The 280518-nt window shown below is 39.6% G+C and overlaps 5 protein-coding genes across 12 annotated transcripts; 4 read left to right on the top strand and 1 right to left on the bottom strand.

Annotated features, from left to right (window-relative positions):
• Window positions 1-69941: 69941 nt before the first annotated feature.
• On the top strand, window positions 69942-98528 carry LOC117409308 (Krueppel-like factor 3). Its single transcript, XM_034015139.3, has 6 exons — window positions 69942-70146; window positions 78656-78722; window positions 83040-83541; window positions 84134-84260; window positions 94697-94860; window positions 95953-98528. Exons 2-6 carry the CDS (start codon window positions 78657-78659, stop codon window positions 96132-96134), a joined length of 1041 nt encoding a protein of 346 aa, XP_033871030.3. The 5' UTR covers window positions 69942-70146; window position 78656; the 3' UTR covers window positions 96135-98528.
• Window positions 98529-99647: 1119 nt separating this feature from the next.
• tlr1 (toll-like receptor 1) lies at window positions 99648-105409 on the top strand. Its single transcript, XM_034015138.3, has 2 exons — window positions 99648-99760; window positions 102099-105409. Exon 2 carries the CDS (start codon window positions 102159-102161, stop codon window positions 104451-104453), a length of 2295 nt encoding a protein of 764 aa, XP_033871029.3. The 5' UTR covers window positions 99648-99760; window positions 102099-102158; the 3' UTR covers window positions 104454-105409.
• A 4874-nt stretch (window positions 105410-110283) lies between these two features.
• Window positions 110284-128799, top strand: LOC117408390 (protein NOXP20-like). 3 transcript variants are annotated; one of them, XM_034013340.3, is made up of 14 exons: window positions 110284-110378; window positions 111117-111464; window positions 113056-113143; window positions 113918-114028; window positions 114391-114491; window positions 119030-119164; window positions 119463-119615; window positions 119919-120045; window positions 120409-120494; window positions 121020-121169; window positions 121609-121748; window positions 122366-122438; window positions 126788-126841; window positions 127448-128799. In XM_034013340.3, exons 2-14 carry the CDS (start codon window positions 111129-111131, stop codon window positions 127553-127555), a joined length of 1662 nt encoding a protein of 553 aa, XP_033869231.3. In that variant the 5' UTR covers window positions 110284-110378; window positions 111117-111128; the 3' UTR covers window positions 127556-128799. The 3 variants fall into 3 exon arrangements, with proteins under 3 accessions (XP_033869231.3, XP_033869230.3, XP_033869233.3); XM_034013339.3 differs by having other exon boundaries at window positions 110284-110419; XM_034013342.3 differs by having other exon boundaries at window positions 110288-110383.
• A 1281-nt stretch (window positions 128800-130080) lies between these two features.
• LOC117962963 (uncharacterized) lies at window positions 130081-149129 on the bottom strand. Of its 3 annotated transcripts, none has more exons than XM_059006469.1 (9): window positions 149027-149129; window positions 136819-137091; window positions 134521-134793; window positions 133577-133696; window positions 132892-132981; window positions 132480-132539; window positions 131885-131953; window positions 131224-131277; window positions 130081-130781 (listed from the first exon to the last, which is right to left on the bottom strand). In XM_059006469.1, the coding sequence occupies exons 2-9, from the start codon at window positions 137009-137011 to the stop codon at window positions 130771-130773; spliced, it is 870 nt and encodes a 289-aa protein (XP_058862452.1). In that variant the 5' UTR covers window positions 137012-137091; window positions 149027-149129; the 3' UTR covers window positions 130081-130770. The 3 variants fall into 3 exon arrangements, with proteins under 3 accessions (XP_058862452.1, XP_034767071.2, XP_034767073.2); XM_034911180.2 differs by lacking the exon at window positions 149027-149129 and adding an exon at window positions 144430-144557; XM_034911182.2 differs by lacking the exons at window positions 132480-132539; window positions 149027-149129 and adding an exon at window positions 144430-144557.
• LOC117409262 (kelch-like protein 5) lies at window positions 147991-273272 on the top strand. 4 transcript variants are annotated; one of them, XM_059006467.1, is made up of 12 exons: window positions 147991-148296; window positions 207419-207481; window positions 240741-240923; window positions 244554-244690; window positions 251497-251693; window positions 258533-258745; window positions 267539-267725; window positions 268157-268381; window positions 268807-268969; window positions 269820-270032; window positions 270481-270652; window positions 271601-273272. In XM_059006467.1, exons 3-12 carry the CDS (start codon window positions 240781-240783, stop codon window positions 271655-271657), a joined length of 1707 nt encoding a protein of 568 aa, XP_058862450.1. In that variant the 5' UTR covers window positions 147991-148296; window positions 207419-207481; window positions 240741-240780; the 3' UTR covers window positions 271658-273272. The 4 variants fall into 4 exon arrangements, with proteins under 4 accessions (XP_058862450.1, XP_033870910.1, XP_058862451.1 ...); XM_034015019.3 differs by having other exon boundaries at window positions 147991-148403; XM_059006468.1 differs by lacking the exon at window positions 147991-148296 and adding an exon at window positions 185368-185386.
• The last annotated feature ends 7246 nt before the right edge of the window (window positions 273273-280518 follow it).

Raw genomic sequence — 280518 nt, 5'->3', positions numbered from 1 at the left:
ATATATGTGTATATATATATATATATTTATATATATATATATATATATATATATATATATATATATATATATATATATATATATATATATATACAGTGCCTTGCAAAAGTATTCAGACCCCTGACCAATTCTCTCATATTACTGAATTACAGATGGTACATTGAAATTTTGTTCTGTTTGATATTTTATTTTAAAACACTGAAACTCAAAATCAATTATTGTAAGGTGACATTGGTTTTATGTTGGGAAATATTTTTAAGAAAAATAAAAAACTGAAATATCTTGCTTGCATAAGTGTTCAACCCTGTGACAGGTAGCTGAGTGGGTGATAGGGAAATAAAAGAAACCAGTCTTGATTTTCACTATACTGCTGCCCGGCTTTATTTGGCCACAAATAGAAATAATAATGGAGCCGGGATACACAACGATGTGTAACCCGGCAACCACAAAGCAAAAGGAACAGGGGGAAAAAGAACTTCACAAAAAAAGAACCAAATTAACAACGAGGAAATAACAAAAACAAAACAATCGTCCATCTTTCCTCCTTCTCCTGAGGTAAAACAGGGCGGGACCAGCGTAGCACTTCCGGGTTCGCTCCTCCCGTCTCGCTCCCGAGCGTCCCGTTAGTGCTCTAATGAGTAAAATAAAAACAAGGGGGTTAACAGGGAACCTCTGTGCCAACCAACCGTCCTTCTTATTTCTTTTCCCCTCTTTATTTGTACTCCGTTTGAGTTGCCACTGTTTTCTCTCTTTCTCTCTCTCTGTCTCTCACTGTACCTTGCCAGAAGGAACAGAACTCCGGGCCACGCCCCCTTTTGTACGCTCCGTCCCGCTCCCATTGGGCAGCGCGGGCAACCGCCGTTGACCAATGCGCGATTGCCACAGCGCTCCCCGTCTGGGTTGGTGACGTTGCGCACCGTGGACCCGCCCCCCTTCCAAGATGGCCGGCTTCCACCTCTCCTGGGGACGTCTGCTCCTCCTCCCCAGCACCGTCACCGGTCGGAAGGGAGATCTAAAACAAGAATTCACTCTCTCTTTGTCACAAACCCCCACACATTAATATTTGGTAGAGCCACCTTTCACTGCAATAACAGCTTTAAGTCTTTTGGGGTAAGTATGTACCAGCTTTGCACACAGTGTCGGAGTGATTTTGGCCCATTCTTCTTGGCAGATTTGCTCCAGGTTGTTCAGGTAGGTTGGACGACGCTTGTGGACCGCAATTTTCAAATAGTGCCACAGATTCTCAATGGGATTGAGATCAGGACTATGACTGGGCCACTGTAGGACATTCACCTTTTTGTTCTTGAGCCACTCCAATGTTGCTTTGGCCTTGTGCTTGGGATCATTGTCCTGCTGAAAGGTGAATTTCCTCCCAAGCTTCAGTTTGTTAGCGTTCTGAAGCAGGTTCTCTTGCAGTATTTCCCTGTATTTTGCTCCATCCATTCTTCCTTCAATTTTAACAAGATGCCCAGTCCCTGCTGATGAGAAGCATCCCCACAGCATGATGCTGCCACCACCATACTTCACTGACTGATGGTGTGTCTTGAGGCATGGGCAGTGTTAGGTTTGCGCCACACATAGCGCTTTGAGTTTTGGCCAAAAAGCTCTATCTTGGTCTCATCTGACCACAAAACCTTTTCCCACATCGCAGCTGGGTCACTCTCATGCTTTCTGGCAAACTCCAGACGTGCTTTCAGATGGTACTTTTTGAGTAACGGCTTCTTTCTTGCCACCCTCCCATACAGGCCAGTGTTATGCAGAGCTCTTGGTATGGTTGACTGGTGCACCATTACTCCACTCCCAGCCACTGAACTCTGTAGCTCCTTCAAAGTGATTAAGTCTCCTTCTTGTTTGAGCGCTGAGTTTTGAGGGACGGCCTTTTCTTGGCAGTGCCTGGGTGGTGTGATGCAGCTTCCACTTCCTGATTATTGATCCAACTGCTCACTGGGATATCCAAACACTTGGATATTATTTTCTACCCTTTCCCTAATCTATGCATTTGTATTACTTTATCTCTAACTTCTGTAGAATGCTCTTTGGTCTTCATTTTCCTTCAGATTCACAGCCTGACCAATGATCCTTCAACAGTGGGGTTTTTATCCAGAAAATGTGACAGCAACTTTAATGGTCCACAGGTGGAGGCCAATGGTAAGGTAACTGTGTCCTCGTTAGGGCAATTTCTTTCATCGGTGTAAACTGGGAGCTTCCACAGCACAGGGGTTGAATACTTATGCAAGGAAGATATTTCAATTTTTTATTTTTCTTAAAAATATTTCCCAACATAAAACCAATGTCACCTTACAATAATTGATTTTGAGTTTCAGTGTTTTAAAATAAAATATCAAACAGAACGAAATGTCAATGTACCATTTGTAATTCAGTAATATGAGAGAATTGGTCAGGGGTCTGAATACTTTTGCAAGGCACTGTGTGTGTGTGTGTATATATGTGTATATATATATATATATATATATATATATATATATATATATATATATATATATATAATATATATATATACACACACACACACATATATGTATACACACACTGCTGTGCAAGTCTTGGACATGTTGCATTTTTCTATGATGCATTATGAGCATCAACAATTTACTCAAAGCCTCCACTAGTGTTTTCTACTATTATAACAACCTTGACTTGCATAAAGAAGGAAAAACATTGAGTGAAATAGCTTGCATCTCTTGATTTTCAAGGTGTGGTATGCGAAGCATAATCAACAAGTACAGAGAAACATCATCTGTAATTGACAAACCCAGGACTGGAAGACCCAAAAAGCTGTCTAATAAGGATGAGCAATACTTGAAGATAATATCCTTAAGGAATAGAAAGAAGACAAGTGTTGAATTGACAACAGAACTGGCAGAAGGCACGTCCATCCATCAACAGTCCAAAGCACCTTTGATCATTATTCCATAGTCCAATTTCTGTGTTCTTGTGCATATTTTAGCCTTTTAGTCTTGTTCTCCTTTCTTAACCGAGATATTCTTACTGCAACACATCCTTTAAGTCCTGATTTCAAGAGTGACCTGTTGAGTTGCTTAAAAGAGGAGCCAAGGTTGTCTGCCCCTGCTCTAAAGCAAGAAATTACAGCGTCAACAAATTGCTGTTTCCATTGTGTACAAAGACAGTCTGTCCGGTTTTCTTATGAACCCCATTATTTATGCTGAATTATACTAGTTATTTTGTTGGGATGTGCCAGTATAAAAAATGAAGCAGACTTTTGGAGGGCAACATTGGTGTGTGTGTGTGTGTGTGTGTGTGTGTGTACAGTGCCTATAGAAAGTCCACACCCCCTTGAACTTTTTTCACATTTTGTTGTGTCAGTGCCTCAGTGTTTCATGTATTTAAATGATGATTTTTTTCCACTTATCTGCACACCATACTCCACACTGTTAAGGGGAAAAAAGTTATATATTAAAAATACAAAACTGAAAGATCATAATTGGATAAGTTTCCACCCCCATTCCCCCCCCCCCGAGTTAATACTTGGTGGAAGCACCTTTGGCAGCAATTACAGATGTGAGTCTGTTGGGATAGGTCTCTACCAACTTTTCACACCGAGATTTGGAAATATTTGACCATTCTTGTTTACAAAACTGTTCAAGCTCTGTCACGTTCCTTGGGGAGCGCTGATGGACAGCAATCTTCAAGTCATGCCACAAATTTTCGATTGGATTTAGATCGGGGCTCTGACTGGGCCACTCAAGGACATTTACCTTTTTGTTCCTTAGCCACTCCAGTGTAGCTTTGGCTGTGTGCTTTGGGTCGTTGTCATGCTGAAAGGTGAACTTCCGTCCCAGTTTCAGCTTTCTTGGAGAGGGCAGCAGATTTTCCTCAAGGACTTCTCTGTACTTTGCTCCATTCATTTTCCCTTCTATCCTGACAAGTGCCCCAGTCCCTGCCGATGAGAAACATCCCCGTAACATGATGCTGCCACCACCATGCTTCACAGTAGGGATGGTGTTCTTTGGGTGATGCGCTGTGTTGGGTTTGCCCCAAACCTAACGCTTTGCATTTAGGCCAAAAAGTTCAATTTTAGTTTCGTCAGAACACGAAACCTTTTGCCACATGACTACAGAATCTCCCGAGTGATTTTTTGCATACTTCAAATGGGATTCAAGGTGGGCTTTCTTGAGTAATGCCTTCCTTCTTGCAACCCTAGCATACAGGCCAGATTTATGGAGTGCTTGGGATATTGTTGTCACATGCACACTTTGACCAGTCTTGGCCATAAAAGCCTGTAGCTCTTGCAAAGTTGCCATTGGTCTCTTGGTAGCCTCTCTGATCAGTCTCTTTCTTGCTTGGTCATCCAGTTTGGAGGGACGGCCTGATCTAGGCAGGGTCTTGGTGGTGCCATACACCTTCCACTTCTTAATAATCGTCTTGACCGTGCTCCAAGGGGATATTCAAGGCCTTTGATATTTTTTTATACCCATCCCCTGATCTGTGCCTTTCAACAACTTTGGCCCGGAGTTATTTTGAAAGCGCCTTGGTGCTCATGGTTGAGTCTTTGCTTTGAAATGCACTACCCAGCAGAGGGAACCTACAGGAACTGCTGAATTTATCCTGAAATCATGTGAATCACTACAATTTAACACAGGTGGAGGCCACTTAACTTGGTGTGTGATTTTGAAGGCGATTGGTTACACCTGACCTAATTTAGGATTGCTATTACAAGGGGGGTGGACACTTATCCAACCAAGCTATTTCAGTTTTTATTAATTCATTTTCTACAAATTTCTAATATTTTTTTCACTTGGAAGTTGTGGGGTAGGATGTGTAGATAAATGAAAAAAAACTATTTTAATACATTTTAATTCCAGGCTATAAGGTAACAAAAGGTGAAAATTTTGAAAGGGGGTGTAGGCTTTCTATAGACACTGTATGTATATATATATATATATATATATATATATATATATATATATATATATATATATATATATGTGCCTTGCAAAAGTATTCAGACCCTTTCACAGTTTTCACATTTTGTTGCTTTAAAGCTTGCAGTCATGACACTTTGAAATAGGAATTAATATGTGTTATAAACACAACCTACTCCACACATTCAAATCAAAAACAACAAGAAAGAATAAATAGATAATTAATATGAAATAAAAATGGAAACGTCACGATTGCATAAGTATTCAAACCCTTTGCTGTGGCAAACCTAAATTAATTCAGGTGCACAAAATAACCTTAACGAGCCACACAATTAGTTGAATGGCCTCTGTCTGTGTGCAATATTAGTGGTTCTCATGATTTCAGAATAAAAACAGGTTTGTCAGGTTCCTTGGTCAGGTAGTGAATTTCAAGCAAAGACTCAACCATGAAGACCATGGAGCTTTCAAAGCAAGTCAGGGGTAAAGTCATTGAAAAGCACAGATCAGGAGAAGGGTACAAAAAAATATCGAAGTCTCTGAATATCCCTGTGAGCACAGTCTGCTCAATCATCAAGAAATGGAAGGTGCATTGTACCACCCAGACACTGCCTAGATCAGGCCGTCCCTCCAAACTGAGCAGCCGGGCAAGGAGGAAACTGGTGAGGGACGCCACTGTGAGGCCAACGACAACTTTGAAAGAGCTACAGAGTTCAATGGCTGAGATGGGAGAAAATGTGCATCAGTCAACAATATCCAGAACACTTCATAAAAGTAGCCTGTACGGCAGGGTGGCAAGAAGGAAGACATTACTAAACATAAGCCATCTCAAAGGCCGCATGGAGTTTGCAACAAAGCACCTGAGTGATCCTGCAGAAATGTTGCAAAAGATGTTGTGGTGCAGACCCAACACAGCACATCTCCCAGTCAACACCATCCCTACAGTCAAGCATGATGGTGGCAGCATCATACTATGGGGATGCTTCTCTTCAGCAGGGACTGGAAAGCTTGTTAGGATTGAAGGAAAAATGGATAGAGCAAAGTACAGGCAAATACTAGAGGAAAACTTGTTTCAGTCTACTAAAGACTTAGAACTGGGGCGAAAATTCACCTTTCAGCAGGACAATGATCCAAAGCACAAGGCTAAAGCTACACTGGACTGGCTTAAGAATAAGAAAGTGAATGTCCTTGAGTGGCCCAGTCAAAGTCCTGACTTGAATCCTATTAAGAATCTGTGGAAAGACTTGAAAACTGCTGTCCATAAGCGATCCACAAGCAACTTGAGAGAGCTTGAGCAAATCTGCCAAGAAGAATGGGCAAAAATTGCACCAAGCCGGTGTGCAAAGTTGGTAGAGACTTACCCAAAAAGACTTGCGGCTGTAATTGCTGCCAAATGTGCTTCCACCAAATATTGAGTTGACAGGTCTGAATACTTATGCAATCAACATATTTCTGTTTTTTCTCTTTAGTTTTTGCTGACATTTACTGTAACTTATCTTACCCTTAGAAGTCTTCATATTAAGTTTAAAAAAATGTGTATGCATCATTTTGTAATTTCACAAAATGGGACACGATAGGAAGGGTCTGAGTACTTTTGCAAGGCATACACACACACACACACACACACACACTCTTTTTTTTTAAATGTAGCACACTTAAAACTCAGGGACTGTACAGTGTCTGGCATTCAATGATTATGAACTCATATTAAGGGCTGGGTGATTTGGAAAATGTTCAGTTTTGATGATTCATTCTTATATTAAAGTATAAGAGGAATGGAAGTGCAGCCAATGTGGTTTAACAGTGTTTTTGTTTTCAGTCAGTAAGAAAGACTTGGTGATATCTCTAGAGTCTGGAGTCATTGTAGTTACTCCAGCCAAACACATATAATTAGACATACTCTGCATTTGTGGATATGGTCCTCCCGGAATATTGTAGAAATATATCTACAGCCTCTGATGTCTAGTAAGTGTTGTAAAGATTACTGACCATGTGGATCATTGTTTAAAATAGAGCAGTGTGTTTATTTGTGCTGACAATTCCTGAAGCAGAGCATCACATTGCATGCATCAGAAATGCAATAGCCCAGATTTAAGGGGTTGAATATTTGAACATGTGATATTATTATAGTTTTTACATTGGGACATCTTCATACTCATTTCACATAATTAAATCAGTTCACGCACCTGAATTCTTTCGATGGTTCAGGTTAATTGCGAGGTTAATTATGCTGTAACGAGTAGACGTGATCTGCTGTTTTAAGTGTCCTCAGTACAGTGCAACACTGAACTGTTTTGAAATGCACAGCTCAGAGATTGTAGTGTGCATTCAGCCTCCCAGGAGCAATGCATAAACCAAAGGGGAGTACATTTAACGCTTACAGTCGCTGAAAAGAAGGAAAGATTGTCTGTGTAGAGTTTGGGATATTTCTTTCCACCTGCCACAGACCATGTTTAGGACTGAGAACCATTTTGGAGAAGCTAAGTTGTCATCAATGCTTGGAAAGCATTTAATTCAGTGGCTTCATTGAGTGTGTGGTAATACACACAGAATCTTAAGCCTCCATCCTTCTGTACAATCCACTCATACTGCCCATGATATTTTTTTTATTAATGTATTTTTTATATATATAGTGTGCCCAATTACTTTATCCCCTATTTTCTCCTCAATGTAGAATGTCCAATTATAATGTTATCCTTTACCGTAGCAATTCCCCACACAGCTCAGGAGATCCGAAGGTTCAGCAGGCGTCCTCCGATCCCGCGACCGAGCCAGCTTCCTCTTTTACACCCAGGAACTCAAGAGCGGATGTCAACAAGCTACCAGCCTCTGTAGAACAAAGAACAGCCCTGGCCATGGTCTTTTCGAAGGAACTTTCCAACCTACAGTCCCCTGAGCTGTTTGTAAAGAAGCTATTCTTTAAGATGTTCTTACTGATCCAGTAGTGTATGTGTTGCTTTTCAAATAAATACAGTAGAGTATTAACTTTGTGAACATGATGTCAGTAAGTCTAACCATTTTAACTGTATAAACCTGTTTTAGCAATCGATTTTATCCCAACCCAACCACAACCACATGTTAACACAACCCATACCCTGTCGTGTGTTGTATGTACTGTGTTTTTTTTTTCATTGAAAGCTCCCCAGAAGCAGTTTTTTTTCTGATATTCTGTCCAAAATCTATTCTCCAACACAGTACACAAGTGTTTTGTTTTAGATTTATTCATGTTTTATGTTTTAGTTGTAAAATTCTCACCCAATATTTTAATTGAGCAAAGTTACAGAGATGTATTAGACAAGTAATTGTCCATATGAGAAAATACACTAACCTATTGTCTATTTTCTTGAATGGTTAAAAAAAAAAAAAAAAAAAGAAAAATACAAAATGTATTGGTTTGTTTTAATTTACTGTATAATAGAATTAGCTCAGATTTTTCACATTGGTTAAATAAGGAAAAAATGAAATATTTTATTATTCCAGTGTAATAACGTTATGTATGTGTGCACTCAAAAAGGGTAACTAACCATAAGTAATTACTATTCTTCAAAAAAAAACCTAAAACAAAGAAAGTGCAGCTGTGCAAAGCATGGAAATGATAAGCCACCAGATGCCCTGCCTTTCTTCTTGTTTATAAATTCCTTCACGGGTACACTGCGATTGTCTCAAGTTGCCCCTCGTGATGTAGTGTACCCCACCCCTTAACAGAAGAGAGGCGATGTGAGTCGTTTTCCTTCATGGTTTAGCACTGCATTGACTTTGTATTAGGGCAGCAGTGTGGAGTAGTGGATAGGGCTCTGGACTCTTGACCGGAGGGTCGTGGGTTCAATCCCCAGTGGGGACACTGCTGCTGTACCCTTGAGCAAGGTACTTTACCTAGATTGCTCCAGTAAAAACCCAACTGTATAAATGGGTAATTGTATGTAAAAATAATGTGATATCTTGTAACATTGTAAGTCGCCCTGGATAAGGGCGTCTGCTAAGAAATTAATAATAATAATAATAATACTAGATGTACAAGAATGAAGAAAACATGTATTCATCATTAGCCATATGAAATGTCCCATTGTAACATGAGATTTCAGAATGAGTATACAATAGGGATCCTTAAAACCCTTTCAGATTTTCTGAGCCAATGAAGAAAACCCACCCTTAAGTACTGTGCTCTCTCGTTATCTGTGTGTGTGTGTGTGTGTGTGTGTGTGTGTGTGTGTGTGTGGATATATCTATAGATAGGTCTGTGAATTAACCAAATGCTGTAATTATCAAATTGTGAGATAACAATGAACCCATTTCTTTATGTAAGTATTATAGTTCAGGTGGGCATATTGCAGCCCATGGTAAAAACCTCATACCTCAAACTGCTACGGTATGTGCTGCTAGTGGCAGTCGTTTTTCCACCCCTTGAGGTGATCATTACAAATGGTAGTATTTTACCTTCTGTATGTTCAGCACCATTTAGCTTTTTATAATGCTAAGACATCTCGAGCCGCTTGGAGAGTCCTGTTGCAGTACCTGTTTAAAGTTATGGTGAACAAGTGAGACTGTAGTTTAAACTGAACTGGGGGGCAGACAGTTCCACAGAGGTGGTGCATAAAAATAATGTGTGATTAGGGAACACAAGGCTATATCATTGCATGTAGAATGAATAGTTACGATAGGTAGCAATTTGTAAAATAAGATTTAAAATGGGTGTTACCGCAAAGTTTGTTCCAAGTTAAATGTGTCCCGTTTAAGACTTAGTATCTTTCCCAGTTTGGAGGTATTATATTATATTATATAAGTACAGTAGAACCTCATTTATCCACAACCCATTCATCAGCGGCTCCCTGACGAGTTTTATCTTTTGGTACGTATTTTGTTGAAATGTAAGAAAAGTTGAAATTACACAGCAGGCTTGATTATTTAGTTTTAAAGTAAAAAAAGAAAAAAATAGAATTGTATTTTTGTTTGAAATCCCAGAAAACCAGCAACACTTAGCTGCCATGATTTCATATTAATGCGTGGAATAAATGAGCAAATACCTTGTGATATTTCTAGCTGCTAGACACACGATTTAGTTTACAGGAAAATTGTGAGCTCTGATGGGCTGAATAGTTTATTCCCGTCATAAAATGTCTTATATTCTTGTAGTTTGGTATTATTTTTATTTATTGTTATTATTTATTTATTTTTGATAACAGAAACAGTTATGGAAATGGGGTTGGAGGTGTGTTGCATTTTGATTTTGCTAGGAGTAACACTGTCAAAGTAAACTAATTTTAAAACATTAATATTTATTGTATATATTGTATATTAGAAAAATGATTCAGTGCTGTCAGCCAATCAGCTTCCAGCTCTAGCGGGCACTATTAGACAGTAGATGCCCGCTGGAACGTCTCAGCACCAACTGTGAATCAAATTTAAAATCAATCCGTGCAAGTGCTGCCTTTCTTTTTGTTTTTTTGTATCTTTTAAGCGTAGTTCACATCTATTGGACAGTAAATACTACACAAAGACACAATTGGTCCAAATTAATTTATTATTCACCAAAACCAGCCAATTAATACTTTGCATTGACGAAAGCAACCAATCCTGTAAGTTACCTGCAATTGCAGAGAGCCAATCACATGACTGTCAGCTCGACTGGAGTCACAGACACGGCATCTTTCAACAGCAATAAAGTGAGACGTGGACAGTTCAGTAATATTGCTCCATTCATATATATATACTGTATATATTCAGGAGAGAAAGGCTTTGGCTGATGGTAGAAACATGGTGAGTTAGGAGGCATTTTATAGTGGTATTTAATGAGAGATTGTATTGGTAGTTCAGACTCCATCGTCCACGAACTGTTCAGTAATTACTCTGTTCATTGTGGTGTTTTTTTTTTGTTTTGTTTTGTTTTTTTAAAGAAAACAACGGTTAAAAATCGTTTTCTAATAGCGATAGTGCCCTCTCGATGAGGGCTCTACCGTGTGATAATTGACCTTGACCTTCGTTAGTGCCCTCGCCTTCGACTCGGGACGCAGGACGCATAACTCCCGTCGCATCAGTTATCACACGGTAGAGCCCTCATCAACGGGCACTATCGCTTAAATATAATATACATCTCAGTAAACCCTAATTTGGTTTACATCACTACTTTCTGTATTTTATTCTAGTCACACGCAATGACACCTCATTTATCCACGGATTTCATCAGTGGACTTATGCTCCCCCCCACCAAACACGCGGATAACCAGAGTTCCACTGTATATGTAGCATGGAGGATAGATTCCTGCATCTATCAGCAGGGGGCGCTGTGTTGATTGTTGACCCCTTAGGAAACCTGTTATACCTTCTAGCCACAATGAGGTACCTTCTCTCCTCCGTGCTAGGTAAAGGGTTAGGGCCTTTGTTTTGATTATGAAGGTAAGCCACATTTAATTACTCTCCCCTATAACTGATAGTCTTTGTTAAAACTAGCCATCCATTATTAATTTCATCTGAAACCTATTGATAAACATTTGTTTATACATGTGATGTATATTAGTTGCAATGTTGTATTATTATTGAAAATAGTTAAAAAGAAAATGTGGGTTGTGATGCAAATTTCCCATCATTAAGTGTCTGTGCATTTATAATGAACATACGCATAAAAATAGCGTGATGGGCACTGGAATGTTGTTTTATAAGATGTATTTGTTGTGCCTTTTTGTCTCATTTGATGCAAACTGAGTTAAAATGCATTTATTATAGTGTAATTACATACTGTAAAAACCTTTGTAGAAGTCTATTTTCTAGGTATTTTTAGGGGTTCCAACAAAAAGGGGGAGCAACTTATACACCGGTGTGACCTATAGGCTTTTTCTTGAAATTGTCTCAAAAAGGGGGGGGGGGCACGCGACTTATACACTGGTGCAACTTATACACCAGTTTTTATGGTAGTTTGTTGTGTCATGTCATAATACTAATTATGAGGGCCTTTGTTTTGATTATAAAGATTTGGAAAGCCCTCACTTGTTTGACTGTTGGGAGGTGAAACTGCACGCAAAGAGGAAAACAAAATAAAACTTACTGATAACCTGCAATAAAACAAACTGTCAGGTTGTTTTTATTTTACTTTAAAATCTAAACTAAAGAATTAGAGGGCTACACAATAATAAAATAACACAAGCAGATCCACGATACACATTAACTGAATACTCTTCTAAAAGGAAAGGATTATACCTGTTCCTAGTTTAATTTCCGTGTATGACTGTCATTGGATTCACTTACGCGGAGAGGCAGAGTTAAAGTGCCTATTGTTTGAGTAAGGCTACATAGCCTGGTCTTACATATACAAGGGTATAATATAGGCTAGATACTATTGGGATCCTGCCTTATGATATCAACAGGAACAATATAAACAATGTGGTAATTTCTAACAAAAAGAAACATATAAACCCTTGTATTGCATTTTGCTGTGTTTGGAAATCTGTCATGCTGGTGTTTACAACTTGATCCCTGTTCAAATGAAGTACCTATTTGGCAGGTCATAAAATGGGGTGACAACCAGTGTTCTCTGTTGTGTCGGTACTGTATTTAATAGTGGTGCACCGATAATCGGTAGCCTATCGGCATGGCGCCGATATAAAGAAAAAAACACAATGTACACCGATACTCATGCTTGAATTTCTTCCAGCACAGAATGTAATGTATACTCATGAAGCAAGAAGACTGACACCGTCATGTTCCCAGTGCTGTGTATAATGCGATCAACCTGCAGTAAATATCTCTCAAAAGAGCGGTGTTTAGATATATATATTTTTTTAATATCTGAAGACAACAATAGGATAGCCGAGTTGTGTGCAGCAGAACAGACTTGATGCTACATTAAATCCAACGATGAACAGTGAGTAGAATATTATTCTGATGCATTTTTTAAAAAGCTTTGAATATTAAGACTTTGGAGTGTTCGCATGCCGCGTGCTGCTCAACACTCTCTCTGAGTCCGAACAGCAAAACAGGTCATTTTAGTTAGTGCAGATTGTCGGGTCGTTACATTATTATTATTATTATTATTATTATTATTATTATTATTATTATTATTAGACTTCCAAGCCAAAGGCTGGGGAAGCCTATTGTTATTGCTGTGCTTATTATTATTATTAGGCTTCCAAGCCATAGGCTAGAAAGCCTATTGTTTCTGTAAGGAGTATTATTATTAGGCTTCCAAGCCATAGGCTGGGGAAGCCTATTGTTTCTGTAAGGATTATTATTATTATTATTATTATTATTATTATTATTATTATTATTATTATTATTATTATTATTATTTTTCTTTCTGCCGAAACCTCATCGCAGAAACAAAAAATTGGGTTTGTAGGTAGGTGGCTATGTGCAGATAACAGGTTAGGCGTCCAATCTTGCGCAAGTCACATGGTTTGGCAGCCATATTGGATTTTGCGAATTTTTTTAAAACGCCTATGCTTCGGAAACCGCTTACTCTAGAGTTCTGAAAATTGCTATACATGTTGAGGGATAGTCCTTGATTAACTGTTGTTAATATGAAGCTGATTGGTTATGTGGTTTGGCAACCACATCGATTAATGTCATAAAAATGTCGAATTCTCAAAATTCAAACATCTTCTTCTCTGAAACCGCTTATCCGATTGAAACAAAAATTGGAATAAAACATCTCAGTATGGTCCTCTATTTCGCTTGTTCAAAGGAAGTTGCTACTGTGAAAATCATCCACTCTGCATGACATCATCAACACTTTCAACTGGTTATAAAACCGCCTATGCTGCACCAAAATGCACAAAATTTCACACAGATTTAGAGGACTATGGGATGTTGTGCCATGGTCAATATGGCAGCCATTGGTCACATGGTGTGGCAGCCATCTTAGATTTAATGAAAATGTTGCCCAATTTGCAAAAATGCTGTTATCATGAACGGTAAATGGCACAGCCGTGAAAAAATGTCTACATAGTGCGATAACCAATGCACATAAAATTTACGATGACTGCTTGGAAGCCATAAAGTTGCTCGCAACTCTAGTTATTATTATTATTATTATTATTATTATTATTATTATTATTATTATGATTATTATTTTTCTTCCCTAGTATTTAACTTGATGTATTGCAGTGTGATCATGATGGGAGTGGTGTGCTGTATACAAGGACTATCCCAAAAACGCCTGTGTTTATTAATAAGCAACAAAAAGGGCCGCCTCTCTACCAGCGATGGTATTGGGGTGTACACGGCAGGCTTGCAGACCCAAACAAAAAAGATACAACAAATCCCCAATCCACATCCACAGTGCACAAAACAGTGCTCTTTAAATCCTGGGAGTCGTGGTGCTGGTGTTTTGCTTGCGCAGCGAAGGGCGTGCTCAGGGATGTGTGCTGGCTTGGTAGTGGCACCTCCTGGGTCTCTACTCCTCCTCTGCAATACACAAAACAAACAATGCTCTAGCCGTATGTCTCGTATCAGTGCAAGGGGCCGTACCTGCGTAGCTGCATCCCCTTTGTACTACCCAACTCCTCCCTGGAATCAGCCCGGCATCCCGGTGTAACCAATCGCTGCTTGGCCCGCAGCTGATCGCATTTGAGTCGTTTCATGTACTGACAGCTTTGTGCCCCCACCAAGATGTCTGACTTCATGTTTCTGCCCACCGGCCCGTCTATAGGGAAACGTACTACCAACCTTACACAGCGCCCTTTCTGGTTGGGAGGGAGATTTACAACATTGATCCTTTCTCTCGTTATCACATATCTCAGCCCTCAGAGTGATGCCAAAGGAACACTCGGCCAACTCTACATTCCCCAATGGTCCCCCCTCCCTTGAAAAAAAATCAGCGTTTTGATGTGTCTTACCCGCACGATGTTTCACAGTGTAGTGGAAGGGTTGCAGCGCCAGATACCACCGAGTTATCCGAGCATTATTGTCCTTCATCATGTGTAACCACTTTAAAGGGGCATGATCAGTGACAAGAGAGAAAGAACACCCCAACAAGTAATAGCGAAGAGCATGAGTAGCCCATTTGATGGCTAAACACTCCTTCTCAATGACGGAGTAGTTAATCTCAAGTAAATGATAGGGTGTTCCACTCCGTCAACTTGGTTGGACAGGACCACCCCCAGACCAATCTGGGAAGCATCAGTCTGAAGGATGAACTCTTTGCTGAAATCTGGTAAAATTAGAGCATCCACTCAGGGCATTGGATATGCATCGAACTTGGAGATTGGCATTAACCTTTCTGAAATCCACACAGAACTGAGTGGAGCCGTCCTTCTTGCCCACCATCACGATAGGACTGCACCACTCGCTCCGGGAAGGTTCAATAACTCCAAGCCTGAGCATATCCTCCACCTTGCAAACGGGACCCCTGTGGCTTTCTTGGATCCAGTACAGTCTCTCCTGAACCCTGACACCTGCTGGAGTAATAATAGCATGTGAAATAACATTAGTTCTACCGGGCAAGTCAGAAACAACATCATTAAACCTTTCCACTAACTGATAGAGCTCGCGTTTCTGATCTGGAAGCAACTGTTCCCCCATCGGAATGTTAGTTGTAGCCAGTGGGCTGACAGTGGGTCCAAAATCCTCCTCTAAACTGTCACAAGCTATAAATAGGGCCTCCCTTTCATTCCAGGGTTTTAACAAGTTAACATGATACATTTCTGTCTTATTTGGGCAATCAGGTTGCCTAATTTCATAGTTCACATTACCAATTCCCCGTATCACCTCGTATGGCCCTTGCCACTTAGCATACAACTTAGACTCTGATGTAGGAAGTAGCAACAGTACCTTATCACCTGGCCGAAAAGTCAGAATCTGTGCTTGTTTGTTGTACTGCTGCTCCTGGCGATGCTGAGCTAGTTTTAGATTCTCTTGGGCCAAACGACCAATCCAATTCTAGGCGGTCTCTTAACATTATTACATACGTGATTGTATTTTTGGAAGTTTTTGTTTGCTCCTCCCACCATTTTTTCATAAGATCGAGAATACCTTGGGGTTGCCTCCCATACAGCAGCTCAAAGGGAGAGAACCGGGTCGAGCTCTGAGGCACCTCTCTCACTGCAAACATTGAGCAGTTTAGCCCAATGTTTCTGTTCTTGGTGGACAAACCACTTAAGCATCTGTTTCAAAGTCTGTTCCAAACTGTCCATCTCTGGATGATAAATGGAGGTCTGAATGGACCAAATTTGCAATAATTTATACAATTCTGTTAAACATTGTGGCATGAAGTTGGTTCCATGATCAGTAAAAATCACTTTTGGAATCCCTACTCTTGCTATATTGTGCACTAACTCTGCAATTGCTGTGGCACTAGTGGATCTCAATGGTACTGCCTCTGGATATCTAGTCGCGTAGTCCACCACTAGGGATGCCACGGTTATCATTCCCCACGATATATACGATATTAAATTGCTACGATACAACTTATCGTAGTATTTTCAAAATATCGTATGTTTCAGTATTTAAAAAAATCTAGTCCACCTTCCCCTCTAGTTTGGGATTTAATTTTAAATTTCATGAGATTTTAATTGACCTTGTGAGATTTCAATTGTAAACAAAGAAAGAGATCTGTAGGTCAAGCCCCCGGCCCGCTTTTCATACTCAAACAAAGAATACAGCCTGAATGAACACCCTGAAGGAGAGAGTCACAGTATGTCTGCAGAACCCTCACCACCTGCAGCTGAATGAACACCCTGAAGGAGAGAGTCACAGTATGTCTGCAGAACCCTCACCACCTGCAGCTGAACGAACACCCTGAAGGAGAGAGTCACAGTATGTCTGCAGAACCCTCACCACCTGCAGCTGAACGAACACCCTGAAGGAGAGAGTCACAGTGTGTCTGCAGAACCCTCACCACCTGCAGCTGAACGAACACCCTGAAGGAGAGAGTCACAGTATGTCTGCAGAACCCTCACCACCTGCAGCTGAACGAACACCCTGAAGGAGAGAGTCACAGTATGTCTGCAGAACCCTCACCACCTGCAGCTGCAGAACTAACAGAAGAATTGGAACTAGCACCGAAATTAAAAAGACAAGACAAAAAAGGAGAACCAATTGAAGATGGCGAACCGCTCTGTCTGGCTTGTAAAAAGAAAGTTCCATCGAAAACTGGGAACACTTCAAACTTATTCAATCATCTTCGCAATTACCACCCAGAGAGTTACGCCGCTGCAAAAGAAGCTCAGCAAGCACGCAGCAAGAAAATGAGAATGCCTGTTAATCTTGGGACCAAGGTAAAATAATAATGATAATGATGATGTTGACAACGTAAAATGTATTTAATTTGCATTGCCTATGTTATTATAATTATTACTATTTTGTACAGCTTGTGCAACTACTGAAATGCATTTAATTAAAAAACAAAACATTTTAGCTAATTATATTTGAATACATTAATCATTATCTTAATAAGTTTGCACAGCTAAGATATCTTTTAATTAGAGAAACAAGGGTAAAATATGAGAATATTTAAAACATAAAGTAGTGTAACTAATAATTTTGTCTTTTATTTAAAAAAATGGTGTAGCATGTAAAAAAATATCACTATCCTTTCACCACAGTGATTAAAATATAGTTTATGCAGTAGTTTGTAGTAAAAGACTACAAGTCAGTGTAAAGCTGTATGTATTTTGAGTAATTATAAAGTTCATGCACTCAAATGTGCTTTTTTATATAATAAATATATATTTAATTGAGAAAGAATATATTTTTGTTTTTTAGGCAGACAGAAGGCAGACAGAGCAAATCCAGGTGCAGAGGAGATAGATTGTCATCAACAGTGCAGCAGCCAGCTTACAATTTTTGAAAGTTTAGAAAGTCTATGGCAATAAGTTCTGTTACCTTTTCGGCATCATTGGTGCCGGGGCAGAGCCACCGGGTCACGTGGTCCACCAGTTGTTGCACCACCATGCAAGGTTGCAGTCCTGAGGGTCGCTGGTATTCCCGGAACCGGCGACAGTGCGTTTCTGTGGCAATGTGCCCCGCCCCTGTGTGCTTATTATGTGTTGTATGTTGCGTGCGTGTGTTAAATGTTGGTGTATAGATTGGTACACGGGATATAAACGGGTCTGTGTTTCACGTGTATTTAAAAAGTGCAGATTTGTATTTAGGCACGAGGAGAGCACAAATCACTTCACGTGCTGGTTAAATGTAATATGTAAGCATGGGGTTGCACAGAATTAATTCACGTGCTGGGATTCAAGTGAATAATTAATTAGTAATTGAATCCCAGCACAACAGTATATATAGAGACACGTAGCATTCACTCGGGGTTGGGTGTTCGAGAGTGGAGAACGGATGTGGAGAAGGAGAAACTAGAAAGTGAAAGAAAGTGAAAGAAAGCGTAAATATAAGTGTTTGTTCTCACCGTGTTTGTTTGTCTCCGTGCACCGTTTGTTAAGTGTTAGTTCGTTTTGTCTGTCTATTTATTTTGGCTTAAAGTGCCGTGTCCTGTTTTGTTTCAAACCTTTTATTTTCTGTTCTGTTATTAAATGCTGAGCGCGATCACGCGCCCAGCTTCACCAAACCCCAAATCTCTGTCTGTTTATTCCCTGCTGCTGGTCTGACGCCACCCACTCCGGCCGTCTTTGTGACAGTTTCCTTGGTGATGCCAAGCCGCTGGAGAATGGCCTGCTTCACCCAGTCATAATTAAGGGTATTCTCATGAGTTAAGGTTTGGTAGGCCGCCTGGGCCTCCCCGATCAAATTGGGGCCCAACTGGGTAGCCCACCACCCCCGAGACCACTGTACTCTTAGTTGCCTGCTTCTCGAAGGCTACCAGAAACCAGGATCATCCTCCAGCGACATCCTTACCACCCTCGTCTTCGGTAGGGGCACTGTTGGTTCAGTCGCCAGTTCCCTCCTCTGACTGGCTTCCAGGAACATGGTGTGCATCCATTCCATCATGGCCATCATTCCCTCCTGGTGTCTTTGCTCCTGTGCCACCAACATCGCTCCTAATGCAGCCGCGTCCATCTTGTCTCCCACTTCTGGTCACCAACTGTGATCATGATGCGAGTGGTGTGCTGTATACAAGCACTGTCCACAAAGTGATTCCACACAGGAAAAAGATGATAAATGACATTAAAAATGATGTAAAAGATTGGAAAATATGATAAATTCTTCTCTGCTATCTTAGTGGAAGTTGTTTAGGCATGCGCAAGCAAGCGCAGTGCACTGCGTACCACCTTTTACCGCGTACCTGAAAATAACACTACATCGGTTTTGATCTTTGAAAATCTAGTCACTCTATCGCTAACGAAAGTCAAGGTCAACTACCACACGGTAGAGCCTTCATCAACAGTGCACAATCGCTATTCAAAAACGTTTTCCTCATTATTTCCTTTAAAAAAACACTTTAAAACCTAGATTACCTTGAACTTGTAATGACACATCGGGTACCCTTCCACTAAGAGAAGTTTTAGAAAAATAGTTCTGAAAATGTTCAACAAATAACTTTATCAAACAAATAATCTTTTTACTTGTCAGAGCTGCTTATAGTTTATCTGGACAGTGCCAGATATCGGAATGGAGCAATATTAATGAACTGTCGGTGTTTCGGTTTGTTATAGTTGAAAAACTCTGAGCTCCAGAGGAGCTGACAGGCTGTGATTGGCTGATTCGGCAGTTGCAGGGACAGGATTGGTTGCTTTTGTTGGTGGGTGCAAAGTATTGATTGGCTGATTTTGGTGGATAAAAAAATGTATTTGGGCCAATTGTGTCTTTATTTAGTATTTATTGTCCAATAGATGTGAACGGAACTTTCATTACGGCAAGTCAAAGTGAAAAAGCCGGTACTCGTGCAGATTGATTTTAAGTTTGACTCACAGTTGATGCTGTGAAGTTCCAGTGGCCTGTCTGATTGAAGCCTGCCAGAGCTGGAAGCATCCCCTCCCTTTTTGACAAGGCAATAAAACTGCTCAGATCATCATACATCAAATTATTACTACCTCTCCATACATTACATACCAACTGGAATTATCATTCTAGTATTTGCAGTTTTTATTACCGCACACATTGCCAAATGGATGGAAAAGTGCCCGGAGGAGGATTTCAAACTACTCAGATTGTCTTAAAATATACATCAATGTATTACTCCCTTCCCGTACATTACACACCAACAGGAATTATCATTATGGCTGTTTTCCTAAATAAACATTTATGCTTCCAGACAAAAACAATAATAAGTATCACTTGTGGTGCTGAAGACAGCTCCCCGTTTTATTAATGCAAGATGAGCTTTACAATCTCTGCGCCCCCCATATGCAATTTAAGAATGGCAATCCAATGTCACCTACTCTCTGGACCAACAGTTAATTCAAACATTTCTGTGACATCACCCTTTAATATTTTGATTGATCTATCCTACAAATCTTCTAACTAAAAGTGGCTGTGTGGCTTTGAAGAGAAGGGGAGTGCGGGGTAGTATTGTCGATTCACTACGAATCCACAGAAAAGTATTACACATTTCAAATGTACCACAATGTAAAAATAACTTTTCATAATTACAACTTGTGACAAAGCTTCTTTATTTCCAGTAACAGTGCAGAAGCACAGCACGGTTATTCTCTGATAATGGCCAAAAATACATAATTAGACTTTTTATCAACTATTAACGTAGGCCAATAAAATACTTTTACATACCTGTCAACACTGAGTTTTCAAAATAAGGGAGATTTTGTAAACTGAATTGAATTGAATACCTACATAAGACAAAGGCATACAACCATTCCTCTTTATGACTTGGTAGAATGATAGACTGTAAATATTCCACTTTATGACTTGGTAGAATGATAGACTGTAACTATTCCTCTTTATGACTTGGTAGAATGATAGACTGTAACTATTCCACTTTATGACTTGGTAGAATGATAGACTGTAACTATTCCTCTTTATGACTTGGTAGAATGATAGACTGTAACTATTCCTCTTTATGACTTGGTAGAATGATAGACTGTAAATATTACTCTTATGACTTGGTAGAATTATAGACTGTAACTATTCCTCTTTATGACTTGGTAGAATGATAGACTGTAACTATTCCACTTTATGACTTGGTAGAATGATAGACTGTAACTATTCCACTTTATGACTTGGTAGAATGATAGACTGTAACTATTCCTCTTTATGACTTGGTAGAATGATAGACTGTAACTATTCCTCTTTATGACTTGGTAGAATGATAGACTGTAACTATTCCTCTTTATGACTTGGTAGAATGATAGACTAACTATTCCACTTTATGACTTGGTAGAATGATAGACTGTAACTATTCCACTTTATGACTTGGTAGAATGATAGACTGTAACTATTACTCTTTATGACTTGGTAGAATGATAGACTGCAACTATTACTCTTTATGACTTGGTAGAATGATAGACTGTAACTATTCCTCTTTATGACTTGGTAGAATGACAGACTGTAACTATTCCTCTTTATGACTTGGTAGAATGATAGACTGTAACTATTCCTCTTTATGACTTGGTAGAATGATAGACTAACTATTCCACTTTATGACTTGGTAGAATGATAGACTGTAACTATTCCACTTTATGACTTGGTAGAATGATAGACTGTAACTATTACTCTTTATGACTTGGTAGAATGATAGACTGTAACTATTACTCTTTATGACTTGGTAGAATGATAGACTGTAACTATTACTCTTTATGACTTGGTAGAATGATAGTAACTATTCCACTGTATGTCTCCCCAGCGCATCAGTAAGGTATACCTCTGGGGTCTTCAAGTGGGCACCTTCCGTACTCTGTGTTTCGTCGACTAGCCCACAACACCTCAAGAGGACTTGACAGTGATTCTGGCATCCCAGCATCACTCCCCTCTGTCCCCCATTCAACTCAGCCCAGCTTACTTACCTGTACATCAGCTTTGCTTTCTTTTGTATTTGACATCCTCAGCCAGAATATTTCAGTCTCAACCACAGCCAGTTGCTGCTCCTTTCTGCTGCTTCAGATAAGTTCTTCACTGTGCGACGCAACTCTTGACCACTGAACCCGACATCTCTGAGAAACCGGCTTGTAGAGTGTGCCACAAATCCTCGACAACCCACCTCCACTGGGTAAACCTGGACTCTCCACCCTCGCTGTTCCGCTTCAGGGGCTAGTTGAGCATACAAAAGTTTCTTCCTCTCATACGCCTCATCCACAGCATCCTCCCATGGCACTGTTAACTCTACCAGATGAACAAGGCGTGCTGATCCAGACCACAAGACAAAGTCTGGTCGAAGGTTATTGGTGGCAATCTCAGGTAGAAAAATAAGTTGTTGACAACATCTGCCAGCGTTTTCCAGTCTCTAGCAGCTTTCAGTTATCCTGGGCGAGGCTTGGTTTTAAAACCTTTTCTTGGTGGTTGCTCTCCTGGATGGAGGAATATTGTCTTTTGTGTGTAATACTTTGATGGAACTGGTGGCAACTTATTGGTCATGTTACGCTTGTCTTCCAATGCTAAGACCAAACATTGCAGCACCTGGTCATGGCGCCAAGTAAACCGTCCTAGGCTAAGACCCACCTTACATGCTGTCAAAATGTGCCTTAATGTTATAGGTGATGAACACAAAGGACATGAGGGGTCCTTACCCACCCAGAGGTTTAGGTTCTGTGGTGATGGGAGAACATCATATGTTGACCTGATGAGGAAACTGATCCTGCTCTGTTCCATTGTCCATAGGTCTTGCCAGATGATCTTGTGTTGTTCCACACTGTCCCATCTCATCTGTTCTCCCTCCTTGGCCTGGGAAATGGCCTTTACACACCTCATCCTCTCCTCCTGCTTTTGCACCTCATTGACTACCAGCTTCCTCCGTTGTTTGTTAATTTATTGTACTGGGGTTGCCTTGTGCCATGTAGGAGGCACTGAACTGAGTGAACTGAGACCCCTTCTTCCATGCTGAACTAGCCCCATAATATCACCAATTCGATGGGCAGCCTTTGCATCTTCCACGGCTTTCTTTGCCGCACACTTTCTTCCAGTTTTCACTCAGTGAAAAGCTGCAGTATTCCTTTACCATAAAGTCCCACTCTGCTGAGGCAGCATGGAACTCCCAACCATTTCCTTACATATGAACTAATTAAAGCTTCCAGCTTCTCAACTGTTGTCAAAGAAACCTTGTACACAGTCAGTGGCCACAGCAGCCTTGGCAGTAGACCAAACTGAAGGCACCAGAGTTTTAGTTTGCCTGGTAAAGCGCTGCTGTCTATGCTCTTCATCCCTTCCGTTGCTTGTTGTCTAACTTCTCCCACACAAACTGTGTCCTTTAGATCGCTGTCGTAGCATTTACCAATACACAACAGTATATATAGAGACACGTAGCACTCAGTGGGGGTTGGGTGTTCGGTGAGTGGAGAACGCGAGAGAGAGAAGGAGAAAATAAAACAAAGTAAGAACGTAAATTAGAAGTGTTTTCACTCACCGTGTTTGTTCGTCTGTCTGTTTAAGTGTAGTACGTTTTGTTTGTCTTTTTGTTTTGGCTCGAGTGCCGTGTCCCGTGTTTTTGTGTTTAAAACCTTTTATTTTCTGTTCTGTTTATTAAATGCTGAGCGCGATCACGCGCCCAGCTTCACCAAACCACATCTCTCTGTTTGTTTATTTCCTGCATCTGGTCTGTCGCCACCCACTCCGGCCGTCTTTGTGACATGCCCATTCAAAGTTATTGGTTAATTTGCCCAATAACCGATTAGTGCAGGCTACTGTTGTAGTCATGGTTTTCATGTCATCCATGTATGCTCGAATTGGTGGTAGTCGCATTCCAGAAGCCAAGCGCTCTCCTCCCACTACCCATTTTGATGCCCTAATGATTACTTCCATTACCATGGTAAAGGCCAGTGGAGAAATGGTGCACCCTGCCATTATTCCAAATTCTTGGCATTGCCATGTAGTGCTGAATTCTGAAGTTGAAAAACAAAATTGCAAATCTCCAAAGTAGGCTTTCACTAAATTTGTTATTGTCATCGGTACACTGAAAATATCAAATGCTGCCCAAAGAAGTTCATGTGGCACTGAACCATATGCATTAGTCAAATCCAGGAGTGTCACATGTAGTTCCTTCCTCTCCTTTTTAGCTGATTGAATTTGTTGCCAGATCACATTGATGTGTTCTAAGCATCCTGGGAAACCTGGAAATGCCTGCCTTTTGTACTGAAGTGTCAATGAAGCAGTTCTTTTATAGGTAAGTTGACAATATCTGAGCAATAATGCTGAAGAAAATCTTGCCTTATGTTTAAAAGGGAAATAGGGTGAAACTGACTGATGCTTGTAGAATCTTTTTCTTTAGGTATAAAGACTCCACCTGCTCAGCACCATGCTCTTGGTACAACCTGTTTTTCCCACGCCACTTTCATCAATTTCCACAGGATTCGTAGAACTCCTGAAGCACTCTTGTATTCTCTGTACGGAACTCCATTAGGCCCTGGAGATGATGATGCTCTTGCTTTTTTCACAGCTTGCTCTACTTCTTTCTACTTAGGTGCGCAGTCCTCCATTTCGTATTCTGGTGGATTGATAGGTGGGATGTCTGAAGGAACTAACATAGGCTCCTGCCTTTTTTAATCTGTATGTGTTTCCTCCAAATATCTCTCAAGCTCAAACTTAGATGATTTTAGTGTGTAATTTTTCTCACTGGTGAGTAACTTCTTTATAAATTTGAATGGATGTTTATAAAAGTTAGTTATTGCATGCTCCTTCTTTTTGCAGCGTTTCCGTAGGTGCTCAGGTCTGCACAATGTTGCAAGCTTATCTTTTATATGTATTCTTATATATATATATATATATACACAGTGCCGTGAAAAAGTATTTGCCCCCTGTCTGATATTCTGCATTTTTTCACATTTTTCACATTGTATTTGGTCAGATTTTTTTGTGGGTTGTAGTAGTATATAGAGAGAGTCTGAGAGAAAAAATGACACCAAATTTTGGTGCTTCTTTCATTTGTTTGGTGTGCAAGGTAATCAAACATGCAATCTTCAGGTGTGAAAAAGTTATTGTCCCCCCCAGTTAACTCAACCCAATTAAAGGGATAATTAGGGTCAGTTGTTTGAGTACTTTGGTTAACAACAAGGCCTGATTTGGGCCAGCCCTGCCCAATATAAATCTGACTAACTTTGGCCCTTACCATCAGAGTGAAGTTGTCAGCACACAAGTTCTAGAGGCACATCATGCCACGAACAAAAGAAATTCCTGAAGACCTCTGGAAAAAAGTTGTTGATGCCTGTCAGTCTGGAAAGGGTTACAAAGCCATTTCTAAGGCTCTGGGGCTCCACCGAACCACAGTCAGAGCCAGATTGTCCAAATGGAGAAAGTTTGGGACAGTAGTGAATCTTCCCAGGAGTGGCCGTCCTGCCAAAATCTCTCCAAGAGCAAGGCGTAAAATCGTCCAGGAAATCACAAAGAACCCTAGAACAACATCCAGGGATCTGCAGGCCTCTCTCGCCTCGGCTAAGGTCAGTGTTCATGACTCCACCATCAGAAAGACACTGGGCAAAAATGGGATTCATGGCAGAGTAGCAAGGTGGAAACCATTGCTCACTAAGAAGAACATTAAAGCTCGTCTCAAGTTTGCCAAAAAGCACCTGGATGATCCTCAATAGTTTGGAACAGTGTTCTATGGACAGATGAGTCAAAAGTGGAACTTTTTGGCCGACATGGGCCCCATTATGTCTGGCGAAAACCAAACACTGCATTCCACAGTAAGAACCTCATACCAACGGTCAAGCATGGTGGTGGTAGTGTCATGGTTTGGGGATGTTTTGCTGCATGAGGACCTGGACACCTTGCCATCATTGAAGGAACCATGAATTCTGCTCTGTATCAGAGAATTCTACAAGAAAATGTCAGGCCATCCATCCGTGAGCTGAAGCTGAAGCGCAGCTGGGTCATGCAGTAAGACAATGATCCGAAACACACAAGCAAGTCTACATCAGAATGGTTGAAAAACAAGAAATTTAAAGTTTTGGAATGGCCTAGTCAAAGTCCAGACCTAAACCCCATTGAGAAGTTGTGGCAGTTCATGCTCAAAAACCCATAAATGTCATTGAGTTGAAGCAGTTCTGCATGGAGGAGTGGGCCAAAATTCCTCCACGGCGCTGTGAGAGACTAATTAATAACTACAGGAAGCGTTTGGTTGCAGTTATTGCTGCTAAAGGTGGAGTAACCAGTTATTGAGTCTAAGGGGGCGATTACTTTTTCACACAGGGGCATTGGGTGTTGCATAACTTTCTTAAATAAATAAATGAAATATGTATCAAATTGTTGTGTTATTTGTTCACTCAGGGTCCCTTTTATCTAATATTAGGTTTTGGTTGAAGATCTGAAAATGCAGAAAATCAGACAGGGGGCAAATACCTTTTCACGGCACTGTATATACAGTGATTTAAAAATGATTTAGCTTGTTACAATGAAGTGAGTGATGCTTGATAATTAAAGGCGTTATGCTTACATTGCTAGGAGTTGTGGGAATGCATCCGTTTGGGGATAAGAGTTGTAATATTGTTTGAATGGACATGTGCATGGCACGATATCTGCTCAAGACCTGCTGTATGATATTCACTTGAACTTGGTTGATCTTCATAACCTATATGTTGTGTCATTGTTTCTGTACTAAGCATGTGCAAGTCAGGTCTTGTTCAGAATGCCCAACAGTCATTGTTTCACTATGCCCATGCTATTTGTGAATATTTTAAGTAGTTGGGGATTACTATATTTACTCATTCATATTGAACAATCAAGCATCCATAATTACAGGTCTGTCTTAATAAATAATTCAATTTAATCCACAGATCAAAGTTTTGTTCCATCACCACACCACTATTTCAGTATGTAAATAATAGCTGCACTGGCATTCATAAGGTGAAATATGATATACTGGTTAAACCTGAAAACTGCAACCTAACTGCGAATAAATGTCACTTATCCAGAATAACAACAAATGCATAATCAAACAACAAACAAACATTTACCCTACTTTTCATAATATTATAGATTTGTATTTATAAAGGGCAGTATGTTGTCTTCCAACCCAAAGGCTGCTTTTACATTTAAAGGCAGGATCTGGATAAGTATTCTTCAGCATTTCACTTAAACTGAAGAAACATGTAGTCTGGTGGATAAATGTTTTGTTCAATGTCTGAACACAGAAAATCAAGACATGTATTGAAAGGTGAAGTTATAAATGCTGTAGAAGTTTGAATAAACAGAATGCATGCATACAGTTTTACAGTACCACAGAGGAATATATTTAGAGGTAAATTGTTTTTCACCCAATTCAATATTGGGCTGGTGGCAGTGGTGGCTGGTGGCCCCAAAAAATAGAGAGGCAGAAAAAAATGCATGGGCTGCAGCAGTAGAATCGTATTATTGTATTCTGACTGACAACACTTTTCATATCTTCTTAACATTTTACCCCAATTTGGCTGTTAAACGCATTTTATCCACTAGGCAGCAGAGGAAATAAAACAGTATCCCATCATAGTTTAATCTAATAAACATAAGTGTTACACACTGTCATCGTATGTTTAAAAATGCACTGTATACAACATTGTAACCCTAACCCTAACCCTAACCCTATGGGAGATACTGAAATTGAAGAAGCAATCTATGAAAAAGACCTAGGAGTTTATGTTGACTCAGAAATGTCTTCATCTAGACAATGTGGGGAAGCTATAAAAAAGGCCAACACGATGCTTGGATATATTGTGAGAAGTGTTGAATTTAAATCAAGGGAAGTAATGTTAAAACTTTACAAAGCATTAGTAAGACCTCACCTAGAATATTGTGTTCAGTTCTGGTCACCTCGTTACAAAAAGGATATTGCTGCTCTAGAAAGAGTGCAAAGAAGAGCAACCAGAATTATCCCAGGTTTAAAAGGCATGTCGTATGCAGACAGGCTAAAAGAATTGAATCTATTTAGTCTTGAACAAAGAAGATTACGCAGTGATCTGATTCAAGCATTCAAAATTCTAAAAGGTATAGACAATGTCGACCCAGGGGACTTTTTTGACCTGAAAAAAGAAACAAGGACCAGGGGTCACAAATGGAGATTAGATAAAGGGGCATTCAGAACAGAAAATAGGAGGCACTTTTTTACACAGAGAATTGTGTGGTTATGGAACCAACTCCCCAGTAATGTTGTTGAAGCTGACACCCTGGGATCATTCAAGAAGCTGCTTGATGAGATTCTGGGATCAATAAGCTACTAACAACCAAACAACTGTGTGGGGGCTGGTACGGCAATATTGGGGATGAATGTGTTGGACCAAATTGTTCAAGCAAGGAGGTAATAATTCTGTATTCCTTTCTCAACAGCAAGATCCTAAAGTGTGAGACGAAGAGGGCAGGACTACTGTGGCCGAGAGAAGGTCATGCAAGTGAGCCGGACTATACAGATTGTGAAGGGGAGGGTTCGCAACCGAACCTCTGGACATCAGAGGGGAGCGTGACCTGACCTTGACAGAATTGGGACCTGGTGTGGTAGAGGTGGGAGTGAAGACTCAGCCAGCAGGAACCCTCAGGTGAGACCCGGCCCTCTGTTCCCATATCTTTGCAGGGTGAAGGACTTAACCTCTCGCAGCAGGATCAGCTGAATGAGTTGCTGGAAAAGTGGCGGTCAGTCTTCTCTGAGCACGAAGAGGATTATGGATGAACAGAAGTGGTTCAGCATAGGATACCTACATGTGGTGAAGAGGGATCAGAAGAGGGATCAGGGATGGACGCCGCCGCATTGGGAGCAATACTGGAAGCGCAGGAGCGAAGACATCAGGAGGGAATGGCGACCATGATGGAGCAGATGCATTCCATGTTCCTGGAGGCCAATCGAGGGGGTGGATCGGCGACTGAACCAACGCCACCCGTTCCCAGGATAAGGGTGGTGAAGATGTCGCTGGAGGATGATCCCGAGGCCTACTTGGTAGCTTTTGAAAGGCAGGCTACGTCAGCACAGTGGCCTCGGGATTGGTGGGCTACCCAGTTGGGCCCCAATCTGATTGGGTAGGCCCAGGCAGCCTACCAAGCCTTAACAAACGAAGACGCCCTCGATTATGATCGTGTGAGGCAGGCCATTCTCCAGCGACTGGATATTACTGAAGAGACCCAACGTCGCCGGTTCCGGGAATACCAGCAACCCCAGGACTGCTACCCCGCATGCTGGCGCAACAACTGGTGGACCACGTGACATGGTGGCTCTGCCCCAGCACCAGTAGTGCGGAAAAGGTAACTGAGCTCATTGCTATTGAGCAGTTTGTGAAGGTGCTGGGGCCGGGCACCCGGACCTGGGTCAGTCGTCACCGTCCCACCACGCTGGATGCAGCAGTTCGATTGGCCGAAGGGTTCGAGGACGCCCTCCCTTCCGCTCCAGTGGTCACTCTACCTGCTCCTGCCTCCAGTAGACCGCGAGCAGCGACACCACAACCACCACCAACATGCTTCACCCCCACCACCCATGGACCAGTACTGCAGCGTCACCCCATGGGCGGCCTCCCTCCAACACAATGGAGAGCAAGGGCGACCCCCAGCGGGGTAAAAGCAGAGTACCCCTCCCCATTGCCCAACCGGCAACGGGACACGCAGGCTCCGTGGGCACCCTTTCGCCCTACCTGTTACCGGTGCCAGGAGGTCAGCCACCTGGCTCGGAATTGTCCGGCGGCCATGGAGTGTGGGGTGACCTCCCATTACGTCCTGACAGCAGCAGGTAAGTCCAGGGGTAATGATTGGGAGGGGCCTTGTGTTGTTAATGTACGGGTTAGTGAAGTGAGCACCCACGCATTAGTGGACTCAGGATGTGGGCAGACTTTAATTAGACGAGCTCTATTAAAGGGGGTACCTTGGTGGTCACGAGGGGTCGTGGTCATTTCCTGTATTCATGGGAATAACAAGGACTACCCTCTTACCAAATTAGATTTGACAATTGGATGTCATGCCCGTCGCGTAATCGTGGCTGTGGCAGACAAGCTGCCCTATCCAGTTATTTTAGGTCGAGACTGGCCGCATTTTGGTAGCATGATTAACAAAAAGGTAAAGCCAGTCCCCGGTAAAACCATGGGAGCAGCGGGGGAGACTATTGGGAATATTTTCCCGCTGCACACCGATTTGTTCCATTCTCGATTTCGCCCCAAAAAAACAAAAAGAGAGTGAAGGGTTGAAAAATGGGAAGGAACATTAATGAAACAAGGCTGGGGTTTGGTGGGGGAAGCCTCAGGATCTGTCAAATGTAAGGGAAAGGGGGTTGGGACCCAGTGTGACCTGCGGGGGCAGGTTACTGAGGCCCCCAGTGCTGAAGCTACTTTAGCTCTGCTCGATATCCCGAAGTTCTGGCACCGAGATGTGGACCTAGCGTTGGAGCAAAAGAACGATCCTTCGCTGGCACACATCTGGGGGCAGGTTCGGTCTATCGAGGGGAAGGATATAGAGGATAACCTGTGTGGTCTGTGTGGCTGTGTGGTCCAGTAGATAAAGAAAAGGGCTTGTAACCAGTAGGTCCCTGACGGGAGGCTGTAGCCGGAGAGCCAGCTGAAACCCCAGAGCACGCCCCTCGCCACACAGCACAACAACGCACAGCGCACACACCACGAGCCCCGGAGGAAAAGAGCACCGTTTTCGTGCACGGAGGATTGTGGTTTGTGGTATCTTTTTGTTTACTTTTGGACCCTGAATCTTTTTGTTATTTTTACGCAAAATACCATTGTTGGTAGTGGGCTTATTATTGTTTTGTTTTGGATTTCGTTGTGAACTTTCTGTTGGATTTATTAAACTTTGATTATTGTTGGGAAACAGCAGCCTGGACATTACACTCTTTTGCACTGCACCAGTCATCCTTACCACACGCTCCCAGAGAAAGACTATAGGCAGGCCTCCAGAAAGGTATAGGCTGTAACTTTAGATAAAGAGGGGAAGAATGTTGCAATGTTGCTTTATTGATTCAGTCACGTTAATTTATTATTTATTTATTTTGTGTGCATTTTGAGTTTTGATTTATTCACTGATTTGTATATATAGTCGTATTTTACTTTTTGTGTGATCACAGTCGCTTTGGATTTGCTTGTTTGTTGTTTATGTACATGTCCTGCAACTAATCGTGGAATTGCCCGCACCTGAACTGATGATTGCCGACCAACGCACTTGTTTAAAAAGGGCATGATTTTAGAGGAAAAGGACAGACACATACAGAGAGGGGGAACTAGGAAGAAGAACCGGGGATGAAACGGGAACAAGGAAGAGACAATTGAGAACGGAACCTGACCGCGGGAGCCATAGACTGGTCAAGCACAGTTGCAGTTTTATTTTTTTATTCTTTTAGCTACAGACAGGGATGCACTTGATTGGCAGCGGAGCTTCTGCAGCACCAAGCAGACGAAGGAGCAGACCCAGGATTCTAGTGCTGCAGAGAGGCTACATGATGCTGCCAAAGGGAGCTGGTCTGGATTAATCCCGCCACTCCCTTGCAAAAGATTAATGCTTTATTTTAAAAAGATTTTACTGCAGCTATTTTGAAACTGACTGTTTTGCCAGATTTTATTCATTGACTTTTACGTGTGCACTGTCTGCCTCTTTAGCGCTCCACTGGCCTTTTATTTTGTTATAGTTATCCTGCTGCTGGTTATTGTTCCTTGCACACAAACTGGATTGCCGAAAAGGATTTTTTGAAGTTGAAAGGAAACAAAATGGCGATCTGGATGAAGAAAGGATTGGGGCTAGGATTTGTATTGTGTTTTTAACAGAAACATTGTTTTAGTATGTAGTGCTAGCTCTAGCTTGTTTTTAAAAAATCTTAATTATAGGTGATTTTATTATTTTTTATTTTCGTAAAGAGGACCCTCTCTCTCTCTCTCTCTCTCTCTCTCTCTCTCTCTCTCTCTCTCTCTCTCTCTCTCTCTCTCTCTATGTTAAGTATTTTACTGTCTGGAACATTCTATTTTAGTCATACCTGTGATAACCTTTTAAACTTGATTTTATGGTTTTTCTTTCCTACTCTATGTTGGTATTTGCTCTGCTCCCCAGTAAAGAGTTTATGAACCTGAAATACATTTTCCTTGGGTTTAACCTCATGTGGCGTAGTCCCTACTACAGTACAATAGGGAATTCTCGGCCACGTGACATACAACATTTTTACAAGAGGAATCTATTTTAAAGACTTGGTAACTAGTTGATTATTCGATAAATGTACTTTTTGCTTAATACAATAAATGAGAAATACAAGTTTTGTTTTAGTAAACAGTAACAGGTGTGGTCACCTGTACATGAGTGTGCAAAACAGCTTCCATGGAATTAGGGCTACATGTTTCATCACAACGCTCCGCTGTCTAACTCAAAGTTGGCAGAATATTACTGGTCCAGAAAAAAATGATATTGTTATTACTATTGTTGGCATCTCTACAAAGCATTCCATCAGTATTGGATTTCTTCTTAGAATTCCACTTGTGTCTGATATTCCTTTCATTGCGATTTACATGCAATGATTGGCAATGTTCATTTCTCTCTCTCTTGGTCTTTTTAGCTTCCTTTTTGACTTGTGCTTGCAGTTTCAAGTACTCTTTCTGTGTACTTTGTTCTTGGTCCCTTTTAAACACTCTGTAAACTGCCTTTTTTCTCTCTCTTTTTTTAATTGATCTGTTAAACCATTTTGGCCGTTTTGTTTTAGATTTAGATTTGTCTACTTTTGGGATGTATTTGTTTTGCGATCTAGTACTACATTTTTTAAAAATAGCCATCCTTTCTGTTGGATGTTTTTTCTATTTTACTTTTGTTAGTCTCTGTTCCAGTCCTTTATAGTTTGCCTTTTTACAATTGTAAACCTTAGCTTTAGGCGTTACTTTCTGGGTTATAAAAAGCACTTCAAATGAGACCATGTTGTGATCTGAGTTCTCTGACCACTCTTTTAGTTATTCTGTCTTCGTTATTTGAAAAGACTAAATTAAGGCATGCCTCCCCTCTAGTTGGTGCCTTGACAAATTGCATTAGGAAGCAGTCATTTGTCATTTCCACCATTTCAATTTCGGCTGTCGTGCTCCCCACCGGGTTTTCCTATTTTATTTGGGGGAAGTTGAAATCCCCCATTACTATGGCTTCTCCTTTGCTACACGCATTTCTAATGTCATTGTATAACAGATTATTTTGCTCGGTATCTGAATTTGGGGGTCTATAGCGTGCCCCTATTATTATGCCCTTTGAATTTGTCTCCATTATTCTGACCCATATTGATTCTGCATTATTTTTTTTCTTCCAGTTTTAACACCTGGGCTTCAAGACTATTTTTGATGTATAGCGCTACCCCTCTGTCTCTTCTGTCCTGCCTGTCTTTTCTATACAGTTTATACCCACTAATATTATATTCGTCTCCATCACTCTCGGATAACCAAGTTTCTGTAACACCTACTGCATCATAGTTACTTGTTAGTGCAGTAGCTTCAAGTTCTAACATTTTGTTTTTGAGACTTCTAGCATTCAGATAAATACATTTAATGGCTATCTGTGACAGAGATAGAATGATTCTTGGTGTTAGATCTCCCTCCCAACCTGTGAGGGCGCTGTGTAAAGGGAACAGAGTACCCTGGACTAATTATTATTTTTATTATTATTTGTTTATTTAGCAGACGCCTTTATCCAAGGCGACTTACAGAGACTAGGGTGTGTGAACTATGCATCAGCTGCAGAGTCACTTACAACTACGTCTCACCATCATTATCATTATAGCAACGCAATAAACGGGTGTCTAGTCGTTTTTTCTCCGGAAAAAGCCGAGAAAACCATTCAATTGCCGAGTGGGAGCGACAGGAGCCGAGACAAGTCGAAAAAAAAAATAATAAAAAAAAAGGCTTATCTCATGAATAATCATACATGGTATCAGGTATCAGATAACGGGGGCGGTCTGAAGTAAACAAGTTGGCTGACTGAATCAGCGCACAGAAAACACGGACATTTGCAGAGTTTTTTTGAGATGTTATAGTAATAAAATAATGACTTGGATCGCATTATTGAGTTTGGTGATAAAACGAGTGATCCGGAGATGATCGATCGGTATGTACGACTATTATTATTATTATTATTTATTTCTTACATAGGTGAACGCTATAGCGAACGAAAGGGTGGGGCGTGGCTGGAGATGCCTAGTGAGTGTTTTGTTGAAATGTAGGGCCTTTTAAACCCGTTTGACTGTGAAAAAAAATACTTTTAAACAGCGCGTCTAAAATTAACTGCGCATGTGAAAATTAATTAGACCTGGCGTGCCTGACACGCGATTAATAAATGGACCGCAAAGGGTTAACCACTGGACCACACAGCCTCCTGAATGGCATGAAAATGTATTCCTTGGGTTAGGCGGAAGTTGGCCATCTAGAAAAGGGGCGGAGCTACGGTACCCAAATTCAATGACCCGGATGGGAAACGGCGTGGCATGCGCAGATTGGAGGAGCGGATGCTCTCGTTAACCTAGGGGTCATGGGGGAGGGTATAAAGGGGTCGTAGTGCAAGTAATCTGTTCCTTTGTTGTTGGTTAGATAGACCTAAAAGGAGACCACTGTGATTGCTGAAACCGTGAGTGTTTGTTTTGTGTTTGTCTGTGTTAGTAACTGTTTGTTTGTTAATTATAGACTACCCCTAACACACGCCGGAGCTGTAGCGTAAGCCAGCACCAACCCAGACATCATCACTTTCACCCCTTCATTCACGGAGGACTGTCTTGCACCACTAGCACTAATTTCAATTCAGCAATTTGATTTAATTGTCCCTCGTGTTTTTACTGCTGTTGGGCATAACTCATTCCAATATGCAGCTGCTCACGATTGGAATGAGTTATAATCAAGGCTTAAACTACCTGGTTTTATTTCAGAGGGTGCTTTCTTTTCTAGACTTGAAGCTCTTTTCCCTGTTTCATGTGCTTGTCACAGCAGATGCTGATTTTATTAGTTTTTGTTTGTTTGTTTGTTTGTTTTATTGATTTCGTATTGCTGTAATGTTTCTAACTGTCTATGTATTGTTGTCTGTTGTATTTATGTTGCCTCTTGGTCAGGTCGGCATTTTAAATGAGAGCTTGTTCTCAATGTCTTTACCTGGTTAAATAAAGGTTTGAATTGAATTGAATTGAATTGAATTTCACTAAAAACTGTGTTTGTGTTTAGTGTGGGTGTGTTAAAAGACTGGACTTTTTGGTTACAGGTCAAACCCAGGGATTTACAAATACCGAGTGATACACGCAGCTGTATCACTCCATTTATTATTTACAGGTGTTCGCCATAAGGCTCTGGACATTGTACTTATCAATAAACACCCCTGCACCTGGAAATCGTTGTCTGTCTGTTTGTATCCACACTGCATTGCATTCACCTGTGTTCACTTACCAGTCTGTCACATTATCTTAGGTAGGAGTTGTTGTCCTTGTTGTTGCCCTTGTTTTGATGTGTCTCCCTTCTCTGGTTTTCTTTGCAGTTTTAAGGCACTAATTATAGGAGAGAACATGCATTAACAACAACTTACCATATATTATTTATTATTATTATTATTATTAGTTTATTTTAGCAGACGCCTTTATCCAAGGCGACTTACAGAGACTAGGGTGTGTGAACTATGCATCAGCTGCAGTCACTTACAACTACGTCTCGCCCGAAAGACGGAGCACAAGGAAGTTAAGTGACTTGCTCAGGGTCACACAGTGAGTCAGTGGTTTAGGTGGGATTTGAACCGGGGACCTTCTGGTTACAAGCCCAGTTCTTTAACCACTGGACCACACAGCCTCATATTAGACATCTGTATTACATTTTACAGTACTATTATTATAACAAGGGTTAATTACAACAAGACCCTAGTGCATTGGCTCCTTGCATTTGTATGACTCGATAAAGCATGCTGGAAATAAAGTAGATTCCAACTGTTTACCTCTTTGTGTTTCCATAGTAAAATCAATCTTAAGACACCTAAGCAGACACTTAATGTTTGCCACCTTGTTAAGCCACAGACTCCGATTAAAATGTAACTTTAACCACTGTAATAAAATACAAAACTTGGGTTATAAAAATGAAATGCTTGTGAAAGATGTGAAAGAGTTGCTCTGATTCCACAAAGGCACTTTCTGTCAATCTCAGCTGTTTGTAGGAATACAAAATGAATCAAGTTAGGAAAGACAAGAGCACAAGAAGACAATTTATCATATGTAACAAATTAGATACGTGGAAATTTTCAAACCAGAGTGTATTATTTAGAATGCCTTGAGCATTGTTTGTAACCAGGAAATGCCTTGTTGACATCTCAGGCATAATTAGTTGTTCTTCTGAAACACAGTATTGCTTCAAAACAGGAGAGGTGTTTATTGTGCAGCTTTCCTACGATGTCACATGTTGTCTGTGTAATGCAAACAAGAGTTCTCAAGAAACCTATTGTTGTTGTTGGCAGGCAATGAACCGCTTCAATTAATTTTAAGCAGGGAAAAAAAGCTTTTATGGAAAATATAGTGTCACGCAATAAACTAAACATAAACTCATTTTTTGTTTTTATTTAATTAACAAATCATCGGAAACCACATGTGGTCTGTTTATTTTATTAATTTGTATTTTTCTAAAGAAATTTACAATATAAATACATGAAGATGCAACAATTATTGAATCCATGGATTATGGGCAGCAGTGTGGAGTAGTGGTTAGGGCTCTGGACTCTTGACCGGAGGGTTGTAGGTTCAATCCCAGATGGGGGACACTGCTGCTGTACCCTTGAGCAAGGTAATTTAACTGGATTGCTCCAGTAAAAACCCAACTGTATAAATGGGTAATTGTATGTAAAAATAATGTGATATCTTGTAACAATTGTAAGTCGCCCTGGATAAGGGCGTCTGCTAAGAAATAAATAATAATAATAATAATTAATAATTATACTATTGGCAAGGCTTTTATGTTGCCAGCTTTAGTAATGTAATAGTTTAAGGTAAACAATGTATCTAACGGAGCCTTGTGGGGACAAAAAGCTGTTATATAATGTAGTGAATTTAACAGTTAGTTTTCTTCAGAAATAACAATAGATTTAAACACTCTTCAGGGCTGTCATTTCACAAATCTGCTTTGCTGTTTCAGTCATCAAGGCTTTAAGGAATATGAATTGCACCTAATTTGCATAAAACACGTTGTCAAAAAAACATTTTGCTGTTGAGTGCTTCATTTTCTATATTTTAGTTTCACTTTAACTCGGGCAAACCCTATTAATCCATTTGTCCTTCAGCTTTATGCCCAGTCAGCGCCTGGAGAGTGTTCATTTCGAAAGTACACAAGGTTAGGTTTGACATAATCACTGGTAGGGTATGACAGTGGAAAGTTTTATTGTGAAAAACAAACACAAAAAAACACATCCTGGTTTACTCAAGTGATCAATTAAAAGAAACAGGTATTAATGGGTTCAGACACCTGTGGACTTTCCTTATTTATGAGGAATCTCCCTTATTTTGGGCCCTTCTTGTATTTTAAACTTAAATTATTACAAGAGTAATTTTCCTTGCAATTCCTATCTGTGTTGTTACTCTTTAGGGGAAGCCTGTGGCAGACATGGCTCCATGTTCACTGGGAGTGTTTGGGACAGTTCAGACTCTTCAACTCACATCACGATGCATTATGGCATGTTTTACCCGTCTCGGGTACATTTCACAGCAGGACTATTGGATGGATAATTGCAAAACATACGGCATGGTTTATTTAGATTTCCAGAAAGCTTTTGACAAAGTCCCACATAAAAGATTAATTCTCAAACTGATCACAGCAGGGATCCAAGGAAATGCATGCACATGGATTAGGGAGTGGTTATCATGTAGAAAACAGAAAGTACTGATTAGAGGAGAAACCTCAAAATGGAGCGAGGTAACCAGTGGTGTACCACAGGGATCAGTATTAGGTCCTCTGCTATTCCTAATCTACATTAATGATTTAGATTCTGGTATAGTAAGCAAACTTGTTAAATTTGCAGACGACACAAAAATAAGAGGAGTGGCAAACACTGTTGCAGCAGCAAAGGTCATTCAAAATGATCTAGACAGCATTCAGAACTGGGCAGACACATGGCAAATGACATTTAATAGAGAAAAGTGTAAAGTACTGCACGCAGGCAATAAAAATGTGCGTTATAAATATCATATGGGAGATTCTGAAATTGAAGAAGGAATCCATGAAAAAGACCTAGGAGTTTATGTTGACTCAGAAATGTCTTCATCTAGACAATGTGGGGAAGCTATAAAAAAGGCCAACAAGATGCTCGGATATATTGTGAAAAGTGTTGAATTTAAATCAAGGGAAGTAATGTTAAAACTTTACAATGCATTAGTAAGACCTCATCTAGAATATTGTGTTCAGTTCTGGTCACCTCGTTACAAAAAGGATATTGCTGCTCTAGAAAGAGTGCAAAGAAGAGCAACCAGAATTATCCCGGGTTTAAAAGGCATGTCGTATTCAGATAGGCTAAATTAATTAAATCTATTCAGTCTTGAACAAAGAAGACTACACGGTGATCTGATTCAAGCATTCAAAATCTTAAAAGGTATAGACAATGTCGACCCAGGGGACTTTTTTTGACCTGAAAAAAGAAACAGAAAATAGGAGGCAAGAACAGAAAATAGGAGGCACTTTTTTACACAGAGAATAGTGAGGGTCTGGAACCAACTCCCCAGTAATGTTGTTGAAGCTGACACCCTGGGATCCTTCAAGAAGCTGCTTGATGAGATTCTGGTATCAATAAGCTACTAACAACCAAATGGGCAAGATGGGCTGAATGGCCTCCTCTCGTTTGTAAACTTTCTTATGTTCTTATGTTCTTACACTTACCAGAATGCATTGGGATATGAGTAAAAAATATCTAGTGAACATTGGGTCATATGGTAACCCTACCAGTGAAGGCTGTTTTGGAGCTCTGAGTTCTTCAACACGCAGTCTCCCTTATTTTGAAAGACAGGTATGTCAGGGTTTGTAAAATATTATACTAACATGGTGTATATTCTTCAGAAAAGTGTTTTAGTCCAAAACAAATGTGTGGGTGAGGCTAAAACAACTACTAATGTAAGCCTTGTTTTTTAATTGATAGTTTGCCACACCCCTGAACAAAGTGATGGATTTTTTTAAGAGAGATAAGAAAACAGTAAGAAAACAGGCAGGCAGACATTTCGCTCTTTCTATTTAGCAGCATAGTTGTCTGTGTATTATATATATATATATATATATGGTAAATATGGACTGGAGGGGAGGGTTATAGTGGAAGATTATTGCCCAGAGGGCATATATATAGGGCAGCAGTGTAGTGTAGTTGTTTGGGCTCTGGACTCTTGACTGGAGGGTCATGGGTTCAAGGTACTTTACCTAGATTGCTCCAGTAAAAACCAGCTGTATAAATGGGTAATTGTATGTAAAAGATAATGTAATTGTATATAAAAATAATGTGATATCTTGTAACAATTGTAAGTCGCCCTGGATAAGGGCATCTGCTAAGAAATAAATAATTATATATATATATACAGTACTGTGCAAAAGTTTTAGGCAGGTGTGAAAAAATGCTGTAAAGTAAGAATGCTTTCAAAAATAGACATGTTAATAGATTATATTTATCAATTAACTAAATGCAAAGTGAGTGAACAGAAGAAAAATCTAAATCAAATCCATATTTGGTGTGACCACCCTTTGCCTTCAAAACTGCATCAATTCTTCTAGGTACACTTGCACAAAGTCAGGGATTTTGTAGGCATATAGTCAGGTGTATGATTAAACAATTATACCAAACAGGTGCTAATGATCATCAATTCAATATGTAGGTTGAAACACAATCATTAACTGAAACAGAAACAGCTGTGTAGGAGGAATAAAACTGGGTGAGGAACAGCCAAACTCAGCTAACAAGGTGAGGTTGCTGAAGACAGTATACTGTCAAAAGTCATACACCATGGCAAGACTGAGCACAGCAACAAGACACAAGGTATTTATACTGCATCAGCAAGGTCTCTCCCAGGCAGAAATTTCAAGGCAGACAGGGGTTTCCAGATGTGCTGTCCAAGCTCTTTTGAAGAAGCACAAAGAAACGGGCAACGTTGAGGACCGTAGACGCAGTGGTCGGCCAAGGAAACTTACTGCAGCAGATGAAAGACACATCATGCTTACTTCCCTTCACAATCGGAAGATGTCCAGCAGTGCCAGCTCAGAATTGGCAGAAAACAGTGGGACCCTGGTACACCCATCTACTGTCCGGAGAAGTCTGGTCAGAAGTGGCCTTCATGGAAGACTTGCGGCCAAAAAGCCATACCTCCGACGTGGAAACAAGGCCAAGCGACTCAACTATGCACGAAAACACAGGAACTGGGGTGCAGAAAAATGGCAGCAGGTGCTCTGGACTGATGAGTCAAAATTTGAAATATTTGGCTGTAGCAGAAGGCAGTTTGTTCGCCGAAGGGCTGGACAGCAGTACACGAATGAGTGTCTGCAGGCAACAGTGAAGCATGGTGGAGGTTCCTTGCAAGTTTGGGGCTGCATTTCTGCAAATGGGATTTGGTCAGAATTAATGGTCTCCTCAATGCTGAGAAGTACAGGCAGATACTTATCCATCATGCAATACCATCAGGGAGGCATCTGATTGGCCCCAAATTTATTTTGCAGCATGACAACGACCCCAAACATACAGCGAAAGTCATTAAGAACTATCTTCAGCGTAAAGAAGAACAAGGAGTCCTGGAAGTGATGGTATGGCCCCCACAGAGCCCTGATGTCAACATCATCGAGTCTGTCTGGGATTACATGAAGAGAGAGAAGCAACTGAGGCTGCCTAAATCCACAGAAGAACTGTGGTTAGTTCTCCAAGATGTTTGGGCCAACCTACCTGCCGAGTTCCTTCAAAAACTGTGTGCAAGTGTACCTAGAAGAATTGATGCTGTTTTGAAGGCAAAGGGTGGTCACACCAAATATTGATTTGATGTCGATTTTTCTTCTGTTCACTCACTTTGCATTTTGTTAATTGATAAATAGAAACTATTAACATGTCTATTTTTGAAAGCATTCTTACTTTACAGCATTTTTTCACACCTGCCTAAAACGTTTGCACAGTACTGTATATATAGCGTATACCATGGCTTGCACACTAATGAGCCGCTTCACACTGAATAAATCACTACGTGCCACTACATTCGAAATTCCATGTATTTGTTATTAGTTTTATTTGTTATTAGTTATACTGCCAAAAATGGGTGACATTCCACCTATTTCCTTTAATATATTTGGGGATGAAAACAGATAACTGGTACAACACCAACATGCTGAGTGAAGACAGCAGTCCACATGAAAACAAATAAAATAAAAGTAAGTGCACCAGCAACTGTCAGGAGTAGACCCATAACAGTAGATGAGGAACAGCTAAATGAAATAGAAGGAAACTAAGACTGAAAAAACACTAAAATATGGACATTCATTTTAAGGAAATATCTCAACAACATTAAAGGGCATTTTATGCCAGTGCAAGAAGTTCAACTGGGGTCCAGTATTCAGTCTCCAGGCCTTATCACCACCCCAGGCGTGGTGACAATATATATATATATATATATATATATATATATATATATATATATATATATATATATATATACACACATTTATAATTTCTATAAATTTCTCAAACAAATAATTTGAGGGAAAATCTTTTGTAGCAAAGGTTTTGCTTTTGTGGATGAGGAAAAAAGTTACAAGAAATAGATGTCTACAATTATTTATTTAAGCATTTTTTTTGCAAAACTCAAAAATGCTAATTCAAAAGTATTCCTACCCTGAAAAGGAAGATGAAATTAATATCTAGTTGAGGCACCTTTAGCAATAATAACCTCTTTTAAACGATTAGGATATTTGTCAATGAGCTTTTCAAAATTCCGAGGACTTCTCTTGTGCACAGCCTTCTTCAACTCATACCAGATTCTCAATAGGATTTAGATCAAGACTTTGACTAGGCCATTCCAGAACCTTGATTTTATTCTTCTTTAACCATTCTGAAGTAGATTTTGATGTGTGCTTTCGATCAGTGTCTTGTTGGAATGTCCAGTTGCGCTGTAAACCAAGGGTTTCAGATGATTGGCCAATATCTTTTGGTATGCTATGGAATTAATTTTACTATGTATTGGAACAAACTCTCCTGTGCCATTAGAGGAAAAACAGCCCCATAGGTAGGTATGGTGTTCTTTTCTTTGTACGCCTCACCAGACCCTCTCCAAATGTAAGAACTATCAGCGTGACCAAATGGCTCGATTTTTGTTTCATCACTCCACAAAACCTTTGACCAGAACTCATATCCATCATTCAAATGCCATTTTGCGAACTTTAAGTGATTGTCCATGTGACGTTTTCCTAAGAGTGGCTTTTTCCTTGGCCTGCGACCATTGAGACCTTCACCATGCAATACTCAACCTATGGTTGATATGGAAACCCCAGTCACACTTGCAGCCAATTCACTTTGAATATCGTTGGCAGTCAATCTCGGATTGTTATTAACCTTCCTCACAATTCTTCTACGTGTTCTTGGTGAAAGAACCTTCTTTCTTCCAGAACGAAGAAGTGTTGTGACAGTACCATGAGTCTTGTACTTCTTGATAATAGAAATAATAGTTGAAACTGGGATACTCAAATGCTTGGAAATCTTCTTGTATCCTTCTCCAGCTTCATGACAATAAATAATTTTCTGCCTAAGGTCTTCAGATAGCTCTTTACTTTTTCCCCATATTGACTTACTGGTAATGACAGTAATCATCCTATGCCTAACCCTTTTATACTCTCTAAGAATGTTCACCTACAATCCAGCATTTTCTAGACTTTTCTAGAATTAGGCTCTGCATTATCATATTGAAATTTCTAGCACCTTGTAGACAACACTGTCATAGCATCAAAGGGTATGAATACTTTTGAATTAGCATTTTTGGAGTTTTGCAAAAAAAATTGCTGAAATAAATAATTGTAGACATCTATTTCTTGTAACTTTTTTTGCCTCATCCACAAAAGCAAAGCTTTTGTACAAAATATTTTCCTAAAATTATTTGTTTTCAAGAAATTTCTAGAAATTATAAATTTCCATTGGTGTATGTAAACCTTGGACTACAGCTGTATATATATATATATATATATATATATATATATATATATATATATATATATATATATATAGTGAAAGAGCTGTGTATTTGTTGCTAGGGGATACCGAACCGTCAGCATAAGAGATGACTCTTTAGACAGAAAATGCAGTTTAAGTGGGCACTTCTATTATATTTTAGCCATAGCACACACCTATATGTAAAGTTAAAGAAAACAAAATAAACAAAAGAAAACCTGCCCACTTGGGCCCTGTCTAAACGTCTTGCAGGCCCTATGCTCGGCCTTGCATGAGCTAGCCTCAGTGCAAGTAAAACATAAAACAAAACAGAAATTGTTTTAGTCCAGTCCAGGTTTTTCCCTTTTTCCACCAGTCCACTGTGGTCACCCTTCTGGGATCTCCAGGTAGAGGTTCCTTTAAGGTAAGTATCACGATCACCAGTACTTTTGTAAGCCACAGGTGTCTGTTTAGTAACTGTAGTTTTGTTCCTTTCAGAAATTCAGGTAAGTATCTCCAGGTTTTGGATCTGTCTTCACAAGAGAAGTTGGTGCCCCTCTGGTCCGAATGGGAACAACAGGTAATTTTAGGTTTGATTCTGGTTACACAGTCCTGTACTTGAAAAATTAACTTTTATTTCCCTTGGTAGGAATGTTTGGAGACCCCTGCTGGTAAAGGCATGTAACTACAGCCCAAACCGTGCTGCGGTGTCCTGGTGAATTTGAAAAATAATCCTGAATGAAAATGAAACACTAAAACAGTCCATGTCGGGTCTTTATTAACTGCTGTGCCTTTGTTCCTTATTTAAAACACACAGTCCATTAGGAATAGGTCTGAGTTACTTCATTCCAAACCAATAAGCAGTTTAACTCTATGACGCCTACGGGGAATGACCATATTTGGGCGTGAATATATGACAGCTTTGTGTTAGCGCTTGTAGTTTGGTAACCGTAAATCAAAAATTAAAGCCCAATATATCAACAGAAAGGCATTAAGTAGACCTTTCCAATGATATAGGGCAGCAGTGTGGAGTAGTGGTTAGGGCTCTGGACTCTTGACCGGAGGGTTGTGGGTTCAATCCCCAGTGGGGGACACTGCTGTTGTACCCTTGAGCAAGGTACTTTACCTCGATTGCTCCAGTAAAAACCCAACTGTATAAATGGGTAATTGTATGTAAAAATAATGTGATATATGTATAATGTGAAATAATGTATAATGTGATATCTTGTAACAATTGTAAGTCGCCCTGGATAAGGGCGTCTGCTAAGAAATAAATAATAATATAATATATTTGGTTGTGGGATGTGTTATATTTTTTCACATATAAAGCCACGCCTCCCAAAAAATATTAAACATTGATTAATAAATAATATTTGTAAAACATACAAATGTACTGTTGTGACTCTTCAGTTTGGCTGCAAAAGCAAGACATCAGCCCTCACACTATTCTGATGTCTTCCCTTTGCCTTAAAGCCTGACCATTTATCACACATCCTCCCCCCAGTACAGACATTGCGAACTCGCGACCCAACAAATAGGATTTCAGAGTATTTACTGCCCATTTTACCACTAGACACTCTTTTTCTACCACTCATAACGAGACTCTCGTAGTAATAATTTGCAGCTGAGGTACATTACCGACTGTTCTTCACCATCGAACGTCTGGGAGAGGACAGCACCCACGACTACTTCAGAGGCATCTGTTTATACAATAAAATGTTTAGAAAAGTCTGAAACTCTTAACACGGGATCCTTACACAGGATTTCAATCACTTGTTTAAATGCTTTATTTGCTGTTTCTGACCATCTCACTTTGAGGAGTGCCGACTTTTTAGTCAGGTCAGATAATGGAGCTGTTATCGCTGAAAACTCTTCATAGTCGTGCATACTGATAAACCATCTCCTGATCACTCATTTTATCACCAAACTCCTCAATAATGCAATCCAAGATCCAATTATTTTATTACTATAACATCTTAAAAAGCTCTGCAAATGTCTGTGATATTCTTTGAGCGCTGGATGCAGAAGCAGCTGTCTTGCTTGTTTATGGCCGTGTTATTTCTGCGGTGCCGGGGCTATGTGTATTGCTCAGATCTGCCCCTTTTTTTAGCTTCTCTCGGCTCCTATCGGTCTCACTCGGCCATTGAATGGTTTTCTCGGCTTTTTATGGAGAAAAAACGACTAGAGACCTGTCTTTTACGTCTTTTGGATGGTGTCGGACAGGGTCTGACATCACCGGAAAGGGAAAATTGTAATTTCGGACCTGGTCCGACATAGGACTGCAAAACAACTGTTGTTGTTTACGTTTGTCAGGTTGGTGAACTTTATAGTTCACAGGCCTGGTAGCTTCACAGGTACCCTGCCATTGAGTAAACAACTTACTAGTCGGACTGGGCACCAGTACCATTACTCCATCTCCTGTTTTAAAGGTGCATATTTTAGCAGTCTTATTATAATGGTGGGTTTGTCTTTGCTGAGCTTAGTGCAAATGTTCTCGGACAATCGGGGTAAATCGTTCAATCTGATTTTGCATCTGAATAACATAATCTACCATATTATTCCCAGTGGAGCGCTGTCTTTCCCACGTCTCTTTGGCTATGTCCAGGATCCCTCGTGGTTGACGCCCATACAGAAGTTCAAAGGAGAACCCAGTGGACACCTGTGGAACTTCACGCACAGCAGACATCAAATATGGCAGTAGTAAGTCCCAATCTTTCCCATCCTCTCTTATTACTTTCCTCAGCATGGCCTTCAGGATTTTGTTAAACTTCTCGACCAGACCATAGGTCTTAGGATGGTAAACTGACGTCGAATCAGCTGGATATGAAGTATGGAGCATAAGTCTTTCATAAGACTATTTACAAAAGGAGTTCCCTGGTCTGTGAGTATTTCTTTGGGAATTCTGACTCCTAAAAAATCTGGCACTAGCTCCTTCACTATCGTTTTAGAAGCAATATTCTGTAAAGGTAGGGCTTCCGGGTAACGAGTAGCATAGTCGACAATCACGAATATGTACTCATGGAACGTCAATGAATGGCATTGGTTCTAGAGGGGCTCGTAAATGAGGGCAGGGACTAGCCAATTGACAAGTTGGAAAAGACTTGCAAAATAGTGCCACCCTTGTCCTAACCCCTATCCAGTAAAATCATTGTAAGATCCTACTCCGTGTTTTTTTCCACCCCTAAATGGGCCCCAAACAAATGGCTATGTGCCAGTTTTAACACATGATTCTGGAAAGAAGGGAGTTCTAACAATTGTTCAACAGGGTTACGGTTTTTACTGTTCCTCTATACACCAAATCATTTTTTATCAAAAAGTGCTTGTGGGGGTTAACTACTGTGTTTTCAACTGGTACTCCATTAATCGAAACTACTTTTTGTTCCTGTTCCCTTGCAAAGTGTTCATTCACAAGGAGGAATTCTTCACACCATTCCCTAGATTCATTGTTCGGGTTTATTTCGGTCGGACACTCCCCTGTCTCATTTACAATATCTCTTTCCGAGCATTGCGTACTAACCCCTTTTTGTGGTCTTTTTCCCCGTGCCCCTACTAAAACTCAGACGATTGGTTTTCCCCTTTTCTTGTCCAGTCGTCGTTGCCTACGAGTTTGTTTTAAAGGTGCGTATTTTAGCAGTTTGTCCATGCTTGGGTTTCGGTGTCAACTACATAGCAAAACTGCTCCACCACTATCGCCACCACCATTTGCAGATTGGTCTTCTTGGTGGGGGTCAGCCAGTGTACCATGTGGTCACACAACCTTTGCGCGACCACCCTGGGGCGTGTATCCGGGGACCTTTGGTATTTCCTGAACCGTACCCAGTGAGTCTCGGAGGATTGCCAACTTTACCAGGTCGTAATCGGCGGCTTCAGCGTCGGTCATCGCCTGGTATGCTGCCTGAGTCTCCCCCCGATCAGGCAGGGTCCCAGCTGGCTCGCCCAGAACTCCCGCGGCCATGACATGGTGGCAGCCAGCCGCTCGAAGGCGTCCAGGTACGCTTCCGGGTCATCCTCCACCGTCATCTTCAACGCCCATGCATTTGGGGCCGTCTTTGCGGGTGCTGTTGCAGGGTGTGGTATTATTGCCAGCCCTACCCTCTCAATGAGCATGGTGTATCGCTCCTCTCTCCTTCTCTCCTCGGTGTCCCGTCTGCTGTCCAATGCTTCCAGCAGCTCCACCAGTGCATTGTGATCCATTATCCCGTGTTCTGACACCACATGTGGCAAAGTGGCTTGCAGTGTGCAGGTGCAGGAGTGATGCGGTGATCAATGAAAAGCAGACAACAAGAATTCAAAGTGCAAGGAGGTTTATTTATAATCCTGGTCTAGTGACCATAAATAATATTTTGCAGGCCATACACAGCAATGTGCATTGCACTGTTCTAAATAAAGGGTTGCAGTCCCAAATAATAAACACAGTCAATATTACACGCACAATATACAAACACGGTCACCAGCCCTGGATGAGTGCTGCAGTGCTCGTGGTGCTAATACAATATACATCGTGATACAGGTGCAGTGATGTCCGGGTTCGTGCTGTCCTCTGGCGACAGCTCCAGAACGTGTTAGCCATCTACTAATAATAACCAGGTAACTACAGACTAATAAGTCTGACTACAACAGTGTGCTGCCTTCGAACCATGTAACTACAGACCAATAAGCTTGACTTCTATTATATGTAAACTTATAGAAACTATAATAAGATCTAAAATGGCAAATTACCTATATGGTAACAATATCCTGGGAGACAGTCAGCATGGTTTTAGGAAAGGGATCGTATCTAACTAACCTGTATGACTTTTTTGAGGAAGCAACATTGACAATGGATAATTGCAAAGCATACAACATGGTTTATTTAGATTTCCAGTAAGCTTTTGACAAAGTCCCGCATAAAAGATTAATTCTTAAAATGAACGCAGTAGGGATTCAAGGAAATGCATGCACATGGATTAGAGTGTGGTTAACATGTAGAAAACAGAAAGTACTGTGTGGCGGAGTGTCCCGCCCCTATGTATTATTATTTGTATTTTTGTTTGTGGCGCGGATAAAAGCGCCGCGGCTTTTGTTATTGTTTTTATATTTATAATTTAAAAACCCTGTGAGGATGCATGACTGATCAGCTACTGATTATTTAACTAGCTGACAGTCACGCATCCTTACCAAACGCATGCAAACTGTGGCCGAGGGGTAATAAGATCATTAACAGCCATTTAACCCCTCGGCCAGAGTATAAGAACCTGCAGCTGTCCGTGCTGCTGGGTTGGTTGTTGAGTGTACAGAGGAGAGTACGGAGAGCGGAGAGAGTAAGGAGACAATACAATTGCTAAAACGTGCTGGATTAGCCAGCACAACACTTACTTGTTTGTCTGTTTATTTGTTTGGCCCTCTTGCCCTTTGATTTCTGTTTTCTGTTTTGTTTAAATCTTTTGTTTGTTTATTTATTAAATACGCTGAATGCAATTGCATTCAGCTTCACCCGCCCATCCATGGTTTGGTTTCTGTACTTCCTGGTCCGTGACGTCATCACACCTCACCACTGCGAGCCAGCCTGCCACATACTGATTAGAGGAGAAACCTCAAAATGGAGCGAGGTAACCAGTGGTGTACCACAGGGATCAGTATTAGGTCCTCTGCTATTCCTAATCTACATTAATGATTTAGATTCTGGTATAGTAAGCAAACTTGTTAAATTTGCAGACGACATAAAAATAGGAGGAGTGGCAAACACTGTTGCAGCAGCAAAGGTCATTCAAAATGATCTAGACAGCATTCAGAACTGGGCAGACACATGGCAAATGAAATTTAATAGAGAAAAGTGTAAAGTATTGCATGCAGGCAATAAAAATGTGCATTATAAATATCATATGGGAAATACTGAAATTGAAGAAGGAATCCATGAAAAAGACCTAGGAGTTTATGTTGACTCAGAAATTTCTTCATCTAGACAATGTGGGGAAACTATAAAAAAGGCCAACAAGATGCTCGGATATATTGTGAAAAGTGTTGAATTTAAATCAAGAGAAGTAATGTTAAAACTTTACAATGCATTAGTAAGACCTCACCTAGAATATTGTGTTCAGTTCTGGTCACCTCGTTACAAAAAGGATATTGCTGCTCTAGAAAGAGTGCAAAGAAGAGCAACCAGAATTATCCCGGGTTTAAAAGGCATGTCGTATGCAGACAGGCTAAAAGAATTGAATCTATTCAGTCTTGAACAAAGAAGACTACGCGGCGATCTGATTCAAACATTCAAAATCCTAAAAGGTATAGACAATGTCGACCCAGGGGACTTTTTTGACCAGAAAAAAGAAACAAGGACCAGGGGTCACAAATGGAGATTAGATAAAGGGGCATTCAGAACAGAAAATAGGAGGCACTTTTTTACACAGAGAATTGTGAGGGTCTGGAACCAACTCCCCAGTAATGTTGTTGAAGCTGACACCCTGGGATCCTTCAAGAAGCTGCTTGATGAGATTCTGGTATCAATAAGCTACTAACAAAGATTGGCTGAATGGCCTCTTCTCGTTTGTAAACTTTCTTATGTTCTTATGTTCTTAATAACAACAAGTAACAATAAGAGACAAACAAACAAAACACTCACAGTACGATAAACACAATACTGGTCCTTCCGGGTCATTTCTTAACCATAAACAAAGGAATAGATGACGTCGCTCTGTCCAATATTTGTACCGTCACTCATGACCCCTGGTAAACTATTGCAACCACTCCTCCAATCCGCGGCTGCCACATCGTTTCCCTTCCGGGTCGATGACTTAGTGCACCGGAGCTCCGCCCCCTTTCTAGATGACCAACTTCCTGGGTATGAATTGTCAGGCCATCCGGTCTAGGGTACTCTGTTCCCTGTACTTAGCGCCCTCACAGGTCGGGAGGGAGATTTACCACCAAGAATCATTCTATTTCTGTCACACAATATACACATCTTATTAAAAGTGTTGGCAATTATTAACATTTCAGTCAGGTAACAAAAATAGGGATACAAATATTCTATTGGTTTTAGTTGTTACAACCCAGATTCAGTAATCGCTGCAATAACCTGGCCCACTGGCCTCTCTGAGCCAACTATAGCTAAAATGAGACGGACAAAAAACTTTTGCAAAAGCAATTCCACAAGGGAGAAAAGGAAAATTCATAGGATTTTATAAACAATGAAAGTTTAAAGATATGTTTGTGTATACATGGTAAATGGTTGCTTTTTGGGGGAGGATGTTCTAAAAGTGACATGGTAAAATGAAGAACAAAGCCATTGTTATAAAAGAAGCCAAAGTATACAAATAGATCTAGGTCATGTCAGATCTTGTCTAAATAATTTTGGTCAAATAGGATGTTAAGCAAACTGTAGGGGTGGGTCATTTTGAAGGTACCATGTGTTATTTCAGTTACTGTATACAGTCATAGGGCCTAGAGTAATACTAAATTGCACAACCAGTTCCAGTAGAAGTGACTTCCTTTTCAACTTTGTATTTCTGTTGAGTCATAAAACCCAATCAATATGTAGTTGTATTTCTGGGAATTTCTTTTTTTCCAATCCCGGATGCTTGTCTTTATGTCTGTAGTATAAAGAACCCTTTATCCCTTTCAAGATGTCTCGGCTTCAGTGACACGTTTTGAAATAGTTTTCTACAGTATATGATATGTAACCGGTTCCAATTACTGCAGGGTAGGAGGGAATCTGCAATAAAGTCATTCATTTTGAGACTGTAGAACCTAATTTGTAACATTCCAAATGGCTGCTCCATTAGACATGTACAGTAGCTCGCTTTCTGGTGTTTTCAGTCAAGGGACATAGCTGCATGTCCTAATAGTGCACTGGAATAAAAGCTCAGTGCAAAATCAATAAGTCCACCAATGAAATCTTGGGTTCCTTACATTGCTTTATACAGGCGATCCTTAATTAAAGATGCATTTTCCTTGTGTTAATTGAAACAGCTTTGCCTATAACAACCTCCTGAGAATACTGTTCCAACAGTAAGATTGCAATCTGCTTCCTTGTGTAAGTCCCTAAGTCCCTGCACTACCTGTTGGTTGTTTAGCACTCAAATACTGTAGTGAGCATGTACTTGAGAACCCCAAGCAATTTTCTTTTTTTTAAAACACATTATTTTTTATCATTATTGTAGTTTCTTTAATCATGAGATGACAAACCTGTCACCGGATGTCTATGTTATGTCATGTTTGTATTTATATGATACAGTTTCGAGCTTTGAACTTGCTTGAGTCCCAGTAGGTAAAATTAATGACAGTCTTGCAGGTAATATGCTGTTTGAACAAAAGGCCAGATGATGAGATGTAATGCAAGTTACTGTTCTCCATAGCAACCACAACCTTTTTTAAAATCAGAAATTCTGAGTTAAAGCTACAGGTGTTAACCAAAATATATGTGTAGTGGGCCATATTTATCCTGAAACTTAATACTGAAACGTAGAGGCAGTCCCAATCTACACATAACAGAATTAATTAAAGTAGGAGTTCATTAAAGAGTTGTTCAGGCTCAATAAGAAGTCTCATGAGATGTGATGTGATGTTTTTGTTTGACAGTTTCTAAAGTTTGTTACTGACAGAAATAATAATAATGCAATCCTCCGCACAAATAAATGGATATAAAGTTAATCTCATAAACAACAAAGTTAAACTGTTCACCAATGCAGGTCAGTCATGGGGAAACAAGGTTATGTATTATATATGTATTGTATGTATTGTATTTGGCGTAAATAGATTAGCCCCAAGGGACTTAATGACTGGCTTCTAAGCAGGGCAGCAGTGTGGAGTAGTGGTTAGGGCGCTGGACTCCTGACCGGAGGGTTGTGGGTTCAATCCCCAGTGGGGGACACTGCTGTTATACCCTTGAGCAAGGTACTTTACCTAGATTGCTCCAGTAAAAACCCAGCTGTATAAATGGGTAATTGTATGTAAAATAATGTGATATCTGTATAATGTATGTAAAATAATGTGAATCTGTATAATGTAAAATGTGATATCTTGTAACAATTGTAAGTCGCCCTGGATAAGGGCATCTGCTAAAAAAAAATAATAATAATAATAATAATGTCAGTCATTCGAAGCTGCTGCTGGTTGGTTAATATGTTAAGAATATGATTAGAGAGGGTACAAAAGCAGGCTAATTACTTATTTTTTTTCTAAGGAAAATTGCCTGGATATTAAATGCACAGTGCAATTTTCTCACCAAAACCATAAAACCTGTTTATTTTTTTTCCAGGAGTGCTAAAACAACAATACATCACACTTGAGAAACACTGAAGATGAAGAGATGTAGTCTCTTTGCTTTAAAAGAATTGTGAACGTGGGCTCAAAGCCCAGTCGGCAACAATAGGAGGACAGGTGCAAAGCACAGACCTGCCGGGCAGGGCAGCTGTCCTTTGAAATCAGAACCCCTCCTGTTCCATATTTACCAGCCATTTTCTACACCTCACCTCACATGTCACTCTTATGACAGTAAACGAAGAAGAGAAGTGGGAAGGCTCAGTACAGAACCTTCAATATTAAAAACCACCACTGAATCCCCTTGTTAGGAGATGCTGGTGTCATGGCTGGGAATCAGTTATTTTAAAAAGGTGCTGATGGAAGTATGAAGAAAAAAATATCTATATATAATGGGCCTATAGAATGTACAAACAGTTTACCTAAACTTTGGTGGATCTAAATAGAGCCACAGTTTCAATGTTAAATTAGGACCAACACCTGTCATTGTACTTACTTTTAAAGACAAAAATCCACACAAGATACTCACACACACTAGAGATGTTGATTACAGGTGTTGGTTTTCACAAAGTCCCCCTCTTTAATTATTTAAACAACACCTGTATTTAGATTAGAAACTGTTTTTATCAATTTGATGAACCCCATTTTGTGGAGAAAAAAAACCTTTTATTTCTTAAGATCCTGGATTTTAATTAAAAAAACAACACTTACTGCGTGTGCTGCTTATGTGAGTTTTTAATGAACTTCATAGAAATAAATCATGTGGCCATTAAACAGGGAAATATTTGGAATCCACCTGTAGACCATCTCCAGCTTTGTACTGCTGTATCTTAGTAACAATTGCAACAAACAAAATACAGGGAATAAAGTTCAGGCTCAGCTGATCGGACTCCACTCCAGTAGAGACCTCAGAGTTAAACTGACTGTTTCATCTTCATGTATGAGAAAATTATTTATTTATTAGCAGATCCAGTGAGAAGGGAGGAAGGCACAGGAGAGTAAGAGGGGAGCTGCATTCTTGTACTGCATATTTCAACAAAAGTTTTGAAACTATTATTTTAAGCGATTTCTTAGATTTTTCTTCATTATATAAACTCCCAAATCATATTTGTGAATGATTTATGTTTCAAAAAATATATATTTTATAAGATGTGTGATGGGGTACGCCCGTCCCTGTATTATTTTTGTATTATTATGATTTAGATGAATTGTTTTATGTTTAAAGGAAGTGATTATTTTTGTTGTTTTTCAGCATGGATGGAGTTAAAATTTCCCATCCAGCTGAAGGCGTGCATTCTGTGGTCATCTCCAGATGAATTAAGTGATTACCAACTGGGAGAAGGCCACGTATATAAAATATATAGAGCACATCGGCTGCTCATAAGGAGGAGGGTTGAAGGGAGAAAGAACGAGAGACAGAGGATACCTTGAAAACAACAACTGCTATATTTGTTGAGGGTTGTGTTTGTTTAATTTTGGCAACCGTGCTATTTTGTTTTGCTTATTTCATTTCAAAGAACAAGCGCATTGGCGACTCAATCAATCAATCAATCGATTTGAGTTTTATATAGCGCCTTTTGCAACAGGTCGCCACAAAGCGCTTTACAGACAAAAACAATACATATTACTAAACAACAGTAGGCATTTAAAATAAAATAAAAACAAAACAATATATAAGTTGTATTATAAAACTATGATATTAATCTAGATAAAAAAAAATTATAATATAATGAAATAAATAAAAAAAAAATGGGAACAATATGGGGGCAAGAGGATATCAGCTCATCTGGATGAAAATGCCAGGCTATAGAAATGGGTTTTTAGTCTAGACTTGAAGGCATTGACTGAAGAGGCTTCTCTAATTGTGATAGGCAAGTTGTTCCATAATTTAGGTACCATATAACTAAAAGATAATATCCCATAGTACCTTGCCTGAGAGTCTGGTGACGTCACCGACCCAGCCATCCTGCCACACGTGGTGTTGTGCATGGAAACTGGCAACAGCGCCTCCACGTACCCAGGCCAGAACAATTCTTTTTTTGAAGAAGAAGAAGAAGAAGAAGAAGAAGAAAGAAAGAAAAGAAAAGAAAAACGGAAGACTGGCATGACCAGCAATGGCGGTTGGAAAAAAGGGTCTGTCATTTTCAGGGCTTGCCTGGAGTTTGGGCACCAGGGAGAAGAGTGCCCTTATGAAGACCCCTGCTTCATAGAGGCCTACCATAAGGACAAGGTTGGGTCTCCGGAGGAGTGGCTTTACCTGGTGGCCAAACAGCAACTGCCGTGCAGAAACCAGAAAAGAGCACCTACGCGCTCCAAGCTGTGTGGATTAGCTTCCCCCTCGGCTGCCTGGAGGACCAAGATTGATGCTTTGCATACGGGAAGTGGGGTCACGTCTCCAGCAACCGAGGAAGAGCTGCATCAGTCTCCAGCGATAGAGATAGAGCCGCACCAGTCTCCAGCGACCGAGGGATAGTCGCACTAGTCTCCAGCAATAGAGGGAGACTACCTCTTGTTCTTCCTCTGATCACTCACCTCGAGCAGGGAAAACTGCTAGGTTTTATACAGGTGACCATCTCCCGATTAGCAACAAATGAATCACTTAATTTGGGAGATGGCCACCTTCTGCACAGGTTTTTTTTATTAACTACTCCTGGCAGAGGACGAGCGACCAACCTGGCCTCTGCCAGAACACATTTTAAATAAAAACAAAACAATAACAAACCAACATGGCTACGCCGTCATAAATACAATAAATACACAAAATAAATCATAATACACAAATACAAAACAATAAATTACACAGGGGCGGAGGGGGAGACCCCTTTCTAAAAATAAATAAACAAAATAAATGTACAGGGCTCCCCACCCTGTTAATTTTTATTATTATTATTATGATTTAAATGTTTTGTGTTTATTTATAACACTTATTGTATTATTATTTTATTATTTATTTCTCAGCAGATGCCCTTATCCAGGGCGACTTACAATTGTTACAAGATATCACATTATTTTTACATACAATTACATTATTTTTACATACAATTACATTATTTTTTACACATTATTTTTACATACAATTACCCATTTATACAGTTGGGTTTTTACTGGAGCAATCTAGGTAAAGTACCTTGCTCAAGGGCACAGTAGCAGTGTCCCCACTTGGGATTGAACCCACGACCCTCCGGTCCAGAGTCCAGAGCCCTAACCACTTACTCCACCATGCTGCCCCTGTAACATTGGTCTCACTCATAATTACCCCCCAGTTTTGATTAATTAATCATGAATACAACAGGCAGACAAGTTTAAGCACTAACTTTCTAATTCTAATATAATGTACTTGTATATTTTTGCCTTTTCTGTATGAAGTGGCTAATGCAATTTTGCTTTGTCTGGACATAATATTGTCAAGAACAGGAGTAATTTTAAATGCTCCAGCCGTGAAGTCACCATATTCTTGCAGATGGTCTGGCTGCTCATTCAAAAAGATCAAAACAATTATAATTATCTAACCAGAAATTATTGAGGCTTAGGATTTCATATATTGTATTGCAAATCTAATGGGAAACCAACCAACCGTGGATATGAGTTCAGTAGTACTGTATATTTAGGAATGCACATGTTGTCTATTTCCATGACATCGTCTCTGAACATTTATAGTTCCCTTGTGTCTTCTGTTAATTTGAAAATGTTGTACCAGGAATATCCCCCTGAGATTGACACTATCTCAATACTAGCGTGAGCTCACTGATAATATGATGAAGTTGCCATAAAACAACTTGATAAAATAATTATAGAACTACAATAACATGTAAAACAACCTTTTTCAATGGATCTAGCACCAGGGACTTGACACTATTTTATACTTAAAGTGTACTTTGCCCTAATGTTTTGGATATACAGTGTACTTTTGGGACTGTAGTTATATTGTACCCCAGAGCCTATACACGTTCCTGAACAGATGTCACTGACTACATGAATAACAGGCTGTTAACTATTTAACAGCTTTCAATACTGTTTTAGTCAACTCAGTTCTATTCTCTGAAGTAATGAATCCCATTTCAGAGTACACTGTCAGTGCACAGTCGTTGAGCTCAAAGATTAGGAGTGTTGGGCTACAGTACTCAGTCTGTTACTCTAACATAGAGACATGACCTCCAGAAGGTAAATTACCTAGATTATTTGATTTTCCTGTGGGTTAATAATTATGCAGTAGGGCAATGTATATTTTTAGTTGAGTATAATGCACATTGATAAAATGAATTACAGTATCTCTTTAAATAATTGAATTATCATGATGTTATGATCTTATTTGGTACTGTTAGCAACCTTATTTTATTTAATTCCTATCTTTGTATTGTTCTTAAATAACTCCATGCCTTGGTCATTATAATAACAGGCATGACAGGTTATTTTTACACAGTATTCTCTCTTATGCCTCAAACTTTCAGACACCCAGCTTTGACTCATGTGTTTTTCGATGTGTTGAAAATTAATGTTCTTTTTGGTTTTAAACACTGGTAAAGAACATTGATGCCCTTACTTGAGAACTTACATGCAGTCAAATAAGGTGTGAGGTGACTCATTCCAAAAGAAAATGCAAGCACCAGCAAAATGTGTTGGAAAAGTTGTCAATTCTGTATAGATACGTGTGGCAATGCGCCCCGCCCCTGTGTGTATTTTTGTGTTTTATGCTGTATGTTGCGTGTGTTAATGTTGGTGTATTGTAGTTGGTACATGGGATATAATGTGGGTAATGAGCACGAGTGTCTAAAATGTATAATTGTATTTAGGCACGGCGATTGCACTTCACTTCACGTGCATTTAAAGTATGTAATAGTATGTGAGCACGGGGTTGCACAGAATTAGTTCACGTGCTGGGATTCAAGTGAATAATTAATTAGTAATTGAATCCCGGCACAACAGTATATATAGATGCACATTTTACTCACTCGGGGTTGTGTGTTCGGTGAGTGGAGAACGGGTGTGGAGAGGAGAAAATAAAAAGTTAAATAAAGCTAAATATTAACAATTGCTATTGTGTGCTGGTAGGACCAGCACGATACTTGTTTGTTTGTTTTTACTCACCGTGTTTGTTTGTCTGTTAGTCCACCGTTTGTTTAAGTGTTAATCCATTTTGTTTGTCTAATTATTTTGGCCTCAAGTGCCGTGTTCTGTTTTCTGTTTAAACCTTTTATTTTACAATAAAACACTGAGCGCAACAGCGTCTCAGATTCACTGCAAGTACTGCCTGTCTGGCCTGACGTCATCCCTGCAGCTAGCCTGTAACAATATGTAGTGCAGATAGTCTCTAGCAGTATCAACAAATGAACATACTGTACTGGTTACACCCCCTATATAACCTAAGTGAACAGTTTCTCTACTGAGATACTATTAGTGTAAGAGGTTAGATAGTAGGGATAACAATGATGTTATGTGTTGGTTACACTTAAATAACTTCATAAATGTGTGTGGCAAAGTGGCTTGCAGTGCACAGGTGCAGGAGTGATGCAGTGATTAAATGAAAGGCAGACAACAGTATTCCAAGTGCAACTGGTTTTATTTATAATCCTAGTCTGGTGACCGTAAATTATATTTCCCCAGGCAATACGTATTGCACTGTTCTAAATAAAGGAATGTTTTCAATAACACAATATACACCAGTCCTGGGTGCGTGCTGTAGTGCTCTTTGTGCAAATACACGTGAAGTGAAGTCCGGGTTTGTGCTGGCCTCTGGCGACAGCTCCGGACGTCTTTAGCCATCTACTAAATAACAATCAACAGTTAGTGACAAGACAAAACAAACAAAACACTCACGTACGATACAACACAGGTCATTTTGGTCATTTCCTTAACTGTTAATGAAGGACCAGATTACGTCACTTCATCCCCTTCTTGTACCGTCACACATGACCCCTTGGTAAATGCTTGCAGCCGCTCCTCCAATCCACGGCTGCCACATTGTTTCCCTTCCGGGTCGATGAGTTAGTGCACCGAAACTCCGCCCCCTTTCTAGATGACGACTTCCTTTTAACTCTGGGAATGAGGTGTCAGGCCAAACAGTCCTGGGTACTCTATTCCCGTTACTTAGCGCCCTCAAAGGTCAGTCGGGAGATTTACCACCAAAGATCATTCTATTTCTGTCACAATGTCCCACACCTATTTACATATAGCCAAAAGTCTTCTGCTTGGATGATCTGTAGCATCAATTGTTTAAGTTGTGATTTTTTTTTTATGTCAATACTAGGGACACAAGCTGTTGAAGAGAATGTAGTCATTATGTTTAAGAAAGGCCTCGCACAGTATTTGTAAGATGCTTTCTATAATGAATATGCACTCCATGTGAGTCCCCTGCTAAGATCGATAACTTGGCAACACTGGAATTCATACCAGCTAGCTCACAATGGCACGAATCACCCTGCACTCTGCATGCTTTTATTAGGTGAACGACTGCATGCCCCATGGTCTGCTTTCTTTATGATGAAGGGCACACAAGGCTATTTATTAAAAAAAAGGAAATTGTACACACTGTGGCACATAGCATCTTCAACCAACCTTATTACAGGGATACTGCCCAGATAGATACTGACTGGGGAATAGCACTTTTCTCAACCACTTTAATTTATGATAATCTCTTTCACATCCCTCAACTTCCAGCTTCTGAATACAGATTGGATAAGTGATAATCCACAGCTAAATCAGTGACTCATGGACTTTGATACACAGTAATTAGCAAGCGTTGAATTGACAGAAATCTGTTGTTACACTGGCTCACTGATGTGTCTTATCGTGTGGATTCACCCAGAGTGATTCGCTCAATATAACAATTAGTCAGTTTAATACTTTATTAAACATCAAAATCGACATGCAATCCAAAAAGGCATTTTATGCTCATAATTACCAATTTCAGAAACAACAGAGCGTGCAGTCTTCATTCCTCTGGTCTAACAAGAGTGCTCTAAACAAGCCTTTTTATACAGAATCTGTGGTGAGATCATTCTTAAAAAAATTTCGTGTTTTGAAACTGTTTTCCAGTGTAGCGTGGTACCCATTTGGTCCTTCTAATAAACATACTCACAGTTCATGCATTTGACTAACACTGTTAAAACTGCTTTCTCAGGGGTCCAGTCTTTTGCAGTTGAAGTGAAGGCTATGTTAATGACATTGGTGAAAATGCAGTACTAGTTGCCCTGCCAAATAGTATGCTAAATGTTTTATAGTTGTGTATAACTTTACTATAGAAAAGAGGGCATAATTAGAAGCTGAGTAAAAGTAAGTTTAGAACAGAAGGTAGGAAGCACTTTTTTACACAGAGTTATAAATGTATGGCATAACCTACCAGGTGAAGTAATGGGATCTAAAACACTTGGAACATTTAAAAAATGACTAGATTCTGTGCTTTCAAATGAGTTCCCCCCAGTAGGGGAGAATAGTGTGCTAACAATGGTCGAGCTTTGAGGGGCTGAATGGCCTTTTTTTGCTCCCAGGCTTTTCTTATGTTCTTATTTAAGCTGTGCCAATAGATCTATTCAAACTTTTTTTTTTTTTTCTTTCCTGCTAAATCAACACTGTAATTGGAATTTTTCATCCCATTTCGCAAACATTCACATCGGGCACAGTATGCCAGGGCTATCTGTTTCCCAGCATTTGGAGAGAACGTGACATTAGTAGGAGCCAGGCAAGCCAGTATTTAATTAAAAACCCAAGCAAAAACATGTAGAAGTTATTCCAAAAATATATACTTTGCTTTTTACAGTGCCGACTGTGTTGTGAGGAGGGAGCTTGACTGTGCGTTATCTAGTTAAACATTGTTCAATGCAGGTGCAGAGTTCACAGGGTGAGGCTTGGGTGTGGGGTTGGCCTGTAAAGAACAGAAAATCAATTGAAGGAAGCCAGCTGGAAAACATCAGACAAGAGAAGTCAACAACGGACAAATGCCCCTTACAGAGGGATTCCAGACTATATATTATTATTTATTTCTTAGCAGACGCCCTTATCCAGGGAGACTTACAATTGTTACAAGATATCACATTATACATTATTTCACATTATACAGATATCACATTATTTTTACATACAATTACCCATTTATACATTTGGGTTTTTACTGGAGCAATTTAGGTAAAGTACCTTGCTCAAAGGTTCAACAACAGCAGTGTCCCCCACTGGGGATTGAACCCACAACCCTCCGGTCAAGAGTCCAGAGCCCTAACCACTACTCCACACTGCTGCCCTATATACAATCAATTGGGCCTTTAAATTCTCTATAAACATACGCTCTCTATAAGAGCAATATTTATTCTTTAGATTTATTTTATTGACAAAAAAATCAGAAAGATATTTATTATTTATTACTGTCTATCAACACTATTAACAAGAAAACACGTCTCATGTGTCCCTTTTTACTTTGCAATTTACAATTAAAAAAAAACTCTGTACAGTACAAGCCCTAAATAAAGTGAATGTCTCACTCACAATGTTTTTGTGTGGCTGATTGACAGTGTAAAACATAGCGAGCATATGTTGTGACAAATAATATGGGCTATCATTCCTGTGGTATTTTGCTGTGGTTCTCTTCGGTGCCTGTGTACTGGAGGCTTTCTCTTCGGTGCCTGTGTACTGGAGGCTTTCTCTTCGGTGCCTGTGTACTGGAGGCTTTCTCTTCGGTGCCTGTGTACTGGAGGCTTTCTCTTCGGTGCCTGTGTACTGGAGGCTTTCTCTTCGGTGCCTGTGTACTGGAGGCTTTCTCTTCGGTGCCTGTGTACTGGAGGCTTTCTCTTCGGTGCCTGTGTACTGGAGGCTTTCTCTTCGGTGCCTGTGTACTGGAGGCTTTCTCTTCGGTGCCTGTGTACTGGAGGCTTTCTCTTCGGTGCCTGTGTACTGGAGGCTTTCTCTTCGGTGCCTGTGTACTGGAGGCTTTCTCTTCGGTGCCTGTGTACTGGAGGCTTTCTCTTCGGTGCCTGTGTACTGGAGGCTTTCTCTTCGGTGCCTGTGTACTGGAGGCTTTCTCTTCGGTGCCTGTGTACTGGAGGCTTTCTCTTCGGTGCCTGTGTACTGGAGGCTTTCTCTTCGGTGCCTGTGTACTGGAGGCTTTCTCTTCGGTGCCTGTGTACTGGAGGCTTTGTGATGATAAGGGTGTGCCTGATTATAGACTCCAGGGGTGTTGCCAAAAAATTCAATAAAAAAAGTTACGGGTGGTGGGCGCCACCCCTGAAATTTGTCCGCCTACCCTCCCACCTCCCCTAAAATATCCACTAATACCATGTCTTCAGTTACTAGGCAATAGTACACGAGAAATAGCGACCCAGCAAAGCATTATCCAATCAATGGTTAGCCTTGTTACCTTTACCAGCCAATCAGAGTATTAATTAAGAAAATTTGAAAGCTACTCAGAAATTGACAGTGCTGACAGCATTTGGTTGAAGTACGAACACTTGTGTGAGAAACAAACTGATCTGGACCCATGACTTGTACCAACTGCAGTAAGAAAGGTGCCTATACTATTAAACTAAGCTGTTTTATAACATGGATTTTCTAATGTATGTATGTACTTATTTTATTTCACTCTGTTGTGAGTTTGTAAGCTATTCCATGGTTTAACTGAGATGGAGAATTGTATGTTAAATATAGGACCCAACTAACATACAGACATGCTCAAATTTGTTGGTACCCCTCCACAAAAAACGAAGAATGCACAATTTTCTCTGAAATAACTTGAAACTGACAAAAGTAATTGGCATCCACCATTGTTTATTCCATATTTAATAGAAATCAGACTTTGCTTTTGATTTTTTTATTCAACATAATATTGTAAATAAGAAAACAAATGAAAATGGCATGGACAAAAATGATGGGACCGCTAACCTAATATTTTGTTGCACAACCTTTAGAGGCAATCACTGCAATCAAACATTTTCTGTAGCTCTCAATGAGACTTCTGCACCTGTTAACAGGTAATTTGGCCCACTCTTCCTGAGCAAACTGCTCCAGCTGTCTCAGGTTTGATGGGTGCCTTCTCCAGACTGCAAGTTTCAGCTCTTTCCATAGATGTTCGATAGGATTCAGATCAGGACTCATAGAAGGCCACTTCAGAATAGTCCAATGTTTTGTTCTTATCCATTCTTGGGTGCTTTTAGCTGTGTGTTTTGGGTCATTATCCTTTTGGAGGACCCATGACCTGCGACTGAGACGGAGGTTTTTGACACTGGGCAGTACGTTTCGCTCCAGAATGCCTTGATAGTCTTGAGATTTCATTGTGCCCTGCACAGATTCAAGGCACCCTGTGCCAGGTGCAGCAAAGCAGCCCCAAAACATAACCAAGCCTCCTCCATGTTTCACTGTAGGTATGGTGTTCTTTTCTTTGAAAGCTTCATTTTTTCGTCTGTGAACATAGAGCTGATGTGACTTGCCAAAAAAGCTCCAGTTTTTTACTCATCTGTCCAAAGGACATTCTCCCAGAAGGATTGTGGCTTGTCAATATGCATTTTAGCAAATTCCAGTCTGGCTTTTTTATGTTTTTCTTTCAAAAGTGGAGTCCTCCTGGGTCTTCTTCCATGAAGCCCACTTTCGCTCAAAAAGCGACGGATGGTGCGATCAGAAACTGACGTACCTTCACCTAGGAGTTCAGCTTGTATCTCTTTGGCAGTTATCCTTGGCTCTTTTTCTACCATTCGCACTATCATTCTGTTCAATCTGGGGTCAATTTTCCTCTTGCGGCCGCGCCCAGGGAGGTTGGCTACAGTTCCATGGACCTTAAACTTCTTAATAATATTTGCAACTGTTGTCACAGGAACATCAAGCTGCTTGAAGATGGTCTTGTAGCCTTTACCTTTACTATGCTTGTCTATTATTTTCTTTCTGATCTCCTCAGACAACTCTCTCCTTTGCTTTCTCTGGTCCATGTTCAGTGTGGTGCACACAATGATACCAAACAGCACAGTGACTACTTTTCTCCATTTAAATAGGCTGAATGACTGATTACAAGATTGGAGACATGTGTGATACTAATTAAAGAAACTAATTAGTTTGAAATATCACTATAATCCAATTATTTATTATCTTTTCTAAGGGGTACCAACAAATGTGTCCAGGCCATTTTAGAATATCTTTGTAGAATAAGCAATAATTAATCTCTTTTCACAGCTTCTTTGCTTTATTCTATGACATACCAAAGGCATGCAAGTATACATGATAAAACAGCTTTTAATTTCATCACTTTTCAGGAGGAATGAAGCATTATTTCAATGAGCTGTAAGGGTACCAACAAATTTGAGCACCTGTAATTATTTCCAGAGTTCGTGTCAAACCTCAATGAAAAAAATGTGCCGCCGAGCTGATAAAGAACCTTGTGCAGAACACACACTCACACAGTTGTAAGATGGTGTTTGTATTAATGCTTATGACTGTATGGGAAAAGAAGCTAATAATAATAATAATGTTCACGACACAGGAAGAGTTTGGTGTAATGTGGATTGACTATAATTTAGAACTTGTAGGTTTTGTTCATATTTGTGTACAACAGTACTTCACATATTCCACTCACAAGTATATGCTTTAATTAAGCCAGTATAGAGGTACATATTTATGAATGTGTCTAGTTTCCTTTCCAATGCAGAGACCAAACTTTCTCCTTTAGGCAACATACATTTTTTGTATTGCTTGGAAGTAAGTAAACGCGTACAATTATTTGGGAATATCATTTAAGAATGCTTTTTGAAAAATAATAGAATTATTTCCTATGCTTTAAAACCGACGGTTTATTCTCCGGGGAGGGTCCCCAATCCCTCCTTACCCAATACCCCACATATTATCACTTGCTGTTTTTGCTGCCATAGTGGAATACCCAAAACTTGGACACTAAACTAATCCAAGGTACAGGCTTTGCTGGAGGATCAGCACGTAACCTGGCCTCTAGAGAAAACTTGAGATCAAAAACCCAAGCTGATACCACACCCCATTAATAAGTGTTACCACCTGCTTCCTGCTTCAAACCTCCCTCCATCAATGAACACAAGTGACTGTTGATATGTGTGCAGCACTAAAACATAGTAAGTCAAGTAGACAAACGCTTTGACGAGAAATCTTTGTCAAATTATTTTCTAACATACTGACACTTAATCTTTGAATGAAAAGCTACAATCTCTCATGATCCGCCCAGACACAATTACAAGATAAAGCATTTAGTAATAACTTTTTATACTGAGATAAGATAATCAGTTCTGAAGCGGGGGTAGTAAACTACATGGACATGTGTGACTATGACTATTACTACAACTACTATTACTGAGAGGTAGCACTTTTTCAGAGCTCCTCAAATAGTAATTAAAAAACATTAAAAACAGTTCTTTAAACCCTTTATTTTCAAAATAATTTTATATTTTTCTTTATCTAAAGTAGTAGTGCACCTTTTGTGTTAATTATTTGATTGTATTTAGTCTTAAAAAAACACGGTTTATTTTTTCTTTTCGCTCTGCACTTTTAATTGTTAATTAAAAAACATTTACTTTTGTTTCTTTTAATTTTAGTTTTTGTTTTAAAAATCTTTTAGTTTTAATCCCCTGCTTGCCTTGTGCAGAGTGGGGGAAGGGCAGACATATTGTTCTGCCCTGTTTACTTTTAGTTGAAGGTTTTTAATTTATTTTAATTACCTTTGTTTGTGTAGGTAGTTTTTTTGTCTTGCGCTGTGTGTGCCCCTGCACTGGTGATTTTTGCAGTGCAGGGGTGTGTCTGTCTCTGTGTATCTGTCTCTTTGGGCAAGCTCAACAAGCCGCGAGAAGGTGGGCGCAGGTGGCTGTGGATACTGCAGCCCCCTTCAAAAATATAACGATGAGGCACGGGGTCAGGTGCATCCTCAGAGACACCTTCTCGATCAAGGGATTTGTTAAGGCCATGGCCAAAGTGATGGGGCCATCGGCCATCGTGGTGGCCTCCAAAATCTACAGGAAGGCCGTGTTCTTCCTCAAATCAGAGGCCGTCGTGAACACTGCAATCGAGAGGGGTCTCGCGGTGGCGGGGATGTTTATCCCTGCCAAACCGCTCGCAGGCCACGAGGGTCGTCCTATCGAACGTGCCACCTTTTCTTAAGGATGACCTGCTCAGGCCCCACTTGCAGGCCCTGGGGGAGATAAAAACAGCAATCCACCCCATCCCCCTGAGCTGCAAGGGGAGTTTTGTGGTCTCCTTCGAGGGACCCAATTATGTAATTTTCTATTCCTCAGAGGGGGTGCGGTGCTACCACTGCAAAGAGCTGGGGCACCAGAAAAAGAGGTGCCCTAGGCCGGCACGCCCTCCCAACAACATCCGAGGGGGGGAAGGGAGAGGGAGCCCCGGAAGCGGCCGGACCCTTTGCACTACCCAATAGTGCGCAGGGGAAGAAAGCTGCTGACAGGCTAAAACACCTGTCCCTCTCCCCAAAACATTTGGAGGAAAAAAGGGAGAGGCCGTCCCTGAAGAGGCCGGATCCTCGGTGCCACCTAAGTGCGTGGGGGAAGTAAGGCCGTTGATGGGGCTAAGCCTCCTCGTAAGAAAAAGAAGGCGGCCAAGACTACTGGGGGAGTGAAGCAGGCGGTAACAAAGCCCACCACTACGTGCTCCTTGTGGCCTCCGATCTGGTTGATCTGGAGAGGATGCAGAGCTGCCAGAGCGTTTACTCTGCCGTATCCTCTGGAACAAATGATCCGGGTTACTGGTGGGTCCCTGGCGGGTGGAGTCCCTTCCTGTCATGCTCCAGGACTTCAACTGGAGCACGACCAGCATCAAATACTTGGGAGTCCACCTGAGCCCAGCGGAGACCTCGGTCGCAGCCAACTGAGTGGAGTCAGAGGACAAGGTTGCTGCGAGACTGAGGTTCTGGTCGGGTCTGCTGAAACTGCTTTCATTCAGGGGCAGGGCTCTGGTGATCAACCAGCTGGTGGCTTCGATGCTGTGGCATCAGTTGATCGCCCAAAGCCCGCCCCCCAAGTTTGTAGCCGGGGTTCAAAGGAAGCTGTCAAACTTCTTCTGGGCCGGAAAGCATTGGGTCTCTGTCGGGGTTCTGTGCCTCCCTCAGGACGAGGGAGGTTAAGGCTTAGTGTGCATCAGGAATCAGAGATACCTGTACGCAGACCCGGCTCCGCAGTGGTGCGCGCTGGCCTCCCTCCTCTTGCGCCAGTTGCATGACCTGGGCTACGACCAGCAATTATTCTGGATCAATCTCTGGGGAATCCGTCTCCAGGACCTGTTCAAGACCTGGAGCATGTTTTCTGTTGGCTGAGACGCCGTTCCAACCGAGGGTGAGGGACTCCTTTTGGAGCCCCTGCTACACAGCCCCCACCTCCATGTGCAGGTGTTGGAGTCCCCCTCAGTGCGAAAGCAGATGATCTCGGCCGGTGTGACCAGAGTCTGGGATCCCCTGGATCGCGGCCTCTCGGAGTGGCTGGCTCCCGAGAAGCTCGTCGCAAGAGCATCTCAGCAGAGTGCCAGAGTGGCCTGCCGCATGATCCAGGAATGCAAAGCAGCTTTGCACCCAGACTCTGTCAGGTATCTCGAGGGGATCCTTAGGACCGGAGAGCCAACCTCCCTCCCTACCCCCGGCTCTCTGGTCCTGCTGATAAAACCAAAGCTGCGGGACCCTCCTCAGCCTCCTCTCGAGAACAACCTAAGCAGGATCTCTGATTTCTCCTCGACCCCCTTCCGTTCCATGTTGAGGAGAACCCTGTACGCGACGATGCTCCACACTCTCCACTTCCTCACCTTCGTCTCCCGCCGAGACACCGCTTGGCCGGAGCCCCTCCAACCCGAGAGTTCCCAGTGGGAGGCTCTGTACTCACCGCTAGTCCCGAGAGGAGCTGGGGATCTAGGGTGGAGAGTCCTCCATGGAGCCATCGCGTCAGGAGAGTTCCTGTGTCACTTTACCGACTCGGATGCCGCGTGCCCTTTCTGCGGTCAGCCCGAGTCGGTAGTTCATATTTATTTTTTATGCACCAGACTGCAGGCGTTCTTTCTATTCCTAAAGAACCTTCTGCTGCAGTTCTGGCAGCATTTTTCTCCCACCCTCCTCATTTTTGGGCACCTTATTTTTGTGCACACCAAGGCAAGAGACCACCTGTGAATCTGCTCCTGGCTCTTGCTAGACTAGCCATCTACAAGACCAGGAAGCGTAAGATCATCGGGGAGGTGACTGTGGAGTAGGTCCATGCGAAGTCCGCTGGCAACATGACCATTTTTGTTGAACAGTGGACTCTAAATGGCGTGCATTGCACCCCCCCCCCCCCACACACACTTTTGTCTAAATATTTAATTTACAGTTTTTATTGTTTTTTTAGTTAAAATCAGTTAAGGCCCATCCTTGTTGTCACCCTCAAGGGCGCTAAACAGATTTTCTTCAGCTGGTGCAGTCCCATTTTTAGTACAGGTCTTAAATAGGACTACTACTAATAATAATAATAATGATAATACATATTTATATATTTTTTTAACCATATGTTGCCTATGCCTAAGACTGGTCAACTACTGGATTTAAGGAGTTTGTTCAAATATAATTCACACTGATAAAGACAACCTTCTTTAATTATTTGGAATACTACTGTGTTTAATATTTGTGTTACAGTCTCAATTCAGTGATTGGATATTTTTCTCGCATTTTTCTGTCTGTCAAGAGCAAAGAATGCATTAAAGACATGATACTAAACTATTTGGGGGTAAACAAAGAAACGTGTATGCCTAGCATGACAAATGCAATTGTCTTGTCAGTAACAATGGTAAAGGAGTGGTTAGAAAGCAGAGATCATCTGTGTAACCAGCATAAACAATCCAGAATGCTTCAGGAATGCACACTTCATTTCATTCTTTTCTATCTTGTTAGTACTACTATCATCAAATAACTTACCAGTTAAAGCTTAATTATTATTTGTTTATTTAGCTGACGCCTTTATCCAAGGCGACTTACAGAGACTAGGGTGTGTGAACTATGCATTAGCTGCAGAGTCACTTACAATTACATCTCACCCGAAAGACGGAGCACAAGTGACTTGCTCAGGGTCACACAATGAGTCAGTGGCCGAGGTGGGATTTGAACCTGGGACCTCTTGGTTATAAGCCCTTTTCTTTAACCACTGGACCACACAGCCTCCTATATGTTTAGTAAATATGGACTGGATTGGAGGGCTATAGTAGAAAATTATTGACCCGAGGGAAGACTTGTTACCGACTGGGTATGGAGGAGTGGCAGGCTGGAGAGGATCAGGGAGGTGGTCTACTGGGTTCAACTAACTCCCAGAGGACAACGGGTGACCCTTCACTGAGACCAGCTGGCCCCCTACAGAAGGCTGCTCCTGTCTCCCCCTTGCTTGACAGTCCCCGTTCCCCACTTGCTCCCCCTTTCATCCCTGTTTCTCCCCTACCAGGTTCCAGTTCTCCCAAGGCTGCCAGCCACAGCTGCTGGGAACCCAGGGCCACCAGCACTACCAAGGCCCTGACGCTGGCACAGACTCCCGGGACTTTGAGGGGGGAGCTGTGTAACGACCCGGCAGTCTGTGCTAACTAAGAGAACTTGTTTTGCTGTTTGGACATGGAGAGAGTGTTAAGCAGCACGGGGCAGGCGAACACTCCAGTCTTAAAGATTCAAAGAAGAGTGCTTGAGCTGGCAACAGTAGAAACGGCACAAGGGTTTGGTTCTTGAGAGAGAGAGGAGTCAAGAGTTTATTAAATCCAGTAGTACACTTAAAAGAGCAGTGTGGAGTAGTGGTTAGGGCTCTGGACTCTTGACCAGAGGGTTGTGGGTTCAATCCCCAGTGGGGGACACTGCTGTTGTACCCTTGAGCAAGGTACTTTACCTAGATTGCTCCAGTAAAAACCCAACTGTATAAATGGGTAATTGTATGTAAAAAATAATGTGATATCTGTATAATGTGAAATAATGTATAATGTGATATCTTGTAACAATTGTAAGTCGCCCTGGATAAGGGCGTCTGCTAAGAAATAAATAATAATCATTAACCAGCGAGGCTTATTGTTTTGGAGGCGTGGGTCACGACTGACAGTGACTAAATAAATACCTGTAAATAATAAACTGAATTCAAGAACTGCAATCAACATAATTTAGATCTGTATATCATGTTAGATTTCAAAATGTCACATTTTTTAATTCTTGGTAGTTTTGCATTAAGTATATTGGAAAACTACAAAGCGGAATGTAATTCATTATGTTAACCTTATTTAGCAGGCTTAATTTGACTTAATGAAGTAAAAATTAGTTAATTTTATAGGGTGATGCAAAACGTTTGTATATAGCTGTAAGGTAGGGCCTGATGTGTTTTTTTTCTCAGTTGATATAAAAAGTTGGGTTACAGAAAGATTTTTTAATCTGTTTGATACATTTTTTCTGGAGTTACACTCACATGGCAGGTAAAATGTAAAAACGAGACGGTGAAATGATAAAAACAAATTGAGATAAGAGAAATTTCAATGAGTTCAACTTAGCACTATTCTTGTGAAATCCCGCACGACCCCCATCGCTCCTTGACCCTGCTTGCCAGTACACCACTTTCTTAGAAGTATACATTTTATTTATAGCGGTAATGGGATGATTCGAGATTCGGTTCGGTAAAATAATAGTAATACGTGCCATTACCCGTGTACTCATCGCCGCTTTAAGAGTTCAAGCAGTCATACTTGTATGCTTGTTTACACACGATCATGTCCTTATCTCTCATCTACCAGTGTTTTAAATACTGTATATATTTGCAGAGCAACGCCCTGCGCAAGTCAATACTTTCTTAATTATTTTGCCAGTAACAGAACCGCCTGCTCGCTTCTGTTTAGCTGCTCCACCCTCTAGACACCCCGCCCGAGATAGACGGTGCATGTCACGTGATAGTAATAGCTTACTAGGTCCACCGTTTAGAAAAATCGGATCACTTTAGAAACTTTGCATTACCACTCAGCGAGGAACTTTGACAAGGGAGAAGTTATCACTAGCACTGCTGGACTGGAGGGAGTACCTCTTAAAGTAAGTTATATTTATTTAAGTTAGAGTTATTTTAAAGTAGAAGTTTTGTTTATCACCTTTGATTTATTTGTTTTAATTATGTTTGCTAATTCTGTTGCTGATAATGGCAATCCGGTTTGTACTGCCTGTGACTTGAAGTACCTTGAGAGTACATCGGGTGGTATATGTTGTGATTAATACATAAACAAAATAAAGTAAAATATAAGTATTTTTGTAAATATATACTTATGTTTGATACTGAGCTAAGTTTTACAGTGAAGCAGTCGATGGAACTGCACATTTCTATAAATGCTGTAATGTGGTGGTACAGGTCAATATACAGTCTATTACAGACAGTTGCTGTACTTTCCTTCACTCCCGCACTCACGCAGCTGGGCTTACACAGTAACTAGTGGATCAAGAACGTTGTATTAGTCTGGCGAGTTTTCGGTGTATCTGGTATTGAGTCCTAAGTGAAATGTCCTGAGTTTATTGAATGTTTTGCTTCTTAGTGTTACGTTGTAATTCCCTAGTTACATGAACCGTATTGTGACACGTGCCTATTGTTTTGATTTATTGGGTTATTTTCATTATTTATGGTATGACTAACAATGGGTTAATTGAATGATCTACCTTATTGTGTACATCTTTTAGAATTCAAAGAACCAACACAAATTCAGTAGTTAAGACAGGAATAGGATGACTAACCCCAACAATACTGTACTTACGTCTGACTACTGTCTTAGCTCATCTGCAGTCTTTCAGAATGTAATCAGTCTACAAATGAGCAAATGTGTGTGCATTGAAACATAATCAGTTATTACTCTGTCAAATACCTTGAATGAAGTCTAAGGATTTGTTTGTATTTTAAAGAAATGCATTTTCCTGAACATCCTCTTCCTGCGCTATATTGTGCAGAATTTTAACTGTTAAATGAATGGAATTATTATATGTACTGTATGCATTGTACATTTCATATAAAAAACTTCGCAGTTTCATCATTATTATAATACAGTTGCAGGCTGTGTTAATTAACTGATTAATTCATTAATTAGTTAGTTCATTAATTAAGTAAAGCATTCATTTGTTGAGATGACCATGATGATAGTTTTGCAGGTGCTGACAGATCTTGCTCCAGTGTTTAATCAATCTTCATGAAAAATGGGTTTTACCTGAAAGAGTTCTTGAAATCCTAAATTCAAACAATCCTATGGAAATATGAAACGCTCAATACCAGCCATCCAGCATAATATCAAAGTATATTACCATGCCACTTTAACCCCGTAATAAACTTGCTAGTATACTGTATGGCATTAGCACATAATATTTTAATTATGGAACTACATTTTTAATTAGGGGCAGCCTGTCCAGTTACATAGAGTGGAACATCAGAACTGATCTCTTGGTCACTGCAGTAGTAGAGGTGGCCTCGCATCACACTGTAAACCGACAGCCAGTTGTGCAAAAAGAATAAATGGTTTTGTTAAAAAAGAAAATGGCATTGTTACAGTTCCAAACTTTCTAAAAATTGTAATCCGGTTATACAGTTGTAATAGTTTGTACATACGATTTACCTAATGGGAGAAGTTTTCTTAAATCTTATGTACAATACTGTGTCATTTTTGTACATATTTCATTGAATTGCTGTGGAAATCATGCATGTTGTAGGTTTCTACTGTAATTAAACTTCATTGTGCTGTTTTTAAACTATAGGTATGGCTTTAATGTTGGTTTTAAAATGACTGTGTTCTAATGTATTTGCCAATAAAAGGACATTTTAACTGGCATGATTGTAATTATCTATCTCTTTCTATCTCTATCTATCTATCTATCTATCTCTATCTATCTATCTATCTATCTATCTATCTATCTATCTATTAGTAGGTAATGTAAACTAGCAATTTACTTTGTAAACAGGGTATGTCCAATATGTGGGTTTCTGCTCACATCCAGAAAGCTAACACCTCCGCCCTCTCTTGTTTCAGCTGCCTGTGTAAATAGGGCCATCAGGGCAAAGTCAATGTCTCTCTTTGCTTTGGCTTCACCTAACCCCTGCAGCCCTGTTTCCTGGTCTTTGCTTCAAGGCTGGGGTTTGCGTCAGACATTGCAAGTGGCACATACATGCTCTTGTCCTGTTTCCAGACCAGATCTCTGGAAGAACAGGCAGGGTCCCAATCAAAAGATGCCTGGCACTCCTGCAAGATGTCAGAACCCCACCCTGTCCCTGCTTGGCACGCACACATGCACACACACACGCACGCTGTGTATGCTTATTGCTCAAGCTGACTGTTTCATGCTACATAAGGGATAAGTTAACCTTTTCACCCCCAGGTTTGCAACATGTTATTAACAAAACCCACTTGTATCACTGTTTTGAGATGTTTGCTTTAGGTTATTTTATTTTTCAAGATAACTAGAACTCACACACCACTTTATCACTTTTAATTGTACGTTTTACACTAAACAGCTGATTTTTTTTCCAAACAAATTATTAGAAACATGAAGTAAAAAGCTTATTGTACTGTATATAATTTATTTTGTTATGTTTTTTTGGTCTGTTATGGTAATGTCATTTTGTAATCTGCAAAGAAATCGGGTTTTGGTAAATAGCTGTGATCTTTTCCAGATATTACTGGTAAGCATTTGCACTATAAGTGGGTGCATTACTGTAGCACCATAAGAAGGAAACACAGTTTACCTTTGGAGCTTGACCCTTAACTTTTACTTGTTGAAGACTACAGTTTAATTCTATTTTACATGTTCTCCTTCTCCTGCTCAGAGTACTTTTCTCTTTCCACATATCACACTAGTCTTTGTCGGTCTGTAATTGGTTAATGTTCTTGTTTTCACTTTGCTAAGTTCCCATCCCAGGTGGGCGGCAGTGTGGGGGGCTGAGACAGGAAACCAGGCAGCAGGCTGCACTGATAAGGAAGGGTATTGTCTGAGGGAGGTGGAGGCTGCTCTCTGTTCCCTGAGGTTTCTCTGCTAGAAAGGGGGCTCAGACAGGATACTGCAAGCACAGCTTTCTCAATATAGCAGAAACCGTTATCAGTCACTTCCATTGTCTGCACAATTTGTGGGTTCTGGGTTCTGTTAACTTTCCACACACTTTAAGACCTTGTTTTTCAACTTATATGTGTGTGTGTGTGTGTGTGTGTGTGTAAGATCTTAAAACAGTGTTTTGTACAGTGACTGTAAATATCCAGATACATACTGTACAATGTTGTATTACATTTTATAATTAAGTAAAGCTTTGCCACTAAGAACCTGTTTGTTGATTCACCTCACTCAGTTTCTTCTGGTTAACGAACCTTACTACCGATGTACCAATACAGAATGGGGAAATTCATAGGTTGCAAGTCCCTAAACTTTCCCTTCCAGGAGGGTTTTTTTGTCTGTGTAGATGTTGTAAACAAGGTGAGACTGCGTGAAAAAAAAACCTTTTGATCTAATTGTGCGGGTGTTGTTTTTTTTTTTTGTTAAAGAAAAATTTCTTCATCTACGGATTTAAATTTCTACTGTAAACTTAAATGTATTTCCCAAGCATATCATTCACTATTATATCGCATTATAATATGGTTTACAGGTAGTACAGTACTGTACTATAATTGTGTCGCAGCTGAGAGCCACACTGGCACATTTAAATCGATCTCTTTATACGTGGAGCGGTGACATGTGATTTGATATTTCAAATATATATAGTGGACTCCTACAGTATTTGTATTGGGGTAGGAGATTAATAGACTGAATCTTGGATTTAGCAGTAAACAATGCCATTGTAACATGTGTTTACATTAAAGAATACTGCTGAATTCCTGTAAGATCCTCCCCCCTCCATTTACTATTGCACCTGCCTGCTTATACAGTTGATTCAGACATTCATAAGAACTGGGCGTGGATGAAATATCGCTGGAAACCAAAACTAGTCCTGTTTGGACACATCTGAATGATTCAGCAGAGCACTCCAGGGCATGGTGCAAGGGTGTGTGGGTGGTGTCAGATGTTTAACAAGGATATATAGGTCAAAATGTTTGCCAACTGGGTTGAGATCACTTTAAGTTTGAATTATTCTTCCTGATGTAGTGCATGGAATGAAACGCTGACAAAATAACTCGGATTGACACGTGCTCAAAGACTATTCAGCAAATAGTTACACTGTACTATTTGGCTTTCGGTGTGTTTTTGTTTTTCTTTGTTCCCCAGCACAACTTCTATGCCTTATTTATCCAGCAATGCATTTGGTTCCACAGTTTTGCAAGGACCTATATTGGGGGTTTTGCGATGTCATCATGGAATGCCGTAGCACAATGATGCATGCAAGTCAGTACTTGTAGTGGAAATTATCAGCATTATCTAGAATACGACTTTAAGCGACAGAACTGTTTGCTGGGTGCTGGAAGAGAACTATGTACAGTATTCAGAAGAGGAGAAGAACACTACTTTGAAATTGCATGCATTGATGAATCCTTTAAAATACTGCATCATTGGGGCTACAGTCCAGGTCCTGGGAATTGAATGACTGTATACAGTACGTCTACAGACTGAGCTACTGATTACCATGTTCTCTATGGACGTTTCTTAAGCATGCACATTATTCATCCACTAAAGACAGATTTAAATGTAAAAATGAGCAGGTTTGCAACCTAGCATTTCATAGCTCCCAATTACTGTTCCATTGAGGTGCAGTCACTCGATAGAAAGCAACTGCTAAGATGAAACCCTGTTACAAGATACATTGGAATTTGAAAATAGGATCTAATGTTTTGCAGTATGGTATTATGCTCTTTGCAGTAGGATAGTTCTGTATTGTCATACGGAATCACACCCACTGGGTGAGGCAGACAGCTCCCTGTTTATCAGATTTCCCCTAAACCAACACCGCCCAGCTTTTCTGAACATTCTTTCTGTGAACCAGCTCCTGTTGTTGCCTGCTTGTTTATCTTTTCTGACACCTGGTTTGTAACGTATTGTGCTTCCGCTTACTACAATACAACACCATATACGCGCCCAGTGTTCACTGTCTCTAAACAAACTGATACCCATTACAGGCCTGCTACAGTAAATGACTTGCAGCACATAACATGACCGTGATGCAATTCTGTCATTCTCAAACCTCGTTTATTTTGTTCTTCCCTAAAGTAAACTGTATTTTTGACACTTCATTGCAGCATTTACAACTACTGCAGTTGTGCAAATTTTGCATATTTAGTTGGTGGGTTTGTGATTTTGTTTTGTGCTGTTCCTCGTTTGGAACAGAGTGCCTGCCTTAGTGCCTGCAGAAAGATTGTTCAGAAAGAACTCTGGAGATGATCTGCAATAGACCAGTCACTGATAGTTAAGGAATTTATGACTCTGAGTTTAATCATTATAGCGTGAACATTGCTCCTCTGGAGGTAGCTGGACTTTGTCAGCATCATCAAAAAAAAAAACATTTAATTTACTGCATATATAGGGGCTGGAGAGGAGGGCTATAATGGAAAATTATTGACCCGAGGGAAGACTATTGTTAACAACAGGGGGGCTTTTCCTGAAGCTGAGGAGCATTTCATTTTCCACTGTGGCTGAGTCTGCAGTACATATTTAATATTTGAATCGGTCAAGAAAATAAGCGAGGCAAGGTTGGATAGTAAATATGACTTTATATATTTTGCTTAAATATAGCTGATACAGCATAAGTAAATACATAAATAACATAAATAAACAGCAGAAAATGTTTTTTAAGTTCTGCTGCATAATCCAGTTTATATCCCGGCCGTCATGTTTGTTTACATCATTGAGTCAGAAAACAGTGACAGTGATGTCTTAATCACCATTTTAGTGTTTGGAGCATCTTCCTTTTGTAGTATGTCTTGTAATACATTTTTTGTTAAGTCACAGAATTGGTGTGTTTTCTCTTGTTATGAGGAGAGGAGTGAAGATGAAAAGCGTTCCTTTGAAAAGGGGTGGGACTCGCAGTGATGTGAACCAATCACATGACAGATTGGAGACTATTGCCCACAGGTGTAAAGCTGAGGGCAATAGTTCTATTTTTCCTCCTAGGATGAGGTTTTAATCAATCACAGGCCAGAATTTCCAACTACTGATTTATATATATATATATATATATATATATATATATATATATATATGTGTGTGTGTGTATATATATATATATATATAATATATATTCTGATTTAAATGTAGGTCTACTATGTGATAGTTTGGGCTATTCAATCTATTTAAAACAATTGGTAGGTGTTTATTTTTTTAAACAATTATTTTTATATATAATTTTTAGTCGAATAAACCACTACACAATAAGACCGTTTTGCTACCTACTTTCCAGGCAAGTAACAAATCCTCGCTTCTTCCTTAAAAGTTAACTTCTAGCCCTGATGGTATATATTTTTTTGTTTTTAGCCCATTAAGTGCTATTGTCCTCATTTGAGGACAGGCTACTTTGTAATTTTTTGGAACATGTATAACTGGCATCTATCTCTTTTTAACTATATTGTTATGGTAACTTACAAAAGTTGCAAAAGTTACATCTAAATGTAATGTAACAAATTAAAGTTTGTATTATGATTTTTTTTCAAAGAAGAAAAGTCTGTTTTTCTACAAAGATCAACAGCCCTGAGCTAGCATGCTATTTTAATGGTATTGACTGAGACCGTTTTGAAATGTGTCTTAGTGGCTCTTATGTGGGATTGCTGTCGGTTACTAACGTGGAACACAACAACACAAATGTATGTTCTGGTTCTAGTCAAAAACATTCAACTCAATCCTACAAATACCTACAGGGCAAATCTTTCTTTTATTGCCTGTTATTAAACGTTTTTGTTCCAACACCCGTATGTTAAAAAAAAAAAAAAAAATGCTGTCCGCATTGTAATTGGTGGGTTGGTATGCAGAATGAATGACAAGAATGCACAGTACTGCTGGTTTTGAACCAGACTTTAGTAAACACAGAAGTTACTTCACCTAAATTTGATTTTAAATGTTTTTAATTCCGAACCAAACAAACCAGATACAAGTCAAACAAAAAAGGCTAACGGTTCACAAATTCTACAGAAGACTAAGTTTTAGGACTGAGTCTTCAAAACTCTGGCCAACTCTAAAGTCAGTCAAGGATAACAATCCTGCCAGAGAAGAAAAATAAACTTTGAAGTTCACTTTTCCTTTTATCTTGAAAGGTTGTAGCACTGTACTGGCACTGCGCTTTCCTGTAGATGATTTCTATAAAACGCAGGTCTTTGTTATGTTCAGTTATATTTGTTTATATAAATATACGTCTTATTGTGCAGTGCATATTGCCAATCAATCAGTGCGTTTAACATGAGCATAAGAATTCCGATATTTTTCGGAAAACTACATTTTCCGAAAACTAATTCCGATATCAAAAGTCATGTAAACACAGTTTTCGGAAAATGTATCGGAATATTCCTTAGGTCAGTTTTCAGAAAACGGCATCTGAAATTTCCGATTCAATTCCGAAAACGAACCAAATGCATATCATGTAAACGCACTTTTCTGAAAACTTATTCTGATAGCGTACTGCACATGTGCAAACTTTGACCTTCATTCCTGCACGTGGTTTTAGAAAACAGAGAAAATAATAATAATAATGTGTAGTCAGTCTGCATGGATCCATTTGCGCCGTTATTGAATCGTATTTTGTCACATACTTGTACTTGCTAGAACCGAAGTCATTGTATAAGTTAGGGATCAAGTAATATTTGTCCGTATGTATTTTTTAATAGCATACTGAAGCAGCACATGTTTTCCAGCTTTAAAATGACATGATAATTTAAAATAATGTCTGCAAAAGAAACTGGTAAGAACGGATGAGCTGTTGGAAAGACTGATTGCACATTGTGGGGAATCTGAATAGAGGTATAGGATAGTAATCTTTGAATTTAAGACCTGACACTTCGATAAAGCACTATATTGGATTGGTCTCCGTTCTATCGCAGAAAAAAATGTCCGGTCTGTTCAAATCCTAGGGTACTACAGTACTTTGCATGCAAAAATATCTTGCGTTTTCCGAAAACTTCAATCCATGTATACAGCTGAATTCTAATTAGACTTTCTATCGTTAATCATGTAAACACAGAAAAGTGACGTTTTAAGAAAATCAGTTTTCTGATTAAGTTTTCGGAAAACGCTTAGTCATGTAAACGTACTGATTCAGGTTATTGTCTGTCTCTGGGTGTTGAACTAATGATGATAGTTGAAGCTTTGATTGCAATTATTATATTTCAACTTTTTTACGCAATTCGTAGAAAAAGCCTTAATGAAATGCCTTCAGATAAAAATTGACGTCACCTCTGGAAGTTACAAAGCCATTATACCCCCAAGAAAGGTTTGAGAACCTCTTACTTACAGACTATCTATTCTAATATCTATACTAATTCAGAGGGGAAATATATTGAATGCAGGTTATGCCCCACTCCCCTGGCCAGATTATGAACTCCTTGCCTTTCTGGTTTAAAAAAAATAGGCCTCTAACTAAACCCGCATTACTTTTTTCTTTCTACTTTGTTTTTTGCAGTATGTGCAAGCCGGCAAAATTGCTCATGTATGACTACTTGCCTGTCAAACAAGAACCCATGGAATCGGTGAGTAAAAATAATGAATTCTTTAACAACATCTCTGTTAAAAGCAACATGCTGTGGCTGCCTTGCTGCTTTGTCTATATAAAACCTGTGTAGAAGAGCACTCTTTTGTAAAAGTCCCCTACCACTTATTTCCAGAGGGCAGTCACCTGCAGTGTTACTGGTTTTACCAGTATTCCTGTGTCTAGGGTCACCTTTACAGTTCCTAAGAACATATTCTGCATATTGAAAGCTTTTAGAATTTGCATACGATAGCATTTGTTTATAGTATAATGCATAGGGGGGGGGGCGAACCTTTGGTTACAGTTAAGAAAATACTTCCTTGTTGAAAACTGGCAGAAGAGCAAGTCTACAAACAACTCGGAGGTGGCAAACCCAGGGATAAGCCACAGCTTGAATTTTATTAAAGCATTTTGTAGTACAGGAAGGAATAAATCTAGAGTGACAACCAACGCTCTATGGCTTTCCCAGGAATATCCCTAAAAACACTGTAGATTGTTGGTTGCATCCACAGGGATTTCCCAATTCTGTAAAGTGCTCCAATCAAATCTAGCTACGGCTTTTCCAGTAGATATAGGTTGATGAAATCAGCCCCTTTGCACCTTGAATGACGCCAAATAGGCAACTGTATTATATGGTCACAATATGAATGAAAGGTTATTATAACACAATATTACCAGAGATCATTTGAAGCTAATGGGGTGTGCAAAAACATATTGGACTTCCTGTTAAAATAAATCCTGTGAATATAATGTTGTTTGACTACCAGGTGGCAAAAAAAAAGAAATGAATATAGATAAGTAAAACACTTTTAAAATTGTAACTTCTTAAAGCTAGCATTATGTACTGTACATGGCCCTGACTCGCAGTGTTCATTTAATTTCTCACTGTGCATTTAAACAGGAGGCCTTCATTTGTGTCCCCTTCCCCATCACAGGATTATTCAAACGCACCAATGCTTAGAAACAACCTGCTGGGTGATAGCCGGCTGGAGCCGCTGCATGGTCACCCACAGCCGCTGTCTGTCTCTGCCTCCCCCAAGTTCAGGCCTGTGCCCTTGCCTAACCAGGGTGGCACTCGCCCCCCACTACCCAAACCATTGCCATCTTCTCCACTTCATCATGATTCACGCCCGTGGTCACTAGACCAAGATAAGAAGCCCTAGCACTGTAGCACGTGGAGTTACTTATCATCTCAACAACCATGTTCAACCATTAATTGATAAAGTAATGCAGGTAGATTTCCATGTTTCTCAAAACAACTGTTTTGTCAATCGGTTCCCCTGGCAGTTTTGGTCAGATTTCAAGCTCAGAGAGAAAAAAAGAAGAAAAAAAAAACTACAAAAGAAGGACACAAATACTTTGTCAGGATGTAGCGAAACTGCAAGCGGAAAGAAAGAGCAGATATGTTCAAGGGGTACATTTACTCCAGACTTACAAAAACATCAATTGACCTTCTCTTTTAAAACCAGGTCAACTAGTATAACATCTATAGAATATGTATTACTAGGTGGCGTTGCATACAGTTATCTCTCTCTCTCTCTCTCTCTCTCTTGTCTTCCCCGAATCTCCCAGTCTTTTCCACGTATGTGCCATCGCTCCCCCCGCCCCTTACACAGACCCCCGCTCCCCATGTCTTTCCTGCAACCCCATTCCCCTGCATGTACACACACACACAAAGCAACCCCTTCATGCACACACACACACACACACACACACACAATCCTAATTCTCTCGATCACTACAGTATTTCTGTATGTACGATTGTAGGCTATATATATAAATAAATACATTATAATTAAACTATACCAAATCGCGTTTTTATTTACAACAAAGGGAAAAACATGTTTTTGCTGACTTTATAAGCATTTGGCTGACACAGTATAGGTTACCGTCATGGTAAATAAAAAATGTGATTTGGTATAACTTAATGATAACGCTAGTAATAATAAATGAATCAGTGTTATAGCAGCAGTTTTAAGTATTCTGTAAATATTTTGTCTAATAGTTAAAAAGTGCAATGTGGGGCTGTCAGGTCTTGTTTTCAAAAAATATCGGCACGGACATTATATACAAACCAATGGAATACCGTGTGTGTCTAATAGAGAGAGAGAATACATGCATGCTCCAGTCATATGTGGTTTTCACAATCACGTCGCCTTAAGTTCTAGCCAAAATTGTAGATATTTATTACTGCCATAGCCTTATCTTTTCGCCAATTGATTCGCCCCATTGCCACTGTACTTTATGCATCCATGCATCCCTTCCTGCGATGTCATCGGGCAGTGTGTTCCGGGCTTAAGGTTACATATTGTTAAAACAAGTGAAATTAAATTCACATTGCTTTTAAATTCACAAATAAATAGTCACAAGAAGCACTGCACGTTAAGATATTAACATTATATTCGAAAATCAACATAATTTCGGAAATCACGTTAGCACGATTATTTAATAACGAAATAGGTATAACGACCTCTTGAAAATGCCAAAATCAATGCTACATACCGAGTTCTTGATTTAACATTGGACTTATCATTTACAAACTTTTGAAAATCCTGCCCATTATGCTCTATTTAGAAAATATGCAACATCTACAGTGGCGCTTTTGTTAGCAGTTAGTGATGAGTATGCTTTTTAAAGGTCTTTAATGAAAGAGGGAGAGAGACAATATCATAAAAAACAGTGACTTACTGTTCTTCAGACTGTAACTATAACAGTATACCCTGCAGGGATGTCTGAGGTTTGGGTGTTAACTTGGCAAGACTTTCACAAGTTGATAGATAAGCATTTTATACTTCTACCAAACAATAAAGTAATACACATCTTGAATACTATTCAAAAGTATTAAAATTGAGGGTAGACATTACATGTCCAGATTTCTTTCAATTGTTTTGGGCATGCAAAGAGCCCTTGAGAGTGAAGAACTCTAGTGGTGACCCTTCTCTCAGTCCTTGAACTCCTACCCACACTCATTCTTTAGCAGCATCTACTGTGGTTCATAATAAATGTTCTGTCCAAGGAAAGACCCAGATGTCACTGGGCAATCCCAGTGAAAAAAAATACCAAAACTTTCCTGTATGTATGCATGTATTTGTCTGTGTTTACACTTACAGATAAAAATAAGGATATAATTATGTAAAATCCTGGTCTGGAAGGAAGGGTGTTCGTTTATATGTAAAATGTAATTATCTACTTGCTGAATTCAAATAATATGGAGAATTCTGCCAAAAATATAACCAGAAAGTATAGACTGATGCTTGACAGCTTTATTTGTTTCTGTCATCCCCTCCTGCTAGTGTAAATGCTGAAAGAAGGAATCACAAGTTGCAGGTAGAACACTACAGTCATTGCCCATTTGTTCAGTGTGAGTCCTCTGTGGACACTCCTAGCACGGATGACATGGTGGAATGTTTTTATGTGTATGCTAAACAAATACTTGCAAGTGAACACAAGTTTGCCAAACATGAAAGTATCACCAGAACTAAATAGAAGCATAGAAATTGCCAAGTATTGATTTTCATTTTCTGCAGTCTACAGTGTGTGTAGTTGGCCCAACTTTGACAAAAGTATACTTAAAATATCCCAGATTCTTCCAAATTACCACAATCACAAGGGTGTAATATACCATTATAATTATATAGAGCAGTTGCAGGTCTCGCAATATAAATTGCACACTGCTTGTGGGATTAAAGCTAGGAGCAGCTGTAGAGAGTAACACAATAAGGTTCCCGGTCACATGTGTTTTGTATTATGTGAATAAAGATTGTGAAACCAAGAATATTCCTTATTTATCAATTTTGTGTTTTTCTAGATACTATCACTATAACCCTGTATACAAAGAGCATAAATCCTCTCCCTTTTCCTGTCAGGCCAGCTACAAATCCTATAAAATGACATATTGCTTGGTGTTGAAGATGCCTGTGGTCATACTTTTTATGTTAATGAAAAGTAAAATTAGATTAGAGATTATAGTGAATTTTTCAAATTAATCAATCTCAAATTAATTAGCTTTTTCTTTAAGACTAATAATACACCCACCTAGACTGATTACCTTGCTTATTAATGACCTACAAATATGTCTGTACGTAATGCAGGTAGAAAGTGACAGCGATGTGTTCCGGTAACACTGGTCGCAGCAATTAGGAATGGCAGTGGGTGCTGTAATCTAGATTAATAATAACATTGAACCAACGGTACTAGGTAAACCAACCAATGACCTTGTGTGGTGGTACTCTTGCCTTTGGCTTAAGTCTGTGTTTCTATATGACCATACCACCCTGTGCAGATTGTTGTTCTGATTTTATTTCATCCTCTCCCACAGTCATTCTATTCTGATTACTTAGCCAAAACCTTGGTGAAGCCTCCTGAGATGTACAGTGTGATGTATGCGTCACAGAATGGGCTGCACAGTAGACCATATCCGCTTCATGATGGACAACCCAATGGGAACCAAATGGAGCCGGTTGACCTTTCTCTCAACAAACGGAGCTCGCCACCCTCGTCGAGATGCTCTCCACCCTCGCCATATTCTTTGACAACCCTTTCCAACTCCAGCCTGTCCCACAGGGTCTGTATGTCTCCCTCAAGGTCGCCCCATAAAAGAACTTCACCTACTGTGTCGCCCCACTCTATGCCCTTACCCTTTCCCAGCATGATGAGCCCAATGCTGCCCGGTACAGGACTGACCAGCCAAGGAATGATTTCAGTGATACCATCAGTCATGGTGCAGCCAGTGTCTCTTCTCTACGCACCACATCTTTCCCAGCCGATTGTGGTTTCTTCCAGGATGAATGATGAAATGCGAAGCCTCTCCAGCATGCAAGGTAGATGCATTTTTGTGACAGTAGCTAAATAAACTGTTGAATGACTTCATCTGACACTTTACACTTAACTTTGTTTAAAGTCCACTTGCATTCTCCAAAGTAAGCATCAGATGCAGGGACCCAATTCCACCACCCCTCCTCCCCAAATTGATTTAGCCCCTGCATCACACAGTTTGCCTATTAGGCGTGCTCATTGCTACAGTTTAGGGGGTTTCTACTCTGTTATTGTGCAGGAAGCAAAACAGATACAAATGGGATTATCTGATGTCACACAAATTCTTTATGAATACAGCCAAGACTCAATTAAAAGTTGTATTTACCTATTGTTGAGAACCTAAAGTAGTGCATGTGAGTTGAAGCTTTGTGAATAGCATTGCAAGTAAATGGTTCTCCGATAGAAGGAAACTAGCCTTTTTTTTATTTACAAATTCTGCATTTTAAAACTGCCATGAATTATTTTAGCTTACATTTAAATAAAACATGTTTGTTGAATGCTAAGTCTAATAATTAATATAATATTAGCTGATACTGAAGCAAAAAAAGGATTTGTAGCCTATTTAAAAGTAATGTCTTTCTTGTTTTGTCACTCCAGAATTTGGAGGAGCGAGCCATGAAGTGGTGAAACAGATTAAATCTGAATCAAGAACAGAACATACACAGAAGAGTTACCATGAAGAGATTTCATCTTCATGCATGAATGCATCTGTGATGTCACATGAGTAAGTAATATTACTGTCATTTATAACAGAACAAATGGGCCTGGTATGCTGTTGGTGTACCTTTGTAATAGAATAAACACAGTATTTGATTTGCCTGCTTTTTTAGGGTTAGGGTTTATAACAAGCCTGTCTGAGGCCTGAGGTGGGCGTCATTGTACTTTATTTGATCTAGGTCTATACTAAAATGTAAGTTTAATGACTTGCTAATATACAGGGTGATTAGAAAGTAAGTTTACCACATCAACGGTAATTCTCTCTCTTGTTTAATAAAAAGCGTGCGCTGTGTAACTATGCATCCGAAACAAAAATAATGTTATGTTGCAACAAAGCTTGATCGTCTGAAAAAAGGAGTAACGCAGACATACCTCTGTCGTGAATATAGGTCGTCAAAAAGCACTCTATTCTGGGGCTTGTTGAGCAACCATGCGGCAAAGCAAAACTGATTAAAGAAAAAACAACAACAACAACAAAAAAACCTGAGGATCTGATGAACTTTTCATGTCGGGTTGATTTGGATAAAACCTTTTTCTGTTTCTTGTACTGCGTTTTAATTCTTTAATGACTAGGATAAAGGCAGAATACTGCAGAGATGAAATGAACAGGTCCATGTAATTCTACTTTTATTCACAATCTCATCTCATTAACTTACTCCAACAGTTTGTCTTTCATTTTTATTGTCCTTTCGCTATAATGAACCCCTCGATATAACGAACAAAAGGCTAGGACAGGTTCGTTATAGCGAGGGTGTACTCTGTGTGTGTGTGTGATTTTATTTATATATATATATATATATATACGCCATATTGTTTCAAATTTAAGAAACAGCCCAAATTTCCCCCCCTTAATTTTAGAAAAAAATAACACATCAAATAAACCTGCATTTGAAAAGATACAGCACATACGCACACGGAGGCAGTTAGCATTACAGTTATGCTTCTCATTTCCAGTCGTGATTACTCACACCTGCAGTCAGTCACAATGCTGTTTGTGTACTCAGGCAGTCATGTTTTTTGTTGGTGATTTTAATACACGCATTACTATACTGTACTCGATATATATATATATATATATATATATAATGTACTGTGAACCATATACTGTACAGTAGTGTAGCAAAGCAAAACTTTACCGCATACTTTTATTTATTTTTAAATCAATGTTGTCTCTGAGGCAGATCTCCCATTCCTTATTGAACTCTTTTGCTTTTAACATGTTGCATTCTGCTCATTATATATAGCTGTGGTGCTTGTAGGTTATAACCATAGTGCATTTTGAACCCTATCTCGGAGCAGGATTGAAATTGATCCCTCAGTAGGAGGTTTATAAAGGTGCTATCTTTACCACTATGTCACCTGTGTCAGGGGTTGCAGACATGAATGTCATTGATGATCTACCACAAAGGCCCATAATAGGTGCTCTAGACTCCCTCCCAACAATAGAGGAAATTGAGAAAGCAGTGGGTGCAATGAAGAGTGGAAAGAGTCCAGACCCAGATGGTATCCCGGCATCTCCTACCTCCACAGGGTTTTCATTAGCCCTTTGCGGGCCGTTGTCGGACCTGGTCCGACATTGCAATTATTCCTATCCGGTCCATTGTCGGACCCTGTCCGACATCATTATAGAAACGCAAAAAAAAAACGGGTTTCTTGTTGTTTTTTCTCCGGAAAAAGATGAGAAAGCCATTCAATGGCCGAGTGGGAGCGACAGGAGCCGAGACAAGCCGAAAAAAAAAAAAAAGGCGTATCTGATGATTAGTCATACATGCCCCTGGCATTACATAGGGGCGGTCATAAGGAAACAAGCTGAATGGTACTGTATCAGCGCAGAGACTATCACGGACATTTTAAACAGCGCGTCTAAAATTAACTGTGCGTGTGAAAATAAATTGGACCTGACGCACACTTAATAAATGGACTGCAGAGGGTTAAGGCGTGCGAGACAGGTTTTCTTGATCCAGACTTTCGAGATGCCAACATCATTACTCTGTTCAAGAAGGGCAGCAGAAATTATTGTAACAATTATCGGGGCATATCCCTTCTCCGTACCGCAGGCAAGATCTTCTCGCCTGTCTTGCTGAACAGGCTACAAGGTTCTGTCGCAGAGTATGTATTACCAGAAACGCAGTGTGGCTTCCGCAGAAATCGTGGCAATAGATATGATTTTCACTCTACGTCAGTTGATGGAGAAGGCTAGAGAGCAGAGGTCTGACCTCTACATGGTCTTTGTCGATTTCTCGAAGGCGTTTGATACAGCCATCAGGCACAATATAGAGTACTGGAAAAGGCTGGCTGTCCACCAGGGTTTATGAACGTCATCAAGGCCTTACACGAGATGAAAGTCAGAATCAGTGTTGACGGTGAACTGATGGAGGAAATCCCAGCAAGGAATGGGGTTAAACAAAAATGTGTGCTCACGCCTACCCTCTTTGGTCTCTACGCGGCAGGTTCAAACAAGCCTTCGCCTCCTGTGAGGACGGTGTTTACATCAGGTTTCGGGTTGATGGCGATGTCTTCAACCTTACCAGACTAAAGGCCTGATGTCCTTGCTGTGGGACTTTGCTGATGATATTGCCCTTGTGGCGCTGTCTGCACAAGCCCATCAGAACATCATGGATAACTTTGCTCTGGCTGTGCAGCAGTTCGGATTATAGTTAAACATCAGAAAGACAGAGGTAATGGTGTTGAAAGGATCCATCCTACAGTGCCCCATCATCGTAGAGGGGGAGCCCTTATCACTGACAAGGGCAAGTATCTGGGAAGCACTGTCACCGATTGACTGTGCTCTTGGCATGGAATTGGATAATCACATCCATAGTGCCTGCTCAGCATTTGGTCGTTTGTGGAAAAGGCTCTGTTCATCCCATGATATCACCTCCCAAACTAAGGTGGAAGTTTATTTGGCAGTGGTTATCTCTGCATTATTATATGGGTCAGAGACCTGGACCCTGTACAGGCATCAGATCAGGAAGCTGCGGAAGCTCCAACAACAGCACTTGTGTTCCATCCTAAATATCCACTGCACTGAGGGATTGACCAACGATGAGGTACTGGACAGGGCAGGCATGGTGGACATTGAAATGCTGCTGAGGCAACACCAGCTGGGACGGTCAGGACACGTAATGAGGATGCCAGACAATCGCATTCCAAAGCAGATCATGATAGACGAACTCTACCAAGGCAGCCGTTCAAAGGGTCGCCCTCTCCTTCGTTGGAAAGATACTCTAAAAGGTACATTAAAGCAATGTGGTCTTCCTATCCCTGGTTGGCAGGAACTAGCCCAGCAGAGGGCCAGCTGACGAGAAGCGGTGCGCGTGGGGCTTGGAAGGCTAGATGGGGCTCGGCGCCGTCATAACGTTCTGAAAAGACAGACGTCATGCTGTTCGGGTTAAAGAATACTTGTCTGCACACCCCTGTAGTCACTGCGGAAGGATCTGTGCCAGTCAGATTGGTTTGGTTTGTTTAGCCATGAACGCGTCTGCATCACAAAGACACTTTTTTTTAAAACCATTAACACCAAGCTTTTGAGACGGCCATCGTCATTTCGACGGGCAGCTATAGTAGGAGTACCTGTTGTCTTAAAGCACAAACACTACCAATTGCATCACACGTGTCTGTTCTGAGGGAAGACTGCAGGTGCGATATCATCATTTGTGTGGGCTTTAATGGAATAGATTGGATATACCAGGGGATGCCAAACTTCTTGGCCCTACTAGCCGCATACCAACATTTCCATATGGTCGAGAGCCGCAAGACACACACTGTAAAACATGAAATGTTTGACATTTTAAATACTAGCATTGTTTTAAAAAATGTTTTAATTCTCTCGAACTTTATAACAGAGTCTTGCACTAACTCACTTACTCTGCAGTAGTTGTTATCTCTTGATGGCAGCAAAATACTTAAGAACAAGAGAGAACATTTTAGAGCCTACAGTTTCTTTGTAATTTTATTGTACTGTACATCTACAGTGTATTAAACTTTAAATGTAACTGCTGTTTTTCCATTATTTCTGTTTATACTGTATGTATTATGCACTTTAAATAAAATGTGATGTGTAAATATAATATTAATTTTAGACCTGCAATATAACATTTAAGCATGCATTCTCTAGTCTAGCGTCAACACAGCAATTTTATAAAAAGATTCAGGATGTTTGGCACGAACGATATTCCATGCCATACAGAACTCCGCTTCAGTCATTAAATCAGCCTCTTTACTGAACGTCGAAATGAGCATCTGTTGCCAGCTGAGACGTGTTTTAAAGAGGCCAGCCTTTTCTCCTCAAGTCTGATCCAGGAGGATATTCAGATGAAAATGTGTTGTGATTTGTTTCATAATGACATTTGAGGTTGCTCGCCTTGTACAGACTACAGCGTGTAAGTGATTTGTTGCAGATGAGACACAGGTTTACCACTGTTTTCAGTGAAAGCAAACTTTCTCCCAGTCTGGTTTAAAGCCTCAAACTTTTGTTTATTACTCGTGGAGGCGAGCTCAATGCCATTGTCTCCACGAAACGAACGAGCACTTAATTTAAAATAATGAAATTTACTTTCAACTGCACACCCAGCTTTCACTCAGTGATCGAAACATGCATGCTCCAGCGCGCAGGTCGAAGGTCACCAAGTGACGAAATGTCCTTGCAGTGAACATGCAGGCTCAAAGAAACAGAAGGGAGAGAAGAAAGAATAATAAACATGAATGAATACAAATAATACATTTGTGTTTATTTTTACTTTTTTCTCTCTTCATTTTTGTTTATTATTCTGTCTTCAGTTCATTCGAGCTGCAAAGTGTGTGTCACCCAGCATTTCACTGGGAGATGCTTTTGAACTGCCTGGGAGCCGCTGTTTGGCCACCTCTGTACGATGGCGGATTACAAAAAAAAACGTGCACATATACCACTTATCGTTACAACCCCTAAGAAAACAATCCAGTTTTAATAGAATTTATTACAACTGCGAGAGTATTTGAAATAAATATTTCTCCAATCACTCTGTCGGGCACCACAAAACATTTTGAAAAATGTGTGCATGCACCTTTAAGACAAGTCGTGGCTCATGGAATGAGGTTTTCTTTTGTGTATTTGTCGCAGTTACAGTATAGAATATAGAATTCTTCCTGTTGAAGTAAATGGCTCAGGAGAGACCAGCAGATTATGATTTCATTGTACACTTATAAACAAGGACAACTATAAATACATTCTTGTGTAGTCTTTGCATGCTGTATTGCTTGTTACTTGAGACCATAGTGGCAAATGGTCATTCCCCACTATATTCGGCATTCTGGGCATCTAACTAGGAGCTCAAATGACTATTTCTGTCCGTGAATGTTTTAGAAAGAAATATGCCGCGTGTGAACCTTCTTTAACACTGATCTTGAACAGTTTATGTCTGTTTATCACCATGCTTGATATTTCTCTTAAATGACAGCTGACATTCAAATGATTCAGTTTGGGTTTGGTGTTTGCTGTTGTAGCATAGGGGTAATTAAGAATGTTGTGTAACATTTGAGTAGCTGGATGTTGGTTGTAGTTTGAACATGAAAGCACATAGAGAGGTTTGCCACGCCTTATTTGAATGATTGTGTGGGGGGCATTACTTTGTGGTGGTCAAGTTTCAAGGGAACCAGAATTCAGCTGGAATCTACATTATCTATTGTGTGATATGACCCTGTACAAACTAGATTTGAAATGGTTTCACCACACTTCCATTGTTTACACTGCATGTCATATGAAGCCCAGTCATCCCACCACAGTTATTCTTTATTTTCAAATTCTGCGTGGTAAAAGTCTTGTAGTTTGAACCTTGGAGGCCTGCGCGGGCTTTAGGATGTCCTTCGTTTTGATAACGGGACAGGAATGTGCCGAGCCACGTCATTTACATGAAATTGTCAGTCACCTTCTTTAAAAAACATGTCTACAGTCTTATTTTAAATCAGTCAGCACAGAATGCTCAAATCTCCGTCAAACATGTCTACCACATTCCCTGCAACCGGCTAATTTTTGTCTGCCTGTCTGTCTGTCTGTCTGTACCCATCAGCCTCTGGAATAGTTTTTGTCTGCCTGCCTGTCTGTCTGTCTGTACCCATCAGCCTCTGGAATCGTTTTTGCCTGCCTGCCTGTCTGCCTGTCTGTACCCATCAGCCTCTGGAATAGTTTTTGTCTGCCTGCCTGTCTGTCTGTCTGTACCCATCAGCCTCTGGAATCGTTTCTCGATTAGGCAAAAGCCTACATATTTTCCGGTTAATTTAATTGAGAGATCAGATTTCCTCTTGCTTGAACTGACTTTACCCTCACTCTTCGGTGTGGTATGTGTAAATCTGATATGTGAAAAGAAAACAAACACAGAATACTTAATCAACTTCACAATGTCATAACCAGCTAACCCTGGCACTGAAATTCACGCTTCAAGGAGACTTTTCAACAAGATGCAAGTTATCATTCAAGTTTAATAAGGGCAGATTAAGTATGACTTTACTCTGGTTTTTACTAGAAAAATTCAAACAGTACAATTCTACAAAACAAGCAGAAAGCCATGTCTGGTGAATGAAATGTGTGCCTTAGTGGTTTGTTGACAGATTTGTCCATTAACAGTTCTACCAGTTACAACAGAAATGGAACCTGATTTTCTTTCTACTGAATGTTACACACATGAGCCAGGCATCAGGGTCCAAACAAAACTGTTCTAATTTCAATGCTTGAGTTAAATGGGATGACCACCAAAGCAAGTGCATGCTCCTAAAAGACCTTTGGTTAAAACAGAAAATCCATATACAGTCGTCTCTGCGTATAGGAGCACCTCCTAAGAGAACACTTCAGCTAAGAGAACACCCTTGTGGTGTAACTGATTTTTCCCATTGTAAACGCTCGGTCTAAAGGAATAAGAACTTCGCTTAAGAACACACCCTTTTGGCACCGTTCGCGATTCGTTATCAACTGATACAGTAGTGTTTTGTAACCTGATAACTCCATCATCAAACTTAAATTTAAAACAGTTTATTCAATCTTTTCAAAACTGACTTGTCATTGCGAGAGTCTTGCGGAACACTGATTTGGTTTATTCAATCTTTCAGTTGCCTCGGTGTGTATTCTGATTTTCCACGAGTAATCTTCATCGCTACAAAATGGCACGTAATCAAACAGCGAAATGTGCCGCTGTTTCTCTTGCTACAAAAAGTTGAAAATTGTTTGAGCTTGTGAAAAAAACCTGAATCGGACACAAGTCGCTGGGCAATTTGGTGTTTTCCGTTCTGGTGAGTTGCTTCATCATTCTGTTAAATAATGTCTTGGATGTTGCTCCTGTACAGGTATTCATAATTCATCTAGAGCTTCTGCTGCAGTTTTTAATGTGTGTAGGGGTTCTGTGTTAATTCAGTTTGACAGTTTGTTCACGCTAGTTTGTCTGTTTCTTTATTATTATAGTTTATTAACTAACATACATTTGCCTATTGCTTTTCTCTTACATATTCTTTTAATTTCATTTGTTGATGCACATGCATCATGACAAGTAATACATAGTTATTTATTTACTTATTGATTCATATTGTGTCTGTGGTCAACTCCGTTCTTAGAGAACAATTTGCTTGCTTCTCGAGGGGTGTTCTCTTAGCCGGAGACTACTATATATATTTTATCTTTTTTTGGCTATTACCCCTGCTATATCATTATTAGGGCCCTACCAAATTCACGGACGTGAAATATGAGTCACGGACCGTGAAATCTGGTCTTTTGTGTACTTTTACCCTGTAGTAAAATCCAATTCAGTTATATGTAGCGTTACAGGTTCCTGATGCAACTGTTAGCTTGTTTCAGTTTAAAAAATGGATTGACACTTGACAACAGCCAATAACTGGGCTGTACTCACTGATTGGTAGACACAGGCATCCAGGGTGGGTTTAGTATGACCTACGGCTCTCAACTGGTACCGTCAGGCAAGTCAAATTAGACCTACATTTTAAAACGTGTCCAAAATAAATCGGCAAGTGCTACAATCATTACTGCAGCGGATCATGTAAAATAATTCGAAAGCCAAATATATACCAAGTAGTAGTATGTGCAGAAAAATACTTTAAAAAAACACCACACGGCAAAAAAATAAATAAAATAAATATGTCAGTAGTTTCAGAGACTTTACGTTTATATTTTTTAGTCTCTGGAAATATTGTCCAGCTACAGACCTGTCCCTAGCTCGGAGCTGTCTGTCAATTCCAACAAACTCTGTGGATCCAGAGAGAGCTGTATCTAAATATGGACAGGTATTTACACCGCAGAGTCAGGGAATGAAGAAAAACAACATTTCAGAATAGTTTTTGAGTTACTGTTGCATACAATGACATATAAAACCAGAACAGTTTTTTTAAAATAACGATCATAGAGTGAACCTCTGGATTTCATTTTTTTTTTTTTAAGCGTTTCTACTTTGTTAGTCACATGCTTTTGTTACTTCAGGGCTTTAAATGTTTTATATTTTGCCGTTTTTAACTACATGTACATACTTTGTTACACCACTGTGAAATTCAAGATTTAAATAGCTGAAACCGTGAAATTAAGATTTTTAAAATGTACAGTGAATTTGGTTGGGCCCTAATCATTATATATCCCAGTATAATCTATTAGTGAGCTCAAGTGTGGGTCTCATGAAGCTCATAAGCCTGATTACCTCTCCAAGAGTTAAACACAGCTGCCTGTAAAGGTAAAGTGGCAATTTAACACATCTTGTGGGTGTGGCAGACTGGCAGTGCAGTCTGATTTCAGTTGGTGATGTCAGTGGAGGAGAGAGGCCGCACCCTCCGACCAGCAGGAAACTTTTAATTACATTATGTTCCAAGGAGTGGCGGGGCAATTAGGTTTCTGCTTGCTTGTTTACAGAGACAAAGAGGAGACTGTTGCAATAGTGGAAAAACTCCAATGTTTGGTTGAAAAGAAATGAAAATGAGACCGTGTTGACTTGTGCATCGACAGATTGAAAGTTCTAAGGATAGCAGTAGCCTGGAACTCTATCTGATTTACCTTCCTGTACATACAGTAAAACCTTAAAAGAATGCTTTTATTACACAGGGGCCCTGATAAGGCAGATAAGCACATGGAAAATGTGTCTTGTTGCTCATACCAGCAGAGCCCACATTTAGGATCATTTTCAAATTTTCAATGCCACACCGTACTGCTTTGTTACAGAAAGAGTACACAAAGCTACAGTGTTGGCGTCTAGATTTTGTCTGGCTAGTCTTGAGATTCAGCATTTCTTCTCTGTTGGCTAGACTGCTAGAGGTCCTGGTTGTCGGTGGTCAGCACTACATCGCTTTACATTGACAAACTGCAAATACATATTTAATTATTATTATTATTTGTTTATTTAGCAGACGCCTTTATCCAAGGCGACTTACAGAGACTAGGGTGTGTGAACTATGCATCAGCTGCAGAGTCACTTACAATTACGTCTCACCCGAAAGACGGAGCACAAGGAGGTTAAGTGCCGTGCTCAGTGTCACACAATGAGTCAGTGGCTGAGGTGGGATTTGAACCGGGGACCTTCTAGTTACAAGCCCTTTTCTTTAACCACTGGACCACACAGCCTCCTAATTATACATTTTTACAAGACTATGTCCGCAATTAAATATTTGTGGCATATATGGAATAGAAGTTGTATCAAGTGGACGTTGACTCGCCTTGTTTGAGTCCCTGGATCTCCTACTGAAACAGTATTGTAAGTACTTTCAATACAGCAGCTTCTCTGGAGGCCTGGTTTAAATCCAGCTCGGGTCACAGCAATTGCCACTAAACTAGAGTTTTGCTTTAAAACACAATAAGAAAGCAGAAACTTCTTATCTTACAGCCAATAGACTTTTCATGTTCTGCTTTATTTTGTGCACTTGTATAAAAGTGTGTTTGTAAAAACAGAGCAGGAAAACGCGCTCTACAGGGACCTCTACAGACTTCTAATAAAAGCTGATCTCTTTAAAAAAAAAAAAAAAAAAAAAAAAGCTTTTCACCAGAGTCTGCTTGAGTCGTACAATATATACAACAGAGTGATGAATAAGGACTTGTATGGATTACAGTATAATGTTCTGAAATACAACAGTATCTGTTAACATTTGCCAAGCAAGCCATTGTTTTGCTCCATTTAGGATTTGGCAAAGCTTGTTCCTAAAGTAACCTTGATTTGGTAGCTGTGAAAACAAGGAACCAATGTCATCAGTTTAGCTTTTCTAGCAGTTGTTCATTCCAGCCATCTACAGGGACCCCAAGAGACTCCCAATAGTGTTCAATTATTACCGTAACATTAGAATTGGTGTCTTTTTACAATAGCCTACAAAGCACTGTATGTGGCGCTACTGCACATTGACAGCGTAAATCATAAATCCTTTAAACACATTAACCAATGAATATGTCCTGCTTTCTCTGTATACTTACAGCATTGTGTTTATCTGTTAATCTTTCAGGAGCAATACTCCATCTGTGATCATTCATCCAGTGAAGCACCCCCTGCCAGTCGAATCCCCAGACACGGTGAAGAAAAGGCGCATACACAGGTGTGACTACGAAGGGTGTAACAAAGTGTACACCAAGAGTTCCCACCTCAAAGCTCACAGACGAACACATACAGGTAAGGATCTAGGCCAACATAGCATGAGAGAAAATATAAATGAATAATCAGTAATTAATAATAAAATGAATACTCAGAGGACCACATTTGCTTTTTTGCATAGTGACACTCTCAAAGTATTGGAGTTGACGCATCATACAATATAGTCATAACTGTTATAATGTGCTAATTTCAAAACTTTTTTTAAACGGTAACCTATTTCACCCACAATGTCTCCTGCTGTTTGTTTTAGTCAAAAATATAACATGTTAAGGGGCTGATGGAAGGATATGTGCAAAGTGATTTGTGGCTGCAAAACATCCACATTTCTGCCAAAATCAGCATCTAAAGAATGTTTTTCACCAGCCATTATGCACCCGCTATCAGATTAGCACTTTGCCATCATGAATCAATTTTAATGATATTGAAATGTATTCAAATGAAGAAAAGAGCATGGAATTGGACAGGGATTTGGAATACTAAGAGGGTACAAACATTCTAATGAGGTGTAAGGATTTTGTCTTGCACTTGGGCAATTGCTCACCCTCCAAAAACGTTGCACCATTTCTTACAAGGTGCAAACCATTGTAGAAGCGAGTAATTAAGAACTGTATAAAAGCACACACCTTCAGAGACCTGTCCTTGGCCTCTGGATGGCTGCTATGGTACACTTGCCTCATTATCATATTTGCGGATCATTATTTGAGAGTGTTGAGTGATTTTCATTGCTCTTATGCTTACATAGGCCGCTGGGCAATTTAGATGTTGCAGCTGCACGCCTATCTGTACATGAGCCCCTTAGTGTGTACATAAAGGTTGTGTAGCTTCAAATGCAGTTTTAAATATGCCCACTAGATGTCATCACTGCAACATAACTTACAAAACTACTACCTAAGATTTTGGGTGTGGTGATGCAAAAACACAACATAAAACACTTGGTGTTAATAAAGTAGCTGTATTGATGATCTTTGATAAACTACATTATTATTAATTTTTTTTTATTTTTTATTGAGATCTTGGTTCAGTATGATTTTGTGTAATACCAATCAGCACAAAGAAACTTAGTCAGGCTGAGTTTGAGTTGTAGTCAGTGAATGTTTGCTGTTTCCACAGGTGAGAAGCCCTACAAATGCATGTGGGAAGGCTGCACCTGGAAGTTTGCACGCTCTGATGAACTGACCAGACACTTCCGCAAGCACACTGGCATCAAACCGTTCCAGTGCCCAGACTGCGAGCGCAGCTTCTCGCGCTCGGACCACCTGGCTCTCCACAAGAAACGCCACTTACTCGTTTGAACCCGAGGCTTGTGTTAGCATTACTGGTTCAGCTGGCCTGAATCCTTAGAGACATGGTGTATGACAAAAACCTTTTCTTATAAATGGTCAGTGTAAGTGCACAGTAAAAACACAGCGTGCTTGTTTTTAATTATTATGATAAACACGGGTCAGACCTCTACAATGTGAACTTTTTTTTTTCTAGCGCTGAATACTTTTATTAAGGATCATTTTTTTTTAGAGTTTTTGTATATGCATATAAAACATGCCTTTTACCTTTTACCTAGCTTTTTTCAATGATTATTTCAGCTTTATAAGGATTCACATAAAATGTGTATCAAACTTTTTGCCAGTTTTATATCTGTGTTTTTATTTAGTTTTATTTGCAGATAGCAACAGAAATCATTTGTGTTGCATTTTGGTGTGAATATCTCGCTCATATACACTCTGGGCAGACCAGTCTGTACATTGCGTGTTGTCCAATGTTGTTTTGTTTTTTGTTTTAATGTTCAGGAGCAGTCACACTGCACACGATTTAACAAATATAATGTTGTGAAGGGCTGCTATAAAAATGCCACTCATCTGGTTTCAAGCTTACTTGCATTTTTTTATACATGCTCCTAAGTAACTTTAAACTGTGTAGATGTCTGTTACTGGAGTCCCTTTTATTTATGTCACCAGTTTGGAAAGAGGAAATCTAGTTTGCCAGGCACTTTATCCAAACCTAGGATTTCTAACATGGACCGTAGACATTGGAATACGTTTGTTCTACAGGGAAAAAAAAAGTTAAATGCATAGATAGTAACATTCAGGGTATAAACATCTGTAACATTCAGGGTGTAAACACCTGTAACTGCTACTTTTTACTCAGGTGCTACTTGAGATAGCACTGCACTGAAGTAAAATTCACATTTTTTACAGTAAATATACTGCAAGCAACCAGTATATGAAACATTGAGCCCCATACTGATAAATTTAGAGCAGCAGGCATGCTCTATGGACAAAAATATACAATGTAGCTCCGGAATTAAAAATATAATCACTTTTTGCAGTTCCTTGAGCTAAGCAGAATGATAAACGGAAAATATGGCCTACAATAAGAGCATTTAACAGATCTGTACATATTCTAAACCTTATTTTTAATTTAAGGTGCCCCAAATGTTATAATAATAACCCTATGAATACAGGTGTACTTATTGGAATTTGAGGATGTGATAAACTGATTATCAGTTGCAGAGCTTTTTTTTTTCTAACTCTCTAAATGTGAATTTATATAATAACTGGGCATTGTTGTTTTATAAAATGTATTTTAGTTTTGGGAATAAATCTGGTGAGTTTATATACGGAGAAACTGAGATGCGAAGCATGTAGAAAAAGTGTTTATCTTTTTATTTTATTAAATTATAAATGAACATTTGTGTTGTATTTAAATAACAAATATATAATAAGACGTGGAACACTATTTCCTTTGCACTTTAACTTATTTAAATCCAAATAAACAATATACTGCATTACTGTCTCTTCCTGAACTTAACAGAGTGTCTTTTTAAATTGATGCATGCTCCATCATTTTGTCAACAGACAGCCTCCTATAATAGCATTACATTGTTTACAATACAACCCCAGTGGAGAATATTAACCCAAAGCACTTGCTCTATTACTTTGGACATCCATCTGTATCAATGATGCCCATTAGAAGGGCTTTACCATTTCCTCTGTATTATGAGCATGGCGGGTGCCAGGGTTAAGGGTAATGGGCTTCAGTTACACTCCAATAACGAATGTGTTAAAATGAACACAGAGTTAATTTGATTACGGGAAACACAGTTTGTTAAAACAATGTATGTTAAATGACAACGTAGTTGCAGTTAAATAGAGCATGAGCTGTGTTGCTCGTGATCTGATATTTTGGGTGTATATTGCAGTATTTCATGCATCATTTTAAAATGTAATTACTTAATTACAGGCAAGTTTCTATGCAGACTACAGCAAATTTTAAATATCATTGACCCATAAAATCCAAACTCTCCTTAGCATGTCAAGAGCCATCAGTAGGGTTTACTTGTTTAAAACTGTGCAAAGTTTTTATATATAAATTGTAATATAATTGTAATAATGTAACTATTACGACTGACTGGGCAAAACTGGCAATTAAGGTTTTAGCATGCTTATTATTCATTTTATCGCAAAGAATATAATATGTTTTCGTAAGCTGTCTTATTAAAGACATGAATTTGTATTAAACTATATAAACTTGTAATTTAGCTTGGTTGTCCAAAGGGAATTCTGTAATGACTTTTTTTGTCATGTGAAACTGTGAACGCAAGTCTTTACTGTACAGTCTTATTCTATATTCATTACTGCAAACTGCATTATTGTATATCATTTAATAAAACTATAAGGACATAAAAAAAATCTTGGCTTAGATATTTTTTTCATATACTTTGTTTGCTAAAACGTCCGGGGTTACTGTCCATAGAGAAATGGTGCAATGCCTACCCCCAGAACAAGGACATCAATGTGATATCTTCATATTGCACAAGAAAGCAGAAGTGAGATGTGATACTAACTGGAAATGGGTGACAGTGGGGAGCTGAAAAGCTTTATAAATACATGCAAACTTCTCTTTGATTATTTTATTGATATTACAGTATAATAACCATTTTTTTTCCATGAAACATACAGGTAAACATTTGCAAAATCTGTCCAAGCCATACCCACTTGTAAAAACATCAAATGTCTACTTTGTTTCTGTAAAATGGAAACATTAGACCATGGGGGGACAAATGCATGTGTTTTTTGAAATGAACAAAATAAAAATAAAAAAATGTACTCCCAATGAAATCTGGAAACCCAGTGTGTGCTTGTGATGAGCAAGAGGTAGGCATTGGAATGCAGAATTACAGTAATGATAATGATGAGCAGGAACAATTCTAGGCCATGTAAAAAGAATCTAGCCCATTGAGAGAATACAGCGTGAATGAACCTGGCATGCTCAGCAGTTTTTGTTCACAATAAGACCACCAAAGCCGATGCCAAAAATGAAAAAGACAAATAGCCAATGACTTTAACATAGGGTATGTGGATACTATATTTGAGTTTTCCCTGCTTACTGTATTATCACGATCTACGGAATAAAGCTTTGTGCGTCCTTCAGAACAGCTAACCAAAAAAGTAACATGAATATAGTCGTAATTATAACCTCTATATTAACGTCGCAAAGCTGTCTCAACATCGAATCCTAAACACATATGGCTGCCAGCATTGCGTACATGTTCAGCTTTTTGAAATAATGAATGCTTTTGTTGTCTTTGGCTCTTTTCTTTCACTTTTATTATGTCAACATTTTCCCAACATTCAAACAGTTTTGATTAACGATATAGCCTAAATATTTTTGTTTCAAATAAATTATAAAGGGAAACTGGTCACATTGAAATGCTACACATGCCACTCCGCCACTCTGAATCATACCGAAACTAGTGTGTGACCAAAACAGATGTTAAAAGCAGGACAGTTACTTCTTCATTTCGCCTTGTCCACATTCCATTCTGCACTAAGAGCACCGCAGCAACTAAAAAGGAAAAAAAAAACATTTGCCGTGCGTGTGGGTTTCTGTATTCGGTGATACAACAATACACTTCAGTAAGGTCAGTATAATGTTTACTCATAACTTCAAGAACTTATATTAATTGTTTTTAATTACACACACACACACACACACAAACGGAGGCAGGAAACACACGCTTCAGCTAAAGCCTTCCGGAACGAACACTGATGAAAACGTTATGCTAAAAATATGTGTCTTAACTCGGTTAATTTTTTTGTTTTATAATGATAAGCTGCAATAAACATCGTGGTAAGAAGGTATAGCAAATACGATTTAAACTTGTATTTTAGTTTAAGATGTGTACTGCGTGTCTTGATTGATTGGATTACTCCTGTTAATAACATATAAAGGTTTTTCCATAGATAATAAGTTGGAGGAAGTTTAACCTATTAACAATATATTGTGCATAATTAAGGAACTAAGAATGTTTGGACAAGAAAAAATCTTACTTGCCAAAATAGCAAAAGAAAAAAAAGGAAGGCAGATAAAATAATAAAAATAGGATTATTTAAGGCCTGTTTAGTTAAAAAAAAAAAAAAAAAAAAGGACGTTAAATGTGTATAACATATTGTCTGTTTTATTATTACAATAAAGTGGAAATGCCTAATTCAGTACGTTTACATGACAGAGCGTTTTCCGAAAACTAATGTTTTCGGAAAACTGAATCAGAAAACGGATTTTCTTAAAACGTCACTTTTCTGCGTTTACATGATTAACGATAGAAAGTCTAATTAGAATTCAGCTGTATACATGGATTGAAGTTTTCAGAAAACGCAGGGTATTTTCGCATGCAAAGTACTGTAGTACCCTAGGATTTGAACAGACCGGACATTTCTGCGATAGAACGGAAACCAATCCAATAACAAGTGCTTTATCGAAGTGTCAGGTCTTAAATTCAAAGATTACTATCCTTTATCTCTTTTCAGATTCCCCACAATGTGCAATCAGCATTTCCGACAGCTCATCCTGTTCTATATTACCAGTTTCTTTTGCAGACATTATTTTAAATTATCACGTCATTTTAAAGCTGGAAAACATGTGCTGCTTCAGTATAGGTTATTAAAAAAATAGACTACATACGGACAAATATTACTTGATCCCTAACATTATTATTTATTTATTTATTTCTTCGCAGACGCCCTTATCCAGGGCGACTTACATTATAGTAGTATCTAGGTATGGGCTGGTCATTTTACAGCAGTACCTAAATAGGGGCCGGTCATTTTACAGTCATGCAATGTAATTACAAGAGTAGCCAATCACCTTTGAGATAACATCTTTTTAATTTCAGACATGAAATACACAAAAAATCAAGAATAAGGAAAATTGAAAATCATTGCGGTGAGAGATTTTCTTCTACGGTGCAAATATAGATTTGCTGAGTGCTGCCGACTTCTTGAGACAGGCAATGTTGACTGTGACACGGTTCAGTTTGTGTTAACAATGTACACAATCGGTTTTTATTTTGTAATTATATTTATGTCAGTTTTACACTTAAATATTGAGGTACCATAGCTAATATTACATTCAGTGTCAGATCTTTCAACACTTGTTTAAAATCACACATTAGTTCCCAGTGGGGTTACCGCTGAATTAAAGCGATTTCAAAGCTCTGAACCCGCCGGTTGATGCTCGTCTCGGAGGGTCCAGGTCTATCCATCTTTCACTAGACTTTACCCGATGCCAGGTCCATATACTGCCACCAATTGGAATGGCAGATGTAAGGCAACTTTTAATTGGATCATTTATTGCACATACTATATTCTTTAAATTCATTGGTTCTTGTTTCATTTCCAGCGATCTGTTTGGCCAAATTAGTAAGTGTAATACTTAAAATTACAGCACGTACTAAATTAAAATTAGAACGTGTACTAAATATTTGAAACGTGTACTAATATTTGACCCGAATGGCCTTCCATATAACATCACTAAAACAATACGCTTGTAATGAATCTCCTTTTAACGGCTGGTAAGTTAATAGTATGGATAATAACATGACACGTACTTGCCTGTGGACTATAGAGTATGCCCTTTAGTTGAATGTCAAGCCGTTCGTATTTGAACCGTGAGGTTACCGGTTTGCGTCCAGCCCCTGCCTACCAATTCATATTAATGGGCTGAAATGACAAGCCATTATACACAGTGTACAGAGTTGCATTAAAATCAGCGTTGTGAACATCACTAAAAACATTGAATGCCGTTATAGAAATGTTATCCCAGTGTTTATAAAGGTGCTTTAAGCTGATGTTAATAGGGCCCTATATTTCCTCAGACTGATTAAAAAAAAATACATGATTTTGGTAATTAAAAGTAGGCAGGCTGTATAATGTAGCTATGGACTAGAGTCTAACAAAGCAATGCTTTTTTTTCTTGTTTAGTGAACCACTCTTGGAATCACCAGAGAACATATCCATTCTCCAAACTACAGTGAAACAGACATGATGAAGATTCTGTTCCTGGTTGTCTGTAATGTACTGCTAATCTGTTCCTATGAGAACTGTCCAGTTGAAGAAAGGCAGAATGTAAACTATTCATCATGTTCCCTGACATCTGTTCCACGCAGTTTGCCACTCTATACAGTTTTATTGGACTTGTCCCACAACAATATAAGCCAACTGAAAAGGGATGACTTTTCTGAAATGCCAGCTTTAAAGTTCCTTAATTTATCACACAATAATATAAAAGAGATCAGTGATGACATTTTTAAATCCAGTATGAAACTGGAATATCTTAATCTGTCCCATAATGAGCTTTATAATATTTTCTTAGTTCATGTTACTGAACTTAAGAATTTGGATATTTCCTACAACAAATTTGCTCTAATGACTCTTGGTAGTGTCTTTGGCTCCATGGAAAAGCTGGAATGTTTAAGTCTGAGTGCTGAAACACTGCAAAGGCATGAACTAAAGCATATCAAAAGTGTCTGGCTGAAAAATGTTTTTCTGGGATTTAACAACCTCCTTGACTATGAACATGAAAAAACAGACACAATTACCATTGTTTTAAAAAGCAAATATTGTATTGACTATTTAAAATATAAGAGGGATTGTTATGTTGGAGTTGCCTTACTTCAAAGAAAAGCAAATTTTAAGGTGACAAGTCTAACTTTAATAGATGTTAGGTTGCCTTGGAACTATCTTACCAAACAAACACTGCAATCATCAATTAAACATCTAAATGTGCATTATCTAAATATTATAGGACAGATTGTTACCACTAAAATAAGCAAAAACACCTCACTAGAGACATTAAAAATAAACAGAGGAACAATATATTCATATTTTTTTCTTCAAAATGATCTTTACGATTTTTTTATCAATATGATGATAAAGAACCTTACTATTGACAACACTCCCATAGTACACATGACTTGTCCTCAGAGCACCAGCATACTTAAACAGTTAGACTTCTCCAGCAATGCATTTTCTGACCGTGTGTTTTCCAGTATTGAAGAGCCCATCTGTAAAACACTGACCAACCTGAACACACTAATTTTAATGGGAAATAAACTGGAGAAGCTTCACCAATTGAGTGTCACAACAAAATACATGAAGTCATTAAAATATCTGGATGTCAGCGCCAACTCACTGACATATGAGTTTGGGGATTGTACCTGGACTGAGAGTATAATTGTCCTAAATGTATCATCAAATAGTCTGGATCGTTTAGTTTTCAAGTGTTTACCCCAAAACACACAAATCCTGGATCTACAGAACAACCAAATAGCTAGTGTCCCCGAAGACATGGTTCATCTTGATGCTTTGAAAGAACTTTACCTTGGGTCAAACAGGTTGCTTGACATACCAGACTGCAACAGTTTTAGAAAACTTGAAATGCTCTTTACAGATGCTAATTCTCTCCATACCCCATCAATCAATTTCCTCAGTAGCTGCAAGAACCTACGAGTTTTTCATGCCGGCAATAATCCATTCATGTGCACCTGCAGTTTGAGGGATTTTGCCATGATTAAAGAACAATCGGGAATTGAATTCATTGGATGGCCGGACGCCTACAGCTGCAGCTACCCAGAAGCCTTCAGAGGAATATTTCTGAAGGACTTCCATGTTCCTGAAATGTCATGCAATTTGACCCTTCTACTTGTTACTATTCTCTGCCCCATGATAGTGATAACCATTGCAATAGCAGTGCTCTGCATACACTATGATGCACTCTGGTATATGAAAATGATGTGGCAATGGACCCAAACCAAGCGGAGAGCGAAGGCAAGCAGACGTCAGGAAACTCCAGAAGGTCTGAAGTATAATGCATTTGTGTCTTACAGCCAGCTTGATTCCATCTGGGTAAAGGAGTACCTTTTACCCAACCTAGAAGAAGACAAGTCTGTTCAAATATGTCAGCACGAGAGAGATTTCATACCAGGGAAAAGTATCATTGAAAATATAATCAGCTGCATCGAAAAAAGCTACAAGTCCATCTTTGTTTTATCCCCAAATTTCATACAGAGTGAGTGGTGCCACTATGAGCTCTACTTCGCACACCACCAACTTCTAACTGCAAACTCCGATCATTTAATCTTGATTCTACTGGAGCCTATCTCCCAGTACATGATCCCTTCCAAGTATTACAAACTGAAAGCTCTGATGGCCAAGAGGACCTACATTGAGTGGCCAAAGGACAGAAACAAACATAAACTGTTCTGGGCCAATCTGAGAGCAGCAATACAGATACACCTGGCAGGACCAGTAGAGGGCACAGCAGAAAGTAAGCTGTGATACTTCAATAACAGTATTCATAGACATTCTTATTATACAGTGTACTCGCTCAATGTGAACACAATAAACAGAAATGAAAGAACAAAAAGTATTGTGCATTACTTGCCATTTATTTCTATTTTGTTTATTTTCTTTTTGTCACAAACAAACACAAAGGCACTCTTCAACCATGAATGAGAATAGGGTAGTCAGTATTGTAGCACAGACCTGTTCAGAAATATTCCTCTGAAGGCTTCTGGGCAGCACTGTGGAGTAGTGGTTAGAGCTCTAGATTCTTGACCGGAGGGTCGTGGGTTCAATCCCAGGTGGGGGACACTGCTGCTGTACCCTTGAGCAAGGTACTTTACCTAGATTGCTCCAGTAAAAACCCAACTGTATAAATGGGTAATTGTATGTAAAAAATAATGTAATTGTATGTAAAAATAATGTGATATCTTGTAACAATTGGATAAGGGCGTCTGCTAAGAAATAAATAATAATGTTGTAACAAACCCTAACATAGATTGCTGTCATCCCAATAATACAGTATTTACATGACTGTATGTCTAGTGCATATTACTGTCGCCCCTTTAAGTGATTGGTGATTCCAAAGGTTTATGGGAGGTTCAGATAGTTGGCAGATAATCGGTATGCACCAGGAAGGTAGATATTGACTGACATGATTGGCAGTTTGACAGCCAACACCCACCCTCCCATCTGACCTCCCACCCAATCCCACACATATCCACCCACATACCCACCTACCCTCCCATCCAACCCATTTTTAAACAAAGGCTCAAAGATTGCAAGTTCTCTTTTAGCGTTTACTAGTTTTTTTTTTTTATTATTTTTAAATAAGAACATTCCTTCTGCTTTTACATGATCACAGCTGTTTTTTTTTTTTGTCACAGCTGAATGATCTTTTAACTTCGACATTTACCATACTTGTACAGTTGAGTAATTTATGTCACATTTTACATTTGGTTTCAGTTCTAATAAATATAAAAAAGCCTTTACATAATGATTCTTATTTTGTTTGTATTGAGTATTAAAAAAACATACATGTGCCCTAGATTCAAACTTTTGGAAAATCCAAGAACATTTAGCCAACTTTAAAGAAGACCTGCCAACAGTACTGGTTTACAGTAGCTCCCTCTTAAGGGATTTCTACACTGATGTGGGGACCCACAATGGGCCTCACAACACATCCGAATCTGGCTTGGAGCTGAGCAGGGGCGAGGTGCATGATTTTCATCATTTTTTTAAATTGAGCCAATTTACAGTATGAACCTATTTGTATTATCTGCAAAATAAAAAACAGTCACACCCATGCTCTAATTATTTATGTATTCATTTTTTAGTAGAGTAGAAAGTTGAGGAGTTCAACATACAGTACATTAATACAGACCCCTGGGCCCTGTAGTGGTAATAGGGTCCCTGGGGCCCCGTAGTGGTAACAGGTAATACTCCAATAACGCGCCTCTTAATACCGCATCATCTGCATGTGACTCGACGCGGTCCTTGCGTGTGACGTTAGTTGCCCGGCTCGGGCTCTGCAGTGAAAAAACAACCTGGCCCTGGAAAAGACATTATATAGCTCCATTCACATATCTGGCACTGTCCAGATAGACTATAAACAACTCTGAAAAGTAAAACTAGTGTCTTTCCTACTGTGTTTGCATACTGTAATTCCCACTGTATTGTGTTCCTGTACACAATACACTGGCGTCAGAAGCGGGATCAAGAATGGACCACCCAAGCATCAAGCAGGAGTGGCTAGGAGAAGGAGAGACGAGCGTCGAGATGGAGCAACTGTCCCGATATATCCAGGAACGCAAGGCGGAGCTCGCCCAGCTGGGAGAACAGCTCAAGAGCCATGCTGGGAGGCAGCAGTCATCGGCGGCAGATCACATGGGGCCCGGCTGAGTACTGCAGAGAGCCGTGCCGGATACCCAGAGCAAAGAGAGGCGAGTCCAGACCTGCACACAAGAACGTCAGTCATCGGCAGCAGACAGCATGGGGCCCGGCTGAGTCCTGCAGAGAGCCATGCTGGATACCCAGAGCAAAGAGAGGCAAGTCCAGACCTGCACACAAGAACATCAGTCACCAGCAGCAGACAGCATGGGGCCCGGCTGAGTCCTGCAGAGAGCCGTGCTGGATACCCAGAGCAAAGAGAGGCGAGTCCAGACCTGCACACAAGAACGTCAGTCACCGGCAGCAGAGAGCATGGGGCCCGGCTGAGTCCTGCAGAGAGCCGTGCTGGATACCCAGAGCAAAGAGAGGCGAGTCCAGACCTGCACACAAGAACGTCATTCACCGGTAGCAGAGAGCATGGGGCCCGGCTGAGTCCTGCAGAGCGCCGCGCCGGATACCCAGAGCAAAGAGAGGCGAGTCGAGCTAACCGTACTGGGGAAGCTGTGCAAGTGGAGCGGAAAGGACAAGGCACAACAGCTGATGGCAGCACTGAGAGGGGATGCCCAGATGGTGCTGTCGCCGGTTTGTGCCCTGCACTGATCACGCCGCGCTGCATTGGTTGCTGCGCTTCAGGGAACCCGAGGGACAGGTAGCCCGCTGGCTCGAGATGCTCCAGTCCTACGACCTGGACATCCGACACCGGCCAGGAGTGAAACAGGGGAATGCTGACGCCCTGTCCAGACGACCGTGCAGTGAGGTGGGGTGCGGATACTGCGACCGCCAGGAAGCCAGGGAAAGAGAGGCATTATAAGAGGAAGGGGACATGGTGACAGTGAGAGAGGTGCTGCCCCTGTCTCCCGCTGAGTGGTAGGAGCAGTAGAGGCAGGACTTAGAGCTCACTCTGCTACTACAATGGAAAGACTAGGACCGGCGACCCGACTGGGCTGAAGTAGCCTCGCTCTCGCAGATGGTAAAAGCATTGTGGTCACAATGGGCCGCCTTGGAGCTTCAAGAGGGTGTCCTGCACTGCCGATGGCAAGTTCTGTCCACCAGAGAGCCTCGTCTGCAACTAGTGGTGCCTGCCTCGCTCAGGCGCGCCGTACGTAGGGCATTTCGGCATCTCCAAGACGCTGGTGCACCTCCGCGACTGGTACTACTGGGGATGCTGCCACCATGACGTGGAGACCCACTGCCAATGGTGCAATGACTGTGCCACCAAGAAAGGCCCCAGCGAACAGTCACGTTCACCCCTGCAGCAGTACCTGGTCAGGGATCCAATGGAGAGGGTGGCCATTGACATTATGGGCCCTTTCCCCACCTCCGAGAGTGGGAACCAGTTCGTTTTGGCAGTGGTAGACCACTTCACCTACGTGCTGCCAAACCAGGAGACACAGATGATGGCGGATGCGCTCATTGACGGATTCTTCTCACGGTTCGGGGTTCCCTAGGAGGTCCAGTCAGATCAAGGGTGGTTTTTGAAAGCAAGGCGTTTGGCGATGTCTGCAAACGACTGGGGGATTAGCAAGACCCGCACCACCCCCCTTCACCCCCAAAGCAATAGTTTAGTTGAGCTTTTTAACTGCACGCTCGGCACCCAACTGGCCATCGCCACCAGTGAGCACCAACGGGACTGGGACCTCCACTTGCCACTAATCCTGCTGGCTTGCCGCACTGCCGTGCAGGAGTCCACTCGCTGCACCCCTGCCCTGCTAATGATGGGGCAGGAGCTGCAGATGCCAGCGGTGATCCCGCATGGGCAGCCACCAGGGAAAAAGGAGCCGCCGGAAATGGAGTACGCCCAGTGCTTGCAAGACCACCTGGATAGCGCTCATGCCTTTGCCAGGGACCAGCTTCAGGCCGCTGGGATCCGACAGCGGCGAAACTATGACCTGCAGGAGAGAGGATGCCACTTTCAGCAGGGGGAGTTGGTATGGGTTTACAGCCCTCGCCGGAAGAAGGAAAGAAACTGGATGCTCCCTGGGTGGGACCATGTACCGTACTGCAGCGAGTGGACGAGGTGGTCTACCTGGTGCAGCTTTGCATTCGGAATCGAAAGGCTGTGCTCCACCGTGACCGCCTCGTCCCATATCACGGGCTGGAGTCCACAGCGAGACTTCCTTCAACCCCCTGGGACACAAACTGTACCAGCCTTCTCCCCCAGTTCTGGACCTGAAAGAGACTCCCCCCAAGGTGAGAAGCAGGACTTTGTGTCCTCCGCTGCCCAGCCCAGTTGGGCAATCTAACCATGCTGGTTCAAAGCATCTTGTGCTACAGTCACTTGGAGGGGTAAAGGGTTGTTTGGAAGCATGGAAGTTTATTGCATCGCTCGTCAGCCGCAGCAAGGAAAACCTGTGCCAGATCTCTGTGGAGCTGGACTCTTGGGCATTGCGCCCTGTTGAACTTTTTGGGGTCAAAAAGAGGTGGGGTCAATGTAGCGATCCGTGCAATTATGTTTTGTACTGTGTTCCCACTGTGTATGCGTACTGTAATTCCCACTGTATTGTGTTCCCTTCCCGCTCTGTGCTTGTATAACCCTGTCGCTGTGTCTGTGTAAATGTAACCTGTGTGTGTGGTGTTGTCTGTGTCTCCCCTGTAATTGGCTGTTGTTTGTCTGTGCCCATTGGTCCTGGTGTGCAGCTGAGGACCAATGGGATGTGTTTAAAGCTCCGGCACCCGATTAACATAAAGGGGCGGAGTTATGTTATAAAAGGGCGCTGCGCCTCCAATTATGTGTTGTTGTTGCTGTCCTGATTTGGGTGTGTTCCAGAAAGCAGTGAGGCAGTCAGAGCAGTGGTCTCTGAGTGGGTGCTAGAGATTAGCGTCCTGAAATAAAAGATTTGGAACTGATTTCAGCATGTTGTCTCCCTTCTTCCCTGCCTGCCTGCGCAGAACGCTACAATACTTTTGCTATATTTTTGTTATTGTTATTGTATTTACTGTGACTTGTTTTAGCAAGCATTCTACAGCTGTGATGCTACTGAAATGACACAGTCAGTATCGTATTGCATTCCCACAGCATCCAAAACATAGTAAAATATTGTAAATAATCCCCTGGGAGAGACAGTCAGGATATTGCAAAAGCAAATCAACAAAACATGTTATTATTTCCATAATGGAGAAATAACTTTAGAAAACTTTGTATCAAACATTACTCCCCCTGGTTGTACCAATAATAGACTCTAGTGATGTGATTTAATACTTTGTACAAGTACTGTCAAGCCCTACCTATTTCTAATAGAAGCACAGAGCTACACCCTGACTGAGTTTATACATCACAAGAGTTAATTACACCCTTTTTATGGGTTTTCTTCAATTTGCTGTACAGTAGTTTGGGAGCCATTTCAAGCCTCCTCGTTTGATGCAGAAAGTCAGCCTTTTGGAATGGAAAAAGTTTTCTGCTCAGCATAGTTTAACTGTGAACTCCCTCTAGTCCAGAGTCCGCGTTGTTCTTTATTTGAACACCAAAACCAAGGGTGTATTTTCAACATACTTGTCATTGCAAAAAAGTTTTGAAAACGCTTTGAAAATAATGCCCTTTTTTCTTATTCATTTTTTCACATTAACATTTTATGATCCTGGTCCAGTAGTCAAGGAACCACACCCCAAATTCTATGAGCATAGTCATATAAAGGGTGGAGAAAAAGTACTGTAAGTCCATATAGAGGATTCAACTTTATGTTAAATCTAGGGTATCGCCACATCTGTATCAAATTTTGTCAGTAAGTTATCAGAAGTAAGAATCTTGTTCCTCTTTTACGGCATGTATATAACATTAGCCTATAGCAAATATAGTTATATTACCGTTAATACAAAGACGGTGGTGATGAAAGACTCCGGACTGCTAACTTGCCTACGCAATATGGAATTCCGAATCTCCGCCCAGTTATATTGTAATTTGTAACGTCAGACTCGGAAGAACAAAGGCAAGTGCAGAGTTCAAATGACGTCACTGTCAATAACATCGTGCTGCCTGCCGACGTGGCGGAGAGGCAGGAGGGAGAAAGTAGACAAACCCGGCTGTCTACAGAACTGGTGAGGTACTTTATAGATACTGTTATATCAAAACTATTAAAGTAAGTTTTCTATATATTGTTAACAACGTCACATAAATGTAATACCAAATATTGAAATGTATTGCACAGTTGAACGGATCTGTTATAAATCTTGCATATATTTATTTTATTTTTCAGTGTTTTTTTTCTATGCGCATATGTATATCGCTAAATAAGTTCAATCCTGTTAATATCCTTCATGGTTATGTGTGCAATATATATATATATATATATATATATATATATATATATATATATATATATATAACCTGGAGTTCTGCTTTAAACATTAAAGTGCATTCCACTATATAAGTTGTGTGTGCATGCTCAGAATCGAGTAAACAGTTTTTTGTTTTGTTTTTTTTTAAAATTGTATTTACTATATTTTTTGGAGGGGTTGTCTTTTAGAAACCGACATGGAAATGTAAATTGTAAATCGTTTACTTTGCAGTATAAAAAATTGAAACACATATCGCTGGCTTCCAGATTCAACGCCACAAGATGTCACCCTTTAGCTTAGTTTTCTTACTGCATCACGAATCTGTGACCAGATACTGTTGTCTGACTACATGTATAGGATTGAATGGTACTGCTTGGTAGAATTTCCTCAGTATGCAGTGTCTTATTATTCACAGTTTTAAAATGGTGTTACTGTAAAGAGGGCTGACTCCTCAGCAAATTTACGTTTTTAATGGAGTATTTATTTTTCTATTGACAGGAATGAATCAAAATGTCACAGGGTGACACAATGGAAAGCGTTTCTACTGAATTTCAGTTGTCAGGCCCCATTGGTAGTGACACATCATTTGTGAAAGAAACAGAGCTACATTATGAGGCCTCTGAGGCAACAAATGAACCCTTAGAAACGGGAGACAAGCATGTGCCATCCAGTGAGGGTGGTGGGCGCCAGGCTGAGGAATGCTCTGTCCAGCCAGAGGGACCCGTTGAAAGCACAGCCCCCGCAGAGAAGGGCATGTCGGGGAGTCAGATGACTGAGTGCACCGAGTCAGTGAGTCTGGAAGCAGATCCAGCAGCTGAAACAGCACTGGACACACAGGGTGCTCAGGCACGTTACAGTCTCTCCTTTTATATATTTATAAACTGCTGTTCTTCTCATAGAGAACATTCTTCTTTGGTGGGAAAAGGCAGTCGAACCTCAGCTGGCAAAGTTACAAAAGTCACACATATGGGGGCAATATGCAGCTGTGGCCAAAAGTTTAGCATTAACTATTTTTGCTTCGGAAAATCAAATGAAACCGGCTGAACAATGTCACGTTAACATAATGAATTTGATACCGCTTTGTAGTTTTCCATAAAACTGAGAAAAATGAAAAAATTTGACATTTTGAAATCTAACATCAAATACTGTACTACTATTATGGTTTCCGGTAGACTTTTGCGATATCATTTTGCAGTTTCTGTGATTACATGATGCTAAATAAAATATATAAATTATGTTGATATGGGTTTTGTTTTAAAATTATGTCTCACTCCTAAAATTCTAGGCGATGCAAAACCTTTGGCCAGAGCTGTAGGAAAACGCTTTCCGAATTTCCTCCTTTGTCTCTTATAATTATTTCTATGTTTATGTTTAGTTTAAGCTTAATATTTTGTTCATGTAAAATCGTCTCTATACAAAATACCATTTACTGTAATAAATAACTATTTTTAAAAAAAGTTCTGGTCATTCCCCACCTCATGGTTAATCTAAGATATTACAATTGCAGAATGCCATACCTAACAGTACTATAACATATGCACTAAAGTATTAGAATGGCATCTCACCCCATACAAAAAAAAGTCATAATTAAGCGATATAATGTCAAAAAGATGTGATGACACGTCGCCTAATTATGACTTTCCCACTTGTTTGTTTTTGAATTCTCTGTCTCTGAGTGACTGTCATTTTTATTTTTTAAAAATTCCAATCACTGAAAATGTCAGCTTCTGTGAAATTCCCACACTAGACGCGAGAGACTCATTCAAGTACACACCTTTAACCACCCCACCACTGAAACGCCCAAGAGCAAGATGTTTTAGTGTGTTTATAAAATTTAAAAATGAATCCGTTTAACAAAAGTCGTGGAATCCTTATATTTAAAAAAACAATTCAAACAAAATAACAAATAGGGCTGAAGTGAATTACTTTAGAGTATAATTGTATTTTGGGGTTCTGGTGAATTCATCATTGAGCTTTGCTCTTGTGGTTTATGATGTCCCCAGAACCCCTTGATGCAATTATAATCTTGTAATTCACAGCAGCCCAGTTATTATTTTCTATGTAGAGGTTTTTCATAATTGTGATCGCTTCCACCGGCAAACCTGGGATGAATAAAAAAAAAAAGAATTGATTTTAAATGTAGTGTTGGTTTTGTTTATAAAACCTCCATCTGAAGTGAGCTGTAACAGAGTACTGATATGTGCTATACCCATCCTTTGAATAAGGGGAATTCTACTTCTAATTATGCTAGTCTTTCATACTGGACCAGCACTTTTCCTGTATTTTATGAGCACAGTATTTGAAATAAAGCAGCAAATGTTTTGTTCTTGAAGTAATACCTTGTTAAAAGGCAGTCTTTCCTATTACCATCGTTGGCGAGGAGCCTAGAATGGCATTATTCTATATGATTGTGGATTTCAATGTATCTTCAATGTAGGAGTCAGCTGCATCCACAGAGGGAAGAAGATGGGGTGGCTGGGGATCATGGGGAAAGTCCCTTTTGACAACGGCAACATCCACTGTTGGTAAGTTTTTCTGATTTCTCTAAATTCTTAGCAGCGTTCTCTTTATTCCTTTTTTTACAGTATTGTAAAAGAAAGAAACCAAGGAGAGAGAGTTGTTGCCTTTTCTCAACACGCTCTTAGTTGTATATAGATTATGCTTTGTACAGTGTAGTTGGCAGGGAGCTGTGTGCTATATTTAGATTTATCAGGGAAATACAGAACAGGGGTAGGTGGTCTTTTCCAGTGTGAAAAAGCATAAGCATGATCAAAGACATGTAATAAATTCATCACAACAGTCAGCATGCAATATGTTCAAAGATATAAGGAAACCTTATTATTATCATCTTCTCATAGTAAAGATTAAAGGGTTGAAATCATAGGGGCAGGACAGTTCTGGATCTGGGGTCCCAGCCCATTTTCAATGACTTTATAGCTTCTAATTACATGCTGTGTAAGAATTATAGCAGCATTTTTAATTACCAGAGGAGAGTTTTCATTAATCTTCATTAATCTATCTAGAGCTTCATTTACATGGATACAGATGTAGATAATTCATTTTGCTAGCCCTTAATTGTGTTGCTTAATCTAGTGTTAAGATGATGAATTTAAATAATACTAAGTGACCAAGTACCTAATGAATCCACATATTGCTTGGTTCACTGTATAACTACGTAGTGAATTTAATTACTTGTGAACTCATTTAGATAAACTTAGATTTCATTTCATCTTCCTACTCTGTGTATCTGCACCTTCCTACTCTGTGTATGTTTATTTCAGTTTCATTTCTTGATTCAGGTCAAGGAATAACAGCAGTTAAAGAAAAGGCAGCCACACTTACAATCCACAGCAGCTCTTCAGCTTCTGAGGAGAGCAAGCACTCTGGAAGTAATGAAGGGGCAACACCAGGTAAACAGTATATTCATTTAACTTGAGGGGTAGTCAAAAGTAGATAAATAAGAGTTTGCCAGAAATGAATGGCTCGCGTCTGTCTGAAGAACTGAAGTGCCTTGAGCTGGTACAGATTATAGTAATTTTTGTTGTCTCAGATTGACTGGGCCTGTATTAATGCATGTACAGTCCACTGCTGTAATTTAAATATTCCTGTTCCTGTGTATGACTTCAGAACACTGTGATTACAGTCTCTTGTTTACAGTACAGTGAATTAACTGCTCTACAAATGGACTGGACAGTTCAAGGTAGAGAAGAGCTAGATTGCACTTGGTTTAGCTGAAGACAGCTTTACTGTATTTCTATTTTTGCTTTTGTAGATGTTCCAGAAGACCTGGTTCTAACTGAATCTCCTCCCTCAAAACCTTCAACTGGGTCACGTGGAATGTTGTCAACCATTACAAATGCAGTTCAAAATACAGTAAGTGCTGCACATGTAGCTCAGTCAGAGAGAAAAAAGAAAAAAGTTTCCTGAGGGGGGCGGTGAATGGCTGACAAAGTAAAACAAATTTGTGCAATAACGATTCAAAACAAAAATAACATGACGAAAGAAATGAAAGCGCTTTATTATTCGTCAGCCAATGAGCGTCCCCCCTCATGTCAGCTGCCGACCTGAGGGGGCGTCGATTGGCTGATGAATAATAAGGCCAAATAAAAAAAAATGTGTGATTCGAGTTACCCGACCGACCCTAAATATTTTTTTCTGATAACGGGCTACACCTTTCACTATAAATCTGAAAACTGACCCCTGTGCACAGCCGCATTTTCGCTCATGCGATTTTCCGGAAGCCGCATAGCAAAACAATAAAACATTTGGGGGCCTGAGTTGCACGGCTGCAGCGTATCGCCAAGTAGTTGTTTTGCACTATTGTTTGAAAAATGCAATCACATACCAGAAAAAAGAATTATGACCAGTGTTAGACTCGGGGGGTGAAATGCCATTTCTCACACTCCAGCTTCATTGTACGTTATCTTGATAGTAGCCTATTTTATTTCTCACCAATGCTTTTAATGTTTAATGCTCCCGACGCATGTTTTCCTTGCACTGTGAAATTGAAATTGAAATTGACAAGCGGCATCAGGAACTGAATTTGATGTGGCAACTGGTTTTTAAAGGGCGATAACATTTTCATTTTTTTTAAAGAATTTTATCACATAACGTGTTGATTCAGTTTTGACATTTCTAAAATAAACTCAGTAAAATTAGTACAATAACTGACCTTGTTTTGTTTTCCTTCCAAAACTGACAAACTAAACAACAGCACACAACACTTCCTCATCGATCCTGCGTTCCTAGCAAGATCTCTCGATTTGCTGAAAATAATTGTGAAAGCTTATAATACAAAGTGAAAATTGTTTACAAATACACAACACACCTGTTTTCATTAGGCTATAATATAAACCCTTCCGTTCTTTATTTAATTGCACACATTTTGTCGTGTTCATTTTTTATGTGTGACCTGCTATTTTGTCTGATTTTAATGTCTTTTTTTAATTGTATGCATTTTATTGTTTGTTTCTTATTTCTGTGATCTGTGATGTCTGTATGGTCTTTATATGTTTTATTGTAAGAGCTTTGGGATACTATATTGTATGTAAAAAAGGGCACAAGTGTACGGCTAATATTGTCAGTTTATGTATGCTTTCGTTTTTATTTGCGCCCTGCAGTTTCATGGTCTTTTTTTATGGCTTAGGATTCATATTTATTCGATTGGGTGCATGCTATTAGTGTGTATGCTATATTGTGGTCATTTTGAAGACTTGTCTTATTTGAAAGAGTTCCTTTGCTATATTGTATTGTGATTGACTGTGCTGTGTCAAAGGATAGTGTGTCATTTTGAGAGATGTCCTGCAGTGTTGATACCAGGTTTTTCTATTTTGTGGGCGGAATATCCTCCAGTTTTAAATAACACCGTGTAACAAATTTTTTATTTTTTTTTGTTCCTGGGTAGTAAGTGTTATTTCCTAATTGCTTATGCCTCAAAAGTATAGAAAATGGCTATTATTCCCCACAAACTTTGCTTTTGTGACCAGGACAGTGATATTTTGAAATTTACCTATTTTCCAGAACATTCCAGATAGATTCAGTGCTGAGTAAACTTGGAGTAACTTCTAGAACTTTCTAGAACTTTCCAGTAATATAAATAGTAGTATAAATATAGGGGCCTTAAGCCCACCAGTTCAGTTTAGTTCCAGCTGCCTAAGTGGATACATATCTGCATTTTTCTGAGATGGCATCAAGAGGCTGCAATGGTGGCATTCCTGATGGGTCTCCAAGGCGGTTTTACCAAGTTTCCCTGCTATCTTTGCCTTTGGGACAGCAGGGACACCAAGGCGCACTACCACAGGCGGGACTGGCCACAGCGGACCGAGTTCTCTGTGGGGAGGAACAACGTCAAGTGGGAGCCACTGGTGGACCCCCGGAAGGTGCTGATGCCACCACTGCACATCAAATTGGGCCTTATGAAACAATTTGTCAGAGCTCTAGATAAGGAGTCGGCAGCCTTCAAGTACCTTCAAGACTTCTTCCCTAAGCTGTCTGAGGCAAAGGTCAAAGCCGGTGTCTTCGTCGGACCACAGATAAAGAAGATCCTGGAGTGCAATGAATTCCCCAAGAAGCTCACTAGTAAGGAGAAAGCGGCTTGGAACAGCTTTGTCGCAGTGGTTCGGGGCTTCCTGGGCAATCACAAGGCCGAAAACTATGTGGAGCTGGTTGAGACTCTGGTGAAGAACTACGGCACAATGGGCTGTAGGATGTCCCTCAAAGTCCATATCCTTGATGCTCATCTTGATAAATTCAAGGAGAACATGGGAGCGTACTCGGAGGAGCAAGGCGAGCGCTTCCACCAGGATATACTGGACTTTGAACACCGCTACCAAGGACAGTATAACGAGAACATGATGGGAGACTACATTTGGGGGCTGATTTGTGAAAGTGATTTACAGTATAATCGTAAATCTCAAAAAACTACTCACTTCTAAATCTTTTGTAGTCATTTTTGTATTACTTTAGTATAAATACATGTTAATTTGGATTCATATGTTGTTTTTTTCTGACTTTATGTGAACGAAAAGACACAAATTCGCCCGTTTTCTCATTGGAAATAGGTAAATTTCAAAATATCACTGTCCTGGTCACAAAAGCAAAGTTTGTGGGGAATAATAGCCATTTTCTATACTTTTGAGGCATAAGCAATTAGGAAATAACACTTACTACCCAGGAACAAAAATTGTGTTACATACCATTGTCTAATCCTAAACATTTTTAAACCAGACATTTAGTGTATGTAAAATAGTTGTTTTAAAAAAAATGGGACCAGTTAGGACTGTATAGTCAGATTGTTTTCCAAATGGTTTCATGTGGGCACATCCAGCATTAACATTTTTGAAAATCCAGTGTTGCACCGATAGCCTTGCAGTCAAATAATATTTCTCAAGAACAGACAAGGATAGCCCTCCTAGTTTAGAGAGTGAGAGTCTCCTTTTCTTTATTCTGGGCTGGGAACCTTCCAGAGAAAATCTACCTAACAGAGAGACTGGCAGCATTTTCCAGTTCAGCGTTTTCTACTATTAATTGTAATTATTATATTGATTATTTGTAACCTAAAACTTCCAATCTTTACATAATATAATTCCTTACATGCAAATAGACATTTTCCCATCCAATTAACAGTGTGATTTTTCAAGCAGGTAGGTAATTTATTTGCAAGTTCACTAACAATCCAACATAGTTTCAGAAAGCTGGAATTGGACGCTTGTCTAACCTAGTCATTATATCCATTGAATTTGTATTGGCCAACTCTCTGAACTATGACCATGCCATCAATGGCTTTGCATCACTGAAGGCAAGAGAAGTACATTTGTAGGCTCTAGGCTTCGTTTCTTTTGGTGCATTCCATTGGATATTTACAAAGATTTTGAACCCGTTTTTATTTATTTTTTTGCTGACTGCAAGTTCTGGGGGTGGCGCTAGACTTATATCTCGCAGAGGGCGTAGTCAATGATTGGAAAATCAAGAATTTTAATGATTATATATATATAATCATTAGTTTTTTTTATTTATTTAATTGGCTTTTCAAAATGGAAAACCATGTGTTGTTACAAATTTAAAATCCCCCCCCCCAAGATGTATTGCTAGCAATTATATTATCAGACTGTGATCTTGTCCTAATTAAAATGCAAACACAAAATACAATTAGCTTTAACAAGAAAAAGGCCCCACAGTAAGAATCCACAGCAGCTCTTCAACATCCTGATAGAACAAGGAGTAATTAGTTATATTACCATATATATTCAAAGTGAAAAAACTTTGAACATCTTAACTAATTGCCTAATGGTCTTAAAGGTACGGGTGGTTTTGCACTGGCTATTTGTCAAGCCGAGCGAGAACCAAACCAAACATGTGAATGTGGCTCAGAGCCGAGCAGGGCCAGGGCTAATGATTCAGTCTGGACACTTGTGGATGACGAACACCACCATATGACGTCAGATCCAAATTACTGCTTTCCCCGAGAAGCATTCTTCTCCTCTGCGTAATCAACCCATCGTTGCAATTCAGTTGTATTCAGTAATATCTGAAGAACGGAAACGCAGAAAAACAAACAAGGATAACCTCTGGATGTGCCATTCTTAACTCAAACACAGCGCCTCGTAATACCGCATGAATACCTGTGACACCCGTTGCACAGCTCGGGCTCAGTAATGGAAACACAACCAGGCTGGCTCGCTGCGGGGTAGTTGTACAGTAGGAAATAGGGTTATGATGCAGTGATTTTGAGTGCAGTTGCAAGTTGGGGAAACACAAAATCATGAAAACATGCAAGGGTTAAAAACCCACCACAACAGCTTCACACGCGACAGTACACAGGACCTTTAACCTTGCGCTTTGCAGGACGCGATTCAGAAGCTTGCTGTTTAGGTTCAATATTTAGTGTTGTTATTCCATATTGTTTCTTGTAGGGTAAGTCTGTGATTACTGGTGGTCTGGATGCACTGGAATTTATTGGTAAAAAGACAATGAACGTCCTTGCAGAGAGTGACCCTGGCTTCAAGAAGACCAAAATACTGATGCGGAGAACTGTAACTTTGTCACAGGTAATATACATTTTCAGGTAGCCCAATGCCAGTGTAATATATTGTTCTACTGAAATGCCTGTATGGTACTTACATCTTCCACAACAAACACAAAGTGAAATTTAAGGAAATTATGCTTATTTTAAGATTTAGGATCCAGGGTTTTCATTTTAAAGATTGTAGATTTTCATGTTACTAAATCTCCAAATGCCCAATGTTTACAAGCCATTTTAATAGTTGTATATATAGCAGTTTTTAGTTTAGTTTTGTATTTGTGTGGGGCATTTATCATGTGTCTGTGGTGTGAATATTTCCCTAGATGTTAAGGGAAGCTAAAGATAAGGAGAAGGAGAGGATTGGCAATCAAGTTGTAATGGAGAGGACAGCACACTATGGAATACTCTTTGATGATTACCAGGGACTATCTCATCTGGAGGCTCTGGAGATTCTCTCCAATGAAAGTGAATCCAAGGCAAGTACTACACAGTGTACAGACTGTAACCAAAGAGGCTTTAGTATTGTATTAGTCATGATACGTGGTTTCTATTTTAGAAGATGTGTTTTCAGTTGGAATCACCTCCTCCACTTCAAACACATGCATCCATGATCAGTTGCTGTTGACTGATTGTGTGTGTTAGATTTAATTAACTTACTAACTTATGTGCAACATCCACATATAGAATGAAAGATTATCCTAACATAATTGGATGTTATAGTTAATATTTGAGCCTGACTGAACTATAGGACTAGTATTTCTTTGTTTTTTTATGTCCAGGTTCAGTCAGCCTTAATGTCATTAGAAGGAGAAGAATTGGAAACTTTGAAAAGGGATCTGATTGCAATTAAAGAAATCTTCCTGGAGAAGGATTTTGGAAAAGAAGATGAAGATGAAGATGAAAAAGGTGATGTAAAGCATATGCAGTTATGGTAAGGGCAAAGCCAAGTAGTCTGCAGGCTGTCTTGGCTGGGGGTCCCACAGGGAGAGTTGCATTGGCCTTGGCTTTCTTGCAGGTAGGGGAGGTCATAGGGTGTCAGGTTTGTGGATGTAAAGGGGGCAATAGGTGGAACTGTGGTGATAAAAGGACATTGCATTAGTATTAAGAGATCTATTGGTCTACTGTTTGTGCATTGTACAGACAGAACAATTCATAGCCATTAATTATGGTAATAATACAAGATTAAATAATTGATTTTTTTTTCAGAATAATGTTGTAAACTATAACATACTTCCCAGTACTGAAAACTGCTGTTTCCTGTATTTCCAGTTTCTGAGGGAGAAGAGTTTGTGAGCATACTAACAGAGCTACTTTTTGAACTGCATGTTGCTGCCACCCCTGACAAGCTCAGCAAGGTACAATATTTCAACATCTGTACTGATCCTTGCATCAGAGCATATCGTTAAACTATTCCTTTTGTTTTTTTTATAAGCATACAGGTTGTGAAAATATGTGATTGTCAGCAGGGTTGTTATATTTAAAAAATGCATTTTAAACTATTTAGCAAAGTCGTTAACATAATTTAGGATTCTTTATAATATACTGTGTTTTATTTTCTCAGAAATAAAAATAAGCAGGCACAAACTATTAGGGTTATAAAGCAAATATATGAAGGGTTTCCTGTGTTGAATTCCTTTGTCGTTTGCATTAATGACTTGGCATTTCAGATGTGCACTTGACACCAGTAACCAGCTTAGCATCAACTGATTATTCCAAAATGTACATTTTAAAAACATTTCTGAAACGAAAGCACTTTAGTAGTTCATCACAGAGTATTGTTAAGCATCACGTCTCTTCTGAATCTCTAAAACTCCAGGCATTTATAAACATTAGAAGGGCAAGGCTATAACAACGCCATTGTTAAATTGTTTTATGTCCAGGCAAGGAAAAGGGCCCATGACTGGGTAAACAAAGTGGATCTTTTAGCAGTGGAAAGTGAGGAAAAACCTAAAGAGGAAAATGAAGAACTAGGCAGCGAAAAACATGAGGAACCATGTGAAGAAGAGGAAGATCATTCAAAATCTGTTGAGGTAAGGAGGTCTTTAAAGGTTGAATTGGTAAATGACTCCTTTATAATAGAGGTTGAATTCTCTAGCACGAAGCATTGCCAAACCAAGCTAAGACCTCAAACTGTTACATTTATGACTAAAATATAATTGAATTGAATATATAATTGAATATAGTGTTTCTGTATGTAATTAAAACCCACCCTGTCCTTTGACCCATTCGATATTGTTGAATATGGTAACAGCTCATTTTCTATTTGTTATGTGGCTTAGCTAATGCTTGATATGTTAGAGTGTGGTTTGTATTCATGCTGCAGATTTTCGCTTTTTTGAATTTGTCAGTTTTTGAAAGACTGAAAGGCTCAAGCGGCAGTCGAAATCATTGAACAGCTAAACAGCAACTCACAAGAGGCTGAACAGATCTTTAGAGTGTAAGAACAGCAGTGTTTTGTATACACTGCAGGATATCTACATGTCATCAGTTGAAAGCCTAGCAGAGGTGACAGCTCGTAGTATTGAACAGCTTCACAAAGTGGCAGAGCTGATTCTTCATGGACAGGATGAAGAGAAGCTAGCTCTGGACCAGACCAGAATCCTAACCAGGTAAGAGGGGCCTGTGTTGCTGATACAACAATGTTATTCATGAACAACCTAGCACCGTAAACATGTATACAATAGAGCAGTCATTCTGAAATAGGTCCAGTAGCGACAGCATGCTCATTCGCTGGAATATTTATAATATTTATTTATAATATTACATAGGGAGATGGGGAAGTGAAATGTAAAGCTTTTTTTTTTTAGTTCAACTCATGCTGTTTGTGTTTCATTGTAAAATGACCCAAGATATGTGAACAGTGAAAACTGTTTATCATAAATTACCTACACTGTCTTTTCATTTTAGCTACTGGCACTAAAATATAGATGTACCTCAGTACTGCCCATGCATGGCATGCAGCAATATGTATGATAGACTTGTGAGAGTTTTCAGTGTGTTCCTTTGTCCCTTGGCTGACTTTGCTTAAAGGACCATGTCACATACACAGCAAAGGAAGAGGAGGACTCCCGATTCTGAATGCAGTGTGCTCTAAAGAAAAGTGTTCATTGTTTTTACCGCCGCACCAGAGAATTGACAACCTTCACTGTCTATACATCATTAATGCTGCCTTTTTAAACTGTAAAAGCTTTCTCCCAAATACTAATTAATGTATGTATCTCATCAGGCTAACGGGTGCTATGTGCAAGGAGGTATCTTCGCTTTCTAAGAAGTTTTCTGAAACTTTGACTACAGCAGGGGTAAGGATCTGTGCTATGACTGCAATATTGAATTGTAATCATATTTATCTGTATTAGAAAATTAAAAAACACACATTTACATTTAGAATTTTGCTTTCAATCTTATTAAAATGGAGTCCAGCTCCAGTGTACTGTTTCTGAAACCTGTTCTGGAACACATCGATGAATATTACACATTGCTCAACACCAAAGCTTGTTGAGTGTGTTGTACGTTATGATTTGAACTGTGAGGGTTTCCAGAGGTGTGCTGAGTTAATAGACCTAGAACTTGGCCTCCCATTGAAGCGGTGAGTAATTATCCTTAGGGAATGCTGGAGTCCTGGTATGCCAGCTGCAGAGTCACACTCTGATGTGAGTAACTGTTGGCAGATACGGGTCACAGAGCAGCTTGTGGCATTTCCCACCTCCCCAGCATGGACATCCAACAGCACCACCTCCACAGAATGCAAATCCAACAGCACCACCTCCACAGCATGCGAATCCAGCAGCACCACCTCCACAGCATGCACATTCAACAGCACCACCTCCACAGCATGCAAATCCAACAGCACCACCTCCACAGCACCACCTCCACAGCATGCAAATCCAACAGCACCACCTCCACAGCATGCACATCCAACAGCACCACCTCCACAGCATGCGAATCCAACAGCACCACCTCCACAGCATGCAAATCCAACAGCACCACCTCCACAGCATGCAAATCCAACAGCACCACCTCCACAGCATGCGAATCCAACAGCACCACCTCCACAGCATGGACATCCAACAGCCCCACCTCCACAGCATGCAAGTCCAACAGCACCACCTCCACAGCACCACCTCCACAGCATGCAAATCCAACAGCCCCACCTCCACAGCGTGCAAATCCAACAGCACCACCTCCACAGCATGCACATCCAACAGCCCCACCTCCACAGCATGCAAGTCCAACAGCACCACCTCCACAGCATGGACATCCAACAGCCCCACCTCCACAGCATGCAAGTCCAACAGCACCACCTCCACAGCACCACCTCCACAGCATGCAAATCCAACAGCCCCACCTCCACAGCATGCAAATCCAACAGCACCACCTCCACAGCATGCGAATCCCACAGCACCACCTCCACAGCATGCGAATCCCACAGCACCACCTCCACAGCATGCGAATCCCACAGCACCACCTCCACAGCATGCGAATCCAACAGCACCACCTCCACAGCATGCGAATCCAACAGCACCACCTCCACAGCATGCGAATCCAACAGCACCACCTCCACAGCATGCAAATCCAACAGCACCACCTCCACAGCCCCACCTCCACAGCATGCAAATCCAACAGCCCCACCTCCACAGCATGCGAATCCAACAGCACCACCTCCACAGCATGCAAATCCAACAGCACCACCTCCACAGCATGCAAATCCAACAGCACCACCTCCACAGCATGCGAATCCCACAGCACCACCTCCACAGCATGGACATCCAACAGCACCACCTCCACAGCATGCGAATCCAACAGCACCACCTCCACAGCATGCAAATCCAACAGCACCACCTCCACAGCCCCACCTCCACAGCATGCAAATCCAACAGCCCCACCTCCACAGCATGCGAATCCAACAGCACCACCTCCACAGCATGCGAATCCCACAGCACCACCTCCACAGCATGCGAATCCAACAGCACCACCTCCACAGCATGCGAATCCCACAGCACCACCTCCACAGCATGGACATCCAACAGCACCACCTCCACAGCATGCGAATCCAGCATGTAAGTCCAACAGCACCACCTCCACAGCATGCAAATCCAACAGCACCACCTCCACAGCATGCGAATCCAACAGCACCACCTCCACAGCATGCGAATCCAACAGCACCACCTCCACAGCATGCGAATCCAACAGCACCACCTCCACAGCATGCGAATCCAACAGCACCACCTCCACAGCACCACCTCCACAGCATGCGAATCCAACAGCACCACCTCCACAGCATGCGAATCCAACAGCACCACCTCCACAGCATGCAAATCCAACAGCACCACCTCCACAGCCCCACCTCCACAGCATGCAAATCCAACAGCCCCACCTCCACAGCATGCGAATCCAACAGCACCACCTCCACAGCACCACCTCCACAGCACCACCTCCACAGCATGCGAATCCAACAGCACCACCTCCACAGCATGCGAATCCAACAGCACCACCTCCACAGCATGCAAGTCCAACAGCACCACCTCCACAGCATGCAAATCCAACAGCACCACCTCCACAGCATGCACATTCAACAGCACCACCTCCACAGCATGCGAATCCAACAGCACCACCTCCACAGCATGCAAGTCCAACAGCACCACCTCCACAGCATGCGAATCCAACAGCACCACCTCCACAGCATGCGAATCCAACAGCACCACCTCCACAGCATGCAAATCCAACAGCACCACCTCCGCAGCATGCAAATCCAACAGCACCACCTCCACAGCATGCGAATCCAGCAGCACCACCTCCACAGCATGCGAATCCAACAGCACCACCTCCATAGCATGCGAATCCAACAGCACCACCTCCACAGCATGCAAATCCAACAGCACCACCTCCACAGCATGCACATTCAACAGCACCACCTCCACAGCATGCGAATCCAGCATGTAAGTCCAACAGCACCACCTCCACAGCACCACCTCCACAGCATGCAAATCCAACAGCACCACCTCCACAGCATGCAAATCCAACAGCACCACCTCCACAGCATGCACATTCAACAGCACCACCTCCACAGCATGCGAATCCAGCATGTAAGTCCAACAGCACCACCTCCACAGCACCACCTCCACAGCATGCAAATCCAACAGCACCACCTCCACAGTATGCACATTCAACAGCACCACCTCGTCAGTGTCAGCTTGCTATTCATAAGAGTGAATGACAGCAAAATGCTGTCGATAACTAGGAGTTATTGAACACTTTCTACAGTCACGTATAAACTAAGGGCATATTTTATTTCTACACTTGCTGTGTTATACAGTTTGACATACCTGTGATTAACACTGCCTATTTTGAAAAAAAAATCTGTAGCTTTATATGAAGGAAAATGTTTATTATAAGTATATACACACACAAGAACATATTCTCTGGCATAATCATTTTCAAACAGCGCTGTGAAGCGGAGAGCAAGTGAGAGACTGAGAATAGACAGTTATTTTATTATTATTATTTCTTTGCCATGATCCGCGGCTGACAGAGTTCCTTTTCTTTTTATTTCTTTTACCTGTGTTCACAATAAACAGTTTGGACGAACACTGCCTGTGTGAACCTGTTTATATTTATGCAGCGTTACAATATACAGTATAGCAGTGCTGCTGATACAGTCGGTGGGAAATTTGGGTTTGCTTGGCATTGCAAAAAACACTGATTGAGCCTCAGTGCTAGGCTGGATAAGTGTTCATGCTCCACAAAAAGATCGATTTTGTGTACAGTGTACAATATGGCATGAAACTTTCACCGATTCATAAACATAAACTCACCCCTGATTGATTCCCTGCTTTAAGCGGGGTATAATAATAATAATAATAATAATTTGTAAGATTAACATTAAAGTTATTATTATTATTATTTATTATTATTATTATTATTATTATTATTATTATTATTAGTAGTAGTACTAGAATTACAGTATTATTCAAGTTTCCTCCTACAGTGCTTTTTTGTTTATTTATTTATTTATTTTTGGTCCTGTAGTTAAAATGGAAATCTTATGTGCTTATGGAAATGTGTTTACTAGCGTTGCAAAACAAAATGAAAATACAAAGTATTTATTTAAAAATGTCCTGTCCTTTGTCCTGAATTTTTGGCAGATGTGATAGGGGCATCGGAATCAGGTTTTGCAAACTGCCCGTGGCTGGCAGCTGCAGACTCGGGTTTCGGTAGAAGGCGACTGTCGGATTCAGTTTTTCTTTTTGGAACAGCTACCGACGGCAACCAGGGAACATTAATAATGCTGATGATGTCATAAAGTGCTTTGCGACAGTCGCTTGTTTGCTATTTTATGAATAGCGATATGGACGACTTTCGTTAGTTTTAAATGAAATTCGTTTTATTATCGCAGTTGGCAAGTACTTGTATGAATAGGGCCCTAAGACACAACGAGGTCAAGTAAATTGCATGGTCACGTATCATGAGCTGAGCTTATGAAACCAGGATCTCCAGGCTATTATGATGTCTTCTAATGAATCAGGATTTTAATATTTAATACTAATAGTTAATAATGTTTTGATGAGGTCATTCTTTTCAAAATCACTTACAAAATGACTAGTTTTTACAATTGATTATCAACCCAAATTGTGTTTACTTATATTTACAGAGCAAACTAAAGGCAGAGGTCCTAAACCCCTGGATTAACAGTGTGCTGTTAGAGGTAAGATTTCATATTGTATTTACACAATACAATGCATTTGTGAGATGTTCGCATTAAATAAATAATAGAAAAATAGTCAAGATTCTGGAGCAAGAACAGTCATTGAAGCCAGTTCCAGAGATTCTATTTTACTATTACACTTCTTTTCATGTAGTGCATGAACACAATAAAATAAATAATTATATGTGTACTGCAGAAGGACAAAATACAAGTCCATTACACTACACTGTACACTATCGGTACATTATTATATACATGCAGGTATGTATGAGATAAATTGTAAATACAGTGTAACTACAAGTAGTTAATGTATCTCATCTTCAAGTGCAGTGGAGGCAGTGTGGTCCAGTGGTTGAAGTCCAGGGCTTGTAACCAGAAGGTCACTGGTTCAAATCCCACCTCTGCCACTGACTGACTCACTGTGTGACCCTGAGCAAGTCACTTAACCTCCTTGTGCTCCATCCTGCATATAATGCACGGTTCACAGCCTACTTCTGTAAAGCGCTTTGTGATGGTGGTCCACTATGAAAGGTGCTATATAAAGATATTATTATATTATTATTATTATTTACCAGTTATAAAAGGCTTCCTGTTTTATTTTTGCAGGGATCAAACAGCACCACCTACATTCAGGATGCTTTCCAGTTGCTTCTTCCAGTATTACAGATCTCACATTTACAGACTACCAGCTCTAAAACACTCGGTGAATGCTAGGATTCCTGTTGGGGGAAAAAAACTACATTATGAAAGGAAATCATATACATGTATAATATAACTCCTTTTTTACACTAAAATAGTAGTGATCTATATTTTCACTATGAACGCAACCCTTTAACTGATTGCTCTATTGTTTAATATGCCTGTTATAGTGACACATTAGTGTACAATGCTTACATTGATTCAGTGTTTACAGCAATGAGAACATGCTGAGGTTGACATTTTGTTGCTAATCAATAAACTAGTTGGATATGATGCCAGGGCTTTAGGCAAAACATTAGCACTACAGCAAACAAACAAAAAACATTTGCAACCCTTTACAAAATGGTGAGGTTATGCATATTTATATTATATGATGTAATGTAATAGATTTTATAATGTTGCATGGTGCAGTACGTTTTTTATGACCGTCAGAGTATCATTAATATATGTAGAAACTGACTGAAATCGTTGTAAAAACATATGTTATTGTGAATCACAGCTGCATTTTTACATTTAAATGTTGAGTTTATTGCTCTTGCACTTTGTACAATTAATAGAATAAATACACTTTTAAGCCTTGGGTTTAAAACAATTGATCTTAACAGCGGTGCACCTTGTTTTAAAACATCTCAATGAATTACCTAATTACCAAGCATTTGCTGTATTTATAGGCTATGCGCCACAATTGTGTCAATTCAGCTACCCCCCCCCCCCCCCCTCCCCTCCCATTTGGCACCCAGTGGCATATTGTGATATCCATAATTAGATGTTTTGTTTTTTTAACATGAAATTAATTAATTTACCTAATTGATTTGTCAAATACATTGTGTGATACAGAACTAAATCCAATTACATTTAAAGATTTTAAATTATATGAAAGTATAATGTTTTTCAACACAAGTAGAGCAAGATTAATTTGTAATCCGTGAACACACTGATCAATTAATTGAATCCAATTATATCCTGCTCCAAGTTCACTATTCATTTAATGAACAATTTCCCAAAATGATTAGCTTTAGATAAAAAGTTAATTGAAATGGTCCCTAAGACGATAACATTGATAAATAATAGTGCCCATCATGTTTAGTCACTTAGAATTAAAATTGTGTGTATTACTTAAAAGAAACTACCATTATGTTGGCATAAGCCTAATAGTCATATTGTTAAGCAGCAATTTAAATGAAAAAAATGAACACATACTGTACAACCACTTCTTACCAAAAGCATTCAAATACAAAAATAAATAGTGCTGTATTTAACTCTGTGTGTGTGTGTGTTAATGTAACATATTTTATTAGGATATTAATCAGCCACATAACAATCTGTAAGCTTTCCGTGTCCGTGCTACAATGACTGCCTTCATGCATGTCTACTTCCTCACTCTCCAGTTTCTTAATACAATTTTCTTGAGGAATGTCCACTGCCTGTGAGCAGGACCATACTGCGAAGTCACTGGCAGCTGGGCAGGCACTATGCCTAGTGTGAGTATCTTCAGCACACCTCCGAATCTGAGCATTTGCTTTGTTTTGCAATTTTTGTAATTTATTCCGAGTCATTTGGCATATAATTCAAACCTTGAAAATCTAAATGTACAAAAAAAAAATCTAAACTCGAATGAAGAAGGAGAATGTTCTGCCTCTGGGAAGCAATAGCTTATTAAAATGTTGTTTAGACATTAATAAAACTGACACGGTTCTCTTCATATAAAAGGGAATGTCACCACCTGTGCACTTTCTAAAAATGTGTCGGCATATTTTTAAATCATTTGCATAGGCGTCCAGCAACAACACATGTAATTAGTCCATACATCCACTGTGATGCAGCACAATTTTTCTAACAATTGCTGAATTACAGGAGTATACAGAAAGGGAGTTTCATGGAAAACAGATGCGAGTCACACCCTCTACAGGCCTCATATGTTGTCCACAGACGCGATATCCTTGGATCTTTGTGTTGGAACTGGTTTTGAGTTTTGTTTCTCCTCATATGTGTTTAAATTCCTTATGCAATTTACATTTGGTGTACATACTGTAAGTAGGCCCATGCTTTGCTTATTTCTGTATTACGCTGAAGCAAAAAGGACAGACTCACTTTGAATGCATGCTGAATTGAGACAGCAACAGTTAAAGATATACCATTAGTTTTGTTTCAGACATGGTATGAAAATAAAAAATGCATTAACAATGAATATCATATTGACCGCTTGCTCAACACTGTAACATCTGTAGAATAGTGTCTTAATTCTGTTTGAATCGTGTATGAATTAATAGGAATACCCTAGCATTACTTTTTTAATGTATTAAGTCAGAGATTGTACATTTGTGCAAATGTGTCTTTACTTAAATTGCCATGGGACCAACACCCATCGTTATTTTTTGTGTCAAGCCTCAACTCATCTGTTCAGGATCATTTCGTGTTCCCCACCTTTCTCTTTCAAAAAAGATGTATTCAATTAGCAACTGGATTTCTAAACAGTTTACAACCAGAAACTCTTAACATTAAATTGTGTGTTTGTATGAAAACAGAAAGAACTACAAGCATGAAAGATGTATCTTTAATGTTGAAAGTTTAGACAGGTACAGTGAACACATCATTCACTCATGTCAAAAGCCCCAGTCCTTATATACATAACACTGATTCACAATGTCTATCATATACATGCAGTCTGCATAAAAAAATAGCTATCTTTACACCGTTAAAAAATAACGATGCAAGTCTGTCATTTACACTTGTATACTGTATAAGCAGCCTGCTCATTCCACAAACTCCTAATAACAACTGTTAAAACTACAGATAAAGCATGCTAAAGTATCCTATTCACACTGTATTCAATTTTAAAGTAGCAATTTCAAATTCAAATATATTTATAAGAATCTGTAGCTTCATGTATTGAGAGGTCAGATGCATTGGTTCCATACCATACACAGTACAGTATATAATCTCACGATGGATATAGATGTCATAAATACATACTTTAATAACAATATCTTAAATAACATTAAAAAGTTCTAGATTTGCAGGTATTTATTCCAGACACCAACCATATGACAATATTCATACCCTCTCTTTTAAATAAAGTATAACTGTGTATATGAAGCACTGTACAAAGTTACAAGTAAATCAACAAATAATAATGCATAATACATATACTGTTACTTCCTGGAACCCTTGTTTTTCAAGGTGTTCTTTTAGCCAGAATGAAGATGTGCTCTATTCAGAAGCTTGTTGGGTTACTTCGAAGCTGATGAAAAAAAAAAACATAATATTTCAGCCAAATTAATTTGCAGTAATACGTAAGGAAAGAATAAGATTCTCATAATAAACAGCTTGTCTGACTTTTCAACATCCCGTTTTTTCAAAAACTGGTTGCATCAACCCGTAGACACTCATAAATACCTCCTTTTAAACAGTGACTGTAAATTGCATTTTCTTAGAGGTATTCAAGTCTTAACTGTGATCAGTTTTGTGATGCATGCTTTCATGTGAACCCATTCTCTAAAAATGTTTTCTTTCACTGTGTTAAAAAAACATCTAGGCTGCAAGTTCCATTTGGAGTATGTGGTATAAAATGATCAAATACAGTAGATATTGTGAACAAAAAAACCATGGCTGTAATGCATTCTAAACAAGACCTACACACTTCCTTATCTAATTTAAACTAACAGTTACTAATAATGTCTTACCTTGACACGTCATTTCAGGAATTGTTGGGAGCCTGCGTTGTTCAAAACATGGTTCTATATTATGAGGGAAAAGAGAACTAGGTTTTGAAAACTGTCACATCAGTTACACCCAAGTAATACAAAATTATCTTTATGGAACATAAAATAAGAGCTGTCAACAGAAACGGCATAAGGTAATTACCTGTACAACCTCTGTGAGTGTGTCACCTCTTACACAAAAATTGACAAAATACTATTGGGTGCCATTGTAATAACAGCTTATCCAGTAAAAACATACTGTAGCCAAGAATCTAAATGTCACAGAATTTTCTAATGTTGAATTCAGATAAAACAGAGGTTATGCTAGTGGGCTCACAGAGCCAACTAAAAGGAAATGTGAGTCTAATATGGGGCATGTGGACACTAAAAATAATTCGAACCAGTAAAAAAACAAATCAAGAAATAAATCTCATTGTATTATAGATTGCAATTTTTTTTTTTTACCAGAGCTAGATGGGAATACCCCATGTATATTCAAGATATCAAACTGAAATCAAACCAAACTACCAGGAATGTGAGGAGAGGCAGTGTGGATCTTGGGGAGCACAAGAGCCAAGCTGACAGAATGAAGCTGAACGCAGAATGCCTTCAGAACCAGCACATGGAGAGGGTTCTAGCTTACCATTTATTACAGGGTGTTTAAGGTTGGTATATATCGTTTTCTGCTGGGTTGTACAATCAGAGCCCCGCCCTGGAAACAAGAATCAGAAAAACTGATTATACAAGCTGTTAAAACCAGACTATTAAAAGCCCTGAATAAAATGTGGCTGTTTTCCTTTGCTTTACAGCTCCAAGGGACAAATGGGGCGCTGTTCATTCCAAAGTATCATTAAAAAAATAAAAACAACTGTTACGAAACTAGAATAAACCATGTAAGCATACCTTTGGGTTAAATCCTTGAGTCGAGTGCAATATGATTTACTATCTATTGATTGAATATTTTCAGATCAACTGAAAATGTACTGTTATGACTGCATATGACCTACCAAGTGAATCATCTAGATATTAGATATAACTGCACTTTCATGAAGTACTGTTTTTATTCAAGAATACTAGAACTCCCTTGTTTTTTGAATTGTACTATTTTGAGGGGCATCTGGAACCCTGGGGAACACAAAAATTGTGATATTAAAAGTTCAACTTCAGAACTATCTGATTCAAATCATGTATAACTCGCCTCTTTATACTTTTAGCTATTTACTGATACAGTATTTTACCTGACTCAAGTTGAATTGTGCTATATGTAGCAGAAAGATTTTGGTATATACCAGAGTGTTCTAAACAAGACAAAAAAGAATGAATAAGTTACCATAAAGATAAGGTTCATACATACATATATACATACAATTCATACCAAAAGGCATGGCATGTGTACCCCTTGCCATTAGCAAATTTGTGAAATGCAATAGGTGGGAAAGAGCAGGAAGTGCCTGATCAAGTCCCAAAGCTTAATTATACCAATTAAACCTGGAACAAGGTTACAAAATACCACCCCGACCAGTCATCTTTAATCAAGGTTCACGCTGCGCAACAAGATCATACAGTTCATGTTTAAAGTCTTTTAATCCACAATGCCCCCAGTACACAGAGCTCAACATAATTTATTGAAAATTAATTTGTGTATCTTACCAGGCATCACATTTGCATACAATGGATATTGAAAGCTCTTATAAACAGCAAAATTTGTTTGTGAAGTGTTGTTTCTTCCACGCTTACAAACTACAAAAAAAAAAAAAAAAGGGTACCATTATAACAGTCAACAGATCAGGTTTGCTGGCATTTCTATTAGATGAGGAATATTCTGTTCTTCTAGTAGATCCTAAACCTAGATCTGCCACTTCACTTAATTGATTGGCTTCAGACGCTCTGCCATTGGTCAGACCAACATCACAGTATATTACAGCACTGTGATTATAATGTATCTTTAGGGGCATTCATCTCGCATGACTGCAAATACACAATTAGAGCTACACTATAAGCATCATGAAAACGCAATCCCCTGCTATTTACATCCACCGCATGTACATGTTGAAATGTAACATTTGCTTACAGATAGACAGACAAACACATGCCTCAATATACTGCCATATTATATTACTTGTGCTGAAAGCCCTTAAGCTTCATTACAATTGAACAAGCAGTTGTCTAGCAAGACTATTAAGAGTGATATTCATGCATACATACATATTCTGAGGGGACTGATACTTTGATATTTAAAACTCAAACTCACAGTACACACACCACAGGTGATGTTTCATTTTATTACATTAAAATGTTATTACATTTACACATACACACACACAAAAATACTTACCATTGCATCTTTGGTTTTTCAATAGCAGCATGAATAAAACAGCTGTAATTATCATCAGGATCACAATTAGGATCAAAGTTAACCATATGACTCGAAGCTGAGAACCGGAACATGACCCATCTGTCAGAAATATAAAGTTATGTTTGTAAATTACAGTAACCAGCATTAGAAGCCCAGTAGGGTGTTGACCTGGACTCACCTCTTCCTCCGCCAGCTCAGAATGAAGGAGTGCTGCATATTTTGCCAAGCACTAATGAACAAAAGGTTTTCTGGCACCATGGTCAAGCAAATACATATTCTATAAAAGACCTCTTAAAATAGGAGGCTGTGTGGTCCAGTGGCTAAAGAAAAGGGCTTGTAACCAGGAGGTCCCCGGTTCAAATCCCACCTCAGCCACTGACTCATTGTGTGACCCTGAGCAAGTCACTTAACCTCCTTCACACACCCTAGTCTCTGTAAGTCGCCTTGGATAAAGGCGTCTGCTAAATAAACAAATAATAATAACAATAATAATAATTATAATAATAATAACAGACATTGCTGGTGATTGCAGACTTTAAAAAAAACAAACATTTATAACTGGTGAGCAATTTTTCAATGGGCTCATCTAGTTGATACTTCCCATAATAACTAGCCAGTTATTATGAGAAACATTAACTAACACCAACAACAGAGCGCGACCACAGCGCAAACTACTATAATAACTCACTGACATAGACCAACTAGCAACAAGCAACCCAGAACCTTAGAACTCTGGCAGGAAAAAAAAACTGCTCACCAGAGAGTATAAAAAATACTGCATGGGGTAGTGAGTGGTAAATGAGAATTGCATGCCACCCCTCAGGATTTCTGTTGTATCTCACCCCTCAGGTGGGCATTACATTCTCATATCACACACTGCCCCATGCGTTATTCTCCATATAATACACGTTACAGTACAGTACCTTCAGGATCAGTTGTCCACTGAATGGTCAAATTCATGTCACTGGCTTTCACGTCTAAATGTGCTCTTTCGCTATAGGTGCTAATAAGGCTGATGTTGTAGCTATAGTTTGCAGTGGAAGGCTCTGACATATTAGTTGCATGTGTTTCCATCACGAAAAAGAAAGTCTTCTGTCCATTTCCAGAGCTGTGATGTAAACCAACGTTCAGATACTGTGAGATGAGCACGTTCTGCACTGTCCCTGTTACCTCCAAAGATGTCTTCACTTCTGACCCTGAAAATATGAAGTACAAACAAAGTTTCACCAATTAAATATTTTTTATAAACGTTCTACCAAAGTAACTGTTTCCATGGCATGATTTGTGGTGCTGGGGAGTTTTTCTTTTTCATGCCACTTCCTGTCACACCTAGTCTTCATGCTTTACTCAGCTTGTGGCTTTGAATAGCAAATAGTACACATCAAACCCCTTTCACAGGCTGCTGAAAAACTCCATAACCATTACCCTGTACAGATTAACCCATCACACCAGTGTATGCCAGTATAGGCCAAGGCTACCAAAGTATACCTGCCTGTAATCCATAAAGGGTGGTGTACAAGTAATCTTTAATTGACAGTTACAGTATGTCAAACTGCTAATTAGTGTTTTTATGTGTTCTTACAGCTACCAAGCTTTGCATAAAATGCTACATTCAAAAAACAAGGTTAGATTATCAAAGCTTTTTACTGAATCACCACTGGCACAGTTGTTATCCCTTCTTAAAAAGTTAGAGATCTCCAGATAAACATTGTCAGATTGTAAAGGTTCTCAAGCTGTAGCAGTTTTATGTCACTATATAAATGCTTGAGGATGATATATTTTTTTCTGTAGATTGTAGTACACATTGTTTTTTTGCCTTTAAATGATTTAGGCATGTCCCCAGCCACTTCTGTCCCCATCCTAAGATTCTAACGAGGCTCTCTAAGATTGAGTACAGTGGTACACATGTTATTACCATGTCTATTTTGAAAAATAAGGTTACAGTCAACCGCACTGGTGAAACAGCACGTATTTAGCATTTTATCAAGAAAAGACTGTTTCCTAGCAACACAGCAATTTATTTGTTTTCTGACTATCAAGGACTGTGTGTTGAATTTCCACAATTCAATATCTTATTTGGAAATTATGTTGTTTAATACCTTCTTGTGTGGTAAACTGGGATTTGTGACAGAATTGATTGAAGTTTCCTGTGTTAATTCTCATACTACTTTAACAACGTGAGGTACAGTATGGGTTTCAGCACTAGAGAATAGAATGCTTCCATTGAGTCACAGTCTGACCCGCTGTTCCCAAGGTCCAGCTTTCTTAATCCCAGCCAATTGAAGCAGATCTCATGGAAAAGTTGGTCACGATGACCTAGCTTGTGATACCCTCTAATACAAATTATGATACTTGTGTGTCCTTCAATCTTTTGTGTTGATTACTTGGCTGTTTAAAATCTGTTACTTGTCGGGACATGTGATAAAGAATGTTTTTATGTGTTTATGTGGTGGATTTAGGTGCATTGGCTGAAGTTGCTGCCTTCTGATTGGTTGGGCTATTCTTCTATTCTATTACTCTGACATGCAGATTAGTTTCTAGTCCTCTGGGCATTCCTTTGATTGAGGGCACAAAATGATGTACTAGCTGGCATTTTACGTTCCTTCATTAGCTTTGTGACCCCAGTGAATGTGACTCAAATTAGAAGTTCTGACATGTTCAAAATAGAAATCTGAAGTTATATTGTCAAGTATTGGTACACAATGATCATTGCAAGGCCAATATGACCATGTTTCTACTAATTTGAAATTTCCATATTGTAAAACAATATTATACATTATTTCAGTCCATGTTCCTCTGTTGCATTTTTACTGCCTGTCATATATTATGAAATCTTGTTTTTTTATATATTTTTTCACCTTCTTCAGTGGGATCTCAAATTAATCAGCTCTGGCCCTTTAACTTATTTCATATAAAATGATGTAACGCAGGATATCTTTCAAACCGTTACATATGAAGGACCCATCCTCTATTTCAGCAGCTCTTTAAAATAATACGGCACATGGATTACAATACAAAAATTCATAGGATAGGAGTAAGATCTGTTTTGTAGTTTTCTTGTAATTAATTTCTGAAGATACATTTTAAAAACGGCTACAGATTCATAATGAATTAATGTGGAACGCCACAGAAATAACAGCGATTACACTGGAATTCATAAGAATTTGCGCCATTCATTTAAAGTGTAACGCTGCAGGATAATAAAGTAATTTTCAATTTACCCGATGACGAGATCTTCTGGTAGACTTCATCCACGTCACTATCAGATCCACACACAAACCAGCCCGAGGTGCTCTCTGTTCTGTTCTCTGCATCTTCACAGAACTTTTTCCCAGCATCGCTGCTGTATATTGAATCATTTGTGAAGAGTTTTAAAAAGGCACTTTCTTCTTGTAAGAACCAAGGCAGGGACATGTTTAATAAAGTGATCTGTTGTGAATCATGATGGGGTGAGCATATGTCAGTGCAATACAATAGCACTTTGTGAGTGTTCCCTTTAAGAAAAAAAAAAAAAAAAAATTTACTGACAAGTCTTTAACAGTAATTAATCCATAACAGTATATTTATGGCAATATCCTGTATGTTGTGCAATACCACCACTCCCTTATAAAAGTTTAAAAGCATAGTGAAAGCATAGGCAAGCATTGTAAAGAATAACACGGTATGGTAAAGCATATTAATAAACATGGCAAACCAGGGTAAACTATGGTAAATGCAACGTATAACCATGGGCAACTTTCATATGGGCTAAAACAAGGTAGCAAAAACAAAAGGAGGCAAATCAAACCTTTAAGAAACAATAAGATGATAAGAAAATAATAAGAACTCATGCTTGCTATTTACAAACCTTGAAACACAGTTTTGTAAACACAGATATTTAGCAGTTTGCTTTGCTAATTTAGGATAACTTTTTTAGTGACATTTTAATTGTGAAGTACAATTTACATTAAAATTTACCCTTGTCTGGCAGATATTAGTGCATGAATTCAAGGGTCTATACAGTGAAGTACAAAAGGCTTGGAATGTTCTAAGCATTGTTTTGTGTCTGGACCAGTGTTATAGCGCACCCTGGTATCTTCGTTACAGTAAAATAATGCATTTTTCACACTGGCACATGGGCCACTATATAAATAACGTGTTATTGTAAAAAGGGATGTGTAGCATTTGTATTTTATAATATTAATAGCTTTTTGGAGTTTTGGGTGATTTTTTTTTCTAATGATCTAAAATCCCCCAGATACCTGAACACCTGCACTTTCAATGAGGTCATCATCAGTGGAGAGGGTGTTTGATACAGTGGAATCTATTACAGTACACAGGGGCTTTTGTAAGAGAGCTGAACAAAGGTATGAGCAGCTGCCATGGGTAAGATTTCAGTGCACAATCATGCGCTAGATATGCTATCCTGTAACAGTGGAGTAACATGCCTCAATAGAATGCAATTCTTTATAAAAATACACTTTACATTTAATGCAAGCAAACTAGTAATTTAGTTCAAATATGCATAACTTTGGTTAAAATGTGGTGCAACAGATACAAACTAAAAAGGCACTTTTATAGGTCAACCCAAATGTTGTTCTTTCATTTCCTTATTTTTGATGCAAATATGTTTTTATGATTTATGCAGATACATTTTGGCTATTTTGCATACAAATGTAATGACAACGTAACAACCTTATCTTATTATTCAGACCTGTGGGCCTCTGTTGTGTTTTGATTGTGTGGTGTTTTCCACACGTGCTCCAGGTCACATACTGCTATTCCGATTGTAGCTAAGCTTTGGAGCAAGACTGCCCTACAGCAAACTTCACGATTAGGTATTAAGCCACAGCAGTTCAAATAATAGCTGTGTCCTGATAAGAAACATACTGCATTTCCATTATAAGAACAACCAGCAAAAAGCAGAACCGCCATAAATGCTATAAAGATAACGTTGCTAACCCTGATCAGTGGTAAGAAAAAATGTAATATTAGAACCTTGGTTTTGACTCCTTGTTTTTTTTTTTTAAATGGTAGTGCACAGAGGTGAATCCTCTCATTTATAGAGATGTTCTGTTTACAGTGGCAGCTTCATGTTTTACAAAACTGTTCTAATCAGCAGTTCACCTCGAACGCAGACCCTGTGTTGTGTACATTTTTGGCTTTGGCCACCAGTGCTCATGACGAGGGGAAGCCTGTGGCGACATTAACGCAGCTCAATCCAGCATATGTGTGCAGCACTGCCAGGATATCATTGAAGGGGTGGCTCATGTGAGGAGAGGAAAACGGAACATAGTTTCAATTCAAAAGAGCTGTACAGTACATTATGCTTATTCAGACTTCCTGTATTCTCACTGAATGAATATGTGTGGCTTGAAGATACTAGATACAAGAAAGGAAAGAAAACTCTTCAGTGTAAAGTCATTTTTTAAAATGTTCTAATTAACGAAGAGCCTGCATTTCTCCATACATTTATGCATCAATAATTGCTGACTTGCTCTGTTCATAGGCTAAGATTCCACAGGTTGCAAATGCCAACGTGGCTGTGTGAAATGTATTTCATACCCTGAGACCCATCGATTGCTCCCTTGCAACAGTGATTGCTGCCACTAGCAGGGAAAAAAGTATTACCACACAGAACTAAGAAAACATTGTCTTACTCCATGAGGATCATCCTGCTTTCTCAGATCTGACAAGATCAGGGAAGTACACTTAAAAAAAAACAAAAAAAAGTGGGACCTGTTTATAGATATACGTTATTCTACAACTGAACTCTAACATTGTAGCACATTTTGTTTGTGTTGCAAATATGCAGCATTTAGACACAAGACAGTAATAAGGATCATCATGCCTAACACTACAGTCATGGCATTTACTGTCAGGGGCTTTGATAGCCATGCAATTACACTTGTGTCATCTTAGCTGAAGTATGTCCCACGATTATTAGCTGGTAGAATAAATTCACGGGTGGCACAGATTGTCTAGACTTGTTCAATGCCAAGTACAAGTAGCAAATTATGTTTAAGTACATCTTTTGATACTATTATTATGTCTACTATTTATTTATTTGTCAGACGTTTTATCCAAGGTGACTTACAGGTGTTACATTATTATTCTCTGTGTTCTAAGACAACCACCCAAGAGCAGTGCACACGTCTGCATTCGGGTTCATTTTCATCGATTGTCATTCTGTCGGTTGGTTTGTGGTGTGTTCATATGTGACGACAGATGTTGCAATTTCAATTAATCCCTCAAGCCTGCTGTTGCACATATGCTACATTTCCAAAACAAAAGGTACAAACATGCTTTTTGGAAATATGCTTGGGTCTCACAGGGTTAATAAAACTAAAAAGTGACTTGAATACCTTGCAATCTGTGGGCACGGGTAAAGGTTATTCTGCTATCCAGAACTGCATAGACCTGATCTAAAATGTTTGGTCCATGTCCTCACCTGTAGCTCATGACTTGGTGTGACGGGGTACTCCTCGCCCCTATGCATATTGTGATTTGTATTTTGTTTTGTTGTGTTTGTATTATGCATTATGTTTGGCAGGACGAGCCTTTTGTTTTTAAAAATACCTCATGAGAATGCATGACTGTCAGCTACTAAATATTGTGTTCAGTTCTGGTCACCTCGTTACAAAAAGGATATTGCTGCTCTAGAAAGAGTGCAAAGAAGAGCAACCAGAATTATCCCGGGTTTAAAAGGCATGTCGTATGCAGACAGGCTAAAAGAATTGAATCTATTCAGTCTTGAACATAGAAGACTATGCGGCGATCTGATTCAAACATTCAAAATCGTAAAATGGTGTCAGCTTCAACAACATTACTGGGGAGTTGGTTCCAGGGGTGCCCAATCCTGGCCCTGGAGGGCCGATGCCCTCCTGGTTTTTGTTCAAACTGTACACTAAATTGATTAATTGGACCACTTAAGCTTCTAATAATGGAGATTACATAAAGGGGCATTCAGAACAGAAAATAGGAGGCACTTTTTTACAAAGAGAATTGTGAGGGTCTGGAACCAACTCCCCAGTAATGTTGTTGAAGCTGACACCCTGGGATCCTTCAAGAAGTTGCTTGATGAGATTCTGGGATCAATAAGCTACTAACAACCAAACGAGCAAGATGGGCTGAATGCCCTCCTCTCGCTTGTAAACTTTCTTATGTTCTTCTTATGTTCTTATTTTTTAATTAGCTGGCAGTCAAGCAGTTTTATTAAACCTGTGCAAAATGTGACCATGGGGTTAACAAGATAATTGATAGCTAGTTAATCCCTCAGTCACCACTATAAGAACCTGCAGCTTAGGCTGCACAGGGCGGAGTGTTCAGTGAATGGAGAACGAGAGTAAGAGGAGGTAAAATAATAATAATAATAATAATAATAATAATAATAATAATAATAATAATAATATTTAAAAGAAACAATTGCTACGCGTGCTGGTTTAAAACCATCCTTGTCACATATGGTGTCCTGCGCGGGATAAACTACCACCTCCACGAGTCAGTCCAGGGAGTACTGCGGGCGTTTTTTTAATTTAAAATGAAAAAAAATAAAAAATAAAGTTTTTTTTTGTGAAGGAAAAGAAGAGTGGATTTTTTGGGGAAAACCCCCACGGATTATAAAATGGGAAGAAGTGGCTGGAGGAAACAGCAGCAGCAGCAACAACAACAGCAGCAGCAGCAGCAGGAGCGCGGGGCCGGTCGCAGGTCCCGCCATGTCTCTGCTACGCCGGACGTCTGCCTCGCCTGATTGGATGAAAAAGGGTGGTGCTTCCTGCCAGGCACCTTCCCCTCAGCCAGAACAATGCATGGCAGGAGAGGGAGGAGCCTGAGCGTCCGGCATCAGTGGGAGATGACGCGCTGGCTCCAAGGCGGATGAGTCAACTCTCCTCTGAGGGAATCTGTGACTGGCTGGCGTATTCCTGAGAGGAATATCGAGGAGGCCCTCCCCAATGTGATCAACCTCCTGCGGGCCTGAGATGGGTAGCCATGGGAGGCCTGGGAATGGCAGCGCTGCCCAGCATCCATCCGAGATATCGCAGTCATGGTGCTGGACTACCTAAGAGCGTACATGAGAGGGGCCGAGCCCGCATCGCCTGGGGAGACCAGTTCGTCATCGCCTGGGCAGGCCTGCTCGCCATCGCCTGGGAAGGCCTGCACGTCATCGCCTGGGGAGACCAGTTCGTCATCGCCTGGGGATGCCTGCTCACCATCGCCTGGGAAGGCCTGCACGTCATCGCCTGGGGATGTCTGCTCGCCATCGCCTGGGGAGGCCTGCTCTCCATCGCCTGGGGATGCCGGTTCGCCATTGCCTGAGGTTGCCCACTCTGAATCACCTGGGGTTGCCCGCTCAGCATCGCAAACTGTTAAATTGGGGTCCTTTTGTGATCACATTCAATTTTAGAGCACACAACCTAGCACCTCCAGCTTTGAAGCATAATCTCACAACCTTTTTTACAGTGACATTAAATTCAACAGAATCCCCAAGGAAGAACTGAACTACGTGCCATTCACTGTGTATAGAATACTCTCCCTCCAGCATATAGCATAGCAGGACTCAATTACCTGCTGAAAAAGAAGCCAGCCAGACTTTCATAAAATGTGTTGAAAACAGAAGTTCAACTACTTAGCTGCCTGTAGTTCACCAAGTGGTTCTTTATAATGAATGTGATTTATGGGCGCTATGAATACATACTTTTAACAAAATAATCCATTATTAATGACAATTTAATCATATTACATCACATATTCCAGCAGGTCCATAATATGTATTGTGATACATATCATATTGTGACATTTCATTACACCGCTTTTTACATTTAGTAGCATGTGTTGCAAATAGTTCATTTACTGTCTTTGCCTGTGCTATTCTAATTCTGTGCTTGCTACCATAAGATGCCATAAGATCTGAGGAAAGCAACTGGGAGGAGATTGATAGCACGCTGTTTCTTGTTCTGCAAGCATTTGGAATGTGTCTTTGTGACTGGATGTCTCAAGATGTGGCCCTAGCTTTATGACTATGACTCCAATCTGTGCAATAATATCACAGCTGATCGGCTCAGCTCTCACTCACCTACTATTGTAATGCAAACCAAATGACAATTTGACATCTCAGCTGCAACAGTGCTGTGCTGTCACTGTGAATGTATTCTGAAAGAATCACAGGAATCAAAACGTTTCCATCCTAGTTGACATTATAAAAGAGTTTTGTTTTTTTTTGTTTAAAATTACATTTTGTTGACTAGCATGACAACAAGCTCTGTCTGCAATATTAATAGACATGTTGCTGCTTGAAAAAGTTTGCAATCAGTTAATAATAAATATACTGACCCACCAAGTTTAATCAGAACTGGATGACTGTATTTATATTTTGTAAAAATACATGTATGACATATGGATGCATATATAGTAACGAGTAGCTTATTATCTTTATAAGACCTTCAATAATGGAATTTTACTATTAAAGGGTCACTGATATAAAGTATGACATTTTGGCTATTTTGCAACAAGATCATTTCAACATTGGCACATGGAAAATAACTTGAATATCTCAATATATTTTGTAATGTACTGTAATGGAATTAATTTATACAAAATGGCATACTTGTTAATCTGGTAACCATCATTCATAGCACTGCCAAAGTAGGTTCATCTCCTAGTGGGGGCAGTATTAAGCAAATATTTCAGACAACAACATCTAAAAAAAAAAAGGCATTAACCAATTGAATTTTTCTTTTTAAGAAATAGTTTAGCTTTTCTTTTTAATATATATATATATATATATATATATATATATATATATATATTACATTTTATATAGGTAGTTCTGCTTTTATTTATCCAGGAGCTGTCTAGTACAGCAAAATGTGAAAAATACGCCCTGGTAACTACTGTACACCACAAATATGTCTATAACTGATTTGCATCTACAAGTACTGCTGTTGTGCAACCTCTGAACTTAAGGTTAAAATCTGTGAAACAAAGATGCTTCTTTGCACAGAAACATCAGCACTAAGTGAAACCAGTAAACTGAAATATTTATGTTACAATGAGCTGGGATTAACATTTGCGTAAAACATAAGCAGTTTAGTGTTTGCAAAATACATTTACTGTGAGGGATCATTTCAGTTTGAGGTTTTATTTAAAGATCACTATTTGGCCACCATGGTATTGAATATTTGCATTTGAGTGTTTTCTGCATTTGCTTTTGTTTGTATGACATGTCCCTTGCAAATGGCCTATTGGACAGACTGTGAAAAAAAGTAACTGCCAACACACAGAGGAGGTGATTGAGGAAATATTGAACAGTCTATTGAGCAAAGAACAATCTGACAACGGGATCCAGCATTAAAGACTATAGTACTACTTGATGTGTGCTCTCCTGTGAAAGTAAAAGTGGTCTGATTCCATATCTTGAAAAACCATGACAATAGTCTAACCTTTATTCTGCACTGTCCACTGCCAGACCAGATTACTACTACTACTAATAATAATAATAATAATAATAATAATAATAATAATAATAATAATAGCCTGTAACCTCAAATCATAAGGTCAGTTTTAAATTCAGAAACATGTTTAGTAAAGTGTAAGCAATGGTCCCACATTTACGGTTACAATAATGCAAAGAGTTTAGTTACTCAGACCTTATAAAAGATAATAATATTTATTTTTTTCTGCCAGGTAAATCATTTTGAAAGCTAAAAGATGTATAGGATTTCAGAGTCATTTACTTGAGTAATGTTGACTAATAACTGTTGCATCAGTCACAGGAAGGGCCCTTCATCACACTGTCACAAAACCTTCTGAGAGTTCCAACCAAGAAAGTCAATGAATAAATGTGCAGTACTCACCTTCAAATGTGTTAAAAAACTCTGGGAGACATATAATAAACACAATCAGTATGGAAGTCAACAGTTTCAGGAGAGCTGCTTTGGTCATGATTGTTGCACATGGAGCTGCGCTCTCGCTCACATGTTTATGGTAGTTTCTTCCTGTCTGTCCTTCTTATCTCTTTGATGTTGGTTTACGCGCAAAAAACTCTCTTACTCATTTCCTTTACGTGCCTCGGCCGTTAATTCTTTCTTAGTTTGGCACAGGAATTATTATGCAGTACCGTGGTATACTACCATACAGTACATAATTATATTATTACAAACATATTAGCACTGAAACTGTTGTGGAGTCTCTTGTTTTTATATAAATAAAAAGAAACTCAATCTGCAGAAATGTAAACACATCCACATTTGTTTGCTTTTCAGAGTCAACTTTGAGTACTGACACCCTCTATTCATTTCAATATTATTGCAAGAGTAGCTTGCAAAAAAAATAAAAAATGGAGTTGTATGCTCCAGGTTTATCTCCTGTTCTGAATCCAATCGAAATTGCTGGTCAAAACAAGACAAGTGGCAAAATATATCCCCAGACTTCTGCATATAGCTTGTACATTCAACGACAAGTTGTCTAGAAGTACTTTGGATCAATCTAAAGGAAGTACATTCTTAATAAACAGCTCCTCCTGCATTTTCATTCATCTTAATCCTTTAATTAACAGCCTGACTAGGATCAAAACTGGACGTGGCCCAAACTGTGAGAACAAGAGCTTCGTAACTGCTTAATTTACTATTAAATTTAGTTTTATGAAAGGAATGTGTCTTTATCTTTCTATAACTGCAATTGACGTCATAATGAACTTGTATTTTGTACTGTACAGGGATAGACATGGATTTTACACACATAAGCATTTGACTAATACAGCTGAACAACAATATAGAACTACAGCACCAATGTATTTCCTGTATCAATTAATCTTTATTTTATATAGCACCTTTCATAGTGGACTACCATCACAAAGCGCTTTACAAGGTAGTGAGGAACAATGCATAATACATTAAATACAGTGAAATACAGGGCATAGTACATTAAATACAAACAGTAAACAAATGCAAATACATTAAATACAGGGCTAGGATGTGAATTCTAAACATTGTGGATGCATGTGTCATACAGAATAATACAAATAAGATGGAGTGAAAAACCTGAAATAACAATTTAGACAACGGCTAATAACATACAGTATATCAGGCTTAAAGAGCATTGAAAGCAAGAGAGAACAAGTGGGTCTTGAGTTGATTTAATTTTACAGTTGAATACTCTCTCGTTATCACAGATCCTGTCTTTGAGTCAGGTCATTGAGCAACTGAATGAGCCACTTCAAAATGGTAGCAAATTGATACGAATTCCAGTGGAGTAGCTATTATTCCTATGGGTCTGACAGTCACCTGACTATTTTTTGAAGTTCATAACTAGAAAATCGATTACAAAATAACTACAAAACGTCACTTACGTTACTTCTATTGAAATCAAGTCCCGCAAGTTAACAGTTCCGGAATGCAATACAGCCACAGACAAAGCCGGTCCGCCTGCACCCGCCGCTACAGAGCCCCCCCTCCCAACCCCCCTCCAATTCTCCTTGTCCCCAAGGAGACAAACAAAGTCCTGGAAATGGCGAGGCGGACGTCTGTGGCATTGCGGCCGATGAAACACCCCAGTGGCACTCACCCCGGCAGGCTGCAGGCTGACAGAGCTTAAAACAGGCCATAGGCAAAGCAATAATATGTGATGTCTAGGCGATCTTCAAGCGCCTTGCTTACTCAGGTCCTCGGGTATCCACTGCAACATCAGGTGGCCGGCCAAACAGTAACTCAGCCAAGATCCTGGCTGAGTATCAACAAAGCAGGGGTGCAGCTGGTCGGATCCTGCATGGCAGTATGGCAGGCTAGCAGGACCAGGGGCAGCTGTACATCCCAGTCTTGCTGGTGGTTAGCGGTGACAATAGCCATCTGGGCGGAGAGGGGGCGGTTAAACCGCTCCACCAGCCCATCGCTCTGGGGGTGCAGCGGAGTGGTGCGAGTCTTATGTATCCCTGGTGTGGTTCATGTATCCCCAGGTGAAGGAACATCTCTGCAAAGACCTGGGACTCAAAGTTGCACCCCTGGTCTGAGTGGAGCTCCTGTGTTACTCCAAACCGGCAAAAAAAAACTTTGAGAAGCAGTCCATAGCTACCACAATGTAGTGGTTCCCCTGATCAGACCGTGGAAAGGGGATTAGGATATCGACCCAACCTGTCCCATGGGCTCCCCAGCTGGAAACTACTGCAGTGGGGCATGCCACCAGCCCGGAGGTCCCTTCCTTGCGATACACCCATCACAGCGCCTGCAGAAATCTTCCATGTCCCGATGGCTGCCGCCCCAGTAGAATGACTGTCGGAGCAGCTTCAGTGTTTTGGCAGCCCCAAAGTGTCCTATACCCGGCGTGCCTTGATAAGCGTGTAGTTTTGTTGATTCCCCTGGTTTGCCTACCGCAGGCAAATCGGGCCCTTCTGTAAGCAGTGGCCGGTGGCATGCTGAATGCAATTATGTGTGGCTTCGACCAATCAGCACCCACTGAAGTTTAACTAACAACAATGTAATATAGACTGCCTAATCCAACGCCAAGTCCCAGCACCCTGCCGCATGGTGCAAGCAATCAAGTCCTGCAAGTTAACAGCTCCGTAATGCAATACAGCCACAGACAAAGCCAGTCGCTACAACAAAGAAACAAAAGAAATGTGTAATTAGACTCTGTATTCCTAAAACAGTGCTCCCCATTTAGTTAGCAATACATAATGTTTTTCAATAAACTGTTTAAGTATAATATTTAGGGGCTGATATCTAAGTTTACTTTAATCATTTAGTGCACGGCTTAATGCTAGGAGTTGTACATTAAACTGAAGCATTTACACATTTAAACTTGACATGCCTAGTCAACCTTGCTGTTTGTTTTCTAGACTATTCTCACTTTGACTGCACTGAGGTCCATTTAAGGACATTCCTACATTTAAAAAAATATATATTTTCACATGAAACGTTTATTGATAAACCCACAAAAATGTTTTCTTGTTTTTTTTTCTATTTTCTGTTTATGCTATTGTTTTTAAAACAGAGCAAAATATCATATTATAAGCATGCATTGTTTTATTTATGTATGTATTCATTTTTAGTATCTGTATTTTATTTTTCTGTTGCCATTCACCATTGGTCTAACGCAGGGGTTCTCAAATTAGGTCCTGGGGACCCCCTGTGTCTGCTGGTTTTCATTCCAACTGAGCTCTCAATTACTTAACTAGACCCTTCATTTAACTAATTATTTGCTTAATTATACCTTTTTACTTGTTTTCAGCTCTTAAACAGTTGCAGTTCAATTTACTTTTCAAATGTTATAGCTAATTTGAAATCTGCAATGGTGCAAGAGCTGAAAACAATTAAAAAGGTCTAATTAAGCATATTATCAGTTAAATTAAGGGTCTAGTTAAGTAATTGAGAGCTCGGTTGGAATGAAAACCAGCAGCCACAGGGGGTCCCCAGGACCTAGTTTGTGAAGCTCTGGTCTAATGGTCAACATTAAGTGGATGACAACACGTGTTCATTAAACCACTTTTGGCTCCTGATTAATCACCCCAAAACAACACCCTGCATAAAACACTATATTGAACAATACTGTATGGCTATGAGTTAGTGTGACTGTCTCCAGCAGTACCTCATGTTTCTGGGCAGTCAGGTGCTTTTGTTTTTATTTTCTAAACATTCTCGTATGCCCTCGTCTGACGACTGCAGCTGGTAGCTTTTTTTTAAGTGCTGCTTGAATTGAATACATTATTCCTGTTGCCTTACAAGAGACAGGTACGGTACTGTACTAGTTAACGCGCTGAACAAGTACTTGTCTGCCAAATCAAGATAGTACATGAATACTGTCATTCATTAAACTCACCCATCGCCTGTCTGGGAAGGTAAGGAGGTCGTTTAATCCTATTATCATATTTCAACAAGGTATCCTATTGACGTTAAGAGTTTAAAACCATGGATGGGAACAGCGTCCTGAGCTTTGCGTGGCGGCAGGAAGGAGAGGAAAGTAGCAGGTCTCAGATAGGGCCTTAAGTAGCGAAAAAACTTACTGTAGTTTGACTATATTACCGACATTACAAAGGATGCTTTTAAGGGTTGTTGCGTATTTCAGACGAAGATGGAACTAGAGTAAAAAGCTTTGTTTAAAAACTTTAGCTTTTCTTTTCTGTTTTTCTTCTAGTATTTTGATGTGATAAACAAAGATGCTGATGATAGTTATATAAATACAAATAAAAAGCTTTGATGTATATTTAATTTAAATGTGTACGTGCTAGTCTTGTGAATAATTTCAAAACAGAACAAAACTGCGTCAGAATACGGAGTTCTTGTTTTCTTTCATTTGTCGTCCCAAAAACAAGGAGCACAGAAAGATGTCAACAGCATCTTTCTCGTAATATCGAAACAACTCTTGTAATATTGTTGGAGCAGTATGCAGTAATGTTTCAAAATGTAATAATACATAAGTGTAGTTGTTAGTATACGAACAGAAAAAGGATACAAATCGTACCTTATTTTTCACTGCAATACTGTATGGTTTGATTCTGGGCATGTAGAATCGTTGGTCAGTACTCGATGAGGTTTCCCAGTCGACTGTAAAACTTTTAAGTCAATTGAATGTAAATGTTAGCGAATACACAGTAGGGATACACTGGTTTTATATATATATAAACAAATAAAGCCATTGAAGTAGGTGTCCAAGACATACTAGTTTGCAGGTGCTAAAAATAATACTAATTAGCTACAAATAAATGCTGGCATCTCTGCAACAATGTTATGCGGATTGCAAGCAATTTCTTATGTTGACCATGTATATTCTGCAGTCGTTTCCACACACCAGTCTTATAAGTCACTATATTAAAGTTACTGTACCAAGGAGTTGGGTCTGGCATGCCTCATTTGGATTAATCTTCAGAATACAACATACTTTTATTAATTATCCAAACGTGTAAATGTTCACTTTCACCCTTTTCTGCTTAAAAGATCAATTATTAGCTTAATTTCCTCCCCTTTTGATCTGATTCCCTGGGTCTAAACAAACAGTAAGTAATGCTGTTTAATTCTGCCCAGCAGACTGGATGTGTCTCATGTCACTTGCTAGTGCTGTAGGCAGTTACACACAGATGCATATTCATAGATCTGTGTACATTAAGGTCTTCTAGGTTAGATTTTGAGCTTGCTAATGCTATCCCAGTTGCATATTACACACACAAAGTGCAGAAACATCGCACAGTATGTTCATTGTAGAAATAGTGCCGATTCAGCAGTGGAGCAGGTATGAGAAGTAAGGTTAATTAAATCGATTGTGTAAAAAACTTAGTGTGAATTGTGTAAAAAATGAAAGCCTGCATTTTTTTTTTTATAAAAGTGCTATTTCCTGCTAATAGTCAATCCAACATTTGGCACTTCATGCTTAACCAAAGTATTACGAAAAGTGCCATTGCTGTTCAGTGGGATTTTATTGAGAAAGAGTTGTGTTAACCCATGATGGAAGATGTATAGCCATTTTCCTGCAATGCAAAGGCTGTCAATACAGCTGTCTAATACAATAACCTTCAGCTGTTTTACCACATAAGACAGTAAATGGTTTCAGCCCCCTTTGTTCAAATTTGCATTTGGAGTCTTATCTAATGTCACAGACTTGGAGGCGCACAGAATATAAGGGAAATAGTGACCGTTTACAGTAAGATACACTTTTTTTTGTTTGTTTTTTATTTATCTAGAGAACCCCATATCAAATCCTGATGAAACTTGCTAAGGGTAAGGTGACCAGATTTCTAAGTCCTTAAACTGGGACAGTAGTGTGGAGTAGTGGTTAGGGCTCTGGACTCTAGACCAGAGGGTCGTGGGTTCAATCCCAGATGGAGGACCCTGCTGCTGTACCCTTGAGCAAGGTACTTTACCTAGATTGCTTCAGTAAAAACCCAACTGTATAAATGGGTAATTGTATGTAAAAATAATGTGATATCTTGTAACAATTGTAAGTCGCCCTGGGTAGGGGCGTCTGCTAAGAAATAAATAATAATAATAATTGTAAATAACTTCCAAGCTATGGGGAAGCTCTAGGGTTTGTATTTTCACTTTGGCAATGTTTGATCTAATATCATATTGAAAGTGAATGCAGAGACTCGTGGTGATATTCAGAGTGGAGTCATTACATTACACAGTAGCAATTCAATGTGTTTTAAATGTGTTAATTGCATGATGAAATTTCCTGCCTATTCCATTTTTCGATGCCAGTCAGTGATCATGGGACAGTTTCTTCTGACAATCTAAATTAGATAACTATGCGTTTTATTTCTTTGCTGATCTTGGCTGGAGTTTGTTTTTGAGTCAGCAGTATAGGCTGAGACATGGATCAAGCTGTAATAAGATTAAATCGTATTCCATTTCTGATCAAATGAAATGTTGACACTTCTTTAATTATGAAAGGAAGACTATTTAATCTTCCTTCATATAAGCATCAGCCTATGTAAAATGTGCAGATACGTTTTCAGATTGTCATTGATTGGTACTGAAAACTGCATATACAAGGCAGGAAATGTCATCATACAATTAACACGTCTTTAACAGGGTCTTTTCTGTTTTAAGTGATACTTGTCGGTTTAAAACATGTTCAAGGACATTTGGAAATAAAACTATGTGGAGAAACTTAAAGGGATCGACCCCACCACAACAGCACCCCAGTAATTCGAGCATTGACATTTACCTCTTCTGCTGAAGGAAAAACATATGTTTTAATCAATGTGTTGTTTCTTTTATTAAACTAGTAGAAGTGAAATACCTTGTATAGCTATCACATGTGTGCAACAGATAGCATTCACCTTAAATATGAATACTCCATTGTCTCAATTTGTTCTTAAACTTAAAATATACTAATTCTAGAATACATTTAACACAGAAAAAACCAAAACCCCCAAAGGAGCAAGGCGAGCGCTTCCACCAGGATATACTGGACTTTGAACGCCGCTACCAAGGACAGTATAACGAGAACATGATGGGAGACTACATTTGGGGGCTGATTTGTGAAAGTGATTTACAGTATAATCGTAAATCTCGAAAAACTACTCACTTCTAAATCTTTTGTAGTCATTTTTGTATTACTTTAGTATAAATACATGTTAATTTGGATTCATATGTTGTTTTTTTCTGACTTTATGTGAACGAAAAGACACAAATTCGCCCGTTTTCTCATTGGAAATAGGTAAATTTCAAAATATCACTGTCCTGGTCACAAAAGCAAAGTTTGTGGGGAATAATAGCCATTTTCTATACTTTTGAGGCATAAACAATTAGGAAATAACACTTACTACCCAGGAACAAAAAAAAAAAAAAATTGTTACACGGTGATGAGTGTAGCATAATCAGGGATGGGAACCATATATTTAGTGGTGACGGACATTAAAAAAACAAAAAAACAAAAAAAAACATTGTCCACGGACAAACAAAACGGAAGTTATATACAATTGCATACATGTGTGTGTTACACGTATTCACTGCCACGGACGTGCGTGTCGGTGTGAGTTGCCGACCCCTGAGCATAATCTGGAGGTATATTGAGTCTGTTTGACCATTTGTCCGTTTGTCACACTGACTTATAGTACATACAGTAAATCAAGAGGACCGATATCCAGTTTTGAGGACCCTAAAAATGATTTTTAGCACAAGATATTGAGAGTATAAAACTAGGTATTTGAAGGCATCTTTTTTCTGTCAATGTATGCCAGACTTACATTTTTATATCGGTAGTCCTTTACCTGTACTGTGGATGTGCAGTATAGTAGGTAGCTAAATTTTTCAGGAAAATCTGGAGATCCAGTATTAAACTGTTAAGAAAGAGGCATACAGAAAACTCAGGAAGAAGCTCTCCTGACTACAGATATCTCAACGATGTTCAATCTGTAAACCACATTCCTGGAAAACGATTAGAACATAAGAAGAACATAACAAAGTTTACAAACGAGAGGAGGCCATTCAGCCCATCTTGCTCATTTGGTTGTTAGTAGCTTATTGATCCCAGAATCTCATCAAGCAGCTTCTTGAAGGATCCCAGGGTGTCAGCTTCAACAACATTACTGGGGAGTTTGTTCCAGACCCTCACAATTCTCTGTGTAAAAAAGTGCCTCCTATTTTCTGTTCTGAATGCCCCTTTATCTAATCCCCATTTGTGACCCCTGGTCCTTGTTTCTTTTTTCAGGTCAAAGAAGTCCCCTGGGTCGACATTGTCTATACCTTTTAGGATTTTGAATGTTTGAATCAGATAGCCGCGTAGTTGTCTTTGTTCAAGACTGAATAGATTCAATTCTTTTAGCCAGTCTGCATACGACATGCCTTTTAAACCCGGGATAATTCTGGTTGCTCTTTGCACTCTTTCTAGAGCAGCAATATCCTTTTTGTAACGAGGTGACCAGAACTGAACACAATATTCTAGGTGAGGTCTTACTAATGCATTGTAAAGTTTTAACATTACTTCCCTTGATTTAAATTCAACACTTCTCACAATATATCCGAGCATCTTGTTGGCCTTTTTTTATAGCTTCCCCACATTGTCTAGAGGAAGACATTTCTGAGTCAACATAAACTCCGAGGTCTTTTTCATAGTTCCCTTCTTCAATTTCAGTATCTCCCATATGATATTTATAATGCATATTTTTATTTCCTGCAGGCAATACTTTACACTTTTCTCCATTAAATTTCATTTGCCATGTGTCTGCCCAGTTCTGAATGCTGTCTAGATCATTTTGAATGACCTTTGCTGCTGCAACAGTGTTTGCCACTCCTCCTGTTTTTGTGTCGTCTGCAAATTTAACGAGTTTGCTTTACTATACCAGAATCTAAATCATTAATGTAGATTTAGGAATAGCAGAGGACCTAATACTGACCCCTGTGGTACACCACTGGTTACCTCGCTCCATTTTGAGGTTTCTCCTCTAATCAGTACTTTCCGTTTTCTACATGTTAACCACTCCCTAATCCATGTGCATGCATTTCCTTGAATCCCTACTGCGTTCAGTTTGAGAATTAATCTTTTATGCGGGACTTTGTCAAAAGCTTTCTGGAAATCTAAATAAACCATGTCGAATGCTTTGCAATTATCCATTTTCAATGTTGCATCCTCAAAAAAGTCAAGTAGGTTAGTTAGACACGATCTCCCTTTCCTAAAACCATGCTGACTGTCTCTCAGGATACTGTTACCATATAGGTAATTTTCCATTTTGGATCTTATAGTTTCCATAAGTTTACATATACTTGAAGTCAGGCTTATTGGTCTGTAGTTACCTGGTTCGGTTTTGTCTCCCTTTTTGTGGATCGGTATTACGTTTGTTATTTTCCAGTTTGTCTTGTGTTGATGTTCTAAGTAAGACGTGCCTAATTTGTAATGTCACTCTTTCTAAATACCTGCAGTTTTCCACCTACCCTACCCCACCTTGCAGAAGGCTCATTGGATTGGCTGCTTGTCCTGTCTGCTAGAGCCTAAATCCTTTTCATACGTTTTTATTTTTATGTTTTATCTGTTTTAAACAAACCAGCTTAGGTAAGGGGCACTGTGGTGGACGAGGCCAAGTTATCTCAAATAAGTTATTTAATTGTGAAGTGTACTGTCGAAGAACACTCATTAGTGATGCTCTGAACTCTTAAATTGCTCTGATGCTTCAATTAAAAGACATCTGATTAAATTATAAGTAGGGCTTCTGATTTTAAAACACCCCTGATACAAAAAATATTAAATTGGTGGAGAGCCAGTAAACACAGGAAAACACAGTAAAAACTGTGGAAATGGTTAATCTATTCATGTTGACTTTACATTTTTCACATTAAAAAAAAAATAAAACCTACTACAAAAATAATAATAAATACATTTCCGCTTAAATACATTGCTGCTGGGCAATGTCCTACCTTCCTGACTTGTGTCTATCATTTATTAGTTCTAAATACTTTAAACCTGCCCCAACTACTGAGTGACAGCACATTCCTACATTTCTATTGGAGACTCCGCTTGCAAGATTTAAAACGAGATTACAATCAGGATGGAGGCTTGTTAGCGGGATTTAAAGCTGTATTACAGTTAAGGATTTAAAACAGAATTGTGGCGTAATGTACAAAAATGCCTATACAGAAAAACCCCAGAAGAATGTGCCCATGACCATAGGGATTTCGTTGTGGAAGACGGCAAAGGAAAGAAGGTACAACTTAAGTGTGCAAGTACTGTCCAGTTACTGTACATATTTTGAAACACAAAAAAAAAAACCCAAAAACGCTCAAGCACTTTGGAAAGTAACCGAAAACACTGATTTCATACAGTATCAAAAACGAAGGCCTCCAAAAAAAAGCATTTACATAAAACTCCAAAATAGCTAAAAATAAGCACAGAAAAATACAATTAAACCCGAAAAACAGAAGCCCTGATTATATGATTGTGGTACTAGTTAGTTATTGGATAGTAATTAAATTATGTATTATGGGGCTGAGTGATGCCGTGCTTTACCAGGTCAAGAGGTCTTTAACTAAGTCTCATCCAGGTTTATACTAGATTCCCGTGCAACTGACCTGGTGACAGAATTACGTGATCTGTCTGATTAGCTCTGGAGAAGTGATTCCGGGGTCTTTACTGTCCCTAAAGAGGTACTAACCATATATTGTTAGAATATGCAATCACTGAAGAGAGATGGTTTGCAAATTGTCTCTTCTGAAAGTCAAAATAAGAAATCTGCTTACACATAATGTTATGCTGCACATAATTATGTACTGCTACAGTTTGTGATCTTTCATCTTGAAGCGTGACTTTTTTTAGAAATGGTAAACCACTATAGTAGCTCCTCCGAGATTGAAGCATGAATGCATTTAGTATAATTCTCTTTTCACGCTCGCAGGTCAGGCTTGAGGCAGATCTTTTGAGCAGTGTGTGTGTGTGTGTGTGTGTGTGTGTGTGTGTGTGTGTGTGTATATATATATATATATATATATATATGATTCAACATTAAATATCAGTGTGTGAAAAAGTATGTGAACCTTTTAGGTTCACTTATTTTCACATACCCTGAATCTTAATTATTCATTGTTTGTCTAATTCATACATCAGTTTGTTTCAAAAGACATGGAATTGGTTAATATAAACCCTATTGGATATTTAAGAAAAGTTTTGATTCAAGGAAGCTATCATGGTAAAACTATGGAATTTCCATAATTATCATTGGGGTTCACAAACGTTTTCTCGACACTGTGTGTATAATTATATATATATATATATATATATATATATATATATAAATTGCACTCTGAGTCAGTCGAAATAATTTTGCTCAAATTGTGAAATGGAAACTACCAAATAAGCAAAGAATGACAAAGAAAAGATCAGACAGCTTCTTCGGTCTTTGTGTAAAGCGATATAATCAAATTGTGAAATGTGCTTTGAGCAAATGCACAGTTCCATAACAGATTTTGAAGATGCTGCTCAATTTGGGAATAGCAATTAATTGTGGCGTGTTAAAAATGGGCAACAGGTGAAATACAAACTTTAATAAAATATTTACATTAAATCATTATATTTATGAGGTATACAGTGCCTATAGTAAGTATTCACCCCCGCTTGGACGTTTTCACAGTTTGTTGTGTTACAACCTGAAATCTTGATGTATTTAAATGGGCTTTTTTTCCCTTTGATTTACACAATCTACTCAACACTTTGAAGAGGCAAGAGAATTTTTATTGTGAAACAAAAGTTAATGAAAAATAAAAAAACTGAAATGTCTTGGTAGAACCACCTTTGGCAGCAATTACAGCTGTGAGTGTTTTGGGGTAAGTCTCTACCAGGTTTGCACATGTGGATAGTGCAATAATCGCCCATTCTTCTTGGCAAACTTGTTCAAGCTCTGTCAAGTTGGATGGGGATCGTTGGTGGACAGCAATCTTCAAGTCTTGCCACAGATTCACAATCGGATTCAAGTCCGGGCTTTCACTGGGTCACTCTAGGACATTCACTTTCTTGGTCTTTTTGCAGGTTTTACAAAAGGATTTGCCTGTATTTAGCTCCATCCATTTTGCCCTCTACCCTGACAAGCTTCCCAGTCCCTGTCAATTTGAAAAGCATCCCCATAGCAAGATGCTGGCACCACCATGCTTCACAGTAGGGATGGTGTTACCTGGGTGATGTGCTGTGTTGGGTTTGCGCCAGACATAACACTTTGCATTTAGGCCAAATAGTTCAATTTTTGTTTTATTGGACCACAGAATCTTTTGCCACATCTTTTCAGAGTCTCCCATATGCCTTTTTGCAAATTCCAAGCTGGATTTTACATGGGCTTTTTTCAGAAATGACTCTTCCATGCAGGCCATATTTGTGGAGTACCTGAGCTATTGTTGACACATGGACAGTTTCTTCCATCTCAGCCATGGAACGCTGTAGGTCTTTCAGAGTTGTCACTGGCCTCTTGCTGGCTTCTCTGACCAATGCCCTTCTTACCCGGCTGCTCAGTTTGGGAGGACGGCCTGCTCTAAGCAGATTCTGGGTGGTGCCGTATACCTTCCACTTCTTAATGATCGACTTGACTGTGCTCCAAGGGATATTCAATGCCTTTGAAATCTTTTTGTACCCCGCCCCTGATCTGTGCCTTTCCACAACTTTATCCTGGATTTGTTTTGAAAGCTCCTTGGTCTTCATGGTAGTGTCTTTGCTTTGAATGCACTACCCAACTGTGGGACCTTACAGAGACAGGTGTATTTAATCTGAAATCATGTGAACCACTTTTATTGCACACAGATGGACTCCATTTAACTTATTGTGTGAATTCTGAAGGCAATTGGTTGCACCTGAGCTTATTTAGGAGTGTCGTAGCAAAGGGGGTGAATACTTATCTAATGAAGACTTTTCAAGTTTTTATTTAATTGATTTGTTTTGCACCCCCCCCTCCCCCCCCCCCCCATTTTTTCACGCATTGAAAGTGAGTAGGTTGTGTAAATCAAAGAGGAAAAAAATCCCATTTAAATGCATCAAGATTTCAGGTTGTAACACAACAAACTGTGAAAACGTCCAAGGGGGGTGAATACTTACTATCAACTGCAAAATATGTTTAACTTTTGTCTACTACATGTCTGTCTTAAAATATGTAAGTATGTTTGCTCCAAAAGACAATGAAACCTGTTGTATTAATCGTAATAATTTCTCAAAATATTATATCAATCTTACAAAATATAATTCTTTGGATTGTACAATTCACCTAGATTACGTTCGGCACAATTTCTCCTCTCCCCCCCCCCCCCAACCCCCAAGTGGATTTTATTGTATAACAGTTTGTGTTTAAGACAAGTGACCATTGAATTTCCAGCTTTGTATAAGGTGATGGATTTCAGCATAAACAGAGATAATGGGAAAACACCAGTGTGTTAATTTTAAAGTTTAATACAATGTAGCTCTATACTACAATACAAATTACACAGAAACTGTGTAGGCTCGGCAATGTTCTATCCCTTGTTCTTGTGTATTTTGCTACCACCAAGAGATAGTTTAACAACTACTATACTGCACAACAATGCTAGTATTTAAAATGTGTTGCTCGCAAACATTTCAGGTTTAACATTAAGGCCCAGATTTATAAAAGGATTTTACGACTGTAAAACGAGTGCCGAGGGTTTTGAATTCTTGGATTGGATTTATCAAACACACGCAATGGCATAAACACGCAATTAATACATGATTTTCGTAGGCAATGTCTCTGTGCGCTTTAGCCCTTGATGCATATGTAATTCTGGGGCGTTTCTGAACGAAACCGCTAAAATTGGGACGGGATTTTGCAAATTAGGTCTATTAAATATTCTGTCTAATTTATTAAAGCTACCGGTAATTGCGGGCCTCGTATTTGCGTGATTATTTTAAGAACTCTGAAAAGCAGGTGTTAATTTGCCGCAGTCAGACAGTAGGCTATAAAGTAAAGGCAAGACATCGTTTTCAAGGATAAAGAAATATTTAACATTTTGAAAAGTGCTCATTTTTTTAACCCTTCTGATCAAGTCAGTTTGTAAATTACGGTTCATAATACCAGTACCATGTTGTTTTTCAAACTCCAATTTTCAATACGTTTCATAACTTGCATGACAAAACAGAAAGTCTGCAAATAGAGAATATAGAATCCATGTAAAAAAACGTTCTTAGAAGCACCTAAAAAGGTCACAGTGGCAAAGCAAGGTTCTAACAAAGTGTAGGCATTATTAAAAGAACGGTGGAGGAGATTAAGAAAAGATGGAATGATATTCCGAGGCGCACTAAAGAAAGTCTCATATACAGAGGACTCATCCTCCACCGTTATTTTAGTAATGCCGACAGAATGTATTTTTTGTAATATGGCATTATGGTATTTAACAATACTGGTTCAGGCGGTATTGTTAAATTCCAGTTGGAAAGAAAAAGGTAAAAAATAAAAAAAAACACAGGGACAGATGACGCAGTTAGTTTGTAGCTAGAGCATGTACAGTTTTTCACATTCCATATTTTATTCTTTTGTCCTGGTGATGTATTTTGAGTTTGTAACACCAAGTATTTCCAACTTTTTTTTTAATTGTAAGTACAACTGCTGTAGCCATTTTGCATTAGCGCTATACACGTGGGTGATGTTGCTGAAGAGCTTGATTATGTTCATTTATTTATTTAAAAAAAAAAAATTGTAATAACAACCATATCATTTTGGGCAAAACCAACAAGCAGAAGAGGTTCCTGTGTTTTTTTTTTTTTTGTTTTGGTTAAATTAACCTTTAAGAAACAAACTATTCTAAGTCGATTCTAAAACGATTGTAAGTCGCCCTGGGTAAGGGCGTCTGCTAAGAAATAAATAATTAATAATAATAATACTATCTTATTGTGTTGAATATGTATATAGTTCTATCTCCACTGACAACATTAATTACAACTATTGTTTGATTGAAGAGGACATTGAAATGTAAACATTTCAATATATACTTTGAGTGTGCTTTTTTTTTTTTTTTAATGTATTTTTACTTTGTAGTTAAGTCTTTGTTAAAATGTTATTTTCTTATTTAGGGTTTCCTTGCTTAGAATATACTGACCGGGGCTGTCGGTATACAGCAGAATGTAATATAAAGAGTGCGTTTGTATGTAGATATAGTTTAAACGCTGACACTGCATAGCATTAAACGTTCATAAAAATGTACCAAAATGCACATCTGTAGAAGTTAACCCATTGAGACTGTGGCCTCATTTGCAAGGGGGTTGTGGTAATCGATTTAGGAGGATAGTGACCCCAAACATTAAACTTCAAGCGAGTTTGAAATAATGCCTTGTTGTTTAGAAAGTACAGTTTTAGAGGGAAAAAAACACATTGTATTATTTTATTCATATTATAAAACTACTGTGTACACAGTATTTAAACTGTAAAATCAAATGCCAATCCATGTTTGTCTAATCAATGTTTTTGAAGCGAAAAAAAGAAAGAAAAGTATACGTAATAAACATCTAATATTCTCATTTGAAGGGATGAGCTACCACTTTTTTAGAAAACAGGTTTTACAGACCCCGATCAGCACCAGACAGTGCTGCGGCGCCTGTGGAATAAAGACGGAGACTGCTTTTTGACAACAAGAAAATCTTCTTAAATGTGTTTATTTAGATGATGACAACTTTGGTAAATTAACATTTTCAAAAGAAACAATATTGAGAACTCCACTGGGCTACTGAGCCTCATTTTAAAACACTGTTTTGATCAGTGTTTCGCAGCCCTGGTCCTGGGGACCCCCTGTGTCTGCTGGCTTTCATTCCAACTGAGTTCTCAATTATTATTATTATTATTATTATTATTATTATTTATTTCTTAGCAGACACCCTTAGCCAGTGCAATTTACAATTTTTACAAGATAACACATTATTTTTTACATACAATTACATTATTTTTTACACATTATTTTTACATACAATGACCCATTTATACAGTTTTTTTTTTTTTTTACTGGAGCAATCTAGTATAGCAGCAGTGTCCCTCACCTGGGATTGAACCCACGACCCTCCAGTCAAGAGTCCAGAACCCTAACCACTACTCCACACTACTGCCCTAATGGGATATACTGGAAAATTTTATAAATCATAGCAACCCTTTCTTTCCCATGTGGACATACTCAGACTCCTGTCTACCATAATTTTCCTTTTTTAAAAAACTAAGTGCAATACTCCCTTTTTCTCTCTTTTCTTTTCTTCTCTGTCTTCTATTATAATTTAGTGTAACAACAACAACAAAAACAAACTAATAACCATGATCAAGCTGTGACTTAACTAGACCCTTAATTGAACTGATAATTTGCTTAATTAGACCTTTTTAATTGTTTTCAGCTCTTAAACAGTTGCAGTTCAAGCTACTTGTAAAATGTTATTGCTAGGCTTGCTACTTTTCGATTGTAATCTGTAAAGCTCAAGTCGAGTTTGACTAAAATACATTTATATATGATAAACATCGGTATAAACCACTTGCTATTTTTTATAAAGCATAACGGTCGATTTCACCCGTGCTCTGCTTGAATTGAAAAATAAAGATCGAAAAAAAAAACGGTAAATTCTTTCAAAAATAACGTCGATATTAATAGTCGATTTGGCAAAAAAATAAGTAGAATAGTAGCAAGCCTAGTTATTATTATTATTATTATTATTATTTATTTCTTAGCAGATGCCCTTATCCAGGGCGACTTACAATTGTTACAAGATATCACATTATTTTTACATACAATGACATTATTTTTTATAGTCCTAGCTAACTTGAAATCTGTAACTGTTTAAGAACTGAAAACAAGTAAAAAAAAAAAAAAAAAAAAAAAAAAAGAAAAGTCTAATTTTAAGTACATTATCAGTTCAGTTAAGGGTCTAGTTAAGTAATTGAGAACTCGGTTGGAATGAAAACCAGCAGACACAGGGGGTCCCCAGGACCAGGATTGGGATCCACTGGTTTAGACAACAACAGTCAGGTAAAATTTAAAGTAGTTCAATCAAATTAGATACATATCAAGAAACCATAATGAAAGTGCATTTAAAAATAAATAACTAAGTAAAATAATACAATTTAGATTTAGAAACATACAAATCACTGTTTTTATTTGTTTTTGCAGGGCTTGCTGCTGTGTCATTTAGAATTGCACTGAACTCCCTCACGCACACAGAGGCACTTCTTTGTTTGTCAAAACTTGTTGCAATTGCAAAAAATGAAGCTTTGCCTCTTCAAAATCTGTTCAGGAACTGGGCGTTTCCTCAAAAGCACATTTTGCAATTTGATTATATCGCTTTACTCAAAGACCGAAGAAGATGTCTCTTCTTTTCTGTTTCGTTCTTTGCTTGTTTGATGTTTTCCATTTCGCAATTTGAGCAAAATAATTTGCTCAAAGACCGAAATAACCTTTCATTTTTAAATGCTCAAATAACTAACTGGTTATTTTTGTTGGTGATTGACCAAATCCTGACTCTGAGAGTAACAAAATAACTCCAGTCAGATAACCCTAAATAAATTTGACCAGATGCTTATCTACTGTGTTTTGTTTTGAATTCACTGTTATTTCTGTTACAATCTAGAATAGGGTGGTGAAAGTCTATTGTTACAATATATAAAGGGCCTGTTACAATATATAAAGGACAAACTTTATGGTAACTGAAGGGTAGTCCAACTGAGAAGCCTAAATTAATTTCTGTACAGTGTAAGGGTCATGTTAGTACAGTAGGCTATGCTGTACTGTACATTCACAGTGAGTTATTGGCTCTAAAATCGAAATCCAAGCTAAAAACAGTAGTGTTTTTTTCTTTTTTTTTTCTTTTTTAAACTGATACAATACTTTAATTCCTTCCATTTATGTGCAGTAGCAAAGAAAAAATTTGTATCAAGGTGCTACCTCAGCTTTCTTTTGAACCTGTCTCCGGATTACGGTATCCTTTGCTTGTGCTGTAGTTTTATGCTGAGGAAGATTAAATATCCTGTTAAGCGGCGAACAAACATGTTTTGTTGCTTCAGCATTGAAAACTGTTAAGCTCTGCACTTTTTATGGTTTAGTGCGATCGATTATGATTCCTTGACGTTCACACAAATCATAATAACATGAACACTGTACTATACCTCATTAAGATTTGCAGTGTCAAGTCAATATGACAGTATACTGTAAACCTGCCGAGGTTATTTGATTGGAAATCATTTAAACCTTTAAAGGTGTAATAACCAAGGCTTTACAATGTTTTTCTTACCTCTCATAACATTATCACAAGTCACTTATTGTTTTTCAGACATTATTGCCCTATTTCCTGTAACTGTAACACAGGGTTGTGGCAGAATTATTGGCCTTAGTTTGAGCCAGATGGTCTAGGAATCTACACTATGGGCAGCTAGAAATGGTAAAAGCAATTATGTAGAATCTGCTTGGCTGTGCCAATGGCAGTGATTTTTTGGTGTGAGAAATAACCTATATGTTTTGGGGCAGGAGCACTGCACATGAAGTCTATATTGTAAGTAGTATTGTGTAAAAATGTGTGTACATTTATTGTGTAATTAGTGTAAATAATTTATGAAGAAACCGAAACCGCCAACAGCCTTGGGGTTTGTTAATAGATTGAAGATTAGTTCAGGGATTGTAGATTCCCTTAAAAGTATAGCGAGGTGTCTAAGCAGGACCTCCACGCATTGGGGAGTAGCGCAAGCTGTTTTCATGGCACCTTTTATTGTATAGTTTTTGTACAGTGTTTTATTTTGCCTTTTGTACACTGCACCATATGTCCCATGTGAGCTACCATTGCTGGTAGCGTCACGTGGAGTTCCTGTATGTTCTCACTGTGAATATGTAAACAAAACCTGTTTGCCTGTGGAGCGTATCAGCACAACCTCTGTCTCGATCTCCTGCCTATTACTCAGCAGCAAATGCACATGACAGTAGCCTGTTGCAGTTATACAATAGTAATGGGAGGTTTGCAGTTGAGGTTTAGCTGTTCATAGGTTCGTTCTATGCATATGTTAGTGAATATTAATGAATCTTATGATTCCCCCACTGCCCATTTCATTATCCAATTGTGATGAAACTTCGTGAAGATTATTGTTTAGCACAATTGCCTATTTGGAGCTGCCTGCATTTTTTTTTTTTTTGTTGCTGTGTGTCACAATTACACTTTTTACTTGATTTTGTGATTGTTTCCAGAAATCCTAAAAGTGAATCTGGTTTAGGGAAGAAACCGGCTACTTCATGTACACAGTAGTTGTGCTGCAACATTGTTTCAATCATTTAAATGTGACAGCTGAATAGTGTGTGATCAGGGATGATGTCAGCACCTGGAGAAGAAGACTCCAGTTGAAAGGTGAACAGATAGGGATAGTGAGTTGATTTAAATTATTATTGGACTGTATATCCTTTCATCACAATATGTGCAGTAATTCTTTGCCATTTACAAATAGTCTCAAGGGACATCCACAATGATGTCTGAAATGATAAAGTTTTCTGCAACACATTTCATGCAATATTGTTTAGATTAATCAACCCTATCCAAAGTGTTTTGTGTGATGTCATACTAAAATAGAATGTGTCCGTGATAAGAATGAACAGAGCGCATTGACAATGGATTTAACACGGTGAAGATTATAGAACATCCTTCGAACAGGCCCTGGTGATGACGAGCAGGGTGACTGAAGGGAAGTTGTGCCCCAATCCAGGAAACAGGGTGCTGTTCGTCTTAACCACAGCATGCAAGAAGCATGCTGCAAGAGGCTGCTGATCATGCAAGTAACTAGACTGTAGAGCGACCCAACACGTCCCTTTTTATAAGCTGTCATAGGCATACATTTGAATTTACGGCACTACAAGTGTGAAACCTCAATAAAAAAAATTAAAAAATCTAAACAGAACTTTTTGTGACTAGATAAGTCAAAAGAGTAGAAGGGACCAATCGGAGATTACATTCTACCATAAGAACATAAGAAAGTTTACAAACTAGAGGAGACCATTCGGCCCATCTTGCTCGTTTGGTTGTAAGTAGCTTATTGATCCCAGGATCTCATCAAGCAGCTTCTTGAAGGATCCCAGGGTGTCAGCTTCAACAACATTACTGGGGAGTTAGTTCCAGACCCTCACAATTCTCTGTGTAAAAAAGTGCCTCCTATTTTCTGTTCTGAATGCCCCTTTATCTAATCCCCATTTGTGACCCCTGGTCCTTGTTTCTTTTTTCAGGTTGAAAAAGTCCCCTGGGTCGACATTGTCAATTCCTTTTAGAATTTTGAATGCTTGAGTCAGATCACCACGTAGTCTACTTTGTTCAAGACTGAATAGATTAAATTCTTTTAGCCTGTCTGCATGCCTTTTAAACCGGGGATAATTCTGGTCGATCTTTGCACTCTTTCTAGAGCAGCAATATCCTTTTTGTAACGAGGTGACCAGAACTGAACATAATATTCTAGATGAGGTCTTACTAATGCATTGTAAAGTTTTAACATTACTTCCCTTGATTTAAATTCAACACTTTTCACAATATATCTGAGCATCTTGTTGGCCTTTTTATAGCTTCACCACATTGTCTAGGTGAAGACATTTCTGAGTCAACATAAACTCCTAGGTCTTTTTCATAGATTCCATTACATTACATTATTTGTTTATTTAGCAGACGCCTTTATCCAAGGTGACTTCGAGACTAGGGTGTGTGAACTATGCATCAGCTGCAAAGTCACTTACAACTACGTCTCACCCGAAAGACAGAGCACAAGGAGGTGAAGTGACTTGCTCAGGGTCACACAATGAGTCAGTGGCTGAAATGGGATTTGAACCGGGGACCTCCTGGTTACAAGCCCTTTTCTTTAACCACTGGACCACACATTCCTTCTTCAATTTCAGTATATAATCCACATTTTTATTGCCTGCGTGCAGTACCTTACACTTTTTCAATGAAATTTCATTTGCCATGTGTCTGCCCAGTTCTGAATGCTGTCTAGATAATTTTGAATGACCTTTGTTGCTGCAACAGTGTTTGCCACTCCTATTTTTGTGTCATCTGCAAATTTACAAGTCTGTGTACTATGCCAGAATCTAAGTCATTAATGTAGATTAGGAATAGCAGAGGACCTAATCCTGATCCCTGTGGTACACCACTGGTTACCTCGCTCCATTTTGAGGTTTCTCCTCTAATCAGTACTCTCTGTTTTCTACATGTTAACCACTTCCTAATCCATGTGCATGCATTTCCTTGAATCCCTACTGCGTTCAGTTTGAGGATTAATCTTTTAAACACCCAACTGTATAAATGGGTAATTGTATGTAAAAATAATATGTAAAAAATAATGTAATTGTATGAAAAAGAATTATGTGATATCTTGTAACAATTGTAAGTCGCCCTGGATAAGGGCTTCTGCTAAGAAATTAATAATAATAATAATAATAAAAATAATAATAATAATAATATGCGGGACTTTGTCAAAAAACTTTCTAAATAAACCATGTTGTATGCTTTGCAATTATCCATTGTCGATGTTGCATCCTCAAAAAAATCAAGCAGGTTAGTTAGACACGATCTCCCTTTCCTAAAACCATGCTGACTGTCTCCCAGGATACTGTTACCATATAGGTAATTTTCCATTTTGGATCTCACATGTAATAGAAGTCAGGCTTATTGGTCTGTAGCTACCTGGTTTGGTTTTGTCTCCCTTTTTGTGGATCGGTATTCCGTTTGTAATTCTCCAGTCTGTCGGTACAACCCCTGTGTCAAGAGACTGTTGCATGATCTTGTTTAGCAGTTTGTAAATAATTTCTTTCATTTCTTTGAGTACTATTGGGAGGACCATATTCATATTCAGAATCATTTGAAAGATTGTTGGGCCACAGCTTGATCATGGTTGTTAGTTTTGTTTTTTGTTGTTACACTAAATTATAATAGAAGACAGAAGGAAAGAGAGAGAAAAAGGGAGTATTGTGCTTTGTTTTTCTAAAAAGGAAAATTATGGTAGACAGGACAGTCTGAGTTTGTCCTCATGGGAGAGAAAGGGTTGCTATGATTTATAACATTTTCCAGTACATCCCATTAGTGTGAACTTGATTTGTTCTGATTTAAGGGAATGCATCACATCCCTGATCATAAGAGAGTGGGGCAGCCTGCTTCCCAAACAGAACCAGGCATCTAGACAGAAGGGTTGCAAAGGACACAGTGTCTGACTACAGCCTAGATAGGGGAGCATTGTTAGGTACCACACCGAAAAGTGAAATTAGTGAGGTAGGGTCAATGGGCACTTGTAAGGTTTGAGAGAGGATCTCAAAGACAGAGGTCCAAAATGGAGCCAACCTGGGACAAGACCAGAACATATGGATGAGAGAAGCAGGAGCTAGTTTGCATCTGTCACAGGTTGGATCCAGTTCAGGGTAAATTCTGGCTAGCTTGACTTTTGACAAGTGGAGGCGATGTAAAACTTTAAATGGAATGATCCCATGTGGAGCACAAACACGGGCAAGAATGGATTCCCAAATGTCATCTGTGAGGTTGAAACCTAAATCCTGTTCCCACACGGTTTTCAGTGGAGACAGTGAAGGGCAATGCAGAGACAATATAATGTTGTACATTTTAGATGTAACACCCCTACCGTCCGGGTTGAATTCTAGTATAGAATCAGTAGTAGATTTGGGAAGCAGTAGAGGAAATTGAGCCACTTTATTTTGCACAAAGTTCTGAATTTGCAAGTAACGAAAAAAGTGTGTTTGTGGTAGGTTACAATTTAGAGAAAGCTGGTGAAATGGTGCAGAAGTATTATCAATGTATACATCTCAATACCACCTCTGTACCATATACTAAAAGCAGAATCTATCACCGAGGGTGGGAACGGATGGTTTACATTGACAGGGGCAGAGATGGGCTTGGACTGCAGACCAAACCGCTGCCTAAACTGAACCCCAATCCGGAGGGAGTGACACACCAGTGGGTTAACATTAAACTGAGAGGTATATGAAGGAAGGGAGGCGCATAACCGACCGGGTAGGGACTTGAAATTGCTTTTATTTATATTTGTGATCTGTATACCTAGCACTAAATCAAACAGGTGTTGTGTGTGTTTTTCACTTGCTCCATTACACTTTAATATATACAATGTAACCAAGCAATGTGATGTTAATAATAGAAATGTAGTGTGTTATCATTTGCTAAAAAAATAAATGTAACTGCTTGACCAATCCCCACATTCTATTTATTTAGAGTTGAAGCATCTTTCTTGAATGTGGATCTACAGATAAGTCATTAGCCATGCAATTATGCAGTGCTACTTTTTATTTTGTCTTGGTATTCCTGATAAGTAGCTAACTGTGGTGTTCTTGACAAAAGATCCATGTGAAATTAATGAGTGCTTTGCAGGGCAGTTAGTCTTTTTATAGACCGGGGAGATTAATTGTGTTGTCTTGTTGCGATTTGAGACTCAGACAGTTGCCGTTATGTTGCTAAATGATAATTAGGAATTCTTACATCATCGTGAAACTCACTGGTGTCCTGATCTTTAGTAGAACTCGCACAGTCTTTTTTGAGACTACATGTCCTACAGATCTGTAGTGGTGAACTCCCTTACTGCACATATATACCCGTTGAGACCACACCAGTGAATTTTGTGATAAGTATTCCTATTGAGTAGAATTGGTTCAGTTTTTGGATTCGTTTGATTAAGCTACAGCTATGGCCTAGAGTTTTAGGATTCAGACATAATTAAAATAAATAAATAAATAATTATATGAATATAATGTAGCTCTTTTATTTAACATAATGTAATCAAAGAAACCACAAAATGACATCGCAAAAGTCTACCGGAAGCCATAATAGTAGTACAGTATTCCATAGAGTTTGTCATTATATGGAAAACTACAAAGCGGTATGTAATTCAATATGTTTATGTGACATTATTATTTTGCAGGTTTCATTTGACTTTATGAAGCCAAATGAGTTAATTCTATAGGGTGATGATGCAAAACTTTTGGCCATAGCTGTAGATCCAGAGTGACTGAAACATGTACGTTTATTGTTTGGTCTCAAGTTTGGTTTGTTGGCTTCTGTGAATTCAACAACGGCAACATTGTTGGGTAGACTTGATCCACTTTGATTAAGTAAATTACAGCATTCGTTCTACCTTTCATAGTAACCAAGGGACCCAGAATATACAGGGAGAACATGCCTCCAAACAAGGGAGCTGCCAAATCAAATCGAGGTACACAAATCCAAATAACGTGGCCAGGCAGTGTGAGTATGGCTGGACCTCTACTGTGTATACCGTAGAAGTTCAGTGTTAAATACAGTATGTAAAGACAGACAGACGGGCACCTCGTTATCCTCAGATGTGTATACTCCATACTGTAGCTTGTGTAAAAGCATGTCCGCTCCTACCACGTTTCATCACTGTCGGATCCAAGAATCCTGTGAAACGCTTTGACGTGCAGTGCAGTAAACAACTACTGTTATTTCACATTTGGTTAGCCTTGTAAAGGAATCGACATATGCAGGTAATGGTGGTAAGTTGTTTTTTTTTTCAGCTGTGTACAGAAGCAATCTACTTAAGTACCAGTATAATATCCCTGTTTAATACAGTAAGCAGTATAAGCGGTATGTGCATATAGCATCTCTTACAGTTGCAGAATGCCACGCAACAGTGGCTTCAGTTTCAAATGTCATTTTTTAAACTGATTAGGCATGCTGTATTTTTTATAGGATATACTGTACTGTATATTTAGGAGTGCTTTAATCCAATTGTGATGAAACTCAGGAAGGACAGTCTTAAGCTTTTGAGTATCATAACCTGGGGGAAAGATGTATGTACATACAAAAGTTACAGTTTTACATATCTATAGAAGTGCTTCTCCAATTTAGATAAAACTTTGAAAGTACCTTGTTTTGCTTTAGTAATTGAGAGTATCACAATCTGAAGATGTTGAGAACCCTATGCATCCACATGTGCTGTATAAATGTCATTTGTGGCAGTGTTCATGTATTTCTGATGAAACTTTGTATGGTTATTTTTAGCACATTGGATACCCAGCATTAAGGCTGTTTTCCCCCTCTGCCCTGCTGTACAAGCACCTGCAGGGCTGGCAATTGTCCTTCAGAGGTTGGTAGCTTGCTGACATCCACTCTCATTTCTGGGTGAAAAAGGAAGCTGGCTTGGTAGTGGGATCAGAGGACGCCCACTGAACCATCTGGTCTCCTGTGCTGTGTGGGGAATTGCTGCGGTGAGGGGAAAAGCTATTTGGCAGTCCAAATTGGAAGAAAATCAGGGGTAAAATAGTAACTGGACACACTAAAATACAAAATTTAAAAATAATTAAAAAAAGCAAGCAAGCTATTTAACTCTGCACCAAATGGAAACAAAAATACATTCACCCATTTAGACTGCTACGCCTCTTAAAGCTTGACTCGGAAGTTCCTATTAAATCTAAATTGGAAACTTTAGTAGGAAAGAAATCTTATTTGATTAATTTTCCAGTATGCACAAGCATGCTATTGAAATTGAATGGTTTGTCAACAGAAGAGCAGCTCATCTGTTGATTTTAAATGTTTATGATGTATTGTGTTGTACTATTAAGCAGTATCTTTACAATTCCCCTCTAATATTGATTGCTAATGCAGTGAACACTGTGGCGGAGTGTCCCGCCCCTATTTATTATTATTTGTATTTTTGTTTGCGGCGCGGGTAAAAGCGCCGCGTCTTTTATTGTTATATTTAAAAACCTCGTGAGGATGCATGGCTGATCAGCTACTGATTATTTAACTAGCTGACAGTCATGCATCCTTACCAAACACGTGCAGACTCTGGCCGGGGGATAATAAGATAATTACCAACTAGTTAAATCCCTCGGCCAGAGTATATAAACCAGCAGCACTATGCACTCGGGGTGTGGAGTGTTCGAGAGTGGAGAACGGGAGAGAGAGAGGAAGAAAACAATTGCTAAAACGTGCTGGAGTATCCAGCACGAAACTTACTTGTTTGTTTATTCGTTCGGCCCTCGTGCCCTTTTGTTTGGTGTTTTGTTAAATCTTTTGTTTTTGTTTTGTTTATTAAATACGCTGAGTGCACCAGCACTCAGCTTCAACCGCCCATCCACTGTTTTGGTTTGAGTTACTTCCTGGTCCGTGACGTCATCCACATCACCACTGCGAGCCAGACTGCCACATATGGTGTCCTGCGTGGGACAAACAACGCCTCCAACAGCCGGACCAGGAACAGCAAAGGAAGTTTTTTTCGTGTTCGTTTTTTCAAATAGTGTTTTTTGTGTTTGAAAAAAAAAAAAAAAAAAAAAAAAAAAATGGATGAAGTGGACGCCTATATGGAGAGGTGGCATGCGCATCAGAGGGAGTTGAAGGAAGGAGGGGCTACATGGTGCCTCGCCTGCCTGGAGTATGGGCACCTCCCTGAGGTGTGCCCATATGAAGACCCCCTCTTTGTGCAGGCCTTTGATCGAGGTGAGGTGGAGACTGCGGAGGAGTGGATCCACCTGAAGGCCATACCATCGCCGCAGGTGGATCAGGAAACCTGCCTCACCTGCCTCAAAGGGGAGGAGTGGTGCTTTGCCGTCGGCAAGGTCGGGCACAAAGCACCCGACCAACCCCCTCCATGGCAGGAGGTGGAACTGCTGGTCCCAAGGAAGGGAAGGAGGGGCGGTGCTAAGAAGGCAAAGAAGCCCGCACGTCCTGCGCCTGAGTGGGAGGAGCCCGAACGTCCTGCGCCTGAGTGGGAGGAGCCCGAACGTCCTGCGCCTGAGTGGGAGGAGCCCGAACGTCCTAAGCCCAAGAGGGGGGAGTCGGTGCATCCACAGCCCAAAAGGGAGGAGTCGGTGCGTCCACAGCCCAAAAGGGAGGAGTCGGTGTGTCCACGGCCCGAAGAGAGGGAAGTCGGGGCTTCCACAGCCCTAGGACCCAAGCTGCAGTCCCAAGAGCCAGAAGGGGAGGAGTTACAGGCTCAACCCCCTGAATTTTTCTGGGGGGGAGAAGGGCAGGATGCTGGTGTTCCCCAGCAGCCTCTATTTATGCTGCTGAAGGGAGCACGGCACACACCAGCCCAGCCGCCACAGCAGAGGGAGCCAGCACCGCCACAGCCTCCCTCTGAGTGGCCAGCATCCGCCCCATCGCCTCTGCCTCCACCACCACCAGGAGCAGAGCAGCAGGAGCTGCCTCTGTCTCCACCACCACCAGGAGCAGAGCAGCAGGAGCTGCTTCTGTCTCCACCATCACCAGGAGCAGAGCAGCAAGAGCTGCCTCTGCCTCCGCCGCCTCCACCGTCGTGGGAGGACTGCTTGCCCCTCCCACCTCCACCAGCAGAGGGTGAATGCCTGCTGGTTCCGCCTCCACCGTCGTGGGAGGACTGCTTGCCCCTCCCACCTCCACCAGCAGAGGATGAATGCCTGCTGGTTCTGCCTCAACCGTCGTGGGAGGACTGCTTGCCCCTCCCACCTCCACCAGCAGAGGATGAATGCCTGCTGGTTCTGCCTCAACCGTCGTGGGAGGACTGCTTGCCCCTCCCACCTCCACCAGCAGAGGATGAATGCCTGCTGGTTCTGCCTCAACCGTCGTGGGAGGACTGCTTGCCCCTCCCACCTCCACCAGCAGAGGATGAATACCTGCTGGTTCCGCCTCAGCCGCCGTGGGAGGACTGCTTGCCCCTCCCACCTCCACCAGCAGAGGGTGAATGCCTGCTGGTTCTGCCTCAACCGTCGTGGGAGGACTGCTTGCCCCTCCCACCTCCACCAGCAGAGGGTGAATACCTGCTGGTTCCGCCTCAGCCGCCGTGGGAGGACTGCTTGCCACTCCCAGCTCCACCAGCAGAGGGTGAATACCTGCTGGTTCCGTCTCAGCCGCTGTGGGAGGACTGCTTTCCCCTCCCACCATCGCCATTGCCTGGGGATGGCTGTTCTGCATCGCCTGGGGCTGCCTTTTGTTCTCTACAGGACACAGGGTACGAGGGAGAAGTGGAGCTCCCGCTGCCGCCTCCATGGCCAGGGGCTCCCCTCCCGAGTTCGCCTCCCGAGGGTCCGCTGCGGCTGCCGTCGCCTTCCGAGGGTCCGCTGCGGCTGCCGTCGCCTTCCGAGGGTCCGCTGCGGCTGCCGTCGCCTTCCGAGGGTCCGCTGCTGCTGCCGTCGCCTTCCGAGGGTCCGCTGCTGCTGCCGTCGCCTTCCGAGGGTCCGCTGCTGCTGCCGTCGCCTTCCGAAGGTCCGCTGCTGCTGCCGTCGCCTTCCGAGGGTCCGCTGCTGCTGCCGTCGCCTGGGGTCGCCAGGGATCCTGCTTCGCCTGGGGTCACTACACTGTGGTCAGAGCCCCACGGAGGGGAACTGCTGGCCGTGAAGAGGAGGGGGGAGGTCAGGAGACCAGCTCCCCCAGCCGCACTTTCGCGGCAGGAGTTTGGGTGGTCAGAGCCCCACGGAGGGGAACTGCTGGCCATGAAGAGGAAGGGGAAGGTCAGGAGACCAGCTCCCCCAGCCGCACTTTCGCGGCCGGAGATCATGTGGTCAGAGCCCCACGGAGGGGAACTGCTGGCCGTGAAGAGGAGGGGGGAGGTCAGGAGACCAGCTCCCCCAGCCGCACTTTCGCGGCAGGAAATACTGTGGCTGGAGCCCCATGAAGGGCAGCTGCCAGCCATGAAGAAGGGGGGGGAGGTCAGGAGACCAGCTTCCCCCGCAGCAATTTCGCTGCAGGAGAAAGGGTGGCCGGCCATGAAGAAGGGGGGGCAGGTCTGGAGACCACCCCCAAAATTTTTTTGGCCAGAGGAGCCGGCCGGTGCGCGGGCCATTGGAACGCTACGGCTGTTTGGGTGGGAGGAGGACATCCCACCGTGGCCGCCACCTTTGGTCCGCTGCTGCCCCTGTTCCTGCGCCGGGACTGCTAACCGGGACTTTGGGGACTAAGGGGGGAGGTGGCCGAAAAGGCCATGTGTGCTGCGCACAAGGGGGGGCATGTGTGGCGGAGTGTCCCGCCCCTATTTATTATTATTTGTATTTTTGTTTGCGGCGCGGGTAAAAGCGCCGCGTCTTTTATTGTTATATTTAAAAACCTCGTGAGGATGCATGGCTGATCAGCTACTGATTATTTAACTAGCTGACAGTCATGCATCCTTACCAAACACGTGCAGACTCTGGCCGGGGGATAATAAGATAATTACCAACTAGTTAAATCCCTCGGCCAGAGTATATAAACCAGCAGCACTATGCACTCGGGGTGTGGAGTGTTCGAGAGTGGAGAACGGGAGAGAGAGAGGAAGAAAACAATTGCTAAAACGTGCTGGAGTATCCAGCACGAAACTTACTTGTTTGTTTATTCGTTCGGCCCTCGTGCCCTTTTGTTTGGTGTTTTGTTAAATCTTTTGTTTTTGTTTTGTTTATTAAATACGCTGAGTGCACCAGCACTCAGCTTCAACCGCCCATCCACTGTTTTGGTTTGAGTTACTTCCTGGTCCGTGACGTCATCCACATCACCACTGCGAGCCAGACTGCCACAACACCCTTTAGTTCTTGTTACACATTAAAAATAATTAAAGTAGTAGTCTGTGCATAACAATGGCTAAAATGGTACACATCTTAGGTGAAAATGACAGTCCTGTTTACAGCAGCTCAGAGTAAACCTGTCCAGCCTTTTGATACATTTGGTTTGTACACATATGTAGTCAATGTTTCACCAAATATTTATTTTCAATTTTTTTTTTTTATAAATAGGAATTTCAGTTTCTTCTGTTACTCTACCTTTTACTGGAGGAAGTAAGTTCTTTTATTTTAAGGGTGCCGTTTGTTTACTAATATCCAATACTCTGGAAAACCGGTTCATTGGTAGCATTTAACACATACACACCAACAAAATAATAATCTTCAGCTCTTAATGTGTTTTGCTCAAGTGATGACATGCCTGTCTGACATGATTTACAGGGTAATCTGTCTTTTCCCTGCAAATTATTGCAGCAGATTAAATGGATTGCTGCTGCCTTAGCCGTTACACACTAGCATTACTGGCAGAATAAGCTTTCAAATTGTCCTCTCTATTTTTTCATGAAGTAGAAAAAAGTCTCCATTTCAAAGGTTCCATGTTTCATCATTTAAAGACGTAGAGTTATAAATAAATGATATGGTTTAAATAATAAATGAGAACTCCGAGTCTTGAGCCATCTGTCCCTGAAAGTGGTGCATTGTGCCCCACCTGCGAGTAAACTACTCCCATGCTATCACATCACAGACTGACTAAACTCTGTTGGCTTTGTTTTGTCCTAAAAGACATCCCAACCCACACACTAAGGACTGCTTGTTTGGAACTGAGATGATGTTAAGTAATATTTAAATAAAAGAAACATGTCATCTCTCCGCCAGGAGGTTGTACTGTAAGAGAGCAGTCGGTAACATTAAAAAGCAGATCACCCTTAGCTACATCAGCTGTAGATTCATGCACGTTTGACTTCCAGACGGGTTGATAGATCCTCGATTTTACCCAGGATTGTGCTAAAGAATGTCCAAACCAAGTTTTACCATAACTGGTTAAGTGATTCTCTCTCTCTCTCATTTATACACAGTGCACTCTGTTTATAAGAATCACTGATATAAGAATCAACCGCATATAGTGATCAAAATCATTCCTATACTAACCAATGTAAAATACTCTGCTTGTAAGAATCGAGCAATCCGCTTATAAGAAATCCGCTTATAAGAATCATTTCACAACCAATAAAGCAGTTTTTAAATTTGAATTTGATCACATCTCGCGTGATTAGGCACATACACAGCGTGGGTAATGCAGTGATGCAGGAAGCACTGCATTGTTTGTATTTGGACAGTGAGTGCGCCACTGCATTGTGCAGGCATTTATTTATATATTTTTTTTTGTGTGTGTTCTCTTAGTGAAAATTTGTTTCAATAAAGTGAATACACATTCATTGAACATATACGGAGTACAGCAGTGCTACTGAGTGATATGCATGTAGAGAGAGTGGGATTGTGGTTAGGAGGAGGGGGATTGCAGAGCTTTGCATCTCCGCTTAATGAAAAACTGAGATTTGCATCGCAACAGAAAATAAGTAAGCCACAGATGCTTAAATGCAGTGGTAGTCCTGACAGTAAAATACTGTCCTGTAATGTCATTTTAATTCAAAGGCCATTACACTTAACACCGCACGGCAGTTAAACTAGGCACCCTCATGAGACAAGCGCTTCAAGTATACTGTTATAAAATAAAATTCTTCAGCCTTGAGTAAACATTATCATGATCATATAACAAGCTGCTTAACCACGAAGACATGTTTTGATGCATTGTCCTCAGTGATTGAGCACCATAGACATCTGTATAGTGTATTTAAACTGGCACGCTTTTGCTAATTGTAATGCGACAGAGTGGCCGAGGACAGTGTAAATTATCAGGCTGGAGTCTTGTTTTAAACTGGTGTTGGATTTATTTCTTATACTGCAGTGGCTAAAACAACCGCTAATAAAAGAATAAAACTAAACCTAGCTGTCAGTTGGAGCACTAAATAAACAATACTTTGTTTGGAACAAACACTAGGGCCCGGACCAAATTAAAACTTTGATAACCCGCTAATCGCACTTAACAAAACTGTATTTAATAGCGTTTTCTTTTTTTTGTAAGTATCATATTTCTTCTACTCATAAAAAGAAAATGTTATTAAATACAGTTTTGTTAAGTGCGATTAGCGGGTTATCAAAGTTTTGATTTGGTCCCAGATCTCTTACTCACGTTTTGGTTTCTTTTTCTTTTGCTTCCTTACTCCTCTATACTCCCATCACAAAGCTGTCGGCTAAGCCCTTTTTATCGAGGTGCCATCAGCTTTAACATGCAGACAGTTAACCAATTGACAATTCTCCTTAATTCGTTAACGAAAAGCTGCTGTGGATTTTTCGTGGGCGTGCATACATGCGGGAACTTGCGACATCTAGTGATCTACCCATTACACTGCAGCCAGGGAACAAGCTTGTATCATTCTCATACTAACATACTGATTCTGCACCACAGTAATCATATCGGTCCGCTTTTAAGAATCAACCGCTTATAAAAATCATACCATACCGGACGGATGTGATTCTTATAAATGGAGTGCATTGTGTGTGTGTAATTTTATATATATATATATATATATATATATAAATTTCACCCCTTACCAATAATGTCACATTTTGTTGAATTACAAATAATGTATGTTATATTTTTTCTGTAGTGGTTAAACTGACCTCTGTTATATGAGCAGGAGGTTAAATGTCAGCAAAACTTGCAAAGAAAATGTACAAAATGAAATTTACTGGTTGCATAAGTATTCAGCCCCTGAAGTCAGTACTTGGTAGAAGCACCTTTAGCAGCAATTACTGCTATGAATCTTTTTGGATAGGTCTCTACTAGCTTTGCACAGATGGTGACATTTTTGCCCATTCTTCACGGGAAAATTGCTCCAGTTCTGATAAGTTTGTTGGGGATCGTCGATGGACTGCAATCTTCATGTCTCGCCATACATTTTCGATTGGATTCAAGTCAGGACTTTGACTGGGCCATTAAATAACATTAATTCTCTTCTTGTTCAACCACACCAGTGTGGCTTTGGCTTTGTGCTTCGGGTCATTTGTCCTGCTGAAATGTGAATTTCCTCCCCAGTTTCAGAGTCTTGGCTGACTCAAACAGGTTTTCCTCAAGGATTCGCCTGTACTTTGCACCACCCATTCTCCCCTCTATCCTGACAAGCTTCCCAGTCCCTACTGCCACAACCATGCTTGACAGTTGGAATCGTGTTGACTGGGTGATGTGCAGTGTTCGGCTTGCGCCAGACGTAACGTTTGGAATTCAGACTGAAAAGTTCAATTTTTGTCTTGTCTGACCACAAAACCTTTTTCCACATGTCTGCAGTATCATCTACATGCTTTTTCGCAAACTCCATACGTGCTTTAAGATGAGGCTTTTTGAATAATTGCTTCTTTCTTACCACCCGTCCATACAGGCCAGCTTTGTGTAGGGACCGGCTTATTGTTGATGTGTGAACACTGACTCCCATCTCAGACACAGAACTTTGCAGATCTCTCAAGGTCATTGTTGGCTTCAGAGTGACATCCCAAACCAGTTTCCTGCTTGCCCAGCTGCTCGGTTTGATGTACTTCGCTGTGGTGAGAGGGATAATCCGCGCCTTTGAAATTTTCTTGTACCCTTCTGCTCTGTAGCTCGCTACCACTTTATCCCTGACTTCTTTCGAAAGCTCCTTGGTCTTCATGGTTGCTTTGTTGGATCACTATGTGAGTTGTAGCTTGAAAGTCTTTATATACCGGAGGGAAATTATCTACAAGTTAAACCACTTTGAGTACACACAGGCTGAAACCATTTCACTAATTTTGTGACCTTTCAAACAAATCATTTGCACCTGAGCTGATTTAGGGCTGCAGTAGCAAAGGGGTTCAATACTTATGCAACTGAGATTAATGTGTTTTTCTCTGTTAATCTTATATATATATATATATATATATATATATATATATATAAGAACATAAGTAAGTTTACAAACGAGAGGAGGCCATTCAGCCCATCTTGCTCGTTTGGTTGTTAGTAGCTTATTGATCCCAGAATCTCATCAAGCAGCTTCTTGAAGGATCCCAGGGTGTCAGCTTCAACAACATTACTGGGGAGTTTGTTCCAGACCCTCAATTCTCTGTGTAAAAAAGTACCTCCTATTTTCTGTTCTGAATGCCCCTTTTATCTAATCTCCATTTGTGACCCCTGGTGCTTGTTTCTTTTTTCAGGTCAAAAAAGTCCCCTGGGTCGACATTGTCTATACCTTTTAGGATTTTGAATGTTTGAATCAGATAGCCGCGTAGTCGTCTTTGTTCAAGACTGAATAGATTCAATTCTTTTAGCCTGTCTGCATACGACATGCCTTTTAAACCCAGGATAATTCTGGTTGCTCTTCTTTGCACTCTTTCTAGAGCAGCAATATCCTTTTTGTAACGAGGTGACCAGAACTGAACACAATATTCTAGGTGAGGTCTTACTAATGCATTGTAAAGTTTTAACATTACTTCCCTTGATTTAAATTCAACACTTCTCACAATATATCCGAGCATCTTGTTGGCCTTTTTTATAGCTTCCCCACATTGTCTAGAGGAAGACATTTCTGAGTCAACATAAACTCTGAGGTCTTTTTCATAGTTCCCTTCTTCAATTTCAGTATCTCCCGTATGATATTTATAATGCACATTTTTATTTCCTGCAGGCAATACTTTACACTTTTCTCTATTAAATTTCATTTGCCGTGTGTCTGCCCAATTCTGAATGCTGTCTAGATCATTTTGAATGACCTTTGCTGCTGCAACAGTGTTTGCCACTCCTCCTGTTTTTGTGTCGTCTGCAAATTTAACGAGTTTGCTTTACTATACCAGAATCCAAATCATTAATGTAGATTAGGAATAGCAGAGGACCTAATACTGATCCCTGTGGTACGCCACTGGTTACCTCGCTCCATTTTGAGGTTTCTCCTCTAATCAGTACTTTCTGTTTTCTACACGTTAACCACTCCCTAATCCATGTGCATGCATTTCCTTGAATTCCTACTGCGTTCAGTTTGAGAATTAATCTTTTATGCGGGACTTTGTCAAAAGCTTTCTGGAGATCTAAATAAACCATGTCGTATGCTTTGCAGTTATCCATTTTCAATGTTGCATCCTCAAAAAAGTCAAGTAGGTTAGTTAGACATGATCTCCCTTTCCTAAAACTATGCTGACTCTCTCACAGGATATTGTTACCATAAAAGTAATTTTCCATTTTGGATCTTATTATAGTTTCCATAAGTTTACATATAATAGAAGTCAGGCTTATTGGTCTGTAGTTACCTGGTTCGGTTTTGTCTCCCTTATTTTCATTACTTTTGGGGTTTTAAAAAATATTTCAAATGAGACCATGTTGTGGTCTGAGTTTGCCAATGGCTGTCTGACCTCTATTTTAGTTATTCTGTCTTCATTATTTGAAAAGTCTAAATCAAGGCATGCCTCCCCTCTAGTTGGTGCCTTGACAAATTGTGTTAGGCAGCAGTCATTTGTCATTTCCACCATTTCAATTTCATCCGTCGTGCCCCCCATCGGGTTTTCCCATTTTATACGGGGGAAGTTGAAGTCCCCCATTAGTATGGCTTCTCCTTTTCTACACGCATTTCGAATGTCATTGTATAACAGATTATTTTGCTCAGCATCTGAATTTGGCGGTCTATAGCATGCTCCTATAATGCCCTTTGAATTTGTGTCCATTATTCTGACCCATATTGATTCTGCATTGTTTTCTTTGTCCTGATTTAACACCTGGGCTTCAAGACTATTTCTTATGTATAGCGCTACCCTTCCGCCTCTTCTGTCCTGCCTGTCTTTCCTATACAGTGTGTACCCACTAATATTATATTTGTCTCCATCACTCTCAGACAACCAAGTTTCTGTAACACCTATCACATCGTAGTTACTTGTTAGTGCAGTAGCTTCAAGTTCTAACATTTTGTTTCTGAGACTTCTAGCATTAAGATAAATACATTTAATAGTTGTCTTACCTGAGTTGTTGCCCTTGTTTTGATGTGGTCTCCCTTCTGTTTTTTTGTTTTCTCCCCCCTTCCTTTCTAGTTTAAATGCTTCTGGACCTCCTCAAGGATCCTTTCTCCGAGTAGATTGGTTCCCTTTCTGTTTAAGTGCAGTCCGTCCCACCTATATAGGTAGTCCTTGTTGTAGAATGTGCTCCAATGTTCAAGAAAGGTGAAGCCTTCCTGTGTGCATTTCGATTTCAGCCATGCATTTTGATTTTGTATTTCCAGCTGTCCATATGGTCCTTTGCAAGGTGCCGGCAGTATCCCAGAAAATACCACAGTTTTGGTCTTGTCTTTTAATTTCCTTCCTAGCTCTCTGAATTTGTTTTGCAGGGATCTTGGTCTGTCTCTTCCAATGTTGTTTGTACCGATGTGGACGACTACTACCGGGTCGTCTCCTGTTCGTTCTAGGAGCCTGTCCACATTCTCAGTGATGTGCTTGACAGAGGCTCCTGGAAGGTAGCACGCTGTTGTAGTAAGGGGGTCCAAACTGCGAACTGAACTTGCTGTGTTTCTCAATATGGAGTCCCCAACGATCATGACCTCCCTTCTTTTTGCTGCCTGGTCAGCACTGTTTATAGGGTCCTGGATGTTGTTCCTTTCATTCTCTTGATGTTGGTTTTGGTCATCTAAATGTTGAAGTGGCTCAAATTTGTTGGATGTCTGGATTTCTGGTGGTTGTGTTTGACGAAGTTTATTTTTTTCCCTGCTTCTGCCTATCTGAACCCAGCTGTTTCGACTCTCTTCCATCTCCCTGGTGGCTTTCAGTCTGCTAGGGGTGCAGACTTCCATGAATTGTGGGTGTGTCAGCTCCTCAAGCTCCTGTTGCTGTCTCATTTCCTCCAGCTCCTTTTCTAGCAGGCTTAATCGCTGAAGCAAGTCCTGGATCGTGCGGCACTTTACACAAACTTGGTTGAGCTCTGTTGGGTTTTCTCGGATTTCCCACATCATGCAGTTGTCACAGATTACTGGCTTGAAGACCTTTTTTTTTTTTTTGGAAGTTTAGTTTAGCTTCTGCAGCTGTCAACCTGCTTTCAAACTGCTTCTAACTGCGTTGTACTTGTCCACGACTGTACTTCTCCCACGATGTCCCTTCCACGCGCTGTCGCTGGGAAGACTGCCTGCCTTTTTTGTTTGTTTATGCTGCAGGCTCCGCCCCTCCCCCGTGTCTCAGAACGCCGCGGAATTTGAATCAGCTGCTCCGAGTTTCAGCTTGTTATCAGAAAAATACACACAGCTGAAAGGCTTTAAGCTGCAATGTTTTCTGATTTAAAGCAACTCCAGATTTAATTTAAAGATGTAATTACTCCTTTCTGCTTCTAACTGCGTTGTACTTGTCCAGGACTGTACTTCTCCCACGATGTCGCTTCCACACGCTGTCGCTGTGCGAGTACATCCACACGCTGTCGCTGGGATGTACTCGCACAGCACCAAATACTGTACTAATAATTCAGATAGCTGTCCAGTTTAATGCAGTACCCTGTGCAAATCTCTGAGCCTCACTTCTACAGTAAAAGTCCCCACTCACCAGTCGTATTTCAGGAAAGATAAAACGTCACATCACAGGTTAAACTTTTTACTTGTAGATTATTATGTGAAGCTCCATGTGAGAACTTGTTCTTAACGTTATCTGATTTGTTTTAATTATTATGTTTTACACCAGATCTCATGAATCAAAAAAGATATCATGAATATAATAAAGATATCATAGAGCATTCATTGCATACCATACAGTAATACTTATGTCTATATACATTTCTCAGTAACAAAAATATTTAAATACACTTTTATTAAAACAAAGCAATCTACACAATTCAAAATATACAAAACAATATATACAATAAAAAACAAAGGTGTAAGGGTGGGTATGGAAAGGGAAGGCTGTATTTGCAGGAGGTGTGGTTTAATTCCATGCTGGAGGTTTTTTTAGGACTATATCGTTCCCAGTGTCTCATATGGACACCATCCCCCCTAAAGAGCCCAACCTGATCATATTTAATTTCAGGATGCCGAATTGAATCCCCCCTAAACCCCTTACAAAATCAGAAATTACATTGTTCACCCAGGTACGTGCTTTGTTTATTTTTGGAGATGCCTTTACATCTTTTCAAAGACGTCACTGGGTGATAAACGAGAATTATTTTTGTATTTGGAAATAGATCATGCAAATTTGTTAAGTCTTTTTTTCATTTTTCTAACTAATTCCACACTTTTCAATTTACCTAAATCATTGCCTCCAGCGTGAATCACCAGGATATCAAGTTTGGAAGAAGGAGAATTTAAAAAAAAAAATCATAAAACAAAACTAAAAAAAATGTGCTGCCAAAGCCCCCTCTGTCTGAACCAGCGGACAGAGGAGTTTGGCAGCTGCAGGTCCAGCCCGCGTGTTTGTCTGGCACGTGTTATCTGTTATCTGGTTGCAGTAACATTTTTACACATATATAGGGGTGTCACAAAGACGGCCGGAGTGGGTGGCGTCAGACCAGATGGAGGAAATAAATAAACACAGAGATGGGGTTTTGGTAAAGCTGAGCGCGTGATTGCGCTCAGCATTTAATAACAGACAGAAAATAAAAGGTTTGAAACAACAAAAACACAGGACACGGCACTTGTAGCCAAAATAAACAGACGAACAAAACGGACTAGACAGTGCACAGACAGACGAACAAAACACGGTGAGCAGATAACACTAATATTTACGTTCTTATTTTACGTTTCTCCTTCTCTCTCTCCCGTTCTCCACTCACCGAACACCTAAACACAAGTGACTAAAACGTGCATCTATATATACTGTTGTGCTGGGATTCAATTACTAATTAATTACTCACTTGAATCCCAGCACGTGAATTCATTACGTGCAACCCCGTGCCACACATTATACACATTTTATCTGCACGTGAAGTGATGTGCCATCCTCGTGCCTAAATATAATTATACACTTTAAATACACGTGAAACACAGACCCGTTTATATCCCGTGTACCAATCTATACACCAACATTAACATACGCACCCATACATACATACACAGAACACACAAATGCACACAGGGGCGGGGCACTTTGCCACATATACCCCCCCTTGTGCGCAGCACACCTGGCCTCAACGGCCACCTCCCCCCTTAAAAATCCAGCAGTCCAGGACAAAGTCTCGGGCTGGGAAGGGAGGCTTCAGTAGGCCCATGGCTGGCAATGCTGTCAGCTCCCCTGCCGGTAGTGGCACGGCTGACAACATGCTGGTCCCGTCCTGCAGCGAAAAAGCTGCGGGGGCGGGTGGTCCCCCGACCTCCCCCTTCTTCGTAGCCGGCAGCTCCCTCCTGTGGGGCTCCGGCCACAAGAACTCCTGCAGCGAAACTGCTGCTGGGGAAAGTGGTCTCCAGACCTCCTCCCCCTTCTTCGTGGCCGGCAGCTCCCCTTTCTGGGGCTCCGGCCACCGTACTCCCTGCGGAGGTACGGGCAGCAGAGGCAGCTCCTGCTCCTCTGCTCCGGGCGGTGGTGGAGGCAGAGGCAGCTCCAGCTCCTCTGCTCCTGGCGGTGGTGGAGGCAGAGGCAGCTCCAGCTCCTCTGCTCCTGGCGGTGGTGGAGGCAGAGGCAGCTCCTGCTCCTCTGCTCCGGGCGGTGGTGGAGGCAGAGGCAGCTCCTGCTCCTCTGCTCCTTGTGGTGGTGGTGGCAGAGGCAGCTCCTGCTCCTCTGCTCCTGGAGGTGGTGGAGGCAGAGGCAGCTCCTGCTCCTCTGCTCCTTGCGGTGGTGGTGGCGGAGGCAGAGGCAGCTCCTGCTCCTCTGCTCCTGGAGGTGGTGGAGGCAGAGGCAGCTCCTGCTCCTCTGCTCCTTGCGGTGGTGGTGGCGGAGGCAGAGGCAGCTCCTGCTCCTCTGCTCCTTGCGGTGGTGGTGGCGGAGGCAGAGGCAGCTCCTGCTCCTCTGCTCCTGGAGGTGGTGGAGGCAGAGGCAGCTCCTGCTCCTCTGCTCCTGGAGGTGGTGGAGGTAGAGGCAGCTCCAGCTCCTCTGCTCCTGGCGGTGCTGGCTCCCTCTGCTGTGGTGGCTGGGCATGTGCACACCGTGCTGCCTTCAGCAGCATAGCGAGAGGCTGCTGGGGGACACCAGCATCCTGCCCTTCTCCCCCCCAAAAATTTTCAGGGGGTTGAGCCTGTAACTCCTCCCCTTCTGGCTCTTGGAGCTGAACCAGCAGGCATTTTCCCTCTGCTGGTGGCTTGGGTCCCAGGGCTGTGGAAGCCCCGACTTGCCTCCCTTTGGGCTGTGGACGCCCCGACTCCTCCCTGTTGGGCTGTGGACGCCCCGACTCCTCCCTGTTGGGCTGTGGACGCCCCGACTCCTCCGACTCCTCCCTGTTGGGCTGTGGACGTTCGGGCTCCCCCCACTCAGGCGTAGGACGTTCGGGCTCCTCCCACTCAGGCGTAGGACGTTCGGGCTCCTCCCACTCAGGCGTAGGACGTTCGGGCTCCTCCCACTCAGGCGTAGGACGTTCGGGCTCCTCCCACTCAGGCGTAGGACGTTCGGGCTCCTCCCACTCAGGCGTAGGACATTCGGGCTCCTCCCACTCAGGCGTAGGACATTCGGGCTCCTTCCGCTTGGGCTCCTCCCATTTGGGCTGTGGATGCTCAGGCTCCTCCCATTTGGGCTGTGGAGGCAAAACCAGCAGGCATTCACCCTCTGCTGGTGCAGATGGGGACAGCAGGTACTCACCCTCTGCTGGTGGAGATGGGGACAGCAGGTACTCACCCTCTGCTGGTGGAGATGGGGACAGCAGGTACTCCTCTGCTGGTGGTCCTGCTACCTGGGCTGCTGTTCCATTTATGGTTGCCTCCAGGTAGTTGAGGACAAACTCCACACCCTCCTCCAAGGTGTTTGGGGTGTGTTCCTGCTGATATGCCTCCCATCTCTCACTGTCCATCATCCACAGGACCCGGACGACTATGGGCAGAGACTGGGCCTCCAGCCCAGCATTCTCCAGGAACCAGCCCCGCAGTTTGATGGCGTCTTCTGCCATTGATTTTTTTTTTTGTTTTGTTTTTTTCCCCCAAAACAATATTTGTAATTTTTTTTTTTTTTTTTTTTTAATCCAGACCCCTCCTGGTCTGACGCTTGGAGGCGCGGCTATCCCACGAAGACACCACGTGTCACAAAGACGGCCAGAGTGGGTGGCGTCAGACCGGAAGCAGGAAGGAATACAGAGACAGTGGTTGTGATGAGCTGAGTGCAATGGCTGCACTCAGCGTTTATTAACAAATAAAAAGGTTTGAAACGGTACACAAAACACGGGACACGGCACTTGTAGCCAAAATAAACAGACGAACAAAACGGACTAGACAGTGCACAGACAGACAAACAAAACACGGTGAGCAGATAACACTAATATTTACGTTCTTATTTTACGTTTCTCCTTCTCTCTCTCCCGTTCTCCACTCACCGAACACCTAACCACAAGTGACTAAAACGTGCATCTATATATACTGTTGTGCTGGGATTCAATTACTAATTAATTACTCACTTGAATCCCAGCACGTGAATTCATTACGTGCAACCCCGTGCCACACATTATACACATTTTATCTGCACGTGAAGTGATGTGCCATCCTCGTGCCTAAATATAATTATACACTTTAAATACACGTGAAACACAGACCCGTTTATATCCCGTGTACCAATCTATACACCAACATTAACATACGCACCCATACATACATACACAGAACACACAAATGCACACAGGGGCGGGGCACTTTGCCACAAGGGGTTATTCATTTAACACATAAAACACATGAAATGATCTGTCTTGCCTTTAGAAATTGCCACTGGCAATAAAAACATCTGTTGCAGGTTTGCTGTTTTATAAGAGCATCTTCACAGGTATAACCAGTAAAACAATCATATTAAGCCATAGTAACAGAGCCATAACCAATCATTGACTGATTCTTAACAGATTTCAGATGTTCTTGCCAATTGAATTAACAGGGCAGTTGTTTTTCACTATTTGTTAAGCCACAGTGTACGTTCTCTGTTTGCTGACTTCACATTAAGAACCGATATCTGCATCACTACTGAGGATATTTTGGATCTATCTGCAGTCAAGGTTTAGCAGCTGTGTAAATGGTTTTTGGCTGTCCTCCAGTTTCTCGTCATATACCGCTGTGACTTTGATGTCGGAGACCTTAAACTTCATGACCTCAAAAGTAAACCTGTCAGAAGTGTGTAACAATGCTTGGGGAAAAAAAACATTGAAGACTGTGAAAGTCATGTCTGATCTAAATTCTGATGCCGTACTGTGCTACCTGCAAAATCACAAACTTATCAAAATACAGTATCGCTGCCCATGAATTTTTATAATCTTGCTTTTTCACTGACCTCCTTCTATTGTACTGTGTTGTCTTTTAATGCTGTTCATAAGAAGGTCAGTAAATTACCCCAGGTAGAACAGATGAATAGGTATATACAGAAGATTCCTCACTGTTAAAGCCATTAATATAGTCCCCACTGTGTGTATAATGCTCAGGCCATGGCTTTAATATAGCCTTAAGCTTAGACTTGGCCCTGACAAAGTCTTCACATGTGCCATGGAGCTTCTAGTCTCTAAATTCTGTTCTGCAAAATGTAGTTTATTTACGGATCAAACGAAAGGTATCCTACTGCTTACTACTGTACCTTTCTTGTGGATATTTTAACAATGTGGTACATCAGCAAAATTGCTGTTCAGTTTTCTTGCATCATTCAGTATTTTTCCAACTCTGGGGAAAAAATGATAACCAAAGTTGATTGTCTCCGATTTCACATGTAACCTGCAATTCAAAGAACTTAGAGAGGACAGGGAATCTGGAGTTTGGATCTCTATTATGGCAAAAATGATGAGAGGGAAAATTGTAATTGAGTGCAGAGGAGACTTGCATGGTGCTGGGTCATGCTATGACAAATCCCCCAAAACGTTGCGGAAAAATGTCACAATACGTCTCGGATTTTGATGAAACTTGTTTTTCGGGTAGCTGAGATTGCAAAAAAACACACACGCATTGCTTTTAAAAGCCAATAACTTTTGAAATGTGTATGTATAGAGCTACCACAATTCATTTGTAAATACAATTGAATTGTAAAACATACCTTTCATGGTTAAATGGAGGGTCATCAAGGGATCTTTTTTTTTTTCTTTAGCAGTCTAAAGCCTGTACTGCATGCACTCAAGTGTTGAAACAGCACATTTTCTCAGTCCAGATATTTCCTGTGGGAACGGTACACAGAAGTCACCAGCGGTGACAAAGTTTCTAGTTTCTTTGTACAGTCTACTGTAGTAGGAATGTACCATCTATATTAACACTGGAGTTTGTATTGTGTAGTAGACGTCTTCGTGTACGATGCGTTGTGTATTTTTTCTTCAGGATGTTAAAGGACCACCAGACACAAACTGAAGTCTTGCAGCTTTATACTGAGAGAACTGAGAGAAATAAAATAAAGAATATAAAAATAAAGCCTGCTGCACAGTAAGTACTCTCCACTCTGCATTCGCTCTCAGCAGGAAGCCATATTGAGAGAGCCAGAAAAACACAGTGCATAATTTACATACCTACATGTAAATGTACATATATATATATATATACATATATATGTACATACTATAACAACGTACACAATTGCAACTTCAAAGAGATTGTAAAGTCGTCATTCAAAATATTACTTTCCATACACTGCAATTTCACGTAGCCTAATTATACATGTATTGTATGTAAACAGAATTATTTTAAATTAATAAACATTTCCCCCATACGTACATATGCATGAAAACTTTTAGAACACACATACCTGAGAGAAATAAAATAAAGAAAATAAAAATAAAGCCTGCTGCACAGTAAGTACTCTCCACTCTGCATTCGCTGTGGAGAAACCAACAAAACCAAACGGCAGCGTTAGCACAATAATAATAATTGGTAATTAATCATAACAAAAATATTCTCTCACTTAACTTTCCTTCCTTTCTTTTTTCCTTTTTTTTACCATTGTTAAATCTGATTACAGATAAATCGCAATCTACACTGAAACAGCTCTACATAAAACAAAACGGTAGAGCACGTGTTAACAAAAAGAAATTAACAAAGCTAAATTCTCTAATTTACATGTTCATTGTTTTTTTTATACACAGCAAATACTTTATTATGTGGTTACAAAATAAAACATACAATCACGTCGAGTGATCAGATGACAACGTTTTTTTCCAACTTTCTTTCAGAGAGAGATAACACGTACCTCTCAGCAGGAAGCCATATTGAGAGAGGCAAAAAAACAATCTCACTCCCAATACACCACCCACTATCCTTCCCAGAATGCAATTTGTATACAACTTTATTGATCTAATGAACAAAAACAAAGTTCAGTGCATTAAATAAACAGTACTTTGGCGTTACAGTGAGATTTATTAATATATAAACATTATATCTTCTCCACTACATTCACCCCCCATAAATCTCACTTACTTCCACCAATACATTCTACAATTGTATGCACGGTAACCTGGAGTAACGTAAGAGTTATTCTTGCCAGTCTTCCTGACCATTAGAATTCTAATTGGATGAATTACCATCCCTACAAGTTGAGTCATCTTTAAGACATTCAATTAAGAATTGGAAAGTTAAAGGAGTAGCGCTAAATTCCCAAACAGTCCAGACCAAGGCAATGCCGACAACACAGCCCTCTTTCAACTTGACACGGTACAGAACAGATCACACAAATCTCAAATCCGACCCCTACTTTACTCCAGCTTTATGTTCTGTATAACTTGACAAAAAAAAAAAAAAACAGAAATACAACAACTCAAATTAACTTTGGAATATTCCTGAAATAGTATCAACAAACTTGTGAACTGACCCTGCTACCCTAACATGTTCTTGGTTAGTCATGTTGTAGATGAGTTTGTTAACTGGTTTGATTATTATTATTCTTATTATTTATTTCTTAGCAGACGCCCTTATCCAGGGCGACTTACAATTGTTACAAGATACCACATTATACATTATTTCACATTATACAGTATCACATTATTTTTACATACAATTACCCATTTATACAGTTGGGTTTTTACTGGAGCAATCTAGGTAAAGTACCTTGCTCAAGGGTACAACAGCAGTGTCCCCCACTGGGGATTGAACCCACAACCCTCCGGTCAAGAGTCCAGAGCCCTAACCACTACTCCACACTGCACTACACCAAAGCGTATTCTAACTACCCCCTCTCTGATAGGACTTTCGACTGTGCTACCATCACAAGAGCCAATAGACGGAGCTGAATGAACAGTACTATTAGCATCCTCATGGTATGCCTCATTAGCAAAGTTAACATCCCCTGTTACAGTTGAGGTGGAGAGACAACTATTGCTTCGATTTGTTTGTTCGATACTCCTCTCTATTGTTACATGGGATTGATCAGAGCAAGCCGAAAAACAATCTGATTGTCCACCCAGCTCATCTGTCCTTTGACTTGAAGATTTGTCAACCTTCGAAGCTTCATGATTGAAATCTTCATTACCCCTCTCATGCCCCCGGTTTGTTGGCAACTGTTCAATCCATTCACTTGTCCTTCTGCTCTGATCTTCCTCTGGAATATTGATTTCCCTTTCTTGTTGACCATCATTTGGTACGTCCTGTTCATCTTCAGACAAAGTAGACAATTCAGTGGTTTCACTATCCTTTTCCAAATCCAGTGGTAAGAAGTTAGCAGGCATAATGAGGTTCCGATGCACAACCTTCTCCTGCCCTGTTGACACATTTTTAATCTTGTAAGTGTGAATTTGAGAGTTCTTCTCAATAACTGTGTACAATACAGGTTCCCATTTATCCGCCAGCTTCCTTTTTCCTCTCCTTTGTTAGCCAGCAAGACCCTGTCTCCCAATTCCACAGGTGCACCTCTAACCTTTTTGTTGTAACCGTCAGCTTGGCGTTTCTGCCCTCTTTCAGCATGTTTTTGGGCCACTTGTACAGCCTCCTGTAAATCTTCTCTCAAACGTGTCACATAGCACTCGTAGTCAACAATCCCATCATCTTGCAAGACACTTTTGAAGATAACATCAACTGGTAACTGCGGTGTTCTGCCAAACATTAAATAAGATGGTGGAAACCCAGTCGTTTCATGAGCTGTACAATTATATGCGAATGTCAGTGTTTGGATCTTTTGGGGCCAGCGGTGTTTGGCCCGAGGAGGAAGGGATCTGATCATGTTGCCAAGGGTTCGATTAAACCTTTCAGTACCCCCATTGCCCATAGGGTGATAAGGAGTGGTATGAGATTTCTGGACCCCAGCTACCGCCATCAGTTCTTTAATGAGATTACTCTCGAAATTGGTGCCTTGGTCCGTATGTATACGAGCAGGAAATCCATACACACAAAATAACCCATCCCACAGTTTCTTGGCAACTTGTCTAGCAGTTTGGTTCACGCAAGGGAAGGCATGCGCTAGTTTAGTAAAGTGGTCTGTGATAACAAGAACAAACAAACGAGTTCTAATGGGGCAGACGTATTGATGGATTTTAAGAGAGCTCGGGCTTCAGGTTCTGGAGTTTTACTAAGGACACACCTCTTACAGTGGCGCACATACTCTCTTATATCCCTATCAATGTTGTTCCAGAAGAATCTGTGCCTGGCCAAATAGACAGTTCTCGATTGTCCTTGGTGGCCTGCCTTGTCATGAACTCCCTCCAAAGCAACTTTCTGCAACTCTGAGGGGACAACATACTGGAACCGGTTTCTTTTAGAAACAGGGCCCTTTGAAACTCGGTACAATGTTCCCTCAATTATTGCCAACTTATCCCAATGCTTTAACATTCTTACGTCTGCTAGTTCATTGCACCTTTCACACATAGATGGTCTCTTTTGCCTTCCTAAATTATATAGGATTCTTGAAAGGACTTCATCTTCCCGTTGTTTGCGCTGAAGCTCTTCTCTAGAATAAGCTGGTAACATATCCAAACCAGGCAGGAAGACTTGAAGAGCCCCTTGATCCAGCTTGGAAGCTCGGACTCGAGAACAGGTTTCCCACTCCAATTGGCTCTCTAACACTGCTGAGATGTCATTTTTACTTGTCAGATTGGTGAGGAAGAGGGTGGGCATCTTTTACTGTACGGGCATTCAACCATCGGAAATCAGTACACACCCTCAATTCTCCAGACTTTTTCCACACTAAAACTAGCGGAGAGGCAAACTCGCTGCACGACTTTCGTATTATGTCTTGTTCCTCCATGTCATCCAAAACCTGTTTCAATTTATGATAATGTCCAGGTGACATTCTTCTGTATGGGAGTCTGAAAGGACGATTGTCAATCAAGTGAATACGATGCACAAAATTGGTAGCTTTCCCACAGTCTAGTCTATGCTTGGAGAAGACATCCTCATATCGTTCAATCAGGTCAACCAACATGCTTGTCCAATATGGAGACACTTCTGTGGACGTTATATCGAGTTCTTGTAGCCCCAACTCCTGTAACCTGTGGGTTAACTGAGGTTCATTTGGTGTATCAGAGGCAGCAGCACAATGGTGGGAGACATCACTACTAAATGAGGACCTGTCTAACACACTGTTATCTTTATCAGTCAACCACTGGCCTTGTGTTTGAATGCGGTCCACCAAAGGATCAGGCGGTGCAAAATTTTCAAAATCTTCAAGAGCGAGACATGGGTAAACATCTGCAATTTTGGCATTTCTCCTTAATGTTATGGGCTTGGGTGAAGGATTTATAATCTTTACTGGAACCCACCTGTCCCCCCTCAAAGGAGTCACTAACACGCGAAACAGTGGGCTCCACCAGCACTGTACTACCAACGGATAGAGGAGCAGATGCAGGTAACTTCCCCCAAACTAAATGTTCAGTTTCTGACGAGAGGGTAATGGCACTTTTTAACTTTACAGTCCCCACTTTGTCAGGAATGGCATTTCCACGCCATCTATCTAAACTAGCGAGCATCTGTAAGAACTGGTTATCCTCTGAAAGCAATGGGTCTGGAATAGACATCAATTTCCAGTATGTATTGCTCTGCCTAAACTGTTTCACAATATGCCTAATGACATTGGTTCCTAAAGTCAGGTCATCTTTCTGGCCACAAACAACTAGTGTGGGCACTTCAAGTTCAAAACCGAATAATTCAATTTTCAACACATAAACACCTTTTGGTAGTGTTTGCTTGGCGCCGCAACCAACTAAGATTACGTCAGTAGGTTTGTGTGATCCTTCTTGCAACACTCCCGCCGCTATCAGTTGCCCCTCTGCTACGTCAGTTAGAGTGCAAGCCATCGACCCACTGTCCATCATAGCACGTAGTTCAGTAAGTGCATTAACCTTCACCGGCACATAGAACAAGCCATCACTTTCCGGTAATCTCTCTGTATTCTGAAAGGCAATTTTGCACGAATCAGCCAAACTCTCACAACAGTTAGAATAAATTACTCTAGGATCATCTTCTTTCTTTTCATTGAATGGGTTTTGAGTTCCGCCTGCGTGATCACCCCCTGCGCGCAGGCTACTTAGTTTCCCAGAAGGTCAACAGCGTTCCCTGTAACATCTTGTGGGGTTAACAAGGACGACGCTACTTGAGGGCAATGTTCCTTACGATGACCACCCCCATAACATCTAAAACACAGTCTATGCCGTATGCAGTGCTGGTGAGTAGTATGATTCTGATCACTACAGATCAAACATCCCCTATTAGAATGCCGTTGGTTCTGCCACAGCTGGGGGGGTCTACTGGGGTCAAGTGTACTTTTCTCTAATACCCGCTCGAGCATACCAATCATTCTTTCTAATGTAGCAGATTCGCTTATACTAGTAACTTTGTACTGTTGAGGTTACAAGTTTGGGACATGACACAGGATTGTCCTGAGCTACACGACACACTAAATGCTCCTCCCCACTCTCTACCAGAGCACAGTTCTGCTTTCTGATTTGTTCAACAGATGCAAGGCAATTTGCCTTCCTCCTTTGTTCACGCTGGTGTTCATCAATGTGCTCCTGAACTTCATTCATGGTCCACTTCTCTAGAGCTTTGGACTTGAATATCTGTACTAGATCTGAGTCTGAACAATGACGAACAAACATCATGGCTACTTCATGACTTGAATTTTCACGTTTCTTTCCCTGTCTTTCTAAGCATTCCTCTACCGCATCCATGGCTTTATTCAGTCTAATCCAATAATCAAGAACACTTTCATTCAGTAAAGGTAAGGTTGGATAGAAATCTGCCAATGGCATGCTTGAATATGTGACACTCCCAAAATGTTGTTTCAAAATATTATAAATTATTTCTGGATTCTTTTTTCACGTCAAGATATGGACTGCTACGCAAGCCCACCTTCACTACATCTCTCGCCCTCCCCAGAAGTCTATTCATGATCTCCTCTGCATAATTGCATACATTATAACCCTTTTTCTTAAGATAAACACCCATAAGTTCTTCCCATCCTCGTACAGTACATTTTTCTGTCCCATCTCCTCTAAAGATGGGCGGTTCTTTTAACATCGAGCTTTACAACAAGGCTCAGTTTGGAGAGATCAGATCCTGACAACTGGGAACCCAGTGAATTGTTTGCGGCATTGTCACTGGTTGGGCAAGGTGTATTGTTAGGGGTTCCAACTCCACTTGCTGACAACTGAGTTACTATGGAGTTACTAATCTGTTGTCCCAACTATCTAAATAGATCTGTTAACTGCTGAATTGTGTTATCCCCCGAATTTTCAGGCACTGGATTAAGGTGTGATGGAGCGCAAACTGGAGTACTAGATAACCAGGAACCCGATCCTCTCACTGAGGCATGTATGTCCTGTGGGATATCTAAATCTAATTTTGGGACCTCCTTTCCTATTCCACTGGACACATGGGAGTCCTCATAACATGGAGTGATGTCTACTGTAACATACTCCTTCCCATTCCAATTAGTAGACATTTTCAGATTAGCAAAAGAGTATGTCAGAGCAATATCAAAAACAAAATAAGAATATACACATAGATATTACAGAAATAGTTCATTCAATTGTGTACACTGTAATGTATCCTTGTTCTCTCTTACACAATCCAAATTCCACAGTATTGTAGCTTGATTTATAAAACAGTTGTTCCCTGTAAAAGGAGGAGAAAAGGTTGTGTTTTTTTTTTTTTTTTAGTCCCTCCTTCTCAACTTGCAGCGGAGTACCTGACTGGCTGGTTCATAGAAAGCGTACAGTTCCCTCGGCGATCGGTTAATTCACCAATGCGATGATCCGGGTCACGGCACCACTGTAGTAGACGTCTTCGTGTACGATGCGTTGTGTATTTTTTCTTCAGGATGTTAAAGGACCACCAGACACAAACTGAAGTCTTGCAGCTTTATTCTGAGAGAACTGAGAGAAATAAAATAAAGCAAATAAAAATAAAGCCTGCTGCACAGTAAGTACTCTCCACTCTGCATTCGCTCTCAGCAGGAAGCCATATTGAGAGAGGCAGAAAAACACAGTGCATAATTTACATACCTACATGTAAATGTACATATATATACATACATATATATGTATATACTATAACAACGTACACAATTGCAACTTCAAAGAGATTGTAAAGTCGTCATTCAAAATATTACTTTCCATACACTGCAATTTCACGTAGCCTAATTATACATGTATTGTATGTAAACAGAAAATTATTTTAAATTAATAAACATTTCCCCCATACGTACATATGCATGAAAACTTTTAGAACACACATACCTGAGAGAAATAAAATAAAGAAAATAAAAATAAAGCCTGCTGCACAGTAAGTACTCTCCACTCTGCATTCGCTGTGGAGAAACCAACAAAACCAAACAAAACGGCAGTGTTGGCATAATAATAATTGGTAATTAATCATAACAAAAATATTCTCTCACTTAACTTTCCTTCCTTTCTTTTTTCCTTTTTTTTACCATTGTTAAATCTGATTACAGATAAATCGCAATCTACACTGAAGCAGCTCTATATAAAACAAAACGGTAGAGCGCATGTTAACAAAAAGAAATTAACAAAGCTAAATTCTCTAATTTACATGTTCATTGTTTTTTTTTATACACAGCAAATACTTTATTATGTGGTTACAAAATAAAACATATACAATCACGTCGAGTGATCAGATGACAAAAAAGTTTTTTTCCAACTTTCTTTTAGAGAAAGATAACACGTACCTCTCAGCAGGAAGCCATATTGAGAGAGGCAGAAAAACAATCTCACTCCCAATACGCCACCCACTATCCTTCCCAGAATGCAATTTGTATACAACTTTATTGATCTAATGAACAAAAACAAAGTTCAGTGCATTAAATAAACAGTACTTTGGCGTTACAGTGAGATTTATTAATATATATTATATACATTATATCTTCTCCACTACAATTGCATGTATTGTCCTTTTAATATTTGTATTATTCCTAAACTAGCAGTTTTACAAAGTGTTAATCCTTCCACTATTGATTATTGACATGCAAGGCAAGAGCTCAAAGTTACTAAATATTTATTAAGAATTCAAACGGAACACTTCAACTTATTTATCCATAGTTTTGAAACTTGAATACTGATTTTTATACATTGATATTTATTTCACAGGTTTTGTTTGTACTAATTAAATCTATACATTATTCACTTAATTTAGCCTTTCTATATCAGATTTGTAAGTTAGTGAAAAAGTGAGTAACTTGAAGTGTTTTCTTACAGTAAGTTTTTTTTACATTTCCCTTTTCTTTGGTGTTGGCAAATGTTTGGGGTTGGATTTTCAAAATTCTGCGAGCTGCATCCACCCTGTGCTTGACTGTAGATGCAAGTGGTATGCACAGTGTCTGCATCAAAATCTAAAGCTACTGGTTTCAGCAGTTTCAGCAAAACTAGATTACAAGGAACTATTCCTGCACCTGAATCTGTCTGTCAGCCTATCTACGGGGGCTCTTTTGAAGAACCTGAGATGGATAATGAAGACCTCATCCAGTACAAGCAGTGGACTCATGGCGCACAGACCAAACTACACTGTCAGAATTCATCAACATTACTTGTGCTGCAGTGGACACCACCATTGCAGCACCACTTTATTGCCAAAGCTCAGGCTGCATATCTGAAGGACATGAATCTGTCACTTCCTGTAAGTTCTCATTGTCCTGCTAGATTTTGCAGAAAATTATTCATTTATCTGTCGAGATGCAATACAGGGCTTCCACTGGGAGACGTCCCAAGCAACACTCCATCCATTTACAGTGTACTACTGCCAACAAGACAATGATGAACTTCATTGCTTTAAGATCTCCACACACCGGATGCGATGCGACAAGCAAATGCGTCGTACGACACACCGCACCACGACAAAAGAAAAATAAAACGTGTGTTTTGATACAAGACGTTCACATTGCCTGCGATGCAACGGGCAACACTGAAGCGACGCGAAAGAAATAGGATTGGTGTCTATGTTTGCGATTTTGTCGCACGGCAGCTAGAGAAATGACCAATGAGGAACAGCTTCCCTTGCGTGCCTTCAGTAAACAAGGGTGAAGGAAAAAGTAATTCTTGCAGTATCAAAATACCCGGAGCTGTACAATAAAGGACACAAATATTCTAAAGACACCGCAATGCGGGAGAACATCTGGGATTCCATTTCCTGGGAACTGGATATAGGTGGTGTGTATGCTTTGTTTACCTTTACTGAAATAAGTATTCTGAAAAGCTATTATGTATTCTACATTTGTATTAGCTGTATAACAGGACTAATATATGTGTGATTTTTTTTCCAGCAGATGATACAATCAGAGGAGACTCGCCTAACACATTGATCTGTGTGTAATTTAGATACATAACCCTTACTAAAACAAATAACATAAAACATGGTTTAATTACTATATATATATATGTGTGTGTGTGTGTGTGTGCATGTTTACATGTGCACACTGGATCCGATCTTGCATCTGATTTTAACGTGCATCTAAGAAGAAAAAAACGATCCTGTGCATTCCCTATTGCACCTTGCACACTGAGTCCGTAATTGTCATACGACGGTGATGCGTCCAATTTTGGAATCGAAACAAGTTCGATTTGACGTGCGTTAATTACATTGACCAGTGAAAAATGACTGGGAAAACCACATGGATTCTTGTAGTTCCTTGAACAAAATGGAAAAACTAATTGTGTGTCACCAAACAAAAATGACTTTATCATAAATCCAACAAAGATTACAATGACTTTAGGGAAAAAAAGAAAACATATGGAAAGACATTTGCCATGGACTTGGGCATGAATGATATGTGTTATAAAACATGACATTATGAACTGATAGCTTATATAAACACATGGATTTTGTGCAGTATAGGTTATTATAAGCATATACTTTTTATTTCAATTGTGTAGAGGAAGTAAAGAGACAATGGCCTAACCTGGAGACACATATCCGAGAAAGAAGTGTGACAGGGCAACCAACAGCGGTCAGGACTGAACAGTCAGAAAAGAGGGGCAGTACATGAAAGGGATGGAATTTCTGGCTCCATACACAGAGAGCAGGTCATTATGGTAAAGTGTTTTCGGTAGCTCATTGCTAGCTTCCCAACTTTTAAGATATATTTATTACAGGAGCTAGTGTAAAATTAAATATTAAATATTGGTCATATGGTTTCTGATGATGTGACAACTGTTGTGTGTTTTTTTATTATGTATTGTGTAACAACATTATTGTAGATCTGGTAGAAACATAATAATTAGCAAATGTTTTAACTTCCATCAGCGTTCGCTGATCATTAAGTTTTATATCATTGTTTTATACTACATTTAACATTTTTTTTTGTGTTCAAAGTTATGTAAGAATTAACAGAATTGTATTTATTTTTTATTAAAATACTGAAACTAGGTATATTTACTACAAAGCCTTCACTGCACACCAGCGCTCTGAAGTATGATATTAACGCATGTGGTGTGCAATGGATTTTGACGCACGACTTGTTTGGATGACGGATGCTAAATGACCAGTGTGCAATGGCCTTAACTATTATTTGTTATATTGAAAAACCTGAACCTAATTTGAATTCATGTGAACTCATTTAGTCTCCTACAAACACACCGATCATTGTGTTGTTGTTTTGACGCGTATTAATAACGTTTGTTAATACATTTTTCTACGTGGGGGTGGGCGAAATTTGCTATGACATCGCCACTGGTGTGAAAGGTATTGTCCGAGTGAAAATACAATTTTTTCGCCGGACAAATCGCATCGCGTCCGGTGTGTGGAGACCTTTAGCCTGTGTGGAGTGTGATGAACTGGATCACGTGTGTGGAGTGAGTGATGAATTGGATCATGGAGCAACTACAGTACACTGTTTTATTACCACAGTAATGCAGGCCGTGTCTACTACTGCAGTGGTGGAGCAGCTGCACAATACAAGAACCTAAAAAACCTGTGCCACCACAAGGGAGATTTTGGTATTGAAGCCGAGTGGAACGTCTTTGCTCCCAGTCATGGAAAAAGCCCCTGCGACGGCATTGGTGGAACAGTAAAATGACTTGCAGCAAGAGCCAGTTTACAAGCTACTGCTTTAAACCAAATATTGACTCCCTATCAACTGTACACATGGGCTGAGAAAAACATCAAGGCAGTGAAATTCTTTTACATTTCCACTGAAGCTGTTAAACAACACTCAACACAACTTGAGCAGCTCCTGATGGTTGTACCATCACAGGTACCCATAGCCATCACAGGTTTGTACCTCTGAGTAAACAGGAATTGGAAATATTTAGTCTTTCAAAAGATGTCTCAAAAGGCTCCAAAAAGGCTGAAAATGCAATTCCGCCAGGCAAAAAAGCTTTTTTTGGGGGATCATTCTTTATATCTCAGGAATAGAGAAAGATCACAAAATAATTTTTTGCACACCTGTGGAACTACCTCACTACTGGGGAAAAAAAAAATTGATGAGCTTTGGACCTCAATTTAGCCATGAAATGTATAACTTGGAGAGATTCTGATGTGGCTAAAACTCTAATAATATTGAACATTTTGTAGCCCTATGTGGCAATGTGCCCCGCCCCTGTGTGCATATTATGTGTTGTATGTTGCGTGCGTGTGTTAATGTTGGTGTATAGATTGGTACAAGGGATATAAACGGGTCTGTGTTTCACGTGTGATTTAAAAAGTGTAGATTTGTATTTAGGCACGAGGAGGGCACAAATCACTTCACGTGCTGGTTAAATGTAATATGTGAGCACGGGGTTGCACAGAATTAATTCACGTGCTGGGATTCAAGTGAATAATTAATTAGTAATTGAATCCCAGCACAACAGTATATATAGATGCACATTTCATTCAGTCTAGGTTGGGTGTTCGGTGAGTAGTGAATGGGAGAGAGAGAAGGAGAAATAAAGTTAAAGTTAGTAAATATCAATTGCTATTACGTGCTGGTAGGACCAGCACGATACTTGTTTATTTAAAACTCACCGTGTTTGTTTGTGTGTCTGTCTGTTTACTGTATAGTCCGTTTTGTTTGTCTCTTTATTTTGGCGTGAAGTGCCGTGTCCTGTGTGTTTTTATTCCAACCTTTTATTTTCTGTTCTGTTTATTAAATGCTGAGCGAAAGCATTCGCTCAGCTCCACCAAACCACACCTCTCTGTCTGTTTATTTCCTGCTTCTGGTCTGACGCCACCCACTCCGGCCGTCTTTGTGACACCCTATCATAAATATTTTAAAAGTTATTACTTTTAACCTTTTTAACTCAATGTATGCAATTTTTCACAACGTCTGGGAGGCAACAGCAGAGTGGAAACCCCCAAATTATGATATGCCATATCTCGGAAACTATTTGGAGTTGAGAGCAAAAACTTTATAATCAATAAATAGAGCATGGGTTCCCTTTCAAATGGGAAATATTTACAAATGGGTGATGTCTCTTTAAGAGCATCCAAACCTGACAACTATACTAACGCTGGTAGTCAGAGCCTGTGACGCTGCTGAGGGCCCGCCACCGAGCCCATAAGAAGCCAAGTCACAGGACAAAATATGCTGTTTTTTTTCTTAAAGAAATTCCTGAGTCCGTACTCTCAACTTCAGATAAGTGAAATATACTTTCTCTTTATCTTTTTCGATTTAATATTTTGATATATTCTACATCTTTGATATATTGTTGACTAAGTCGCTGAAAAAATATTAAAAGCAATATTTATATTAGTGTTTGTTTTGTGTCCCAGCGGCCTGCTGATTCGAGGAAGCTGGCGGCTCAATTAGTTGCCCCTTCCCAGGGACCTAACACTTTAGTCGGCTCTAGTGTATCTTGTGTTTTTCACTCTTTGAGCTTGTATATTTAGCAGTACTGTTATATATTCTCTTTTTTGTTTAGAATATATTATTATTACTGCTACTGTGTTTGACCAAATTATAATATTATATTTGGTGTGTATTTTTGTGTTGTGTTTTTTTCTTTTTTTACAACTCCACGCGCTTTAGCACACTTGCTGCTACTGCGCAGTAGTGGTTTGATGCCACAGTAGTGTTATAATTGCTTCTCTACTGTGAAGGCTTCAATAAGCAGACTACCGTCAACCTCGTTCTGTCTTGGTGGTTTGGTCTAGTCAGTGGCTTGTTGAGTGCTACTAGTGATTCAATCTCCTGAGTTCAGGTGTAGATCATCACTTGGTTCTGCCTCAGGCTTGCACTTAGCATTCCAGTAGCCTCTGAGATATTGCCACTAGTGTTCCGAACACCACTTGGTTCGGTCCTGTACTTACACTGTGACGTTCCACCTCGGCACTGAGCTCAATCCTTGGCACAGAGTGCGATATATCAGCACCGATCGGCACAGAGCGCTCCTCAGCCATGCCGTTCCTTCAGTGCACTATTTGCAAGGCTCCTTCTTGCAAATAGTCTCCTTCTTGCTCGGTCATCCAGTTTGGAGGGACAACCTGATCTAGGCAGCGTCTTGGTCGTGCCATACACCTTCCACTTCTTAATAATCTTGACTGTGCTCCAAGGAATATTCAAGGCCTTTGATATTTTTGTATACCCATCCCCTGATCTGTGCCTTTCAACAACTTTGTCCCGGAGTTCTTTTGAAAGCGCCTTGGTGCTCATGGTTGAGTCTTTGCTTTGAAATGCACTACCCAGCAGAGAGAACCTACAGGAACTACAGAATTTATCCTGAAATCATGTGAATCACTACAATTTAACACAGGTGGAGGCAATTGGTTACACCTGAGCTAATTTAGAATTGCTATTACAAGGGGGTGGACACTTATCCAACCAAGCTATTTCAGTTTTTATTTAATTCATTTTCTACACATTTCTAGAATATTCTTTTCTCTTGGAAGTTGTGGGGTAGGATGTGTAGATAAATGGAAAAAAAACTATTTTAATGCATTTTAATTCCAGGCTATAAGGTGAAAAATTTGGTGAAAAGTGCAGCAATATAAAGTAAGAATAAAGGTTTAAAAAACAGTTATTTACAGTGTTAGATAGAAAATAAGTGTTATAATAGTAACTGTAGTAACTTGCTGTATTTTATCAAGTAAAACAGAATTGCTACCAGCACAAATACAAAATGTCTCTAAAACGCACTTCGTCTGCGTAGTACATACTCTCATAACGGCATCTGTCAAACATATACAAAAATAAAGAGAAAAAAAACAGGCTATGCTCCTGCTGCCTTCAAACCAAAACTAAAAGCTTATTAATAAAAAGCTAAATATGGCTGGTCATTTTCACTGCATTTTCTCAGGTACAGCTAACCAAAAATATTCTATTTATTTCTATTCTATTAAATTGAATATCTTTGAGCTAACCTTGGAAGTATTTGCTCTACACCAGAGGTCAAATGGCATTCAAACATTGAAACTCGAGTCGCTATTGAAACAATCTTTAAAAATGTATCAATGTTCTGTAAATGTGTTGGCTGCAAGTTTTGTAAATCTTTTAAAATTATGTTGACACAATATTGAAAAGGAACGTGCCATTTCCATATTTTGCTGCCTTTTAAATCAATAAATATGCGAGAATTTTTTAACGGCAAACCTTAAATTGTAAAACCCAAGTTTTTGTATTTGTTTCCATTTCTAATACTACATAGACATAATTATGAAGTTTTAAAACCACAGTTCCCTTCAGATTATTAGTAAATTGTAACCTCATATATGCCACTGACTCGCTAGGTCAATGTACAGATGAGTTTAAGTATAACTAACATGAACTATCATGAAGTCGGTATTTATTTGACCCCGTTTCCATAGTAACCAAATGCACGACGCTGAAGCTGAAAACAACTTTTTCGTTTTTGCTTGTGAAATCAGCTCTCGGCTCGCCAACGCCCGCCATTGCTACAATACACATTCCTAACACACACTCATTTTTTCACAGTTCCCAAAATATTTTTAAGACAGGAAATCGGCTATAGATTGAACACTCCAACCCCTGTCTTCAATACGCCTGTGTACAGTAGTATTTACTGTGTACAGTAGTATTTACTTTGTACAGTAGTATTTGACATGATTGTAATTAAATGCTTTTTAAATTTGGAAGCCTTCATGCTTTCCTTTGCAAGCTTTTCTATGCCTAACACACACTTTGGAGCCGGATCGTTTTCAGTCCCAGACGCAATGAAGCCAAACTCTATGTAACTGTGGTCATATTTCCTTGATACAGGTTTGCTTTTCTTTTTTCAGGTGGAGGCATTGTACTTGTACTAGTACTCCCTCATCTTAAAAACATTTCAATTTTAACAAATTGTTTGCGTAAATACACACTACCAGCCTAACTACCGCGCACTGGTGAGGTGACGTTCAGTAGAAGCATGTGATAGCTTTCTGGTCCAGACCAATTTACATGCGGGGGGGGGGGGGGGGGGGGGCTACATTGTTGTAATTTATTTATAATGTATTTGTCTAGTAGTGATCTTATCTTTTTTGTCTTTTTTGTTTTCTCAGATAAATATTTAGGGTAATTTATTTTCAGATTAATTTCAAACTAAAAGTATATTTGTTTTATTTTGTTTGGTTCCGCGACCCACTCTGATACCTCTTGCGACCCACCAGTGGGTCGTGACCCACAGTTCGGCAACCACTGACTTAGAGGACGCTCTCTCCATTAATGCCTCTGAAGGGGTAGGAGATCGAGCCTCATATCTGGAGGAAGGGGAACCTGATAGAGGCCTCCAGTGGTGGAAAGTGGTTCAGCCCCAGTTTGTCCGCATCAAGAACTTTATAAAACGCGTCCGCTACACGTGGGATGGCTGCAGATGTCACTGGGTGGTCCCAGGAGGACTGCAGCTCAAAACAGGAAGACTGGATGAGCTGGTGGAGCCACATGAGGAGCGGAAGCTTCATATGTTTTTCCCAGTTTAAGCTTTAGCCTATTATGTTGACAGGACGCAGAGTTGGCGGAGAGCAGAACAATTTTTTGTCTGCTATGGGGCTAAGTCGCAAGGAGAGGCAGTTTCAAAAAAGCGGCTGTGGTTGACTGATACAGTCAGTACTGCTTACGACATAGTCAACCTGCCTCCTCCAGAGAAGATCACTGCCCATTCTACCAGGAGCCAGGCTACTTCATGGACCTTGTTCCAGGGTGCATCTGTCAGAGACATTTGCAATGCAGCGGTGTGGGCCTCCCCCCACACCTTCGCCAGGTTGTACAATGTTTAAGAGGCTGTGTGGTCCAGTGGTTAAAGAAACAGGCTTGTAACCAGGAGGTCCCCGGTTCAAATCCCACCTCAGCCACTGACTCATTGTGTGACCATGAGCAAGTCACTTAACCTCCTTTTGCTCCGTCTTTCGGGTGAGATGTAGTTGTAAGTGACTCTGCAGCTGATGCATAGTTCACACATCCTAGTCTCTGTAAGTCGCCTTGGATAAAGGCGTCTGCTAAATAAACAAATAATAATAAACACCGTGGACCCGCAACACCTTGTTTTCGGCATGAGAGTGTTGACGGCAGCCTCCCAGTCCGCCCTTACAGCACAGTCATGAGGCGAGTTACTGTACTTCCATACTGCATATGATGCTGGGGTAATTATTTTACCTTGTGTCTTGTGGAGTCCTGCGACTGGCCTCCGTGATAGCGATGGTATTCTGACCCATTTGTAGTGGTTAACATTTCCGATTTGAAAGTGAACGTTTGGTTATTATCATAACCTTGGTTCCCTGAAATAGAAATATTAACCATTACATTCAAGGTCGCTGCAGCTTAGTCATAATTACATATATTTAAAAAAAAAAATGGAGTCTGTTGTCTCCGCTTCTTATGGGCTCGGGGGCGGGTTTCACAGGCTCTGATGAGCAGTGTTGGTATAGTTGTCAGGTCCCAATTGATCTTAAAGAGACATCACCCATTTGTAATGGTTAATATTTCTATTTCAGGGAACGTTTTCTCACTGGGTATTGTGTTTAAACCAGGTCTCTGTTAGTCACAATAGTGTTGTACAGTATATTTTAGTTACCATATGTGTATACTAAGTTCTGAGCGATGTTTTGAGTGCATGTTTTTCCAATAAGTTTTTATTTTTTATTTTTGTCAGGCACATTCTGTCACCTGACAGCATAGAAAGCAAGGCCACTTTATTTTGAAAGTACAGTTTCTCTTGCTATATTATTTAAGTACAAAGTAGATAGTAGAAGTAGACATGGTGGCCACCATTACTGTATGCTTCTGCTTCTTGTCTAGTAATGGTCCTTTTGCATGATGTTGTTGCATGAGATTGGAAACCAGAGGCAGTGTTTGATAACTTGGTCCTGATTAGCACTTCCTTACAGTACAGCTTCCTTGGTTACTGAATTTTCTTATTTTTTTTTCCCCTCCACCTCATCCCCCATCACAGGTGAACAGTGACCCCTTGCCTTGTCCTGCCCTGCTTGATAAAGATTCAGAAGCTGGCTTGATCTTTTGGTAGAACAATGATCTCAGTCTGACAGGGACGTCTGAGATTTAGACTTGCAGCTTTCTCAGGGCTCAGCAGCAGGGATTATGAACTGGTGCGCTAAGCTGTTGTGCTGATTTGTTTTTTCTTCGTCAGACATGTAATTGGATTTAACTAATTAAATTTCATTGGTTTGTAAAGGGAGTTTTTTTTTTTTTCTCAGCTTGATTTTCATGCTAATTAAGGTTACTGTGTATAGTATATCATGAAAACTGATTATTTAATTGTATGGCACAATACGTATTCGTTCTGTGCATTTGTGTTGTTGTCTGTGTAATGTGTTGATTACATGCTCATAAACATCATTTTAGTGGTTCATCAGTACCCGTGTAGGACGTTGACCTTTTGTACTACAAGGAAAGCAGATTCCCATTGCTGCAGGCTGGTGGGTTGCAAGGGTAAATCATTTAAAACTGGGCTCATGATTAGTATTTTCAGGTTGTAGTAAGCATATGCTGCTTTTGCTTAATTAAATGAAAAATGTGCTGCAAATATTTCAATAGATTTTATTTAAGTACTCGTACATACTCCTGATAGTGATGATAGAGTATTTTTATTTCTTTGGCTATGTACTTGGGGTTTTGAATGTTTAATTATGCTGGGTTTTCTTTGGCTTTAAAGGCAGTCATGTTTTTATTTTTTTCTGCTTAGATTTTCAATTTCTTCGGGTACAGTATTGTCATGGTTTAACAGTTTTGGCTGTTACAGTACCAGTCTTGGGGAGGATTATTTATTGTCAAGTTACTGTAGCTTCAACAGGCTGCAGTTCTAAAATTCCTGCTTGCAATTCAATTTAATTTAATAGCACTTCTTAATGCCAGTTGTTTTTAATGCCCTGCTCTGCTAATAATGGGAATATACCTCTCATTTTAATTCTGCAGACCAGCCAGTTTCAAATAATCCATTTTCTTTTTCTATTAAAAGTCCATAAGATAAAGAGGAATGTTTAGGCATGTGTGACAAGCTGATATATTTTTTTAATTAATTTTCAATGTACTGTAGTTGAAAATGTAATGGTAGTTGTATGCTGCAGTACTGTAAAAATGCTTCAAATGACTGAAAGTTTGTACAAATCAGTAAATGTTTCTTGTTTCTGTTCTCAGATGTGAGTTCAATCCACATATAACTGATAGACGATTTACACCTATATCTGTGTTAATAGCCAAATTGTATCAAGCAATAAAAGTGAACATACAATATTTTCAGCCCCTACAGTACTATCAAATTCACTGAGAGTGTTATCACATAATTTGAAGGCCACTTGTATACAGTCTCTTTTTACTTTTTAAGGGAATACAGTACAGATATTTTAGAACAGGGAAATGCTGACCCTGTGCTTTTTTGTCTATTTTGGAATCTTTTTTTGTGTTATAATCCCTCTGGTAGCCCTAGCACACTTTTTAAGCACAACATTATTTATGACACACTGTAATGTGTGAAACTTAAACCCAGAATTCAAGATGATAGATCTTCCTTAATGGTTTTTGCTTCCCTGCGGTGCATTTGGACATAATGAGGTCCCTAAAAGATCTCTGCCTTACAAAAATGCCTTTGCCTTACTGTTAAGCAACCTCCATTAAATAAACACAAGCACTGTTGCAGTCTTTTTTATCCATTGTGCTGTGCCATCATTATTCTAATGAGCTTCTGTAGGTTGCATTTGCATTGTACAGTATGTGGAAGCACCTATCGTTTTTGTAGGCTGTAGCTCTCTGACTGCCAGCCCTTCGGTATGGATTGCACAGGATACTGATACGGATGAATGAAAAATCTATAAAGCAATGCTTTAGAACGTATGAGCAAAGGACGTTTATATTGATAGTCAATTGAGCTGATGTGTAAACGACTTTACAGTATATACTGAGCAGGAAGTTGGCTGAAGCCAGAGATAAACATACAGACTTTGATGTGCCACACGGTATTGTATTGCAGCTACAATACAGTGCTTAATTAAAAAAAAAAAAATTGTTGCATTAACAATTCACTTTCATTAATGTATGGGAATGACCTTTTCATTGCCCTACAGGGAAAAACTAACAGTAGTGCTACAGGGCTGTTGTAGGAGCTTGGGGACCAGTTACTGTAATTCAGGCTCCACTGAACTGATGCAGTGCATTGCTAAATGACAACAGAGCCCTATACATAAACGTTGCTTCTCGGATCCTAGACATTGTAAAAGCATGACAGAAGGAATTTGGGCAATGCAGAATCCAATTAAAATAATTATATTATTGTAATCCAGTATATGTTGTACCATCTACCACCAAATACAGCAGGCTGCAGTATAAATGCAAGGATAGTGATGACAGGGCTATGTCAACATCTTTGCCTTGTTCCATCTACTAAAAAATATTTTTTACTTTACTCTTTTAAAAAATAATTTCTACTTTACTGTATATCCTGAGTTAAACAGCAGTTGGCAGCATGGAAACGTGGTTTATATGTCATATTTTTTAACATGCAACATTTTGAATTGTTTATTCTTTTATTTTACAGCTTTGCAAATCCCTATCAAGACAGATGATATACATGGATATGTCCTCCAGGAAAACGATACAGGTACAGTGCATATATATACAATATACTCTTCCCCGTTATCCATAGTGCTGGTGTTAACCGTTTCTGTTTAGATGGATCTATAGGGCACTGTCTACTGTTTATTGAACTGCTTCAACAACAAATGTAAAATGCTTCTCCAGTCTTCCTCCCCAACTACAAACATTTAGGTTTTTACGGGAATTCTTTAAATTCTGTCAACCCCCTTGCAGTCTGATTGGTGACACAATAGAAAATAAGAATTTGAATTGCCATAAGACACAGGTTAGGATAGCAACTCCTGGACAATTTTTTACATTTGGACAGTGTAAGATCGATTTTTGCCACGTTAGCCTAGGATAGGTCCAGAAAGAGAGAAGGGGAAATCACCCACCATCAGTTGTTCTCCACGGAGTGGACCATTTCCTAGACTACTCAACTCTGATTGCATTGGTTTCACCTGAGCAGCTGGTTCTTACTCCAAAAGAGTGTGCTAAATATTGTAGGTGATTATAATGTTTTATCCAGTCCATGTATGAAAGATACATATAGGAAATGTGAGCTACTGTATTTGAGTCCTCAGTGTTGAATACCAAGTGAAATGGATATTTGATTCAGCTGGTACAATGCAGTCTCTTGTTTATTAAAATGCAAATCTATGTTTTACCACTGATATATTGCCCTGGCTGAAAAAACACATTAGAATGACACATTATAGTAATGAAGGCTCAGGCTTAAGAAAACATGAAAAGCTGACATCATTTTTTATGTATTTCTGTTAAATTAGCATTTGTGGTTTCAATAGCTAGTAGCTTCCTTTTATAGAATAAACCATAAAGCCCTGTAATAAAGGAGAAATATTATTTTGTGCACATAATGTTGTAAAAAATGTCTGATACTGTACACCTTCCTACCATTTAGACAATCACAATATCTAAAGCTAGTTAAAGCACCATTTAAATCATGATACTGGTGTTATAGTATGGAAAATAGTTAATATGTTATCTCAGTAAAATTCCATATTCATAGTACAAGAATATTCAGCTCCATTTTCTTTTTGTCCTATACCACTAGTGTGCCCTCCTGTAAAAGTAATCATCTGATACTGCACACTATATTGCTCCATTTAAAACCACTGTAACTGATTTGTCTTGCCAATAATCCAGACACAACCTGATAAATTTGAGGTTTTATGGTTGTTCATTTAGCTCTATCAACTACCGACTTCCCCGTTTTAATTATCAGCTTCAGATCGAACCACTGCTGTTGTCTTAATCATTAAAAATGGCAGTATAAACATTTACAGACAACAATTAATCAAGGCTTCAAATACATTTTCTTACAATACCACACAAGCATAGCAATGTTCTTGCAAGTCCCCTGTTGTTTTGATGTTGATCTTTTAGTTTTTCTGACATTCTTTTCACTTCATTTTTCTGCTAATGAGAGGTAAACTTTGTTTACAACAAATTTAAGAGACAAGCACGTTGATGGCAAGCTCCCAAATTATATTTAATGAAGATTTTGCTTTGTTAAAATCCAATAAAAAGAAGATGATTGGAGTGATCCAATTCATGTCCTCATTACCTGAGGTCTAATCTGTGCCCCATTGCTCTTGCAGTCTAGACTTGCTCTTTGAGTTGTATTGAGTTCTATTGATTTGATAATCCCGTAGTGGATAGAGATAAAGCAAGGATTAAAGGAATGAACAATTTCAAATTAAAGTGCTGTAAAAAATGCTTGCAGATTTAAAAGATGCCAGCTGTTATTGTGTGCTACATCATACAATTAGATGTGTGTGTGTGTATTCAAAAATCCTTTCTGAAATTGATTTGGTTTTACACGCATAGCATTTTGTATCTTGGGCAAAGAAAACAAATGTGTTTGGTGTTCTTTTAGTTGGGTTTTGTTTTTTTTTTTCAAGCGATGGAAAGTAGTATCTAGTGGAAATTAAATTGAAGTAGCAGAACAAAAACTTAGAAGACAGGCGCGTGGTACAGAGCTGGGTTTCTTAAGAATCATGGTACGACAGGGTGCTGTGATATGTTGAAATATCAGCATGATGCGATAGGCAGAGTGCCTCTAACTCCACACACCGTTATGATATTTCAGCATATCACAGCACCCTGGAGTACCATAATTCGATTATAAAACGCCATTTATCATCGTTACTTACCAACATGCTAATTAGGCACTTACACTTGATAATCATTTTCATTTGTGTGTCTTCGGTCCCGCCTGTTGTGTGTTTTTTTGGGGTTTTTTTCTCATCGAATTTATAAAATGGGTTCAGAAATGAATGCGTCTTGATTTTGGCTACTGCGTGTTATAAAATGGGTATTTTAAATATTCTATCCTGATTGGTCAAACAGGTCTGTGATCAAGTGGCTTGCAGTGGTGACATCATGGACCAGAAACAGAAACCAAAACAGATAAGGGCGGTGGTGAAACTGAGCGCTACGGCGCACAGCTATTTTATTAGAGAAACAAAAGGTTTAAACAAAACAAACACCAAAACACTAAACAAACAATAACGAAACAAGTATATTTAAATATAGCAATTGTTTTTCACTCGACAAAGCACGTCTCGCCTCTGACGCTCTCCCCCTGAGCGCGGACAGCTGGAGGCTTTTATATTCTGGCCGAGGGGTTAACTAGCTGTTAATTATCTTATTACCCCTCGGCCACAGTCTGCACGAGTTTAGTATGGATGCGTGACTGTCAGCTAGTTAAATAATCAGTAGCTGATCAGTCACGCATACTCACAAGGTTTTATAATTTTATAAAACGCAAAATAACAACAACAAATAATTGGCTTTCGCCGTCATATAAACATATAACATATAACAATATAAATAAATAATAAACATAGGGGCGGGACACTCCGCCACAAGGTCACATAGGGTTTTGATATTACAGCATATCACCATGGGTCGGCACTTCTTTTCAAAAAGGGGCAAATCACTGGTGGATATCTAGGAGACTGTGTGGTCCAGTGGTTAAAGAAAAGGGCTTGTAACCAGGAGGTACCCGGTTCAAATCCCACCTCAGCCACTGACTCATTGTGTGACCCTGAGCAAGTCACTTGACCTCCTTGTGCTCCGTCTTTCGGGTGAGACGTAGTTGGAAGTGACTCTGCAGCTGATGCATAGTTCACACACCCTAGTCTCTGTAAGTCGCCTTGGATAAAGGCGTCTGCTAAATAAACTAATAATAATAATACACCACTAGAATTTTGAAAATCGCAATTGCAAATTTATTCCGTAGAAAACTTAACTTATGTTACTCTAGGTATTTGTCAGAATTACAGTGACACAAAACTTTATTCAGACATGTTGCTTCAATTTCTATCTATATTTAAGGTGGTTTAGCACACAGAATATTCCCTTTTTTATCAATGCTAATACCTGAAACACCTGAAACATTCCTAATAAATAAACAGATTATAGACACCACTGGTCCTAGTTTATTGCCATTGTTATTACCCAAGTTTCTGGTATGCAATCTAAACTGTCAAATGACATTTTAAGTTAAAATATTTATAATCAAACTGAGGCTATCTCTTGGTTCGGTTGGCTTTGTGTGAATTCAGATGTTGTTCTGGGTGGTTCACAAATCCCTGAAGTCGACCTGCATCAGTGGGTGAAATAAACAAGTTTATTTTTCTAAATCAAAATTCCCAAAGGGATCAATGTACTGAATGGTTCTTAAGGTTTCTTTTTCAGTTCAGTAGTCTGAAATTAACTCCTGAGCAAAATATTGTACTGTTAGATCATTCAATTATCTTGGCCTTTACACATGCAGGGGGAAATAAGAACCAATTACTTGCTTAGCTGGACAAATTATATTTCAGCTTGTCACGGACAAGTTCATTTTCAGGTTTTCAGGTTAATTGTGGTATGAATGCCGGAAAATGGACAAGTGAAAAATGTTAGACGATATGCGAAATGTTAGGACCCCAACCCGAAATATGTCCCTAGATAATCTAGATCGGGCTGACCCCATCAGGTTGGGGTCAATTAAAATGTTTAGAACCCTGAAATCATGAAATGAATTAACTTAACCTGAATCCAATCGGAAGAAGATCATTCGAAAATGACAAGCAGTCAGTCTTCTAATTAAAGCGACAGTTCCACATTTAGCAGCTCAGTACACAGCACAACAGAACAAAATGACACAAAGTGGCAACCTAAATATTCTACATGTGATTCATTCTAACAAATAATAACATTAATAAAATAATCTGAGTAGTGCAACTGGTTCAGAATGCTGCTGCTGCTGCTGCTGCAAGAATACTGACAAGTAGAAAACAAACTTAACGTATTACATTGCCTTGGAAACTTTGCATTGGATACTGTGGCAGGCTGGCTCGGTGGTGTGACGTCACAGACCCGGAAGAAGACATGGACAGCTCTGGGGTATGAATGCACTGCTTTCGCGTTTTAATTATAAATAAAAAGATTTAACAAAACAGAAACACTTTATAAAACAAAAAGGCACGTTGGCCAAAACAAATAAACAAATAGACAAACAAACAAGTATCCTGCTGCTGTTGAACCAGCACGCATAGCAATTGTTTCTTTAGTTTTCTTCTTTTACCTCCTCTCTCTACTCCCGTTCTCCAATCCTCCTGAACACTTCAACCTTGCTCAGCCACAGCTGTGGGTTTTTATACATGTGACCGTCTCCAAATTAGCAATAAATTAATTAATCTGGAGACAGTCACATTCTACATGAGTTTAGCATGGATGGGGAATTTTAACCCCATCCATGCAGCAACATAATAAGTCAGCGGCAGGAAGCAAACCACAGTGCGCAGAATATCAGCACTCCTGTCATAGACGTGAGGAGGACTTGCATGGATACAACTAGTGATGAACCTTATGATCCTTGCGAACCCGGTGGGACGGACCAGTGTAAGAGAGAAAAGAACCTCAACGGGCACAAGCCTGGAGTTAAATGGCCAAGAGCTTGTGAGAAACCTGTGTGGGACACAGTAAACACGGATCTGTGATTTGTGTTGGAAAGGTTAAGTGGAACAGTTGAAAAGAAGCTGGATAAATTTGGGGACATCATCTACGCACATGGAAGCGAGAGGTTTGGAGTTGAAAAAAGGAAGGAAAAAGTACAAACTATTCCTGGAAAGTCTAGATGGCAGCAGGAGAACGCTTAGTTAGAGAAAGGAGGCAGCTGAGGAAGCAATGGAGAAGAGCAGAACAAAGTCAAAAGGAGGGACTCAATCTGTTACAAAGGGTCATAAAAGATAAGCTTGCAACATTGTGCAGAGCTGAGTGCCTACGGAAATGCTACAAAAAAAAGGAGCGTGCGAGAACTAACTTTTATAAAGATCCATTCAAATTTGTAAAGAAGGTATTCACCAGTGAGAAAAAATGGCACACTGAAATCATCTAAGTTTGAGTTGGAGAGATATTTGGAGGAAACACATACAGATTCAAAAAGGTAGGAGCCTATGTCCATTCCTTCAGACATCCCACCTATCAATCCAACAGAATACCAAATGGAGGACTGTGCACCTAAGTGGAAAGAAGTAGAGCAAGCTGTGAAAAAGCAAGGGCTTCATCATCTCTAGGGCCTAATGGAGTTCCGTACAGAGTGTGCAAGAGTGCTTCTGGAGTTCTACGAATCCTGTGGAAATTGATGAAAGTGACATGGGGAAAAACAGGTTGTACCAAGAGCATGGCGCCAGGCAGGTGGAGTCTTTATACCAAAAGAAAAAGATTTCTGCAAGCATCAGTCAGTTTCGCCCTATTTCCCTATTAAACGTAGAAGGCAAGATTTTCTTCAGCATTATTGTTCAGAGATTGTCAACTTGCCTATTAAAGAACTGTTTCATTAACACTTCAGTACAAAAAGCGGGGAAACTGAAACTCTGGTGCTTTCAGTTTGGTCTACTGCCAAGGCTGCTGTGGCCACTGACTGTAAATGAGATTTCTTTGACAACAGTTGAAGCTGGAAGCTTTAATCAGTTCATACGTTAGGAAATGGTTGGGAGTTCCACGCTGCCTCAGCAGGGTGGGACTTTATGGTAAAGGAATACTGCAGCTACCAGTCTCTGCTCTAACCAAGGAGTTTAAGGGCGCCAAGGTCTGACTGGAAATTACATTATTAGAGTCACGCAACAAATGCGTAAGGGAGGCAGCATCTGTGTTGAAAACTGGAAGAAAGTGGGCGGCAAAGAAAGCCGTGGAACATGCAAAGGCTGCCCTTCGAATCGGTGATATTATGGGGCATGTTCAGCATGGAAGAGAAGGTCTTGGTCTCAGTTCAGCTCCTTCTACCTGGCACTAGGCAACCCCAGCTCAACAGAGGAAGCTGGTAGTCAACGAGGTGCAAAAGCAGGAGGAGAGGATGAGGTGTATAAAGGCCGTTTCCCAGGCCAAGCAGGGAGAATGGATGAAATGGGAGAGTGTGGAACAACACAAGATCGGCTGGCAAGACCTATGGACAGTGGAACAGAGCAGGATCAGTTTCCTCATCAGATCAACCCTCTGGGTGGGTGAGGATCCCTCATGTCCTTTGTGTTCATTACCTGCAACATTACGACACATTTTGACAGGATATAAGGTGGGTCTTAGCCAAGGACGGTTTACTTGGCGCCATCACCAGGTGCTGTGATGTTTGGCCTTCGCATTGGAAGACAAGCGTAAAATGACCAATACGATGGCACCAGTTCCATCAAAACATTGATTGACAACTGGAAGCTGCTAGAGACTGGAAAGATGTTGGTCTGCGGTTTATTTTTCCACCTGAGATTGCCACCACTAACCTTCGACCAGACATTGTCTTGTGGTCTGGATCAGCACGCCTTGTTCATCTGGTAGAGTTAACAGTGCTATGGGAGGATGCTGTGGATGAGGCGTATGAGAGGAAGAAACTTTTGTATGCTCAACTTGCTGCTGAAGCGGAACAGATGGAGAGTCCGGGTTTACCCAGTGGAGGTGGGTTGTCGAGCATTTGTGGCACACTCTACAACCCGGTTTCTCAGAGATGTCGGGTTCAGTGGTCAAGAGTTGTGTCGCACAGTGAAGAACTTATCTGAAGCAGCAGAAAGGAGCAGCAACTGGCTGTGGTTGAGACAGGAAGATTCTGGTTGGGGGATCAGAAGCGCAAAGGAAAGAAACTGTGATGTACGGGTAAGTAAGTTGAGTTGAGTGGGGGACGGAGGGGAGTGATGCGCTGGGGAGGCAAAATACGCTGATCCCTGGAGCCAGCATTACACTTCAGCCATCAACACCAGGCAGAAGGATATTATTATTATTAATAATAATAATAATAATAATAATAATAATAATAATAATATTAATAATATTAATATTAACTTAGCAGACGCCCTTATCCAGGGTGACTTACAGTTGGGTTTTTACTGGCGCAATCTATGTAAAGTACCTTGCTCAAGGGTACAACAGCAGTGTCCCCCACCTGGGATTGAACCCACGACCCTCTGGTCAAGAGTCCAGAGCCCTACCACTACTCCACACTGCTGGCCTAATGGGATGTACTGGGAAATTTTATAAATCATAGCAACCCTTTCTTTCCCAGAAGGAAAGAAAAGCTGATGTACGGGTAAGTAAGCTGGGTTGAGTTGAGTGGGGGACGGAGGGGAGTGATGTGCTGGGGAGGCAAAATAAGCGGATCCCTGGAGCCAGCATTACTCTTCAGCCATCAACACCAGGCAGAAGGATATCTACATCAGAGGGAAGGAAACGCAAATGGATGGAGATGCAGGTGGATAACATTAGTTTACTGTAAAGCTACGTCTTAGTTGGTGCTTATCTTGGCGAGAGCCAAGTTCAAATCAGCATGAAGTTTTAACATCTACTCTCATGTAATGGAAATCATTTATGCATTTATTATTATATGAAAATGAAAACAATATATATGAAGAGAAATAAAAACTAATAAAATTATCAAAAGATTTCACACAACTTTAAACACTCAATTTTAAATCTTAGGTAAAACTACTAAAATAAATATAAATATAAATATATATATATAATTATATAGAATACTGGTGTACAATTTATACCCATAGATCCTGTTTAATTGATTATTAATGTTACTGTTTGTTAGAATTAAACCAATGTAGAATATTTAGGTTGCTACTCTGCGTTATTTTATTCTGTTGTGCTGTGTACTGCTCCGCTAATGTGGTACTGTCGCTTTAATTAGAAGACTGACGCACACTGTGACGTTGCTGCTCGATGCATGTGTTTTCGAATGCTATTCCGATTGGGTTCGGGTTAAGTGAATGCTGTGCATCGCGATGGGGTGATTCGCAAGACAACCCCACCCTGAACACCCTATGGAAGATTTTGGGGTTCTAAAAATGTTAATTAACCCCAACATAAACACCACCAAATTCTCATTCTTTAAAGATAAAAAACAGTACTTAAACATACAGTAAAAGATACCAAGCCAGAAATAAACCACTCCGACATTGCATGTAGTTGCTTGTAAGAATATTGACTTTTGTACAGTAGGTTGCCTGTGTTGAGTATTTAAAGAGAATATTTTGCAAATCTAAACAGTGCACATTGGTACGGATCAAATTTCACTTTTGTATGTGAGATGCCCCAAACAGTAGAAGCGTTTCATTTATAGTACCAGTACAGAGTTAGGCCTTCTAAAAATGATTTTTGTTTTTAAGGTTTAAATGTTTTGGAAATGCAACAATATACTCTGATGTATGCTGATTTAACATAATTTCTGTTTCTCGTCGTTTCATCAATTAGAAGTCGTTTCATATCTACACTTTCTCATACCAAGAGTTTCTAGGCATTTTCCTTGCTTTGGCTGGTGGAGGTGTGGATATTTATGGTCAAGACTGATTTAACCACTGTTTTTGTACTTTGTGTTCCATTGGCTGGAAATGCAACTAAGGGTTGCCAAGGATACTGTAGCTGAAACACTTTTATTAGAACACCCACAATCACATGAATGTGATAAGATGAATCTCAAAGCGATTTGTTGTTCCCAGTTTCTCATCACAGAACAGTAGAGTAGAAGGAAAAGCACCGTAATTCAGTCACAAGGTGTCGTGTCTGCTTCACACAGTGTAATAATAATTGAGCTTATTTAAATGCAAAACAAGCCCCAGGACTCTCAAATTACATTGTGATGTTTTCATCAGAAATTGACTAGACATAGTAATGTCTTATAAAGACCAGCTGAGGTTTTATTGTGCCTCTGGGCTTGACAAGGAGAGAGAAAGGTTGTTCTAGGTTTGTTCATTTTATACAAAATTTTTGTACAGTGAACAGGTAGAGGGTGAACGATGAAGCACTGCAGGAAAATATTAAAGAAAATGTATTTAAGGTATTGATTTACTGTCCCGGTTCAGATTTGTAACCTGTATTAAAAATATATATCCCTTAACCTTGGTTCCAGTTTATCAGCTTTCAGCCTCTGAAAGTCATACAATACAAGCATTCTGTTTCTACAGGGCTTTTCACAACAAGCTGTGGCAAACAAAAAGAACATTGAGTTAGATTTCAATTTTGATGAAGCATCTAGTAACAGATATCCTTGGGAGTTCAACAGCACCTTTAGACTCTTGCATCCATTTCCTACAAGCAGTAGTTTATAACTGAGACCAAATCTATAACATACAGCAACAAAGGTATGCATGATTTCCTTTGGTGTTTCAAACAGCAGAGTTTCCGATCAGAGTTTTGGGAACTTACCCGAGGCATCTAAAGCAATACGTAAGTCTTGTGCTGTTTCTGGTAGATGCATCAAGGGGCATGCTCCCCTTTTTAAAGCATTTTGATAAATTAGCACCAAAGGTAACTGGACCATATTCCCAAAGCATTTCTCACCATGCTCCTGAGTGACGCATCCGGTATAGGCACTCTGCCTGGAGTGCAGAGTGCACCCTATAGCTTGGAGATCGACGGTTCGAACCCAAGCTATGCATCTGCCAACCGTGGAATGGTTTTGCAGGATGCTCATGCTCATCTTTATCTCTCCTGAGTTAGTTCGGGGGTTGCAGCAGTGAGCCAGGTTGAAATAATAATTGGACATTCCAAAATTGGGAAAAAAATTGGAAAATGAATACAAATAAATAATTGTTTAAAAAAATGGCGCAAACCTAGCCAAGGTACCTTTGTCAAGATCCCTCTGAGGCGGAATACTTTTGCTCAAGCTGGTAAAAGCACTGACAGGGATGCCTTTGTTTGCTGCAGTTGGCACAATACAATAAACAATAAGCGCATTTGCAATGTTTAGAAGTGTGCATGGACCACACGGCTATCGCTGACAAAACCTCACAGGATGCTAGTGATGGTAAAACAAAAGTGGGGATTATATTAAAACTCTCAGATAAACACATATATATATATATATATATATATATATATATATATATATATATATATATATATATATATATATAAAATATATATACATACAGACGTGCTCAAATTTGTTGGTACCCCTCCACAAAAAACGAAGAATGCACAATTTTCTCTGAAATAACTTGAAACTGACAAAAGTAGCCTAATTGGCATCCACCATTGTTTATTCCATATTTAATAGAAATCAGACTTTGCTTTTGATTTTTTATTCAACATAATATTGTAAATAATAAAACAAATGAAAATGGCATGGACAAAAATGATGGGACCGCTAACCTAATATTTTGTTGCACAACCTTTAGAGGCAATCACTGCAATCAAACGTTTTCTGTAGCTCTCAATGAGACTTCTGCACCTGTTAACAGGTAGTTTGGCCCACTCTTCCTGAGCAAACTGCTCCAGCTGTCTCAGGTTTGATGGGTGCCTTCTCCAGACTGCAAGTTTCAGCTCTTTCCATAGATGTTCGATAGGATTCAGATCAGGACTTCAGAATAGTCCAATGTTTTGTTCTTATCCATTCTTGGGTGCTTTTAGCTGTGTGTTTTGGGTCATTATCCTGTTGGAGGACCCATGACCTGCAACTGAGACAGAGCTTTCTGACACTGGGCAGTACGTTTCGCTCCAGAATGCCTTGATAGTCTTGAGATTTCATTGTGCCCTGCACAGATTCAAGGCACCCTGTGCCAGGCGCAGCAAAGCAGCCCCAAAACATAACCAAGCCTCCTCCATGTTTCACTGCAGGTATGGTGTTCTTTTCTTTGAAAGCTTCATTTTTTCGTCTGTGAACATAGAGCTGATGTGACTTGCCAAAAAGCTCCAGTTTTGACTCATCTGTCCAAAGGACATTCTCCCAGAAGGATTGTGGCTTGTCAATATGCATTTTAGCAAATTCCAGTCTGGCTTTTTTATGTTTTTCTTTCAAAAGTGGAGTCCTCCTGGGTCTTCTTCCATGGAGCCCACTTTCGCTCAAAAAGCGACGGATGGTGTGATCAGAAACTGACGTACCTTCACCTTGGAGTTCAGCTTGTATCTCTTTGGCAGTTATCCTTGGTTCTTTTTCTACCATTCGCACTATCCTTCTGTTCAATCTGGGGTCGATTTTCCTCTTGCGGCCGCGCCCAGGGAGGTTGGCTACAGTTCCATGGACCTTAAACTTCTTAATAATATTTGCAACTGTTGTCACAGGAACATCAAGCTGCTTGGAGATGGTCTTGTAGCCTTTACCTTTACCATGCTTGTCTATTATTTTCTTTCTGATCTCCTCAGACAACTCTCTCCTTTGCTTTCTCTGGTCCATGTTCAGTGTGGTGCACACAATGATACCAAACAGCACAGTGACTACTTTTCTCCATTTAAATAGGCTGAATGACTGATTACAAGATTGGAGACATGTGTGATACTAATTAAAGAAACTAATTGGTTTGAAATATCACTATAATCCAATTTATTTATTATCTTTTCTAAGGGGTACCAACAAAGGTGTCCAGGCCATTTTAGAATATCTTTGTAGAATAAGCAATAATTCATCTCTTTTCACAGCTTCTTTGCTTTATTCTATGACATACCAAAGGCATGCAAGTATACATGATAAAATAGCTTTTAATTTCATCACTTTTCAGGAGGAATGAAGCATTATTTCAATGAGCTGTAAGGGTACCAACAAATTTGAGCATGTCTGTATATATATATATATATATAGTGGATATTTTGCATTGTGTTATTTATTTATTTTTCTTGCTCTTTTCAACACATCTCATTAAATTCTTCTGTTACTGGTCTGAAGTCTGCACCTTCTTGTTTCCAAGTTCCCATCGTTGTTCGGTTCAATGTCCAGGTCTTTTATTTTTAATGTGTTATTCTCCATTTGTACGCCGTTTTGTTTTTAAATGAAGTTGCCGACCAGGGAGACCTAAGAACATGTATATTATAGGAATGTATTTATGGCACATACCTACTTATAGACGGAGATTACAAGGATTCATTTATTTATTTTAAATATAGTGTTCTGTTTCCACGGCAACATAGAATATGGATATGTAATCTGTGGCTTCCCAGATGGCCAAACTGAATTATTCAGTGCGCTAAAACTAATGGAGGCCAAACTAAATTTGCCAATGGATTTAATTGCATGTTATGAAAAAACATGATTTTAATTCTTAGCAGCACTTAGTGTATGTCTGCCAATTTCTGTGTTGTTTTTCCATGTAGCAGTAATTTATTTAGCATACTCAGACTGATTGGCAGGTAGAAGCAAGTGTAGAGATTTATTTATTTATTTATTTATTTATTGCATTTGTATAGGGTTTTTATAAGTGTCACAAAGCATTGCACAGTACAAAAAGAACAAACCACAATACATTTGTATAGCATGTCACACATACAACTGCCATAATCAGACCATTTAAATAACAGATTTAAATAACAGTATACACATAATACAAAAGCAGCAATTTTAAAGTTACATTAAAACAACTAAGATAAGAAAGCCATTTTATAAAAGTGTGTTTTTAGTCTTGACTTGAAAACTGTAACGGTCCCAGCTTCCCTGACAAACGAAGACAGAGCATTCCATAATTTTAGGAGCATTACAAGAGAAAGCCCTACCTCCTGTGCTGCTTTTGTTGACCCTAGGAATAACCAGCAGCCCTGCACCCTGTGATCTCAGAGTGCGGTTTGGAAGATACAGGGTCAGTAACCTGCAAATAACTAGGTGCTAATCCATTCAGGGCTGTGGCAAAGTGCCCCCCCCTGTGTATGTTATGTTACGTGTTGTGTGTAAATGTTGGTGTATAGGCATTGGTACACGGGATATAAGCGGTCTGTGTTTCACGTGTGTGTAAATTGTATATTTGTATTTAGGCACGGGGATGGCACATCACATCACGTGCAAGTAAAAAGTAATATGTGAGCACGGGGAATTGCACTTTAATTAATTCACGTGCAGTTGTACCGAGATTCCAATTGAATGATTGACTAGCAATCGAATCTCGGTACAACTGCATAAAAGCTGCATGTTTTCACTCACTGGGGGTTGGGTGTTCGGAAGAGGAGAACGGGTGAGAGAGAGAGGAGAGTTAAAATAAGTAAATCAGTAAAAACGTAAAGATAAGTTTGTTTGTACTCACCGTGTCTGTCTGTCTGTCCGTGCACCGTTTGTTTAGTGTTAGTCCGTTTTGTTTGTCTGTTTATTTTGGCGCAAGTGCCGTGTCCTGTTTTGTGTTCTGTTTGTTAAACCTTTTTATTTATTTGTTATTAAACGCTGAGTGCAACCATCGCACTCAGTTTCTCTCATCATCACCGTCTGTCTGTGTGTTTCTCTCTCTGGTCTGAGTTCCTCCCTGCAGCCGTCTTTGTGACACGGGCCTTGTAAAGTAACAGCAAAATCTTAAAATATTTTCTATGCTGTACAGAGGCCAATACACTACATATCCCTGGCAACAGAGCACATCCATCTGTCTGAATGTGTCACACTTACATTTTACATGTATGTTATCTAGAGAACTGCATACAGTGTAAACACTGGATTCACAGCTGTGCTGGGGAAAATGTTTTGTGTAGCTGTGTTTTTATCTTAGCGGATGTACTGTACAGGATTAGTGGGCAAAAATTTCAAATAAACAATTCACTTATGAATGAATATCAAGGCTAACTAGGAATGCATTCAGTTGCGTAACACGTCCTTTGTATCCTGTTTTGTGAACACATATGTAACCTGTTTTAATCATCCACTGTATCTCCTGTACAATGTATTGTATTTTATATACTCGATCTTCGCGAGTTTCGTCTGCTGTATGCCGAGACACATTCATGACATCTACCATTCCATATTGAGTTGCTTTATTCGAAGTATTGGTCGGCGTCACCTGCTTTAAGAAAATCATATCTGAGCAATTCCTTTTAAATGCAAAGTCAAAACGGTGATAACCAAATTAAAAACGTTTGGCACTTTGTTTTCCTTTCCAATCTATCTGTTTTCTATAGCATGTAGAATGAAGTTCATACTAGAAAGTCAAAGTGTGAAGTGGCAGTTTTTTTTTTTTTCTATTCTCACGCAGTTAGTGCTGCGCTGGTTATATTGCCAGGATTCTTCAAGATCTGGACATCCCACACTACAATAGCAGCCCCCACTCTGCAATGCAGTTAAACAAGGCCAGGCAAAGAATTACTGTAAATGTAGACTTCAGATATACTAAGACATTTTGAGGCCAATTTTTATTGCTGACGACCACCTAGCTTTAATTTATTTATTTATTTATTTATTTATTTATTTATTTATTTATTAATAATAATTATTATTATTATTATTATTATTATTATTATTATTATTATTATTTATTTCTTAGCAGACGCCCTTATCCAGGGCGACTTACAATCGTAAGCAAATACATTTCAAGTGTTACAATACAAGTAATACAATAAGAGCAAGAAATACAATAACTTTTGTTCAAGCATTTATTTATTTATTTATTTATTTATTTATTTATTTATTTTTAAAAGTGATAGTATTCAATTCTCTCTCAAATGTATGAATCCATTTGAGCAGGCCACTGCAAATTTTTAGATATGGAGGCTTTGAAAAACAATGGAAATTCAAAGCCATTAGAAAAGACTTCCTTGTTATCATCCTCTGTCCCAATTATACTTTTTTTAGGTCTTTTAACAAGTTATAAAATAAAGCTGCTGTTAACAAATGTCTATCCTGTATATATCCAGTCTGCAGTGAGAGCATATGCTTTAATCTGGTAATTGGCTTTTAATGTTAAGAATGGGAATCCCATTTTGCAGTGCATTTGTAGTACACCCCCCTGCACTTCTCTCTCGGGGAATTCCTTTGGGGTTTAACACATTTAAAGATTGAGATTTCATGAGAATAGTGCCATGCAGAGTGTCTCTTTGTTTGAGGGATACTGTGTTGGGTTTTCGAGAACTTTTATGGTTTAGTTATGCTTGGATTTCACACACCTGATCTCACATTCTTATTGTGTGAGTATGATGCATGAACAGTTAAATGACTGGACTGTGCTCTGAAACAGTACAGTATGTTGTGTGATAAGCTTCTCTACACCTCCGCTTTCAGCCATTACTTCATGTAGCCCAATCTTAACAGCATGTTCCCGTGTGGCATTTATAGGGTTACAAAGGCAGGAGAGACTGTGTTGAGATGCTGCATCAGAGCGGCTGTCTATCTCTGTCATTTGTGGTTTAGAAGAAGGGGGTGGCGTTTGCTGTTTGAAAGGGCTTAATGAATGCTGTCAGTATTTGTAAAAGATAATGGTCAGAGGATGGGGGCCAGGGCACTAGAAAATGGTTTGACTGCTGATTAGAGTTCCCCTACTTGACTGAGAAAACCACTATCTACATTTATTTCCATCATCTTTTGCTATTGTTTAGAATTTAGGATACCCCAGGATTAAAGAAGTTTTTAAAAAAATGTTATTTTGCTTGTGAAAGCATTCTTTTTTTTTTTTTCAATCAGCCAAAAGGAGGTAGGCAGGCATGCAGTGGCTGGCTGTGTGTGTGTGTGTGTGTGTGTGCTTGTGTGTGAGAGAGAGGGAGGGAGGGAGCTAGAGAGAGAGAGAGAGAGAGAGAGAGTGTGTTTTCACTCGGGTGCAGAAGAAGTCCTTTCCAGTGCTATTTGTGCCGTCACCTAGACAATCTAAGATCTCAAGGAGGGATGTCTGGCTCCAGGAAGGAGTTTGACGTTAAGCAGATCTTGCGAATCAGATGGAAGTGGTTTGGCCATCCCACGTCCCCACCACCAACCAGCTCGGACGAGGGTCCCCAGCAAGAAGATCTCTGGAGTAGGGGGGCGACAGGCAGCTCCTTGGGCAGCGGGGGCAGCACTATAAAGTTTTTAGACCCAGGGAATTTCCCTTTGCCCTTGGCACCAATGGGCTGCCACCGCTCCTCTAGCCAGAGCTCTCCACCTTGGCAGGTGCCCACGTTGGATTTCACATCGGAGGACTGCCAGGGAGCATGTGCGCTGGACGGGAACGAAGTTGAGAATGCAGGAGTGAGTGAGGAGGAGGAGGAGGAGAACGACTCGGACAGCAGCTCTTGCAGGTCTGGTTTTGCTGCCTTTTCTGGGATCATTATTGGGATCAGTTTTGGAATTAGGATTAGGGTGTCACCTTTCTTGGGGAACTGGTTTAGCAGTACTGAAATGGCATAGTTTAAAATGTAGTAAAACTGTGGTGCAGTATGACAGATATGAAAATTATATTTTTATAATGCAATTTTTTTTTTTGTACCCATATTAATACAGTAGCAGCAAACGGGTTATTCGAGTGTGCTACCTACAGCAGTATTGCTGGTCAGTTACAGTATCGGTAATATGGGAATATGTTCGGGAAATGATCTGTACTTGAATATTACATTTCTACTGTATAACTATTGTAACTTGTAACGACTTTTAATTGGAATTTTGCCATAAAACTATTTTTAAAAAATCCATTGTAAAATCACTTTATCAGTTCCTGTTTTTGTAAAAGATGTTGTTTTTTTAAAGATATATTGAGTTACCACATACAGTAATGGCCTTCAAATTGCTTTCAATTACCCAATCAAGATGGTAACTTAACATTTAATGCATTAATGTCATCCATTGTGGCACATGCATAAATATTTCAGGATCTATTGAAATGGGGTTGTGATCTTATCAGGATGGCTAATTATGTGGAGCTGCAGGAGAGTTGATGGAGCTGAATAGCTGATTCAGTACAGGAGTGTGTCTGCCGTGTGTGTGTGTGTGTACAGATGTACTGGACCAGTACCACCCTACTGCATGATTACCTTGATTGAGTAATATATAGCATATTTGCCATCTGTCATTAGAGACAGTAACTTTATCAAGTTCTGTAAATGATATCTTGGCAGATGGGCTGGAATGGCCAAGATCAGAAACATCAATGGGTGGTTTAATCTTCCTGTTTGATCTCTTACTGCAGAGATTAAAATCTCCCTCTCTTCATTTCATCAATGTCTTTAGAAACAAAATGACCTCCTAACAAGATACATACATTGCAGAAGATGCATCCTGTTAACTCAGTCACACTCACTTAAAGCTTTTTATATATATATATAATATATATATATATATATATATATATATATATAATATAATATATATACAGCTCTGTTGTCAGACCTCGAATAATGCAAAGAAAATAAGTTCATATTCATTTTTAAACAACACAATACTAATGTTTTAACTTAGGAAGAGTTCAGAAATCAATATTTGGTGGAATAACCCTGATTTTCAAGCACAGCTTTCATGCGTCTTGGCATGCTCTCCACCAGTCTTTCACATTGATGTTGGGTGACTTTATGCCCCTTCAAGCATCAAGCATTCAAAAATTCAAGCATCTCGGCTTTGTTTGATGGCTTGTGACCATCCATCTTCCTCTTGATCACATTCCAGAGGTTTTCAATGGGTTTCAGGTCTGGAGATTGGGCTGGCCATGACAGGGTCTTGATCTGGTGGTGGTCCTCCATCCACACCTTGATTGACCTGGCTGTGTGGCATGGAGCATTGTCCTGCTAGAAAAACCAATCCTCAGAGTTGGGGAACATTGTCAGAGCAGAAGGAAGCAAGTTTTCTTCCAGGACAACCTTGTACTTGGCTTGATTCATGCGTCCTTCACAAAGACAAATCTACCCGATTCCAGCCTTGCTGAAGCACCCCCAGATGAGTCCAATTTTCAGCTTTGCCCAACACCTGGTCGTCTAATGGTTAGATGGAGACCTGGAGAGGCCTACAAGCCACAGTGTCTCGTACCTACTGTGAAATGTGGTGGAGGATCGGTGATGATCTGGGGGTGCTTCAGCAAGGCTGGAATCTGGCAGCTTAGTTTATAGAATAAAACAAAAATGTTCATTTTACCCAAACACATACCTATAAATAGTAAAACCAGAGAAACTGATAATTTTGCAGTGGTCTCTTAATTTTTTCCAGAGCTGTGTGTGTGTATATATATATATATATATATATATATATATATATATATATATATATATATATATATATATATATATATATATATATATATATACTCAAATAAATAAAAGTAGCTTTCGTTCAGGTGAGAGAAAACAGTAGCTATAGAATTATGGGTAATCAGGATTCAAATTTCAGCATTACAAGAGCCAATCGTTTAGTGTTAAAATGGTCCAGTTTCTATGGGGATCTGCAACCCCACTCCTGTGGCTTTCAACCACACTTCGGTAACATTCACCCACATTCCACAGTGTAGCATTCAGACCAAGCCATAGAGGCATTCAAATTAGCAGCCCTGCTTCTAGCATTTCTTATTGCAAACCTATCTCATACAAGAAGTTACTGAGGAATTTAAGCCATTTCTGCCAGCTAGCAGTGGTGCATTATGAAATACACAAATGAAGAATGAACATAAAGGACATCAATTTCATACAGGCTAGTTGCACTGATTGTGAAGATAGTGTTCATAGACAACAGACTGACAACAGAATGCTGGAATAGTAAACAACAGTTCTTACTTTGTGCAATGGAAAAAGAAAATGGCTTATGGTAATTATTGTATCCCCTGTATCCATCTGTACTGTACAGTATGTCTTTGGAGGACAACAGAAGGCTATGCGATATATCTGCAGTAGAGAATTGATTATCTGGTTTTCCTGAAACTATGCATCCTCATTTCTTATGATACAGAATGCTAACTGTACTGACTTTGTGTGTTGTATGGAGATCTGCTTTTTCATAGCACTGATTTATTTAATGTTGTTTTTAAAGCCATAGTAGGGCATACAGTATACTGTATGTTTCTGACATACTTGCTATTAAACAAGATTTTTCATTATTCTAGCAAAAACAAAAAGTAAAACTATGACCATAGCTGACTGCTACAGTGTGCAGCAGCACAGTAAGTTTTTATTTTTATTTTATCTACCTCTGAAACTAATCAGTTTTCTGAGGGTTTGACACTGTACAGCTGCAGTCGGTGTAATTACATTCTATTAAGTGGCAAGGTGATACTGATACGATTATTATGCATAGATCAATCTAGTTAATGCAGTTTCAATGTGCTCTTTTCCCTTTGGAAACGTGCTGGCATCCCCTGCAGAATAATTTAAATACTACAAGGACATGCACACATCATTGAATGATATTATTTCAAGTATAACTGATTTCTCGTGACAATATGAAAAGATAAGCTTAATATCTTGTAGAGCTAGCATGCATAATGAACATTGGGTACGAATACATTTGTGTCAGGATTTTCGTTTTTTGCTGAGTGGATCACCTACTTTACAGCGGCCAATGCATGTATGCCTATAGGATGTGTACACTATATTAGAGCGGCATTTTTGACTGAATTACAGCTACTGTTGAGGCATAGACTCAAAAGGGTAAAAGCGTGATGAATAAGTATTCGGAATAGTCTGTTTACGTGCAAGTAGAATTTAATAGTCCACTATTAATCAGAGTTTACATGCCACACCATATACAGAATACTGCCCTCCTTGAGCATGTGCAGTAAAAGTAAGCTGACATCACAGGATGTAGCGGTAATGTTTGCAAGATGAGTCTTGTTTAATGTGGGAGATGTTGCCACTATTATCTATATACACTACATTACTTATTGTATTGATGCAAATCATGTGAGTCAGGTGTGCTTCCCATTTTCCAAACACTGGCCCAACTTGCAAGGTAATGTTAAGTATAGGGATCAAAGTTTTGTTTTGTTGTGATCCTAGTATTATCTGTTATGAGGACTGTAATTAGGGTTGCCAACTGGCCCCATAATTCTGGGACACTTTAAGACCGGTCAGGTTTTTCAACACACCTCTCTAAACTGCAAATTTAATTGATTTTATTGAACATGTAAAGTGAGTGTGAATTGCGTTAACTGTCACTAAAGGTATTGAATTGCTTTGCTTCGTAGTTACCAAAAGCACACACCTATCCAGGAACGGGAATTACTTCCTTTGAGGATCGTTTCCATCAATGCTACTGTGTAAAGTACAGATTAGAGTAGAAGCCTCAAAATGGAGCGAGGTAACCAGTGGAGTGCCACAGGCATCAGTATTGGGTCCTCTGCTCTTCCTAATAGATTCTGGTATAGTAAGCAAACTTGTTAAATTTGCAGACGACACAAAAATAGGAGGAGTGGCAAACACTGTTGATCTAGACATCATTCAGAACTGGGCAGACACATGACAAATTACATTTAATAGAGAAAAGTGTAAGTTACTGCACGCAGGCAATAAAAATGTGCATTATGAGTACCATATTGGAGATCCTGAAATTGAAGAAGGAATCTATGAAAAAGACCTAGGAGTTTATGTTGACTTAGAAATGTCTTCATCTAGACAATGTGGAAGCTGTAAAAAAGGCCAACAAAATGCTCGTATATATAGTGAAAAGTGTTGCATTTAAATCAAGGGAAGTAATGTTAAAACTGTACAATGCATTCAGAACAGAAAATTGGAGGCACTTCTTTACACAGAGAATTGTGGGAGTCTGGAACCAACTCCCCAGTAATGTTGTTGAAGCTGACACCCTGGGATCCTTCAAGAAGCTGCTTGATGAGATCAATAAGCTACTAACGATCAAACGAGCAAGATGGGCCGAATGGCCCCCTCTCATTTGTAAACTTTCTTATGTTCTTACAGCTGTGAGAAAGGAAGAAGTATTAAATATATAGAACCTTAACCACAAGGTAATAAACGAGAAGGAGTGCGGGTGAATGCAAAGTTATTTTAAAACTACGGAATTGCATTATTTTGATAGATAATGTTTACCACATAACATTTCAAGTAATATGATTTTAATACATGTTGTTTTGATGCTGTCTGGATAGAATCGCCAGCGCAGCTCAACACATGTATTGAAGCCGCTCATGCAGTTCACACCCACTTTACTTGTTGATTTTAAAATAGATTCATTTGAGGTTTACAGTTGTTTTTACAGTTGTTTTTATAACATCATCCCTTTTTTTTTTTAGGATATCTTGAAACAAAACTCCCTCCCCACAGCAGTTACTGCACAGTGTAATATTTCTTAATACTTACCATTTACCGGTACCATGACAACTAGGGGTCTGTGGATGAAAATAAGGACCGATGACTGGTGGCAACGAGTGCTTATGAAGGAGTTTATCAATGCCGATTGGAAAGACAATTTTTGGATGACCCGCATATCGTTCTAAGTCCAGAAAAAGAGTGTAAACCTATCCACCTAATGATGCGAGTTGCCATGGTGCTGTATAAACTCAGCGGTATCGTGGTGTTGGCAATCAGTCTGGCATTCACAGTGCCCAGTGCAGAACTTTGTTTACATGTTCTGCAAGGGGATGGTGAATTCTGTAAGTAAACATCTGACCAAGGTGCCAAGCCTAGAAGAAGCCTGTGAAATAGCTGCATGTTTTGAATAAGACCACCACCTTCCACAGGTTATGGGGTGTGTGGACGGATCGCATATACCTATCCTGCCTCCTTCTGATGTATACAGGGACTTCGTCAACAGAAAAGGCTGGCCCTCACACATCCTTTTAAGGAGTATAGTCCATTAGTATTATACCTGTAAGGCAAATACTAATGGACTATAAGTCAGCTAACTCCCCCTTATTGTCTGCCACAACAGGATATAGTTGAGGCCCAGGCATTTTAAACATAGGCTATTGAGAACCACTTGTCCAGTTTTAAAGTTATTGTGTGTATCAAACCTGGGGATGGAAAGAGATATATTTACAGCATGGAGAGGGTTGTTTTATTCAACTAGCAAACTTGTGTTTATTTTGTAATGTGTGTTATTTTTGGGGGGGAAAAGGATAGTTACTAAATGTATACTAGAAAACCAGTGTACAGCTCCATTTGCAATTTTCTTTTATTACAAATGCAATTACAATAAAAAATGTAATGCCTTATATAGATTTAAAACTAATGTAATATAATATTAGTTGTATATTATGGCAGCGAAATGTAAAAAGACAGACATACAGAAAATGTGACATTTTGAATAAAGTTTTATTTTATAAACATTTTTGTTTTGAATTACTATATTGCAAAAAATATATATATATGTAATTTATTTTGGTAAATTACAGTTCTGTTCTAAATTATACAATTCTCATAAAGGAAGAAATTGGAGTATAGCGCAATCTTTTTTCCTATAAAACATATACACGGCCTACATTCCCTTTTAAGACTTTCATTTAGTTAGCCACTGTGGCTAAAGTACCAACATTTTTTAGCCACACTGGAAAAACTTAAGCCACACCAATAAAGAATACTAAAGAAAACCATAGAACAGTTTTATTGTACACAATACTATAAACATATTGACTTTAACTGTGTCCAACAACCCTCTCCCCTGAACACCCACAATCATCACAGGTTCCCCTAAACACAAATAATATAGGTGTGCTTTTCAGCTTCCAATGCCAGCCTGAATGACATACAAACAACACTCTGGCATTGGTAGAATTCATAATATAGGTACTATCTGCCTTTTACAACTTCACAAGGCTAAAATACAATTTTACTACATGATTTTTGTGGACATTTGTTTAATTATTGTTAAAGTATAAGCTGGTTATAAACATACTGTGTATTTTATTTGAAAACAAACAGATATTTAAATACCAGACCCTACCCTTTACTTACACATAAACAGTATACTTAAAGTGAACTATAACTGATTCCCATTTAATAAATGCCAAACTTAATCCCACATGAAGAAAAAAATGCTTTCAGATTTCCTAAATTCTGAATTGGTTTGCAGATATTCATGTGCTGCACCTTTTAATTATTTTGACGTTGTCGCGGTTTTCTTTCCACTGCAGAATGGTAAAGCGAAACTGCCAGTAGACAGTGCTACAAGTGTATGTTAATATGAATGCCTGCCTGACCAGCCGCTGCTCTCTTTACACAAGCTTGTAATATTAAGTAGGACTGTACGACCACGACTGTGTTTTAAAAAAAACTTTTTTTTTTTTTTTTTACCGTGTATTTTGACCTGAGACTACTGACAGTTACGTAATCAAGCTAAATGGCTTTCATTGGGCAAAATGAAATGAAACAAAACAGTCCGTATTGATTAATCTACCAGCACACGTTCAAAGTAGTCATGCTAGCATAGTCTTACACCAGCACATTTTTCAAAGCCTTCACCAACCTGGCGAACTTGTGTCTTTTGAATTACCAATAATCAAGACTGTCTGTTCAATTGCAGGAAGTAAAAACAGCCACTGAAAGATATGTCAAACCGCAGCATCAATTAGCTTCAGAATGTTTATAAAGAGAACAATTCTTGTCTCTATAGTCAGCACTTGGTTAGTTCACATCAGCTGTGGAAAATATATTTTATAGGAGCAATGGGGCGGTCATTAGACACCAGACAATGCACAACAAATGCAGTAGTTGACAAGAATAAGTGGTTGTGCAGTATAATAATAGGGCTTTCATATGTTTATAATATTAATTTTTTTATATATAGTTTTATTCCTATTTATTCGGTTTTGAGTTTTTCATCTGTTGCTTTTATTTGCTTTAATTTTAAAATAATGTTTCTCTCTTGCTGTTTTTATTGTAGTAAATGTACTCCCGATTGTGTTCTTTTTCTTGTTCAAAGCGCCTTGGGATGGCTTGCCATGAAAGACGCTTTATAAATAAAATTTCATTTGATTTGAAGTGATTCCAAAAAATAAATAAATACATAAACAAAAACTGGTATTGGAGAAACCCATGTTACTCCAAGAAAGATTTTGATGTTATGTATATATTACAGATCAATAAAGGGAAGTGATTATTTGGAGCATTTGAAAAAAAGAAATTGCTTACATTTTAAAAGTGGACAAGCTACAGTCACCAAACTGGTACTGAACCTCCCCGGTTACAACCAGGTACCATACCGAGCCGGTTCTGACCCGCTACTGGCCGGTGCTTACATCTCTGGTCAGGTATCAAGTCGGTCTTGTTCGGGTCTTGACCAGTTGGTGTCTATAAGCAGACTGAGGCAGCACCTGTCCATTGTTTACTGTACACTGCATTGCTACATGCATCATGCCTGGGTTTATCCCTGTGACACCTGCAAGGCCAGTCTGCCTGTTGAAGACAAGCACGGCAGATGCTCTTTCTGCCTGGGGCCAGAGCACGCCAAGGCTCGCAACAAGATAATAGTTATTTTCAAAGGAAGGCAGCTGTTGATTTCTAATAGTCTTGCAACATTATCTTTGACTTGTCCAAAGATTTCCAACTGGAATGGGTTCCGTTGATCAGACAGAACTCAATGTTCAAAGAATGCAATTGAAAAGTTACGTAGTTTGTAAAAAAGTTCTTGTTGCAATTCTTTCGTATGGTTAAGGGACCTTACAGAGGCACAACTGCTGGCTAGTTGCTTAAGTTCATTTCATAGTTGATTTCAAGCAGTGAAATAAAACAAAGACCCATTTTCAGATCAATGCAGTGTCCTGTTTCCTGGTTCAGTCTCTCGCAGGACAGAGCTGATTTCAGCTTTCCCAGGACATCATTTTAGCCATTTTCGTATCTGATTCTATTCCCACTTTCAGAACAGATTTCAGACACTTTTAGGACCACATTTCCAGAACCACTTTTAGACCCACTTCTCTCTCATTTTCTGACATTTTCTGAACTCTTTCAGAACAGCCCATTTCCTTTTTCAGTCACCTTCCTTTTCAGCACATAACTTTTACAGTCAGCTTCCCCACTTCAGACCTTGTTCCAGTCTTTTTGAATTTAACCTCAACCCGTTTTGACTGGATCGTTGAATTCATGGGTGGTGTTTAACGTCACGCAACATGCTTAAACACTGGTTAATTCGTCTCAGGCCTCTCCTTGCTCTTGCCCACAGCTCGTGATTGACAGCTCACTCGAATTTCCTTTGTCTTGTCAAGCGTGATTGACGCTCTTCCCCCTCTCCGCAGTCTCGAGGGGGGAAGAGAACTGTCCAGAACTGCTTGTTTGCAGAGATCTCAGTTCATGATTACGCAAAGGAATTTTTATGACAGCTTCACAAAGCTGCATTTGTCTACTTTGACTAAGAGATGGGGGGGAAGAGAAAAAACATTAACTTGCAACTTTCTCAAACAAGTATAAATAGTGTATATTACATCCAGCAATAACCTGATTTGACTGCACTGTCCGCTACATGGTGAAGCATTGAATGTTTTGTTCCTCAAAATACTTATAAATGTGGCTTCGCTCTGTTCCTTTGTTTTAGAAATGCCATTTTATTAAAAAAATATATAACAAACTTCAGGGAAAAATGGTTGTCATTAACTTTATTAATCCATGGAGTTGATATGATACCACGCCCACTACAGCAATGAAAAACAGAATGCACCAATGAAGCGCCCAATCAAGAATAAAACCCGCCCCAGTGTCAATCTTTCTATTGCACCATAAAAAAGCTACTTGGAGGCAATTGCCAAACCCCTTCCTTTTATAATATCCGCCCTTACTGTGGCACTAGAGCACTAGGATAAGGGACGGACTTAAAAATATGCATTTGGTGAAATTTGGCACGTGACCAATTTATATGTCTAGCATATTATTCAATGTTTAACCACTGCTTTTGAAGTTAAACGTTTAAACGTTTAAAATTCCCATCCCTACTAGGATGGTTAGGTTCTTATCATAACGCTGGTTCCCTGAAATAGAAATGTAACCATTAACCTTCAAGGTAGCTGCGTCCATGATTGCAGCAGACTTGAAGGAAAACTTACCGCACGCAGTTCTTTTGTACCCTCGAAGGGTTGGAATGACTGCGTCACAGGCTCGGCAGAGCAGCTTTGGTGTATAATATTCCGGTTTTGGGTCTTTAGGAGGTAAACACACATTAGGTAATGGTTACATTTCTATTTCAGGGAACCAGGGTTATGACATTTGTTCTATCCATCTCTAAAAAAGAATGGTGCTCTTGGGACCAATTGTGCATTAAACGCCAGGAAAGTATTTTACCTGTAATAAAAATATTTATAAAAACTCTGTTGCATCATATATTATAGTCATATACACACATTTTACACCTTTAAAGTTTCCCATACAAAGAGTGTAGTAAAGCATTTCAAAGTATATGCAAGTTTGAAACAGCAGATAAATATTTTGAACTAAATTTTACAACTGGAGACAAAGGGTGTTGTGCACTAAAAGGCGATAAATGACCAGAATTACCACATGGCAGGGGGAAGCCACACCTCCATGGCTGGCTTGCCAAATTATCATTTAGAGATCTCAAATTAATTGATAGATATCTCTAAATATATGAAGGGTGGGTCGGGGGGCTTAGGTCGGCCAAGGTGTCCTCGGCTCACCGCGCACCAGCGACCCCTGTAGTCTGGCCGGGCGCCTGCGGGCTTGCCTGTAAGCTACCCAGAGCTGCGTTGTCCTCTGACACTAGCTCTGAGGTGGCTGCATGGTGGGCCTGCAGTGTGAAAAAAAAGCGGTCTGCTGACGGTACACGCTTCAGAGGACAGCGTGTGTTCGTCTTTGCCGCTCACAAGTCAGCGAGGGGGTGGTAGCGGTGAGCTGGGCCTAAAAATAATTGGGTATTCCAAATTCGGAGAAAAAATTATAAAAACAATTGTTGACCTACTAAATTAAAAAAAAAAAAAGTCATGTTGTTTGATTGCTTTTATTTATGACTGCACCTCAACTCTCACTCTACATTAATTAATTGGACCTTTACGGTTTCCATAATTTTTCTTTTGTATATTTTAAAGCTATTGAACAGGGGAGGTGAAGAGTAATGTAAAATACTGTAAAGAAAATGAAATGCATATTCTTACCTATTCCTCGCACAGCCCTAGTAACGTCTGTCTGGTCTGAAATACTCTCTCCCTGTCTCTTCTTCTCGCTGTCCTGTGCAGCTCTTCTGCTGGTTCTGTGACACAGCCTTGTTTCAGTAAGCGGTACTTTTAACACACGCTGAGGCACCTGGTAAAGTTAGCGCCCTTAAGTGAATATGTTTTGCATATCAACTACCTCCCTTGCTGTATTTTCTAATGTAATTTGCATACATTTCCACTCATTAACATTATTCATTCTATTTAAGTGACTTGAACGCGGTACTTTTTCCACGCTCTTGGTTGCCTGCCACTGGTTAGTGAATACAGCAGGTGTACAAAGCACGCAGTGAAGGGGCTTACTGCATGCAAAACACATTACTGCTATTTAGTGCATGAGGCCCAAAATGTTTTCTAAGTCCCAGGGTCATGTTGTAAATTAACCTCTGATTATATCAAGAAAGGACTGCTCTGGTTTTTTTGTTTTTGTTTTTAATTAATAAATACATGCAAAGTATCGCAATGGAAATGCATGATATTTACCATTTAAAGTTTTTATATGTAAAAACCTGATTTGTACCCATTTATTGAGTCAAACTTACAATTTGTTGTAATGGAAGTGGGTTGCCTGGAAAAAACAGAATCACCACTGTCCTCAATACCAAGGGAATTGCTATTTAGACTGTCCTCCGTGTGGTCCACTTCATTTCTACTAGCTTCTTCCTTCAGATCATCAGAAATACCTGTGCTAACCTCTTCCAGACCATAGTTGGTGTCTATAATAAATAAAAAGACAGGCATATTCCAGATTAGAAACAGTTTCAACACAAACAGAAAGCTACCATTTGATCACAAGGCTGGTATAACTGAATAAAATGACAACATGACAGTATAAAGAAAATCTCATTGAATTAATATTAATAGTTGAAAGTTTTCTGATCTATTTATTTATTTATTTATTTTATTTTTTTCACTTCAGCCCTCCTTATGCACTGGAGTTTGTGCAATTGCATTGTTGGACTTGAATTAAAAATCACAATTTGTAATTAATTTAATTTAAGTTACTAAGTCTTATTAAAAAATCTAAATATATCATTTTTCAATGTAGATAATATTAACAGTAGCTAATATCTCAGTAGGAGACTTCTCTTCATTGTTCCTGGTCTGTTTTGGGGAGTCTAACATCCATGCCCCTGTTACTGGATCCTGCCAATGGCAGCATCTCTGCACCACAGTGAGACAATTCAATCAGACGTCAAGAATTCAGTGTTCAAAAAATTAGTTTATTATTAAATAGATTATGAACAATTTAAAAAGAGAATGTTACAATTACAACATTAATCATCACAGTGCTGTTATGGGGTCTTTTGGTAGGATTCCAGGTCGCTTCAACACAAGGGCTGTGTCACAAAGACGGCCGGAGTGGGTGGCGTCAGACCAGAAGCAGGAAATAAACAGACAGAGAGGTGTGGTTTGGTGGAGCTGAGCGAATGGTTTTGCTCAGCATTTAATAAACAGCACAGAAAATAAAAGGTTTTAAACACAAAACACGGGACACGGCACTATACGCCAAAATAAAAAGACAAACAAAACGTACTACACTTAAACAGACAGACGAACAAACACGGTGAGTGAAAACACTTCTAATTACTTTACGTTGTTTTATTTTCTCCTTCTCTCTCTCCCATTCTCCACTCACCGAACACCCAACAACCCCGAGTGAATGAAAATGTGTCTATATATACTGTTGTGCTGGGATTCAATTACTAATTAATTATTCACTTGAATCCCAGCACGTGAATGAATTACGTGCAACCTCGTGCTCACATATTACATTTAACCAGCACGTGAAGTGATTTGTGCCCTCCTCGTGCCTAAATACAAATCTACATTTTTAAATACACATGAAACACAGACCCGATTATATCCCGTGTACCAATGACTAAACACCATCATTAACACACGCAACATGCAACACTTAACACACACATGTACACAGGGGCGGGGCACATTGCCACAGGCTGTTACAAACAGTGGTACTTGTATCCAGTAATCCTAATACATGAGCAAACAAAAGTATGAAAGAAAATGAGTGCTGGAAAGAGGCAGTCTCCTCAAAATACAGGAAACTTATACCAGTTAACTGGTGTTGTGGTTGCTGCTGCAGCTTTCCTTTCCCCCTTCTCTTCTTACTCCTCCTCCCTACCTTCCTCTCCTGGGCCAGTTCCTCCTCCTCCTCCTCACCTTGGAAGGGGCAGAGCGCCACCTTGTGTCCGTAGACCCCACAGGCCATGCACCAGCCTTGGTCCTCGAGGCCCCCGAGGAGGTCCTCCAGGTCCCGGCAGCCGTCTCTCCAGCCTTCCATTTTCACTTTTTTTTTTTTTTTCCCCCCAAAAATGCGGTTCCTGCTCTGGCCTGAGTCCTGGAGGCATTGTAGATCCCACGCAGGACACCACGTGTCACAAAGACGGCCGGAGTGGGTGGCGTCAGACCAGAAGCAGGAAATAAACAGACAGAGAGGTGTGGTTTGGTGGAGCTGAGCGAATGGTTTCGCTCAGCATTTAATAAACAGCACAGAAAATAAAAGGTTTTAAACACAAAACACAAGCACAAAACAGGACACGGCACTATACGCCAAAATAAAAAGACAAACAAAACGTACTACACTTAAACAGACAGACGAACAAACACGGTGAGTGAAAACACTTCTAATTACTTTACGTTGTTTTATTTTCTCCTTCTCTCTCTCCCGTTCTCCACTCACCGAACACCCAACAACCCAGAGTGAATGAAAATGTGTCTATATATACTGTTGTGCTGGGATTCAATTACTAATTAATTATTCACTTGAATCCCAGCACATGAATGAATTACGTGCAACCCCATGCTCACATATTACATTTAACCAGCACGTGAAGTGATTTGTGCCCTCCTCGTGCCTAAATACAAATCTACATTTTTAAATACACGTGAAACACAGACCCGTTTATATCCTGTGTACCAATGACTATACACCAACATTAACACACGCAACATACAACACTTCACACACACATGTACACAGGGGCGGGGCACATTGCCACAGGCTGTTACAAACAGTGGTACTTGTATCCAGTAATCCTAATACATGAGCAAACAAAAGTATGAAAGAAAATGAGTGCTGGAAAGAGGCAGTCTCCACAAAATACAGGAAACTTATACCAGTTAACACTTTCCTCCTGCATACATTCTCCACGGGTGAAATTCAGCACAATAACGTTTCCCCAGCAGAGCAACCCGATCTAAAAACAACCGGCCTGAAAAGGTCTGTTATTTTGCTACCCTGAACCAGCTTTTATTTCCCAGGACGGGCTGTTCAGGGTCCGACTTCAAACCCTACAAATTCCTCATTAATAAGATGAAAACGTGGAAAGTTTGATGGGTTTGACCTGCTCATTGTATTTTGCTTTTTTAAGACTTTCAATTTGTGCCTGACTTGTTCCAATGAATACTGCTTGTCGCACCACACTCTTAAAAAATATCTTCAACCGTCAAGCTGATGCATTACGTCGAGTTCTTTAAAAATTCCTAAAAGACCAAAAGTACCTATTCACACCACTCCGACCTGCCATATTTCACCAACAGGAAATAACACAACGATCGCAGGATTCCCTGTGAAAGTCACAGACATGAGCAGGGATAGGCACAAGTATTCCGAATAAGGTGTTTACATGAACGAATATTACAGAGTTCGTGCTGTTGAGAAGGCGAACGAAGAAATAAAGGGTTGCCTCTAGATAACATGAACTGGAGGGGGTAGGGGCAGACGGCTCAGTTTTCAAAATTAAAATGATTAGTGTTAGCATATATTTTGTATGTTTCAAACATATTCTTCCATAGCACTTCTCTTACACTGTCTTGTACACTAGATATTCAGTACATATTTAACTGAAGCAGTACAACCGCTATAGGTACCGCCCCAGTGCTTTGGATACTATACCCTCTCCATACACGGCAGTGGCACCATATAGAGTTGCTATGTATAGCGATTTGGTAGCGGATTTGAATACAACAACTTTTGTTTACGTAATATGCATTATACAAATCCAAAGTTCCAATGTTTGCATGCGAGTGACATTTAAGGTGTGATTTATAATATTCACATATTGTCTAACCATTTCTGTTAACGGAGAGAAAAAAAAAATCACAGTGCGTGAATGCCACCTGACGAACCTTTGAAGTTTTAAACCTACCTTTGAATTCCTGGCTAGCGAACAAACCTTCAAACCTTCAAACACAGCCCTACAATTTTACAATTAATTTTGTCTGCTGACTGTGGCACACACTTGTTTTACTCAAGAACAAGTACCGATCCAGCCTTTGCAATGACATACACAAAATCCGATTCTTTGTCTCTATCTCGGCAGAACCGAATCTAGCTTAAAGGATTCATGTTTGTCCAAACAAGCTCCCTCTGACTGATTAAGTCATGTAAATACTGCTGCTGGGGGCTGCAAGTAATTCCATTACGGATTGAAAGTAACGAGAGGATAAGTGTTAGCTTGGATTGTTATTCTTGTAAAGAATATTTTGTTTCTTATGACTGGATTCTAAGAACCACTATATCGAGCACTTTTTATTGACTGAATGGGAATGATACGAAATCAACACTGCTTCATTGTCGCCAGGAAGTTGAAAGAGAAACTTGAAGGACACACATACAAGACAAAAAAAAAAAAACGTAATTCAATAGGCTGGTTAGCTCATGAAGCTTCCACTTTCACATATCCTATAAATCCTTTTTTTCATGAGTAAAAAAACAAAGCTTCTTCATAGGTAGATTAATGTAATGCATTATTTGACAAAGTAATGCTTTTCGTCAAAGGTTACGCCTAGTCATAAATATATTTGTTTTATACACATGTACTGTATAAAAAGTCCAGTGTATAGGCTGTATAATATGCTGTGCTTTAGCTACAGTATATCCTGCAGTGAATACAACATCTACACTAGTTCAATTAGGTGAACTGTTGGAACATCAGCAGTAGCAACAGCAGCATCTTTTTCACAATCAGGTACTTGTTACAAAAGAGTTACTTGTCTTATCTGACAACGCCCAGGTGTGATGTAGTCCATTTGTGGTAGGATTAATTGTGACTGAAAAGTTCTCTTCGAGTACAGAAAATCAGTGGAATTCAAAGTCAGTTCTGCTATTAACAGACCGCTAACATCTGCACATTTTGATAAGAAGTATTCTATTTGTATATAACACAAGGCAATGTTACTGAATATACAGTAGGTTGATGAAATTATGGGATCCTTGGGACTCAGAAGTCATGTCTGCAAACAAAGGTTTAAATCACATTTAGGAACAGCTTTTCACGTAGAGTGTAATATTTAGTAGTGACTTATTGAATGTTATGGGTTTTGCTTTAGGACATGAATAATGTTTACGAGTTTTGTGTGGGACATTTGGGAAAATCTTGTTCTGCCTCAATGTGATTGATTGTTAAATAAAGCTATGGAAAAAGGGTTAATAGTGTTGACATCACAAACTAGCTGAACTACTTCAACCTTTGCAAGGTCACCGAAAAGTAACCAACGAATCATCCAGTCATAGCCCAAAGAACATAGATCACTTGAGAAAAAATAAATAAATAATGGATGTCATGTTAAATTAAAAATGTACTGTACCTCAATCAAAGTGAATGGCAAAAGATTTCACATGTCTTATAATAATAAAGTATAGTGATTTGGATTTCCATGCAATTTTCCTGCAATAGTTTTTCTCCATATGAATAATGACCGATACAGATTATTTTTGTATAAACCTTAAACCTTAGTTCGAGCAAGCTCCCTTGGTCCTTTTGAACTGGAATTACTTTTCAAAACAGTAGGCTGGTACACAAAAAAACCATTGCCGAAATAAGCAAAAACCCTCCTTTAGTCAGTTAAAGTAGCACTCTTGTGGTTTGTTTGTCATTTACATTTTTGTAGTGTACTTACATTTTCTGCAAAGATAAGTACAGACTTGTTGTTTAAATCCCTTTATTAAAAGATGTATGCAACACTGATACTCAGTATTTTTGTTGCAGAGTAAAACATATATATTCTATGTAAGCATGTTTGTTGTTCTTCCCAATGCAGGACCTCCAATAGCAGTCAAACTCTGTCCACATGCCACACTATGGAGACGTGTGCCCCAGACGAATACTTCCAGGCTCTGAACCATGCGGAGCAGACCTTTAAGAAGATGGAGAACTATCTGAGGCACAAGCAGCTGTGTGACGTGGTGCTGGTGGCAGGTGACCGCAAGATTCCAGCTCACAGGTAAAAAAAGAAAAAAAGAAAGAAAAGACTTTTTTTTAAAAAGGTACATAAATTATACAGCACAGAATAATGATATTGCCCTTTTTTCCAAGTGAAATACTGACCCTATAATCTCAATCACACATAATGTCAAATATTGATCCTATAAAAACAACCAATTTTCATTTTACTGTTCAATTTCATAATGCATGTCCCCAAAATATATTCCTGTATCGTATACAGATTTTCAACACTTCAAAAAGTGCTGCTGAAAACCTTAAAAGCATAAACTTTTTCAAACAGCTAAACTATGTTTTCTTTAACAAAAAATGTCATCTTATCATAATTTCAACAAGACAAGTAAGTTTTTATTTTTATTTTCTTTTTTATTATTTCTGTATTGCATTTTACCCATGAGTTTTGCTTCCTGAAACACTGGGAAGTGTTGGAAGCTCTTATCAGAACCTTTTGTTGTTCATCAGCCCTAATCAAAGACTGTGTTTTGGTCTCAGTATTTCCCTAAAGTGTCTAAAATACATGATTACGATCTCATGAACGGTCAAACACAATGTCGACCACTGACTCTTTTTAAAATTACATAAATATTGTCCAAATAGACTGTGCAGTATTTTTTTTATTAAGACTATATATTTTATTGATTATTGGTATTGTCAAAAGGTTTACATTGCGGCTGGTTTAGAACTAATCTTGGACTACCTTATGTAAAGTAAAACTGTAAGACTTGGGAATGTTACGGCTGGACTTTTTTGGCAAGTCACCATCTTTCATGTAAAACTATTGAAATAACTTTTATTAAAGAGTGATCACCCCAGACAGACAAGAGGTTCCTTTACAAACCTGGCAGACTAGATATACCACGATGCAACCTCAACCCAAGGTATTACTTGAAACTAGGAAAGGCAACAATAATATTAAACTTGGTGCCTTTTGTGCATGTGTAAGAAAAATCAAACCAATGTTGTGTAACAAGGATCTTTTCATTTTATAATGGGCTACTGTAAATAATCCAGCTGCAAGGCTTGGACAGATATCGAAAGATTTGCATACTGAGCTGCTTTCAAAAACATGACATTCTACCAATTGCATGCTGGCCAGAAGAAACTCATAACCTCTCGTTTCTGTAATGCTCCAAATTTTGATTCCCCAAATGACCCCTTACATTTACAGTTTGGCATTACTTATCATGTTCCTTGGGTCCGTGTTAAAAAGGACATTTAATTTATCCTATGGCCATATTAAATATATAGAATGCAGTTATCTTCAAATTTGGTACACGTCTGTGTTTCAATTGGAGATGCCATTAACAAGCACAGTACTGTGTATATACTGCTGTCACTGTACAGCCACCACTCATCTCTCTTACATCCTGTGTACAAACCATTCTATTAGAGGTGCCGTTCACACATACCAATGGGGTGCTTTGATTTTGTTCTAGTTCAAATGGCTGTTCAGCTGTGTTTGTGTTTTATTTATTTGATGCTGATGTTTGCATGAAAGCATGCCACCACACCCATCCCCCAACCCCCAACCCTCTCCTCCTCCTGGTTTATTTTCTCTTCTGGGGGTTTGGAGAACGGGTGTGTTCTCTTGTTAACTGCTTTATGTGAGTCAGGGCTGACATACCTCAAGCTGTGTTGAAAATAGATTCCATCAGTCTGATGCAGACCCTTTCCCCTTAGGAATTAAAATACATATTTTATTTTCATCACATTTCATTACAATTTACAGCTTCAAATTTGGTTTGAAATGGAAAATCGTCTCAAATTTTCTTCTGTGAGTGACACAGAGAAAAAATAAATCAAAATTAAGTTGTTTTGTAACACCCAAGGGAGAAGAGCTGTTCAGATAGAAAGCAAAGCAGATTGGAAACCAGTCTACTTAATAATATAACTCTTGTTGTTCTATTTTACTGTAGAATTCGTTCAGCACCTTCCCCTGCTGGACCAGCATTTTCTATTGTATTCTGAAGCTGTAGGCGAGTGTCCTGGATGGTATGAAATGGAAATCTATATATGTTATGTTGGGTGCCTATGGAAGTGCCAAGGCACTGGAGTCAGTACAGTTGCACTGGAGTCAGTACAGTTGGTTGTCTGCTTTGTACTTTAGCTGCTTAGATACCCCTTTCCTCTTTAAAAAAAAAAAACACACACACCCCCTCTAGCATGAAAAAGGAGGTTAATGCAGTATAAATGTCATTTACAAGCTCTGTTTTAGACAAATAAAAATATTTTTAAAAGTAGATCACCTCTTTTTTCAAGATCTTACTATTTTACCTTCTCAATATTACTCATTTGTACAGTAAAATATGTCAAAAGTATTTCATTCTTGTTGGAGTGGAGGTGGAGGGTGTTCCTTTGAAAAGGGGCGGGACTGACAGTGATGTGAACCAATCACATGACAGACGGAGACTATTGCGCGCCCAGTGGTGCAAGGATGTTAGGGCAATAATTCAATCTATTTTTCCTCCTATGATGAGATTTTAGCCAGTCACAGGCCAGAATATATATATATGTGTGTGTGTGTGTGCTCTCATTTCTGAGCATTGCAACTTAGTAGAAAGATCTCTTATATAATAAAGACAGAGGATAGTGGTCTGCAGTACTGAGCATTTGGTGTGGTAATGAGGAATTATAAAATGCTGTCAGAATTTTCACAATAGATTCCATTCGACTGCGTTATGTTTCTCAGTGTGTTCCTTGCTCACAAAACACATACAGTTGACAATAAGATAGCAATTAAAAAGGTGAGCATTGCAAAGGCAGAGCTTTGCTGTCGACTCATTCCTGACAGAATTTAGATCTTGCTGTTAAACTGGTTTACATTTAGTTTGTTCCTTGTTAACTTCAGTAAGGAAGTTGAGATAGCTCTACACTATTAAAACTGTTACACAATTGAATACAAGCAATAAAAAGGCAGAGCAGTTGCTTGTTTAATGCTGGCTTAGTGGCCAGGAGTCAAAGGGGTGGCCCCTTGTGATTACCTTCAAAATCTGAACACCTTTAAATTGATAATTAGGTGAATCTACAGTGTAGGGCTTTAAAATGTCCAGCCCACTATGTGTGTACATATGTCAATCCTGTCTTTAGCAGATGATCAGCTGGGGTCCAAGCTCATGCTCTCCAGGACTGTCCAGACATGCTGTTTACAGACCAGTAGAGCTGGGAGTTTAACAGCGACTGCATTCCATGCAATACTGCAACATTAGCTTTGTATGCTTCTGAACTGTCTACTTTATAGATCTAAAAGGTTATATCTGAATATATGAGTGTAAATTGTTACTATAGGACCCTCTCTGGGATTTTATATAGATACAAACACAAAAGACACAAGCACTGAAACATGTGTAAAAAGCAAGTATATGTGCAGCACAGTAGCACTGTATGAAAACATTTTCCCTACTTTAAAATCTCAGAGAGGCAAAACTTACAGCTTTGAAAAAGATCCTTATGGTAAAATAACCCTATTATTTACTGTATGTGCAGGGGGGCTGCTGGAGCATGGAAGTGGTTTCTCAAACAAAGAATACATTCTTCAAAATACCGACACTTCTGGAGATAATATAATGGGGGAAAAAAACATGATTTGGGGAACGTTGTTTCAGATTCTTTTTTGCCCTTTTTGATTTTCCAGGTTGGTTCTTTCCTCGGTTTCTGACTACTTTGCTGCCATGTTTACCAATGATTTGCGGGAGGCAAAACAAGACGAAATCAAGATGGAAGGGGTGGATCCAAACGCACTGTGGGCTCTGGTGCAGTATGCGTACACAGGTAATGAGCTGCAGAACAGTGCTGGGATGCGACAAAACCTACAGTACCTGTGAATAGAACGCTCTGCAGGTAGCAGTGTTCCCATTGGCTTCCTATGAGTGTCTGTGAGAGAACCGTAGCCAACTGCAGAGCAAGGTTGACGAGCAAGGTTAGCCTGAAGGCTTTCTTGAGCGGTTTTGGAGACTCATGGCTGAGGTAATGTTACACTAAATTTGCATCCTGACATGATGGGTAAGAAGTAGTTTGTGGTTCCAGGCTGTTTGATCATTTTTCTGAACCAGATCACGCAGTCACATTTTTTAACACAGTTTTCACTTTGGCATGAGCACAAATTGTTCTCTGAATCTGTCCTCCGATTTGGTCATATGATAGCTGTGCAAAAGTCTTAGACATGTTGCATTTTTGTGTTCTGATGCATTATGAGCATCAACAGTTTATTCAAAGCCTCCACTAGTGTTTTCTGCTATTATAACAACCTTGACTTGCATAAGAAGGAAAAACATTGAGTGAAATAGCTTGCATCACTTGATTTTCAAGGTGTGGTATCTGAAGCATAATCAACAAGTACAGAGAAACATCATCTGTAATTGACAAACCCAGGACTGGAAGACCCAAAAAGCTGTCTAACAAGGATGAGCAATACTTGAAGATAATATCCTTAAAGAACAGAAATTAACAGAACTGGCAGAATAGAAATTAACAATACTGGCAGAAGGCACAGGTGTCGTTGTCCATCCATCAACAGTCCAAAGCACCTTTGACCATTGTTCCATAGTCCCGTTTCTGTGTTCTTGTGCATAATGTAGCCTTTTTGTCTTGTCCTTGTTTCTTAACAGAGATATTCTTACTGCAACACATCCTTCAAGAGTGACCTTCGTACTGTTGATTTGATGGACAACCGTTATAACCGAGAGCCTTATTGCGAGGAAGCACTGTGTGTGTGTGTGTGTGTGTGTGTGTGTGTGTGTGTGTGTGTGTGTGTGTGTATATATATATATATATATATATATATATATATATATATACAGTGCCTTGCATAAGTATTCACCCCCCTTGGACTTTTCCACATTTTGTAGTGTTACAACCTGGAATTAAAATGGATTTAATTGGGGTTTTTACCATTTGATTTACACAACATTCTTAACACTTTGAAGGTGCAAAATATTTTTTATTGTGACACATAAGTATTCACCCCCCTGAGTCAATACTTGGTAGAAGAACCTTTGGCAGCAATTACAGCTGTGAGTCTTTTTGGGTAAGTCTCTACCAGCTTTGCACATCTGGATCCTGCAATTTTTGCCCATTCTTCTTGGCAAAATTGCACAAGCTCTGTCAAGTTGGATGGGGAACGTTGGTGAACAGCAATTTTCAAGTCTTGCCACAGATTCTCAATCGGATTGAGGTCTGGGCTTTGACTGGGTCATTCTAAGACATTCAGGTTCTTGTTTTTAAACCGCTCCAGTGTAGCTTTGGCTGTGTGTTTAGGGTCATTGTCCTGTTGGATAGTGAACCTCCGCCCATGTCCCAGGTCTCTTGCAGACTGAAACAGTTTTTCCTCTAGACTTTCCCTGTATTTGGCTCCATCCATCTTGTCCTCAATCCTGACCAGTTTCCCAGTCCCTGCCGATGAAAAGCATCCCCATAACATGATGCTGCCACCACCATGCTTCACCGTGGGGATGGTGTTCTCAGGGTGATGAGCAGTGTTGGCTTTGCGCCACACATAACGTTTTGCGCTAAGGCCAAAAAGTTCAGTTTTGGTCTCATCAGACCAGAGGACCTTTTTCCACGTTTGCTGTGTCTCCCACATGCCTTTTGGCAAAATCCAAACGGGATTTGATACAGGTTTTTTTCAGCAATGGCTTTCTTCTCGCCACTCTTCCATAAAGCCCAGCTTTGTGGATCGTCCGGGTTATAGTTGTCCCATGGACGGTTTCTCCCATCTCAGCTGTGGATCTCTCCAGCTCCTTCAGAGTTACCATTGACCTCTTGGTTGCTTCTCTGACTAATGCCCTCCTTACCTGGTCACTGAGTTTTGGCGGACGGCCTTCTCTAGGCAGAGTCGCAGTTGTGCCATATTCTTTCCATTTTTTAATAATGGATTTAACGGTGCTCTGGGGGATGTTCAAAGTTTGGGATATTTTTTTATAACCCAACCCTGATTGGTACTTCTCCAGAACATTATCCCGGACTTGTTTTAATAGCGCCTTGGTCTTCATGATGCTGTTTGTTTAGATATACTCTCTAACAAACTCTGGGGCCTTCCAGAAACAGGTGTATTTAATCTGAGATCATGTGACACTTTAACTGCACACAGGTGGACTCCATTCAACTAATTATATGACTTCTGAAGGCAATTGGTTGCACCAGAGCTTATTTAGGGGTGTCACAGCAAAGGGGGTGAATACTTATGCAATCAAGACATTTCAGTTTTTTATTTGTAAATAATTTTGAAAAATATGTAGATTTTTTTTCCCCACTTTGACATTATGGACTATTTTGTGTAGATCAGTGACAAAAAATCCTAATTAAACCCATTTTAATTCCAGGTTGTAACACTACAAAATGTGGAAAAGTCCAAGGGGGGTGAGGCACTGTATATATATAAAATGCCTTAAATCATTTAATAAAATATTGCAACATTTGTAAAGCCCTCGTATAATCACCACCCTCGTTTTAAGGGCCGCAGTCATTTTGATAAATTTAAAATAAACGCTGCGATGCAAAATTGAAGTAATACGGGGTGTGTGTGTGTGTGTGTGTGTGTGTGTGTGTGTATGTATGTATGTGTGTATATATATATATATATATATATATATATATATATATATATATATATATATATATCTATATCTATATCAGGCTCCCTTGAGAAAGATATGTACAACATATTGAAACGTTGGGCAGCTGGTTCTAAAATTATATATATATATATATATATATATATATATATATAATATAATGTTAGGGTTGTCACGGTATACTGGTTTTACGGTAAACTGTGGTATAAACTGCCACAGTTTTGAAACTGCAACCATTTTTCTATACCATGATTACCGAGTTCATGGTGTCTGCGCGTTTTTGTATTCACAGTTTGATCAGCGATGAGCCGCACCGGCATTTTGGAGTTTTGTTTGTTTGTTTGTTTGTTTCCCGATTTAATTTTAGTTTATGAATGAGCAAGACAGTGATGCAGCAACTGGTACAGCCATTTGTCTTGCGGGTGCTGGCAATTAGCATTTCAACCAATTGGCACTAAGAAATACTATGCAAGGGTGGGCGTTCATGGTTTCAACCTATCGCTGATCGTATCACCACCTGCTGCGAGAGACGGCATTTACTGTATTATGCTTTCATTAACTGTGATGTCGGATGGCAAAACTTAAAAATAAATCTCTAACTTATAGAACACCACATTTAAAACAATCGAGAATAAAAATATTTTACTATGTTGTCATAGCAGTAGTAGCTGGGAGACTCAGGGGCTCCGACAGCAGGTGCATAAACTCTAGGACTACAGTACAGCATAAACTCCGGGTGCAAACAACAGATCCCTCCAAAAAAATGGCTTGAACACTAATTTGATGAAAATATAGTAATGCCTGTTTTTATTTATTTCGCGCCTCATTAATGCAGTGGTTTCATTTGCATGGTAGTTTCTATACTGTAATTTATAAGTTCTGTGATGTGTATAGAATTCATTTTAATTCAAGCTGCGTAATTTGTCCCAGTGCTAAACAAGACAATTTTATTGCATGTTCGGTTTTGCCAAGATCGTACTGCATCATGAAGAAAATACAGCTGCATAAGTATAATACCTTTCTACCACAGCATATATTCTTAAAAAATCACGTGAGAGAAGTGGCTTATGAACAGCAAGTACTTACATGTTCAATATTCCATTATGTAGGTAGGTGTGTGCAAATGTATTAAAACAACCCCCTGCCTCTGTAATTTGATTTGTTGTACAATGTATAGCACCTTTTTCATTTGCAAATGGAGATTTCAAAGCCAGACCAGTTCATTAGTGTGGTATAATTAAATACATACATTCTGCTGTAATATTTTGTTTTTCAAGTTGATGGAAATTTTTTATTTTCTCAAGTTTTTTAGCAGAAATGTAACTACAGCAATTTAACATTAAGATTTGTTTTAAAACTTTAGTTATTTTTTGTTAAAAAATGACATGACTTGACCACTGTGTATTTCTTTAAATAGCCATTTAAAAACGGATTACAAAAAAATGACATTATGCTGCGGTACAACGATTACCGTGGTATATTTTTGGACAGTTACCATACCGTCAAAATGTTATACAGTGACATCCCTAATTTATATATATATATATATATATATATATATATATATATATATATATATATATATTATATATTGTAGCAATCTTGGTTCCCGCAGGCAGGCACATCACACAGGGCGAGGCAATCCACACACAGGCGGAGGGTGGGCTCGAACCCGGGTCCTCTCGCACTGAAGCATAGCACCGATACTGCTGTACAAAAGAGCCAGCTCCTTTACAAGGAGCGTATATCGGACTTATGTTTCTGTGTGTGATTTCGTCACCTACCGGCCCTACTGCTGCCTTTCCCCATGCATGCTACACTCTCCCCTGGCAGCCTCAAGTCCGCCCCAGACTTGCTAATCAGGCTACAGTACGACGAGTGCGTGCCGGGGTACCTGCGTCCACTTCTGACACCAATGTAGCGATCTTGGTTCCCGCAGGCAGGCGCATCACACAGGGCGAGGCAATCCACACACAGGCGGAGGGCGGGGGCGAACCCGGGACCTCTCGCACTAAAGCATAGTGCAGATACCACTGTACAAAAGAGCCGACTCCTTTGCAAGGAGCATATATCGGGCTTATGTCTTTCTGTGTGATTACGAAACCTACCAGCCCTTCTGCTGCCTTCCTCCGTGCACGCTACAATATATATATATATATATATATATATATATATATATATATATATATAATGTCACAAAGACGGCCGGAGTGGGTGGCGTCAGATCAGATGGAGGAAATAAATAAACAGAGAGATGGGGTTTTGGTAAAGCTGAGCGCGTGATTGCGCTCAGCATTTAATAACAGACAGAAAATAAAAGGTTTGAAACAACAAAAACACAGGACACGGCACTTGTAGCCAAAATAAACAGACGAACAAAACGACTAACACTAAACAAACGGTGCACAGACAGACGAACAAAACACGGTGAGCAGATAACACTAATATTTACGTTCTTATTTTACGTTTCTCCTTCTCTCTCTCCCGTTCTCCACTCACCGAACACCTAACCCTGAGTGAAAGAAACGTGCATCTATATATACTGTTGTGCTGGGATTCAATTACTAATTAATTATTCACTTGAATCCCAGCACGTGAATTAATTCTGTGCAACCCCGTGCTCACATATTACATTTAACCAGCACGTGAAGTGATTTGTGCTCTCCTCGTGCCTAAATACAAATCTACACTTTTTAAACACATGTGAAACACAGACCCGTTTATATCCCGTGTACCAATCTATACACCAACATTAACACACGCAACACACAACACATAAATGCACACAGGGGCGGGGCGCATTGCCACAATATATATATATATATATATATATATATATAGATATATATATATATATATAGATATATATAGATATATATATAATATGGACTGGACTGGAGGGCTATAGTGGAAAATGGAAGACTGTTGTTACCAACAGGGGGCTATAATACCTGAAGCTGCAGTTCAAGTTAATTTAAGTCTGAGATATAACTAGTGTTACAGTAATGCATAAAATAACTAATTAAAATATTCTGTGCTAAAATATTTGGATTATTATAACATTCTTTTGTTGAAGTTTATTGCAGTAAGTTCCTTTGCTGTTCATTAGTTTTAAGAGCAATTAATACTATACATATACATTTTCATTTAAATAAAAACATTCCTCACTTCATTAAATATGTATTTACTGTGAGAGATGCTCCTTATGAACCTTCTGGTATAAGAGAAACATTCTGGCTGCCCAAACTGAGTCCTTACACCATGAGAGAAGCATCTCTCATTATAATTAACACAGCTATGCATGCTCACCAATAAAAAACAAATGCGGACTTCCGTATCGTTTAACATGCAAATGCATACCGGCAGTACATTTTAACAAGAAAGCATTTTTCATATAGGCAGTGAGGATGCTCACGCTTACAAGGTCAAGCATGTTATCTGGCTGTGACCCACATCTACCTAACCTCCCGATTTTCTATTGAGTCTCAAGGTCTCTGGGATGTTAACCCCTAATTTATAATCTCTCATTATGATAATCTCTTATTATAAACCACAAGAAATGCGGTAAACATTCATGTAATCAATGCTAACACAAAAATGACAGATTCTCCTCTCTTTTAATTAACCGTTAATAGGTCAAATCCTGTAATAGAGTGCCCTTAATGCCAGTCATCTCATGAAATGCAATTAAACTTTTAGGCATTTCATGTAATAACCAAGTGAAACAGTCATTTCACAAAATGACTGAAAACCTTTAATCAGTCAAATAGTGTAATAGAATGCCTATAATGGCAGGCATGTAGGCATTTCGCGAAATGGCAAATAGTGTAATGGGAGGCTCCTAAAATCAGTCATTTCGCAAAATGCATGAAAGTTTTCGGCATTTTGCAAAATGCCTGATTTCACAATATGCCTGTAACATGGGGGTGGGGCAGATTAGGGGACTCCAGGAAATGTTTTCTACTGCATTGTTGTTTTAATCCTTTCATGTGTTCTATTTGTCAGGTCATCTGGAGCTTAAAGAAGACAACATTGAGAGCTTGCTGTCTACAGCCTGCCTTCTTCAGCTTTCCCAGGTTGTGGAGGCTTGCTGCCGGTTCCTGATGAAGCAGCTCCACCCCTCTAACTGCCTGGGAATCCGTTCCTTTGCTGATGCACAGGGCTGCACAGACCTGCACAAAGTGGCTCACAATTATACCCTGGTAGGTGCCCATTACGAGCTGGGTATTCACTCACTGTAATTTTGAAGTGCAGTCCAATCAAGTGATTGATGCAGTAATTAAGGAAAAAGCCATTAAGCACATATGTTTTTAAATGGTTAGGAAAAAATATAGGATGCTGTGATCAACCTGTGCACAAATTATTCACTTGTAATTTCTGAGGCATTAGAAAATGAATCAGTGAATGGTCTGTGGTATATTGACCCCATAATCATAATTGAAGGTTTAAACGGTCACATTCCTTTACCTTGGTGAAGCTGCAAACTCAGAAGCTACCCACACACCAGTCTTTTTAACATGCCTTTTTGAGGATTTGGCAAATCACCTTTTATGAATACAATTATGCATAGGCTAGAGTCTAAACCCAGCGAGTTGCATTACAGAGTTGTTCAAAACATAATCCTTAAATAGTAAATGCTATTTCATAGATTGGCTTGTTGTGTGTTTGTGTTCTCCATCAATACCATTTGAAATGTAGTTTGCACAATGAATTAGTCATACCATGTTGAAAGCCCTAATTCTTTTATTTTGCTTGATGTTGTTTGGCAATATGGAGAATTCACAGAGGCATCCCCAGTATTTTCAGCAGAGGTTGCTATAGAAACTACCTTGAAAAGACACTCAGATTATTATGTGCTTTATAATTAAAATGAAATCCAGAAGTAATTCATGTTTGTCTTGATGCCATACTATATAATAATCGCCACATTACAACATATAAATTAATAAAAGCTGTACAGAATACATTACATCACTTAATTATATTTGTATAAAAAAGCTGAATTATTTAACAAAGACTTAAGGAATTAATATATACATATATATATATCAAAGAGCCAGCTGCCCAATGTTTTGATATGTTGTACATACACACTATTAACAAAAACTATAGATAATGTCTATGTTATACTCAACTGGATAATCGTTTTAACCACTTTAAGGTACCGCATGGGATTCTTCGCTCTTAAATCTGTATTCTGTAGTGTCCTTGTTCATTTTGCCTCCCCATAGTATGGATACAACTGGGTTAAAATAGTGTGAAATATAGTGAAGGTCATTTTTTCAGTGTACATGTATTGAAAAATACTTTTGCGGCTTCCAATCCATTTCAGAAAAGTCTACACTGCCTGAGCAGTTAGTTCTGATACAGCGTGCACTGCCCTGTGAATATCCCAACTATAGGATAAGCACCCCATGCACTTCACAGCATTTCTTATTTAAGTAAAACAAATGTTAGATCATTCATTATCTTAAAATAGAATCTGTTCTCTTTGATCTTTTCATGTTTCATCCAAAGGGAAATCAAAAGCAGAATTGAATACCTCATTATCATTTGTATTGCTCAAAACATGTGTGTGTGTGTGTGTGTGTGTGTGTGTGTGTGTGTGTGTGGCTGAAAAGCCTTTGCTGAAAACAACACATCTTCTGGACTTCATATTGATTACAGACAGTTAGATAAGGTAGGGAAGAGTACTTCATTTTCACAGAGATTACAGATACAATAAGACAGATGTCTTCCCTCAATTCTAATTCCAGCGCTCCGCAATCGCAGGCTAGTAACAGCCTTTAGAATACATTAGAGAGCGGTTTTGAAAAGGCTTGGTATGGAATTTGTGTAGCTTGCTGTCTTTCAGAACTGTAAACTCAGTATTAAAGGTACATCCAGTGTACCATAGTGCTTTATATGAAAGAATCCAGCAGGTCTAGTAGAACAGAGTAGCATTTCATTGCTTTTTGTTTCTACAGCTGGTATTTTTGGGTTGGCCACAGAACAAGCAGCTTGAGCAGTTTGTGGAAGTAGATGAAATTGCATCAGATTCACAGGATGTTGAGAGGGTTCTTTATTTACCAGAGGAGGAAATGAAATGTAATGTGCTTTCGTTAGAACACTAGCTGGAGCAGACTTTTATGTGTATGTGTTGAATAATAAATGTACTGCAAAGGAACCTTATTCACGGAGCTACAATACATAAGCCAGTCAAATTTAAGCACCTGTATGGAAAATCTTATTCACTGTGTGTGTCCGTCTTTGTCATCCTTTTAGAATTGTATTTCAAGGATCACTATGTTTGGGATATTCATCAAGAATGCAATTTTGAGTGTTGATGCCTTTGCTATTCCAGCATCAGGCATTTTACAATTATGTGTGGGAAAATGACACAGCGTAATCAATCACAGGGAAAATATGGTAATTTACATGGTGACTGATCTGCGGTATGCTCAACTAGCCGCTGAAGCGGAGCAGCGAGGATGGAGAGTCCGGGTTTACCCAATGGAGGTGAGTTGTCGAGGATTTGTGGCACACTCTACAACCCGGTTTCTCAGAGACGTCGGATTCAGTGGCCAAGAGTTGTGTCGCACAGTGAAGAACTTATCTGAAGCAGCAGAGAGGAGCAGCAACTGGCTGTGGTTGAGACGGAAATATTCTGGTTGGGGATCTCAGGCACAATAGAAAGAAAGAAACGCTGATGTAGGGGTAAGTAAGCTGGGTTGAGTTGAGTGGGGGATGGAGGGGGGTGATGCTGGGATGCCAGAATCACCGTCGAGCTCGCTTGAGGTGTCGTGGGCTAGTTGACGAAACACAGAGGATGGAAGGAGCCCACGTGAAGACCCCAGAGATATACCCTACTTGGCTCAGTCCAGACAGTTGTCATGCTGATGCGCTGGGGAGGCTGCACTGTGGTTGATCCCCAGAGCCAGCATTGTAGCCGTTGTGTGTGCTGATGCGCTGGCGAGGCAATATAAACTGATCCCTGGAGCCAGCATTACACTTCGGCCATCAACACCAGGCAGAAGGATATCTACATCATCACATGGAAGGAAATGCAAATGGATGGAGACGCAGATGGATCACATTTGTTTACTGTAAAGCTATGTCTTACTTGGTGCTTATCTTGGCGAGAGCCAAGTTAAAATCAGCATGAAGTTTTACATCCTACTCATGTAATGGAAATCATTTTGATCTAGCATCATGAACTCTAGCTAAGAATTACAAGCCCAAAGCATGGAGATGGGTTTAGCTTGTTTATTAAGCAGGCTAACCATTTTTACATTGTTTTGAAAAAAGAATTCTGAGGAACGTGTTAGTGTTACAAGAATAGAATGGCTCACTGTTTGAAAGAAATCACAGATACTTCTAAACAGAAAATAAAAATGTAGTCTCTTGGGGAAACAAAAAGGGCAGTAAGCTGGCATTGCAGAAAATGGGTTTTCTTCACAGGTCAGCTTTGAAGCAAAGTATTTAAGCAGCCAAGTGAATCTGGAGATTGAGCTTGCCTGTGCTCTTCAATCTTCAATGCTGTCCAAACCAGAAAAACCGACCACAAAAAGCCACGTAATGTGCGTGTTCAGTACGGCCGCACTCAGTGTCAAAATAATAACTTATTTTATAACCCTAATTAGGTGAAGCAGGCGATTCCGCAATCAATCAATTTAAATACCCCTCACCGCAATTAGCGCTGGAGAATTACACACCTCTCAATGAATAGCGGGTTTGGGTCAACCCTGCGTGTGTAGGCTACACATTCAAAAAGAAAATGGTGATGAGGATGCTCAGAAGCGAAAACTGAAATTTACCAATATAGAAGTCGAGATTTTGGTACAAGCCTACTGTCTGACCGGCAAGAGTTCAGAGTTCTTAAAATAATCACGCAAATGGGGGCTCCCAAGTGGCGCATCCAGTAAAGGCGCTCCTCGCACGATGTGCCCTATAGCCTGGAGATCGCAGGTTCGAATCCAGGCTATGTCACAGCTGACCGTGACCGAGAGTTCCTAGGGGGCGGCACACAATTGGCTGAGCGCTGCCCGGGTAGGGAGGGCTTAGGTCGGCAGGGGAATCCACGGCTCACCGCGCATCAGCGACCCCTGTGGCCGATAGGGCGCCTGTGGCTCTGCAGCGGAGCCGCCAGATCTGTGTTGTCCTCCGGCACTATAGGTCTGGTGGCATTGCTGTGGATCTGCAGTGCGAAAAATGACGGCTTGGAAGGAGCACGTTTCGGAGGACGCGTGTTCCAGCCTCCGTTTCCCGAGTCGGCGGGGGGGTTGCGAGCGGTGAGCCGGGGATACAGATAATAATTGGGCATGCTAAATTTGGGGTGAAAACCGGGGTAAAAATAATTGGCGACGACTAAATTTATATAAAAATAAATAAATAAATAAATAAATAAATAAATAAATAATAATCACGCAAATACGAGGCCCGCAATTACTGGCAGCTTTAATAAATTAGACGAATATTTAATAGACTTCATTTGCAAAATCCCGTCCCAATTTTAGCGGTTTCGTTCAGAAACGCCCCAGAATTAAATATGCATATACAGAATTACATATGCATCAAGGGCTAAAGCGCACAGAGACTCTGCCCCCGCAAATCACGTATTAATTGCATGTTTACGCCATTGTGCATGTTTTATAAATCCCATCCAAGAATTCAGAACCCTCAGTACCCGTTTTACTGTCATAAAACATGCGCAATCCTTTTATAAATCTGGGTCTCAATGCCTTAATTAAACAGAAAGGGGTTCACTAAACAGAAAGGGGTTCCACACAATACAGACATATACCAGCTGATGTAACTTACTATGTTGTGTTGTGTGTGCTTTTCTCGAGTTACCGTATTCCTTCGAATTTACAACACACTTTTTAAGCACATTTTTTCAAAAGAGGTGACTGCCCGAGTACACAAACAGCAACATGACTGACTGCCAAGAAAAGACGAACAAAGACATCACTGCCTGGATACACAAGCAGCAACGTGACTTACTGCTGAGAAAAGATGAACAAACACGTCACTGCCCGATCTCAAATCATCCATGACATTACATGCAGCCATTTTCAAAAAAGAGTCATTAGCCTCTTGCAGAATTCAAAGAGAAGCTTTTACAATATTAGCATTTCGTTATTAGGCTCTGTTAAGAACATAAGAAAGTTTACAAACGAGAGGAGGCCATTCAGCCCATCTTGCTCGTTTGGTTGTTAGTAGCTTATTGATCCCAGAATCTCGTCAAGCAGCTTCTTGAAGGATCCCAGGGTGTCAGCTTCAGCAACATTATTGGGGAGTTGGTACCAGACCCTCACAATTCTCTGTGTAAAAAAGTGCCTCCTATTTTCTGTTCTGAATGCCCCTTTATCTAATCTCCATTTATGACCCCTGGTCCTTTTTTCTTTTTTCAAGTCAAAGAAGTCCCCCGGGTTGACATTGTCTGTCTATACCTTTTAGGATTTTGAATGTTTGAATCAGATCGCCGCGTAGTCTTCTTTGTTCAAGACTGAATAGATTCAATTCTTTTAGCCTGTCTGCATACGACATGCCTTTTAAACCCGGGATAATTCTGGTTGCTCTTCTTTGCACTTGCACTTTCTAGAGCAGCAATATCCTTTTTGTAACGAGGTGACCAGAACTGTCCAAGCTGGTCCTGTTCTAACAAACAGGACCAGCTTGGACAGATAGGAAAGTCTGATCGGGCCCCTGTATTTTTCGACATGCTAAGCAATACCACAGTTCACAAAAAGGGAGAAAAACAGGTGTGACTGGAAATGAGAAGCAGCGCATTACTGTAATGCTCTGTGTGACAGCAGGTGGCAGCAAACTGCCTCCATACATCGTTTTCTTATATGCGTAATAATTGCGGTTGTATCATTGTAAATGCATCTCTATTTTATGTTTTCTTTTTTCCTCAAATTGAGGATGGGCAATTTAGGCTGTCTTAAATTCAAGGCCGTCTTAAATTCGACACACACACACACACACACACACACGTAAACCTGAGACTGACATTTACATTTGGGAACAAAATGTAACATCAAAGAAGATTTCCGATGTTTAAAAAAAAAAAAAAAAAAAAAAAAAAGGCGGTGGGCATTACTGTGGCATAAAATGGTTGTTCAGAATTATCCCCTTAATTTTGAATATGTTGTCTTTTCATAACATAAGTTTTATCTGTTTTTCCCCCCACAGTAATTTTGAACAGCTTGAAAATCTAAAGAAGTTGAGATGGGTGGTGTTAGACCACGTCCTAGTAGACATGGAATGCATTAAAAAAAAAAAGATAACTAACTTAAATAGACATAGTATGTCAACTTGCAGTACTACTTTGGTTAAATAAAGGCTTTCTGTCTCTAGTGTTATATATACACATCTTTAACAAATAAACTTCACCACATTTAAAAAACTACAGGTGATGTGTAAATAACTACTGTGTATTATTCACATTGTGAAATCATTATACTGCAGACAGTGAAATCATTATACTGTATTTTTTTAGAACACTTGAACTGGAACTGGTTGTAAAATATGCCAAAAAGAAGAAAAAACAATGTGCAGGGAATAAAAAATTGTATTTATTTTTTGGAAGGACAAAGGGTCAACATAAAACATAAAAATAGCTTGAAGACTTGTGTCAGTATCGTGACCCAGTTATGATTGATTATACAAAGATGATAAATGTATTACTGTGTTTCTTTTTTGCAACTAGATATGAAGGCATTACAATAATACAGTACACTGTTTTAAGTTGGTTATAATTGTTGTTGGGTTCCTTATCAACAGCCGAGAAAAGTTTTATGAATACCTAACTTTTATTAATTTGGCAAAATATAAAAAATACTGTCTTTGTGTACAGTACTTGTACCAGTATTATTAAAAATAATATAGAAAAGAGTTTTAAAGCAAAGTACAGTACCTGGCTGAGTATCAGGACAAGGGAGACTGCATTTTTCAGTACTTGCTATTTTAATATGCCTCAGACTTGCACTGTAAAAGGAGTATGTGCCCCTCTTGCATGTCTTTGTCAAACAGTACTTTTCACTCTCGCTTTCCACAGGAGAATTTCTTGGAAGTGATCAAAAACCAGGAGTTCCTCTTGCTGCCTGCGAGCGAGATTGTGAAATTGCTGGGATCTGATGATCTGAACATTCCCAGTGAAGAGACCATTCTGAATGCCCTGCTGAGCTGGGTGCGGCACGAAATGGAAAGCAGGCAGGAAGAGCTCAGCAAACTCCTGCCTTTCATCAGGCTACCCCTGTTGGCTCCACAGGTACAATCACATTGGAAATGTACTTTAGTCCCGCTAAGAAGCAGTGAAGACTTACACTGGTATTTGGTTTCTTTTATGACCTAGAGTGCAGCACTAATTCTGAAATCATCAAGATTAAAAGCAAAAAAAATACATTATTTTTCTTGAAGGGGACTACTATTTAAAAACCTATCAACTAAGCTTAATGTATGTTTTCAGAGGTGCCTACTCTAAACATATATTTATTTATTGCATTTATATAGCGCTTTTTATACAACAGTATCGCAAAGCACTGTACAGTACATAGCAGAAAAAAAGAACAAACCACAATACATTTGTATAGCATGTCGCACATACAACTGCCACAGTCAACCATTTAAATAACAGTATACACATAATACAAAAGCAGCAGTTTTAAAGTTACATTAAAACCCACTAAGATAAGTACATTTTTAGTCTTGACTTGAAAACTGTAACGGTCCCAGCTTCCCTGACAAACGAAGGCAGAGCATTCCATAATTTAGGAGCTCTACAAGAGAAAGCCCTACCTCCCGTGTTGCTTTTGTTGACCCTAGGAATAACCAGCAGCCCCGCATTCTGTGATCTCAGAGTGCGGTTTGGAAGATACGGGGTCAGTAACCTGCAAATAACTAGGTGCTAATCCATTCAGGGCCTTGTAAAGTAACAGCAAAATCTTATAATCAATTCTGTACTGCACAGGGAGCCAGTGTAAAGAGGCCAAAACAGGGATAGTATGTTCACTTTTCCTGGTTTTAGTCAGAATTCTAGCGGCGGTATTGTGAACAAATTGCAAGCGGGATACCGTTTTGAGACACCAGACAAAAGTGCATTACAATAATCAATTTCTAAATGAAACAAAGGCATGCATTAGTCTCTTGGCATCAGATACGGAAATAACTGGTCTACGTTTGGCTATATTTCTCAAATGGTAAAAAGATACTTTAGTAACTTCCCTGATATGAGTCTCAAATGATAGATCAGGATCAAAGGTGACCCCCAAACTTTCTAGTTTAAGTTTTGATGAGAGACTGCAAGGGTCGAGCTCATGTAATCCCACATTTCCTTTTAGTTGGTTCTGTGAGCCCGCTAGCATAACCTCTGTTTTATCTGAATTCAACATTAGAACATTCTGTGACATCCAATGCTTGATGTCTGTAAGGCAAGTAGCTAATAACACCCAGGCAGAAGAAATTCCTGGCTTTAGGGACAAATACAGCTGGGTATCATCAGCATAGCAATGGAAGTTCACTCCGTGTCTGCGGATAATGTCACCTAATGGTAGCATATATAATGAAAACAGCAAGGGACCTAGAATGGAGCTCTGTGGAACACAGACAACTTCCGATAATGCCGATTTTACCTCCCCAAGAAACTAACTGAAACCTATCAGAAAGACAAGATTTGAAGCAGGATAGGACAAGGCCATTCAGTAGGATGGAATGGTCTACAGTATCAAAGGCAGCACTCAGATCTAGTTGTCTGTGGAATCTCATTTCTGATGTCTAGTATTTTATTTTTAAAGAAATGTAAGAAGTCATTGCAGCTGTGAGAGGAGCCAATGTCAAGGGTAGGACTAGGGGAAGGATTATTTAATGTATTTCGGGTGGCAAAAAGACATGTGGGATTATTTTGTATTTGTTTCAATTAAATTAGAATAATACGATGATGTAGCCAGCACCAGAGCCTTCCTATATTTAACCAGGTGGCCCTTCCATGCAGTGTAATAAACATGCAGTTTAGATTCCCACCGTCTCCGTTCTATTTTACGACCCTCATATTTCATTTTATGAGTTGTATCATTGAACCACGGTGAGCTTTTTTTCAGACACTCTCTGAGTTTTGATTGGCGCTACAGTATCTAAGATACCAGTCAAGGTGGTGTTGTAGGTATTAACCAGCTCATCTACTGATGAGGACTCAGAGTGGTAATGAGCTCAATACATCAGAAAGCTTAACAGCAATTGAAGAATTAATTACCTGGGATTTAAATGTACGGTCCACAGTCTTTGTAGATACTGGCAGATTCACCTCAAAAAGAATGGCAAGATGATCAGAAATAGTCAGAAACAATAGGGCAGCGGTGAGAAGTAGTGGTTAGGGCTCTGGACTCTTGACCGGAGGGTTGTTGGTTCAATCCCAGATGGGGGACACTGTTTATTATTTGTTTATTATTTAGCAGATGCCTTTATCCAAGGCGACACAGAGACTAGGGTGTGTGAACTATGCATCAGCTGCAGAGTCACTTACAATTACATCTCACCCGAAAGACGGAGCACAAGGAGGTTAAGTGACTTGCTCAGGGTCACACAATGAGTCAGTGAGTGAGCCAGGATTTGAACTGGGGACCTCCTGGTTACAAGCCCTTTTCTTTAACCACTGGACCACACAGCCACACTGCTGCTGTACCCTTAAGCAAGGTACTTTATCTAGATTGCTCCAGTAAAAACCCAACTGTATAAATGGGTAATTGTATGTAAAAATAATGTGATATCTTGTAACAATTATAAGTCGCCCTGGATAATGACGTTCTTAACAGCTAAACCACAAGAAATTACCAGATCTAAAGTATGGCCACGATTATGCGTAGGACCTTTGACATGCAGGATATAATCTAAGGAATCCAGTAGCCTCAAAAATTCCAAGGAGTTCGAATCAGAATCAATGTCAACATGAAGGTTAAAATCACCCAATAAAAGAATCGATAAATAATTACAATATGAACAGGTAATGGACTGTTTAATGTCAAAGTTAACACTTCAATAGATGAATAACCTTCAACAATCCCCCCCCCCCCCCCCATCCCCCCCATCCCCCAGTAATTAGAGCTTCCTGGAAAAGAATAGTTAGGTGGAGAAGCCTCAATCAGGTAAACATTGTCATTCGGTCCAACCAGGTTTCAGTTAGAGAGAATATCAATGTTGTAATCCTAAATAAAATCACTCATTAACAGAGCCTTATTAGACAGAGACCTGACATTAAATAAACCTAGGCGTAAATTGATCCAATCAAAAGCATGTGATTGAGCAGGGGTAATACCTTCTTATGTTCTTACCACCATTTACTCAGCGGGTAGTGGGAATGGCAGGATACTTTTAACCTGAATTTTACATGCCTCCCCTCCCTAGTTCCTAGTTTAAATACCTTGCTAGGTGATGTTCGATGTTATCAGCTAGCATGCTTGCCCCTGACTTATTTAGGTGCCAGTCCATCTTTCCTATAATATCTTCTTTTCCAAAAGCAATGCCAGTTGTTTATAAATCCCAGTCCTTCTTGCACACGCCAACCAGCCAGCCAAGTATTTAAGGCCCTAATTCTACTGAATACTTCATCCCCACCAACAACAGGTAGTAGACCTGAGAGAATAATTCTGCATCCTAACTTTTTCAGCTGTTTTGTTAAGGATTTAAAATTCTCTTTCAGAATCACAGATTCTCTATTCCTCATGTCATTTGTACCAGCATGTACAATGACCATAGACTCTTCTTTTTTGTGATTTAATAATCTGTGCACTCTTGATTCAGTATCCTTTACTTTTGCTCCAGGGAGGCAGGTAACTGTCGACATTGCGTAGACTTGAATCACCTACTAACAACACCTCACCCCTGTGTTCATCCAGCACTAGGTCATCATAGCGTAGAATTGAATCACCTACTAACAACACTTCACCCCTGTGTTCATCCAGCACTAGGTCATCATAGCGTAGAATTGAATAACCTACTAACAACACTTCACCCCTGTGTTCATCCAGCACTAGGTCATCATAGCGTAGACTTGAATCACCTACTAACAACACCTCACCCCTGTGTTCATCCAGCACTAGGTCATCATAGCGTAGACTTGAATCACCTACTAACAACACTTCACCCCTGTGTTCATCCAGCACTAGGTCATCATAGCGTAGAATTGAATCATCTACTAACAACACCTCACCCCTGTGTTCATCCAGCACTAGGTCATCATAGCGTAGAATTGAATCATCTATTAACAACACCTCACCCCTGTGTTCATCCAGCACTAGGTCATCATAGCGTAGAATTGAATCACCTACTAACAACACCTCACCCCTGTGTTCATCCAGCACTAGGTCATCATAGCGTAGAATTGAATCATCTACTAACAACACCTCACCCCTGTGTTCATCCAGCACTAGGTCATCATAGCGTAGAATTGAATCACCTACTAACAACACCTCACCCCTGTGTTCATCCAGCACTAGGTCATCATAGCGTAGAATTGAATCACTACTAACAATCATCCCTGTGTTCATCCAGCACTAGGTCATCATTGCTCAGTGCTTGGAATGCATTAGCTAGATCAGTCTCCTCTCTATGTTGACTGCTCGGTGTCGTCCTCCTCTTCGTACTTTTTCTAAGTTACCCAGTCCCCACTCACTTCCTGCCTTTCATCCATATTTACCTTCTCAGGTCCCTCTACACATACAGTTCTACTTTCATGCTGTGGCACTGAAATGTCACATGGAGCAGGCGCATTTATAAAGTTAAAATCAGAGTCATTTTCAGTCTCGCCATCAGTATCTAAAACTAACCAAGTGTTATTAATTTTGTTGAAACTATTTTCAATGAGCTGCTCATTTTCGTTTATGCTTCTAAGTATTCAAATTTGTTTTTCAAGTTCAGCAACCTTCTGCATTAAAGAATGCGTGTCAGAGCACTTCTTGCAAATAAAGTCTCCCTTAAATTGAAATGTATTGACCATTGTATACATTTCACAAGAAATGCAGATCAAAGCAAGTAAAGTGTTTTTTTTTTTTGTTTTTTTTTTAATAAATACAATGTACAGCCTGTGGATGGAAATAACTGTGTGTTAAGCCCGCTGCACACAGCCCGACTCAAGCCGTTCCGACTCATCTCATCTCATCTCAACTGACCGCACACAGTCTGGATGAATCGTATTAGTGTGCGTGCCCTTAAAACCAAGATTATGCAGATTTCAGTCAGGATGAATCTTCAGATTTGAAGATTGAACATGTTGAATCTTTTTCAGACGCAGTTTCATTGAGATGTGATCAGTCTGTCTGTGTGCGGCGGTTGCCGACCAAGACTGGCTGAGACCGATTAGTCATAAGGCTGTCAACCAATGGTGAAGCAGGTTTAAGTGACGTAGCTTGTCATACAAGATGGCGGAATATTGACAGCTTTAGTTCCACAGGTAATAATACATTAGTCTTGAATTGCTCTTAGTGTCCCGAATTCATCAATACCAGATATGTGCACATTTGAATAGTTTTTAGGCATTTACTAATCACGGGTAAATGATCAATTTACTTGTTTATTATCAATCTACTGGCAGCCTATATTTTCGTACTGCGCTAAAACAGAAGTAACCGGTGCGTCGATCTCCAATAGGTCACAAATCACAAGCCCCTAGATCCACACGCTGAGAAAAAAACGTCAAATAAAAACCAGGTTGGATTTTATTTGCAACAGGCTAAAGTGTAGTAGACAAGCTATACAAAAAGTAAAACACTGTTTGAAACATTTGCACGGTGTAAATGGTCAACAGCTAAATTAATTATTATTATTATTATTTATTTCTTAGCAGACACCCTTATCCAGGGTGACTTACAATTGTTACAAGATATCACATTATACAAATATCATTTTTTTTTTGTTTATACAATTACCCATTTATACAATTGGGTTTTTACTGGAGCAATATAGGTAAAGTACCTTGCTCAAGGGTACAACAGCAGTGTCCCCCACTGGGGATTGAACCCACAACCCTCTGGTCAAGAGTCCAGAGCCCTAACCACTACTCCACACTGCTGCCCGATTTAATAAGCTAAGCACTTCTTTTGGTTGCCTCGTGGCGCTGTCTCTGTCGCCTAATCAGCATACGATGCCATGCATAATATGAGGGTCACTATGTTGGGCTAAGTTAATTAAAAAATGTGTACAGGGCAGTATTCATTAAATTTGCATACATAGTAATCACCAGTATATGGTTGTGGTCAGTAGTTCAGTCTTAGCAGAATCTGTGCAAACTCAGATGAGATGAGTCGGGACGGCTTGAGTCGGGCTGTGTGCGGCGGGCTTTAGAGCCGGGTAAACCATTTAACTTGGGCACAGATGAAGACAACGTTCAATCTCTGCACTCTACAAAGTATTCTAGCGTTAAAGAAAGTTATCTAAATGTAAATTATTGTTTTCATTTCCCACACCGTCCTGTACACATGCACATACTCACTTGTATGTCTGAATGTTAAGTAAATGGCAAACACTCCATTTCATTTTGCAGCATAGGTTATGTGTTGTTCCTATAACTGAATAGATTTTTAATGATTTCATTGTAAAGTTCTGATTGCCTCACAGGCAGCAAAACCATTTACTCCAACACAACGAGCTAGAAATGTTATCGGTTATGGAGACGAGCATACAGAAATGCCGATAAACAAAATTAAAGGCATTTCTTTGCAAAGCTAGCTTTCAATAATTGGCTGAAAAAAGATCAGTAGGGGACTGAATGTGTGCGTGGTTGTTAGATATTACCATGCACTGACTTTACTGTAGGTGAAAATCGTGACTTGGAGATTGAAGAAAGGGTGGGCATTAACTGTTGTGGCTAGCAAATTGAGACTTGACAACAATATAAATGTTATATCTGCATTCCAAATATCGTAGCAACAGACTGACCCTGGTGCCCAGTTGATTGTTGAGAATGTCATTGACAAAGCAAAACAGTGTGATTGGAAGAGAAGGACAGGGAATAAGGCAAAGTTACCAGGGCGCTAAAATTACCAATGGAGAATCTTTAAAGAACACTGTAAGAGCTCTGCAGGAATTGAATAGTGTACAGTATATACTGGATACCAAATTAACCCTGGATCAGAAGTTTAGGTCCAGGATAGGGGTAGTCCTGAAAGGAATACGATTTTAAATGAATATATTGTGGTTTATGATCCTTAGAATCAGCCCTTTTTCTTTCACAATGATTACTGCAGTTGAAAGAATAATCCTACAGAACCACAAGGCATTGTTTTATACCCACAGGTCTTTTTTGGAGAGTCCTCTGGTGTGGATTAAAATGGTAAATTAGATTAGCCTGTGGTCTACAATGAGTAAAACGCTGACTGTCACAGAGCAAATTGATTTACTGGCAGCCCTGAGAGACCATTGATTTTTGATTAAGGATGTGATCTCTTTCTTTGTGACCCAGAAAACGTCCATGTTGCCTTCATTCTCACAGTGGCTACTTTCACTCACTCACACACTCCCACACAAGATATCCAAGATTGTGTTAGATGCTCCTGATGAGGAGTATGTAATGATAGGCAGACAGACGAAATATGCACTGTAAGTGTATTGCAGACGTGTTCTGAAATCTTAAATATTATCTCCTTGAATGAATACATGATGCCTTACGCTTTGAACTTTCCCTGCTATGTTATATGCTGCTTTATTTACTTATAACTTTGCACTTTATTTTTATGTAATATTCTATCATTTGCATATTTTGTAATATTCTGTCATGTTTCTTATTTGTCATGTATTATGTGGTCATTTAATGTAAAAGGTATGGTTGCCTTTTTTATAAATCAGTTTTGTAATTGGAAAAATATGAGTAGATTTTGAAGGTTGTGGTTATATCTTGTCTACATCTTTTAGCGTAAAGAAAGAGTAAAGAAATAGCAGGAAAAAAATCTTGCCTTTTTGATTAAAGTAATTACCATAGGTTAATTCCTAAATGTCAGGTGTAAATTATGTGTGGAACTAATGTAGTGCAGTCATAATCATCCATCATATTCTGAGTGGGATTTAGAGTCTTTAAGTGAATCCGTTTGTGCATTACATCTGGTAAAGATGTATAGTCACTGAAAGCATATACATGGCATTCCATTCATAAGATGGTGGTAATCCCTTAATAGAAAGTTATTACTGCTTGAGTATTTGTTTGTTACTGCCAACATTTATTTTAATAATTACAACAAATAGCCTGGCCTTACTGCCCTTTTACTAGAATGTTTTATTTAAAATATATAGATTTTAATGGTATTGCTGTAAAAAATTTACAGAACTTTTCATTGAAGCCTACATAAAAATGAATTGGAAAGTCATAGTATAGATTATACCTTTTTATGTCTGGAAATGTATGCTAGTTTGGTGCATGGGAATTACAGTAATCCTTGTCATTTTGGATTATCTTTTTTCAAAGAGTTTCTTCATTTGTTATCCCTATTGTTTGATCATTTGTAACAAAAAAAATAAGACGTAGGGGGCTCCCGAGTGACGCATCCAGTAAAGGCGCTCCGCGTGGAGTGCAGGATGCGCTCTATAGCCTGGACGTTGCCGGTTCGAGTCCAGGCTATTCCACAGCCGACCATGGACGGGAGCTCCCAGGGGGCGGCGCACAATTGGCCGAGCATCGCCTGGGGGGAGGAAGGGCTAGGTCAGCCAGGGTGTCCTCGGCTCACCGCGCACCAGAGACCCCTGTAGTCTGGCCGGGCGCCTGCGGGCTTGCCTGTAAGCTGCCCGAGTGCTGCGTTGTCCTCCAACGCTGTAGCTCTTGGGTGGCTGCAAGGTGAGACCGCAGTGTGAAAAAAAAAAGTGGTCGACTGACGGCACACGCTTCGGAGTGTTCGTCTTCACCCTCCCAAGTCAGCGCAGGGGTGGTAGCGGTGAGCTGAGCTTAAAAAATAATTGGCCATTCTAAAATGGGAGAAAATAATTAAAATAATTGGCAACGACTAAATTTATAAAAATAAATAAATTTAAAAATAAGACGTGTGACTGTATCGGAGCTTTAGGAGATGAATGCATTTTTTTCTTTGTTTAGTTTCTGGCAGACATGGAGAACAACAGCCTATTCAGGGATAACATTGAGTGTCATAAACTCATCATGGAGGCCATGAAATACCATCTGCTGCCAGAGCGCCGGTCCATGCTGCAGAGCCCCAGGACTAAGCCCAGGAAATCTACAGTGGGGGTGATGTTTGCAGTTGGAGGCATGGATGCAACTAAAGGTACCCAGTCATTATTTCATAAAGCCAGTGGTAACACAGCTCAAAATGCTGCATGAATAAAAAGATTGCTTCTCATTACATTTACTTTGCATATCATCGTGTGATTTCTCCAAGGCAAATTTAAATTGAGGTGGAAATGTTATAGTTAAAGAGCCTTACTTTTTTCATTAGTAGTGTAATTTTTTTTTAAAGAACAATTTAACATTTTAAAGAGGGTTGATTGTATCTAATTAAAAATGTAAGTAGCCCACAACCTTGGGTTGTCCTCAGTTTAGTTTTGGAAGAGTTCCCATCTGTATTTTTTTTTTTTTTTTTCTGCTCACCGTAACTACATTCATTCTGTTACTGTAACATTTAATGTTAGAGATCAAAAATGAGACCGGATTTTTATTTTGCTATTAAGTAGTTCTTTGTCCTTGATACACTTGTAGGTGCTACAAGTATTGAAAAGTACGACCTTCGCACTAATACATGGACTCATGTGGCAAACATGAACGGGCGGCGGCTGCAGTTTGGAGTGGCAGTGCTGGAAGAGAAGCTGTTTGTTGTTGGAGGGCGAGATGGACTGAAAACACTCAACACAGTGGAGTGTTACAATCCGAAAACCAAAACCTGGAGCGTGATGCCACCTATGTCGACGCACAGACATGGGCTTGGTATGCGACTAGCTACATTATTAATCAATAACACGACACAAGATATTGCTCCTAATTAGGTTATGATATCGCAAAGATGACTAATTGACTGATAAATTCCATCCATGTACAGTAATTTTCATTGAAGCCAATAAAAACATAATTTGAATGGTATTGCGTAGATTATTTCTACCTTTTATGACAGGAAACGTATGCTAGTTTGGTGTTGCATCAATAGCATTGTTCAAGTGAGCAGTGCTTGTGGTGATTGGTTGTCTGTGATTTTATGATCATGTATGTGTGTGTATGTACATTAAACTTTCATTAAGGCTTGCATTTCATTCTGTTTATTTTTATAATTACTTTCTTTCAGCTGATATTCAGCTATTTTTATCATGTAAGACCGAGCCCATTTTATCCATTGGGTTGTCGTGTTTCATTTTCAGGTGTGGCTGTGTTGGAGGGTCCCATGTATGCTGTAGGAGGACACGATGGCTGGAGTTACCTGAACACAGTGGAGAGGTGGGACCCACAGGCTCGCCAGTGGAGTTTTGTGGCCAGCATGTCTACACCAAGAAGCACTGTTGGGGTGGCCGTGCTTAATGGAAAGTAAGTTTATAGGGAATGGGATGCGTTTATGCCATTGTTCAGGTGAAAGACCGGGAGTTTTGTTTTACACACGTACATAAGCAATTTATTAGGCTGACAAGGTTTTGATAGAAAAAGGAACTTTTGCATCCGAGAACAATTTGTTATTGCATTTATCATGTAGCAGTTTATCCATCAAACCGTATAACCACCTTGACTGTAAAACAAATGTCAATTGCTTTGCTGCTTCTTTTCAGAAAATTGAAACAGATCCCAAAGCAAATTTATTCTTCTGAGCAATTTCATTTTATTGAGCAACTAGCAGTCAATTTTTCAATTTAATCTAGTGACCCCAATAGGAAGGAAAACTATCATTGTGTCTATATCATGTAGAAAACTATTAGAACATAAGAAGAACATAAGAAAGTTTACAAACGAGAGGAGGCCATTCAGCCCATCTTGCTCGTTTGGTTGTTAGTAGCTTATTGATCCCAGAATCTCATCAAGCAGCTTCTTGAAGGATCCCAGGGTGTCAGCTTCAACAACATTACTGGGGAGTTGGTTCCAATTCTCTGTGTAAAAAAGTGCCTCCTATTTTCTGTTCTGAATGCCCCTTTATCTAATCTCCATTTGTGACCCCTGGTCCTTGTTTCTTTTTTCAGATCAAAAAAGTCCCCTGGGTCGACATTGTCAGTGTATCTGTATCATGTACAAAACTATTATCAGTGTGTCTGTATCATGTAGAAATCCTCAAATCCACTGTACAGCACTTCACTTTAATTAATGGGAAAAGGCTGTGAATGGCAAACTCTCAATTAAGATGCCAAAGCAAATCCCTACACACTGAAGATTTCTTCTTTTTTTATTTCAGGGTGTACGCTGTTGGAGGTCGCGATGGGAGCTCTTGTCTAAAGTCTGTGGAGTGTTTTGATCCCCACACAAACAAATGGATCCCCTGTGCACAGATGGCAAAGAGGAGAGGGGGTGTAGGAGTAGCCACCTGGAATGGATTTCTTTATGCTATTGGAGGTCATGATGCACCAGCTTCCAGCCTGACATCAAGGCTTTCAGACTGTGTGGAGAGGTACGGCAGTATCTATATTGACCAGTCAATACAATAACTTGCACTTGATTAATTCAAACTCCAATTACGTGTTCTTACTGGTAAGGAATTAGAATCCACTGTTTAAAAAATGTTATTAAATTGGATAAAGCTGCTTTTGTTTTTAATTACCGGTACCAAGAAGTGTTGCCTTATGCTTGAATATATTTATGTCCAAAAATGATCTGACCTAAAACTGGCAAGGTAAATCAGCCATCTAGCAATGTGATATCTGCAAAATAATATTCAGCTTTTTTTTGTTTTTTTGTTTTTTCTAAGTAGGACATGTGGAAATCAATATCTACTTTGATGCTAACGTAAATTCTCTTCTCAGTCTTTCCTGTCAAATAATAATAATAATAATAATAATAATAATATTGAAGTCAGTCCTGATTTTTTTTTTTTTTTTTTTGCATTTATTGTTTTGCAGATATGACCCCAAAACTGACGTGTGGACAGCTGTAGCCCCTATGAGCATCAGCAGAGATGCAGTGGGAGTATGCCTGTTGGGTGATCGACTGTACGCTGTCGGTGGCTATGATGGACAAGTATATCTAAATGCTGTTGAAGCCTATGATCCCCAGACTAACGAGTGGACACAGGTTGGACCCTAGTTTTTATTCTCACTTGCTTCAGCGTCTTTCTAGCTGAGATGGACAGTACTGTATGTCCATGATGCCACCCTTTTGTTGCATTTAGCTGGCAATGCCGTGGTAGTTAAGTGAAGAGGTGGGTGGAAAGCTTGAAATTGTAACAATTCATTTATATTACGGGTCACTGACGGGTGTATAAACTGTTGTGAATTGTAGATCAGTGTAGCAGTACTGAAAATAAAATGACGCTGCTGTCCTTGTAGCCGTTTTCAAAAAGTACGAACTAAACTATTTTAAATGCACGCAGTTATTAAATCCTAAAACTGGCAAATTGCGTAATATGCACAAAAAAAAAAAAAAGTTTTCTTAATCAGGTGTTATTTTTTGGTTTATTTGGTATTTTTTTAAAAGCCGCTAAAAGGAAAGCGACACCATAATTTAAATTAAACTGACATAAACTGGCTTAATCTTAACTGCAAAGTTTGTGATTCTAATGCTAGTGAAAATAAGTCAGATTCATTTTACCAACAATATGTTAATAGTCTTTGAGTATTGGTAAATCTCTTATTACAATTTTTTTTTTACATGCAACATGTTAAAACAAAAAAAAACCAATTTAAATCAATGTGAATATACAGTAAGACTTTATCACTGATATTAGCAGTCATATTTAATTGTTATTTTTTCGGTTTTAAGTACCTACTACTGTAAGCTGTAAAGAAATGTGACATTTTCCAAACTGTACCTCTTCACTGGAGCTAATGACTACATTCTAAATGTGGTTCAGTAGAACAAAGGCTCTGCTGTACTGTTCTGAAAGAGTGTACGGAAGTTGTTTGTGCAATGGCATTGGGTTCACTGGACCATAACAAGGTTTTACTAGTGAGAGTTTGAAATACCCTTTAATGTTGTACAATGTCCTAACTGTTAATATTGTTTCAATGTGTTCTCTTGCAGGTTGCACCATTGTGCCTTGGAAGGGCTGGAGCCTGTGTTGTTGCAGTAAAAATATAAGCTGTGCAGTATGGTTTTGTAATATAATATCCTATTGACTGTATTTAACTTCAGTGCAATTTATTTTTGTTTCCCCCAAAGAACTAAGACATTCTCCCAAAAAAAGAGGTTAATAAAAAAAAGTGTATTACCAAGGAATGCACATTAAATCTGATATGTATTTGAACTATAGAGCATAAATAATATGTAATTACTGTATCTTAACCTTCATAAATGTGTCATATATACAGTATATAATTAAGCTTGAAACCTCATACAGCTTAAAAGCTCAGGTGTACCAGTAATGTACTTGATATTTATTTCATAGTTATTTTGTTCTTTGATGGACACCATGCAATATATGGTTTACAACGCTAGTGATCAAAGCTAGTTGTTGGTACACAGTAAATATAGAATCTGATGAGAGTTTTAATTTATTTAGATTTCTAATGCTTGGCCACCAGATATCTTGCAAGTTACTTTGCTGTATAAGTAGCCCATAAAATAAGTAAGCTATTTCTGTTGCTGTTATTGTATCATATTAGAGTCCTACCAGCTCAAACAAAAAAAGATTTGCAATGGAAACAAAAAAGATATCAATTATTTTCCTGTTGACAGGATACAAATGACTTTTTGAACTGGTTGAAACATTAACATTTTCCTCATGTTGGCTTTAATATAAATGTGATAGATCTAGTGGCACTAGAAGTGATGTACTATATCATAGTGATCTGAGCTGCATATCTAACTGAAATCAATGCATGGACCAAGGAAAACACATGTTCTCTTCTCTCTGTACTTACTCGGTAACATTGGTGTGTAGGCATTATTTTCTTTGTTTGCACTTTTTGTTTAATGCCACAAAAATGTTGGTTCAACCAAAATATTGTTAGAATTGTTATATTACTGTTAAGAGCTTTTGATAAAATACTTTGTGTCTTAATAGAGGATTTGCCAAGTTGATGTACATTAGAGGGTCTATAAAATATAGCAACAAAAAGATGTCTAGATAGTTTTTTTCTGTTTCTATTCCTGTAGTTTTCCATTGTTCTTGTGTGTATCTTTGATTGGTAACTTAAATGCTGAATTACATTCCAACATTGAATTACAACACATTTTAATAGTTTCCTGAGAAGGGTATTATATTTGACTAAATTATTAATATTTTGTTAATGAAGCCCTTCTAGTGATTCTTACTGTACAATGTATACTTAGGCACACTTGCTTACTCTAAAGTAATGTTTACTCAAAGGAAAGGATATACATTAATATATTATATAGTTAAAATTCCTTGTAATAGAACAACATATACAGTGATAACAATAATCCAATGAAATGATCCGCTCATTATCACACAAAGCAGGTATTCAGTGCAATGGAGTAGAAACTGAGCTCTGTCACACACACTCGAGCATTTGCAGGGCAGTATATTTATATTTGAAGTACTGTACCCACTGTATTTCTGTCTTCAAAATATATTTACTGTAATTTCAAATACTGCGTGCTTTTGTATGGAGTCGTATGTAAAACTTCATGAAGTGGCATTTTACACTGCATCTCTTAATATTGCTTTGTGCCTTGATCTGTGTTATGATGCTGATTAATAAATGTACATTTGTTTTGTTTTGTTTTCTTCCTCCTGTATTTGCATTTGATTGTTTCCCAAAGATAAAATAATGTTTTCCAGGAATGTTAAGCACAATATCAATATAAAGCCGGACAGGTCACTATATATTTTCTTTTGGCTATTTTAGATGAGAGAGTAGGCTATAACTGAGTGTAGTAAGTTAACATTATTAAGGAAAAGCACATTTGCAGAGGCAAAAACATTAGGATCTTATGCCAGAATAATATTTATTTTTTTCCCCAAAGCTCAACTGGAGAACTGTTACAGGTGGTTTTTCATTTCTAAAGTTACTCAGTGTTGGTGGGAAAACAGTCGATAGTTTTGCCAATAATTGAATGGTGATGAAACTTTGAAAGATTGTTCTTTGGGAAGTGGGTGGTGCAGTGATTTGAAATAGTTTTTAAAACAGGAAACTACGTCAGTGTTATTAATATCTTATTTCCACCGCTGATCCTGGGAGCCATACATACTGTAGCCCGAGGCAGCGTTCAAATAATTAAATCATTCTCAAGTGGCATTCAATATGAAGAAGTAAAACAACTAAGAGTCGGAGATTCTCTGGGGTCGTTAAAATGAACAAACAAGAGACATTAAAAGCAGCTGAAGTTGATTTGATCTTTATTTTGCCTCTGTAGACATGCACTGAGTAGGACGTAGCATATTCTTGTTGGTCACTGTTGTAGACCCCTTGGTTTTTTAAAAGCCGCAAACAAAATCAAATTACATTCTCTGGTTTCCTTTTTAGCTAGAGTTACAGATGTCTCAGACAGGCAACTAGAACTGAGAAGCAACGCCGAAGCCCCTTTCACACTGGCATGCTCTACCCGGGTCAGGACCCGGTGTCATGCGGGTGACAGACACAAGTAAACAATGCGTGTATCAATGCCCCGGAAGCAGCTTGTTACAGACGCTTCCATCCAAGCTTCTCTGGATTGTACCGTCAGCCTAAATGCAATCTGGCTCATGGTCTGAAGCAACAAAAATATGGCTAACAGAGTAAACAAAAACGTTCCTTGCTGAAGTGAAACCTTCACGCAGGCGTGGCTGTTTGTTATTTTATCAGCCGTCTTGCATTTTGTCTCTCTCAACCTGGGTCAAAGCATGTCAACCCACATCCTGAGGTGGGTCGCTGGATGACCCAGGTACGTGGTTTCACACTACACGGGATTGTGACCAGTGTGAAAGGGGTTTAAAACACCACACAGAATAATAGCAGACTTCATAACAAAGGTAAGGGTACTGTAAAATGTCATTTAAAGCTACTTACTCAGAATTATTTGCCTAGTCTTTTACCTGATAAAGCCTCTGTTGTTGTCGGCTAAAATTATTTAAGAGTTTTCAAACAGATTTTCAATTCATCAGCAAAATTCTTTTTTTGGATTATGTTTATTTGTATAAAAAGTATTCCTTTTCTGTAAAAAGTGTAAATGTCACACTTTTCTTCTTTATCTTCAAATAGCCCATTTTGATTTAGAGGTGGGGAGGTAACAGGTAATTGACCAATACAAGTTATTGGCTAAACTGGGACTTGCCTCTCACTACTAACCAATACAGCCAGCAACATCACAATAACAGATTCGATGAAATGCTGCATAATCCCACTGCAGTAAAATATGGACATGAAGGGAGCTGGTAACTCAATGTTATGTTGTGACAACCCTGTATATATTTTTCTTCAGTTGCCTTCGTCTGAGCTGTCAAACATGATGTGGGGAGTAGGCTAGTCTACAAGTTAAAAGGAGTTACAGAAACCAGTGTGACATTTGTACTGCTGTTTTATGCGAATTACTTAAAAACTGGTTTACACCTGTGTATATAGTCAAGTTTCTTCTCGAGTTGTTTTGCATCATGTTTTTAAAAAAACATTCCCACTGTCCATTTTTGTTGCATGTGTTATCTTTTTTTTTTATCTCCATTCCATAATTTTCAAAATTGTACATTGTAATAATAAAAAAAATTAAATTACAGATGTGATTGTTTTTTTTCCCCAGAGATTTTTAAATTAAGACTGGTGTTCGACCTCTAATTAAGATCTGTAATATGCGCATGACAACAAACAAAAATTTTGAAGTGAAAACAAATTTATCCTGTATGTGAGTCTAATTATAATCAGTTGTGTAAGTGATGAACCTGCCCTGACAAGCCCTTTGGTGTTATTACCGAAATTAATTTCTGCAAAACATTTAATTCCATCTACTTGTCATCTTGTGCCAAATAAAATCTAAGAACATGAAGGGTGGGGGGAATATCTCCCTTTGACAGCTTAATCATTATTAATATAATTTACTGTCTAATTTGTTTTCGTTATTCATTCTATGGTCATTAAAGCCTTATCCAGTTACACAGGCCTCTGTCCCAGCAATTAAAACAGTATGATACTGCTGAACTCTATAATTTCTAGAATACATTATAATGTATTATATCCATACTTAAAAAAAAAAAAAAACCATGACAATCATGGAATCTGCTTAGAAAACCTTCTGCATTCTAAGTGAACCTTAGGTTATTATCATAACCCTGGTTCCCTGAAATAGAAAGGTAACCATTACCGCATGGATATTAACCTCCTAAAGACCCAAAACCCGAATAAGATATATCAAAGCTGCTCGACGAGCCTGTGACGCAGTCGTGACCCTCCCCCGAGGACATAAAAGTACTTTCAGGTGATCTTTCCTTCAAGCCTGCTCCAATCATGAGCGCAGTGACCTTGAAGGTTAATGGTTACATTTATATTTCAGGGAACCAGGGAACGTTCCCTTTGAAGTACAATTTGTAACCATTACCGTAAGGATGAGAGTACCAAAGCCGTCGCAGGGGCAATAGTGCAGAACTGGAATGCTACAAGGTTGAGCCGAGAGGCTGCCCTGTGCTTTGCCATATGGAACCCCAGTAGCTAGGGCTAAAAAAAGAGGGAGAAACTCACCTCTGTGCCTGTGTTGTAAGGGTCAACTGGGAAGCCACCTTTAACACTCTAGTTCCAAAGCCAGGGTCTTGAGGATCCACGACATTCTAGAGAACCTAGTAAAGGTATGGGGAGTAGCCCACACCGCTGCATTGCAAATGTCCTTGACAGATGCACCCTGGAATAAAGCCCACGAAGTTGTCATGCCCCTGGTGGAAAGAGTAGCAGTCCTGACTGTGTCTGCAATCCATTTGGACAGCCTCTGTTTAGACAGGGCTTAACCATGCTATTTAGTCCCACAGCAGACAAAAAATTGTTCAGGCTGCCTCCAACTTTTCATCCTGTCAACGTAGTACGCCAGTCTGGGCAGAACTGGAAAGGCAGATGGAGTGTCTCCAGGTCGGTACCGGGACGGTACGGTACCAGTTTGGTGACTTTAGCACGGGGTCAGTACAGTACGGTACCAGGTCGGAACCGAGATTGTACCAGGTCGGTTTGGTGCGGTAACTTCGTCCAGGTTCGCAGTCAGCCACGTGTAGCAATGACAGGAATGTCCACCTGTACAAGCCAAAGCCACTGGCAAAACCATTCAGTCAGTACACACATGAGACTGAGGGAAGCCTGCTTATTAGATGGTACTAACCCCCTTCATAATGGTGATGCTAAAAGCAGTCACCAAAACGGCATCAAGATACTGTGGATGGGATTGCAAGCAATCAACACCCGAAGCAAGTATCTCGGTCCTGCGCAGTGCTGCTGATCCTAGCGGCTGCTCTTACTGTACGTGTGCAAAGAACCACGTTGCAGACCAGCCTGCACATAGTCTCTGTAAAAGAAATAGAAAACACAAGAGAAACTTCTCTACAAACAGTAATAAAATATTACAGTAAATAATGTCTTGTATAGAAACAAGAATAAAATGTCCCATAACAAAAACGAGAAATAATAACTCCAGCCGGAGCTATGCAGCCTCGAGGGAGAGCACAAAGTCAGCTGACTTACATTGCTGGATCCCTGGGAAGGAGTGACTCAGGCCGCAGTGGGACGTAACAAGCAACAGGTTGTAGTGCACAAATTACGTGTAATTATTACAAGGATTATTTTAATATCACATCATTCTGTGTAAAAACACAATAAATGCAAAATATATAGCAGATAGAGGTAACAAGTAGTTATCTGAACCAGGCTCGTCCGTCAGGTCAATCTTGAAAGGAAAAATGGCATTGAGATCTGTGAGTGCAGTCCAGTAGACATTAAGATACAGCCATATATACAAAATTCAGCATTTAATATACTTCCAGCATGAACGCAGCCATATTTATCCACAAAGCACATGCCTATCCAAGTTAAAAATAAAGAGTTTTGTTTACTACTGTTAGAAAGTTATAAAGTCTTTGAAATCTTCTTTAATCTACCCTACAACCAACCCTGAATTCATTACGAAAAAAACACAAATTCTGCATTATTACCTTTGTCCTTTGCGTAGAGTAGGGTGACTGGCAGTCTTGTCAGAGCTGCTCTGTGTCATCCAAGGAGTTCTGACTGAGAAAGGAAAAGGTCACACTATGCATCTGAAAATTCAATCACATTTAGGGTTTAAGTTGGAAGGAAATGTGGAATATTGCCTGGGGTCGTTTGTGTTTGACATATCAGATGATATGATTTTCCAGTTTCCTTGTCACATATCTCTTGAACTAGAAACTAGATGGGGCTGTCTGGGGTATCCAGCTGTCTGAAGGGATTTGAGGCAAGCACACACACACACAAATACACTAAGATGTATACCATTCTCTGAAAGCCACTAGCAGGTAAAGACAACCTGCTGCTAATTCACATTTCTATATTAGCGCTGGATGAGGGTGTCAGATGTCACAGTGGATATGAGAATGGCAGTTATGAAGCCAAATTGACATGAAAAGTAGACCGGACATTTCCATCAATGGATTAAATAAATCTTGAATTGATGATGCGATCAGAAACCCAGAGGCATTCTAAACTGTGCCTGCTACTGTAGTAGGACTGTTCTTTTCAAGGGTTTAATTAAGTAACAGCCAAAATTGTTTGTGTCAGACTTGTTAGAAAGTCTGTAACAAAATGATTGACTGTTACTGAAGACACCCACCTGCAGGTACCGCAAAGTCCATAAACAAAACAAAACGTTAAAACAAATTAGTCCCGCACTGTATAAAACTGAGCTGATTTTACCAGTGCTTGCTAGTCTATTAACCAGTTTATAATTTTTTCGAAGCAAATTAAACCATTTTAGTTTTGGCTTTATTGTTAAAGTTTTCACACATGCAATACTGTCCTACAATTACTACATGACACTGTGATCATTCCACTGTGTTATGTGAACTGAGAGATAGCAAATGCTTATCGTAGAAGTTTACCGGTGTAGTGCTGGAAATTGTGGTATGCGTACCAAAACTTGACCTGTATAATGTCAGAAAGCAGTAAGTTGTCACATTGAAAGTGGTGCGCCGTCAGATTTTGGGTGTACCATTAATTACACATTATTTTTTGACATATGTCATTAAGTAAACATTTATTTGAATGTTTTTGAAATTAAATGGATAAATGCAAACCTCTGTTGCATTTTTCTTTGTGAACTTGCTAAGTGAAGAACGTAAAATGCATAAACTCCCTAATCCAGTAGACATGAAGGTGGGGCATCCTGCTAACCCTAAGAAATCAAGCGTCTAGCCACCAGGAACACAGCGAAAAGCACAGCAAAGGAGAGGGAACCAGTCTGAAAAGTTCTCAAATTGAGGTGAAAATCTGTAGGTCCAGTACGAGAGAGGAAAGTGATTAATGACACCCATCGCTAGTAGTATCCTAGTTATGGACAGTTAACATTGAATTACATTAAAACAGAATTAAACATAAAACAATAATACTGTTTGTCTTTGAATGAAACAAAAAGCTCATTGTTTGAGGTTAGTAGGTACAAAAAACACCACTGAAATGTAAACCACCAATTGACTAGGACAATAAAGGCAGTGTCCCCAGATTGAGGCTTGGGATGAATCTGAATATCTCCTACAGCTTTCTAATGTTTATCACACATGCAAACACCACAGAATAACATCACAGGAGCTGTCCAGAATAACACTGTGTGCATTGTTAAACCCATGACAATACTCTTTCTATGTTTTATGCACATAAGGAGCAGGAGCAGGAGCTGTCGTTCCAGCAGTACGTGTGACCACTGCCCCATCTGCTGCTGAAAGTCAGTAGTACTCCGAGTTCCCATCAGGTAAAGAACCGCTACTAAAACAACCTTAGCATCCGAAAGTGAAGGTAGTACTGGATTATAGGGTTACTTGAGTTACATGATTTCTTCAACCAAATTTTATGGTCCGACAAATCCAAAATATAACTTTTTTCACCAAGAAATCAATAATATGTTTGGGGGAAGAAAAATTTAAAGAAAAGTCCATCATGCCAAGTGTTAAACATGGTGGAGGTTGTGTGATGGCACAGACTTGTTTTTGTTCATCAGGCACTGGCAACCTTTGTATTGTAGAATGCTGCACAATGTGCACTCTCAATTGTTACCCAGTGCTAGAAGGCGTATTGGACAGAAGTTTGTATTCCAGCAGGATAATGATCCTAAGCATTCTGCAAAGTCTACAAAAGAATTTCTGAAAAAAGTAAGATTACAGTTATGGATTGGCCATCTCAGTCCCCAGACTTGAATCCCACCAAGATGTTGTGGATTGACTTGAAGGCTGCTGTTGCAAAAACGAAACCAAAAACTCAAAGCTGTACGTGTTGAAGAATGGGCAAAAATATCTCCGTAAAAATGCCAGGAACTGGTTTCAAAATACAAAAAAAAGACTGCAAGCTGTAAAGGAAGCAAAGGGTGGGCACTCAAAATACTAATGTAAGGGTGCCCAAATACTTTTTTGAAAGTATGAAATTCATTTTTGCATGTTATTTTTTCATTTTATGCATGTTATGTAATAATGTGTTGTTTTACTATAAAACTGAATCACTACTTTAATTTATATCTTTCAATAGAACAATTCAAAATTATAGAAATCACTTTGTGGTTTTTCTCTTTTTAGTCTGCAACTGTGTGTGTGTGTGTATATATATATATATATATATATATATATATATATATATATATATATATATATATATATAATTTCAAAGATCATTAAACAAACAAAAAAAGCTAAAACACCTAAAAGCCCTATTTGGATTCCTACATATTAGGGAACACTAATGAAGGTCAGGTGGGATCCTGTTTCCTGCAACACAGGAAGTTCTAGTACTGGTTCTTACCCCATTTGGGATTTCCAGGAGTGATCTGCTATGAATTGGAAGACATGCTTTAACTGTTGC

This window comes from Acipenser ruthenus, chromosome 2 (genome assembly GCF_902713425.1).
Source record: "Acipenser ruthenus chromosome 2, fAciRut3.2 maternal haplotype, whole genome shotgun sequence".
Lineage (NCBI taxonomy): Eukaryota > Metazoa > Chordata > Actinopteri > Acipenseriformes > Acipenseridae > Acipenser > Acipenser ruthenus.
The sequence above is the reverse complement of the archived record's forward strand: the minus strand, read 5'-3'. Positions and strand labels throughout refer to the sequence as shown.

Excerpts from the sequence above, each read along its gene's own strand:
- LOC117409262 (XM_034911150.2), top strand. The coding sequence starts at position 223,508 with ATGTCTGGCTCCAGGAAGGAGTTTGACGTTAAGCAGATCTTGCGAATC. Across the intron at positions 268,382-268,806 it reads GACGCACAGACATGGGCTTG|GTGTGGCTGTGTTGGAGGGT; the intron begins GTATGCGACTAG and ends TTTCATTTTCAG. Across the intron at positions 270,033-270,480 it reads CTTTCAGACTGTGTGGAGAG|ATATGACCCCAAAACTGACG; the intron begins GTACGGCAGTAT and ends ATTGTTTTGCAG.
- LOC117962963 (XM_034911180.2), bottom strand. The coding sequence starts at position 144,517 with ATGACCAAAGCAGCTCTCCTGAAACTGTTGACTTCCATACTGATTGTG. Across the intron at positions 137,092-144,429 it reads GTTTTTTAACACATTTGAAG|GGAACACTCACAAAGTGCTA; the intron begins GTGAGTACTGCA and ends TTTTTCTTAAAG. Across the intron at positions 132,982-133,576 it reads GAAAAACCAAAGATGCAATG|TTTGTAAGCGTGGAAGAAAC; the intron begins GTAAGTATTTTT and ends TTTTTTTTGTAG.
- LOC117408390 (XM_034013340.3), top strand. The coding sequence starts at position 111,129 with ATGTCACAGGGTGACACAATGGAAAGCGTTTCTACTGAATTTCAGTTG. Across the intron at positions 119,165-119,462 it reads GAACTGTAACTTTGTCACAG|ATGTTAAGGGAAGCTAAAGA; the intron begins GTAATATACATT and ends ATATTTCCCTAG. Across the intron at positions 120,046-120,408 it reads TGAAGATGAAGATGAAAAAG|TTTCTGAGGGAGAAGAGTTT; the intron begins GTGATGTAAAGC and ends CTGTATTTCCAG.
- tlr1 (XM_034015138.3), top strand. The coding sequence starts at position 102,159 with ATGATGAAGATTCTGTTCCTGGTTGTCTGTAATGTACTGCTAATCTGT.
- LOC117409308 (XM_034015139.3), top strand. The coding sequence starts at position 78,657 with ATGTGCAAGCCGGCAAAATTGCTCATGTATGACTACTTGCCTGTCAAA. Across the intron at positions 78,723-83,039 it reads AACAAGAACCCATGGAATCG|TCATTCTATTCTGATTACTT; the intron begins GTGAGTAAAAAT and ends CCTCTCCCACAG. Across the intron at positions 94,861-95,952 it reads TCACAGACGAACACATACAG|GTGAGAAGCCCTACAAATGC; the intron begins GTAAGGATCTAG and ends CTGTTTCCACAG.